The sequence below is a fragment of the Globicephala melas genome, chromosome 8 (assembly GCF_963455315.2).
Source record: "Globicephala melas chromosome 8, mGloMel1.2, whole genome shotgun sequence".
NCBI lineage: Eukaryota > Metazoa > Chordata > Mammalia > Artiodactyla > Delphinidae > Globicephala > Globicephala melas.
The window spans coordinates 65230978-65519335 of record NC_083321.1 but is presented as its reverse complement, the minus strand read 5'-3'; the positions used below and the strand labels follow the sequence as shown (position 1 = coordinate 65519335).

The window sequence follows — 288358 nt, the reverse complement described above, 5'->3', positions numbered from 1 at the left end:
CACAGAAAAGGCTCTTCTCAAAGTTACCAATTCTCTTTTCTCCTCATTTTCTCTCTCTCTCTATTTCTCTCTCTCTCCCTGTCTCTCTCTGTCTGTCTGTCTCTCTCTCTCTGTCTCCCTCTCTCCCTCCCTCTCTTTTATTAGTGAGATGGACTCCACCTTGGCACTGTATAGCCATGAGTTATCTACACCCATATGGAAATCTGTTTCTACCAAATGGGAAAAACCTGACCAAAGTGTAGGTTTCCATTAAGATCAGAGTTCTCTAGACCTATGTAGGAAGAATTTTAAATAACATAAGAACCAAAAGAAAATTAAACCCAGTAATGTAACCACCTGAGTGAGGCTGCAGAGTCTTGTGAGAAGAAAAATTAAGTCAAATCTAAACCCAAGCATGTAATCTCTGTTGGTTATTAGACCTACAAGACTATTAAGTGAATTGATATAGTGACTACAAATAGGGCATCACAGGCATAGTATCTCTGGTCAGTATCTCAGGTAAATATGCCAAACATGTAAGAGAGTATCCTTGAAGACTCCTTGCCATGGCACCAATACTTCCTTTGTGAGAAAGCATATTTTTACCTCTAGAATATTTAGATTTAAACATAGAAATGTTTAGGTAACCAAATTAATTATTTATTATTCCATTAATTATTATTTCAAAACTGTGCTGTGTGATATTTAAGAGAATTTGGCCTATTCGATTAGACTTGATTCTAATATAAGCTATATAATTGAGTAATTCAGTTAATCTTTTGGGTTTTAAATTGAAATTACTTACTATATTTATATGCAGTTTTACTGAAATATGTAAAAGAAGTTAATATTCCCCATAATTATAAATTAATCTTTTTTAGACTTATAAGGATTAATTTTAAGTACTTGATAAGGTTTGTCAGGTGATTGAATTGCTTAAAAATTAACAGAATACATTAAATGCTGTTTAAAATGTTTGACAGTATTTAATTAACTGTGTAAAATAAGACTAAAATTATGAAAGGTCCCAGGGTTATTGTTAAAATTTACTTGATTTATTAACTGAATAAGATATATATACTGAAACTAAAGTTAAGAAAGAACAAGTTCTTTTTTAAATTTCAAACTTCAATCAACCAAATATAGATTATAAAAATTAAAAATTCTGAATAGTTTTTTTTTTCTGTATAAACCTGCCCTTAAGGATATTCAAAACAATTTTTTAAATGTTACAATACAGATCCTCAAAGAGTTTAGTAAAGTGAAATGCTAGTTCCCCAATTAACACTTTCTCTTCCAGACCAGATGACATCACTTCTCTCAAACTGGCATTCCTTCTCAGTCTCCTTTGCCAGCTCCTCCTTTACCAGCCCTTTAAGTGTTGGACTGTCTCAAGGCTCTGCCTTTGGCCCTGTGCTCTCTTCTTTCTATAGCATCTCTTGAGGTGATTTCAAACTCTAAGTATGATCCATGCTCTGGTAGAAACTGCTCACCAAACACATTTCCTGTTTCCTAGGCATACAGCTAGGCCAGAAGTTCTCAGTCTCCCTTGAAGTTAGGTAGGTCCACATTCCTGTGTAAGGGTTAATAAAATATAGGAGGAAGTGATATATACCACTGCCAAGCCTAGCCTTTCAATACTTCCTACATAATCCTCTCTCTTCGCTTCAATCATCTGGCTGAATACACAAGACCTAGGAGAGATATCAGAGGCTCTAGGGGGTGGTATTGCCTCAAGATGGAAAGAGCAACCATTTCTGAATCATTACTTGGAGGAGTAACCAGCAATCAAGAATGCTCACCGGATTTTATAGATGTGAAAAATAAACTATTTTTTTAAATCCTATAGATTTGTCACAGAAGTCAGTGTCACTAATATCACTGATCTTGATAGAATCCTCCATTTTTTCATGTTTTTTGTCAGCCTGGACTTCACTCCTGGGATCCAGAATTAAACATCCAATTGCTTAATTGAAATCTCCACCTGAGAGTCTATCAGGCCCACCAGTATTAGTCAGGGTTCTACAAAGAAATACAACTGATAGGCTATATAGAGATATACAAAAGAGAAGATTTATTATAGGAACTGACTCACATGGTTATGGAGGCCAAGAAGTCCCACAGTCTGCTGCCTGAAAGCTGGAGAGCTAGGAGAGCTGATGGTATAATTCAGTCCTCAACCGAAGGCCTGAGAAGGGGCGTGGTAGGGGTGTGTCTCTCGTATAAGTCTTCAAGTCTGAAGGCCCAAGAACCACTTCCTCTGATGTCTGAGTTCAGGAAAAGATGAACGACCCAGCTGAAGAAGAGAGAGAGGAATCTCATCTTTCCTTCACCTGTTTGTCCTGTTAGGACCCCAATCACGTTGGTAAGGGCGAATCTTCTTTACTCAGTTTACTGAATCAGATGCTAATCTCTTCCAGAGACACCCTCACAGATACACCCAGAAATAATGTTCTACCAGCTCTCTGGGCATCCATTAATCCAGTCAAGTTGATACATAAAAGTCACTTCACTACCACCCCCAGCACATTTACTGTCCACTCTCCAGCATCACCCCCACCTCCACCCAGACTTCTCTATCTGCCCTATCTGAATAAATGACACCATTCTCCATTGTTGTTCAGGATAAAAGCCTAAGGCATTCTTTATCCATTTACCAAGGAAATATTTATTGAGTCTCCTATGCATCAGGAACTGTGCCAGGTGCAGCAGATACAATAGTAAACAAAGTAAACCTGGTTGCTGTTCTCTCTTTTAGTCATATCCAACCACCACTAGGGTCCTCCTGAAAAATAAATGCGATCATATCTGACTCTTGCTTGAAAATCTTTGCCTTTACTCTTTTTAACCCTTCAAAATAAAGTTGAATTGTTTTCATCAGGTTATGCACATTTTCCCAGGACCTTATACTAATCTATTCTCGTAGTGGACATCTACCTTGAAAACCTCATGCCTCTGGGTACAGTTAGTTGAATGAAGAAAAGATACCTGATTCCATTTAGCAGATGGTATTCTTTGCTGAGGTATTGAATTGTAGTTTGAAGTGGCTGGAAGTGTTACATATGTGACCAGTCAGCTTCTGCCTACCACACGGATACATTCACAGAGAACTGGGATTAACTAGAAAGTATAATAAAGCACGTGTCCAGAGAGGAGCAGAGATAGTATTAGAAATGGAGTACTCCCTTAATTCCTGACCTTGATCCTGATTCCAGGGTTTCTTGACACCCAGTGTCATTCCTACCCTTGGGTTCTATGAGATACTCTTGTGTCCTTGTAATAAACCCCTACCCCTTTGTCCATTCTCCCTTTTGCTTAAACTAATTTTAGTTTATTTTACTTGCAACACTGAATCCTGAATATTTAAGCTCTTCAACCTATCTCTCCTTCAACTCTACTCTCCCATTCTCTAATCCCATCATCTATCATAAAGACTTGTTACATAAAGTTTCAAATGGTTTCTGAAACATTCTTGGCTGTTTTGTGGCATTAGGCTTTTATAAAATCTGTCTCGTGCCTCAAATGCCCATTACCACTTAACTTTCTGGAAATATTCTAGTTGTATATTAAGGTTTTTCTCAAATATCACCTCTGCAGTTCACTTTCTCTGGATTTTGCCAAGAAGACGTTTTCATCTTCTGTGTTGCCATAGTACTCCATCTACACATCTGTTACAGCATAAAGGACATGAAATTACTATTGAGAGATTTTCTTCCACATTAGACTAACTCAGGTGTAGGAATGGCCTTTAATTCTGAAAAGCATTTGGATTAGTTTCTATATTTCTGAGAGTATACATGATGTATAGAGATGCTTTGTCTTTAAGCCAACTAAATAGAATACTTTAAAAACTAACTTTGTCAATACCATTGGAAGTAGAAAACTATCACACACTGATACATACATAGACATACATAAACATACAGAGAGGCAAAAACAGAGAACTTATGGTTCTAAAATTTTACCAAGAAGCAGATAGGGTAGGGGTTCCTGGAGAAAGAGAACCAGACATGGGTTTCTTGACATAAGAAAAGCTATTTTCTGGCCTAAGCTATGTTGTGATCTAAGCCTGGCCACAATGCTTATTCTTGAACAGGTCTCGGTAATTAATGATCTTAAAAGAACAAAATAATTCAGGAACAGATGACTGTTATCAGGCAAGAGAAGTAACAATAACAAAGATAATAAATCAGTTGTAAAGACTCCCAGTTCCACAATGGTAAAGATTAACCTGAAGAACATTTTCGAGCTGTTTCACAGAATTCGGACGCCCTTGAGCACTCAACCACCAGATCAGGCGGAACCTAAGGAATGATGATGTTGACCCTTTCTGAATTCAATCAACTAGAGCTTGGACTCTGTCGAACTTTGCCCTAATTCTATACTGAATTTCCTCTGCTCAAACCCCCTCATGAGAATGTATGTACACTTAGCTTAAAACTTCCCCAATGTTGCTCTGCAGGGAGACACTGCTGTGGGAAAGATCCCCGGTCCACTCCTTACTTGCTGCAAGTAATACAACCTTCCTTCTCCTGATCTTTGACTTGGTTGTGCAATTTGGCTGACACCCACCAGGGGGCGAAGCCAGTTTTTTGGTAATAGTATAATAATACAAAACCCACAAGTTTAGAAGTGGTTGGATCCAAATTGTGTTTCTGGCAGATGCATAAGTTAAGTTTACCAGCTCAGATGGCACACACATTTTATTAATATTTGTGGAGAGTGTTAAGATTTTCCATTTTTTCATTTGCTTAGTTTCCAAATAGCCTTTCCCCCTTTTTTTCTTTCCTTTTCTTTTCTTTTCTTTTTTCTTTTTCCTCTGATAAGAATTACCTCTCTGAAGTTTCTGTTTCAAAGAGATGGCCCTCAGTTCCTAGAGAAGACCAGGTAGAACATTTATGTCTCGAAGACACAGGGAATGAATGCAAGTTTCTTCAAAAAGGACTTTTGATCCTAAATCCAGAATTTTACAATACTTACAAGTCTTTTGAGATGAATAGAGGAGGTTTGGGGATTGGTAAAAAGATAGGTGAGCTTTTAATTGTTTCTAGAGCTGCATTTCTGTTCTTGTAAAGACTTGATCTGTAAGAAAAATACAATTGTTTTCAATTCCTCAAAGAATGGGTTGCAACCTAAACGACAATGAAGCTGACCTATCCATCCAACTACATTACCTTCAATTTTCTTTAGGAAAATTAATAAACAGAAACCTCATTTAGAATGGAGTTGGGAGGCCAGAAGGGGGAGCTCTAATGCCCTACCACTTATTGTCAGTTGCAGACCCAACAGGAAGAAACTTACCTTTATGCCTCCAACAGGAAGAAGGTTACTACTTTACTGCCCAGCAGGAAGCAGAAAGAATTTCTCCTTGCTTGGACACAGACCAGCCAATGAGAAACTGTCACAGTTTAGCCAATGAAAACTTCCAGTTCCTATAATAGGACTCTCTGTTTATAACAACTCCTTCACTTCTCCCTTTCCTAGAAAAGAACTGTCCTTTCCTTTGTCCTCCAGACTTGCCTGTGGTTCACCACCATAAATTGTATGTCCCAAATTGCATTTTTTTTTCCTGTTCTCAAATAAACTCAATTTGCTGGTAAAATAACTGGCTGTTTTATTGTGTAGGTCAACATTACTTGGTGTCAGAGAGTGGGATCCAGAGAAGACCCCCCAATAACTCTGAGGCTGGTTATTGGGGGTATTCTTTGGTGCTGGTACCCACAGAGCCCACTGAGCTCACTGGTTTCTTGAAGACCCTGGAGCTGGGCTCTTTTTGCATTTTAAAACTTTCCAGGCTTTATTCACGGGACCTGCTTTTTGTTTTTGTTTTTTTCTTTGAAGGTTTTGTCCTTTCTGTTAAAGGCTCTATCTTTTTTCTGAATACTCATTTGGTACTTTGGCCTGACTCTTTTGAAATTGGGCTGTTCCTACTGGAAATGTGCTGCTAAGCCTTTGGTCAGATTCCTTTGGAACCAGCCTGTACCTATTGAAATTGTGCAGTTTAGGATTTTTCTTTGCTTTTCTCTAGAGCAAAACTTCTAAGAAATGGCATCCAAGTTATCTAGAAGTTTTGAGCATGCCCTCTCTTTTCAGAAACCCCAGCTGGTTTTATAAATTAAAACCACAGTCCCTCCTCACGCACACTTCTATCTAAGTGGACCTACTTAACCAAAAGTAATTTAGAACACTGATGCCCATTACGGGGAACTTTTTGAACTCCCCAAACTTACTTTTCTTAAAATTATATTGGACAGCCATGACTTTAAAATTGTCAAAACTGAATGGGATACTTACGTCGATTGGTATTTTGAGGCTTTCAAGTGTTATCAGAAGTCTAAAATTTCTTCTCTGAAAAATACAATTTTTAAATAACTGAGGCAAACGAACAATTAAAGAAAGACACAATGGCTTCTGAGGCTGCTCTTTCCCTCCCCCAACCTCCCAAGTCTTTTTATCCAGATGCGTGGGAGCCATCCTTGTGCTCAGGCCCCACCTCCAGCGCCATCTTTCTCCTTCTGTTCTGCACTGCCTCTACCTCCCCTATAACCTCTGCTTCTCCATTCCAATTCTCTCACCAAACTTCCCTTTTTTCCTAAAACTTTCCACACTCTCTCCTCCTCTGAACCTATCAGAACCTGCCCCTTTAAAGTTAAGTCTTCTGATGATACAAACAAACCTCAAGTTTTTTATGTTCCCTGGACTAAGGCCAAATTGTGAGCCACAGTTAAAAAGTTTCCTAAAGTAACTAAGGATCACCCCCACCCCATAGGTTTGCTGAAGAATTCAACATAGTTATCAGACTTCCCAGCCTGGTTTTTCAGATCTATATCCGTTAGTTTACATGCTTGTTGGTGAGAGTCAGGCCAAACATTGGATGAAACTTGCCCAATGGGAACTCCCTGAAAGAGATTTAAAAAAACAAACTCCTAACTTTTGGCAAGAGGCTAGAACACTCGCTGTAGAACTCTACCCAGCACTTACAGTAGCTTTTCTTAAGCCTATTGATTGGAACAAAATTCAGGCTAGCACACAAAAATCTGATGAACCTTTTCATGGCTATTATAATCAACTTCAGATTTTTTTCAAAGAAAATCCTCATCTTCCTTCAGATGTTGAATCTACTTGTGTAGCCTTTAACTCTATGCTTGTTAACATTTTGAACTGGTGTCTTTCTTTTTCAGTTAAAAGGACCAAGGTGGAATGAGAAACTATGTCCACTCCAGATTTAGTTAATTTGGCAAATCAGCTCCCTCGCACCTTAGATGAGTCATCTAAAAGAAAGACTGCTAGAATTCTTAATTTTCAACTCCAGCTAATGAAGGTTCCCAAACAAAACCAAAGGCCTTCTAATTTCTGCTATTATTGCAAAGAGCCAGGACATTGGAAGAAAGATTGTCACCAACTTAAGTGCTTCAGGTGTCTTTAACCCTCTAATCACCTTTTTCAATGTCCTCTTAATTCCCAATGGTCTAAAGGGATGCAAAAGATACTATCCTCTCAATATCCAGAGCCACTTGCACAGATCGGCAAAGGAAAAATGGATTAGACAATTATCCTGAGAGCTGGCAATAGTGGTAGGACCCTAACTGCAAATATGGTACAATGCACGTTTCTGTTCAGCCATATCTAGCCACCAATAGGATGTAACCCACATTTATCTCCAGTCATATTTTAGGGGTCCACAACCTGACAATTGTCAAGCCAAGTTCTCAGGACACAAAACAAAACAGACAAGAAGGTAATAGCTGTTCCTGGGAGAGAAAGCGCAGACAACCGATGAGTACCTGAAAGCAAATTCATGAGTCACAAGTCAAAGATCTAATTCTTACTTTTTTTTTTTTTTGCCTGGCAATCTGAATTTGGAAAGGAAGGAACAGCATGAAATTTACCTTCCTCTCTCTACCAAGCACCACAGATAGAGATCTGAGAGAACTGACTTTGGTAGGAATTCTCACCCTTTGCTGGCTTCTGCCATTTTGCCCAGGATCCCATTTGCAGGCTCTGGAACGAGTGGGGTGTCCCAGCAGGTCCCATCTTGGTCACCAGGAACTGTAGCAGAGGAAAAATAATTTTCCCTATACCCTTTATGGTGAGTGCTTGTCTGAGACCTCATTTTCTCTAGGTTACCTCATATATAGATAAGCTTATCGAAGTTAAAATTTCTCCACTGTGGTCACTGAATTCAAAATATTTGTTGATAAGGTTAACTTGTTTGTTCAGCCTTAGGACAAAATGTTATTTACCCGAGGCTTAAGTCAGGCCCAGTCCAACCTCAGACCCAGTCCAGTAAGTCAAACCCAGTCTGACTCTGGCCAGTTTCCGGACCCAGTCTGGAAAAAGAAATGCACGAATAAATTCTGGAAGCTAATAATGTAAAAGCTGCAGAGCTAGGATCCAAGAGGGATGTACCCACCATCTCCAGAGGCATCGAGAAAGCAGGGAATTCAAGGGCTCAGCAGGTACAACTGCTTGGTTGCTTCTTGCTCCTGGGGGTGTTGGGGGAGGTTGGAGGGAGTCTCCTTTGGTTCCGCAGTCTGAAACCAGAACCGTTAAAAGATAAACTCAGGTATATTAAAATTTTTAAGAATTTATGAGAGCAAAAATCGAATGGAATTTGGCAACATCAAACCAGAAGTGGTTAGGAATGCTCCACCGACAGGAGCACAGGGAGAGGCTTTTCTAGAGAAAAATCGGGAGAAAAGTAAGAAAATTATTGATTGGGTATAGTTTAAAGCCTTGTTTCCTGTTTGTGATTGGCTGTGTTTGGCATTTTGATTTCATAACATTAAGGCATTTATAGGGTTAGATTTGGGTTTGGTTACATGGGCCACCGTGGCATTAGGGCCACACCATCTAATGGTTTCCTGTTTTAATTAATTTAACACTTCTCATTTATAGGTTCAGGATTTTGGATTTTATCGCAAGTCCAATGGGTATCAGGCAAGGATCTCTTGCCAACGATATCTCTGATGCAAGTTATTTAGGTTTATAAGGACTTTGTTGTTGTTGGAGCAGTAGCTCGTTAAGCAACCATTTGAGGGCTTAGACGAGGTTGTTTGTGAGCTATTTCACACTCTTCTGATTTATATTGGGGTACTCAATGCCCTCTTGCACTAGAATACTTTGTAATTTTCTTCAGAAATGTCTATACTATGACTGCATCCATTTCCAATATGCACTATATCTTGGTTAAGAAACTCTTTATGAATTTCCACGTTTTCTTCTGCCAAGAGCTGAACTAAACAAGATGTATTTTGAGCCACTGGCCAATAGTATGCAAAAAAGTTCTTTTTTTTGATATAAGTTTGCTAGCTAGAATGGCTTTGGAGGAGAAAGACCTCTTTACCCTTCAGAAGTGGCAGGAAAATCGAGCTGTTCCTCAGAATTGGCTCATCCACCTGTGACTCTGACATGATTATATGAAGTGATATTAATGCAGGTTTTGTAATTCAGTTCATTGTTTCTTGTCCACTCCGATGAGGAAGTTGATCTGTTCTTCTGTTCCAGCTCTTCCCCTTCACAGCAAGTAAATCAAAGGAGAGGAGGGAGTTGGGGGTGGTGGTGATGAAGACCTGAGGGTGAGGGTTTCAAGGTGACATTCTCCAGGAAGAATGAAGAATTACGCCAACCAGTCGAAACAGATTGTGGAGTTTGAATTTGGATTAGAATTTTTTTCTTTATGTCTTTTTGCTCCAGTTTTTTCTTTTAATTCTCCTTTAAAAATGTGTTATAGTACAAATTAGATTTTAAAACTCCACCTTTGTCCTAGCTGAATTGATAGGTTAAGGAATGCTTCCAGATCTCAGACCTAACTGAGTAAGGGAATGGCTTATCCCTAAATGGCAAGCCAGTAAGGAGGGCCCTCTTTGGAAAGCCCAGTCACAAGAAAATTGATATGAAGTGGAAACCAGGAGTTTTTCTAGAAGAATAATCCTTGGGCTTCCCTGGTGGCGCAGTGGTTGAAAGTCCGCCTGCCGATGCAGGGGACACGGGTTCGTGCCCGGGTCTGGGAAGATTCCACATGCCACGGAGCGGCTGGGCCCGTGAGCCATGGCTGCTGAGCCTGCGCGTCCGGAGCCTGTGCTCCGCAACGGGAGAGGCCACAGCAGTGAGAGGCCCGCGAACCGCAAAAAAAAAAAGAAAAAAGAAAAAAAAATCCTTTAACCTTCTGCCCATAAAAAATATATATATTATTTAGTTTTTGCAGTGTGGTAGGGATTTTCCAGCTACTGCTAATAGTGAGGGAACAGATTTAGGCTCTGGACTAAATTGCAACATAGTTTCAGATTCCAGAAGAACCAGGGTCCCCGCATGGATTGCCAAAATATCCATCTACAGCTTAACTTCTGTTTAGATGACCATCCCTGTGTCTCTTAGATACTCTTCTTCCTGATCTTGGGAAAACTGCTCAATTCCATCTGTGTTTCTATCTGGATATTATTTTCTTGTTATCATATACTAATATATAATTCAACTGGATTTTGCTGTTTAATAGAAAGAACACTAGACCAGGAATCAAGAGCTGTGGTTTAAAAGAAATGGTAACAGAACAATGTAAAGTCCTCTTACTTTGTAACTATTTAGCTTTTAAAATTATTTAAACTGCTACAAAATTATTCATAGTACTTTCATTCTTAATTACTTTTCTTAACAAGCTGCAACAGCTGCTGTAAAAATTCTGGAATCATCTTTAAGTAAATAACACATAGTAAGGATAACAATTTTTTTAAATAAAAGAAATAATAACGTAATAATAACTAACAGTTATTGCTTATTTGTTATGTGTCTGGGATTGTGATAAATGGTTTACATGGGCAGTTGAAAATAAATGAAATGTTAAGTAAGCAACACACTAGATATATATGATAATATTCAGTTTGGTTACAGAATAAAATATAAAATAAAATTATCTACGGCAATCATTAGTGTGTTTTGTATTTAGGCATAAGTGGGAAGTATTTCAGACAATTTTTACAGCTCAGCCGAGTAACTCAGTAGGAGAAGTCTGCCTTTATTATTACTACTTTTTGTCAAGCCTAAGCATCTGAATGTCTTACTTTCACTAGAAAGCAGCCTGGGCATTGCAAGACCAGTGTATTTACTATCATAGATACATAACACAGCTGAGTCATGCCCTTCATTCAGAAGCCCCAGGGGAACATGGTGCTATATAATGGGGTGAAATGAGAAGCAGGGAGGAGAGGAAGCATAACTTCTTTAGAGGTATGAAGCCGAGATTCTTAAGAGGCCGAAGTTGTTTTCTCATTTTTTTAAGTTTCTTTCTGTACCTCCTTTCAATTGAAAAGAATTGAGGTCATAAACACTTTTTTCCCTTTCCATTTTCGTTATTGACTTTACATAAACATGGAGTAAGTTACTGACAAAAACACTCTGGACTTTGTCATCCCAGATCAACTCTATCGTTCAATTAAAACTCTGCACACAGGAAAGTTATTTGGATTAATAAGCAAGTGGGACAGATGTTTGTGCTAGCTCATATTTCAGCAGATAGGACACCTCCAAAATCATCATCATCATCACTATTATAGCTTTGGGTTTGTACATTCTGGGTTCTAAAATCTTGACAGCAAGAGTAAGGTAACATTGTCCCAGCCCCAAATATGGAGGAGTTCTATAACTGAGGACTTTGAAATACAATTAAAGAATTCTTCTCTTTTGCATGGCCTAAATTCTGCAAATGCTCTTCTATGCGTCTTCATATTCTGTTCTTCTGCATTCAGATGATTCTTTGTACTGAAAAGAAATTAACCATATATATGTACATCCTTAGTGTTCAGAATTCACTGTACATATCCAGGTGTATATGTGCAGTGTCCCTCTATTTCCCCCCTCTGTCTCTGTTTCTCCCTGTGTGTGTTGACCACTGCCTGCACCATTTAAAATGCACTTCTCTTCCCAAAAAGAGTGTATTATTCATGGAGATCTCAAATGAAAAAGTTCCTTCCATTGGACAGAAATGTGCATAGAATATCTTCCTTTGGCTGAAACAGTTTAGAATTGTTATTGTTTAACCATTTTATAGCCCATAACATGTTAGGGATGTATGCTTATTTAGTACATCTTCCCTATATTCTTGTTTATTTTTCATTCTGTTGTACTTTGTGAATCTTATTTTTTTCCTAGTTTTCTTTTTAACAACTTTATTGAGATATAATTCATATATCATTCACTCATTTAAAGTATACAATTCAATGTTTTTTAAATCTATTCACAGAGCTGTGCAACCGTCACCAAAATCAAATTTAAAGCATTTCCATTACCCCCAAAAGAAACCCCATACTCAATGACAGTCCTTAGACCCCATTTCACCCAAACTCCACAACCCCCTTATAAGCCACCTCAAATCTTTTTTGGTGGGACTAAGTCTAGAAATGTGTCACTTCTATGCTCCAGCCCAATTTATATGTGCCTGTTCTAGGTTGAATATGTTTCCCCCAATTTTATATATTGAAGTCTTAACCCCTAGTACCTCAGATGTGGCCTTTTTTGGAGAGGGGGTCTTTACAGAGGAAATCATGAGGCCATTAGAGTGGGCCATAATCCAATATGACTAGAGTCCCTATGAAAAGGGGAAATTTGGTCATAGACGTTCATAGAGGGAACATGTCTTATGAAGAAGAAGGCCGAGGTCAGGGTGATGCTTCTACATGCCAAGGATGCCAATCCTTATCACCAACAGAAGCTGCAGGAGGGACACGGAACAGAGTTTTCTCTCATAGCCCTCAGAAGGAACCGACCCTGCCAACATTTTGATTTTGGGCTTCTAGCCTGAAGAACTGTACCAATAAATTTCTGTTGTTTAAGCCACCCAGTTGTGGAATTTTGTTATGTCATCCCTAGGAAACTAATACAGTGTCTCTAGTGAAACAACTGTCTTGTTAACTGCAGATTTTTTTTCTTTGGCATTTCTGTTCTATACTGAAGTAGGCATTCATCAGGAGAAGTAAATTTGCTTGTCACATACTTTACTCTGTGGTAGTTTTTTAAGGGATACAAAATATAACATGATTCCGGACTTAAAATATGAAATTTTTTAATCAAATATCTATTGAGTGCCAGATGTAACTATGTAACAGGCACTCAGTCAGGATATGGATCTCACAGTGGTGAGCACAAGAGCTGGTGACCCCTACTCTCATGGAGGAAATACTCTGGAAGATGGCAGTGGGGTGAAGCATTAAGAACATATGCAAGACAAAATAATTGCACGTTATTATAAATAGTTTTAAGGAAAATCACATTTTTATAATAGTAATTTCAATGCATACAAATATGTGATCATGGCCAAGTAGGAAAGAAACAACTGTGCAGAGAGGAGGGAACAGTGATCATCCTTGCTGTGAGATGGTCTGGGAAGCCCTCCAAGCGAGGGCATTTGAGCTCAGCTTACAAAGAGCAGTTGACTTTGATAGAGGGTAGGGGGAGACCCCATTTACAGTGATGTACACTTGATTACATATGATTCCCAAGATGGGAATAAGCATGAACCTCTGGGTCACTAGTAGTCCACTTGTCTGGAACATAAAGAAATAGAATAAGCAGAATGATATGGTAATCATAGCTATTATTATTTTTTAATGCTTACTAAGTGCCAGGTACTGAAACAAAGGTTTACATTATCTTATTTACATTCACATTTTTTATGAGGTGGCCTGTAGTTGTCCCAGTTTACAGATGAGGATGTTGAAGTTTGCTCAGCCATTGCTTTGAACTCATGTTATCATACCACACAACACACCACCAAGACTGATTCATAGGAATAGCTGTGATTTGGAATGAGGTCTCTAACTCCAACAAACTGTTTATTCCATGAAAAAGGACTGTGTCCCCACCTACAGTCAGAGGATGGCTTGCAGGCAGATTTTGGAATACTTTGTATTCCTAGCTAAAGACTGCAAAGTTTATTTTAGAATAAACAAAGGGAGAAATAGAACTTTGGCAAAGTAGTTACATGAACTGAAATGTGTTTTAGTATATACATGCTAAAATGTCGAAGCAGGAAGAAATTGGGGAATATAGAATCCCTTAGCCCTTAATAAAGGGAAGATCCAGATGAGAAATACAGATGTATTATTAGGATGGCTTAATGTGCACAAGAAGCATCTGAGGTGCCTCTTAATAATCCCTCTTTCCAGGCACTACCCCAGGGGAGTGTTGATGTGAGGAAGCTTGAGACAATATTCTGTTCTCACTCAGCCCAAAGGTTAGGGAAGCAACGTGAGCCAAACGTCCTCCTTCACAGCAAGGCTTTGGCCTGCAGGGACCAGAATTCATTCATCTTTTCATTCCTTTTCCCACTAGGACCTGAGATCTTGCTCATAATAAGCATGTGGATGAATTGAATTGAACTGTCGGAGCGAAAGACTTGTCAAAGAAGAATCATTAGGATTGTTTGAATTGAAAAAGAGAACAAATTCAAGAAAACACGATTTGTAAGTCTGGAAGAGGGAACACGTGGGCGTATAGGGATGCTTATATGTGACCAACAAAACAAAATTAAATGAAATCTCTAGCCTATTATATCTGAGTGATCTGCTGCTTAGGGTGCATGATTAAGTTCCTAGCAGGTTTTATGTCTGTTGGGTAATTTTCCTCTACAGACTCTGAAAGCACTTTGAAGAGGCTGCGTCACCATTAGGAGGCAATATAAAGCACCATTTGATTACAGCCTCCTGCTCTGGAAACACGCAGGCAGCGTTCTTTTGCTGAGTGCCAGAGAAGAAGCAGAGAACAGTTTTTGTCCATTGAAATAGCAGGAAGATATGTAGGGAAGCACAATATTGTTTTCTGAGTTGGAAATTGGCTAGAACATAGACATGTGAGTGCCCATCTTCTCTAAAACACGCTGGATTCCAATACATATGAATGGGGTGAAACATTAAAATAAATGGCAGGCTCAAACGATACTAAAGCCCTTATTTATGAAGTTCTCATTTATTGACCTGAAGGTAGTTGGCATTCCAATAAATATCTGTTGAAATAAAAATATCAATAACAAATTTAGGGCATACATGCTCTTAAGAGGTAGCTGGCTTGTTTCTAATACCTCTTCTGTTGCTGGACCTAGATGTAGAAAGGTTGTCTGTCCTTCTTTCTCCTAGTTGACACTTCCAGATCATTTTCCTTCTGTTCTCCTTAAAACTCCCCCAGCGTAATGCTCATATCATTAGATTATGTTACTTATTACTCTTATTTATTGCCTTAAGATTATATCATATATGTCTTTACAGCACTCCTGTGTGTCATATAAGTTTTTCTAACACTCCTGTCATAACTCATGATAAATGTCTATGGATTAAATTTCCAAAATCCTGACCTCTCCTTCAGAGAACTTCCATTCTACTTCAGCTACTCAGGTCCTTGGTTGTACCCTAGAATAATCCGTAGTGAGCTCCTCTGTCCTGCTGCCACCACATCAACTAACCTGTTCTATCTGCACATGAGTATTCTCTCTTCTTTCATGCTACTAGGAATGAACTAACCGTGATCCTATATGCTAATACTTGTACACTTGGTCTCACTCCCTTTCACTTCAGCAATTAGACTCTCTCTCTCTTCTTTTATGCAATATTTCTCTGTCTCAACCAGACCATTACCAAAATCATGCAAACATACTGTAATATCTTTTTTTTTAAAAAAAAACCTTCTTTAAATAATCTCCAACTATTACTTGATTTCTCTGCTTCCCTATGTATCAGAATTCCTTGAAAGAGGTTTCTTTTACTCATTCTGTCCCCTCTCTCTCTTCCAGTTCTGTCTTGAATCTACTCCAAAAGGTCTCCACAATAAACAAAAAGTAGCCCTTCTCAAGATTATGAATGACTTCCATTGTGCTAAAATCATTGGTAAACTCTCAGTCTTTGTCTTAATTAATTTCTCCATAGCTTTGAAAAAAAATTTTTTTATTGAAGTATAGTTGATTTACAGTGTTGGGTTAGTTTCTGGTACACAGCAAAGTGATTCAGTTATACATATACATATTCTTTTCCATATAGGTTTTTACAAGATATTGAATATAGTTCCCTGTGCTAAACAGTAGGTCCTTGTTAGTTATTTACTTTATATACAGTAGTATATATGTTAATCCCATCCTCGTAATTTATCCCTACCCCGCTTTCCCCTTTGGTAACCATAGTTTGTTTTCTATATCTGTGAGTCTGTTTCTGTTTTGTAAATAAGTTCATTTGTATCATATTTTAGATTCCACATATATGTAATATCATATGATATTTGTCTTTGTCTGACTTACTTCATTTAGTATGATAATCTCTAGGTCAATCCATGTTCCTGAAAATGGCACTATTTTATTCTTTTTCATAGCCATGTAGTATTCATATATATATGTATGCTACATCTTCTTCATCCATCCATCTATCGGTGGACATTTGTGTTGCTTCCCTGTCTTGGCTATTGTAAATAGTGCTACTATGAACATTGGGGTGCATGTATCTCTTTGAATTACAGTTTTCTCCAAATATATGCTCAGGAGTGGGATTGCTGGATCATATAATAGTTCTATTTTTAGTTTTTGAAAGAACCTCTGTACTGTTCTCAATAGTGGCTGCACCATTTTACATTCCTACCAACAGTGTAGAAGGGTTCCCTTTTCTTCACACACTCTCCAGCATTTACTGTTTGTAGTCTTTTTAATGATGGCCATTCTGATTGGTGTGAGGTGATACCTCACTGCAGTCTTTGTTTGCATTTCTCTGATTATTAGCGATGTTGAGCATCTTTTCAAGTGCCTATTGTCCATCTGTATATCTTCTTTGGAGAAATGCCTATTTAGATCATCTGTCCATTTTTTGATTGGTTTGTGGATGACTCTTTCCTTGAAATACTTTCTTCACTTGGCTTCTGGAAGCTTCCCTCTCAGTCCTCCTATTTCCCTTGGTTGTTTCTTCTAGCTCCCATTGTTGACTCTTCTCATCTCTCCACTGGGGTTCACTGGGGTTTGGTTCTTAGATCCCTTCTCTTCTGTATCAACACTCATTCCCAAGGTGATATCATCCACTCTTATGGTTTTAAATATTATCTGTACGTTGATGATGTTCAAATGTTCTTTCCCCTGAACTTAAGATTCTATTCAACTGCTACTGGACATCCTCACTTGCAAAGTTAATAGACATCTCAAATTTAATACATCCTAAGTTGGACTCTTGATACCAGCTCCTCCAAGCCTGATCTTTCTGTACATTTCCCGATCTCATTTAACGTCAACTTCTTCCAGTTGCTTAAGCAACTTGGAGTCACCGCCCCTTCCCAAGTGACTTTTCTCTTTTTCTCATACATATTCGATCCATCAATCAATACTGTTAATTATACCTTCAAAATGTATAAATAATCTAATTATTCCTCTCCCAAGGCCAACTCTTCCAGGTGGCCCTGATCTGGTTCCTGGGTAAATACGATACTCTACTTTTGGTGTCTCTGATTCAGCGCTTGCCTCCCTCCTATGGTCTGTTCTGAACATAGCAGCTAGGTCAGATTGGGTAATGTCACCCTTGAACCCTAAACTCTACAGTGGTTTCCCACCATCCTCCTTACAATGGCCAACAGACCTGCGTGATCTGGCCACCATTTTTTTCTTCAGACCTAACTTATCCTTCTCTTTTCAGGCCTCATTCATTAATCACACTGTCCTCTTTGGTGTTCTTCACACTCAACGCATGCTTCCAACACAGAGTTTTATTGTGCCCTTTACTTGGAGCACTTTCCCCCAAATACCCACGTCTCCCTCCATAACCTCCCTCAGGTCTTTGCTAAAATGTCAGTTTCTCAGGGAGGCTTTCCATAACCACCATATTTAAAATTATACTCCTCCCAGCACTATCTATCCTCCATCCCTCATCAATTTTTCCTAATAATATTTATAGCCATCTGACTTACAATATATTTTATTTATTTATTTATTGACTTTTCTCCCCTCTAGAATGTAAGTAAAATGAGGGCCTGGCTTTTGTTTACTGTTCTATCTCTAGCACCACGGAGAATATCTGATACATAGTAGGCACTCAGTAAATAACACTTGAGTGTCTCAAAGTCAGACAACTCTGGTTTCTGTCCCCCAGCTCCTCTACTTACCAGATACAGAAATAAGAAATATTGAGAACACTAGGAACACCCCTGTGTTATTGACCAGAAACAGTAACATACTCTTTTTCCCTACAAGGACCAAGTTGATCAATACTGAAGAAATATCAGTGACATTCATACTCATGAAATTAAATTTAATAAAAATATATTTGGATGCTAGATGCTTTTTGATACATTTGAGAGAATGAATTGAGACCTTTTGCTTTTTAAGTCAAGTGGACTTCCAACCCCTTTTCAGAATTAAGTTAAAAAGGTCTCATTTTCTCTGAAGGTTTCCTGACTTCCCAGTCAGTCACTCCTTCTTCATCATCCTTTCATCAGCATATTTTTACATATCTTAATTTTAGCCCTTATCACATTTATTATAGTTCCCTCTAACGAGTTTATTTCTCCAGATAGGCAGTGAGGTTCCTGAAGAAAGGGGTAATAGATATCTACCTTTGCTAGAACTGTTTCTGTCATGTACTAAGTTCTCTTATGTCTTTCTGAATAGATTATGTAATTTAGGTTCAGATGGCACAATACTGGCAACAATTCACTGTTATTAAAAAGAAAATTACTATAAAACAGAGCTTTGTTTATAGACATATTAATAAGAGGGGATCAATGAAAGACTATCTTCAAAAATTTTAACATACTTTCCAAATTTTGGACTTAATAACCCTAGAAAAATGTTAATAAACATAAATACAAAAGTACTTTATTTTTATTATTCCTATATTTTGTATTACCCTGATTTAGACACCAGATGTCACTAGGAGACTGTGGTCCATGTCACTCTGTAAACAAGAAGGAAACAAAGGCTTGACATTGTAACATGAAGCAAAATCTAGTTCCTTGTAGAAACTCATCTGAATGTAAATCCTAGTAGCTGTAATATTTTATTTTTGACCTGATTTTGACATAATCTAGGTTAGAATAAAGAACACTGGACTGGGAATCAGAATCTTGGGTTTTAGCTCCAACTCTGACATTTTCTTTCTTTTTTTAATCAAGATTTTAAGACTTTTTTTTAATTTTTGAATTTTATTTAATTTTTTTTATACAGCAGGTTCTTATTAGTCATCCATTTTATACACATCAGTGTATACATGTCAATCCCAATTGCCCAATTCATCACACCACCATCCCCACCCCCACCCACCAATGGCTTTCCCTCCTTGATATCCATACGTTTGTTCTCTACATCTGTGTCTCAATTTCTGCCCTGCAAACCAGTTCATCTGTACTATTTTTCTAGGTTCTACATATATGCGTTAATATACGATATTTGTTTTTCTCTTTCTAACTTACTTCACTCTGTATGACAGTCTCTAGATCCATCCACATCTCAACAAATGACCCAATATCGTTCCTTTATATGGCTGAGTAATATTCGATTGTATATATGTACCACATCTTTTTTATCCATTCATCCGGTGATGGGCATTTAGGTTGCTTCCCTGACCTGGTTATTGTAAATAGTGCTGCAATGATCATTGGGATGCATGTGTCTTTTTGAATTATGGTTTTCTCTGGGTATATGCCTAGTACTGAGATTGCTGGATCATATGGTAATTCTATTTTTAGATTTTTAAAGAACCTCCATACTGTTCTCCATAGTGGCTCTATCAATTTACATTCCCACCAAAAGTGAAAGAGGGTTCCCTTTTCTCCACACCTTCTCAACCATTTGTTGTTTGTAGATTTTCTGATGATGGCCATTCTGACTGGTGTGAGGTGATACCTCATTGTACTTTTGATTTGCATTTCTCTAATAATTAGTGATGTTGAGCAGCTTCTTGGCCATCTGTATGTCTTCTTTGGAGAAATGTCTATTTAGGTCTTCTGCCCATTTTTGGATTGGGTTGTTTGTTTTCTTAATATTGAGCTGCATGAGCTGTTTATATATTTTGGAGTTTAATCCTTTATCCGTTGATTTGTTTGCAAATATTTTCTCCCATTCTGAGGGTTGTCTTTTTGTCTTGTTTATGGTTTCATTTGCTGTGCAAAAGCTTTGAAGTTTCATTAGGTCCCATTTGTTTATTTTTGTTTTTATTTCCATGACTCTAGGAGGTGGATCAAAAAAGATCTTGCTGTGATTTATGTCAAAGAGTGTTCCTCCTATGTTTTCCACTAAGAGTTTTATAGTGTCCAGTCTTACATTTAGGTCTTGAATCCTTTTTGAGTTTATTTTTGTGTATGGTGTTAGGGAGTATTCTAATTTCATTCTTTTACATGTAGTTGTCCAGTTTCCCAGCACCATTTATTGAAGAGACTGTCTTTTCTCCATTGTATATCCTTGCCTCCTTTGTCATAGATTAGTTGACCAGAAGTGTGTGGCTTTATCTCTGGGCTTTCTATCTTGTTCCATTGATCTATGTTTCTGTTTTTGTGCCAGTACCATATTGTCTTGATTACTGTAGCTTTGTAGTATAGTGTGAAAACAGGGAGTGTGATTCCTCCAGCTCCATTTTTTTCCCTCAAGACTGCTTTGGCTATTCGGAGTCTTTTGTGTCTCTGTACAAATTTTAAGGTTTTTTGTTCTAGTTCCGTAAAGAATGGAATTGGTAATTTGATAGGGATTGCATTGAATCTGTAGATTGCTTTGGGTAGTATAGTCATTTTCACAATATTGATTCTTCCAATCCAAGAACATGGTATATCTCTCCATCTGTTGGTATAATCTTTAACTTCTTTCATCAGTGTCTTATAGTTTTCTGCATACAGGTCTTTTGTCTCCTTAGATAGGTTTATTCCTAGGTATTTTATTTTTATTGCAATGGTAAATGGGAGTGTTTCCTTAATTTCTCTTTCAGATTTTTCATCATTAGTGTATAGGAATGCAAGAGATTTCTGTGCATTAATTTTGTGTCCTGCAACTTTACCAAATTCATTGATTAGCTCTAGTAGTTTTCTGGTGGCATCTTTAGGATTCTTTATGTATAGTATCATGTCATCTGCAAACAGTGACAGTTTTACTTCTTCTTTTCCAATTTGTATTCCTCTTATTTCTTTTTCTTCTCTGATTGCCATGGCTAGGACTTCCAAAACTATGTTGAATAATAGTGGTGAGAGTGGACATCCTTGTCTTGCTCCTGGTCTTAGAGGAAATGCTTTCAGTTTTTCACCGTTGAGAATGATGTTTGCTGTGGGTTTGCGGTATATGGCCTTTATTATGTTGAGGTAGGTTCCCTCTATGCCCACTTTCTGGAGAGTTTTTATCATAAATGGTGTTGAATTTTGTCAAAAGCTTTTTCTGCATCTATTGAGATGATCATATGGATTTTTTTCTTCAATTTGTTAATATGGTGTATCACATCGATTGATTTGCATATATTGAAGAATCCTTGCATCCCTGGGATAAATCCCACTTGATCATGGTGTATGATCCTTTTAATGTGTTGTTGGATCCTGTTTGCTAGTATTTTGTTGAGGATTTTTGCATCTATGTTCATCAGTCATATTGGTCTGTAATTTTCTTTTTTGTAGTATCTTTGTCTGGTTTTGGTATCAGGGTGATGGTGGCCTCATAGAATGATATTGGAGTGTTCCTTCCTCTGCAATTTTTTGGAAGAGTTTGGGAAGGATGGGTGTTAGCTCTTCTCTAAATGTTTGATAGAATTCACCTGTGAAGCCATCTGGTACTGGACATTTGTTTGTTGGAAGGTTTTTAATCACAGTTTCAATTTCATTACTTGTGATTGGTCTTTCATATTTTCTATTCCTTCCTGGTTTAATCTTGGAAGGTTATACCTTTCTAAGAATTTGTCCATTTCTTCCAGGTTGTCCATTTTATTGGCATAGAGTTGCTTGTAGTAGTCTCATAAGATGCTTTGATTTCTGTGGTGTCTGTTGTAACTTCTCCTTTTTCATTTCTAATTTTATTGATTTGAGTCTTCTCCCTCTTTTTCTTGATGAGTCTGGCTAATAGTTTATCAATTTTGTTTATCTTCTCAAAGAACCAGATTTTAGTTTTATTGATCTTTGTTATTGTTTTCTTTGTTTCTATTTTATTTCTTTCTGCTCTGATCTTTATGATTTCTTTCCTTCTGCTAACTTTGAGTTTTGTTTGTTCTTCTTGCTCTAGTTCCTTTAGGTGTAACATTAGATTATTTATTTGAGATATTTCTTCTTTCTTGAGGTAGGTTTGTATAGCTATAAACTTTACTCTTGGAACTGCTTTTGCTGCATCCCATAGGTTTTGGATCATCGTGCTTTCATTGTCATTTGTCTCCTGGTATTTTTTGATTTCCTCTTTGATTTCTTCAGTGATCTCTTGGTTATTTAATAACGTAGTGTTTAGCCTCCATATGTTTGTGTTTGTTATGGTTTTTTCCCTGTAATTGATTTGTAATCTCATAGCGTTGTGGTCAGAAAAGATGGTTGATATGATTTCAATTTTCTGAAATTTACTGAGGCTTGATTTGTGACCCAGGATGTGATATATCCTGGAGAATGTTCCATGCACACTTGAGAAGAAAGTGTAATCTGCTGTTTTTGATGGAATGTCCTATAAATATCAATGAAATCTATCTGTTCTATTGTGTCATTTAAAGCTTCTGTTTCCTTATTTATTTTCATTTTGCATGATCTGTCCATTGGTGTAAATGAGGTGTTAAAGTCCCCCACTATTATTGTGTTCCTGTTGATTTCCTCTTTTAGAGCTGTTAGCAGTTGCCTTATGTATTGAGGTGCTCCTATGTTGGGTGCATATATATTTATAATTGCTATATCTTCTTCTTCGATTGATCCCTTGATCATCATGTAGTGTCCTTCCTTGTCTCTTGTAACATTCTTTATTTTAAAGTCATTTTATCTGATATGAGTATTGCTACTCCAGCTTTCTCTTGATTTCCATTTGCATGGAATATTTTCTTCTATCCCCTCACTTTCAGTCAGTATGTGTCCCTAGGTCCGAAGTGGGTCTCTTGTAGACAGCATATATATGGGTATTGTTTTTGTATCCATTCAGCGAGCCTGTGTCTTTTGGTTGGAGCATTTAATCCATTCATGTTTAAGGTAATTATTGATATGTATGTTCCTATGACCATTTTCTTAATTGTTTTGTGTTTGTTTTCGTAGGTCCTTATCTTGTCTTGTATTTCCCACTTAGAAAAGTTCCTTTAGCATTTGTTGTAGAGCTGGTTTGGTGATGTTGAACTCTCTTAGCTTTTGCTTGTCTGTAAAGCTTTTGATTTCTCCATCGAACCTGAATGAGATCCTTGCCGGGTAGAGTAATCTTGACTGTAGGTTCTTCCCTTTCATCACTTTAAGTATATCATGCCACTCCCTTCTGGCTTGTAGAGTTTCTGCTGAGAAATCAGCTGTTTACCTTATGGGAGTTCCCTTGTATGTTATTTGTCGTTTTTCCCTTGCTGCTTTCAATAAGTTTTCTTTGTCTTTAATTTTTGCTAATTTGATTACTATGTGTCTCGGTGTGTTTCTCCTTGGGTTTATCCTGTATGGGACTCTCTGTGCCTCCTGGACTTGGGTGGCTATTTCCTTTACCATGTTAGGGAAATTTTTGAGTATAATCTCTTCAAATATTTTCTTGGGTCCTTTCTCTCTCTCTTCTCCTTCTGGGACCCCTATAATATGAATGTTGTTGCATTTAATGTTGTCCCTGTGGTCTCTTAGGCTGTCTTCATTGCTTTTCATTCTTTTTCCTTTATTCTGTTCCACAGCAGTGAACAGTGAATTCCACCATTCTCTCTTCCAGGTCACTTATCTGTTCTGCCTCAGTTATTCTGCTATTGATTCCTTCTAGTGTAGTTTTCAGTTCAGTTATTGTATTGTCCATCTCTGTTTATTTGTTCTTTAATTCTTCTAGGTCTTTTTAAACATTTCTCACATTTTCTTGATCTTTGTCTCCATTCTTTTTCCGAGGTCCTGGATCATCTTCACTATCATTATTCTGAATTCTTTTTCTGGAAGGTTGCCTATCTCCACTCATTTAGTTGTTTTTCTGGGGTCTTATCTTGTTCTTTCATCTGGTACATAGACCTCTGCCTTTTCATCTTATCTATCTTTCTGTGAATGTGGTTTTTGTTCCACAGGCTGCAGGATTGTAGTTCTTCTCACTTCTGCTGTCTGTCCTCTGGTGGATGAGGCTATCTAAGAGGATTGTGCAAGTTTCCTGGTGGGAGGGACTGGTCTCTGACATTTTCCAGTTCTTTGACTACCTGGTAAGTTTCTTCACCTTTCTGGTCTCTGAAAGCTTTCTCATCTGAAAATAAGAATAGCAAAAGAAGATGATCCCCATAAACACTTCAGCTCTAACTTCTGATGATTTTATTCCCTCCTCTTGCTACTCCTTAGGGCATAGAAAGGAGTTCCTTCCCTCCAGTGGTGACTGGGAAGTCAGCTCACATGAGAATTCTGGGTACATTTTACACACTCAATTTTATTCTAAATGAGGGCTTTCATGGATTGTGACCTACTGTGAAGCTGGAAAACCTTCAGGTTCTCATTGCCACACCATCTCCAGATGTTGGTTGACATGTGTGAAATTCCTTTTCCCTCTAGAGAATTCCATTTTTATTATAAAAATGTTGCAAAAAATTTGTTTAAGATGTCAATATGTAAATATGATACTTTTAGCAACAGTCATTTTGGGGGTTTCATTCTCACTGGGAAATGAATTATGTACCTTAGGTATTTCTGAATACTAATCTGAATATTCTTTCTCTTTGTTACCAGTTCTCTGTTCTTGCCTACCCATCCACCTACCTAAAACTCATACAGATTAATCTTTTATTTAACGTGTTACAAGCAGCCTGCAATCACAAACCACTTGTAGAAGACTCAGACACTGTTGTTGTATGAGTGCCTCATTTATCTCTTTTTGTGAATATTTATGCATTGGTTGATATACACATTTCATATGGTTCTTTTTTATTTAACATCTTTATTGGAGTATAATTCCTTCACAGTGGTGTGTTAGTTTCTGCTTTACAACAAAGTGAATCAGCTATACATATATGTATATCCCCATATCTCCTCCCTCTTGTGTCTCCCTCCCACCCTCCCTATCCCACCCCTCTAGGTGGACACAAAGCACCGAGCTGATCTCCCTGTGCTATGCAGCTGCTTCCCACTAGCTATCCATTTACATTTAGTAGTTCTTTTGATGGTGAGGGTCCAGCAGTCTCAAACCATTCCTTTGTAATTCTCTTACTATGGATTAAGCCATATAGTAGTATCTTTGAGAATAACCTCAATTAGACGGAGCACTTAACACTTAGAGCCAATAATCCACTACCCAATATACATGAACCAAGTTTACAAATGTTTTTGTAGAATTTATTCATTCTTGAAACATATGTTGCGTATTTACTAAGCGCTTTGCACTGTTGATGGTCTGAGATTTAGACAACAAATAGTACACCGGGTAGCCTGGGCACAGCACGAATAGGTATGGACACAGCAAAGTGATGGACGTTGCAGTGGAGTTATGTCAGTGGGCAGTGGGGGGCTAGAGGAAGGCAAGCCTAAGCCGTCTGGGGGAGCCCAAGAAGGCTTCACAAAGATTTACAAAGTTACCCTTGATCTGCATTTCAAAGAAAAAGTCAGCAAGTTTGGATGGGAGGTTGGGAGAGTATTTCAGGCAAAGGGGGCAGCAGAGGCAAAGAAACAGAGACACAGAACTGTATATTAAACTGGAGAACTGCCTGTGTGTGGTTTGTGCTTATTGGTTAGTGAGGGGGTGATACACTGGGAGGTGAGACTGAATTAACGTCACCCAATTGATTTCTCTTTGAAACTTATAAAATGTTCTCTTGCCTCTCCCTCTTCATGTATTTTGATAACTTTTCAAGGGTCAGTTCAAGTGTTTCTTAGAGAACTATTCTTCATGATCTTTGTTTCAGTGACTCATTTCTACTCTTTATTTATATGTTGGTGGTTTGACAGGTACATGGGCTCTTGCCTCAGCTAAACAGTTCCACTGGGTCATGTTTGTACTTAGCAGTCACATTGAAATGTTATTATTCAATATATAGAGGATGGAAGGAAGAAAAGAAGAGAAGAACAGAGGGAGGGAGGAAACAATGGAGAATTCTACCTACTGTACTTCCTTAGCAGCATGATATGAGGTAATGTATGAAATGTTCCATCCAATTCGGGGGGTTTCCAGGTCCCCGAGGTTGAGTACCCGTGTCTTGTTCTGCCTGACAGCCTAGGACTGATCTATTTGCAGACTTTTAGTGCTCTGGTTGCTCAAAACAACATCACATGGCTCTGTGCAAAGTACGGTGCCCATGGGTTTATGGAGGCATATATGCCAAAGTTGAGAGTCTGATTGAAAACTTAGCAGTCCTGTGTGGTGTCTTACAGTACTTTGCATTTTGAAAGAAACTCATGACATAGCTATATGGAGCTATATGGAGTTTGGTTGTCATGGTTATTGTAAACTTCCATGAGTGTCATATTGTGTTATTCATATGCAGGTTATTTATACAGTCATTCTACCCACTATTCTTTTTTTTTTTTTTTTTTAATATATCTGTATCTACCCACTATTCTTAAAAGCTGATATGATTTAAAGATACCACTGAATCTTTACGGTTCTCTTTCATTCTTGTATCTGCAATCAAAGCCAGATGCACTAGCATCTGTTTTCCTTTGTTAATGCCAAATGTGACTTCCAAAAGTCAACTTTCTTTTGACTTTTTTCCTCAAATCATACTTTAGGGCTTCAAGAAAACATGGAGGCCACCAAACCAATACTCACTCTTTACAGCTGAGGAAACAACTCCAAGCTCACATGGTGTTAGTGGAAGAATGCTAAGTCTTCTTGTTTCTATGTCTTTTCAGATAAATCATATTATACTTGAAAGTAGAGTCATTTTAAAAATTTGGTTTAGTTCAGAAAGTTTTCATGAAGTATGAAGTTACTTGATATAATAATTATTTATATTGTTACAATTTTATCTATAATAATTATCTATTTTAATTTTATCTATAATAATTTTATCTATAATATTTTTTATCTATAATAATTTTATCTATAATAATTCATCAAATTATCTATAATAATTCATCTATAATAATAATAATTTTATCTATAATAAATATATATCTATATATAATAGATATAATCTATTAGATATTATATTATCTATTATCTATTAGATATAATCTAATAGATAATATATCTATAATAAATATCTATATAGATAAAAAACATTTTATCTATAATAATTCATCAAATCATTATAAGCTTACTTTACAAAGTAATTCCACATTAATCATTTTGTTGTGTCTTATTCATACTCATTTGAAGAACACAGGTAGATATATCTGTATTATTATCTCATGTCCCAGATGATCACATTGAAGTTCAAGGATTTGTGGCCTCGCTCAATGTCACATAGCTAGTAAAAGTAGGTGCCAATATATAAATATAGGTCTTCTGACTCCAAGCTTACTCCAATCCACCAAAAGTATTATTTAAATCAAAGTATTAATTGTCTACAGAAAGTAAACTTGAAGAAATAGGTTGGTCAGTTTTAAGCTATTTCTTTGCTTGGAAGCAGAGGTGATAATTTTCATTCTCTTTAAAGCACTTGTTGATGGTGAAACTGGACACTTCCTGTGTCTCTTGAATTGAAATTTCATTATTTAATTCGAAGTATTAATTTGAAGTATTGTTAATCCTCAAGACATTAGATACAGTCAAGACATTAGATACAGTCATGTTTACACATAATTTTGTAAGCTTAGTTCAGAGTTAGATGTAACATAATTGTTTTTAGGTTCTCTGTGCTAATGCTTCTATCCATCAGAGCGATAATTGAGGAGTCCTCTATATGTATCATATGCATGGACTTCCTCAAATTATCAACACGGCACTTAGCTTTCTTACCTTGGAAATCTCTTAGCTCTTTTACAATATTGCAACAGTACAACTTCCAGAGGAAAATGTAATTTTGATCATTTTGTGTTTTTATGAAGAAATGATTATTATTAAATGTTGGTTCTATTTATGTTGAGTTACTGTTAAAATGCCATATAGTGACTATTTAATTATACGCTACATCCTCTTAAAAACACTTGAAAATAGGATCACATATGCTATAGATTAATAATATATAAGTACATATATATTACTTATATATTATTTATATATTTCTTCAACCACGGTTGAAGAAAAATCAACTATGGTTGAAGAATGATGCATGATGCTTGAAAAAGAGAAGAAAGAAGGAAAACTTCCCCCAATTCAGCATTTTTTATTCTTCTACAATCATATTCTTTTCTAAATCAAGAAGATTCTTGGAATTTGTATTATTGAATACTTTTTTTTTAAGCTGAGGAAACTACAGATCTAAGTGTTTTGCCCAAAATCACACATTCAATTGGTAGCAGCACCAAAACCAGAACATAGTTAGTTTTCAACTATGTGCCAGAATCCCCCCAGCCCCTGACTTCCTTAATAACGTATTACTTAATAATTTAATTTCACTTGAACTTCTCCTTTTCAATCCCCAGAGTAGATTATATTACAAAAAAGAGGAAGTTCTGAAAGCATATATTTATGATCAAATTTTAATTTTCCTTTTTTGTATAGCATCTAGCAGTGTGCTCATCCAATGTGCATTGCAAATAACTATCATAAATATTGTAAACACCTGATTAAACTTTCTCTTTTATCACTCCATACAAAGACATAGGTGGGGGACCCATGCGAGCATCTCCCCACACCATGGTTAGATTATTGGCTAGCACAACTCTGAGCCCTTCTCCCCACTCCCAATCATTCCCAGCCACCATATCCTATGCTTTTCCAATCCAGCTGACAAAACCATCTTCCTAAAGTCTTTTAAGTTCTCAGAACAAAATCCTCAGTGATTCATTTCAAGAAACATTAAATCTAAATTTCTCTAACAAGGTTCTACAAATCTAACTCTATTCACTAGTACTGTGATGGAGAGGGAAGGTATGCATGAGACAATTTTTTTTCACTTCTTATTTTTAAAATAATTTTTATTGGAGTATAGTTGCTTTACACTGTATTAGTTTCTACTGTACAGCAAAGTGAATCTGCTGTAGGTATACATATATCGCCTCTTTTTTGGATTTCCTTCCCATTTAGGTCACCACAGAACACTGAGTAGAGTTCTCTGAGCTATACAGTAGGTTCTCATTAGTTATCTATTTTATACTTAGTATCAATAGTGTATATATGTGAATCCAAATCTCACTTCTTTTTAAAAGTTTTATTGAAATATATATAGTTGATTTACAATGTTGTGTTACTTTCCAGTATACAGCGAAGTGGTTCAGCTGTATAGATAGATAGATAGATAGACAGATAGATAGATATAAAAATATATATATTCCTTTTTTACATTCTCTTCCATTATAGGTTATTACAAATTATTGCATATAGTTCCCTATGCTATACAGTAGGTCCTTGTTTTTTATCTATTTTATATATAGTAATGTGTATATTTTAATCCAAAACTCCCAATTTATCCTTTCCTCCCCTCTCCTTTGGTAACCACAAGTTTTTGCTATGTCTGAGTCTATTTCTGTTTTGAAAATAAGTTCATTTGTATCATTTTTTAATATTCCACATATAAGTGATATCATATGATATTTGTCTTTCTCTGTGTGACTTACTTCACTTAGTATGATAATCTCTAGGTCCATCCATGTTGCTGCAAATGGCATTATTTCATTCTTTTTATGGCTGAGTAGTATTCCATTGTATATATGTACCACATCTTCTTTATCTATTCCTCTGTCAATGGACAGAGGTTGCTTCCACGTGTGTGAGGCAATTTTTAAAATTTTAAGCTGTGGAGGAGTAAGAACTGCTTGTGTGTAGGGGGCGTTGATCTTAATATTGAAGTCAGAGGCATAATCCATGAGGACAGGGGGCAATCAGAAGCAACAGAGGCAAGAGGCAGTCTTTTCCTCAGAGAAGAAGCTTGAGCTGTCAGAACACTCCTCTTGGAGGAAAAAAAGCACAGGTGGAGGCTCCCAAGAGCTCTTTTCCCTATAGTGACGAGGCCACCTGGCAGTTCCTGAGGACTGGGACCCTGACACCTCAGTCACATGCAGTTGCACCAAGTAAAATGCACACTTTACCTTCCTTCTTAATCTCCAGAATTTTCCTGAACAAGTTTCACTGAATTCTTGATCTGTAACAGTTTTAGGCTGTTTGAAAATTTTCTCTTGATCTGCGTACTTCTTAAAGCAACATTAAGTAGAAGCCACCCCAGCTCAGTCTTTTACCGTGAGACCAAACATACCTTTTTTAGGTACTTGTTGGGATGGTTCTTTGAACAAGTCAAAAAAGAAGGATGCTCTCTGAGGTTATGAAGACAGTGCAAGTGTGTCAGGGACAGACTTAGAATGAACACGCTGTGGCATTCTGAACTAAATTCAAGGCGATCTCTATTCAAAGGCACTTTAAGAATTATGCATGACAATCAATTGTAACGTAAAAGGAATCTCTTAACACTTCTGTTAATAATTATTTTATCTAAAATTAAAATAAAACATGATTTAGGTTTATTCATATTTACACAAATGTATATGTTAATATCACATATGTATAATATGTACTTCCAATGTATGAACACATTTGGATGAATGTATATATTCAGTGAATATACATATTGTTCATATATTGGAAATACATTCGCCAAAATTTCCACTGATGGGTTGAAGCATTGGGGAAGTTTGAAAACTGCTGCCTAGCCCTTCTCCTCGTCTGCTTATGAAACCTGAGGAGCTATTCACCTCAGTATTTTGCAATGACACAAGTAGGTTAGAGATGAATTTGTTTATCCCCCCCAGAATAGCTATAAATGTGGTTGTAAAGACAATGTGGGTTTGCTGTAATCAGTGAAACTGAGGGAGCAAAGAGAGGATACTAAAATGTCTTGCTTTTGTCCTAGAATGTTGTCAATAGACAACAACAATTTTTTCAAAAGCAAAAACTGAGGCCCAGAGAGGTTTACTAAATTGCTTAAGATAACAGATCTTATTACAAGCAAAGTAAGCATTTGAATTCAGGACTATTTGTCTTTAAATCTTGCCTCTTGCTATAAGAACTTGCTGCATTTTTTCTTTTCTTTATATTATTCTAGGACATCATGGCCTTTTTCTCCATCCTTTCCTTTATCCAAATTCTCTTTATCCTTCAAGACTCAGCCCCCATTCTCTATGAAGCTTTTACTGATGATTCCAGTGCTTATTAATCAATCTCTTTTCCAAACTCCCGGTGTGAGCTTCGTTTGCTGAGGGTTCACTCTGTGACAGATACACAGACATTTAAAAGTATCTCTTCACATATCATTATGAGTCATTGTGATAGGCAGAATAATGGCTCCCAAAGATGTCCCCACCCTAATCCCTGGAACCTATGAATATGTTACATGGCAAAAGGAATTTTGCAAATTAAGGTGATGGACCTTAAAAAAGAGGGGTTATCCTGGATTATTTGGCTGGGCCCAGTCTAATCACATGAGCCCTTAAAAGTGGAAAAAGAAGACACTAAAGGCAATCAGAGATGTGACAGAAGAAGATGCAGGAGAGATCCACAGCACGAAAGGGACGTGACCCACTGTTAGTATCTTTGAAGATACAGTAAGGGGGGCCACACGCCAAGGAGTATATCTGGTGTCTAGAACCTGGGAGCAGCCCTCAAATGACAGCAAAGGAAGGAAGACCCTAGTCCTACAACTGTAAGAATCTGAATTCTGCCCATATCCTGAATGAGCAGGAATGCATTCTCCCTTAGAGCTTTTAGAAAGGAATGCAGGCTTGTGGACACTTTGATTTCCACCTGGTGGGATCCGGAGCCCAGAATCCAGCCAAGCCCACCTGGGCTTTTGACCTAGATAACTGTGAGATAATAAATGTGTGTTGTCTTATGTTGCTAAATTTGTATAATTTGTTACAGCAGCAGAAAACTAATACAGTTGTTACCTACAATTTCCAAGTAAAAATTTGAGCCATAGAAGAGTTATGCTCACACAACTCCCAAGTGTCTGAACTGACTCAAATATACTCTACTTCCTCTTGAATGGGCATGTTACATAGTCTCTTCTACTCTCTACTCAAGGGAGAGAACCATATCTTAAATATTTTATGCATCTACCTTCTCTATATTACCTGCTATAGTCTTGGACACACAGACATCCTAGAGGGTGGACATTTGATGAGCTTTCCAGATGCCCCATCAGTGAAGGACTCAATACCCTGACAGCTGAGAGGGTTGTCAGTCGTGACCGTGAATCACAAGTCCCTTCAGAGATCATCCCAGCTATGGCGCCACCTTGCCCAAACACACACTCTTTGCGGGGTGGCCCACATGAAATCTCTAGTACATGTCAGGGCATGAAGATCTGGCTGTGTTGACTCAAGTTGGGACAATGCTGAAGGATCCTTATAACTACAGAGCTCCCCATGGGGTCAGCTGAGACTGTTGTTAAGTTTACCTTGCATATCCATTTCTCCCTACCCCATCCTGTTTCCATCTCCTTCCTTCCACAGGCCCATAGGTGTGGATCCCAAGGGTACTTTTTACTAAACATTTTGCAAGTTAATCTGCTTCTCAGAATCTGCTTCCCAGGGAAACTAACCTGTGACATTTAACTTTTGGTTGGTTAGCATATCTAAATGTTACATAAAGTTTATTTTACCTATTAATTTAGGTAAAATATTAGCTCCTTGCCACAAATTTCCAAAGTGTGCAGAAGACCTATTGGAATTGTTCTTGTAACTTCTATCCCTCATTTGATGAATTTGAGGGCTGCAGATGGCAAATTTTATAAATAGCTTCACGTTGGTTAGTGTTTTAATATGCACGTGTAATATAAAGTAGGGTGCAATATAAGAAATGAGGCAGTATTCTTACACGAGGCATGCATCAGGCACTAGAGGGATAGAGGTACATTAGCATGCTTAAACAAAAGCCACAAATTTCATGATAAGCTGGGAGAATTATATAGAAAGTTGATGAATACCTACCCTATTTTCCTCCCTGCCTCTGCAGCCTTGCTGCCATGTTCCTGGCCTGTGAGTTAATTTACTTGGGAGTGTTAAAACAAAAAGAGGTTCTTCAGCTGTGACTTTATTCTTTCTTTTAGAAATCACCAAAGCCGGGCTTCCCTGGTGGCACAGTGGTTGAGAGTCCGCCTGCCGATGCAGGGGACACAGGTTCGTGCCCCGGTCTGGGAAGATCCCACATGCCGCGGAGCGGCTGGGCCCATGAGCCATGGCTGCTGAGCCTGCGCGTCCAGAGCCTGTGCTCTGCAATGGGAGAGGCCACAACAGTGAGAGGCCCGTGTACTGCAAAAAAAAAAATCACCAAAGCCATCTTCCTGGTACCCATGATGAGTTCTCTCACCTCCTGGCCTTTGTACTTGTTCTATGATCTCTGTACCTCCTGCCTTCCAGGAATTCACTGGCCACAAGGTAGCCTTCTGCTGTTTTCCAGTAACCTTATGTGCTCTTAAAATTTGTGGTCCAGAAGTGAAACCCTCTTAAGTGTCATAGCTTGAGATAACTGCTTCTTTTATTCTCGTTGTTGTAATCTTTGTTTCTCCCTCTACCATTTTTTGAGTCCCCTTTAAATTCCCTTGGGAACATTTCTTCTCACCATCTCTTCAAGGGCCTCTCTTTCCTATAGTACAACTTTATTAGATATTTTATATAAGTTTTCCCCTGGAGTATTGCAGTTCATCATTAGGCTTTTATTACATTCAGTTTCTATTGGTATTAATTTCATCTACTTTTACCAGTGTTTTATGCCACAAAAAAATCGTACTAAGCATAGTGATCTTTTTAACTCTAAGAACTCCAAGGTAGCATTGGAATGGGTGACAGGCTTAGAGTCAGTGAAGAAGAACTTTTAACAACATATAGGTCTTTGATGCAGTGGTGAGCACTTGTCCCATTGTACAATAAGGATGGAGAATCCTCAGACCTCAAGTCAAAGTCCACATTTAAATCCTAACTCTCAGCTCCCTAGGATGCATACAGACATCCTTGCCCTTTGAACAGAATGCTTCCCATAATAGTTGTTTTGCAGTGAATGCACATTTCCTGGGGAATTGAGGTTGCTTGCTAGCTAGCCTTCTAATGCCTTCTACAATAAGTACATCTTCATGGGCAAAGTTGTTGCCTTTTGTTTCCAGTGTCGAAGCACAGGCAGGACTGTGCTTCAGGATAGCATCCTAAAAGCACCTCTGTTTCTTCCTGTTCGCATCATATCCCAGCAGACTAAATTTTATCTGTTGTTTCATCTTATACTTGGCAAATCCATTCTGCAAATGATATATCTCAACCGGAGCCAAACACAAGCAATCAAACTCAGACATATATTCTTAATTCCACTTCACCCCTTGATACAGCCATTTTGGCCAGATTTACACTGTGACGAATATCTGCTTGTGTTCTGTTTGTTTGCCATTGTCTCAGTTATCTACAACTTTAAGATTCATTAAATTATCTTTTGCTTATTTCTCCTGTTCACCTGTATGCAGTCTATGTTTCACTCATTTCCTGATAACATCTCTACAAATATTTTACTTCAAATTGCCATGGATAAATTTGGTCAGTGGCCTTATTGCGTCTATCAAATTCTCTTCCCACTCTTCATGCTCCAGCTCCCTTTCCATGGATAAATTGAATGCAACAGGCATGAGCTACTGAGTACAGGTGCTGCTGACATGCTGGAATCCTGGAGGCACCAAGCTGGCGCCCGGTATAGTCTTCAAAGACAATGACCTGAAGTTGAGCTGCATTTCTCACGGAGGAGTGGGGAGAGTACCTCTCTCTTAATTTTAGTATGACCGTTCCACATGACCATAAAACATTTATGTTTGTTTCTCAATAATTTACAAAGTTTATAGTGAAATAGCTCTTTTAGTGTTTTACTTATACCACGTCTTAGCAAAACTATGAGTCCATAGGACATTGAACGAGAGACGAATCTGAGAGTGAAACTAATCTAAGTGTAGATAGCTAACAGTCAAAATGTTTCTTGATGGAGTTCAATTCGGATTAATAGTCAGCAAAACCTGTTTGCTTAGGTCTCTCCTTTATGATAAGCTCAGTCTAGCCCCACTCCTAAGGGAAACTAGCTGAAATTCATGAATTGAAAGTTAGGGGTAGAGCATGGAGGAGATCTGGATGGAAAGTGACCTTGGAGGAAGTCATAGGAGCCTGAGAAGAAGGACAGATAGAGGGGTGGTATGAGTAGAGACCCAGAATCATCATCAAGAGACTGCCAAGTACATTTCAGTCACCAGTGCTCAGAGCTCCATGGATGCCAGAGAAAGCTTGTAGTCCTATGCTTGTGACCATTTGCAGAGGTACTGCACATCACCTATGTGAGGTTCCGTGTTAGCTGATCTCAGAACTCTTAGACAGGATAGCCCATCATCACCTACTTGCTCCAAGTCTGAGAACCTTCCAGGAGAGTTGCTGATCAGCCAGAAGATTTGTTGAGTACACCTGAGCTACCTGTGCTGTGGCTACTCCTCTCTTAACTGTCCAGGACACTCCTAAGCCCTGGAAACAGAGCATGGTGTCCTTGAACAGTAGTGGTTTGGAAAGGTATTCCCATTCCACCGTCAGCACTAGTATGTGGAAAGAACATGACTGTAATTAAAATGAAGTCCATTACACAAATATTATTTACAAATTCTAACTCTTCCTGAAGCAACTAAGAGCATCACATTTGCTTTGAATTTTGAAAGATTAAGATTTGTTCTCACCAACGTGCATCATGTTCTATTTGAACTGACAATTTTAGCGTTGGCTTTAATCTTGTTTGAATCTGAAGTGGGGTTTCTTTCAACCTTACCCTCACTGAAAGGAGAAAAATATGACCGTAAAAGCAAGTGTAGCACTTTTGTGTTTATCTGATTACCATGTCAATGTACAAGAAATCAAAGAGTGTGGCAAATCAAATACAACATAAGGCAGATTAAGTTTTTATTACAATTTAATTTCTTGGCAATTGTTGTTTCTCCCTGGAGAGTTACAGTCTGCCATTTAAGACTTAATCTAATGCTTTTATAAATCTTCTCTTCCTTCTTTCCTTCTTTAGTTCTTTTTTCTTTCTTCCTCCCTCCCTCCCTTCTCCCTTTCTTCCTTCTTTCCTTCCTTCCCTTTCTTTCTTCCTTCCTTCCTTCCTTCCTTTCTTTCTTTCTCTTTCTTTCTTTCTTTCTTTCTTTCTTTCTTTCTTTCTTTCTTTTTCTTTCTTTCTTCCTCTTTCTTTCTTTCTCTCTTTCTCTCTTTCTATCTTTCTTCCAAATATGACTGCTTGCTGGACAATGCAAGTGACACCCTTGAGCTTAACTATGGTCATTACTCTAGTTCTTGTTAGCCTGAAATGCAGAATACTTAAATGAAAATTTTTACTTATTTTCAATATCCTCAAGAAGCCCCCTCCATTAATTCACTTGTTGTACAAACATTGATTTTGTACCTACTTTGCATCACACTTGCAAAAGGTGCTGAGGATACGCAGTGAGTAGGGCATAGACTATGGTATCAAACAGCCCATAGTCTGTTGGGGGCTAGGAACATGGATGATAATAGGCTATGTCTGCAGTCCTAAGAGGATGGCCTTGTTGGTTTGTAGTAGTTACTAAATAAATGTTTATTACATGGATGTTACTGAAAGATTTAGTTGCTACCATTTATCACCATCACCCATCCCAACTCTGTGAATGTGAGTACGCCCAGTTCACTTTCAGACTGTTTTAGTGGTGAAATTTTCCTTTGCCTTGTCAGTACCATCTCCCACATGGGACTCTCTGACCTTATTTGCTGCCCTTAGTAAATGTCTCAGTATGAGACCATTGCTCGAAGCAAATAGGAAAAGGCTGTCTTTTCTTTATTTGTCCCTTTTAAACTTACTGACTTCTGATTTGAGGATTTATTCGAGTATGTAGATAATAGACAGGTTAGAAAATTAGTTTATCTCTTTTTTGATGTAGGTCTGGTTTTTTTTTGTTTGTTTGTTTGTTTGTTTTTTTTGCACAGGCTCCGGACGCACAGGCTCAGCGGCCATGGCTCACGGGCCCAGCCGCTCCGCGGCATGTGGGATCCTCCCGGACCGGGGCACGAACCCGTGTCCCCTGCATTGGCAGGGGGACTCTCAACCACTGCGCCACCAGGGAAGCCCGGTCTGTTGGTTTTTAACTTTAAAAAGTTGGTAACATATAGGCTAATATATTAGTCTTCAGTCAAAAAAGGCAAAAGAAAGGAAAATTAAGTCAATTTTTATTCTTTTCAGAGTGCATTCACACATGTAAGCTAGGGTATTCTCAACAACCCCCATGGCACTGTGGACCAGAAAGAGCCTGGAAAAAGGGAAAAAGCACTGGGCCAGGTCTTGTCTCAGCTCTGCCTTTAATTAGCTCTGGGAGCAACAATTGTTATATGTAAAATAGAGCAGACCTACTTCCATTCACCAAATTACATCTGTTTGTGCAAGCTTAGCCAAGTTACTAAAATTCTGTGTGAACTGGTTTCCTCCTATGTAAAATAGGGATACTATTACCACCGTCACACATTTTCTGGGAAAATACTCTTATTTAAAATATATAAAGTATTTAGACTAATGCCTGACACATATTGCTATTGCCATGTTAATCATTATTATTTCCTTTCTATTAACGTAGATGGGGAATCTGGAATTAGAGAAAATCGCCTTCATTTTCTATAGCCTTTCACATGCAGGCGTGTTGTCATGGGTTGGTTTCCAAGGTGCTAACTTTGGGACAGAGTTTAGTACACAGCGTTTTAGTAGGAAGTGCCCTTATGATCAAGACCTGTGGAAAGGAAGGAGAGAAAGCAGGACTGGGCAGGAGTCAAACTGCAATGCAGACCTGGTAAGATCCCTGACAAATTCTACGGGTAGCTCCAGAGCTTAAACGGCCTATCAAAATGCTCCCCTTTGGGACACAACGGTTGTGCCATTACAACCCCAACTCCTGTAGTCATTGGATTTTTGTTGCCCCAAAAATGACTGTGCTAGGGAGAGTCTCTGGTCTGCGCACTTCCCAAAGGGACTGACTTCTTCTACCCACTTTGTAGAAGTCTGTCTACAGACAGCACTCCCAGAAATGAGGGCACACATCCTTCCTTGAAGGAAGTCTGGATGGTTTATCCCTGTGTCCATCACATGTACTAACAGAGTCCAAGCAGAGAGGCAATGCAGGTTAGAGACAATGGCATTGACTCTGGTGCCAGATTTAGAAACTTACTATATGCCAGTTACTTAATTTTTCTGTGTCTCTCTCCCTTAGCTGAAAAATGTAGATGATAAAACCTATCTGATAGGTTGTTGTGATAGTAAATGAATATTTATAATTATACCTAACAGTCTATTCAATATGTTAGCTGCATTCTGCAGAAATGTATTCTGCATTTCAACATTCTGCATTTTCCCAGACAAATTTTGTCCTGTTTTCAAATCAATTAAAAACACCTATTCTAATTTTTGTTTAGAAAATGGAGTTACCGTAGTTTCTCTGTATATTTGCTTTAAATTTCATTCTTATATTTTACACTAACCCCATTTACTTTCTCTACAGCCAGTTGGAAGCCCAAGATCTCTTCCTTGGACCACTACAGTATCTCACATTTGGATCTTACAGCTACAGTATCTCACATTTACTCTGTAGCATAACATGTAAAATGTGACAGCTCCACACCAAGCCAATCTTTTGCATATTTTCTTACATTTCAAAAAAGTCATCATTTCCTAGCTTTAATATTACCTGTGTATATCATTAATATAAGGGTGGAAAAGGATATGTATATTCAGCATTTCTCTCAAAATCCAGTCCCTTAGTAACTCAGCCATTGGTTTTCTAGAATGTGTGTCACCCAGATGTGTGACACTACATTTCAGCTCTGTTTCAGTAGACTCCAGATGCAAACATGCCCTAAAAACTCTTATAGAGTCCAAGCTTATACTACTCACCACATGGCAGGCCAATAATGCAAGAGGCGAGGTGTTGGGGCAAGGAATAGTGACTTTATTCAGAAAGCTGTCAGGCCAAGAAGATGGCAGACTAGTGTCCCAAAGAACCCTTTTACCCAGGTTAGAATTCAGACTTCTTTAATACTAGAAGGAAAGGGGATGTGGCTGGTTGTTGCAAACTTCTTGGTGCTGGCCAGACCCTGGAGGCGTTAAGGTAATCCTTTGTTCTCCAATCTGTCCATGAGGGTCTGGTCACCATGTTCCTGTAAATCTCCCAACAAGGCAAATGTTATTTTCTGTTCTGCAACTTTTTAACTCTATATGAATGGAAAGTGTTAACATCTTTAAAGGTCAAGCCTGGGAGGCAGAGCCTTGAGAATGGGCTATCATGTACATTTCAGGCTAAAGGCAATATTCTTTTACTGAGATGCAGAGCCAGCATGACTAAGCACAAGCAATAGAGCACAAAGGTTAGAGCTAAAGGAATAGATACAGTATGGAGTCAGGTTCGTTCCTCTTTTTTTTTTTTTTTAATTTTTATTTTATTAGGTTTGTTCTTCTCTGTTACAAAACCAACAGTTGTAAATCAATCTTTTCAGAAAGTAGGGTGAGACAATGTGATCACAGTTTGGACTTTGTTTTAAAAAAATATCCAGGGAAATTTACTCTAGGTTTATAAAATAAATATCCCTGAGTTTATACTGATACATATAAATGATTGAATAAGTAAACAAAGGGAGGGCATAGACTAATATCTCATGCAGAAGAATTCCAAATAATTTATGTAGATACTCCACTTTCAAGGAGGTGAAGCAAAATTCCCTATTCCTTAAGTACTGGGTGGGCATAGTAATATTTTTTCAAAAAGTTCCATATGGAAATGAGGAAAAAGAGGAACTTTACAAAGGAAAAATCTGACAAACGCTACTTTGGCCAGGTGATCAAGGTTAACATCAATAGTGATTAGTCATGTTTATAGTATGTATCCTTGATGTGATGTGATAAAAATGGTACTTCACTTCTATGATCTTCATCTCTAAGAACCATATAAGTCTTCTGATTATGATGAAAACATCAGTAAAACCTCAGCTGAGGTACATTATACAAAATACCTGACCAATATTCCTCCAAATAGTCAAAGTCATAAAAAAAAAAAAAAAAGTCTGAGAAACTATCACAACCGAGAGGATCCTAAGGAGACATAATGGCTAAATGCTATATGACTTCCTGGATAAGGTCCTGGAACAGAATATGAATACTGGGTAAAATCTAAGGAAATCTGAATAAAGTATGGGCATTAGTTAATAATAATGTAATACAGCTTCCGTAGTTATGACAAATGTACCATATGAATATATGATGTTAACAGAAGGGGAAACTGGATGTGGGTGTGTTGAATTCTCTGTACTACCTTCACAACTTTTCTATAAATCTAAAAATATTCTAAGATAGGAAGTTTAATAAAAAATGAATTGAAGTCCTCCAAAACATTTGTTTACAAGAGCATTCTCTCATCTGTCCTTTTGTTCTTACCAGTCCTTACAATTCCCCCTACCATGCTCCTTACTTATGGTTAATGAGCACATTTCCTTTCCCAGTGATCTTGGCCTTGGGCCCATGCCATGACTTGGCTAATGGAAATGAGCAGAATGTGCATTCATGGTGTGGCTCAGTCCCTCTAACTCTGCGCTTCCACCATTAAAACAGTCAGTCCCAGATAGTGGTTACTCCATTTACATGCCTTCTAGAATGAGAAAACAGGTGGAGCTAAACTGAGCTGAGCCAAGCCAAGCTGTGTGTCATTCATGAGAGCTGCAGCCATATCATAGTCTTCAGGTAACCTAAGAAATAAATGTTTGTTGTCATAAACCACTGAGATAATGGGAATATTAGTTACTACAACAAAAGTAGGTTAGTATACTTGCAGATATCTTTCAAATAATATTCAGTTCTTGTACTGTGTCCTTCATGAAGCCTTCCCTAATTGTTCCATGATTCATCTATGATTTACAGGTTTAGCAAATAAAAAGAGGACTTAATGCACTTTAAAACTGTGTATAGACTAACTTGATTATAATCTCTTTAAAGCAAGTCTCAATCTTATTCATACATTCATAGATTGAGCAATATATATTGGACCCCTAATGTCCCAGGCACTTTATTAGGCTTTGGAGGTATAATGGTGTATGAATATACATAAGAGCCCTATACTCTTCAAACTTTTAAGCTACCAGAGGGGACAGAAGTTAAATAAATCATCACAATAATAAATGCAAAACTGAAGTTCTAACCAGTGCTATTTAAAGATACCAGTGCATGTTCTTCTGAGGATCTATATATGGGAGATTTGAACAAGTCTTAATTGCAAGGCAAGGAAAGTTTTCCTTGACAGTGAGTTAAGAGGTAGAATGGCCAAGCCTCTAAACAACCCATGTATAGAAGTAGTCAGTGTGGCTGGAGAAGAAAGAATGAAATTGGTGTGAAATGAGATTGGAGAGGTAGATGGGAGACAAACATAGCATCTCTACCCCTAACACTAACCCCAGTGTCACACACTTAGTATGTGCTCAACAAATAATGATGATCATATATGGCTTGATACAGGCTAGCTAAACTTTTTTTTAATTGAAATATAGTTGACATATTAGTTTCAGGTGTACAACATAATGATTTGACATTTATATACATTGCAAAATGGTCACCACAATAAGTCTAGTTACTATAAAGCTAGTTCAACTTTTTAACAGACATACTGAATGCCTGTGGCCAGATGATGGAAGTGCAAATGTGAGTCAGACATGGCCCTTATCTACAAGGAGTTCATATGCTAGAGGCTATAATAATCCAGTATCCATCAGCTATAGTTGAGTTCTATGTGACAAAAAAGCCAGAGCCAACTGACTGATTGCTTTATTGACTTATAAAATCAAAACACATGTTCAACAACTAAGTTACAGGAAGGACAGGAATATAGCTAGTCTTCGAAAACCCTGGAGCTAGAAACTCAAATGCTTCCAGGATTTTTTGTGTCCTTTGTTCTTTCACTTTAGACTAGCTTTCTCTACTTTAGGATATAGTGCTATCTTCAGTTTGTTAGTTCTACATTTCCTGACTTCAGACATAGAAAGAGATATTCTAAAACTCTTTTTGGTTGAGCTTGGCCCAGTGACCCATCCTTGGACCAATCAATCAGGATTTGGGTAACAAAATCATGTAAAATCAAGGTCATTAAAACCATGTGAAAGGAAGAAATCCTGACACACAGGGCAACACAGATGAATCTCAAAAAGCTTACGGAAAGTGAAAGAAGCTAGGCACAAAAAAAACCCCTGTATATTATATGATTTCCCTTATATGAAAGTCTGGGAAAGGCAAAACTATAGTGAGGAAAAGAAGATAAATGGTTGCCAGAAATGGGGGGAAGAGATTGAATACAAAGAAACGTGAAGGAAATGTTGGGGTAATGGAAATATTTAATATTATGATTTTGGTGGCAGTTACACCAATAGCTTTAGCAAAACTCTTTATATTCTTAAAATTGGTAAATTTTACTGTACATTAATGATATCACAATAAAGCTAATTTTTTTTTTTTTTCCGGTATGCGGGCCTCTCACTGTTGTGGCCTCTCCCGTTGCGGAGCACAGGCTCCGGATGCGCAGCTCAGGGGCCATGGCTCACGGGCCCAGCCGCTCCGCGGCATGTGGGATCTTCCTGGACTGGGGCACGAACCCGTGTCCCCTGCATCGGCAGGTGGACTCTCAACCACTGCGCCACCAGGGAAGCCCAATAAAGCTAATTTTTAAAAATCAATAAGAACATGTGGATGGGTGACAAGCAGTTCCAAGAGAGAAGATGTTGGACAGAAAATACCAACAATATCCACCAAAAATACAGTTTGGTAAGTGGTGTGCCAATATCGAAACAAAGAGCTATGGTGGGGGCATTGAGTGAGCGTATTAATTTATATACAAGTGAAGAGGTCTCAAATGTTTGCTTTATCTGTGATTAAGAACAAGAGTAGAAGGAAGCTGTTCCCATGAAGATTCCTAGATATTTGAAGTTCTGCAAAGTAGGCATTTCAAATAATGTAATTAGTTTTTTAAAATGTGTGTACGGGGAAGGACATGGTGGGGGAATGGAAAATGAAATGGTTTGGAGAGCCAGAAGGGAAGAAGATAGAATGAACTGAATAAGAGAATTTCTATCCTATGAAGAGGAAGAAAGACTGAACATTCTCAGGCAAAAAGGAATGAAGAAACCTGTTCCTTTCTATAAAAGAAGACCAGAAAATGAGAAGGCAGAGTTGTAGTGTAAAAGACTCCAAAGCTACAAACTAGTTCTTTTTCTTCCAGTTTTATTAAGATATAATTGACTTACAGCACTGTATAAATTTAAGGTGTACAGCATAATATTTGACTCACATACATCATGAAATCATTACCATTGTAAGTTTAGTGAATACTCATCATTTCATACAGATACAAAATTTACTAAAAGAAAACGTTAATTTTTTCCTTGTGATGAGAACTCTCAGGATTTATTCTCTTAACAACTTTCGTATTTAATATACAACAGTGTTAATTATATTAATCATGTTGTACATTACATCCCTAGTACTTATTTATTTTATAACTGGATGTTTGTACATTTTGACCACCTTCATCACCATACAAAGATATTACATTGTTAAGATATTACATTATTATTGACTATATTCTCCAAACTGTACACTTTATCCTTGTGACTCATTTATTTTGTAACTGGAAGTTTGTAGCTCTTAATTTTCCTCATCGATATTCACCCACCCTCTTCCCTACTTCCCCTCTGGAAACCACCATTTTGTTCTCTGTATCTACAATTCTGTTTCTTTTGTTTTTTAGATTCCACATGTAAGTCAAATAATACAGTATTTCACTTTCTCTGTCTGGCTTATTTCACTTTGCACAATACCCTCTAGGTTCATCCATGATGTTGCAAATGGTAAAATTTCCTTTTTCAGGGCAGAGTAATATTCCATTACATATATATGTATGTGTGTATGCATGTATATGTGATATATATATATTACATCTTCTTTATCTAATCATCTATCAGTGGGACTTAGGTTGCTTCCATATCTTAGCTATTGTGAATAATTTTGCAACAAACATAGGGGTGCATATATCTCTTCGAATTAGTGTTTGTTTTCTTCAGGTAAATAGCCAGGAGTGGAATTGCTGGATCATATAGCAGTTCTATTTTTATATTTTTGAGGAATATCCATACTGTTTTTTATAGTGACTACACCAAATTACTGACCCATCAATAGTACACAAAAATTCCCATCCCTACACATACTCCCCACCACTTGTTATTTGTTGTTTTTGATAACAGCCATTCTGACAGGTGTGAGGTGATATCTCATTGTGGTTTTGATTTGTGTTTCCCATAATTAGTGATATTGAGCATCTTTTCATGTGTGTGTGCCCATCTGAATGTCTTCTCTGGAAAAATATCTATTCAGGTCCTCTGCTAATTTTTAATCAGTTTTTCTTCTTTTTTTTGCTTTTTTTGAGGTTAATTTGTATGAATTTTTTGTATATTTTGGATAGTAACCCCTTATTGGGTCTATTGTTTACAAATATTTTTTCCCACTCAGTAGGCAGCCTTTTTTTTCCACTGTGCAAAAACTTCTTGGTTTGATGTAGTCCTATTTGTTTATTTTTGCTTTTGTGTTTATTACCTGAGGAGACAAATCCAAAAAAAATATTGCCAAGACTGAAGTCAAAGCTTGTATGTTTTTTTCTAGGAGTTTTACAGTTTCAGGTCTTATATGTATGTCTTTAATCCATTTTGAGTTTTTTTTTTGTATATGGTGTGAGAAAGTTATCCAGTCTGATTATTTTACACAAAGCTGTCCACCTTACCTAACACCATTTATTAAAGAGACTGTCTTTTCCCCACTGTGTATTCTTGCTTCCCTTGTCATAGATTAATTGACCATATAAAAGTATGTTCATTTCTGGGCTTTCCATTCTGTTCCATGGATCTACTGTCTGTTTTCGTACCGTTTTGATTACTGTAGCGTCGTAGTATGGATTGAAATCAGGGAGTGTGATACTTCCAGCTTTGTTCTACTTTCTCAAGATTGTTTGGGCTATTCAGGATCTTTTGTGTTTTCATACAAATTTTAGAATTATTTGTTCTTGTTTTGTGAAAAATGCCATTGGTATTTGAACAGGAATGGCATTGAATCTGTAAATTGCCTTGGGTACTATGTTCATTTTAACAAATTAAGTCTTCCAATTCATGAACATGGCATATTTTACCGTCTGTTTGTGTCATCTTCAATTTCTTCCATCTGTATCTTTAGATTTTCAAGTACAGGTATTTTACGTCTTTAGTTAGATTTATTCCTAGGTACTTTATTACTTTTGATGCAATTGTAAATGAGATTGTTTTCTTAATTTCTCTTTCAGATAACTTATTGTTAGTGTATAGAAATGCAACAGGGGCTTCCCTGGTGGCGCGGTGGTTGAGAGTCCGCCTGCCAATGCAGGGGACACGGGTTCGTGCCCTGGTCTGGGAAGATCCCACATGCCGCGGAGCGGCTGGGCCCGTGAGCCATGGCCGCTGAGCCTGCGCGTTTGGAGCCTGTGCTCCGCAACGGGAGAGGCCACAGCAGTGAGAGGCCCGCGTACTGGAAAAAAAAAAAAAAAAAAGAAATGCAACAGATTTCTGTATATTAATTTTGCATTCTGCAACTTTAATGAACTCATTAATGAGTTCTAATAGTTTTTTGGTGTCATCTTTAGGAATTTCTATATAGAGTATCATGTCATCAGCAAACAGTGACAGTTTTACTTCTTCCTGTCCAATTTGAATTTCTTTTATGTCTTTTTCTTGTCTGATTGTTGTGGCTAGGGCTTCCAGTACTATGTTGAATAAAAGTGATGAGAATGGACATCCTTGTATTGTTCCTGATCTTAAAGGAAATGCTTTCAGCTTTTCACCATTGCATACGATGTTGGCTGTGGGTTTGTCATATATGGTTTTTATTATATTCAGGTATGTTTGAGAGTTTTTGAATGTTTTTAAAAGTTTTTTTCTGCCATAAAGTAGTTTTTTACAGGAAAGCAAATATTTTCCTTCTAACTCTAACCATACCCCCCAACTTTATGACTGTTAGCATAAAATGATTGCTATTGGGTTCTGCCTCATTTATTTACTTAATTTTCACTTTACTTAAAAATCAGTCAGAGAGTAGCAGTGACTTTCGTCTTAGAGTTACAAACATTCCAGCAATTAACTCAAACTTCTAATTTATGGCTAACACTGCTTTTCTTTCCTTGGTTAGGGAATGCCCTTTCTCATTAGGCATCAAGCCTCTAGTAGGGGCATTGCATAGCCAGGAAGTGAGCTCTATAGCCAGCGTGAAATTGTTGAATTTTGCTATTCCTGCACTGTTTGTGGTAGTAAATTAAGCTTGACATTTTTGTCTTTTAATTTTTTTGGACTTTGCTGCACTTTAGTAAAATTGTGTGGTGTGATTTAATGAGCTCTGGTGCAGGAATAAAAAAACTGACTGTACCAGTACCCATTTTTTTCATTCAATAGATATTTATGGAGCACTTACTGTGTCCCAGGCACTGCTAGGCATACAGTATAGTGGTGAAAAATGCCTACCCTCATGAAGCTCATAGTCTAGCAGGCTAACAACTGGGTAGACAAATTATACATATATAAGCCAAGAGCTATGTTTGTGCAAATACAGGGAACTGCAAGAGCTGATGGCAGTAGCAGCTAACAGTGGAAGGTGTTAGAAAGGCAGTTTAAAAAGGTAAAAAGATTTCCTGTTTAAGTTAAAATTAAGAGATGAAAAGGAGCACACCAAGGGGGAAGAGTTAGAAAGCCTGGAGATGAGGGAAACCATCATCTTAAGAACCTGAAAGATGCTTACAGTTTGAAGGGTTTATCTAAGAGAATAAAGTAGGTAAACTTTGAGAGACTACCTGGAATTAGATTATGATGAATCTTATGATTCAACTAAAGCAGATTAAACTTTACACTAAAGGTATTTAGTTCCTTTAATTAGGGTCACTAATTTCTTTAATTTCCTTGGGCTTAAATTTGCTCATTTGTACTTTGGAGGTTGTATTAGAAATACATTATTTGTTTGCCTAGTATTTCTTTCCTTGAAAACTTAATCCTTCCTTATGCAACCACTCCCTTCCCCAGCCACAGGCATATAACCACATGGCAGTCAAAGTGCCTCATCCTTTTGGATATAGTGACTGATTCAGAGATGAGAACCGGACCCAAGCAAGGCCACTTGGAGACTATGAAATTTGATATGTGCGTGTAAGAAGAGCTTTTGGAGGAAAGCTATAGTATGGGCTAAGGACTGCTGCAGTGGCCATATATTTTAACCAATGGAGAGTGAACATGAACCCAAAACACAAAAGAAAGCACTGAAGGGAAGGAAGGAGAATTACATCCCTAAAAGGTCCTGGCTCCAGCCATGCTTGAAGCAGCTACAATTCTTGGACTTCCTAGTTTTATGAACCAATTACCTTCCTTTTTGTTCTCAAAGTACTTTGATTTCCTTGAAATTAAAATATTCTTGATTAACACAGAGTTGATTCTGTCTGCTTTCAAGGCTATTGTGAGGATAAACTTTTAAAATAATATAAGAATAAATTGTAAACTCTAAAGAGTACCTGAGTCATAATTACACATTTAACACAAGTTCATTTGCCCATGGAGAAATAATTTTTAAATAATTATTTCCACTAAATAGGGCTCTTCTTGGAATAAACACACAGTAATAGACTTTTGCATATGCTATGATTTGGAATCATAAGTGTTTCTGTGTTGGGCTTAGTTCTGAACACTGTTTGTGTTTGTTTGTTTTTACTAGTAAATGAAGCCAGCAAGTATTATGCTTATTCAAGCGCTTATGGCCAAATATATTTAACTACTCAGGAAAAAATTGTTTCTACTCGAACAATGAGTTTTAATAGACTGGGGCATTATTTTTCTTTAGTACAATTGTGGTAATAAAGCTGGAAATATGTTTCACAGCCGAGCTTCCTCAGAGTTATTTATAATGGTTTGATTGCAAACTTGACTCCCTCTGTTTCCTGCTTCTTTCTTTGTGAATGAATTAGGGGATTCCCTGGTAGTACAGTGTATTTACTCTCCCCATTTGCTATCTTACCTCCTCTTTCAAATATTTCAAACTCTCCTTGCCAGTGCATCAGGAAAAAAACTGTTTATTTTGCTCCTCAAATGGTATATTATTGCTTTTATCATATTCTGGGATGCTCACAGTACCTTCCTGAGACTCAAAGGCAAATGTGCCAGCTTTTCCAGTCATTCTGATGACATTGTTAGGAAACAGGTTGATAAACTATGGCTGAATCATTCACTGTGCCAGATGTTCCTGGCAATTTTTCTTATACGAAAATATATCTGATATATTCCAGAAATGGAAATTACCCACAGTTTTTCAGTATCTGATGTATTTTTATCAGGTATTTCTTCAGTAAGCTACTTGAATGGAATGAGTTAAATAATAACAGCATTGGTTTTTCACACAAAAGTTTGGAATATTCCCTTCAGACACAAAAGTATTTTTTTCTCATTCTCCCTTGTTAGAAATTCACCACAGTGGTGAGGCTGAATGTTTCTTTTAAGGGCTTATTACATACATTCTGAGAAGTCAAAGGAAAAATGACAATTTACAAAGCAAACTGTACTATGATTTGCATAACAATCTGTACTAAATCATAGTATGCAACACACACAAGCCCAAATTGATTTAACATCACCATAGACCCATATGTTCCAAAATAAGACCACAGATGAATTGGCTTACCCTATCTCTAAACTCACATATTTCAAAAAGAAGACCACTGACGGTCAGCAATTTGCCTTGTTTATAAATTCTGACCGATCCCTGCCCAGACCAGGCTTATTAACTTCTGTTCTAAAAGCACTACGTCTATCTGTCTCCTTCTCTCCTAAATCCTATAAGTACCTTTCTCTAAATTTTCCCTTTTGAGAGCTACAGATACTCTTGCTAATGTTGTGCTCAGCAAGCTTAATAAATTCAGCTTTGTGTGATCAACAGTTATCCCTGGTGATCTTTATATGGGGGATTGGATCATTCATACACAGTGACATTATTTTCCTCATCATCCATCGTGATACCCACACTGTGCTCATTGCTCCTAGAATTTAAATCCTTGTAATGAGGGATGTAACATTTACTCCTCTCCTATTAGTTAATGGAAAGGCATCTGAAAGGAGGTGGAGACCAGGGACTTATTCTTGTTCAAACTCCATATTCCTTTATTGAAGTCAATCAAAACCAGGTGGTAAACAATCCTTTTAAGTAATGACCCTGGTTCTACAGAAATTATAAAAGAGCCTCAAAAGACAATGATGTACTCATGTGCTCTCAACAAGCAAGCACTAGCTTCCGCTGTTGTTGCTGTTGTTTCTTAGAGCATGCTCCCAAGGTTGGAACAAAGGAGAAATGTGCAGAGACTACGTGAAGGGGGCCCAGGACAGCTATGCAAGCAGTTGCAACTTGCTTTGATCAGCACATAAAATCTTCTTGCTGTGAATTACTATCCTTTTCAATATAAATAACATGCCACTCCATCATGACTTGTGGGGTTGGGCTACATGTTTGTTAGGTCCTTTCCAAACTCAAGTGCCCTGGAGGTCATAAAAATTGCAAAGTTGGTAAACTTTGACTTTAATGATTTTTCAGCTCATCTTTTTTATTTCCCACTCTCTTCACATTGGTTCTGTTTTGCTACTCTTCACCACTGTTCACTGATGTTCTTAGAGTTTTCCTGTTGTCCTCATTTGCCCAGGATCTTTATTTTAGGCCTGCATCCAAGAGCAAAACATCATTCTCATTCATGTGATGTTATTTCCTGTGTTGGAACTAAAACAATCAGAATGAAGTTTTAATATTTGAAGTTTATAACTCTAATATTTGAAGGCATAATTGATTTTATCATGATATTCCCAAAAGAAACAATCACTGAATCAAGGAATGGATGTTGGTATTCCATGTATCATCTCTATAGCAGTGACCTACTTTTCATCTGCATCAGGTCAGCCCTGTGCAATAGTATTTTCTTATTTACACGATGAGCACATCAAGGATGCCATCAAACATTATAACTTTCAATCTATTCCCCATCAGGCATTTGTCAGCCATTATATTCAAAAACTGCATATAAAATTAACTGACTTATAATGAACATAATTAGGTGCTAAACTATGTATTTTACATGTATTTTATCTCATTAAATTCAAGTAACTGGGAGAGAACGTATTTATAACCCCCATTTTCCAGGTTTTAAGAGGTTAAGTAAATTGCTCAATGTCACACATTGAGTAACTGTTGGACTTTGCTCTCAAGAAGCTTTCAATCTGGCTGAGTAAATAACGATGTCATGGAACAGTTACACAATAACATGAGTACAAAAGACATGCCACATGACATTACCTTATTAAATGCCCCCTAACCAATTTGTGAAATCTAAATTTCCTGAATTTAAAGAAAGGAGAGATCCTGATGAAATGGACTCTAGTTAGAAAGTTTCCTAAAGGAGATGGATAATTACACTGGAGTTCAAAATATGTGCAATGGCAGAATGTTTTGTGAGGACAGAAGTTGTGTCAAGTAGAGGAACAATAATTTGGATAGTCAAATTACCAAGTAAAGTTTCAATAGCTAGTGAGGTCATGAATGGGGAATGGAGAGGGGGGAAATCAGGAATGAATAGCTATCAGTGTTAAGGGAGGTGAAAAGTATAATTTTCAGCCACACTATCTCTTCTCTCCAGGAGCCACTTGGAGCTATAAAGAGATTGGCAGCTCAGGTTTATTCTAGTGGAATTTATTTGTACCTGCCTGAAGAGTTGCAAGAGCCATATTTTGAAATAGAGAGAATTTAGAAGGATGTTCTGGCAACTTCCAAACATCAAGCAGAATCATTTGTTTATGAGTTCGTCAATATGTTTGTTGATTGCTTTTTTCGGTCTTTTGAGAGGTAACAAAATGGAAATATGTATAGTTGGGAGTGCAAGAAAGAAAAATAAATATATGGCTATATATGGATATGGTAAATGAGAAGAAAACATATTTATAAGTGGATCTCAGACTGTGGATCCTGAACTGTGCTAAATTTTTTCCTTACTTATTTTTAATCCTTACAACAACTGTAAGAAGTTGGTGTTATTTACCTTTTTTTTTTTTTTTTCCAGAGAGGGAAGCTGAGCTTTAGGAAAGTTTAATACCTAGCTCAAAGTCATATAGTTACTAAGGAATAATGTCTTTATTTTAGCCAGATCTCATTGATCTCTAAGTACATGCATTCTGATCAAATGAATCTCATCAAAAACAAAAACTCAAAATTTTAGTGAGCAAGCATCCTTGGGAAATTTAAAAGACAAAATATTCAGATAATAATTAGTGTTTCAATTATATATTGCTGTGTAACATACCACCCAATACTTAGTGCGTGAAAATGACAACTTTTAATTACTCTTCATTATTCTGTGTTAACTGGGCTGAGCTGGTTGGTTCTTCTGCCATACTATACCAGATGTCAGCTAGTTCTACAGTCATCTGGAGGCACTGCTAAGCTAGAATGTCCAAGACAATTCACTTAAATGGCTGCATTTGCTGTTGGCTGTTGGCTTGGATCTCAGATGAAGATGAGGCTGCTGACCAGACTATCATGATTCTCTTTCACACAGCCTCTCCATGTGGCGTGGACTTCTCACAGCATGGTAGCTGGTTCCAAGAGGGAGCATCCAAGTGCTCAAAAGTATAAGTTGTAGATCTCTTTAGATTCAGTCTTGATATTTCCACAGGGCTTCTACTGCCAGATTCTATTGGTCAAAACAAGTTATTGGGTCAGCCTAAACTAAAGAGGTAGAGAAAGAAATTCCACCTCTCAAAAAACGTGGCCAGGGATTTGGGGGCACGTTTAATCAACTACAACTAAATTGTTTGTTGTGATAATGGAAGTGGAACCCCTCTGCAACTACATGTTTCTAGTTAATTTTTTTTTCTTTTTTTTTTTACATCTTTATTGGAGTATAATTGCTTTACAATGGTGTGTTAGTTTCTGCTTTATAACAAAGTGAATCAGTTATACATATACATATGTTCTCATATCTCTTCCCTCCTGCGTCTCCCTCACTCCCACCCTCCCTATCCTACCCCTCCCTCCAGGTGGTCACAAAGCACCGAGCTGATCTCCCTGTGCTATGCAGCTGCTTCCCACTAGCTATCTACCTTACGTTTGGTAGTGTATATATGTCCATGCCTCTCTCTCACTTTGTCACAGCTTACCCTTCCCCCTCCCCATGTCCTCAAGTCCATTCTCTAGTAGGTCTGTGTCTTTATTCTTGTCTTACCCCTAGGTTCTTCATGACATTTTTTTTTCTTAAATTCCATATACATGTGTTAGCATATGGTATTTGTCTTTCTCTTTTGACTTACTTCACTCTGTATGACAGACTCTAGGTCTATCCACCTCATTACAAATAGCTCAATTTCGTTTCTTTTTATGGCTGAGTAATATTCCATTGTATATATGTGCCACATCTTTATCCATTCATCCAATGATGGACACTTAGGTTGTTTCCATCTCTGGGCTATTGTAAATAGAGCTGTAATGAACATTTTGGTACATGACTCTTTTTGAATTATGTGTGTCTATATATTCAGCCATTGATATTATAATGTTTACTCTATGTGGGTAGGAGCACAGCACCTGTTTTCACAGCACTGTATTTATTCTTGATGCTTAATAAATGTAGTTGACTTGCCCATGGATTCAACTGATGCGGACTGTTGTAAAAATAAATGCTGCTCAAGAGAGTTCTCCCTCCCACCCTCAGGTGACCTCCTAAGCAAAAGTAAACAGAATGAAATCAGCCAACCATTTTATTTCACAAAGATCACTGTCTAGTTATGGCAAGCAACAGCCTTTTAGTTAGTATCCTCAGTGCAGAAATCTGCAGCCTAAACCCAGGTGAAAATTTTATTCTGCCTTGACCTATCTCAGGGACAGGCAACAACTTGCTGAAGAAGCATGTTCTTATTATTAATTAGTAATTTATTATTGCATGGTTGCAAAGGAACCTTATGACCTGTTGAGACTTAAAATGGGCACAATCATCAATGTTTCTGTCATTTCAGAATAGGAAACAATTTTAGTCTAAAGTGTGTGTTTTCTGGAATGTATTTCTAAATACTTCTTTTTTTAACAACATTTTTGAAAGCCATGTTAAAAATAAAACTTTTCGCTACTTTTAGCCTAAAATAATTACTTTTCCCAAACATTGACACTTAAGTAGTGTCTACTACACAATTAACATTTGTTATATTTTGCTATAAACATAAATTTATTTGAATCAGAAAAGGTCAAGCAACAAAAGTTTAAACTCAATTCTTTCAATTTTAACAAGATTGTATATTTTTGTTAAATGTGGTGTATGTTTGGCAGAGTAAAAGCAAATGATTGTTTATTCACTACTGAGAAAGTAATTATAATCATGTGGAATCATATGATAGGAATAGGAAGCATGAGAGTAGATACAAGAAATAACAAGGAAAGCATTTGTTATGCTTTTTCATAAATCAGAGGGTGTGTTGCAATGAGAAAAATAAAGTTACTGATGATTGCTTTTTTTTTTTTTCTTGCCATACGCGGGCTTCTCACTGTTGTGGCCTCTCCCGTTTCAGAGCACAGGCTCCGGACGTGCAGGCTCAGCGGCCATGGCTCACGGGCCCAGCCGCTCCGCGGCATGTGGGATCTTCCCGGACCGGGGCACGAACCCGTGTTCCCTGCATCGGCAGGCGGACTCTCAACCACTGCGCCACCAGGGAAGCCCTGATGATTGTATTTTAATGTTAAAAATCATCATAAAGTATATTAAAAATGTAGCTATATGTTCAAAATCTAAAATTAACGCACATCCAGGGATTTCCCTGGTGGTCCAGTGGGTAAGACTCTGCACTCCCAATGCAGGGGGCCTGGGTTCAATCCCTGGACGGGAAAATAGATTCCGCTGGCATGCCGCAACTGAGACCTGGAGCAGCCAAGATAAATAAATAAATATTAAAAAAATAAAAGTAATGCATATCCACAAAAAGAGAAAAACCTAAAAGTAGAGTTATTTATATTGATATACATATATAGGGATATTTTGGTACAAATCAATATAAATGTATTCAACTGTTTGATAAACAAAGTTGGACACATAGAAATAGTTTTAACTATTTAACTATTCAACTAATTATTAATTGATTTGTCTCCAAAATTCCAGTGAAGTTGTTCCTACTACACCAATCCAAAGGTTCTATTTGTTCTTGCTCTATTTGAAACTTCTTTTTCCCACCTCTCTTGTTCCCCTTCCTTGGTTTAGAGGACACCTCTGTGACTGGGTAATTTTCTTACTTTTTGATCTTCTTTATCTAAATCCTTTACAGTCTCCTTTGCTAGATGCTAGGTCCTTTTTCTCCCCAACTTGTGTTCCAGGTGTCTGTCTTCACATCACCCATTCTTACCAAAAGGTAAGTCCTTTTAACTCTTGACTCTCAGAATCTCTGTCTCTGGAAATCCTCTTTTTAGTATCTGGAACTCATAATTTCAAAATTAAGCACATTATCTTCTCCCAAAAATGTGCTTTTTCTCCTTAATCAATTTACCCCTATAATGGCATCACCACTTTAACAGTCTTCTCAGACAGAAATCTGAGTCATCAAGATGCCTCTATTCTTCTCCTTTCCATACTCCTGCATACATTTCTAAATTCTCATAATTCAACTTCCAGTATTTTTCTTGAATGTATTCTTTTTGCACTGACCCTGTATGGTTTCAGGCATTTATTCAGTCTTTTTCCTCAACTCTTCATATATCTCCCCTGTCTCCCTGCTCCCAAACTTTGTCATTTCCAGTGTCTTGGGAGCGTCCTCCTTCTAAAACATACACCAAACCATAAAACCCTATAACATATCTCTATTTCCTACAGAAAACGATCCAAATTCCATAGAAGTCACTCAAGATTCTTGAAGATATTCCTTCTGCCTAAATGATAGTTTCACCTCCCAGTTCTGTGTTCTCTAGCAGTAGAAGACCATGCAGGTTGAGGTATATTTCCACACCTTTGCACATGGTGTGTCTTCTTCCTGAAATGTCCCTTAAAATTGTCTTCCACCTAGTCAATTTCAAATTGTTCTTTAAGATTAAGCTGAATTGTTGCTTCATCTGTAAGGATTCCTGTTTAAAAAGTTAATAATTTTCTCCCATTTGTTACCATGTTACCTTGTGTTTTCCTTTATTATTGCATTATGTTGCTTTGTATTTATTTGATTGTATGCAAGCTTTCACCACCAACTAACCTCAATTTTTTGAGGAAAAGGTTTGTTTCTTATCAATCTTTGTATTCTCAGGGCCCAAAATAAGGCCTGATGTACACTAACCTCTGAGTGAGTTTATCTTAAATGAGTTAAGTGCATTCTCCTGCATAATGTGCTTTGGAGCTTGACAAAGCTATATTCAACTCTCATTCTGACACTTAGTTGAATGACTTTAAATTAATTTTTCACCATCACATTTCCTTCATGTGAAGATAATGGTATCTACCTCACAGAGTTGTGAGAATTGACATTAAATAATGCATTTGAAATACTTAGCACAGTGTCTGACACTTAATAAGTACTCAGTAAATGATACACTTTCAATTTTATTTATTTACCACAGGTTTCAGACCACTGTTACTACATTGTAATAATATTTGTTAATGTGGTAGAGTAAAAAGTAATATAAATCAGGGCTTCCCTGGTGGCGCAGTGGTTGAGAGTCCGACTGCCGATGCAGGGGACACAGGTTCGTGCCCTGGTCCGGGAAGATGCCGTGGAGTGGCTGGGCCCGTGAGCCATGGTCGCTGGGCCTGCGCGTCCGGAGCCTGTGCTCCGCAACGGGAGAGACCACAACAGTGAGAGGCCCGCGTACCGCAAAAAAAAAAAAAAAAAAAAAAAAGTAATATAAGTCAATTTAAAAGGCTAATTACCTATGGCGTGAAACTGATAACAATAGAAAATAAATATATATCCATCAAATGTATCTATAAACATAGAGAATGTGTCAAGGGCAGCAAATTTAAATCCAAAGTTACAAAACACAGTGAATAACCTTGGAATGATGCATAAAGATTCACATTTAATATTCACTTAGGGCCTAGATAATACTAGAAGAGAAAATGACAATACAATGTGATAAGCAATGATAGAAGTAGGAATAAAGTCCTGCCCAAGGGAATGAAAGAGAAAGGCTTCACATAATTTTACATTTTTGTCCGAAGAAGAATGAGTAAGAATTCACTACCCCAAAGAAGATGCAGTGTTTGGCTTACATTATGTCTGCCATAAAGACACCAGAAGAAAAGGAAGAATGCAAAAGTCAGGTTATTTTTCAAAGGCATTGCTGATTTTGAACTCTGACTCAATTCCAAATATACATTCTGCTCTGTGTTGATACAAATATATATTTATTCATCTTTCCTTCATGTATTCCTTTATCTTATTTTTAAAACAGTATTTATTGAAACCCTGCTGTGTGCAAAGCACAGCAGTAGGTTCTGGGTAAACAAAGATGCAACCCTTAAGAATGCTCACTCAGGTGGGGAGACAGACAATTGAGGGACCAAAGCAATACCTGAGGTAATGCCACAACAGAGATGGGGAGAAGGCTAGTGATAGTACAAAAGTCATCAGCGTAACTCAGGGGAAAGTCTTCACTATGGAGGAGGCAACTTATTACAACAAATTCATTATAATATTATTTCTATTAGAAACTATTTTATGTTCCTTTCAGGATAAAGTTTTGCTATTAAAAAGGCTACCAGCAAAAGATGTCAAAAGAAATTTTCTGTTTGCTGCAACAGGAATAGATGCAGTCAAGTTTTTCAGATAGATTGCCTAGTACCTCAATGTAGGAAAGGAATTAGCTTAGCTAATCAGTTTATTTTAAAAAGGTTATAAGTTTACTGCAGTTATTCTATTCAAAAAGGAAATTATTGCTGACTTCTAAAGTCTCTTCCAACCCTGATGGTCTGTTAGGTAATAACCATTGGAAATGTTAAAAATAAACAATATTAAGTTTCACCTGAGTTTATGCAGTGCTGAGGACAACCTTTCTCAGACATCAGAATATGTTATATTAAAACTACCTTTGATTTCTCTAAGACCTTTTGTCATATTTTAAAAAGCAATTAGCTTCAAGTACACATTTTCTGATCATGTTTAAGCCAACTGACTTGTCATTTAATATTGCTATGCTAGTTTGATAAAGCATAAAAAAGACGTGTTATTTTGCGTATGTATTTTTAAATTTAGCGGGGTTATTTTGTGTGTTTTTAAATTAAAAATAAAGACTGCTTTCATGTTATATTCAGTAACATCTTGGGAGCTGCTTGTATATGGCTCAGTTATTTATAGCAGTCTGGGACCAGACCAAGAAAAAAGTCTTCCTATATAGGAGCAGAGGCACTGAGGATAGAAACTGAGTGACAGGCGCTGAGGGGAAGGGCAGTCTAGAGGACAGAGTGTAGGATTCAGAGAAGTGCCCTGAAAGTGGGGGTGGGGAGAACCTTTAAGTAGCAACATTTAGATTTCCAGAAGAATCTCCTGAAGAACACCTGTCAGCAGGTGACTCTCTGGATTCCAGGCACTGGCCTGAGTTTCAAGGTTGAACTCTAACTTCCAGCAGGGACCTTGGAGGAGAAAGGCCACAATCTCAGAGAAGCTGGGGTCTGAGACATGTGACAAAAGCTTTTCAGGCACAAGGAACCATCCAAGGGTCCAGTTACCAGGTCCAGTATATTGAAAGGATGCTAGATTTAAAGAAAAGCAGCGGTTGGCTTATTAGGTGGTTAGTCTACCTTTGAACCATGACCTTTCCATTCCTTCTGTTGCCTCTTTCCTATCTACTCCTGCTGTCCAACAAAGGAGGTTAGAGGAAGAGCCCAATCAGAAGTAGTAAATCAATGGTTATTTGGATCAACTCAGACTTGATTATTTTAAAACCAATACTTCTAGGGTTCTTAAAATTATTTTTTAAATGATTAATAGAAGTACCATTCAATTATTCTTTAGTAAGTATTTATAGAATTTACACTGTGTACCAGTTATGTATTAAGTGCTGAAAATAACAAGATGAATAAAATGACATCTGCTTTTGAGGATCTTATGGTCTAAAGGGCAAATAGACATGAAAATATATAAAGCAGTAACATAAATTTTATTATCGCAAAAGAGATGAAACATTCATTTTTCTGAAGGGTATCTTCTTGCTCAGAAACTCAATATATTCAATATCTCCCCCCATCAAATTTCTAACTGAATGAAGGACTAACATTCACTTTTCTATGTCAGAGCCCTGTAACAGGGAAGAAACTGTATTGTATTACAAGTTAATCACTGAAGGGATGTTGCCTATAAGCTAAAATTACACATAATAGCCCATATCTGGGAACCCTGCTTCCCAGGATATGAGCATTAAGCTAAAATGCCTTTGTTTAGCTCACAGGAAACATCCCGATCAGGCCCACCTGTGAATGACTGCAGGAAGGAAAAAATGAACACATCCCATCCAGAGGCAGACAGGAACCAGGACATGTTTGACTTTACCCCTTCCCCTTTTAGTAAGAAAGAAGCCTGAATTCCAACTCAGGGAAGATGGCTCTTTGGGACACTAGTCCACCATCTTCTCCATTTGCTGGCTTTTCAGATAAAGTCTCCATTCCCTGCCCCAACACCATGTCTCTTGATTTATTGGCCTGTTGCACAGTGAGCAAGCAGTATGAGCTTGGATTTGGTAAGAGCAACACAGGACTAACCCTTATCCATAATTTCCATAAAAATTCTCCTTTCCACTCTGTATTCAGATCCCTGTGATCTAACCAAACTGAATCAACTGTCAATCCTTGGACATGACTTACTCTTTTCTGTACCTCCATCTGTGTGAAAATCCTTTCTACCTTGAAGTTCCACTTTTTCCCTCTCCATCTTTCAAATCCATTTAAGCCCATTGAAAATATTGCCTTCTCCACAGAGACATTTCTGAATTTTCTAGACAGAGGCAATTTCTCCTTAGTTAAATGAGCATAATAAACTCCATGTTTCACACTTATTACTTATAAACATTAAGCACTGACTAGAGTTACACTTGAATTATCTCCGTGCCATTCCATATTATCATTGGACCATATTTAAGGATTCAGAGCAGGAACTGTATGTTGTTGTCTTATTTTGTACCTACCTTACAGTGTCTAACCCACAACCCAATGTACGATACGCACCTAAAAAATACCGTAAATTCCTGAATATAATATAATCCCCCCAATAGAGTAAGCCTCCATATTCCGAATGGGAGTTTTACAAATGAAAGGGTTTTACCCAAGACAAATATAAATTTAGTTATCATATATGAGATAGTCTAATAGCTAGTTGTTTTGCTCTAGTTATTAAATTAGTTACACTTATATATTTCAATCACATTTTTTCCAAACAATATAATATTTAAGAAATAGCACAATTTTTCTCTCTCACATTATGTGAAAAAACTTACTCAGACTCTTACATGAATCCATCTTACGTGAGTCCATCATGGAATCTTCATCTTTTACATTTATAAACATCATCATTATTTTCCAGGATATAACAACTTCACTGGAATCTAAGAATTTTTAAAATATGTGGTTTTATGGTCTCTGGGAATTTTATTTCAAACAGCAGAATCCATTTGCATATTTTGTAAATAGTCATTTTTTCATTTGATCTGTGGTGGTATACTCATGATCTCCACAACATTGGCATCTGCTATATTTTTTAAATTAATAGACTAGTTTTTGAGTAGTTTTACATTTACAGAAAAATTGAACAGAAAGTGCAGAGTTCCCATACTCCCCCCTCACTCCCTCCAGTTTCCCGATTATTAACATCTGGCATTAGTGTGATAATTTTGTTACAGTTAATAAGCCAATATTGATATGTTATTACTAACTAAAGTCAACAGTTTACATTTGGGTTCATCCTTGTGTTGTACATTCTGTGAGTTTTTGACAAATGTATAATGACCTGTGTCTATAATTATAGTATTATTCAGGATAGTTTCACTGTCCTAAAAAAAACCCTGTGCTCCGTATATTCATCCCTTCCTTCTTCCCCTCCCACCCCTGAACCCTTGCCAACCACTGATCTCTTTTCTTCTCTCTATAGTTTTGTCTTTTCCAGAATGTCATATAGTTGGAATCGTAGAGGATGTAACCTTTTCAGATTGGCTTATTTCACTTAGCAATATGCAGTTAAAGTTCTATGCTTTTTCATGACATCACAGCTCATTTCTTTTTAGTGCTAAATGATATTCCATTGCATGTTAAGTACAAGCTTTTTATTCAACTATTGAAGGGCATCTTGTTTGCTTCCAAATTTTAGCAATTATGAATAAAGCAGCTATAAACAATGTGGGTGCAGGTTTTTGTGTGGATAAAAGTTTTCACTGTATTGTTTCTAAAGGAAGCTTTGTATATATCAACATGTAATATATACAATTTTGAGATCATACTTCCAGAAATAATTACTGAATCTGATTTAATTGTGTTTACATTTTTAAAAAATATTTCCCTTTGATTCAGTAAGTCTATGGAGCCAACATTGACTGACTGAGGTTGTTTGAAGCTATGGCATCTTCACCTTAGAGTCAGACAGCTTTGGGCTTGTTAGCTGATTGTACTATTTACAGGCCATGTGATCTTGTATAAGAAAACCTTCCTGTATGTCAGTTTACCTAACTGTAAAATGCCAATATCAGTACCTATATTTCACGGTTGTTGAGAATATCAATTGTAGTAAATAAATGGCAGCTATATTTATTAGCAATAATTTAAGTAATAATTTGGAACATGAGGCACATGAAAAAATTCCAGCATGTCTGTCAAAAAGAGCAGGCTTGGGACATTCAACTGTGAAAATCAGTGTGGGTCACAAAAACTCATCTTCCAGAGCCCCAAGAATACATATGGTATTGCGTAATTAAGATGTCCAAGTGTCACGAAGCAAATTCCCACAAAACTAACACATATGCATTAATACATAATCTCAAACTTAGTTTCCATCAGAAATGTGCAATTTACAGATTACAAAATCATACATACTCCTCAGAATATTATATATTCTTAGGAAAGTAAATTCTCCTGGATTTGTTTTTAAGTAACTTACTGATATGTGAATTTTTTAAAAAAATTGTTATGTGAATTTAGTTCATAAATTATTTCATTCCTATACTTCCAAACATATTATAATCTAATTGTAAAGGTTAATATCTACATTGTGACATACTGAGAGAAAATTCTGTATCATAGAATGGAAAAAGTTTGTGCTCTCTGGTCATAATGAGCTGGAGCTGAATCTCAGCTCAGTGATTTACTAGCTGTATAAATTTGGCAATTGATTTAATCTTTCTGAGTCTCAATTTCCTCATACCTAAAATTGAGATAATACTTCTTATCTTTCTGGGTTATCTCATGAATGACAATAATATTTGTAAAGTTCCTGATTCATAATAAGTGATCTTCAAATAGTAATTCTTGCTTGGATCTCTTTTATCTAAATCCTTTATCCCAGCCTTTCCAGCATTCTCTTTTTCAGTAAGATATGTAAGTGGCTTAAGAAAATTGGCTCATACAATAGATTTTTTAAAAATCTAATTTTCTTGTATATCCTGTGACTTAATCTTCTAAATCTAAATCTATCTTATATAGCATCACTCAGAATTAAATAAATAAGAAGAGATTATCAAAGCTCAAAATTGTTTTTATGTGATTTAAACTTAAATTATTTAAATTTATCTTTCCCTTCAGTAGAAATTTCCCCTCTTGGCAGCAAAGTTGACTGCAAGTAATTGCTATGTTTTACATCTTACAATTTGACCCCTAGAAAGAGTTACTAACTGCTGCTATATCTGGTTCTAAGTCCAAACATTTCAGAGAAGAGAATCATTTGGTCAGCTTGGATCATGTGCCTAAAACAAGACCAACAATTGTGGCCAAAGATACAGATGTGTATGAACATGGAGAATTCATAGACTTATAGACTGTTGGAACAACAAGACATATTAAATGTTACTTTTCTAATGACTTTTTATTTTATAGGTTAGTCAACTGTGACAATAAATGTTTGGAGACTTTCCCAAGTGACAAAACCCAGATTGGAATAAGGATCCAGTGGTTTTCTGATACTTAAAGGTATTAAAGGGACAATGAAAATAGATGAAGAGGACGGAAGGGTAAAGAAGGAAAAGGACAGGAGAGAAGGAGGAAGAGGGGGGAAAGAAGGAAGGAAGGCTGAAAGACAGGGGAAAAGGAAAGAACCGCTATAATCATATTGATGGAAGGAGTGGGAGAAATGGTTTATGATATACATGCCTGGGTGTTGGGAAGCAATGCCATATTTTCCCTTTATAGCTACCTGCAACTGTAGGCAACGAACAATGCCTTACATGGTATGTACAGCAAGTAGAATCAATAAATGTTTCCATTTAGTCTAAATTGTCATGTTTGTCCTTATTTTTTCTCAGTTTTGCAGTAGATGTGCTTCCCCATTTTAACTTTTCACTCATCTTCTCTTTTATCTTAATATAGATCTGCAGGTTGCTGCTCATAAAACTGGTTCTTGGGTGAAACAAACTCTTGTACCATCACAAAGAGGGAAAACATTATTTGGTTCTGCCCAGTTTGGGAAGTCAGTGAAAAATATAACCCTTATTACAATACACTTCAATTCCTTAACAAGCACTTAGCTTCACTAGAAATGTAAATTTCAGTTATTGCTATTAATATCTTTAGTGACTTGTTGGCACTAGGTAATTACTTGAGTTATTCAAACACTGCCATAGAAACACTATGTTCTGTCTTCACCAAGGCTTACCTCTAAACATACGGACCTCTGAGATAGCACTATTTATGTATTGTGGTATTTTCCTTGGAGCTATTTGAGTATGGTGAATGATTTATTTAATAAAACTGACTTTTTGCCTGCTAAGTCCAAGGCAGGTACTTAAAAGTGCAAAGAAAAATAAAATAACTCTTAGGCAACTAGTCTAATTATGAGAAAAAGGCTTATAAAAGGTATTTATTGACATTTTATAGTAGCATGCTAAATATTTTGAAACAAACTTCTGTCATAAAATAACAAAAATGTTGAAAAAATGACATATTCTTAAAGTTATCAGATAGCTAATAAAATAATAATCCTAGCATCAACCTCTGAAAGAAAACAGAAATCCAGAGAGAAACCTGGTTTTTTGAATTGCTTCTGCTCTGTGGGCATCTGCCAATCTAATATAGGTGTCTGACAGGTTGAGCAGTACTTTTGGAAGGCTTCTGCGTCTATGGAGAATTAAGTTGGAAGCCAGTGTTACCAAATAAGGTGGCCCTGATAAGTCCCCTGTGATTGGGGCTGGAATCAGAGGGGATACACTCTAGGTCTAAGGATGCATCAGAAGTAAAACAGCTAGTTTGAGTCATTTGGGTGGCCAAGAAAATTTCAGTTCCTGAAACTCGGTTAAAGCAACAGCAATGATAAAATATGCAGGTAAATCTACGTGAATATTGAATGTGTAAAACACTAATATATTGTCTCATGGGGATTAAAATATATAATTAAAATAAATGAAAAAAAGCATATAAGTTGAATGGGGAGGTGTTCTAATGTGCTTGCATTGCCTGGGAAGAGGGTAACTATCAATTAACTCAAGTACACGTTATAACATCAGTAAAACTACTGAAGTGTAGTAAAAGAGGATTAAATAGAATTAATTTAGGGGAAAATAGAGGATAAACCTAATCCAAAAGAAGTCAAGAAAAGACAGAAAAAAGCATAAGACTAGGTAGGACAAATAGAAAATGTGGAGCAAGATTGTAGATATAAACCCAAATATAAAAGAAATATTGACTGTAAATAGACTATGTAACTAAGAGACAGTTGTTATCTGCCTGGATGAAAACAAAACTCAATTATATTCTGTTCAAAGAGATATATGTAAAAAAATACAGATACATTGAATGGGAAAAGATAGGAAAAAGATATAAAAGGCTTGATTTCATTGGCATATATAAAACACAACAACAGAATAAGACTTATAGAATGTAATTCTGCAGAAGGCACATTGTTTTTATTCCCACAAGGAGCACTTAACAGCAATTAACCATGTACTGGCAATAAAGCATACTCAACAAATTCAAAGGATTGAAATCATACAGATATGTTTTCTGGCCACAATTCATAGAAGGTAGAGATCCTTAGCAAAAATAAATCAAAATAAGCAGTAAAACAAAACAAAAACTTTTAAACCTTTAAAAAATTCCCATATGGGGGGCTTCCCTGGTGGCGCAGTGGTTGAGCGTCCGCCTGCCGATGCAGGGGACACAGGTTCGTGCCCCAGTCCGGGAGGATCCCACATGCCGCGGAGTGGCTGGGCCCGTGAGCCATGGCCCCTGAGCCTGCGCATCCGGAGCCTGTGCTCCGCAATGGGAGAGGCCACAACAGTGAGAGGCCTGCGTACCGCAAAAAAAAAAAAAAAAAAAAATTCCCATATGTACAGAAATTAAGCAATACACTCCCAAATAACTCATGGGACTAAAGATAAATCAAAATAGACACAAGAAAATATTTTTGAATGGCATTATAATGAAACTACTATACATTATACTGTGGCATATAGCTAAAACAGTGTCTCCAGACAATTTTATAGCTTTGAGTGCATATTTCAAAAAATAGAAAAGATTGATAAAACAATGAGCTAATCAATCCTCAATAAATTAGAAAAGTAACCAAAAGATTAAAAAAAGGAGGTATATAATAATAAAAAAGAGCAGAAATTACTGAAACAAGAAAAATATATATTAAAGAAAACAAACAAAACTAAAAGATAGTTATTTACAGAGTAATAAATTGATAAACTCTAAATGAGACTGATGAAGGAAAAAAAAAGGCACCAATAATCAAAATCAGGGATGAAAAGTGGTCATTAATACTATTCTGCAGACCTAAAAAGATAAGGGAAGATTCTTGAACAACTTTATGAAAAATATTTCAAAATTTAGATGAAATAGACAAATTCTTTTAAAAGATACAGCATTCCAATTGACACAAGGAAAAAAATGAAAATATCCTCACGGTTTTATATTTATTAAAGCAATCCAATCCATAATTAAATAACCTTGCTACATCTCAGTGCAAGAACAAACTGAAAATGGAACAGAAGAGAGAGTCCAGAAATATAACGTCATCTGATTTTTGAAAAACAAACACTGGGCTATAGTGGAAAAAGATGGTCTTTAAAATAAGTGGTGCTGGATCAATTGGATAGCCATTTGGATAAAATATATTTATTTTGGGCCTATCTCACACCATATACAAAATTTTTTTCTAGTTAGATAGAAGAGTTAAAAGTGAAGGTAAGCCATATATGGTCTAGGCTGTGGTCTGAAGGTTTGTGTCCCCCCAAAATTCAAGTTGAAATCTTAATGTATGTGATGGTATTATAAGGCGATGCATTAAGGAGATGATTAGGTCTTAAACATAAAGCCCTCATGAATGGGATTAGTGCTTTTATGAAAGACATCCCACAGAGAGCCCTAGGCCCTTCCACCATGTAAGGATAAAACCGCAAGTCTGAGACCCAGAAGAGGCCCCACACCTGACCATGCTAGCATCCTGATCTTGGACTTCCAGGCTCCAGAACTATGAGAAATAAATTTCTGTTTTTTATAAGCTATGCAGCCTGTGGTATTTTGTTATAGCAGCCCAAGTCAACTAAGACAATATCCACAGACAATTCAAAATATGAAAAATGCTTAATCTCATTAATCACCATGAAAATGCAAATTTAAATCACCATGAGATAGTGCTCTGCACCTATCAGAATAGCCACACTGAATACTCTCTAGCAATGAGAATAAACAGTGCACAAAATATGTGTATAAAACATGGAAAAATATGGAGTAATCTCATGAACATAATTAAGCAAAGATGCTGGACCAAAAAAAAGAGTACAGAATCTGTGATTAAATTATATAAAATTAAAGCAAAGTTAATCTATGATTTTAGAGGTCAGGATAGGGATTAACTCTCCATCCCCTCTAGTATAAGGTAATGACTGCAGGGAGTATTGAGCTACACACATTGGACTGAACTTTTAGGACATGTATATTTTTTTAGGTTCACAGCACATTAAGAGGAAGGCACAGTGACTTCCCATACACCTCTCACCGGGACACACCCATTGCCTCCCCCATTAGCAACATTCCCCTTCTAAGCGATATGTTTGTTACAATTGATAAACCTACATTGACACACAATAGTCATCCCAAGACAACAGTCTGCCTTAGCGTTCACTCTTGGTGTTGTACATTCCTTGGGTTTAATTAATTTGCTAACAGAGCTCCAGAATTCAGAGAAATATTTTACCTATTAGATTACTGGTTTATCATAAAAGGGTATAACTCAGAAACAGTCAGATGGAAGAGATTCATAAGGCAAGGGATGTGGGAAATGGCATGGAGCTTCCTTGTCTGCTCCAGGTGTGCCAGTCTCCCCACGTCTCCATGTGTTCACCAACGAAAAAGCTCTCTGAACCCTGTCATTTTGGGATTTCATGGAAGCTTCATTACATAGCTGAGGGTGATTAAATCATTGGTCGTTGCCCATTCATTCAACCTTCAGAGGTGGAGTGAGGGAGGTGGTTGCGACTGACAGCTCCAACGCTTTTTAATTTAACCCAAGGAAAACCCCTGATCTACAGCTAGTTAGTCAGAAGTATAGGTAACAACCTGGGCTTGCAATTGCCATCTGAAGGGGGTGGAGGAGGGTCCTGTAGGACTGAATCCTTAACCTGTGGAATGTGATGCTGTCTCCAGGTACAGAGTGTCAGAATTGAGTTGAATTCCTAGACATCCTGCTGGTGTGGGATTCCACTTTTCCCCCACAAACACACACTGTGGAATTGGGTCCAGAAACCAAAAAAGAATGGGTGATAAGAAATGTGTGTTGCAGGCTGTGTAAAACTGTTACACTGGAAAGAATCAACCCACTATGTAAGCTGGGAGAGAAAATAAGAAAAATAATCCAAAAAGTCTCTGATTTGAAATTAGGCAGCAAACCCAAATTACCAAACACCTTAGGTAATGAATGTTGGAGGGCAGTATCAAGATGGTGAAGTAGGAAGACCCTGAACATACATCATCCCATGGGCACACCAAAATTACAACTACTTACAGAGCAACTATCTATGAGAATGACCTAAAGACTAGCAGAAAGAATTTTCCACCACTAAAGATATAAAGATGGAGCCACAACAAGGTGAGTAGGAGGGGTGTAGATGTGGTGTGGTCAGCACTCACACCCTGGGGTCAGTGACCCAAAAATGAGAGAGGTATTAACCTCAGAGTTCCTTCCTGAGGAATGGAAGGTCCAAGCCCCACATCAATCTCCCCAGCTCAGGGGTCTGCCCTTGGAAGATGAGCTGCAGGAACATCTAGCTTTGACAACCAGGGGGGCTTATATTTGGGACAGCCAGAGGATTATAGGAAACAGATTCTGCTCTTAAAGGACACACACACAATCACACACTCCCAGTCCCAGTAAAGGTGGTAGTTTGAGAGGTGCCTAGGTCAGACATGCTTGCAGATCTTGGAGCCCCTCCTGGAGAGGTAGGAGGCAGCTGAAACTTCCCTGAGGGGTGGAGATGCTCATGGAAGCCATTTTTGTGTTCTTGATCTACAACCCTGACACTGGCACTGGAAAGCGAGCACTATTTTGGAATCCTCCCTCTAGCCTATTAGCACCAGGAGGCTTGCCCTGCCCAAGACTGGGAAGTGGGAAGAAATAGAATATATTAACAGACCAATTACCAGTAATGAAATTGAATGAGTAATTTAAAAGCCTCCTAACAAACAAAAGTCCAGGAACAGACAGCTTCACAGGTAAATTCTACCAAACGTTTAAAGAGTTAACACCTCTTTCTCAAAGTATTCCAAAAAAATGAAGAGGAAGGTATGATTCTGAACTCATTCTAGGAAGCCAGCATCATCATGACACCAAAACCAGACAAAGATATCCACCTCAAAAAAATTATAGGCCAGTATCACTGGTGAGCATGGATGCAAAAATCCTCAACAAAATATTAGCCAAACAAATTCAACAATACATTAAAAGGATCATACACTGTGATCAAATGGGATTTATCCCAGGGATGGCAGTATGGTTTAATATCTGGAAATCAATCAGTGTTAAACACATTAACAAAAAAGCTTTTGAGAAAATTCAACATCCATTTATGATAAAAACTCTCAATAAAGTGGGTAAAGAGGGAACATACCTCAACATAATAAAGGCCATTTATGAAAAGTCCACAGCTAACTTCATACTCAAAGGTGAAAATTTGAAAGTATTTCCTCTAAGATCAGGAACAAGACAAGGATGCCTATTCTCTCCATTTTTACTTAACATAGTGTTGGAAGTCCTAACCACAGGAATCAGGCAAGAAAAAGAAATAAAAGAAATCCAAATTGGAAAGGAAGAGTAAAACTGTCACTGTTTGCAGAAGACATGATAGAAAATTCTAACGATGACACCAAAAAAACTATTAGAACTCATCAATAAATTCAGTAAAGTTTCAGGATACAAAATTAATATACAGAAACCTGTTGCATTTCTATACACTAACAATGAACTATAAGAAAGAGAATTTAAGAAAATAATTCCATTTACAATTGCATCAAAAACAATAAAATACCTAGGAATGGACTAAATCTAACTAAGGAGGTACAAGACCTGTACTCAGAAACCTATGAGACAATAATGAAAGAAATTGAAGACAACACAAACAAATGGAAAGATATAACATGATCATGGATTGGAAGACTTAATAGTGTTAAAATGACCATACTACCCAAGGCTATATACAGATTCAATGTCATTTCTGTTCAAATACCAATGACATGCCTCACAGAACTAGAACAAACAATTCTAGAATTTGTATGGAAGCTTAAAAGACCCCAAACAGACAAAACGATCTTGAGAAAGAACAAAGCTGCAGGTATCATGTTCCCTGATTTCAAACTATACTACAAAGCTACAGTCATCAAAACAGTGTGCTATTGACACAAAAACAGAAATGTAGATCAATGGAAGAGGATAGAAAGCCCAGAGATAAACCCATGCACCTATCGTCACCTAATCTATAAAAAAGGAGTCAAGAATATACAATGGGAAAAAGACAGTTTCTTCAATGAATGATATTGGGACAACTGGACAGCTATGTGCAAAAGAATCAAACTGGACTGCTTCCTCAGACCATGCACAAAAATAAATTCAAAATGTATGAAAAACTTAAATGTAAGATCTAAAGCCATAAAACTTCTAGATGAAAACAGGCAGTATGCCCTTTGACATTGGTCTTGGTAAGGTTTTTTGGATATGTCTCCCCAGGCAAGGGAAATAAGGGCAAAAATAAGCAAATGGGACTATGTCCAACTAAAAAGCTTTTGCACAATGAAGAAAACTATCAACAAAATGAAAAGGCAGTCTACTGTATGGAAGAAAATATTTGCAATTAATCCAAAATGTGCAAAAGAACTCACACATCTCAACATGAAAAATAAACCTGATTATAAAAAGGGCAGAGAGGTCCTGAATAGACATTTTCCCAAAGAAGACATACAGATGGCCAACAGGCACATAAAAGGATGCTCAACATCACAAATTATCAGGGAAATGCAAATCAAAATATCATCTCACATGTGTCAGAATGGCTCTTATCAAAAAGACAACAAATAGGGCCTTCCCTGGTGGTGCAGTGGTTGAGAATCTGCCTGCTAATGCAGGGGACACGGGTTCAAGCCCTGGTCTGGGAGGATCCCACATGCCGCAGAGCAACTAGGCCCATGAGCCACAACTACTGAGCCTGTGTGTCTGGAGCCTGTGCTCTGCAACAAGAGAGGCCGAGATAGTGAGAGGCCCGCACACCGTGATGAAGAGGGGCCCCCGCTTGCCACAACTAGAGAAAAGCCCTCACACAGAAACAAAGACCCAACACAGCAAAAATAAATTAATAAACTCCTACCCCCAACATCAAAAAAAAAAAAAAAAAAAGGACAACAAATAACAAGTGTTGGTGGAGATGTGGAGAAAAGTAAACGCTGGCGCACTGTTAGTGGGGGTGTAAATTGGTGCAGTCACTATGAAAAATAACATGGATATTCCTCAAAATATCTAAAATAGAACTACCATATGATCCAGCAATTCCACTCCTAGGTATTTATCTGAAGAAAACAAAAACACTAATTCAAAAAGATATCTGTACCCCTATGTTCTTTGCAGCATTATTTATAATAGCCAAGATATGGAAGCAACCTAAGGGCCCAGCAACTGAATGGTTAAAGAAGTGGTATATGTGCGTATATACAATGGAATCTTACTCTGTCATTAAAAAAGACAAATTGTGTCCTTTTGTGACAACATGGATGGATCTATAGGGTATAGAAATAGGTAAGGAAGATTAAGAGGTACAAACTTCCAGCTGGAAAATAAATGTCATGGGTATGAAATGTACAGTGTAGGGAATATAGTCAATAATTAGGTAACATCTTTGAATGGTGACATTGCATCTAGACTTATCATGATGATCATTTTGAATGTATAGAAGTATTGAATCACTACGTTGTGTAGCAGGAAGTAACATAGTGTTGTTGGTTAACTATACTTCAAAAACAAACGAAGAAAAAACTCATAGAAAAAGATCAGATTTTTGGTTACCAGAGGTAGGGGGGAGGGGGAATTGAATGAAGACAGTCAAAAAGTACAAATTTCCAGTTATAAAATAAATATTAGGGATGTAATGTACAACATGATAAATATAATTGACGCTGCTGTATGTTATATATGAAAGTTATTAAGAGAGTAAATCCTGAGAGTTCTCATCACAGGGGAAATTTTTTTCTCTATTTATTTAATTCTTTTATCTATATGAGATGATGGATGTTTACTAAACTTATATGGTAATCATTTCATGATACATGTAAGTCAAATCTTAATGTGGACACCTTAAACTTGTACAGGGCTGTATGTCAATTATATCTCAATAAAACTGGAAGAAAAAAAAGAAAATATTGGAACAGCAAAAATATACACAAGAGAGACCAAATGAAGTTGGAGTTGAGACTTAGAGGGAGAGTTAGAGATGAAGCTGGAGTAAATCAATCTCTCAAGGAGTCACTGCTCAAGCTCAGAACCTAGAAACCAGGCCAAAACTCAGAGTAGTACAAAATCTCCCTCCCATACACAAACTATCTCTTCCATTTTCCTAAAGAGTAGAAACTTGTGGTAATTTAGCAGGAAGGTATTTTAGGTTGTTACCAGAGATATCAAAAGCTGAACAAAATTAAGGTAAATCGTTTGACTTTATACAGCTCCTCTTTATGCTGACAGCCTCCTTTCATTCTCTTGTTTTCCTAAATCTCATCCAGATCCCTAGTTTCTACCAACCTCCCAGACTAACAACCTTATCATGGCCTTTCTCTTTCCCCTACCCCACCATGATTGTGTCTCCACAATTTTCTACTTGAATGAAATTCTTACTAGCGTTAAATCTATTACTTGCTTTTCATTCCTCCTCACTGCCTCTAAAAGAAAATTTCCACTGAATTTGAGTCTAACAAGTTATCTTTTACAATATTTACAAAGAATAATGAACAATTCAAGATCGGAATTTAGGTTTTGAGTCCTAGTCCAGCATTCTTTCCATTAAAGTGAACTTTTATTTTTCAGTTGAGTTTGCTCACAAATGAGTTTGATACATGGCTTCTTATACTTTTTTCTCATGAAAACCAATGGACTAGAAGGCAGTGTGTTGATGTGTAAATTCAAGTTGGTTATTGGAAGCCCAGCATGGGAGCACTGTCAGCTTCTGCCAAGGCAAGCACACTGGCTGTAGCTTAGCAATCTTCCTTGTGAAAATGTCTATGGTTTGCATGAAGGTGAATTAAACTAAAGTCTGCAAACCTGGGAATTACTATGTTGAGGTCTTGATTAAATTTTCACAACCTCCTCCATCCCTACATATATTACGTGTAAAGACATAAAATTAGACAGTTGCCAAAAAGTCAATTTATTACTTATTCTTTTGTGTCAGAGCAAGGAATGAATAATCAATTCAATACTACCATTTTTGCAACCAGTAATGTCATTGTCTTTCCAGGAATTAATTTCTCTCCGTGGCTATCTTTATGACTCTAGTTTCAGTCCCAATGTTCAAGTACACGTGAAAGTTTGCCGAGCTTATATCATGTCTCTAACTGATAGAGTGGAAGTGTAGCATGCAGGCACACTAAACTTCAAAATGATCCTCTTTGTTTGTTCACAATGATCTTTGTTACAAACCAGAGGTCTAACTACTTATCTATTCATTGTAATTTGTTTTCAACCTCTAGCCCTTCACTTCATTTCATTTTATTAGTTCCTTCTTTACTTCTAAGACTATCCTTCTCTCGATTCTTCTCAAGGTTATTGTCAGTGGTGTATTCATTACTCATTTCTTCGACTAGAAGTCACTAGTGCCTTCCTAGCTGGACCTGACCGCTTCAAGATTAACACTTTTACTTGATAGGCTACTTAGATGGCCCTGGACTAATTTCTCTATTCATTAATTTATTCAAAAAGTATGTATTAAGGTTCAACTTTGTTCTAGGAACCATGCTAGCTGAAAATGGTGTATGGAAAATAAAACATGGGAGCACTTCAGAAAAGATTATGTTCTCATGATAAAGACAGAATCATAAACAAATAAATAAATCATAGGTGAAAAGTTCCATAATAGCACTAATGTCACAAGATTATGTATGAAGGAGTATTCCATTCTACAGGGGATATCAGGAAGGGCTTCATAAAAAAATTCCTCTTTGAGCTGGGCCTTAACAGATGATAAGGAACAAACCATAGTTCCATGTGCTTAACTCTTAGACTTCATGAGGGTAAAAAACAGGGTTAGAAATTGAGACCAAGTTTTTATGAATCTTATTAATGATATTAAGTACTTTAGACTAGAGGTAATAGGATGAAATCAATGGATTTTAATCAAAGAGGAGAGAAATATGGACAGATTATTCATGTTGGCATTGATGGGTGGTATAGATGGGAAGAGGCCCAGATTATAGATAGCGAGATTTGTTAGCTGTAAAGGAAGACAGTCCAGAATCTCTGCAGGTTAGAACTAGATAGAAAATGAGCTTTGGCTCAGTTTCCCTGTAGATCGTTTTCTATTTGGAGTTGTCTTACTTCAGTTACTGCTGCTACCACCAGGCTGGCTTCTCTGTTTTTCATTCCTTACCCCAGACAAAGACCTCTTTCCTTTTTCCTTCCTTCACAACAGCTGAGATAATATGGAACTTTCAAAGAGTCTTTGCTAAGTATCAAGAAATAGTCTATACTAAAATGAGCATACTCCTGGGATTTTGAGTTCTATTCTATCTGCTGTCTTGAGATACCTTTATTAGCCCCAGAGGACAAAAACAAATTGACGATCCCCTAGCCTGAAATTTTTTTCTTACTTACTCTTTTCTAGGTAAAGGAATTCACTGAGAAATGGCACATGAAAGAAAATACAGAGCATGAGAGCATATCTGTGGAAGAGGAAGAAATAATACTCAGTCCCATCGAGGAGTTTCTATAATCGAAACACCACTGCCACTGTCATTTGGCATTTGTGATGCTAGAAGCGCCAGAAGCCCACTGCTTCCCTATAAGAATATTGCCCTCCACCACAGCTTTTTTCAGAAGATTAAATGTCCTACATGCTACCATTTCACATTGCTCATATATACCGGTGATAAATTCCTAGGACAGTGTAGTCAGTGGTGGAATCAGGGAGAGGTTGGAGAGAGGGAAATTATTAACGAGGCTATTTTAATGATTTATGTGTGAGGTTGGTAAAGTCCTAAGCTCCTGAACTTGACTAGTGATAATGAAAAAAGATAAGAGAAGAGGGAAGGGGAGGGAGGACAGAAGAGAGACTAGATGGATATAAGAATTTTGTTAGGAGTTATTGATTAGCTGAGTGCTTGAGTGGGTAGAGAAGGAGAAGGTTGGGGACAAGGAGTGGATTGCCTACAATGGTCTTTCATTCTTCCAAGATTTTATTTGAATTGTTCCTTGAGACACCTTTCTAAGTTCTCTACCCCAGCCACTGGAATTTTATATTCTGCTTCCCACATGAAATCTTCTGTGGAATTTAGTCATGGGCAAGTTTCCTAAGGTCCCATTCTTTCCTTTGACCCTTTCTAATTTCCCCCAAGCCACAGCTGTTTTTTTACTTTTCAGTTATATTTCTCATGTGCACTTACATCGGCATTGTTATTGTTTTCACCAGACTTTATAAAGAGGAATATTTCCAATTAATTGAACATTAAGAATATTTAGCATGTAAGTGACTATAGTTGCTTATTAATTAATGTTTTTGTTGAGGATGTTCTAATGCCCAGAGGTTTTTGGGAGTAACTCTTTTTTTCTCAATCACACTCACCTTGTTGTTTCTCTAACAAAATGGGCACTGCCTCAGTTCAGAGCATTTGTACTTTTTCCTTCTGCCTGGAATGTTCTTCCCTCAAACATCTACGTGGCTCATTCCTTCATAATCTCCAAAATCAGCTTGTTCCTGACCACTTTATATAAAATAGCAAAGGCCACTTCTCAGCCTCTTGCCACTCTCAATCCTGCTTTGTCCTGCTGTTTTTCTCCATAACACTTATCACCATTTGATGTTCTTTACAGTCACTTATGTTTTGCAATCAGTCTCTTCCACTAGAATGTAAGCTCCACAAAGATAAGGATTTTGTTTTCTTCACTGTTGTACCTTTCCAGCACCAAGGACAGTGTCTGGTACAGGGTAGACAGATAGTTAACAAGCAAATGAATAAAGAATATATCTATAAAATGTATGCTGTATAACAGAGATTGTAACAACATTGTAAATCAACTATACTTCAGTAAAAAATTAAAAATAAAAAAGAATACATCTATAAAATGTAGAGGAAAGAATTTCACATGAAGAAACTGAAGCCTAGAGAAATTAATCAACGTAATGAATATAACATGAGTAACATTAGCAATTATTACTCTCACTATCATTATTTTAGTTTCATTTTTAAGAACCTATGTTTTGACAACCACATTAGCTCCAATCATCACAGCAATGCTGCAAGATGGATATCTGGGAGAACTACATAGATTGTACTAATGGGTGGAGAAATAATCTTCTGACAAAATAGTGATTTGTTATACTTGGACAGACTCCATGCTTCCTAGCTATTTACCTGCTGGGTTGCACTCTGTCTGCCTGTGTCCCTTTGCTTTCTTCCACCTTCTGCTTGCATACTGAAGCAGCACAGAATGTCACTGTAGCTTTACCTATTGATTAAATGTATTTTAATTCTTTATGAAATGGTCATCAGAGGTATTGAGAGTAGGCTAGAACAAATTTTAAAAGACAGGTAGTGTATTAGTTTCCTAGGGATACTGTAACAAGGTACCACAAACCAGGTAACTTAAAACAACAGAAATGTATTGCCTCATAGTCCTGGAGAATAGAAATCAAATGTATCAGAATTAAAGGTCCAAAATCAGTGTATTGAGGGCCATGCTCCCTCTGAAACTGTAGGAGAGAATCCTTCCTTGTTTCTTCCTAACTTCTGATGGTGGCAGTCAATCCTTGGCCTTCCTTAGTTTGCAATTATTTCTCTCAGTCTCTGTCTCTGTGATCACGTTGTATTCTCCCTATGTCTTTATCATCATGTGGCCATCATCTCTGTAGGTAACTGTGTCCAAATTTCCCTTTCCTATAAGGACACCACTCATATTGAATTAGGGCCATCCTAATCGACCTTATCTTAGTTCAATTACATGCAAAGACCCTATTTCCAAATAAGGTCATATTCACAGATACCAGGGGTTGGGACTCCAACATATCTTTTGGGGGAAAAAAATTCAACCCATAACAGCTGGGGAGCATCCGCATGGTAGGATTGCTAATAATGGGCTTAATACACAGAACTCTTTCTCAATTCAGACATTTCCCGTATATTGTCTCCTTTGTCTGCATTACTTTTGTGCCCACTCTTGGCTTGCATTCCAGTTGTGTGCTGCAGCCAGCTCATACCAGCTCATGAGAGGCCCTTTGTAAATTTTCAGGAGTCAGTTCCTAAAAACAGCAATTATTAAATATTACATTATATAAACTTACTAAACTTACAATTAATTCAATTTAAAACAGAGGCAATAAATTCTCAAAACTGATAATTTTCTAATTATCTTGCTACATTTGACTGTTATTTATGTTTTTTCAGTGACTTACATCTATTAAATCTGCATATTAGAAACATAAAATAATGGTGTTCATATCTCTTCCAAAGTCCACATTCAGTGACATCAGCTTGGTAGTTTGAAACTGGCCACAGTGGGAGTATTTATGACACAGAAAGCTATTAATGCTACAAATTAGGGTTTCTGTGTTCCATGGAAAGTCAGCTGTTAAACGCTTACTGGATATCACTAAGTCCTATAATTCCTATACTTCTTTTAGGCCTTGTCTTCATTTTCTCAGGCTGGCTTTCCATAGCATTCATCTAAGTTAGGCTCCTTCCTCCAATTATGCTCACTTTCTCAGTTCCTTTTTCTATTCCTCATTTGTTGTTGTGTGTATGATATACACCTAGGTGAGAGGTTCCTAGAATGGAGTAAATTTATTCTAATCATAGAACATGGAAATAGATGAAAGGAATGTAAATTAGCCCGTGGCATCAAAACCTAGTTGCCATGTGTCCCTTGGAATCCTTGGGTGACCTCAATGTAAGGAACTGCGTGAAATGAAGGTGGGTTAACCATAGGCATTAGAACAATAAATACCTTCTCTGAAAGGATAGATCATCATACCTGAGGTACACTTGGGCTCCTACTGAACCCAGGTGATAATGTAGGGACGGCGGAGGAGGTAAGCATTATTGCTGGCTTCCAGGTAAGTACCTACTAAGTACCTACTTGTAGGCAGCATCGTCTTTAGTTAGGGAGCAATTTATTCCAAACCAGACTTAGTTACCAAAAACCCAGACTCAGAAAGTATGATAGAAGAGAAAGAGCAGGGGTCTTGAAAGTAGAAGCACTAAGATATTAAAATCAACTCTCCATTTACTAAGTGGCCTTCAGAAAGTTACTTAAGCTCTTCACAGCTTGATTTCCTTGTCTCTTAAATGGGGGTAACCAGACAAATCTCATGGGGTGGCAGAGTCACTGCTAACCTTTAAGGAAGTTTTCTGTGAATTAGTAAACATCAACCCACTCTGAGCTGATGCACTTCCTCTGGTTAGTGGCTTGACAAGGAGATGGCCTTTTTTCGAACAAAATAGGTATCTCCTCTTTCCAATAGTCATAGTCAGGGTACGAGACCACTAACTCCAAATACAGGAAGCAAACTGCACAACCATTCATCATAGTCCTGGGGTTGAGGTAAAGATTAAACAAGATCATATATTAACCTGAGCTTTGTCTGAAACAGAAATCTGTCACATCTCTAAAAACTCCCTCCTCCCCTTTGTCCCTCTCCTACCTCCCCCCGTGGCAAGGATCAAGTTGGATTTTCAAGTCAGATTTCATTGCCCTTAGAGACAGAAATGTCAACCCTTTTTTTTCTACAAAAGTCTCTGCTTCAGAACCTGAACAGGATAACTGAGAGTCATGTATCCTGCTTTCAAGTAGGTTCCCCCTCCCCTAAAGAATAGCTCCCAGAGTGTTCTCTGCTTTCAGGGGTATCCCGGCTAGATGTTGTGGGAGACTAAGTTCAAGTAGCATGAAATACAGACTACCTTTCTGCATGTGCCAATAAACTTAGTCAGTCCCAGCTGCAGAAAAAGAAGGAGTAAAACCTATTTTTTCTTGTTCCTTAAATTATGTCAGTACTTGGCAGTTGTTTATGTTTAAAGAGTCAACAGAAGGCAGGCAAGGGACCAGGGAACGTGATAAGTGTTTAAAGGATGTGATTTACTACTCAGAGATGTGTCAATGATGCAGCACGAAAGTCTTCCAGGAGAAAAGATTTCTTTAGAGATGTAATTAATTGACCTGGCTTGGGTCTCTTCCTTCCCAGAGAAGTAGTCGTCAGTGAAGTGCTTCCAACACTACCCTGGCTATAATTGTTATTCAAGTTTATGCTGCAAAGTCATTTTCACTTAAGAATTCTAGCATTCACCACTGAAAAATTCATAGATTAGGCTTTTGTATTGCCACACACCTTGGGATTGATCCTCAGAATTAAGAAGCAATTACAGCCAGCAATTATTTTAAACATTTGTTTTCAGAAATGAATTTTTCCCATGCTTGTCAGAATTGACTCAGAGTTCTTTGTCAATTTAATCTTTGTTAGCAGCATTAAAAACTTAAATGTTCAGGCATAAGCAAGTCATTACTCCACATCTGAACTCTAGAGAACTACTGGTCGTCATGGTAATGTGACTGCACGTTTGAAGTTAGCATTGGCAACCTCACATTTTCATTAAAATATCATGCACATTTGCATGAACTCCTGCCCAGAGCATTGTTACTGTGTTTGGTTCTTCCCCCACCCTCACTGTCCCATAATAGTGCCAAGAGATTTCATATTTCAAAGCCAAGCTTGTTAGAGTTCACTGCATTTATTATTGATCTGTCTCGAATGGAAGTTGAGCTGTATTGGAAGCTCAACATATATGAATAGAGAGCTGACTAAATATATATATAGTTAATCCTGCCAATTACTCGTCTCCTGAACCCCATTTTTTTAATGAATGGTTTTAATTAATTTCTTTATCTTGCCTCCCCGCCGATATTAGAATGTCTTCCTTCAAATTTCTCCCTCTGGACTTGTAAAGTTGCTATTACTCTTGAAGATGTAGGTTTCTTTTCTCTTTTCAACCCCTCATCCCCATGCTTTCCTCCCAGGACCTCCATCGTGTTCCTTTTAGCTTAGGGCTATGCTCATACTTATTCATCCATTTGTTCATTTTGTTTATTTAGTTGATAAATATTTAGTCTATGTTAACTATATGGTAGGCTAGCTGCTGGGTCCAAGGTACACAAGCGCAATAATTAGTTAATAAGCGATATAAGCTTTTGCTGACTGTCCTATTCTTGATTAAAAAGTCTGTGTATTTCAGAGATGACAGCTACCTTTCACAAAGGTTTTTAGCACACAAATTTTTTGTTGAGTCCCACAGATTATCAAATAACGTGAGTTTACTTTTCGTTCCCACATCATTATTTAAACATTCTTTTGTTGAGCTAAAGTCTTGAATAAATAAACCAACCACTAGAAGTGTCAGGGCAGTATGAGTATGGTAATATGCAGATTATAATGCCTATTAAATAGTATATAATACATATCTACTCCCTCTACTTACACACACACACACACACACACATTCACACACTAAAGCCAAGACAAGACTCCTTATCAATAATTGAAACATTTTATTTTGGAGAATCTTATAGAACTTCTATATGATGCCTCATTGTACTTCTGTACGTACCACTGTTCGTCCTGTCCCTTACACTTGGCATGTCTTTCCCGTCCCAAATTCCCACAGAATACCTGGAGAATACCTTGTCTTTAAAAATTTTATTCAAGTATCACTTCTTCTTTCAAGGGTTTTATAATGATAACAGGAACCAAAAGGGTAATAAATAATATTAAAAACATTTTTAGAACTCTAGAGATAGATTTCAGCACATACACACTTATACATACATGTATATGATGTATTAATATAAAGAATGTATTGGGGTGTAAACTGTATTTGTTGTCATGGTTTGTGTTTAAAACAAGTTTGACAATGCAGTATTATATAATACATGTAGAGCATTTCACATGATACTAACACACAGGAAGAGAACACAGTTTGCCACAAAATACTATGACAGGAGAGTTTCAAGGATGGGTTGATTAATGGTGTGAAATACAGCAGAGAACAAAAGAGGGTGAAATCAGAGAGGAGGTTATTGTTTTAAAAATAATTAACTTGTAAAAAAATCAAAGGTGATCTACAAAACATGACTTAGTCTGCAAAATATCTATTGTTAATAACATATACAGTAACGATGCTTTATAGTGCCAGATGACAGTAAAAAATATAAAGAAAAACTATACATGTAAAGAAACAGACAAGATGATTTCTACACAGAAATTACAATAAACAATGAACAGCAGCTCTATGCCTTTAAGTATGTTCTTTAAAAGGAAATAAACTACTTACATTATGTATGTAATGTAAGACAAAAACAGTCTTGGAACTTGGGACACATAAAACCTTTATGAGACTCCCTTTGTTTTTGCTGTCTGATATGGATTGAAACTTTGGTTGAATTCCCAGTGGGGGAGGTGAGTCTGGAGGTAAGCTTTATGGTTTCTCCAGCAGGTGTCTGTAGACAACAAACACAGCAGTGGTTCCAATTCACCATGTATCTGCTGCAGCTACCATTCCACCCACATTTTCATTAGAATACCGGAGTTTAGTGAAGGTTCTTAAGCTGTTCAAGTAATTAGTCTCCAAGTGTCTGGAGGGAGTGGAATGGGAGGACAAAGCATGAGAATCAGGGTAGGTAGACAGAGAAATCTTACAACATTAGAGGGAAAGCCTCACTTCCTGGCCTCACTGTGAGAGTCCCAGTGCACCTTCCTTGTGCTCCCAGTGCCCTGATCTCTTCTCCACACCCTCCAGACATTAGTTCTCTTTTGCTACTAAATTCCACCTCTTTGCATTTTCTCTAGAATCAGTCATGCTTTCCTACAAAAATTATGTATGCTTATTCTCCCTCTATCTCATCTAGTGTCTTGCAAAATGATCTACTGCCAGAAGTTAAATTTCTAAGCTTTTTTGTCTGCTTAGTTACTTTTGCTCTGTGGAAGGGTAACCATGTCTCTTTGTTCATAACTCCCCCGCCCCTGTCCTGTGGGGATAGGGTGATGAGAAAGACCCGTATATTCTTGGTCCCATGCATGAAGTGGTGCAGAGGAATACTGGGAATTTTTTGCTATATACTATAGTTGTACTCCCCCAGATGTGACTCTCAATCATGGCTGTGTATTAAGGGAAGCTTTAAACAATATCCATGTCTAAGCCCATCTCAAACCAATTAAATTAGAGGGTGGGTTCCAAATATCATTTGTTTGTCTGTTTGATCATTTTCTTTCTAAGCTGCTCAGGTCATTCTAAGAAGTTGCTTTGACACTACTCTGGAGAAGGAAAAAGCTAAAGGTATTAGTTCTTCCCCTCACAGAGTTTATAGTCTAGGTGAGTGGGACAGGCAATGAATAAACACATAAAATGGGAAGAGAGACCAGGAAGATGTAAACTAAGCTAGGGTGCTAGTAATAAGCTCTCAAAGACAAGTTAAGCAGAGACCTAAAGGAAGAATGAAATAGTTTTAGCACAGTAGAAGCTAAAAAAATATTTGTTGAAATGCATTGAGATACATTTAACCAAATCAGTGCCTCTGCCTGGGCCAGAAATTTTAGAAACGTAGTCCTAATATTATGAAACAGTCTGCAGTATTAGAAAAATGGCAATTATTATTTCTTTTTTATTTTCAAAATAATGCATCTATAAATTCATAAATGAAAGCATAGAAATACATAAAATGAAAAGGAATGGATTTCCCTTCTCCTTTCCTCTCCAGCCACACTCTCTGGAGGCAATCACTTTTAAGCATTTCTGATTTTATTTCTCTTAGTGGTCATCTCTATTATTATTAATAAAATGCTTCTAGTTCTATTTCTTGATATATTAATTCAGATGGTATCTATTTACTTTACACAATGGAAAGTGAGTTGTTAACTAACTCATGCTGCCATCTTACATCTGACTGTTTTTGATAATTGTATTACTATATATCATAATTCTTCAACTACTTATATCAATTCTTATAACATACTAAATCCTATCCCTTTTTCAGTGTTTTTGAGGTAAATTGACAAAAAATGTGTATATTTAAGGTGTACAGTTTGATGTTAGATATACATTGTAAAATATTCATCAAAATCAAATTAATAAACATATCCATCACCTCACATAGATATCATTTTCTTATCTTTTCTTTCTTTTTTTTGTGATGAGAATACTTAAGATCTATCTTTTTAGCAAATTTCAAGTATGCAATACAGTATTGTTACATATAGTCACGTTGCTGTACATTCGATCACCAGAACATCATCTATTTCACTCCTATAAAAAAATAAGCCACAGGGATGTAATATACAGCATGAAGAATATGGTCATGTAATAACTATGTATGAGAACAGATGGCTACTAGGTTTATTGTGGTGATCATTTTATAATGTATGCAAATATCAAATCATTATGTAGCACACCTGAAAGTAACATAATATTGCTCATCAACTGTATTTCAATAAAAAAATTAAGCTCACTTATGATAAGCTGGAGGAGAAAAAAGGAAATATATGCCTGTTTTTAGTACAATTCCTTATATAATAGAATATGTGTAAGGGTGTTTATAAGTATTATATAATAATACAATTCAAGGGATATTTTCCCTGAAAATATGAGTATGCTTTTTAAATTAAGACATCTTATTACATATTTTCATGCCCAACATGAAAAAATCAAATAATATATTCAGTAGGTCATAATGTTTGCATAACATTATTTTAGAACACTGTAAAAATAAAGCAACTCCCAGTTTCGACTAAGGACGTTGGCTGACATTTTACTTCCAACATGTTACATTCTGTCTTTATATTTTTAAACAATGGCAAAAATTCAGAATATGAAGGGCCAATCTGCTCTTTTTGGCTCTGGATATGCCTTGCTTTTTTTGGGTTTCAGTCAAATATTTGACACCAGTTCAGTTTACTTTTAGATTGTTAATTTCAGAAGTAGACATAATCCCATTTATGTAGTTTAGATGTACATCTCCAAGTTCTTCAAGAACTATGTCATTGTTTGCAAAATGAAGATTTGCACAACACACCCTTCTCATTCATAATGGTAATGGTATGGAAGAAAGAACAAGGTTTTAAGTCAGACTGCCTGGATTTCAGTTCTTGCTTTATAACCTTTTAATCTTAGGCAATTGACTTAAACTGTCCCAGTCTTATTTCCTTAAGGGAAAAATGAGGATGGTAATACCCATCCTATGCTAGCTATAGGATCTAGCTAATCAAAATCTGAACCATAATCTGAGTCATAATGACAATCATAATGAGGAGGAGGAAGAAAAAAGTAGTAGTTATTGAAGAAGGAGGAATAGTAGTAGAAATAGTGCTAATAGGGCGAGATGTGATGTGAATAGTATTTACAGTAACATTTATTGAATTGCTTTTGACGTACCAGGTATTATTTAAAGTATTAGCATGTCTAAAGCGATTTAATCCTTGGAGCAATCCTACAACACTAGATCTTTAGCTAACTGTGGTGGGAGTGGAAAAAGGAGGCAAGGGAGAGAGATCATGAATTATTATGAAACTGCAAAGGTAGAGAAGGATAAGATCAAGAAAAACTGCCAAGAACATTGGACTTTATTGAGTGTGTGACAGGGTTCTGTCCAAGGTGATTAAGCAGGACAGTAATGTGATTAGATAGATAATTCCTGGAACAGCCTGAATGCAGCTTAGCCAAGTTTTCCAGATAAGAAAAAGTTCAGGTCTGAACTAAGAGACTGTAATGTGTTCCTTTTCACTCTGATCTTTCATCTTTGAAAATTAATCTTCCTCCATGTCTGGAATAAATATGTTCTTCTTTTTTCTATTGATTTTTCAATGTTTTTTTTAGAAAAAAGTATCTGTAATATATTATGATGTAGTAGGGCTATGCTTTTTTATATGGCTGCTATCTAGTTTCTAAAAAAATTTGTTAAAATTGTTAATTTAGAGTCTCTTTAAATACTGTACTATTTAGTTAAAAGTTTGTTTAAATTCTATCTTATCCATCTCTTTATCTTCAGATATTATTAGCACAGTGCCTACTCCTGGAAGATAAGAGAAAGAGAGAGAGAGAGAGAGAAGTGGGAAAGTAAAAAGTAGAAAGGAAAGGAGGAAAGGCTGATCATGATAATAAATTACCTTAAGGATCTGATGAAGATTTGTGTTATAGCATCTGGTGGTTCATCGTTATTTAGATCCTTTTTGACAGCAGTAGAAAAAAAATCATTTCTCCCTCCTTTAGTGGATAAACTAATGCTGTTTATTGGACAATTATTTCGTTTTGGGTATCACTCCAAAGTTGGTAAGAACCCCCTTGGAGAACTTACTTATGTGTCTCTTTACTCAGGTATTTAGGTGAAAGGCAGGTGAAGAGCAAATAGTCAAATAACTAAAACCCCAAATGGTGTAGGATAATTAGTTACAATAAAATTTGAGAATACTATGTTTATAATTTTGTCTGTAACATCTGTATTCATTTAAAAGATGGCTCAAAGACAGTAGAAAAATGCTAACATTTCTTATTGTAGGGTGCTGAGATCGAATAATTCTTGTATTTGTTTCTTTTTCCCCCCTGCAATGTGTTCACATGACTTTGACAAAGAAAAATGTAACAAAAATAAAAATATTCTAGGGCTAAAAGATCAAACTCTTGCAAAGAGAGCTCGATTTAAGTCACTTTTCAGTTTTATAAAATTAGATTCTAAATTCAACACATTCGAGCTGGGAAGGAGTTAAAATCCAAGATCATACTTAAAGACCTCTCTCTCAGAATTAGTAGTTATCAGCCACTCCTATGCACAAGCAGGCATAATGCAAACACCTCTATGTGCAAAATATGGTGGAACTGAACCAAAAACGATAGAAGTATACTATGAAGAAAATCCGGTAAGGACAGCCAAACTTGCCAAAGCACCATGTCCCAAATGTTCATCTAGCTCAAGTATATTTCCAGGCAAGATTCCTGGGCACCCAACCTACTGGGTAAAAATATTCAAAAGAGCAGAATCTGGGAGAACTCTGAGACTATTCTAAGCTGATTTCCTTTTCTAACAAGACTTTCACTAACTCAGAGAATTAGATCTATCCCTAGGGAGAAAGCTCTGGAAAGAGCTGAACAGAGAAACCTGAACCAAGTCCTATTGGATGGGGTACAGGACAAAACAAGATTCTGCGGGAAATCTGATTATTATGAGAATGAACCCCATCAGTGATGGTGTGTGTGGTGTGGAGATGGTGGTTGTTTGTTGAAGAGGAGGGGCAGTGGAAAGGAAGATGGGGAGAGTAAGGAGAAAAATCAAGACTGTAGACTGTGCCAGTACAGATAAAGAGGAATTAGGAAACACTAAATCAGAAAAATAAGGTCTATGCTTATGCCCAGAACAAAAGTCATTCTTCGGAACAGTTAGGAAAGAGTCATCCTGTCTAATCTAATCACAGAACAGTGTCACTGAGAGTGAACATGACCAATGTGTTTTTGGAGAATTAAGAAAAGGATAAAAACAGAAGTTGAGACTTGGAGTACGTGAGAAAATGGAATTAAATCTGCCTCTTTGTAATAAGGACTTTGTTCTATTTGTCCTCCCAACATAGTTGGGCAGCCGGAGACAAGACAGACACTGTGAGGTGAGTCAAGTGATACGATCAGACATCACCATGGGGGCCTGTGCTGGGGAAGGGTGTGGAGAGTGGTCAGAAAGAGCAACCTGGGATGATCAAAAGGAAGGCGTTAGGACAAGCTATCTAGAATTCACAGCCTTTAGAGCAAACACTAGTCAGGAATTTGTGAAGGAAAGTGGTTCCCGAGTCTATGTGCAGGAATTTGTAACCTGGGGGCTGTGTTCAGAGTTGGGGCTCTGGTTCTTGGGAGTTCAGTTAGTCATTGTAATTAACGTTCGTTGTTATAACAAAGAATTCCCAAATCTTAACCACTTAATGGAAAAGAATTTTATTTCTCACTCACAGTGAACCGGTTGGAAGCAGCTCTAACAGCTCTACTGAGCAGCTTTTCTCCAAATAATGACTTAGGGAACTGGGGCACCAGGTAATTTTTTCTGAATCTCCAGTCTGAGTGAGATATTCCTACCTGTGTCACCTTAGCACGGGGGTTTTCCCTTTATAGTAGCACCAGCCTGCACTGTTGTATCTCTGTAAGATTTCTCCCACTAGACTATGAACCCTTAAAGGCAGCAGTTATATCTTTAGTTTGTGTTTTTGGTAATCAAAGATATTTGAGGGGGAAAAAAGAAAGGAGGAGAAAGGAAAGGAAGGAAAAGAAGGAAAACTCTTTTAAAGGAAGATTATATAGCAATTACATAGAAAACCAATTTAAGGAATTCACGTAGATGGCAATGACACTTATTAGCAATAAGGTCAGAACTGTGACAAATAAGAAAAAAATACCATTTACTGAGTGGCTACTATTTGTCAGACACTGTGTTTAGCACATTACATAGTTCTTTTCTAATCCATACAACCATAATTTGAGATACATCGTATTATCTCCATTTTTAAAAAGCTAAGGTTTAGTGAGACTAAGTCATTTTTTCAAAATCGCTCAGGCAGCTGGCATCTGCGATTCAAATTCAGGTCTGGTCTACCCAAAGTCTGTGCAAGTCTTAATGTTGATTCGTTTGAATTAATGCTCTAGGAGAGCGGTTCCCAACCTTTTTGGCACCAGGGACTGGTTTTGTGGAAGACAATTTTCCACAGATCGGGAGAGGGAGGATGGTTTCAGGATGATTCAAGCCATGATTACGTTTATTGTGCACTTTATTTCTATTATTATTACATTGTAATATATAATGAAACAATTGTACAACTCACCATAAAGCAGAATCAGTGGGAGCCCTGAGCTTGTTTTCCTGCAGCTAGACGGTCCCATCTGAGGGTGATGGGAGACAGTGACACCCAAAGTGTGTTGCTTATGTCCAGTCTCCTCCGTGACCTCATTTTGGTTGCTGTCACTGCAGAAACCCTGCTTCACAAAGATAGGATGTTGGAAATGGAAGCAGCCTTTTCAGTGCTTTGGTGGCAATCTCAGGATATTCTGCACTGACTTTAATCCAGAATGTATGGAGATTTGAAGTTGTCTCAAACATACTTTCAAGGCCACTGTCATTTGCGATCTCAAGCAGTTGATCCTCTTCTAGCACAGAGTCGATTCACCTGGCTTATTCACAAATGGGTCGCAGATCCATTCCTTCCCAGTTCGGGGATCTTTTGTGGTTGGGAAGTAATGCTCAAACTCTTTTGAAAGCTGAGATAGGTGATCATGCCCCAGCTGGGAGAAAGAAGGCCCCGGCTCAGTCTCTTTCAAAATCTCTGCTAATGTTTGAAACGGTCAAAAATCCCAGTGTTAAATTGTCACCCCCATAATTCCAGTTTGGCTTTGAATGCAGCCACTTTATCTGCCGACTTGAACACAGTTGTCGTTCTCCCCTGAAGTGACAGATTGAGTTCGCTGAGCAGGTTGAATATGTCACACAAATAAGCACATTTTGTGACCCATTCTGTGTCACTGAAATGTGCTGTCAGTGGTGACTGTTTTTCTAAAAGAAATCTCTGGAGCAGCTCTCGTAACTCAAAAACTCTGGCCAATGATCTACCTTTAGAAAGCCATCTCACTTCTGTGTATAAGAGAAGACGTGTGTGCTCTGCGTCCTTCTCCTCACAGAGCTGCATGAACAGACATGAGTTAAGGGCATATATTTCAACGTGGTTGATAATTTTCAAACATTGTTAAGTTCAGGTGACACTTTTTGGCTGACCAGCATTTCTCTATGGATGACACAGTGCGTAGACTCACATTCAGAAGTGACCTCTTTGACCCAAGTAGTGAAACCAGAAAGCTGTCCGGTCATGGCAGCCGCTCTGTCTATGCATATACCAACACACAATGACCAGTTCAGTTTTCCTGATACGTAATCATTCAAAGACTTGAATAGTTCTGCAGCTAGGGTGTTGGTTGGCAACAAAAGTGCACATAACATATCCTCATGCACACCCTCCTGAAAAATATATCACACAAAAACAAGCATTGTTGCCTTGTTGTCAACATAGGTAGACTCGTCAACCTGGATTGTCTATCATGATGACTCATTAATCCTCTCTAACAATTGTGCCGCAATATCCTCTGCTATTTCATCAATTTGTCTAGTTATGGCGCTAGCCGAAAGAGGAACATGTGCCACTTTTGAACTGCAGGCTCTCCTAAAAGTTCACGACAAATGTCCTTAGCAGAAGGCAGGATCGACTCCTCACCAATACTAAAGGGCTTCTTAGCCTTAGCAATGCGGTTAGCCACTCAGAATTATGCTCTCAGTGTAGACACATTTGATGAAGTGGTGGCCTTCAATAATTGCTTCTGTTCTTCGTGTTCACGTTTTTTTTTTCTTTTGAAAAACTCCAAAGGCTCGTCTTTTAATGCAGGGTGCTTGGTCTCCATGTGGCGATGCAGTTTTGAAGGTTTCATGGCTTTGTTGGATAGCCGGTCACCACGTGTTATACAAAGCGGGCTTGGAGGGCTTCCCTGGTGGCGCAGTGGTTGAGAGTCCGCCTGCCGATGCAGGGAACGCGGGTTCGTGCCCCGGTCCGCGAGGATCCCGCATACCGCGGAGCGGCTGGGCCCGTGAGCCATGGCCGCTGAGCCTGCGCGTCCGGAGCCGGTGCTTTGCAACCAGAGAGGCCACAGCAGTGAGAGGCTCGCGTACCACAAAAAAAAAAAAAAACAAAAACAAAAACCGAAACAAAGCGGGCTTGGAGAATGTGAATCACCTGTTGCAATGAACCCGTAATTTAAGTAACATTCCTGGTGTTTTCTTTTAAATGCAGCTTTCTTTTTCTGGCAGTCTTAGAGTCTTCTGCTGTCTCATCATTGGGTCTTTCCCCCCTTTCAAAGAAGCTCTCCAGCGACGTTTGTTTTTTTACTCATTTTGTCTAGGGTTAGCTTGTGGGCTTACCAAAACTGTGACTGAGACAAATGTGCAGTGCGGGAAAGAGGCGCGGAAGGAAGTAGTAAATAAAATAATGGGCGGGCCACGTGTGGACTAAAATAAGTGTCGGGTTCTGACGTAAAGCCTGACAGCAGATGCAGCTGTACAATTGAAGTGCATCAACTCACTTGTCACTATAAAGCCTGACACCAGATGCAGCTTAATTGTCATTTGCCACTCGGTTTTGACATGAATCTGCAAGCAATTGATTTATTATGGTGTCTGTGTAGTCAAACCTCTCTGCTAATGATAATCTGTATTTGTAGCCGCTCCCCAGCACTAGTATCACCGCCTCAGCTCCACCTCAGATCAACAGGCATTAGATTCTCATAAGGAGTGCACAACCTAGATCCCTCCAATACACAGTTCACAGTAGGGTTTGTGTTCTGAGAATCTAATGCTCTCGCTGATCTGACAGGAGGTGGAGCTCAGGCGGCAATGTGAGTGATGGAGAGCGGCTGTAAATACAGATGAAGCTTCGCTTGCTTGCCGGCCACTCACCTCCTGCTGCACAGCCTGTCTCCGCTACCGGTCTCCGCTACCGGTCCATGGCCAGGGGGTTGGGAACCCCTGCTCTAGGATCTTAAAATCAGTGTTGCCTGGAAAGAGGTTTGGTCCTCGGTATGTGGGTGGGGCTAAATGTGTGGCCTCAGGGGTCTCATAGAGAAATGCAGAGTTAGAGGTTTACCCAGATCTTTGTAAGAAAAGATTTAAGCCCCGAGGGGCAACTTGATCTTTGAGGTCAGTAAAATTTCGCCTGTTTATCCTCTTGATGAAAATCAACTCTGGCATGTTTGGTATTAGAACTTTTGGATTGCAATAAAGAAAGTCAGCTGGAGCTAACTTAAGCAAAACAGGACAACAAATTATGGTGGAACAAAGGGATGACGTCATGGAACCCAACGGGAAGAGTGCAGCTGGGCCCCAGGAAGGACTGGGATTGGGTGCTGGAAATAGAAACTATTGAAAGCTCAGGCAGCAATCTCTCTTTCTCACTTTTACTTCTCTTTGTACATATGTTTCTTCTTTTTCTCTACAGTTTGGCATCCTCTGCTTCCCAGTCTACAAAGCCACATATGTCACTCTTAATTTTACCTCTTGGTCATTAATTTCACTTCTTTGTCATTAATTTCAAAAAGCCGGAGGAGGGATCCCAGTTAGCTCAACTTGTATCAGGTATCTACTCATGAACGAATAAACTCTGACCAAGAAGGAAAGAAGTGGTATATATGAAGTAAAGAATTGAATGGTAGTCTAAAAAAAATAGTTTTCTAGAAGAACCAGTATCGATTAACTATGAATGTGTGTGTAGTAGAGGAAGTGAGGGGGAGGCAGTTAAGGGTTCTTTGTGTGCTAGACTGACACTCTGCAGGGTGTACTACATTGACCATGCCTATAGCCTCTGGCTGAAAAGAATATGGGATTTGGAGCCAAGCAGATCTAAATTTGAATATTATCTCAGCAACTCATATAACTTTGCATAGATCATTTTAGCTCTATACTTTTTAGTTTTTACTTGTAATATTGGGTTTATAACTCATATTTTCATAATTACTGTAATGTTTGGCAATACAGTATGTGAAATAACTAGCATATAGTGGGTGCTAAAAACAGATATTTACCATTGTTAGTTCTTCTCTTATATTTTCATTTCTTTTGTGTGTTCTAGCTATATGAAAGTGAGCTCCATCATCCCCAGAGGAGATAGGTTTTATAACAATAGGCTTTATAACACCTATCCCAAGAACATGGGAGCCCTTGTGCTATAAATGTTTTCCCCACAGGTTTCTTTATCATGTCCAATATTTGTACATTGTATCTAATTTGGTAAAGAACTCTGATTTATTTTCCAGTCTTGGATATATTTACCAATGAAAGATTTCCAATATGTCATTGAAAAAATGAAAGCATTAAACTGTCTGGAGACAGGATTTTAGAGTTTGTATGTTCCCTCTTGTCACAGTTTATCTTTTATAAAGTGATTGATGGTTGATATTTTGTGTTCTGTTCTTTTTAGAGGTTCTTCAAGAATCTTGAGTTTGTAAACATCTCAGGAGTTACTCTGGAATGAACATGAAATAAAGTATCCGAAGATCGTATTTGTGTCTTTTAACAAATAATCCTTGGCTTCAGGACTGTCTAGGATCTGTTCCCAGGTATTTTACCTGCTTAAATGTCTTCTAATATTATTGTTTATTTGGTACACTGAAGGTTCATATATTCAGTCTGCTTTTCCTGATTTCCCCAATGCATTCCTTTTTTTTTGTCACCTCTTGCAGTGACACTTTGGTTTTAGTTAACTTGATTATGATTGTAAATTGAATATATTTGTACTTTCCTGTTCCTACCTTAAAGCCATCCTCATCACAAAGTCACTTAAAAAAAGACTACTTCTAAAAACCCTTAAAAAGAATGTAAATCTTTACTGAGAGTCTCTTGAGAAAACTCAGAAAGGTGTTAGATGGAACATCAAACACAAAACTTTCAAAAGCACAGTAATAAATACCATACATACATTTTTTGATAGTATGGAGAAAAAATATCAGTCTCTCAAATGTATATGTGTGTATATATATGTATATACACATACACATATACATGATATTATAGAGAAAGAGACCAAAATTCACAGAAACATGCTCAATGTCATATAATTAGGAAATAGCAAAATAGGATTCCAACTCAGGTCTGTATGATTCAAAACTCCATGTTCTTAATCACTATATATAGTTCATACTCACATTCAAATATGAAAAGGTGTAGGAAATATTTACTGCCTTTGAATTTTACTCTAGAGATTCCCTTACAAAGGAAATTTCCTTTCCCCAAACACCTTCATCAGCTCTGGAGGCATCAGGAGGTCCTAAGTACTCAGTTGACTGCAACTGAGGCTTCAGAGAGGAAGAAATATATTGTGTGCTGAATATTCCTATTTGGAAGAATTTTTCACACACCAGTTTCTGGCTCCATGCATTTCAAACCTTTTTTTTCTCCACTGTGCACATTTCTACCAAAGTTAGAGTAAGATCACATCGTAGTCCCTGAGCCTGTACCTTCAGGTCACAAAGCTGAGTATATTGACACAGTAGACAGAGGAATAGTCCTACAACAGGAGAGCTTACAATAAATTAACTATAAATGAAAGTGAACTACTAAGGTATTTACTGCTAAATTCCAACCATATGAATCCTCAACTCAGTGTTACCTTAGTTAGTTGGAAGACATTGATGAAAGAAATTGAACATGACATAAATGGTAAGATATACTGTACTCACGGATTGGAAGAATTAATATTCTTAGAATGACCACATGATCCAAGGCAATATACACATTCAATGCAATTGCTATCAAAATACCAATGGCATTTTTCACAGAACTAGAACAATTAATTCTAAAATTTGCACGAAAAAACAAAAGACCCTGAATAGCCTAAATAATCTTGAGATAAAAGAACAAAGCTAGAGGTAACACACTCCTTCATTTCAAACTATTCTACAGTAAAGAAGACAATATGGTACTGGCACAGATACAGACACATAGATCAATGGAACAGAATAGGGAGTCCAGAAATAAACTCATGCTTCTATGTTCAATTAGTTTGCAAAAAAGCAAGACTATACAATAGAGAAAAGACAACCTCTTCAATATACGGTGTTGCGAAAACTGGGCAGCTACATGTGAATGATTCAAACTGGACTTCTTTGTCACACCATGCACAAAAATAAACTCAAAATGAGTTAAAGATTTAAGTGTAAGACTTGAAACCATAAAACTTCTAGAAGAAAAAAAAAAAAGAAAACATAGACAGTACACTCTTTAACATCAGTCTTAGCAAGATTTTTTTGGATCTATCTCTTCAAGCTGGGGGAAAAAAACCCAAAAATAAACAAATGGGACTACATCAAACTCAAAAGCTTTTGTACAGTGAAGGAAACTATTAACAAAACAATAAGGAAGCCTACTGAATGGAAGAATATATTTGCAAATGATATATTTGATAAGGGGTTAATATCCAAAATATACAAAGAACTCATACAAATCAATGTCAAAAAAACTAAAAATCCAATCAAAAAATGGGTGGAAGACCTGAATAGACATTTTTTAAAGAAAACATAAAAATAGGCTATGGGCACATGAAAAGATGTTTAACATCACTAATCATCAGGGAAATGCAAACCAAAACCACAATGAGATATTACCTCACACCTGTCAGAATGGGTATCATCAAAAAGACAACAAATAACAAGTATAAGTGAGGATATGGATGAAAATTTACAATCCCACCCTTGTGTGCTCTTGGTGGGATTATAAATTGTTACTGCCACTGTGGGAATTAGTATGTCTATTCCTCAAAAAATTAAAAGTAGAACTCCCATATGATCCAGAAATTTCATTTCTGGATACTTAACAGTCCCCCACCAAAACCCCACTAATTTGAGAAGACATATGTACCCCTATATTCATTGAAGCATTATTTACAATAGTCAAGACATGGAAACAACCTAAGTGTCCACATATAAGTGAATTGATAAAGAAGGTGTGGTGTATATATATGTATACAAACACACACACACAATGGAATATTAGTCATAAGAAAAAATCAAATCTTGCCATTTGTGACAACATGGATGGATCTAGAGGGTATTATGCTAAGTGAAATTAGTCAGACAGAGAAAGACAAATATGTTTGATCTCACTTATATGTGGAATGTAAAGAACAAAAGAAATAAACAAACAAAACAAAATGAAAACAGACTCACAGATACATGGAACAAATGGGTGGCTGCCAGAGGGAAGAGAATTGCGGGGGGCGGGGAGAGGCAAAAGAGGCAAAGAGGAGTAAAAGGTACAAGCCTCAGTTATAAAATAAATAAGTCATGGGTATGTAATTTATAGCATAAGGAATATGACCAATAATCTTGTAATAACTTTGTATGGAAACAAATAGTTACTAGACTTATTGTGGTGATCATTTCACGATGCACACAAATGTCAAATCATTATGTAGCACACCTGAAACTAACATAATATTGTATGTTAACTATATTTCAATTTTTAAAAATTAGAAAATTAAAAAGTTAAAAATAAAATTTCAATAGTATTACTAAAAAATGTTAATTTTTCTCAGATTGATCCAATGGTTCAACTAGATCAAAATTACAATAGTAGCAAGATTTTCTGGAGAGAAATTGACAAGCAGATTCTAAAATTTATATGGAAGTTCAAAGGACCCGCATCAGTCAAAAATTTTAAAAAAGAAAACACAAAGCTGAAGGATTTATACAATTTGATTTCAAGACTTACAAATATATATTAGTCAAGACAATGTGATATTGGTATAGAGTTCAATGGAAAAGAATAGATGGTATCCGCAATAGACTCACATATATATGGTAAATTTCTGACAAAGATGCTAATATAAATGAATGGGGAAAGAGAGCCTTTTAAATAAATGGTGCTAGAATAACTGAATATTTCTGTGGGAAAAAAATGAACATCAATCTTTACCACGTACCATATAGAAAAGATCAAATTGAAATGGATTTTATACATGAATGTGGAGCCTAAGATATAAAATTTATAGAATAATATGTAAGAATAATCCTTGAAACCTTATAGTAAGTATATCTTATCTAGCACACAAAAATTATAAGTTCCCAAAACTAATAAATTTAACAAAATTTAAAACATTTACTCCTCAAAGACACCATTAAGGAAAAGAAAGTACACATTGTAAAAAAAATATTTGTACAACATATATCTCATGAAGGACTTTTATCTGCAATACATGAAGAACTCTTTCAACACATTAAGACAAACAGCACAATATAAAAATGGGCAAAATATTTTAAGTGATGCTTTACAAAAGAAGATTTTAAATGGTTAATAAGCACATAAAAAGTACTCAACTTCAGGGAAATGCAAATTAGGACCAAAATGAAATACCTATGGATATAGCCATTAGGATGGCTAAAATTTTTTAAAATAAAAATACTATATATTTGCTAGATATAGAGTATATAAAGCTTTTATTCACTGCTGGTGCAACTGGAAAACCATTTGGCTTATGAAGTTTCTTATAAAGTTAAATATACATCTATAATATTATCCAGCTATTCCACAGGTAGACATTTAACCAAGAGAATAAAAAGATATGTGCACATAGGGATTTGTACACAAATGTTCATAAAATTTTGTTTGTAATCATTCCAGACTGGAAACTAGGACTAATCTAAATATCGAGCCAAAGGTGATTATATTAAAAATGCAGTATATCCATATGATAGACTACTCAGTAATTAAAAAGGACAAATTTCCTATACAGGTAGCAATATGTATTAATTATAAAATGATTATGCTGAATTAAAGAACCAGACACGAAAGAATGTGATTTTATTCATATTCTTTTTGAATATAAAAGCATGCATATTTAGTATAAAAATACAAAAATTTATATTCAATATAAAAATATAAAAGTTTGCATATAAGAAATTATAAACTATTCTATCATGAGAGAAATAAGGTTAGTGATTGACCAGGGCCAGACATTGAAGCAATTCATAAATGGCATAAAAGAAATGTATGGTGTAATGAAAATGTTCTACATGTTGCTTGTGATAGTGATTGCATGAGTAGATAAATGCATTAATTTTCATTGGAATGTGCACTTAAAATGGGTACATTTTACTGTACATAACGTGCACTTCAACATGTTAAGTAAGCAAATCTTACATAAGAATGTGAGGCAGTTCCCTGCAATGATCTGAAAGCCAGAGGAAATCAGATAAATTTTCTGAGCCTTGGGTTTTTTCACTTATAATATAAATTAAATTAGACATATTTCATTGAAATAAATGATATAGCATAAGTAAACATTTATACTTAATAGCTAATCAGTCCTTGTTAATTTCTTTCCCCTTAGGTTCTTTTAAATAATTGTATCTCTTGCCTTTAATAAGTATCCTGTCAAATACTGTTCAGGAAAAAAATACTTAGAACTTGAACCTACTTGACCTTTTTAGTCACTAGGCCTTAAACAGTGCTCTGCTTTGTGTTTAAGGTTAACACATTTTCAGAAATACTTTTTGGGTTTTTGGGGTTTTTTTCACTTTTTCTCTTTTTTTAAATTGAAGTACAGTTGATTTACAATGTTGTGCTAATTACTGCTGTACAGCAAAGTGATTCAGTTATTTATATATACATATATATATATATACACATTTTTTTAATGTTCTTTTCCATTATGGTTTATCACTGGATATTGAATACTGCTGCTTGTGCTATACAGTAGAACCTTGTTGTTTATCTATTCTATCAATATATGTACCAGTTTGCATCTGCTAATCTCAAACTCCCAATCCACCCCTCTCCCATCTCCCTCCCCCTTGACAACCACCAGCCTATTCCCTATATCTGTGATTCTGTTTCTGTTTTGTAGATAGGTTCATTTTGTGTCATATTTTAGATTCCACATATAAGTGATATCATATGGTGTTTTTCCTTCTCTTTCTGATTTACTTCACTTAGTATGATAATCTCTGTTACATCCATACTTTGATTTTTATATTCTCATTTATGTCTCTTCTCTCATCATGGGGGTGTCTTTTGTCCTTCCTTGTGTTTATCAATATGCCTGCCACTTGACAGTCACTACTTTCTCATACTGGGTCTAATCTATTTTTTACAGGTAATCCATGCACATAATTTAGTTAAGCTCATTATAAGTGATGCTAATATAAAGACATGAAACTCTGAGTGAGGCTTTCCTGTTACCCAAGAGCACAAGTTCCAGAGACATCTAGTTTACTTTCTTGAAAGACTGTTTTTCTTTTTCCTACTTTCTGGGTAATTGGTTGTTGAGAAGTACCCTGTGAGAAACTGGATAAACCACCATGGATTGATTCTACTTTCCTTAGTAGATATTATTGTTACATTCAAGAAAATTAGGAATTTACTTCTACTTTGTGGAAAACATTTAAAAAAATCCTTCAATCAATTTCTTAAGTAGTTTTAATGGTTCTCACTCAAAAGCTCTAATAATTTGATCTCATTTTTTAGTATTTTTCAAACATTTTCGTCCCCCGTTTTATTTATAGAATTCAAACCATTCTTTTACATCTGGAATGTGTGTTTATGTTTGCTGATGGGGTTATGTAACAAAATGTTATTAAATGCTAGACATTTATGGGAATTATTAGTATGTTTCTTTTTAAATCAGTAAATATTTATCAAGCACTGACAAGACAGTATGTACTTTTACATGTAGCAAAGGGGAAAATAAGGCTTTTTACCAATCTTTTTTTCTCAAATCCTCAGGGCAACAACTGTAGGGTATAAGTCTTTTTGTCTACTCAGAATCACCCTTCTATTAGAGAGCTACCCCTTCCTCAACCTTTCCCAACTCTAAAGATGTCATCAGTCACAATGCGCTGTCTGTAGTAGTCCTGTTCCTTATTTCAGGATTTGGTAAGTGACATTGTTGGCCACTACGTAGCTCTTCATAAATCTCTTCTTTCAGGAGTGCTTCCCCTTGTCCTTTGAATATCAGCTGATATGCCACAGCTTCTTTGCAGATATCTTGATTTCCTTAGTTGGAGGAAATTTCCTCTTTTAAAATGATAAAAATTTGTATAGGTCACTTTTTATGTCAGTTTTTACTTCTTATCCAATGTTTCATTTACCTACATTTTATCTTCTGTTCAAAACCATAATCACCTTAAAATTAGGTGTTTTTTTGTTGTTGCAGCATCTCTCCATAGAACATAGCACAGTTTTATATAGAAGATATCATTTGCCTTGAAAAACTTTCCCTAATTTCCTGAAAACCAAGTGAAGTGATTTTCTTTTGTGCTTTTACAGTACTTTGCATTTATTCAAGTCATAGCACTGCTTATAAGGTTCAAAGTTTTTCTGTTGGCCTGTCTCCCTTATTTCTTTATAATTTAATTGAAAACTTGAAATGTGTTGATTACTATTTCATATCCACAGCCTAACCCAGTACCTAGGAACATAACAGACACTTAGTATTTACTGAATTAATGAAAAAATGCAATGCAGTGTAATCCTATGTAAGGACTACAAGATATTCTTTACAACCTTATAATTTTAAAAATTTACTCCAATTCTTGTCTTTTTGGTAAAGTTTTAGATCATAATCACAGGTGGATCTTTAAGTGGAAAATTATTTGAATGACAAATTAGAAAACTATAAAAAACGGAATATATATTATGTGTCATCTTGTTGAGCCTCCTTGCTTAGCCATTGAGAGCACTGATGCCCTGTTGTCTAGTGAAATACTCCATGTCACACAGTTCATTAAGGACAGAGCTTCTCATTTATTTTTCCATTTCTTCCTTTATCATACTGTACAGCTTTTTGTTTAGTATTGGATTATCCAATTTGGCAAAAATACTGGGCAGGGATTTCAGGTTTTTGTTTCTTAGTGGAGGGAATGCTGCTGTGGACTCTTTTCTGTTACCAGGGATAGAGGGATAGAGTTAACCCAGACCAAAATGCTTTTGATATCATCTTGCAAGGAACATCAAGATGGCTACTACATATATATATATATACATATATATATATATATTTTAAATATATATATATGAGAACCATTAAGATAGAATCTCAAAATAATCATATTATTTTAGTTTGTGTAGCCACTAGTTCTGATTATGTTTTCTTCTGATTTTACTGTTTTTATCAACAGCAAGTAACATTTTTGCCCCCAACTCCCATCCCACTGATTTTCCATAATCATTATAAGAACTTTGATAATTGAATTCTTGTGATTATTTTCTACAGATGTCCAGAAAACATTTCCAAATTTTACTGGTATGAATTTATGACCTGCTCCTATTAAAGCACAAGGAGTTTGTTCTTATTAAATTCTTGTCTCTTCCCCAAAAGACTTGTTGTCTTTTTTCTTATTTCCATTTTTTACTTATTCCTAACTGAAAATTCTTATGTGTGTCTCAACTTCCATGTTGCTTTTCTTTCAATGTTAAAAAAAAAAACAAAAAAACAAAAAAAACCTTAACTCTATTTAGCCAGTTCATTTAATCTTTATTATTTGGGGATTTTAAATCCAATGTGATTTAAAGTCAAAAGTTTCTATACTATTGATGTTTGCTGGAATTGCTTCATTAAGACTAGAGATAATTTTTTTTTTTTTTTGCGATACGCGGGCCTCCCACTGCTGTGGCCTCTCCGCCACGGAGCAACAGGCTCAGCGGCCATGGCTCACGGGCGCAGCCGCTCAGCGGCATGTGAGATCCTTCCGGACCGGGGCACGAACTCGCGTCCCCTGCACCGGCAGGCGGACCCTCAACCACTGCGCCACCAGGGAAGCCCAAGACTAGAGATAATTTTAACTTCACGTTTTATAAATAGTTTGCCAGCGATTTTATTTTATTCACTCGGTCAATATGTATTCAGTGCCTATTATGTTCCAGCCGTTGTGCTGGGTGCTGGTCATACAGTGGTGCACAAAACAAACATAATGCTAATTCTTTGGTGCTTATATCCTCATGAAAACAATATATATATTGACGTAATTAGAAGGCAGATAAGCACTAAAATAACATACAAATGCTTTCAAAGCACATAAAAGAAGGAACAGAAGGATTACTTGGTCAGGTAATACTTAACCAGATATCAATACATTGATGTGGTCAACCAAATAATTTGAAAACTTGATGAACAACTGGAATTGTACTTAGCAAATACATAAATTTTATAAACTGAGTCAAATATTAAAAATAATTATTTAAATTCTTAAACATTACAAAAAACAAAAGCCACTGGAGTTTAAAAAAACAGCAGCTGAAAAGGACAAGAAAGTCAAGTTTTTTGGCAGAGGGCATTCCCCAACTCATACACAAATATTCATAGCAGTTTTTTTCATTCTAACCAAAACTTAGAAGCAAACCAAATGTCCGTTAACAGGTAATGCATGAAAAATGTTATGTTATTCACATACAAGAGAAAAAAACAACAAAAACAAATGAACTATTGGTACATGGAGGAGCACAGATGAATTTTAAAAATAGCATGCTGATCCAAAGAACAGGAGCAGAAGAAAATATGCTGAATTATTCAATATATATGACACCTTAGAACAGGCAAAACTGATGTATAGATGTATTCAAGAAATGCAAGTTTGATTTATCATACGAAAATCAGTCAATGTAATATACACATCACCTTAATAGAATAAAGAACAAAAGCTATGTGACACGTCACAATATACACAGAGAAGCATTTGGCAAAGTCCATCACCCCATTATGATAAAACAAAACACAACACAAAACAAACAAACAAACAAATGAACAAACCAATTTATCAACAGTTTAGGGATAAAGGGAACTGCCTTAACCTGACTAAGGGCACCTATAAAAAACTCACAGTTAACATCAAGAGAAAGACTGAATGCCCTCCCCCTAAGATTAAGACTATGAAAAGGTTGCCTGGTCTTGCCACCTTTGATAAACATTGTACTACAGTTTCTAATCAGGGAAAAAACAAAGAAATAAAATGCATGCAAATTGTGCTGGAAGAAGGAAAACTATCTCTTTTTGCAGATACATGATCATGCATATAGGAAATCCTAAGGAATTCACATAAAAATTATTATAGCTAATAAATGGGTTCAGGAAGTTTGCATGGTAAAGTATCACTGTATAAATATCAATTAAAATTCCATACACTAGCAATGAATAATCTGAAAATGAAATGAAGAAATCAATTCCATTTACAATAGCATCCTAAAAATAAGATACTTAGAAATAAATTTTACAAAGCACACTTGTATACTAAAAATTATAAAACATTGTTGAAAGAAATTAAAGAAAATCTAAATAAATAGAAAGATATTCCATGTTCAAGCATCAGAAGACTTAATATTTTTAAGATGACAATATTCTCCAAATTGATTTACAGATTTAATGTGATCTGTATGAAAATCTCAGCTGGTATTTTTTGCAGAAAATGACAATCTGATCATAAAATTTATATAGCAATGAAAGGGACCTATTATAGTCAGGACAATTTTGGAAGAGAACAAAACTGGGGGCCTCATACTTTCTGAATTTAAATCAAGATAATGTGGTACTGCCATAAGGATAGACATATAGATAAATTCACTAGAAGTGATAGTCTGGAAATAAATTTATGGGCAGTTGATTTTTAACAAGATTGCCAAGAAAAATTAATGGGGAAAGAATATTCTTTTCAAGAAATAGTGTGAGGACATCTGGCTACCTACACACAAAAGAATGAAGTTGGTCCTCTTGCTTGTACCATACACAAAATTTAATTCAAATGAACCATAGACCTAAATCTAAGAGTTAAGGTTATAAAAACTCTTTGAAAACAGGAGTAAATCTCCATGACCTTGAGTTAGACAATGGTTTTGTAGACATGACGTCAAAAGCACAAGCGGTAACCATGTACAAGTGTATACATACATACATAAACATACATATATACATAAATTGAACTATATTAAATTAAAAACAAATGATCCTATCAAGAAAGCAAAAAGACAGCCCACTTAAAATATCTGATAAGGGACTGATGTCCAGAATATATAAAGAAATTGTACAACTCAATAATAAAGACAACTAACTCAATTAAAAATGTATTTGAATAGATATTTTTCCAAAGAAAATGTACAAATGACCAAGAATCATATGCATGGATACTCAACATTATTATACATTAAAGAAACGCAAAAGAGATTTCACATTCAGTTGGATGACTATAATAAAACAGACAGATAGCAATGTGTTGGCAAGGATGTGGAAAATTGGGACCTTCATACCTTGTTGGTGGGAATGAAGTGGTGTAGTCACTTTGGAAATAGTTATAGCAGTTACTCAAAATATTAAACAGAGTTATTGTATTATCCAGGTACCACTATAGGTATCTATCATTAATTTTGGGAAATTCACAGTCATTAATGCTTCAAATTATTTCTTCTATTCTTTTCTCCCTTTTTTCTCCTTCTAGCATTCCCATTACATGTATGTTACAGAATTATAATTGTCCCACAGGGCTCAGATATTCTGTTCTGTCTTTTTCACTTTTTTTTTCTCTTTGCATTTCAGTTTGGAAATCTCTATTAACACTTCTTCAAGCCCATTGATTTTCTCTTTGACCATGTCCAGTGTATTAATGAGCTCATCAAAAACATTCCTCATTTTTGTTACAGTGTTTTTGATTTATAGCATTTCTTTTTCATTCCTTCTTACTTTCTATTTCTCCACTTATACTGCCCATCTGTTCTTGCATGTGTCTACTTTCTCCATTAGCACCCTTAGCATTTAATCATAGTGGTTTTAAATTCTCAGTCTGATAATTCTAATATCCCTGCCTTATCTGAGTCTGGTTCTGAGGCTTGCTCTGTCTCTGCAAAATTTTTTTTTTCTCTGTTAGTATGTTCTGTAATTTTTGGTTGAAAGCCAGACGTGATGAACTGGGTAAAAGTAACTGAATTAAATAACATTTAGTATGAGGTTTTATGTTTATCTGCCTACGGATTAGACTATGTTTACCGTTTGCTGTAGCTGTAGATGTCAGAGGTTAAAATTTTCACAGGTGTCCTTGTTATTGTCTCCCTATTATCTTTGGGTTTCCCTAGAGAATTCTCAAATAAAACCGGGGACTTGCGGTTCTTTTAGCTGTATTCCCTGTTATTATGCAGGAACCATATGATGCTGTGATAAGGTATAGGGGGAAGATAAGCCTTCCATAGCCTATGGTTTGGTCTCAGTCTTTTAGTAAGCCTGTGCCCCTAGGCTGTGACTTTCACAAGCGCTTTTCAGTCCCTGGCACCTTTAATTGAGACAGGAAGGAAGGCTATAGAGGACTAGAGTTGGATATTTGCCAGCTTCATGTCAAAGGGCAAAGTAGGCTTCAGTTGGGTATGTCCCTTCCCGAAGTCGCTTAGGCTCTGGTAAAATCCCAGTTGGTTAGGCTCTGGTAAAACAGTTTCTTTTGAGGGCTGGTCTTGTTAAGAACAGAATTCTCCAGGAGTATTTCAAAAAGGCAACTTTCCCCCTCCCCCTGCTAGAAGTGTGAGGAAGCGTTTCCTTCATTGTGAGAACTTTTCAAGACTTCTGGAGGTGAAATTTACCCAAGTTGGGGAATCCCTTTAAGACTAGGACCTCCTGAAGTTTTTAACTTTCTGACTTGTCTACACTGAGCCTCTAGCAATTTAACAATTACAGTTTAGGTTTACCCACTCTGGTACCAGTTCCCAGAGATTTCAGCTCATGGGTTTCTGCTCCACTGAACTGTGATTCTCTATATCTACCTGCCTGTCCCTCCAATTTTGGAGTTAGTTGTTTGCCCTGAGACCTCAGTTCTCCAATGGATGCAAAAAGAGTTGTTAATTTTTTGTTTGTTCAGCATTTTTCTTGTTGTGTGGAGAGAAGTGACAACTTCCAAACTCCTTACATGATGGACAGGAAACTGTAAGTCCCACTCTAAGTATTATACCCTAAGAGAAACAAAACATATATGAATGTTCATAGCAGAATTATTCATAATGGTCAAAAAGTGGAAACATGTCAAATGTCTAACAAATAATGAATAGATAAATAAAGTGTGATACATCTATACAGTAAAATAATTCACAGTAAAAAGGAATGGAGAACTGATGCATACCACAACATGGGTGAATTTTCATTTATGGTAAGTGAAATAAGCTTATCCCAAAAGACCATATATTGTATGATTCCATTTAGATGAAATGTGCAGAGTAAGTAAAAAGTAAACTAGCGTTTATTGAGGCCTGGGGGAGGGAGGCTGGGGAAAGAGTAAAGATAGGGACTAATTCTTAATAGGTATGGGATTTCTTTTTTTTTTTTTTTTTTTTTGCTGTACGCGGGCTTCTCACTGTTGTGGCCTCTCCCGTTTCAGAGCACAGGCTCCGGACGTGCAGGCTCAGCGGCCATGGCTCACGGGCCCAGCCGCTCCGCGGCATGTGGGATCTTCCCGGACTGGGGCACGAACCCGCGTCCCCTGCATTGGCAGGCGGACTCTCAACCACTGCGCCACCAGGGAAGCCCTGGGCTTTCTTTTTGAAGTGATAAAAATGTCCTAAAAATGGAGTGTTGTAATTGTGGCACAACTCTGTGAATATACTAAAGACGTTGAATTGCATGCTTTAAACAGCTGAATTTATGGTTATGTATTATATTCAATAAATATGCAAAATTTTAAAAAGTGAAAAAGTAAAACCATCTTAATGACTTCCTGGAACCAGGAGCAGAGGAGGATTGACTGCAAAAAGACATGAGGAAACTTATGAGGATGCTACTAATATCCTGCAACTATTATGCTGGAAATATCTTAATTGCGGTGATGGTCCCATGGGTGTATATATTTACCACAGCTCATTGAACTGTACTATTAAGTGAGTGGATGCAGTTTATTGAACATAAATTATATCCTAATAAATTTAATTTTTAAAAACCTTTCGAGTAGCAGAAAAAATTGAATATGTTGACAGAAACACAGATTTATACCATGGCATATTTATTTAGTGATCTTGGGCAGATTACTTACCCACTTTGTACTTGTTTTCTCCTCTGTAAAATAGGGATACTAATATATACCTCACAGAATTGTTCTGATGATTAAATAAAATAAAAATTTTAAAGTGCCTCATTTATTTTATGTCAACTAGGAGGGACTTACAAATTGTATTTTTATCCCTAAGAATGTCAGTTTGTATTTCAGGACAATTTATTTTTAACCAGCATTCAAGTAATTGCAAAAATTAAGATCTTTAATCAGGTTCTTTGTATGATGATGGATGTTAATGCATCTTACTGTGGTGATCATTTCCCAATATATACAAATATTGAATCATATGTTGTACACATAAAACTAATATAATGTTATATATCGACTATATCTCAATAAAAAAAGCCTAGAGGTTCTAACTTAAAATGAACTGCTTTAACGACTGAAAACGCATGGAATTTCCCTGCCTGACATCATAAACTTTGTATTCTTCAGAAAATATGTAATTGAGTTATGGAAGCCTTAAACATATGACTTGACAGTGATATTCTTACCAAGAAGTTTTTCAATTTCCCATATGCAATGACCAATGAATTTCTTAATAAAAATGATCATATTGAAACCACAGCGAAGTTTGAATAGCATCAATACAAATCATTATATTGAGGGTTTTTATAAAGTCTCCAGCTTCTTGGATAAGGAAAGTAATGAGAAATTCCGTCTGGTATTTTTATAAATAATTAACATGTGGTACCACCTATGCCTTACATATCACCAAAATATCAGCTTATACTTTGTGATCAGTCATTTGTATACACTGCAGGGAATGCTGCAAGGATCTAGGGTCTCTTGAACCAACCCTCTGAAAATTATAGTTTTTGTGATCCAAATGACCTGTGAAAAATCAATATCACCTAAGGGAAGGTAATATTACCTGCCACTATGATTCTTAGACCTTACTCTAATGAAGCAGTTTTTAACATTTTTGACTTAGAAACGGAGACAAGGAAACCATGGACTTTCTCTGTAGTAAAATGTACTTAGACACACTTGAAAGTTTTGCTCAGAATTTCAGGAGGTTTCTGGACTTGATGAAGCTAATCCATGACCCATCACGTTAAAAAATCCTGTTATAAAGAAATTTGAGCATCATTTTCTCTAAAGATAGCCTTTAGGTTGGACAAAATATCTGTTCTGCAGTCTTAAATCTATGGCATATAAATACGTAATCATCCAGAATTTAAATAGGGATTTATAATGTCTGAAAAACCTACATTTCTTTTGCAGGCTACTTTATTTATTCAGCTGACTGCATTGCAAAAATTGTTTTGCTTATGTTTGAAAAATTATAAACAGATCCCTTAATTTCTGTGGCATGTCATTGTGAAATCTCACTAGAGAGATGAAGCTAGAGAGCTTTTCATTGTTTTGAATTTTCGTTTTGTGTTTGGTTTTCAATGAGATTTGAAGTCAAGTTTTCCAGGGGACCCAGTGAGTTAAGACAAAGCTCTTTTGGAATTTGTTTCATCAGTTTGGTAATATAATAACAGAGTTTCACAAATATTCCTCTGAAGATTTCAGTAAATTCATTTATTCAGTATATTTGCAATGTCAAGTATGTTCTGGGCACTTTGCTAGATGCTGGTCATGCAGTGGTGTGCAAGTCAGGACAGAGCCCTACCCTAATGGTACTTGAGACCTAGACCTACTGTATAGCACAGGGAACTATAATCAATATTTTATAATAACCTATAAGAGAAAGGAATCTGATGGCACCTGCATATCTGTGGTGCCTATATACAGACCAGAACTGCAAGTGTGATTAGTGGGAAGGAATCATAGAATGATTTAGAAACACATGGTAGGTTAGGAAAAGATTCAATGGTCAAGGGATGTTTCACTTGAGATTAAAATGAACATATTGGTTTAATCAAGAAGAAATAATGCAATATATAATGAGCTCCTACAAAATATCAAGTAAAACATTTCTTTTTAAAAGTGCTCTGTTGAGCTCAGTGTCAAGCTCAGCAGTAAAAACACCCACTAATGATGTTTATAATCTCCAAACGAAGAAGACTGGTGGTCTTACTGAGAAGATGTTCCTTTAATACGTTTACGAGTTCATTAAACTGTGATGATCTTAAGAGAAGTAGGGTCTGTTTGGAAACAAGTCTGAGGTATGTGTGGACCCCATGGAAAACCTGGAGAGTGGGTCTTCGCTTTGGAAAACTTTACTTTGTCCAAATAAATGTAAGCCTCAGAGAATATGAATACTGGAGAATACTGTAAGTGGTTCTAAATCCTTAAATTGTGCTCCAAAGAAGCACTTTTAGGAAGGCTCTACTCCAGCTTCAACGTTGATCAAATTCAGTATTATTTGAGAGAGGACTGTCTTCTGATACACAGGTATTTGTAAACAGGAGCCTGCCCATGATGTTTGCAATTAGACAGCCTGAAAAGGACTAGCCTTAAACAATAACCCTTACTTAGGGAGTTTATACCAGAAAAACCTTCCCCAAACTCTGCACTAAAAGGCGATGTGGACTCCAAAAGAGCCTTGGTATCATCGCTGCATACTAACATAACACAAATAGTTATTTCTAGAAAAAAAATGACGCTACGTCAAATAATCCAAAAATGTTTACCTGGGACCAGTGAAGCAGCAGCAGCAGAAGGACTGTATTAAAATTAGATGAGACTTTATCTACCCTGAGATACTGAAGGGAGTGAACTACAAACCCAAAGAGAGGCAATCACTTATTGATTTCTTTTAGGAGTGAACAAAGTTTAAATCCTGGAGTAGAATTTTTGCAAGTTAAGCACTTCCTGGATCCAAGTCAGTATTCCTCAAATAATATGCCTACACAGCATGTAAACTAGACGCATCTTACTGCTAAGATGGAAAAATGATCCTTTTTCAGAAAAATGTATCAAACATTTCAGGCTTATGTAATGTTCTTATTTTTTCATTTTCTCTGAATTTTTCTTAAACTGTTGGCGTCTGCTATTATATATCAACACTATACTCAAGTATAAAACAACATCTGATTCAGTACAAAACTACATGGTTTGATAGCAGTTAAACATACAATCTTTCATGTTCTTTTGTAGGAAGTACTATGATTTGGGGGCACTCTCCCATCTGCACAATTTTGAGAAGCATTGAGCTGTAGTAGTCTCTGTCTATCACACTCATAGGCAAAATGCGATCCCAGGTATATGGAAGAACATTCTGTAGCCTTCACATTTTTGTCTAGGGTGAGTTTGCCTACGTTCAGCCTAGGCAAATAGAAGCTACATCCTGAGATATTTTTTATCTCTCAACAGCAAACATAGGCTTTTTGCTCTGCATGATATATGAGGAATGTTCCTTGCCTTTTTCCCTAAGTATCTCAAATGGTCATTCTATGTAGAATCGTAATGAGGAGGGCGCCTCCTAGGATAAACCTGAGGGTGTGATCGCTTTGGCAAGCCTGGCCATCTCTATCCCAGCTAGAGTCCCACTAGGTGCATTGCAGGTGGCTCTTAATGCCTTCTGATTAAACCAAGGGTCCACAGGTTCCTAGGAAGAAAGCAGAAAGCTGTCTTTCTATTTACCGCTCTGTAGATTCTAATCATCTCCGTTACAGGAGGTTGTGGCATTTCTACTACCAATCACCCACAGGTCATCTCTCTGATTTATGAGGCCAGCAGAGTCTACCATAATGGAGGTAGAGAATTGTTTGTCAGTGTTGTTCATCTTTATACAGAGTAACATCAGAGAAGGGCTGTTGGTTAAAATCAGGAGACACTGACAGATCCGTGGATTAGTTCTCCCTCAGTCCCCGAACAAAAGTGTGCCCTTGGACAGGTTACTGAACGTTGCTTAGTCTAAAATGGTTCACTTTCTGTCCCAGCAGATCCTTTCTCCATGCTTTCAAGGCTGACTCTGACTGATACATTATTTCTTCAGATATGTTGTAAGATTTAGTTTACATTCGGTAACAAACACAGTTCCAGAGGTCACGATGGTTCTCCAGGGTGGTTTTGCACACTTCTATCCTGAATCGTTATGTACTTGCTTTACAGTTGCTACTCATTTCCCTAGTGTGTGAATTCTCCATCCCCCACCCCACTTTTATCTCCATCTAATGCAAGTTGGGTCTCCTGGATAGGCAGAGCCAGCACTAGGCAGAAGGATTTTGTCTGGCTTTGTCATTCCAGACAATTGGTGCTTCTACAAGAACGATTACAAATGGCATTTGGGGCTGGGCAAGGCAGGCAGCCCACACTGACCCCTGACATTATATGACACTGACCTTTTGTTCCTTTGTAGTCAATTTTTATTGGAGATTGAGACTATTTTCAATTAATTGTGCTAGTTAATGTCTAAGAGACACTATCTGTTATATTAGTAATCAAGATACATTGTTTCTTTTATACTTCCATTATCTTTTGGCCATGTGATTCTGTTGGAAGAAAGAAAGTAATTAGGTTTGCTCAGAATGATTTATTCTTTATAAATATATTCTGCTTATTGTTTCTGATTCTACTATTTCTTTTATTGAGGAGCAGAATCATGTCATTCATCATTTAAAAAAAATAAAAGCAATATAAGAGACATATTTTCATAAAGTCCTCAGTGACATCATGATCTGAATTTGGATCTGAATTTTGCTTCTTGAATAATATGAGAACACTAAATTTTTCCTCTATGCTGGATCTTTCTGTCTGGAAGTTTGGATAGTATGGTGGAAACCCTATGCAGTCATACAACCCTGGGTTTAAATAACAACGTTACTTTGTTGTTTTCTGAATTCCGCAAGTGGCTTAACATTTCATAGCCGCAGTTTTTCTGTCTATAAAATAGGGGTAATAATAGCTACCTTACAGAATGTTGTGAGTATTGTATAATACAGCATCTATAACAGGCCTGGCATGGTGCCTGGTAGATTGTTGATATTAGTTTCCTGTCCTCACTCCCTGACTTCACCCTCATAAATCTTTCCAAAAAAATGTCCCTACTTCGGCAGTCTCTGGTCAAGTCTGAGAGAATGGGAATCTTATGACATGTCATTGGTCATATGATTATGTCTGTTTCAGTAGTTGGAATCTGGTTCAGTCCTAGGTGTATAACAATCATAACAATATAACAATCATTTTTAAAATATACATTACTACCTCTATTTTTTCAACATGAGTAATCTTAGGGAGGCTAAAGAAAACAATGGTTCAGAGGTGCTGATGATTAAAGTTACCATCAAGTGTATTTGCAAGCTCTGGGCTGTCTGCCCCCAGGCCAGCCAGACAGCAGCACTTTTCAGAGAGATAGCGCTCACTCATGGGACATATCACATCTGTAGTACAGACATGCCAACTGTGTGACCTTGGGCAAGTCACTTTTGAGCCTCGTTTTGTTCTTCTACATAATGAAGGTTTGGACTGGTGGCCTATAAAACTGCATGTTATTAAGATTCTTATATCTAACAGTATCTTCGGGGTTAGGGAAAAGTTAATTTGTATATCAATAGTTATTGCATTGTACCATTTTAAAAGCATGCTTATGTGATCTCCCTGGCTTTATACATTCTAAATGAGTGGGTGCTTAGAATAAAAATAAATCTCCCTCTATATAAACTATGAAGGCAGATACAAGGTTTGAATTGGTTTAAGTGAGAGAGAATGCTTAACTATTTGGATTTTATTTTCAAGTTATTTAGATTCTTTGACCTTTGAATTAACTGTGATTTTTCTAAGAAATCATTTTTTTTTTAAAGTCCCATCATTGCTATTCTTGGGAGAGAAATAATTCCCTCTAGGAGCTTACTTCTACTGAACTCAACTATGAGCTCTCTAATACTTACCATGTGCAAAACACTAACTTGAGCACTGCAGAAAATGAGAGAAGAGTAAATTAAAGTAACTGCAATTAGGCAGAGTATTACATAAGAGACATTCAAAGTGAGGTAGGCCCATCCGTTTAGATACTGATTTGCAGAGAGGGATAGATTTGAGGATGACTTTTAACACAAAGTCACCTATATACCTATACACACATCTTTAATCTCCTTGTAATACATATACAGGCATACCTCGAAGATATTGTAGGTTTGGTTCCAGCCCACCGCAATAAAGCGAATATCTCAATAAAGTGAGTCACATGAATTTTTTGGTTTCCCGGTGCATGCAACAGTTATGTTTACGCTATAGTACAGTTTATCAAGTGTGCAATGGCACTGTGTCTGGAAAAACAATGTACATACCTTAACGTAAAAAAATGCTTTGTTACAAAAAATGCTGACCATCATCTGAGCCTTCAAAAATCAGAATAATTTTGTTGGTGGAGGGTCTTGCCTCCATGTTGATGGCTGCTGACTGATCAAGGTGGTGGTTACTGAAGGTTGGGGTGGCCATGACAGTTTCTTAAAATAAAGCAAAAATGAAGTTTGCCACATTGATTAACTTTTCCTTCCACAAACGATTTCTCTGTAGTGTGCAATGCAGTTTAACAGCATTTTACCCACATTAGAACTTCTTTCAAAATTGCAGTCAATCTCCTCAAACCTTGACACTGCTTTATCAACTAAGTTTATGTAATATTCTAAACCCTTGGTTGTCATTTCAACAATCTTTGCAGCATCTTCACCAGGAGTAGATTCCATCTCAAGAAACCACATTATTTGCTCAACCATAAGAGACAACTCCTCATCTGTTCAACTTTTACCATGAGATTGCAGCAATTCAGTGGCATCTTCAGGCTCCACTTCTAACTCTAGTTCTCCTGCTATTCTCACCACATCTTCAGTTAGTTCCTCCACTGAAGTCTTGAATCCCTCAGTCATCCATGAGGGCTGGAATCAACTTTTTCCAAACTCCTGTTCATGCTGATATTTTGATATCTTCCCATAAATCACAAATGTTCTTAATGGCATCTAGAATGGTGAGTCATTTCCAGAAGGTTTTCAAGTTACTTTGCTCAGATCCATCGGAGGAATCACTATGTATGGCAGCCATAGCCTTATGAAACGTAAGTCTTAAATAACAAAACTTGAAGGTCCAAATTACTCTTTGATCCATGGGCTGCAGAATGGATGTTGTGTTAGCAGGCATGAAACCAACATTAATCTCACTGTCCATCTCCATCAGAGCTCTTGGGTGATGAGGTGCATTGTCAATGAGCAGTAATATTTTGAAAGGAATCTTTTTTTCTGAGCAGTAGGTCTCAACAGAGGCTTAAAATACGCAGTAAATCATGTTGTAAACAGATGTGCCAACATCCAAGCTTTGTTGTTTCATTTACAGAGCACAGCAGAGTAGATCTAGCATAATTCTTAAGGGTTCTAGGATTTTCAGCATAGTAAATGAATACTGGCTTCAACTTAAATCACCTAACAGGAGAGTCAGTATGTCCTTTGAAGCTTTAAAGCTAGGCATTGACTTTTCCTCTCCAGCTATGAAAGTCTTAGATGGAATGTTCTTCCAACAGAAGGTTGTTTCATCTACATTGAAAATCTGTTGTTTAGTGTAGCCACCTTCATTAATTATTCTAACTACAATTTCTGGATAACTTGCTTCAGCTTCTACATTAGCACTTGCTGCTTCACCTTGCACTTTGATGTTATGGAGATGGATTCTTTCCTTAAACCTTATGCACTAATAACTTCTGCCTGCTTCAGATTTTTCTTCTGTAGCTTCCTCATGTTTCTCAGCCTTCGTAGAATTTAAGAGTTAGGGCCTTGCTCTGGATTAGGCTTTGGCTTAAGGGAATGTTGTGGCTGGTTTGATCTTCTATTCAGACCACTAAACCTTTCTGCATATCAGCAGTAAGGCTATTTTGTTTTCTCACTATTTGAGTGTTCACTAGAGTAGTATTTTAAATTTCCTTCAAGAACATTTTCTTTGCAATCACAACTTGGCTAGTTGGTGCAAGAGGCCTAGTTTTAGGCCTTTCTTGGCTTTTGACATGCCTTCTTCCCTAAGCTTAATCATTTATAGGTTTTGGTTTAAATGAGTGATGTGCAACTCTTCCTTTCACTTGAACACTTAGAGGTCATCCTAGAGTGATTAGTTGGCCTAATTTAAATATTGTTGTGTCTCAGAACATAGAAAGGTTAAAGAAGAGGAGGAAAGATGCAGGAACAGCCTGTCAGTGGAGCAGTCAGAACACACACAATTTTTATTGATAAAATTTGCCATCTTGCACTGGCGTCAGAGGTCAGATCCCAGGGAGAGGATTGGGGCTGGCTGTGTGAACACAGCCTGAAGGAGGGTAGTGAGCCACAGCTAGCCAGGAGGGAGTCCAGGAGAAAGTCTGGACCTGCCTAAGGGGCAAGAGACCATTGTTTCAGGGTACATGAGGAGAGGGGATTCAGAGCACAGCCTAAAAGAGCTCCAAAAAGGGGTACGAGCTGTGGCTATCAGTGTGGACATCAGAGACAGGCATGAAACTCTAAGGCTACTGCTGCAGCCACCAAGAAGCCTATGTGCAAGGACAGGTCACTCTCCACACCTCCCCTCCTGGGAGCCTGTGCAGCCCGCCACTGCCAGGGTCCCTTGATCCAGGGACAACTTCCCCGGGAGAACGCACGGCACGCCTCAGGCTATTGCAACATCATGTTGCCCTCTGCTGCCGCAGGCTTACCCCACATTCTGTACCCCTCCTTCCCGCTGGTCTGAGTGAGCCAGAGCCCCTTAATCAGCCGCTTGTTTAACCCCATCCTATCTGAGCAAAGAACAGACACCCTCAGGGGATCTACATGCAGAGGCGGGGCCAGATCCAAAGTTGAACCCCAGAAGCTGTGTGAACAAAGAATAGAAAGTGAAATTTCTCCCAGTAGCCTCAGGAGCAGCAGATTAAAGCTCCACAATGAACTTGATGTATCTGCACCTCTGGAATACCTGAATAGACAACAAATCATCCCAAATTGAGGTGGTGCACTTTGGGAGCAACTGTAGACTTCGAGTTTGCTTTCTGCATCTAATTTGTTTCTGGTTTCATGTTTATCTTACTTTAATATTTAGAGTTTATTATCATTGGTAGATTTCTTTATTGTTTTGGTTGCTCTCTTCCTTTTTTTAATATATAGATATACATATATTTCCTTCTCTTTTTGTGAGTGTGTATGTGTATGCTTCTTCGTGTGATTTTGTCTGTATAGCTTTGCTTTTACCATTTGTCCTAGGGTTCTGTCTTTCCAGGTTTTTTTTTATTTTTGTATAGTTTCTAGCACTTGTTAGCATTACTGGATATGTTTTTTGGTTTGGTTGCTCTCTTCTTTCTTTTTTTCTTTCTTTTTTTTCTCTTTTTTAAAATTACTTTTTAATTTTTAAATTTTTAATACTTTAAAATATTTTTATTTTAATAACTTTATTTTATCTTCTCTTTCCTTCTTTCTTTCTTTCCTCCCTTCTTTCTTTATTTCTCTCTCTTTCTCTCTATCTCTCTCTCTCTCTTTCTTTCTTTCTTTCTCCCTTTTCTTCTGAGCAATGTGGCTGAGACGGTCTTCATGCTCTGGCCGGGTGTCAGGCCTGTGTCTCTGAGGTGGGAGAGCCAAGTTCAGGACATTGGTCCACCAGAGACCTCCCAGCTCCATGTAATATAAAATGGCAAAAGCTCTCCCAGAGATCTCCATCTCAACACTAAGACCCAGCTGCACTCAACGACCAGCAGGATACAGTGCTGGACACCCTATGCCAAACAACTAGCAAGACAGAAACACAACCCCACCCATCAGCAGAGAGGCTGCCTAAAATCATAATGAGGTCACAAACACCCCAAAACACACCACCAGATGCGGTCCTGCCCACAAGAAAGACAAGATCCAGCCTCAACCACCAGAACACAGACACTAGTCCCCTCCACCATGAAGCCTACACAACCCACTGAACCAACCTTAGCCATTGGGGGCAGACACCAAAAACAACAGGAACTACGCACCTGCAGCATGCGAAAAGGAGACCCCCAAACAGAGTAAGTTAAGCAAAATGAGAAGACAGAGAAACACACAGCAGATGAAGGAGCAAGGTAAAAACCCACCAGACCTAACAAATAAAGAGGAAATAGGCAGTCTACCTGAAAAAGAATTCAGATTAATGATAGCAAAGATGATCCAAAATCTTGAAAATAGAATGGAGAAAATACAAGAAATGTTTAACAAGGACCTAGAAGAACTAAAGAGCAAACAAACAATGATGAACAACACAATAAATGAAATTAAAAATTCTATAGAAGGAATCAATAGCAGAATAACTGAGGCAGAAGAACAGATAAGTGATCTGGAAGATAAAATAGTGGAAATAACTAACACAGAGCAGAATATAGGAAAAAGAATGCAAAGAATTGAGGACAGTCTCAGAGACCTCTGGGACAACATTAAAGGCACCAACATTCGAATTATAGGTGTCCTAGAAGACGAAGAGAAAAAGAAAGGGACTGAGGAAATATTTGAAGAGATTATACTTGAAAACTTCCCTAATATGGGAAAGGAAAAAGTCAAGTGCAGGAAGTGCAGAGAGTCCCATACAGGATAAATCCAAGGAGAAACACGCCAAGACACATATTAATCAAACTATCAAAAATTAAATACAAAGACAAAATATTAAAAGCAGCAAGGGAAAAGCAACAGATAACATATAAGGGAATCCCCATAAGGTTAACAGCTGATCTTTCAGCAGAAACTCCACAAGCCAGAAGGGAGTGGCAGGACATATTTAAAGTGATGAAAGGGAAAAACTACAATCAAGGTTACTCTACCCAGCAAGGATCTCATTCAGATTTGATGGAGAAATTAAAATCTTTACAGACAACAAAAGCTAAGAGAATTAAGCATCACCAAACCAGCTTTACAACAAATGCTAAAGGAACTTCTCTAGGCAAGAAACACAAGAGAAGGAAAAGACCTACAATAACAAACCCAAAACAATTAAGAAAATGGGAATAGGAACATACATATTGATAATTACCTTAAATGTAAATGGATTAAATGCTCCAACCCCAAGATATAGACTGGCTAAACTGACACAAAAACAAGACCCGTATATATGTTGTCTACAAGAGACCCACTTCAGACCTAGGGACACATACAGACTGAAACTGAGGGGATGGAAAAAGATATTACATGCAAATGGAAATCAAAAGAAAGCTGGAGTAGCAATTCTCATATCAGACAAAATAGAATAAAAAATAAAGAGTATTAGAAGAGACAAAGAAGGACACTACATAATGATCAAAGGATCAATCCAAGAAGAAGATATAACAATTGTAAATATTTATGCACCCAACATAGGAGCACATCAATACATAAGGCAAATACTAACAGCCATAAAAAAGGAAATCGACAGTAACACAATCAGAGTAGGGGACTTTAACACCCCACTTTCACCAATGGACAGATCATCCAAAATGAAAATAAATAAGGAAACACAAGCTTTAAATGACACATTAAACAAGATGGACTTAATTGATATTTGTAGGACATTCCATCCAAAAACAGCAGAATATTCTTTCTCCTCAAATGCTCATGGAACATTCTCCAGGATAGATAGGATCACAAATCAAGCCTTGATAAATTTAAGAAAATTGAAATGGTATCAAGTATCATTTCTGACCAAAACGCTGTGAGAGTAGATATCAATTGCAGGAAAAAATCTGTAAGAAATACAAACACATGGAGGCTAAACAATACACTACTTAATAACCAAGAGATCACTGGAGAAATCAAAGAGGAAATCAAAGAATACCTAGAAACAAATGTCAATGAAAACACGATGACCCAAAACCGATGTGACGCAGCAAAAACACTTCTAAGAGGGAAGTTTACAGCAATACAATACTACCTCAAGAAATGAGAAACACCCCAAATAAACAATCTAACCTTACACCTAAAGATATTAGAGGAAGAAGAACAAAATAACCGCAAAGTTAGCAGAAGGATAGAAATCATAAAGATCAGGTCAGAAATAAATGAAAAAGAAATGAAGGAAACAATGGCAAAGATCAATAAAACTAAAAGCTGGTTCTTTGGGAAGGTAAACAAAATTGATAAACCATTAGCCAGATTCATCAAGAAAAAAGCGAGAAGACTCAAATCAATAGAATTAGAAATGAAAAAGGAGAAGTGACATCTGACACTTCAGAAATACAAAAGATCATGAGAGATCACTACAAGCAACCCTATGCCAATAAAATGGACAACCTGGAAGAAATGGGCAAATTCTGAGAAAAACACAGCCTTCTGAGACTGAACCAAGAAGAAATAGAAAATATAAACAGACTAATCACAAGCACTGAAATTGAAACTGTGATTAAAAATCTTCCAACAAACAAAAGCCCAGGACCAGATGGCTTCACAGGTGAATTTTATCAAACATTTGCAGAAGAGGTAACACCTATTCTTCTCAGAGTTTTTCAAAATATAGCAAATAGAGGAAAACTCCCAAACTCATTCGATGAGGACACCATCACCCTGATGCAAAAATCAGACAAAGATGCCAAACAAAAAAAGAAAAGTACAGGCCAATATCACTGATGAACATAGATGCAAAAATCCTCAACAAAATACTAGCAAATGCAATCCAACAGCACATTAAAAGGATCATACACCATGATCAAGTGGGGTTTAATCCCAGGAATGCAAGGATTCTTCAATATACACAAATCAATCAAACCATATTAACAAATTGAAGGAGAAAAACCATATGATCATCTCAATAGATGCAGAAAAAGCTTTCAACAAAATTCAGCACCGATTTATAGTAAAAACCCTCCAGAAAGGAGGCATAGAGGGAACTTACCTCAACATAATAAAGGCCACAGCCAACATAAGTCTCAATGGTGAAAAACTGAAAACATTGCCTCTAAGATCAGTAACAAGACAAGGTTGTTCACTCTCTCCACTATTATTCAACATAGTTTTGGGAGTTTTAGCCACAGCAATCAGAGAAGAAAAAGAAATAAAAGGAATCCAGGGGCTTCCCTGGTGGCGTAGTGGTTGAGAGTCTGCCTGCCGATGCACGGGACATGGGTTTGTGTCCCGGTCCAGGAAGATCTCACATGCCATGGAGCGGCTGAGCCCATCAGCCATGGCCACTGGGCCTGTGCGTCCGGAGCCTGTGCTCCACAACAGGAGAGACCACAACAGTGAGAGGCCCACATACCACAAAAAAAAAAAAAAAAAAAAAGAAAAAGAAAAAGGAATCCAAATCAGAAAAGAAGAAGTAAAGCTGTCACTGTTTGCAGATGACATGATACTCTACATAGAGAATCCTAAAGATGCTACCAGAAAACTACTAGAGCTAATCAATGAATCTGGTAAAGTAGCAGGATACAAAATTAATGCACAGAAATGTCTGGCATTCCTATACACTAATGATGAAAAATCTGAAAGAGAAATTAATGGTACACTCCCATTTATCACTACAACAAAAAGAATAAAATAACTAGGAATAAACCTACCTAAGGAGACAAAAGACCTGTATGCAGAAAACTGTAAGACACTGATGAAAGAAATTAAAGATGATACAAACAGATGGAGAGAGATACCATGTTCTTGGATTGGAAGAATCAATATTGTGAAAATGACTGTACTACCCAAAGCAATCTACATATTCAATGCAATCCCTGTCAAACTACCAATGGCATTTTTCACAGAACTAGAACAAAAAATTTCACAATTTGTATGGAAACACAAAAGACCCCAAATAGTCAAAGCAATCCTGAGAAAGAAAAGCAGAGCTGGAGCAATCGGCTCCTGGACTTCAGACTATACTACAAAGCTAGAGTAATCAACACAGTATGGCATTGGCACAAAAACAGAAATATAGATCAATGGAACAGGATAGAAAGCCCAGAGATAAACCCATGCACATAAGGCCACCTTATTTTTGATAAAGAATGCAAGAATATACAATGCAGAAAAGACTGCCTCTTCAATAAGTGGTGGTAGGAAAACTGGACAGCTACATTTAAAGGAATGAAATTAGAACACTCCCTAACACCATACACAAAAATAAACTCAAAATGGATTAAAGACCTACATGTAACACCAGACACTATAAAACTCTTAGAGGAAAATATAGGCAGAACACTCTATGACATAAGTCACAGCAAGGTCCTTTTTGACCCACCTCCTAGAGAAGTGTAAATAAAAACAAAAATAAACAAATGGGACCTAATGAAATTTAAAAGCTTTTGCCCAGCAAAGGAAACCATAAACAAGATGAAAGGACAACCCTCAGAATGGGAGAAAATATTTGCAAATGAAGCAACTGGCAAAGGATTAATCTCCAAAATTGACAAGCAGCTCATGCAGCTCAATATCAAAACAAAAAACCACCCAATCCAAAAATGGGCAGAAGACTTAAACAGACATTTCTCCAAAGAAGATATACAGATTGCCAACAAATGCATGAAATGATGCTCCACATCACTAATCATTAGAGAAATGCAAATCAAAACTACAATGAGATATCATCTCACACCAGTCAGAATGGCCATCATCAAAAAATCTACAAACAATAAATGCTGGAGGGGGTGTGGAGAAAAGGGAACCCTCTTGCACTGTTGGTGGGAATATAAATTGATACAGCCACTATGGAGAAGAGTATGGAGGTTCCTTAAAAATCTAAAAGGAGAACTACCATACAACCCAGCAATCCCACTACTGGGCATATACCCTGAGAAAACCATAATTCAAAAAGAGTCATGTATCACAATGTTCATTACAGCTCTGTTTACAATAGGCAGGACATGGAAGCAACCTAAGAGTCCATTGACATATGAATGGATAAATAAGATGTGACACATATATACAGTGGAATATTACTCAGCAATAAAAAGATACGAAATTGATTTATTTGTAGTGAGGTGGATGGATCTAGAGTCTGTCATATTGAGTGTAGTAAGTCAGAAAGAGGAAAACTAATACCGTATGCTAACACATATATATGGAATCTAAAAAAAAAGAAAAAGTGGTTCTTAAGAACCTATGGGCAGGACAGGAATAAAACGTAGATGTAGAGAATGGACTTGAGGATACAGGGAGGGGGACGGGTAAGCTGGACGAAGTGAGGGAGTTGCATGGACATATATATACTATCAAATGTAAAATAGATAGCTAGTGGGAAGCAGTTGCATAGCACAGGGAAATCAGCTCAGTGCTTTGTGACCACCTAGAGAGGTGGGATAGGAGGGTGGGAGGGAGACACAAGAGGGAGGAGATATGGGGATATATGTATATGTATAGCTGATTCACTCTGTTATAAAGCAGAAACTAATACACCATTGTAAAGCAATTATACTCCAATAAAAATGTTAAAAAAATTTTGCCATCTTATATGGGCATGGTTCACGTGCCTCAAAACAAACACAATAGTAACATCACAGATCACTGTAACCAAAAAAAAAAAAGAATAATAATGAAAAAAGTTTGATGTGTAGTAGTATTTCATTGATGTTTTACATATGTTATAAACTTCACACTACATTTTTCATATTTTTGTTCAAAGTATCCATTTATATTTTAAGGAGTTTTAAATAATATGAAAAAATTTTTATACTTACCCACAGAGTTCTCATTTCTAATGTTTATTATTCTTTGATATAGACATATTTCCAGCTGGTATCATTTTTCTTCTGCCTGAAGGCCTCCAGTAACATTTACTGTAGTGTGGGTCTGATAGTGATAAATTCTTTCAGCTTTTGTGTATCTGAGTAAGTATCTATTTCACCTTTATTTATGAAAGGTATATTTGCTAGGTATAGTCTTGCATGCCTGGGTATTTTATATTAGATGCTAGACATTTTATTTTACCTTATTTGATGTTGGACAGTTTTATATTTTTCAGAGGATTTTTTTCAAGGTCACAGTTAAATTACATGGAAATAGTGATCCTTTTGTAGATTGATTTTGTCTTGTACTGTGGAGCAACACGGTGTTTAATCTAAGGCTAATCCACAACTGATCCTTCTGTGTACTCTACTCAAAATCTTGTGTATTACATATTTGCCAGGCTGATTTTTGGGAAGAGGCGCTATTCCTGGCTCTGTTTGACCAGTGGATATCGTTCCCTTTTATCTTTTTGTAGTTCTTTTCCCATTCTCACGTGGTTTCTTTACATGCATATACTGATGAGTACTCGAGGGTGGCCTCTGAAGATGTCTGTAATTCTCTATTTGTGCATCTTCTCTTCCATGTGAAACCCCTTGGTCTCCCAGACTCTCAGTTTCATCCTGTCAATTCAAGAAGTCTCTTGGGCTCCATCTGTATCCTCACTCCCCACACCTCAACCTAGAAACTTTCTGAAGAGAATGGCTGAGGCAATCATAAGATTGACCTTGCATTGTTTCCCACTTTTAGGGATCACTACCCTTCATCACCTGGTGTCCAATATCTTGAAAGCATTGTCTCATATATTTTATCTGGTTTTTCAGTTGACTCAGCAGGAAAGCTAATTCTATTCCTTGTTTCACCATTTTGACTGGAAGCAAAAGTCCAATGAATTGTATTTTAATATTTTTATGCTAATTACAAATGGTGACCCTATTTGTAGAACTGATAGTCAAGTTTTTGTTGCACTAGTAAGTTATCCAGTTTCAAGATCCCTCTGCTTTCCTAACTTTACACTTCCATCAAATAAGACAACATGCTCCCTCTCTTCACTGAACATTCCCTCCAGCTGTCTCCTCGGTAGGTGAACTCTAGCCATATTAACATGCTAACCCTGAGACCTCTCCCATGCTACCCTCTCTTTCTGGAATATCCTGAATCAAAATCTTCACCTAACTAAATTCTACTTAGTCTCAGCTTAAATATCAGGTTTTTAGAGAGGCCTTTCCTGACACTTGCTTCCCATTATTCCCATACTATTCTTGATCAAGCATTTTCATTTTTGTTATGATCTATGCCATTTCTAATTTTATTTGTTTACTCATTTAACAGTTATCTGTCTCATTTGAGTTTAATCTTTGTCTACCCAGTGTTTTTTGTTTGTCTTCCCCCCTTGTGGTCCCAGTTCTCTTAAGGTACTTTATATCTAGCAGGGAAGACAAACATTAACAATTCTAACCTAAAAAGCACCATGAAGGGAAAAATTAAGGCGAGACAGGAGTTTATCATGAGGGAACTTAATCTTCCTGTGTTAGGCTTTTCTGAGAGAGTAGTAGTTAATCTAAAAGACCTAAAAGATGAGTAACAGCTAGTAAAGAGTGACTGAAGAAAGGAAGAAAGAATTCCTATACTTAGCCTGGGGAAAAGAGGCTTGTGGAAGCAAGCTGGGCATAGAAGGAAAGGTGATATGCAATATTTCTACCTTGTTATGTTTGAACTCTTGCCATGTCAAAGAGAAATTAATCATAGTCTCTATTGTTCTGAAGTTCAGAGATAAGACAAGGGAATTAAGATGATAATTAAAGTCGGGATTTTGACACAATATCAGTAAGATCTTTCTAACATCTGGAAATGTCCAAACCAACTGTCTTTAAAATGTAATAAATTCTCTGAAATTTGAGGTGCTCAAAGGTTGTATGATCATTGTTTAAAGGTATACGTAAGCATAGCTTTGCAGTAGTTCCAAATGTAATATTCTAATCACAAGTACCCTGAAATACAATTTATGCTGGGACTCAGACTAGCAGTTGAATTTATTCATTCATTTATTTGACAATTATAACAAATACCTCCTAGACACCAAGTATTGTTCTAGGGACTAAGTGAACAGAGGCATTTAAAATAAGTCTGGACCCCATCCTTAAACCTGTAATCTAGGAAGTATCAATCCAGATATAATGGCAAGGATTCACATTCAATATTCCTCATTTGAGCACTGTTCTGAAACATCATTGTGTTGCTCAGGGTGGCTAGTATAAAGCTTTCCTTGAATGGAAGGACAGTTTATAAATGAATGTTAGATGTAACTATCTCTCCCATGCCTGTTCTTTTATCTGGAACTTTTCCTTAGAACTCCTTTTACCTTACTAACTAGTACTTACCCTGTAAGACTCAGCTCACATGTCACGTCCTTCAGAAAGTATTCATTGAACAACTGTCAATACTCCTAGCAAATACTTTAGTGTTTTCTCCTCCTTGGTCACTGCTGTTCCAGGACAAATGGTCATCCTGGGCAGGATGATTTGGCATCACTTCAAAATAAGCTCTAATTTTTTGTTAAACTTTTGTTTAAGGCTAGGAGAGACTGAGCGCTTCATGAGGCAAGAGTAAAGGCAGAAGATGCTTCTCTTATCCAGTGGTGTCCTTTTCCATTTCATTGCCACCCTTACTATGTCCACCAACTGGTCAGTTACACTGCTCAAAACTGCTCTAAGTAGAAAAACTAATTCTGTAATCCTCTGACCACAACCTCCATTGTTTTGGAGATTAGCTTCCTAGTTATTTATATTACATCTCTTCTGCTATCCAGAATTCTACAGTATCCAGTTAATTGTCCTATTTTTTCTTTATTCATCAGCTTCCTCTTCTTCACTTATATACATGACACACATTCTGTAGTCCCCTGTTTCAAGCACTTTTGCCATCTCTAGATTTCCTTGCCCCTTTGCCCAGAATAAAACATCACACTTGAGTTAATACAATTCTCTCCCTGGGTTAATGGCTCCATGTTCCTGAAATTCATTTAACTACAAGTGCACAATGAAGCAGAGAGGTTGTTTTATGATTCAAGACTACCTATTTTAACTGTCTCAACAGGGACTGGCAGTATTCCTGTGTTTCTCTCATTAGCTGTCTTTCCTACTTTCTAAAACTACTATTTTAAACCTTCTCTATTCTCTTCAAACCTCTGATCTTTTGCCTCACTTCCAGCAGGTAAAAATTTTTCTATTTTGCAGAAAAAAATGGAAGCCATCATAGGGAGACCACTTCAACTTCCTGTTTCCAACTTTATAAATTTTCCTGTGTCTTTACCATCTTTTCCTCCTTCCCTTCTGTTAAAGGATGTATCCTTTCTCCAATTAAACTCTACCTGTGTTATGGATCTCCTACTCTTCTATCTTTTTAGAAACACTTCCTATCAACTAGCTTCTTAATTTCTTCTTCTTTTTTTTTGGTACCACCTACCTTATATTGGATCCGTACATTGCCGTTTAAACATATCCTGCCATCATTAAAAAAAAACAAAAATCCCTGAAATTTATCACCCCTTTCAGCTGCTGTCCAAATCTCTTTTCAGCACTTTATAGCTAATTATCTGAAAAGGTACCCATCTCCATTTCTTATCTTCAATTAATTTCTCAGTTCATTCACTTTTGTTTTCTATTACCCAACCCAGACTACTCCTCTGAGCACTCCAATGACCCCTGTGTCAATTATATTAGTAGGTACTTTCAGTCCTCACTTTATTTGACTTTTCTGCAGCTCTTCATATAAGTGATTGTACACTGTTTCTAGAAATACCATCTTACTTTGGCTTCTTGACACTAAGTGCTTCTATCCCACCTCTACCCCCACCAAACTCTGCTACTTCTCTTATCACTTCTCCATTTCCTTGGTTTTTCTTCCTCTTTTCTATGAGTCTTATATGGTAAATATCCTCAGTGTTCTGTCCTGGGCTTTTTCCCATTCCCTTTCCCTCCTTCTCTCTTCTCCTCTCTTTTCTTGCTATGTTTTCTACCTTGAAAACTTAATCCACTCTCATCATTTTAAATACCATATGTGTAATATGGAATCTAAAAAAAAAAAAGGTTCTGACGAACCTAGGAGCAGGACAGGAATAAAGACGCAGACATAGAGAATGGACTTGAGGACACGGGGAGGGGGAAGGGTAAGTTGGGACGAAGTGAGAGACTAGCACTGACATATATACATTACCTAATGTAAAGTAGATATCCAGTGGGAAGCAGCTGCATCGCACAGGGAGATCAGCTCGGTGCTTTGTGGCCACCTAGAGGGGTGGAATAGGGAGGGTGGGAGGGAGACTCAAGAGGGAGGGGATGTGGGGATATATGTATACATATAGCTGATTCACTTTGTTATACAGCAGAAACTAACACAACATTGTAAGGCAATTATACTCCAATAAAGATGTTAAAAAATAAATTAATTAATAAATGAATACCATATACATGTTAACTGCTCACTTTATAATACATAAAACAATATATATTATATATCCCAAAAATGTCTATTAATATTTAGACCTCTGTATCCAAATGCTATTCAACATTTTCTTTACGTACTGCATAGGCAGCACAGACTCATTATTCCAAATTGAAATCCCAATTCCTCCCTTCTCCACAGTGATCATTTCTCTGGTGTAATCTAGTTTAGTATACATTATGCACATCTGCTGGCTGCTGAAGGCTGAGAATACAGTATGACCTTTGAAATCTCATGCTTCTTCAATACCAATATCCAAATTAATCACAATTTTGGTAGTTCCTAGCTTCTAAATATATCAAAAATCTATTCATTTATTTCCACGTAAACTATAAAATCCCTGTTAAATTTACCATCATCTCTCACTTATCTGCTACAGTAGCCTCTGATCTGGTCTTCTCATATCCACAATTGCCACATCCAGTATTCCTCAATGATAGAGTAATATTTTAAAAGCAAATCTGATCAGATTGCATCCTTACTTAAAATCCTTCTATCTCTTTCTGTATGTCTTTGTAGAGTCCAAAATTCATACTATGCTTATCTTTAAGGCTCCAAGTGACCTGACCTTGCCTCCAACTCCAATCTTATTTTGTACCACTTTGTTCTCACTCTGTTTGCTCCAGCAACACTGGTTTACTTTCAGCAGCTTAATTGGATGGAGAACTCTCTTCCATCACAGAGATTTGCTCATGCTATTTCCTCTGTCTGTACTTCCCCTCTAATCCCCCTCCTTTTTGCCTGGCTATTATCCTTCAGGTATCAGCTTAAATACTTCTTAATCAGAGAAGATTCCCTAGCACTCTAGACTACAGTAAGTTTGTTTATTTTATATCTTACATTATTGTCTACCTTTCTCGGTAGAACTTCCCACAAATGCAATTAATTATTTAGTGTTATAATTATGTGTATATTTTTCTATCCACTTCACTGTAAGTTCCAGAAGGATAGAGATCATGTCTGTCTTAGTCCTTTATCTTCAGCTTTGGTATAACGTGGTATCTAACACAAAATATATTAATGTATTTCGGAGGAGTTTTTAATGTTACAGGATAGACTGGGAAATTTATAGAATCAAAAAACTCTAAAACCAGAAAATACCTTAGAAATCATCTAGCCCATCCTGCTAATCTTATATATTAAGAATATAAAGCTTGGAAAGGTTAAATTACTCATCCAAAGCCTTCTAACTACAAATTCACTGCTCTGTCCAGAATATTAGACAGCCTTCCTAACAACATTTTCAGTTTCACAATCTGATTTTTTTACTTACTGAGGAAAACAGTACAACATCCAATACTAATGAGCCTGAAGGAGGAAATACAATTTGGTAATAATCAAAGAAATGAGCATCACTTTTCCTTCTACTGTGTTGAATATTATGGCCCAGTTATATTATTCCAGGGTTCTCCACACATATTTCTTATTTATATTCTGTTAGAGACCATATTAATGAGTGTTGCCACTCAGATAATTATCACAAATTGAATTGGCTGCTTTTCTTATTTGAATTAAGTCTGTGTGGGAGAGATTATTTGAGGACTTATTTCTGTGTGACCTCATAATATTTTGGAATACTGCAGCGTAGTATGGAATTTGCCACTGAAAATTTGGCTGTGGGTCTACAAAAATATAAAAAGGAAGTTTTAAATCTTCTGCTAACAAAGCACATCTCCACAATTACCAAATACTTAGCCTACTGTTGTTGTTTCTGAATTTGCTGTTAAAATAAATGATTAGAATTTTATAGGACAGATAAATAGGGATCAAGGGCATTTTTCATTTAGATAGGACAGATAACATGAGTAATGTAATTCAATTCAAATCTAGCACAGGGTTAGACACTAGGGAAACAAGTTCAATTAACAGGTAAAGGAGGCAGAATGAACATTCGTTTAAAAAGCTGTTTGAATCACACAACCGTTCTTACTTTGCTATTGTCATTATGTGAATTATTTAATTAATAAATGAAAGCAATGTGTGTTATCATGTCAGGCAATGGGATAAATATTAGGAATATGAAGATTAAGATGCAGTCCCTTACTTATCAATAAATTAAGATGTAATAGAAACATTTAGAATGTTAATATGGCTGTGTTTCTCAATATCAAAAATATTCCTCCATTATCAATCCATATTTTTACAATCCAATTATAACACATAGGGTATAGACTAAGCTACTGTAACAAAAACACAGTGAGTTCATCAAGGTGGTAATTTTTTTTCTCTCTCATATAGGAGTCCATCCAATCTTGGTTAGCAAAGATTTTGCTCCGGGAGGTCATTCAGGGGCCAAGTCTCTCCTGTTGGGTTACTCAACTATCTCTTAGAGTATGGTCCTCATTCTCCTCGTAAAAGACAGTTCATAGTTCATCATCCATTTTGTTCTAGTTCTGAGAAAGGGGAAAGAGAGAGGAAATGAAAGGTAAGTGATTTCCTATTTAGTGAATGTGACTAGAGTTTTAACACATTACTTCTACGAACATCAAGTTGTCCAAAACTTAGTCACATGCTCTCTCCTACCTCAAAGGTAAGCTGGGAAATGCAGTCTCTTGCTGGACAGTTCAATGTTTGGATAAAAGCCTGGAGGTTCTGTTATTAAGTGGAATAGGGGAGAATGAATATCCATGGACAATTAGCAGTCTCTGTCTCAATTTTCTCTTTTAGTCACCCAGGTATCTATGCACCCTCGTCTTTCCTCACAAATACACTCAAACCTTCTACAAGGGAGCCCACCTAAAATCCTATCCAGTAACTGCAAGCAACTGAAAATCCACAACCATAGGTAGTCTTTTGTATCAGGTTCTGGAAGTGGCTCCTTTTAATCTGATAACCCATCAACTAAACACAACTCATATGTCTTCTCTAACTCCGATATACAATGATAGAATAGAAACAGGATAACTGAATTTAATACACCCCAGTTGTGATACCCTGAGAAGGATCACAACATCACTTGTGGAAATTCCAGTCAAGAACACACACAAAGGAATATTATTCAGCCATAAAAAAGAATGAAATTCTGACATGTACTACAAAGTGGATGAACATTGCTAAGGTTGAATTATGCTAAGTGATGTTATGAATGAATTATGCTAAGTGAAATACGCCAGACACAAAAGGACAATTATTGTATGAGTCCACTTATATGAGGTACTTAGAATAGTCAAATTCAGAGAGAAAGGAAGTAGAATGGTTGTTACCAGGTTCTGAGGAGAGGGGAATAGAGAGGTATTGTTTAGTAGGTACAGAATTTCAGTTCAGGAAGATAAAAACGTTCAGGGGATGGATGGTGGTAATGTTTGCACAACAATGTGAAGGTACTTAATGCCACTGAATTGTACACTTAAGAATGGTTAAAATGGTACATTTGTGTTATATATATTTTGCCACAATGAATTTTTTAATTAAAAAAGGAAGAAAGAAAACCATCCTTTCAGAAATGTATAAAATGGAAAGCTCACAGTAGTTTTTGTCCGTAGCAGATGTTAAATTATCCTGGGCAGGAACTGCGAAAGCTTCTTGCAAGTGGAGTAGGTTCCTTGGTTAATTCATCTGCCAGCCCTGAAGTGTCTCCCCTGTTCATTGGCCCCTGAAGCTTTGCTTTTGTGCGTGGTGGGGAGGTTTTTCCCTGTCCACTATCTATATCAGAAAGCAGCAAGAAAGAGTGTGCTCCACTTAGGGCAGCTTTAGGAGACTGAGTATTGTATTAGAAATTTAACAATCATAGGCTCTTGTACACCAGGCTTGTGGTTTCTTTGGTAATGAAATTCCCTCAAAACCTTAGTAGAGAAATGAAAACACTAACTCAAAAAGATATCTGCACCCTCATATTCATAGCAGCATTATTTACAACAGCCAAGACATGGAAGCAACCTAAGTGTCCATTGACAGATGAATAGATGAAGAAGTTGTGGTATATAGATACAATGAAATATTATTCAGTCATGAAAAAGCAAGGAAATCCTGCCATTTGACATAACATGGATGGATCTTGATGGTGTTATGCTAAGTGAAGCAAGTCAGAGAGAGAAAAACAAATACTGTATGTGATCTCATTTATACATGAAATCTAAACAAAACCAAAACACGCACAAAAAACAAGCTCGTAGAAAACTCATAGGTGGGGGGGGTGGCAGTGAGGATGAAGAGTGCTCATTGGCTGAAGGTGGTCAAAAGGTACAAACTCCCTGTTAGAAGATAAATCAGTACCTGGGATATAAGTATGACATGATAAATATTATTAACTCTGCTGTATGTTATATATGAAAGTTGCCAAGAGAGTAAATCCTGAGTTCTCATCACACACACACAATTTTTTTTTTGCTTTTTCTTTTTATTGTATCTATATGAGGTGATGGGTGCTAATAAACTTATTTTGGTAATTATTTCAAAATACACAATAGTAAAGCCATTATGCTGTACGCCTTAAACTTATACAGTGATGGATGTCAATTATATCTCAGTAAAACTGGAAAAACACAAGAAAAATGTTAGTTAGGTTTTTTGTTTCTAGACAGTTCCATGTGGAATAGACACACTCGAAGACGTCTGCTGGACAAATTTCTGTAGAGCCTATAGACACTATTTAAAAATTTTATTGTCTCCTTTGCTCTGCTCAGCTCTCTTTCCCTTAACTTAATGTCAGCCACCCTAATGCCATCTGAAACTAAAGTCTTGGCAAGTTGGTTGGGAAGCTAATACTCTTAAACTTATCTTTGCCCCGTGGCTGGCTCTAATGAAAATGTTATGTCATGCTCTTTGAGGAATAGAAGCAGTTGACTTTTCCAATCCTGTAGGGTCCCAAATGAATGGCATTTTAATTCATTAAAGTGCAGGTCAAGGGTAGAAAGACTCTCCATTAGTAGAGCTATATTCTCTTTCATCTCAATCTGCAAATGGGCCATTTCTTGTCTAACTTTATCACATGTCTCTTGTAGCACTTTGCTAAAAATTCCAAGCAGCAGCCAACATGCACCAAAAATCTGATATCCTTTTAGCCTATTCCTCTAGAGCTACAAGCTTGGTAGTAATGTGGTCTGTTTCCAAGTTAGCTTGTATTTTCTAATGGCATAACAAAGGGCACTTCTTTCTAGCCTGGATATCTCTTCACCTACTATGCAACTTGCTAAACTAATGCCACATATTTTGATTTTTATAATGATGGTGTCCCACTTCCAGGAGCCAATTTCTATAAAAATAGTGTACAAGCCAAGCAGATGTAACCTAAACTATAGTGTGTCAGAATTTTATTTCTTTCTCTCACAACAATCAAGAAGCAAGCTATATAGGCGGGCAGCTGTGACTCACCTACAAGGTAATCAAGATACTTAATATCTTATTTCTTCGTTATCGTTCAAAGTGTTATCCTTACCTTCATTATTTGAAGTGTATTTCCAGCTGTAGGAAAGGGGAAAAAAGAAAGTGGAGTGAAAGCAATTTCCTTTGTGATAGGGATGTACACATTCCTTCTGCTCACCTCACATTTGCAGAAACATAGTACCTACTACTGGCTGCAAGAGAGGCTGAGACATGTAATTGCTAGCTGGGTGGGTTTGATCCAACTGAAAATCAGGGTTATTTATTATGAAAATGAAGATGAGGAGAATAGTGGAAGATTTGCCAACCTGCCACTCCAATGAAATCCATTGATATGGAAATATTTGGGTAGCAAGTAATTGCGTCACAGTTCAGTAATTGAACATACGTAAATAACTGAGCATATGTAAATCTGAACTAAGGACTATGAAAGACCAGTGGAGGCATAGTGCTGTCTTCAGGGGGAATCTGATTCAAAAGAGGCTCCAGATAAAGAACTGATAGAACTTGGAGAAAAAGGGAAAAAGGAATTAAGGATGTAAACCTTTCTTCTTCACCAAAAGTTCCATGTAGAACATGAATCTGGCACCCCAAGATGTCAGATCATTATGCTTTTTAACATTTGATCCCATACAATATTTTTCCAAGCTATTGATTACTTCTAATCAGCTAGGCTATACATAATTGCATATGGACATAGAGACATTTAAGTTGCTTTGTCAGTATAAGCAAGAGTGAGTCACTAGGTGAGCATGACAATAAGAACAAGAAATGCTTTTGAAATTTCCAGCCTCAGATATTTGGAGAGTAGGAAGAGTTTGTCTGAAGGTTAAATTACATGGAAAGTTGTTGAGGAGGATGAAAAGACAAAAGTCAATTTGTTTTTCTTTCATGTTCCTGAACTTGTTTTCCATCAAGTCTAGCATAAAATCTTTGCTACTGTCAACTGAAAAAAAAATGCACAACCTAAAAGTTGGGAATTATGTTTTATTCAGCGGATTTTCTGAGGAATTAAGCCCAGAAGACAGCCTCTCAGATCACTCTGAGGGACTGCTCCAAAGAGGTAAGGGAGGAGCCGGGATATATAGGAGTTCACAAACACAAAAAACCCAGGTAGTTGAACATCAAAAGACTACTGCTAATTAAAGAAAACCAGGCATCTCAAGTTAATGAACTTAGTGCTTTTCTCTGTATGGGAAGATGAAAGATTTGGGCTTATTGAAATCATTACTTTGATATGCACCCCTAACTATCTAGGGACGGTATCCTTCTTTTCTCCATCCTAAATCCCCTCAGGGTGCACAGTGGCTACTGGCTTGATGGCCACCACATCCTTTGTTTACTGAAATGGCAGATAACATTTTTCATCCACACTATACTCTGGGCAAATAGAATAAAATTTTGTGAGTGCTGATTTTCCATTTGGAAAATGACCTAAACTGTTACTGCATGCTAGAGTTTCATTCACTGATTCATTCACTAAATATATTTTGAGCTCTTACCATACACCAGGATTTAGGTAATGAAGAACAATTTCCTGTTTTCACAGTGCTCACAGTTTTAGTTGGAGAAACAACCTAGAAAATACATCAACAAATTCAGCCTGATAACTACCCTGAGAGAGGGCTACACACAGTGGACACAGGCTCACAAAGAAGAGGTTCCTGATCCCACTGGGAGAAATCCATGTGAGCCTCTAAGAAGGAAGGATTCTCATCTTGAGTCTGGAGACTAAGTGAGTATCACTAGGTCTGGTATGCCAGGAAGCAAGAAGAGCACGCACACATGGATGAGACTGTGAGTAAAGAGGATATATTTGGGGAAGAGAAAGAATTAGAGAATTATGAAATCCCATGTCAGTGTACAAAGGAAAATAGTGTGTAAAGATTATTGGAAGAGAAGTTGGGAAATTTATTCTCCTCCAGGCTTTCATTTCTTTCAACTCAAAATAATTACTGAGAACCTACTCATGTTTCAAGCCCAGGGAAATAGAATGAGTAAAACAGAAATGTACCTGCCTTTGGGGAGTTCACATTTTATGAGAGAAATAGACATTAATCAAATAAACTCATGAAAAAATATATAAATACAGGCTATCAGGCTGTGCAATGGCCCAGGGGTAGGGGTTGATGGGGGAGGCTGGTGAGCTCAAACGGCTGAGAAAAGGGTTTCAATCTCCTCTCTAACAAATTAAATGGAAGTTATGATGCTCTCCAAAGCCTTTCCTGTTCTGATGTTTTTTATGACTCTAAAACTCATATTATTTAACATGGATTGCAATAGTTACGGCTTAAGATTTTTATGATATGTTTAGAAAGTGAAGTGAGACTAGGAAAGAAGTCCAATCTTATTTCCTTAGCATTTCAAAGCTGTTTGAGGGTGCAACCAGAAACATGCAAGCAGGTGTTAAGATAATTTTTTTTGGCCTCCTGGGACACTTCTATTTAAAACTTTAAGAACAATAAAATAACACAAACATCCAGGAATTATTCTGTTAATGGCTGCATTCAGGAAATGCCACACAATAAAAAGACAAATAATATAAATAATAGACAAGCCCGTCCTTTGAGAATGTGTACTGTCTTAGCAGCACATTGGTAAATTCCTACACACCTCAGATTACTGGGGGGAGTTGCCAACCATGGCTCCATTTGGGGTCTAAAGCTTTACAGCTCAGAAGGCAGGGAAATTCTAGTTCACCGATGGCTCCATGGTGTAGAGGAGGAGCGTGGGTATTGGCTTCTGGGAATCTACTACTTAATGCCTCTGAGACCTTGGGCAAATTTGTTACTGTCCATGTGCTTCAAATTCCTCGTGTATAAAATTAGGATGAAGGCAAGAATGGGCCTACCTATCTTACAGAATAGATCTGAGGATAAAATAATGAAAAATAATCAGAGAGGGGAGAGAGAGAGGGGAGAGGAAAGGTAATGAGTTTCTGTAGAAGCTGAAGGTAATCAGTATTTCTTACAGTTATTTTTGTGTTAAAAGTAAATTTTCTTTAATGAGCACAGCAATGGTATTTTTGTTTGTTTGTTTTTCATTTAAAACATTGTCCTTACTAGCAGTAAAATTTGCACAGTCTGTGTTGGTTTCCATTTAGTTTTTGCTTTTTGAAAGTTTATTTGTCTATGATATTCAGAAGTTTGGAAAAGGGTTCTATGTAGGGCAATTCCGAACCAAAGTTCATTATCATTCAATTTTATTCAACAAACGTTTATTGAGCCTCTTCAGTCTGGCATTCGTAAATAGCCTTCACATTAGCAAGCCTTATTTTCCAACAAAGTATCTGATCCTTGAGGGTTTCAGCTTCTTCAGTATTTCTCAGGGAATTGACCCAGCTGTGTGAGTGCATGGTAGACATTCCTAAAGGCCTGAATCAGAAGATGGTCTACACTTGTTTTTGTGTAGAAATGACAATGAGTCACTGTCTGGAACTTGTCCCCAGGCTTGTGAATGTTAAGCCTTTGGGCCATTTCTTGCTGGTTCCCTGGGGGCCCTTCTTCCTTGCCAAGGGTCCCGGGGATAAAGTGTAGCTTCCTTTTCTCTTTAATATGGCCGTCAGCTATTCACAACTTTAGGATTCTTTTGCCCACTTTACCAGTTATGTTGCATACTGGGACAGAGTTTTCCTACCTTCTTCTTTTCTGTTTGTAAGAAAAACACACAGGCTCTTTTCCATTTTTGAGTTTAATACTAATAACTCCTGATAATCAGATATGGAATAACCAAAATACTAAACTCAGTCTAAGTCACAAAGGTTAAGAAAGCTTGCTGAGTTCTCTCTGGCATGATTCCTGGTCTATAATTTTTGACTTCTTGACAGAAAAACTTAGTAAAAGTTCCAACTTTTATGTCTTAAGGTGAATTTCCTCAAAAATCCTTCTCTCAGGCTGGGAAATCAGGGAAAGAAAATTAACATCAATTAAGTAACTTTAGGTACTAGAGTAGTCTGAATAATGACCACCCAGATATATCACATCTTAATCCCATGAACCTGTAAATATTACTTCTTATATAAGGCAAAAAGAGTTTTGCAGGTATAATTAAGTTAAGGCCCTTGACATAGGGTGATTATCTTAGACTATCTGTTGATCCCTAAATACGATCACAGGAGTCCTTATAAGAGAGAGGCAGAGGGTAATTTGACATACACACAATGGAAGAGGCGAGGCCACGTGATCACTGAGGCAGAGAGCGGAGGGATGCAGCCATAAATCAGGGTACGCCAGCATCCAGCAGAATTGGGAAGAGGCAAGGAACAGATTCTCCCCAAGACTCTCTGAAGGGTTTGGGGCCCTGTCAACACCTTGATTTTGACCCAATCGCCTGATTTGGGATTTCTGACCTCCAGAACTGTGAGAAGATACATTTCTGTTGTTCAAATCCACTAAATTTGTGACAGTTACCCCAACCTCAGGAAGGTAATATAGGTACTCACTTGTCCCAGCTGCATATCCTGTGACTAGTGTGGTATAGGTGACACCCATAGCAAGAGTTCCTGCCCCGTTGGTTCTTTTCTGGTAGTTAATTATTGAGCTAAGCAGAAACTTTTCTTACATTATTGGAAAGTTACATTTGAGAAACTGGAGTTTGAGAGAGGCACAAAAAGAAGGATAATATACTTAACTGTTATTCATTCATATATCAAACATTCTGAAGTTCCTACTATGTAACAATCTTTTTCCAAAGTCCTGGAATAAAAATTAAATAAGATAAGATCCCTGTCCTTGAAGAGGTCAGTTGATGAGGGGAATTAGACACACACACTCACATGCATACAACTAAAATAATATGTGTAAAATGGAGTAATGATCATGTGTTTGGAGTATTATAAACACATTGAAGAATGCAGACTACAGGATGAGTCTGTGTGAGCATAGAGGTGAGGTGGGCCAGGGAAAGCTTCTTGGCAAAGGTGCGCCTCTGAGCTGATACATAAAGAAGCCAACTAATGAAGCAGACCAAAGGGGGAAACTTTTATCAATTTTTCCCCATGGATTTCATATTTTGAGGGACACTGTCTACCAAAAAACAAAGCTTCTGTATTTAGTAAGTAATAAATAATAGACCAAGAACATCTCAAACTTCCAAACAGAGTTTGTAATCAATGTAGGATGATCACTACTATTTTAACATTATTTTGGCCAAGAGCAAAGGTATTTGTCGTTTGATTTTTTCCTGTGAAGATTTTTCCTGGTAAAAGTGTGATTTTTATTCTTGTTGTTGTTGTTGCTATGATGTTTGGAATACTGATACAGTTACAGGATTCTCTCTTCATTACTTTCAAGGACAGCGTTCCTTATCTTGGGAAAGACAGTATCTACTTGCACTAAACAGTAGGGCCTAGAGAAAATTATATTGAAAAGAACCTCATTAATGAGAGTTCCTGCACAACATGGCAATAGCTCTGTCCCCTGGGGATAGCTTGCAGTACTGTATCCTTGTAAGGCAATATAAACAGTTAGGACCTAGTCCCCTTTTACAGAGCTCCTATAAAATAATAGTGATAAATATAATAATCAATGTTTGTATAGCATTCTATCATGGTACAAAAGAGTTCAGAAAAGGATCTGATTATGGGTTTTTTTGAACTATAAGCAAAAGCCTGTTTTGTCATCTCAGACAGATTTCTCTTCTCTTTTAATTTATTGTTTTTCATCTTTATTGCGATGTTTGCATTCTTCCAGTTAACATAATGTTTTTCCAGCTTTGTTGAGATATAATTGACATGCAACATTGTCTAAGTTTAAAGTGTACGTCATGTTGATTTGATCCATTTATATATGGGGAAATAATTATCATCCGAGCTTTAGCTAACACCTCTATCACCTCACATAGCTACATAGCTACCATTTGTGTGTGTGTGTGTGTGTGTGTGTAGAGAACATTTAAGATTTATTCACTAAGCTACTTTCAAGTATATAAGACAATATGGTTAACTATAGTCACCATGCTGTGTATTAGATCTCCCCAAACTATCCATCTTATAATTGGAAGTTAGTACCTTTAAACCAACGTCTGCCCATTCTCCCCACCTGCTCAGGCAAGTTTCTTAATCTCTTTTAGCTTCGGTTTCCTCAACTCTGGAGTAAGGGCACTGACATCCACATGTAGAGCTGTTATGAGAATGAAGTGAGATTCTGTACATGAAGTACCCAGGACAGTGACTGATACAGTAAGTACATAGTAAGAGCTGGATCCATTATTTTTGTCTTTTTTTTTTTTTTTTGGAAGTAGTTAAACTTAAAAAAAAATTGTCTTTTATTCTACTGTTCTTCAGTTGCTTCCCTCCTCTCAACTCATGAGAAGAACCAGACCATTGTGCCAGAATCTCCCCACCTCCCATCGATTGAAATTGTGGCTGGAGGATGGTTTCTTAGGGGGGAATTTGAGGAACACCAGCGTGTCTCAGAATTTGACCTGCCTCCAGTGGTGACACCCCTGGGTACTCCCTGTGCTCTTTTTCTTGTCCTCAGGTATCACATGGTCAATAAGAACAGGGTGTTATTCATAAATAATACACTCCCTAGCCCCAGAAAGATCTGAGGCAGTTTTCAGGTTTAGATCATGCATGAAACAGGAACGTCGTATGTCAAAGAGATGGCAGGACTATTAGAGCACTTTGTGAATTCTAACTGGGATTTGATACTGATTTATTCGTGTTTTGAACTGGGGGTTGCAGTCATTAATCAGTTCACGAAATTGAGGTAAGTACACTGCATGTAGTAAAGGAAGTATGATTTTTATGAAATTATACATTATATATTATAATTTAATATAATTATATATCATAGCACGTGTTGTAAAATGTATTTCACTAAAATAAAAAAGAGCTTGAAAGCCATGAGATTAGGCTACTAGTGGTTTACTTTTTCTGCCACTTATTAGTTGCTAGAGTTGAGAAAGTTCCTGATTTAACAAACATTTATCCAACACTTACTTTGCGTTGGACATTCTTTCACATGCAAGATTTTTTTGTTTTTTCCCTAATACTGATATGTTGCAGTGTAGGCTAGGTAGCCTGTGAACATTCCACACTTTAATCACCCTTCACCGGGCCTCTGGTACAAGTTTGAGAGGATTCTTATTACTTAACAGACTCTGATACTAGGTAGTAAAACACACATTTCTAAATAGAGTGAATCTGAGCTTCCCTAGAGCCCCTGAGAATTACGTCAGTTTTAACCATTAACTCCCCTGGACTCTTTATTTTTTTTATTATTATTTTTTCCTAAAATAATGGGTTTATGAGATGTAATTCACATACCATAAAATTCACGTTTAAAGTGTACAATTTAGTGATTTATAGTACATTCACAAAGTTGTGCAATCATTACCACTGTCTAATTCTCCGCAGGACTCTTTATTCAGAAGTTTCTTAAAAGCTTTGCATCGGTGTTAGGGATGGGGGGTAGGAAGGGGTAGGTAGAGGGAGGTTTTAGGTAAGGGTTGTGACGGGGGCGTTTGCTTGGGGGTGGGATGAGTTGCTGAGGATGGGCGGGAGAAGGGGGACGCTAGTACACAAAAGACAATTTCCGGCTCAAATTTCCTTACCAAGGCTCTCAGAGAGGAACCTTTGGGGGTGGGGGGAACGACCAGTCCAAAAGGACTAGGTGTGTGTGTGTGTGTCCAAGGGGGCAGCGAGGGTGTCCACTCTATGTCTGAGTACCAGTCTCCACATCTTGGTGGGTCTTTCGGAGCGGGGCAGGCCGGGCTGAGGCTGCTGGGGGACGCCTCCTAGATCCTAGCCCAGGACATCCTGCACTGCGGCAGCCACAGCAACAGGCTCGCCCCCAGACAAAGGGGCCGGCTCGGCGGGGCGGACTCGCGCAGCCGGGGAGCACGCGCTCGGCGCAGGGGGTCCTGGCGGCCGGAGGGCGCAGCGCAGACCCCGCAAGGGCCGAGTCCGCGGCGCTCGGGAGACCCGGTACCGGGGCGCATACCCCGCCCGGCCTGGCGCGGCGCCGGCGCCGGGCTTCCATTCAGTCTTTGACCCTCCGTCCCCACCCTGCCCCCCCCGCAGGCCGCACGCACCACTGTAACCGCTGCCCCGGCGGCCGCCGCTGCTTGTCGGGCTGGCGGGCGGAGAGCGCGGCGCGGCGGGGCCGGCGGCATGGCTGTGTCCTGGAGGAGCTGGCTGGCCAACGAAGGGGTTAAACACCTCTGCCTGGTAGGATGGCGGGCGAGGCTCTCCCGGCGTTTTGTCTCTGGGACAGCGATTTTGATTCATTCTCTGAGCGAGCGCGGGTGGGGAGCTGGAAGTTTTGCCTCTAACGCAAACATTCTCAACTAACAAAAACTTTCTGCCGGGAATACCTGGAGATAATAACCATCCGCTTCCTCCCTTCCTCCAAGTGCTGGGCAAATTTCCTACACTTTTGATGGGAGAGCGGATGTGGAGGAAGGGAGAAGAGATCGCTGTTACTGAACACAGCTTTTTCCTTAACCATTTAAACATCCCCCCCCCCCCCGCCTTTTGCTCTTTTTCCAGATTGCTTCTGTTGGTCTTATTTTATACAGCAAAGTCCTATTTTTCATTATCTATTGTTCATACAATTGATATTTTTGAAGTTTAACAACATGCAGTGCCCGGGACGTGGTGATGTCGCTCATTTCTTAGTCTCATTTTGTCCTGCAAGCGGATAACTGCGATCTTTAGGAGACCTGTTTGCATCCCAGATGCTTAATCTCAGGTGTGCAGGGGCTGAGTGAGGTCAGATAGGTTTTCCTCTGAGTGGTTTTCAGCTTGCTGGTCAATTGAGAATGCTCTCCAAAGCCTTTCCTATTCTGATGTTTTTTATGACTTTAAAACTCATATTATTTAACCTGGATTGCAATAGTTATGGCTTAAGATTTTTATGATATGTTTAGAAAGTGAGTGTGGGAAAGACCATTTAAGGCCTTTAGGAATGTCTACCGTGCACTCACACAGCTGGGTCAATTCCCTGAGAAATACTGAAGAAGCTGAAACCCTCAAGGATCAGATACTTTGTTGGAAAATAAGGCTTGCTAATGTGAAGGCAATTTAAGAATGCCAGACTGAAGAGGCTCAATAAACGTTTGTTGAATAAAACTGAATGATAATGAACTTTGGTTCGGAATTGCCCTACATAGAACCCTTTTCCAAACTTCTGAATATCATAGACAAATAAACTTTCAAAAAGCAAAAACTAAATGGAAACCAACACAGACTGTGCAAATTTTACTGCTAGTAAGGACAATGTTTTAAATGAAAAACAAACAAACAAACAAAAATACCATTGCTGTGCTCATTAAAGAAAATTTACTTTTAACACAAAAATAACTGTAAGAAATACTGATTACCTTCAGCTTCTACAGAAACTCATTACCTTTCCTCTCCCCTCTCTCTCTCCCCTCTCTGATTATTTTTCATTATTTTATCCTCAGATCTATTCTGTAAGATAGGTAGGCCCATTCTTGCCTTCATCCTAATTTTATACACGAGGAATTTGAAGCACATGGACAGTAACAAATTTGCCCAAGGTCTCAGAGGCATTAAGTAGTAGATTCCCAGAAGCCAATACCCACGCTCCTCCTCTACACCATGGAGCCATCGGTGAACTAGAATTTCCCTGCCTTCTGAGCTGTAAAGCTTTAGACCCCAAATGGAGTCATGGTTGGCAACTCCCCCCAATAATCTGAGGTGTGTAGGAATTTACCAATGTGCTGCTAAGACAGTACACATTCTCAAAGGACGGGCTTGTCTATTATTTATATTATTTGTCTTTTTATTGTGTGGCATTTCCTGAATGCAGCGATTAACAGAATAGTTCCTGGATGTTTGCGTTATTTTATTGTTCTTAAAGTTTTAAATAGAAGAGTCCCAGGAGGCCAAAAAAAATTATCTTAACACCTGCTTGCATGTTTCTGGTTGCACCCTCAAACAGCTTTGAAATGCTAAGGAAATAAGATTGGACTTCTTTCCTAGTCTCACTTCACTTTCTAAACATATCATAAAAATCTTAAGCCGTAACTATTGCAATCCATGTTAAATAATATGAGTTTTAGAGTCATAAAAAACATCAGAACAGGAAAGGCTTTGGAGAGCATCATAACTTCCATTTAATTTGTTAGAGAGGAGATTGAAACCCTTTTCTCAGCCGTTTGAGCTCACCAGCCTCCCCCATCAACCCCTACCCCTGGGCCATTGCACAGCCTGATAGCCTGTATTTATATATTTTTTCATGAGTTTATTTGATTAATGTCTATTTCTCTCATAAAATGTGAACTCCCCAAAGGCAGGTACATTTCTGTTTCTGCTCATTCTTATTTCCCTGGGCTTGAAACATGAGTAGGTTCTCAGTAATTATTTTGAGGGAAAGAAATGAAAGCCCGGAGGAGAATAAATTTCCCAACTTCTCTTCCAATAATACTTTGTTGCAATGACTAATTGAGGTTCCATTGAAAGTACTGTGTCCAATGAATGTACTTGAGGTGTCCATTCATCAGGTAATGTTTATTTTTAATTTTTTTCTCTCACCCTTCGTATGATTTAGCTTATCTGGCTGTCCCTGAATGTCCTGCTTTTCTGGAAAACCTTCCTGCTGTATAACCAAGGGCCAGAGTATCACTACCTCCACCAGATGTTGGGGGTAAGTGGGACTTGGTTGACCTGTGGAATGGCTTTAATGTGGGCAGAGGATGCTACAAAGCTTGGTCAGTTTTTACATTCATTAAAGAAACACCAGGAGGGTTGTTCATTTCAGAAACATTTGTTACTGTCTAAAGTGGTCAAGTTTTCATGATTTATCATTTATACCGGTCCAAGTTAAAACGACTGACTCTTTTAAGAGCCAAAGATAGTATCTTCTAAAGTGAACTGTTGGGCTAGTAGTATCTGAGAAAAGTGCTACTCCTTGCCAGCTGCAAAGAGTCCTGAGGTCTCCTTCACTTGGAGGACCAACCCATGACAGGATTTTAGTTTTTACTAAATCAAGACTTCAGCCCGCCCATCAACTTACAGAGAATTTCTGCACTGTTTCCTTTTACTGTCAGTTCTCACAAAGTATGTGTCTAAGGCGGTTATTCACTTCTGGGCATTTCTCAGCGGCTTGCCCTAGGTTAACTGCTGCTTGTGGTTCCAGTGCTCTGGTCTAATAGAACGATATAGTGCAAAACTTTGCTCTGATTTATCTCAGGTCGATAGTTTTCTTTTCTCCATTCCATGATGTTTCTGTTCTTATTCTTCCTCTCCTTCCCCTTCCTACTTGTCTCCTGAACAAAAGGCAGTGGCACTGAGGACATCTTACTTTGTACAATACAAGGAGACAGCTTTTTCTAAGCAAAAGCAAAAAATATAAAACATATTGAAAAATCTTAGGGCATCTGAAAAAGCAGATTTTGTCATTCCTTTTCACTGGGGAAGAAAATACATTCTAAATAGGAGATGCATTATTTTTCATGGTTTAATGACTATTTAAAATTCTGATTAGTTCAGATGAATTTAGTGGAGCCAGCCTTCCGTTTCCTGCTTTACAGTTATAGATCTCATTTATCTTTAAACCTCAGCTCCTATAGTAGTGCTTGGCACATATTAAGATTGCAATAAATTGAGGCTGAATTAATTGATGTATATTTCATTTTATACAGTAAGGTACTATCTTCAATATCTGTTGTTCACACAGTTGATATTTTTAAAGTTTAACAACTGTTTTTTTAAAGAATTTTTTTTAGAGCTGTTTAAAGTTCACAGTAAAATTGAGGGGAAGGCACAGAGATTTCCCATATGTTCTCCTATCCCCACACATGCATAACGTCTCCCATTATCAACCTTCCACACCAGAGTGATACATTTGTTACAATTTGATGACCTACGTTGATACATCATAATCACCGAACATCTGTATTTTCAACTGATGGATTGATAAACATAGTCTCAAAGATTAAACTCATTTTATTGCAGATTCCTAAATCTGAACATTTCTTTCTTTTGTCCAACCACCCTGACATCCAGCCATCCAGAAGACTGTCATGAAACCTTTACTTTTCAAATGGGCACATAGAGAGTAACACCTCCCCTTTGCCCTCAGGTTGCTTACAATCTAATGGAAACTCCAACAACTAATTCAATAAACAAGTTAAGAAAAAATTTTCTCTAAGGAACACAGGAAGGTTTACTGGCCTATCATGTTACTTTGTTTCCTAAACATTCCCCCTTGGGTATAAATTAGCAAACATGAGGTTTTTCAGTGGGAGCTATATCTGACCTATTATATAACTTATGAACAACTTGGAGAAAACTCTTGAGAGTTACGATGGTAAAATTTGCCTTTAAAAAATGGTAAATCTTGATCAGGACGTAGTTGTAATAATATAAAATCTAAGCCTAGACAACTTGGAATGTCATAATTGAACTTTGGATTTCAGCTCTATGACATTGTATAAGCTAAAATGATAACTTATTTAAAAATTAATTAGGTTGGAAACCAACAAGTTAATTTTTTATGAGTTTGGATGCTGTGTAACAGCTTCAAATTTATTTTGGTGACAAGTCAGATATGAAGAATACACACACACACACATATATAACCCAACTAATTAAAAAAATATATGTTTCACCTCTCTCTACCTCATCCCACTTCAGTGGTTTTGTTTGAATAATATGACAGGCTAGTGAGGTTCAATGGTGAGGCCTACAGAATAGCTGGCACATAGTAGGGGCTCAATAAATATTAATCAGTTGAATGAAGACAAAAATGATAAAAGGACTCAATGGAAGACTATGAGTAAATAATGCAAGAGGCAGACTGAGGGAGAGAAAGGTCGTTGTAAATTAGTTTTCATGGAAACATAAGAATGATCATAGTGAGTTGACCCTTAACCCAAGTCAGGAGTCAACATTTTATGAAGAGTCATAGTGGAAAGGAATAGCTTTTCTTCTTGGCATCATGGCGAAGGAAGAAAGATGACTTACAAAGTCTCACTTTTTAGTAATCACTATCTGAATTTTCTAGTCATTAATTTATCTACACCATTTGGAATAGATATCATCTGTACTTTTACTGAAAAAGGAACTCTATCTATAGTTTGACTATTGTTTAATGAAGGAGTATTTAATTTTATTTGTCCTTGGCTTATCTTTTCTAATCTTTTGATGATTGTGGCATTGTTGCATAATATAAGAATTTGCAGGCATTTTTCAAATTGCAAAGAAATACAGTATAACGAGATATAATTAATTTTAAAATAAATATTGCAGGCTCCCATGTTTTACATGTTTAATAACTATATATTATGAACTTAATGCCTTAGAGCAGTTTTTTAGAGCCTACCAAGCACTCACAAGAACATGGTCCCACCATGATAGAACTGTAGGAATCCTGAAAAGGACATAGGTACTCTGATATTATATGTCCCTTTTAGGTAAATTTTAAGTTCATAAAAATTATGATGGTATTTCTGGAAATGAATTTGATTGCTACCAGTTTAAAACACAAATGGAAACAGTACTTCCATTTGTTGAACATTTTGATAATAGCCTTTAGTCTAAGGTTGCTGTTATGCATCTGTAAAATGTAAGGTAATAATAAAGTTGTACTAGTCTTATAGGAATAAAGGGTCCACAGGATATAGCTCATTTGCAGGAAGACATAGACATTCAGAAGAAGTAAATTCTTTGTAGTGGTCTGAAATCTCTGCTTTCTATTGAAAGATGATTTATTCAACTGTTTATTTATACTGATGATATACTAGTCACTTTACAAATGCTGTGTTTGAGCTAGGAAACTATTCTTCCCATTTGCACCTGGGGAAGTATAGGCTGAGGAATCTGAATGAATGATTTGATCAGGTTCCTTTGGGTGGTCAGTGTCAAAGCTAGGATTTGAATGCAGTGCTCTCTGGCCTTTTGCTTTTCCCTCATACTACACAGATTTTCTAAACCACTTCACTGGCCCATCTCAGATATTTCTGTTACTGGTTAGTATTACTCTTTATCAGTGCTGCCCAATAGATATATAATGTGAGTCATATGTAATTTAAAATTTTCCAGTAGTAATTCAAAAAAGTAAGAAGCCAGTGGCATTTAACTTTAACAATATATTTTATTTAAAATAATATATCCAAAGTACTGTAATAGATTGAAGCATTCAACATGTGGTTAGTATTTTTTAAAACTATTACTGAGATAGTTTACATTATTTTTGCCTGTTCTTGAAATAGTGTATATTTTACACTTATGTACATCACAATTCAGTCACTAAATTTTCATCAGAAATACTTGACCTGTGTTTAAATTTCATAAAATTTTACAGATGAAAACGTGTATTCACATACCCAAGTTGTTCCAAACATATTTAAAGATTTTCCTATAACACAAATGAATATCAGCTTTTAAATTTGAATTAAGGGACTTACCTGGCAGTCCAGTGATTAAGACTTCGTCTTCCAATACAGGGGGTTCGGGTTCAATCCCTGGTCAGGGAGCTAAGATACCACATGCCTGGCAGCCAAAACACCAAAGCATAAAACAGAAGCAATATTGTAACAAATTCAATAAAGACTTTAAAAATCGTCCATATGAAAAAAATCTTCAAAAAAATTTAAATTAATGAAATCAATGAACCTAAAAATTCAGCTCTTTTGTGGCCCTAGACACATTTCACATGCTCAATAGCCATGTGTGGTTAGTGGGTACCATTTTGGACAGTATATGTGTTGGCTGTGGTGGGGGGAGATTTTCCTACCTTCATGGCCAAATGCATTTATCATTTTGCTTTAAGGCAAGCAACTAGTCACCAATCAGCCCAATAAAAAGACATCAGCATATGGGTAGTCCTCTTGTTCCCTCTCTCCTGAACAGGATTTAATATTGGGTAGGAAGCTGTGCACTCTAGTTATTGGCATATAACTATAAAAATATCTCTGACTTCTCCCTAATCTTCCTAGCTTTCTGGGGTGGGAGCCTTTGAGAATGAAGGTAAAATTCAGAACTGGAGTATCCATTTTTATTACTAGTAGCCTTGGTGACTGTTCTCAGACCAAAATTAAGGGTTAAGGGAAAAGAAGATCTTAAATGATGGAAGATAAAATAATGTTGGGATTTAATATGTCTTAGTAGGAGTTTTCATCAGAATTGTTTTTTCCCAGACTAGGCTGACCCAGGCCTGGAGGCAACATGGTCACGGCTGGTTTATGCCTGAGTTAATGTGCTAATCAGACTGTGCACTTCCTAGGAGATGTTTAATTATGACATGCTGTGAATATTGGAATCTTAAAATTAGCTAAGAGGGAAAAAAAAGTGTTTTGAGGAAAACCAAAACAAACACCCAAACAAACAAACCAAACAATAACTTTCCTCACCTTCCCATAACGATGTTTTAAACAAAGGACTCCATTGATTACTTAAGTTGAAATCTGTGTTGATTTATTTATTTTCAAAGAATGGAAAATGTATTTAGTACTTTAATAGCAAATACTAATGTGTTGTGACAGACTCTGAGAAATTCAGTTTCCTAAATTTTTTGAAATGTTGGGGCAATTTAACTCAGGATACTATCTATAGTATAGAAGCCTTCATATTCATGTTCACCTATTTCTGAGTTCTATTTCTGACATTTGAACAATTAAAGGATATAATTTAATTGATATAAACATTTTAATTTGCAAAGAGAATGCATTTTATGGTACCAGATTCAATTAGTCTTTGTTTTATATATTTTTCCCCAAAGCTAATATTTGGGGAAGAAAAACCTAGTTTTTCTCACGGTGCCATGATGAGAATTTAGTGTTTTTTTTTTGCTTTATCTCACAATTATTATTTTAGATCTGCTACATGGTCATGAGGATCTTTTCTTTCTTGTTTTTAAACTCTTATTGAGATACCTATGTTGATTGGTATCTCAGTAAGAAGTTGTGAAGAAGAAAGTTGTGAGCATTGAGGTTTTTTTCTAATCTTACAATGATGATCTTTCTTTGGTCAATCATTATGCTTCAAGTGATTTAGAAACATTAACAATTTACCCTCTCAAGAGTCCTAAGACTTGTATCATAATTAACATTTTTCAGAGACAGAAGTCTGATGTCATGTGAGTTTCTTAAGGGTGGAGATTGGAGTCTCTGGACAAACAGACCTAGGATTTTAAGTCACTGTTGGTTTTACAGCTGGCCTAGGCAGCTTTAATTTTGCTGAGAAGGAATATATGCCTCCTGTCATTTTCAGAAAAGGCTTGATCATTAACTCTTTCCTTCTATTGCACAGAATATTGTGGTTTCAATTCAGAGGATGCTTTTAAATAAGTTGGTTTTGTTTGTTTATTTGTGTTTATTCTTAACATTCTGCTATTGAAAACAATTTACTTCGTGTTTATTGACAGGTGAAATGAGTTACATTACATGATGCAACCATTATGTACTTAATCCATTTACAACAGAGACTCATATAATTTTACACTTGAAAGAGAGCTTTGTAATCTTTACTTAGATTTCTTCCTCATTTTCCCAAATAGAAAAATGAGGTTGAAGTGATTTGCTCATTATTACTCACTCGATTAGTGGCTTGGTCACTATCCTGGTTCATTGCTCCTCTCAGTCCAATATTCAGCCTGTTATAATGAACAGCTCTATAGATATATGCAAGACACATTAAACGCCATACTCTGTAGACCACTAGTTTTTCATCTTATGTGAAATGATATTTAAAGATGTTGAGCAATTCAAGAAGTTATGAAAAATTATTGATTTACACCCAAGATAACATATATTTCCAGTATTACAGTTGTTTTTGACAAATTGTTAAGGATTATGAGATTTATTTTTATTTAAATTTTTTCTGATTCCATGATGTTTGACAGAATTTTAGCACAATGATTAACCTCTTTGTTATATTCACCTAAATACCCAGTGTATAATTCTCTTTTATCAATACCATCCAAAATAGCATAGAATTGGAACTTGGCATTAATTGCTTAGATTTTCAAATCTACTTCCTTCATTTCCTTATTAATAGTATCAATAGCAGATTGCATTCATTGAGGACTAAGTACCAGGTATTACTCTAAGAGCTTTGCTTGGATTAATTTAATCTTTTCACCCATCCTATGGAGTAGATATTTTTAATTCTTAATTTTCCAGCTAAGAAATTGAATTAAAGAAGCTCTGTAACTTGCTAGTGAGTGACAGAGCCAGATCTCTAGCCCAAACATCCTGATTCTAGAACTTGTACTCTTAACCATTGGGCTCTTCTGCCTCTAGGCAACATTAGTATTACCGTAGGCTGAACCATATGTAATTGTCATTTTGATAGAAGAAAAATAATCCAAGGGATTCCCTGGTGGTGCAAGGGATTCCCTGGTGGTGCAGTGGTTGAGAGTCCGCCTGCCGATGCAGGGAACACGGGTTTGTGCCCTGGTCCGGGAAGAACCCACATGCCGCGGAGTGGCTGGGCCCGTGAGCCGTGGCCGCTGAGCCTGCGCTTCCGGAGCCTGTGCTCCGCAACGGGAGAGGCCCGCGTACCGCAAAAAAAAAAAATCCAATATCAGCCATTGATGTGATTCAACCTAATAACAACTATAACCATTTGTAAATCACATATTATGTACCAGACACAGTCATTTCTTTGCTCTTTTATAATCTCATTTAATCCTTACATATTTAATTTAATCCTTATAATAACCCTGGAGGATAAGAATGATCACTTTACAGAACTGAGAAACAGATTCTGAGTGGTTAGGTAACTTCCCCCAGGTCACATAACTAACAACTGGAGCAGCCCAATTTGAGCCCACATTTGTCTCATACTAAGACCACACCCTCAATCATGCTGCTCCTCCAGGGAGGTTCTGAGACACAGAGGGTTAGAGCCTGGAATTTTCTACTCTTATCCAAGGTTCTTATGCATCCCACCACGGTGGCTCTGGGTAAGACTGTTTGTATGTATGTTTGTGTGTTTTTGTATTAATAAGTAAAGATAAGAATATAGTGTATAGATTATTCTTAAACCTGAAGCAGACTTATATACCTCATCCTAACTGATTCCTACTGCATTAATTTGCTCAGGCTTCCATAACAAAGGACCACAGACTGGGTGGCTTTAACAACAGAAATTTATTTCCTCATAATCCTGGAGGCTGTATGCTTTTTCCTAGGGATCACCCAGCCTGAGGGAATGAAGCTTGTAGAACTGCAGAATGTTATAGGCACCTTAGGTATTGTTCTAGTTCATTTATCTCATTCGATAGACAGATTTAGTATTGGGAAATGCCTTCTTTATGGACTCAGTGCAAAGTTGAATGTGGACAGTAGTTCTTCAAACTCTAGTCAGTGTTTCTAGTTCATCATGCTAAGCATTGTGTTGATCATAAAATTGACTTTAAAAATGCCTAGGTAATTCTATGGAGGAAAATCAATCATCCTTAATCCCTTATTGACAATATCATAAGCTTTGGAGCTATATGGATATGAGTTTGAACCCTGGCTCAGGCATTTATCTCCCTTTATGATTTTGGCAAATTACTTCTCTGAGACTAAGCTTAAGTCATCTTCCTCTTAGGTTAGTTGTGAAGATTCCCGGAGAAAATGCAAGTGAAATGTTTAGCACTTGGTGCATATGTGCTTAGCAAAAGATAGCATTACTATAAATATTAAGTAATATTAGTTAGCATTAATGGTATTAATACTATTAATAGTAAATAGTAATAGAAATTATTTATGCTTATCAATGAAAATATTAAAAGGAATTCAGAGAAATATAAAGATGGAAGGAATTTGCTGAGCAAATGGCAGATGGCATTAAGACAGAGACTTTTCCTTTCCTTTGATTGGCCTCTGGCTGACCCCCAATCCTTGTGGACAAAGGAAGCCTGTCAGTTGCTATTTGTAATTGGCACAAAATTTGTAGCAACTTGGTTATGATTGCTGAGTGGAATTTTATCTTGAGGTAGAACGCATTTTATTCAGAAAAGCTTGTATTAATCTTCATTGAATTTTGGAGTCTTCAGCAGATAAACAGGGTAATAATGCCTATTTCACAAGATTACTGTGAACCTTAAAGACAATTAAAAGAAGTAACCTCGGGCTTCCCTGGTGGCGCAGTGGTTGAGAGTCCGCCTGCCGATGCAGGGGACACGGGTTCGTGCCCCGGTCCGGGCAGATCCCATATGCCGCGGAGCGGCTGGGCCTGTGAGCCATGGCCGCTGAGCCTGCGCGTCCGGAGCCTGTGCTCCGCAACGGGAGAGGCCACAACAGTGAAAGGCCCGCGTACCGCTAAGAAAGAAAAAAAAAAAAAAAAAAAGAAGTAACCTCAATAATATCTACAGCCAACATTCACTGAAATGTTCTCATGGGCCAGACATGATAAATTCTTTATACATTCAGTGTCAGAGTCCTGACTAGTCTACAAGGTAGGTTCTATTACAAAAGAGGCAGCTAAAGCACAGAAATTATAAATAATTTGCTCATGGATTAAAGTACCTTGCACAAAGCCTATGATGTAATGAGTTCCCAAAATGCCAGCTTTCCTCTTTCCTTCCCTTTTCTCTCATCCTTCATATTCATATACAGCAATTCACTTAACTGTTCTGTACTCCCATTAAAACAGGATGAAATGATCCCACTTATCTCAGAGTGTTGTACTGAGGATTAGGTATGACTTAACAGGCAACTACTTTGAAGAATTGAAAGCATCACAGATGTAAAACGTAATGGTTATTATTACATATTGTTTCTGTCTCCTATTCATTCCTGCCAGCTTTTAAGGCTCCAGCCATTGGTACTCTAACAGAGCTCCTTTGGGAGTCGTAAAGGACAGTTTGGACAAAGAAATGAGATTTCATTTTCATGACAGAAAAGCAACAAGTGGCCCTTAACATCTAATATGCTTTACTCCAGTATTGATTATTGAAGTGGGATCTTAAAGGGCTGTGACATGTTGTAATTAATAATTGCCAAGGCATGAACTAAGAGTGAGACTTTAGTATAAGAGTAAATTACCTAAAGGCAGAGTGAGCCTACCTTACTTCTTAGTATCCATGTCTTAATGCAGCTTTGTGATGTGATAAATGCCGATGTAATAAATAGTCTTGTGAAATGTAGTTTCTTTTCAGTTCTGGCAATGGGATTAAAGAAAAAGTAGATAAAGAAGAAGATGGTTATTCCATGATCGGTAGAATTTGTTTACATTTTTAGAAGCTGGAAAGTTGAATTTGACAATGACTCCTATCTATGGATAGATGAATCCAACACAGATTTTATAGGGAAAAGTTACATGCTTTGATGATTTTCATGGATTTGGAAATTGTTAAAGTCTCCAGACACATATCAGGAATCCCAGAGGTCTGACATAGTTTAAGGCAAGAAGAGATGAATGATGTACACAAAGTGAAAGCATCTTATACACCTGAGATTTTTAAAAAATAGGTACATCAACGCCAAGATAAATTTAAGAAATGATTTATGACCAATGCCTTTCTGACTATAGTCATTTTTCCTATGATAGTGTTATCAAAACAAGCTTCTAAACAAGTTTCTCTCCCCCACCCCCCCGGGCTATACTTTTGGTTCTCTTTGTTGACTTCCATTCCCCCAGTATACCCTCTGTTATGTGCCTTTCAATTAGCATTTTATCCTGAGTGAACTCCCTGTCGCCCCACCTCGTATAGGAACATGATTTCAAGGATGCCCTAAGAAGAGACAGTTGTGGAGCAAGAAAATAAGAACTGTCTATTGAAAATACTGATGAGATAGGGTGATGAGAGAGTTTTTAGTTCTCACTGATTTTCCTTGGCTAAGTTACTTTTGTTAAGTTACTTTGAGCCTTTGAGCTTTGTTAATTCTCTTGGTTTGAAAAGCACAGGCTCCAAAGCACATTTGTAAAGTGCTTAGAGTTATGCAAACATAGGTGAAGATACATTTTTCTTTTTTTCTTTTTCCATAGCTCAGAATATCTAAAGGGAAAACCAAGCAAATATCATCAGTGGTCTATACTAATGGATTCCAACTGGAAAAAAAAATGACTCATATTAAACCACAAGAATGTAGAGCTTCAGTAAGGAAGTTCTTCTCCCATCTGAGAAATGGCATTTGTTGTTGGGCATTCTCTGTATTACGTTTGTTACCTACAATAGAATTTTCTGGAGTTAGGGCCTTAGCTTGGACTATGTAGAACCCATCATTGAACTGTTCAGTTATTTTGATCTTGTTTGTACATTTTTTAAAACTTAAGAGAGTGATAAATGAGTCAAATGAAAATCTTGGAAAAGTTTAGTTTCCTGGATCGTAATGGATCTACAAGGTTTCCTTAACTTTGGTTTGCCTGAAGAAAACTAGTCTTAGACTTGTACTGGTTTTAAAGCTTGAGTGTGTCATGCTTAAAGAAGAAAATATACTTTGTTCAACCCACAAATTTTATATATATGAAATTTAATTTGTTAAAGTCTTGTGTGACATTCATTCTAATTCTTATGAAAACCAAGTGCCTGCTATTGCTTTTTCCTAGCACAGAGCGACTATTAGCTTAAATTTCAAATAAAAAGTAATATCTGTAAAAATTTCAGAGTATCAATGGCAAAAGTATAATGTAGTGAAAAGAACATGGATTTTGTGGACAAATTGACCTAAGTTGAAATCTTGACTTTATCTCTCAATAACTGTATCTTTATTGAAATCTTCAAAACCTAGTTTCCTCAATTTTAAATTGAGAATTATATTATTAGATTGAACTACATGAAAATTTCAATATTGAAACATTTTGACTTACAAAAATGGCAATTTGGCATAGTTTAACCTCGTTTCTCTCTTTTAGGATTATTATTATTATTATTATTTTTGAGGAGAGGATTAAGTAAGATGAAAAAGAAATCAGTGTGAAGACCACAGATTGTGTTACTTCCCTTCTTTCTAATGGCAAGTTATAGTAGACAAATTCATGACAATGCTAGACTCATTTCTTTCAGGAAACACTGTTGAAGTTAAGAATGTTTTGATATTGCAATCTCCTTGTAAATGTTTGCTAATGACTAAAAGTTTCCAGTAACTAAGAGGAGTGTTAAGGCCTAATTTTGTGCAATGTATAAATTCTGAAGTATTTAAAAAGATAGTTTGCAAAGTATAGTATACATTTTTTCTTCATTATGGTTTCAGAAATATTTAAGCTCACAATTAATTGCTTTTCAATTGGCAGTAGTTTTCAAATTTTAGCTCCAAATTTCTTGGCCTTTTTTAAACTTTCCATCAAGCAAACCAAAGTTTGAAGTTCACGTGAAGAGAACAAATTTTATAGGACACTAGCAGTGAATCCTCTCTGTAAAAACAAAGGAGTTAGAAAACTATGTTTCTGATGTTAGGTACAGAGTGTTTAAACATGTACCTCAGTTCACAGCACACTGTCTTCATGGGTCTGTGCAAGGCCCCTGTTTGCATTCTTCACCATTTGTTTGGCAAATTTTTTTTTTTGTGTGGTACGCGGGCCTCTCACTGCTGTGGCCTCTCCCGTTGCGGAGCATAGGCTCCGGACACGCAGGCTCAGCGGCCATGGCTCACGGGCCTAGCCGCTCCGTGGCATGTGGGATCTTCCCAGACCAGGGCATGAACCCGTGTTCCCTCCATCGGCAGGCAGACTCTCAACCACTGTGCCACCAGGGAAGCCCTATTTGGCAAATTTTTTTAATAATGTGAAGACATGTATCATTCTATATTGAATGCTGATGACACAGAATTAGAAACTTCACTTCTAAGAGATAACCAACTGTATATATAAAATCTATGTCAATTTCTCTATCTATATTTATGCCTGTATATGTAGATAAACATTTATATGCATGTATATTATTAATTTAAAAATATGTCACAGATATTATTATTTCATTTCCGTTACACAAGTTTAATTTATCTTATTTTTAATGGCTACGTAGTATCCCATAATGTGTATGATAATTTGTTTTATATTTCTTCACTGTTGGCCTTTTTAGTTCTATTCTTTGTATCACAGATTGTACTGCAGTGAGTATCTTAGAAATTTACCCTTGGTTTGCTATTTTCCTTTTTTATGAAAGTCCAAGATGTGATATTTTGGTCTTATTTAATGTTAGTTTTTTAGGGAAAAAGGTTAAACTTTATTTACATCTTCTCTCTTATACCAATATATCATCTTGTATTTGATTTAATGTATTGTTCTACCAGCAGATGAGCTAGTATGGCCACTGTAAGTTGACCAATTAAACACTGAAGACTTTGTCAGAAGTGTCTAATACTTAAATATGTGTGTATCAGAAAGTTTAAGTAAATGGTCTGTAACAAATGATCTATCCATCCAGTCCATCTTTACTTTACCTACTCTGTTAGGTATTTGGGCCATTTTAATGCATCTGGAGTTCTTACTCTTAGAATTGATAACTTCTTGGAGACAGTGTATATATATATATATATATATATATATATATATATATTTATACATATATATATTTTTTCTTCAAAGAAAGACTGGAAGACAGTGAACTTGATTCAAACTTGGAAGTTATGGTTGAAAGATGCTGAGTTAGCTAACAGTGCTAGTATTTCAAAGACAAAGATAGAACTTAAAGACACTTTTATAGTTTCAATTAAAAATGTTATTAACTAACAGGATTGAGTTCGGCAGTTATAAAATAGATATGTTTAAAAGTAGGTTATGCTTGACAGACGTGCAAGAAAAATCTTAATTTTGAATATCCTGTATTCAATATATGAGTTTTAATACATGTCATTATGGATATTCTGATTAAAATTCTAACCAAGTGAATGGGTACTATTGCTATGAGTATTGTTTCCTTCCAAAAATTACTCCATATGCTCAGGTTACTAGTATATCTGTTTTGGCTTCCAAATTTTAGGAGGAATATTGAGAAATTGAAAGTGGTGTGAAGATGAAGAAGAAAGATACAAGAATGATTGTTTCTGATGAAGAGTAGCTTAGAGGTGGCTAAATACTCAGTAATTGTGATCAGATATGCTGGACCTGTGATGTAGGAGAAACAAGGCCTTTCTCAGCTTTTTAGCCAACCAATCTCTGCAAAATACATTTCACTCCTCAGTGCTTTCCCCTGTGCATGGATCATTTCTGTAGGAGGAGGAAAATGTAACAATGACGTGCAATCAAATGCTCTGTAACTCTTGAGGCCCTTGTTGTTGGGCCTTAGAAAGGAGTAGAGAAAAGGGATAGGTGTGAATATCCACAGGGATGTCATAGATGAATTTTTAAAATTCCATTTTAATAATGTTTGTCAGCTAAAGAGGTCAGATAATTTTTACTTTATATGTTTTTACCTTTTAGAACAATTCCATGAGGGAAAGTAGAGGACATTTTTATTACTGTTCTGTTAAATTTTTCAGTGCTAGGTTTTGGAGACAAGTGACCTTGGTAGAGGTCACAGGTGTTAACTGTGGTAAGAAGTTCATACCTTTTAATCTGGTGACTGTTCAGTAGACAGCATTGCCTTTAGAAACCCATGAACGTGTTCATATGCAGTTCTGACTGCCATTTATGTTGAAGTTTAACTTTTCCAGACAGACACATAGTCTAGAAGTGAATCTCTTCTGCTCTCTGGGCTTTTGGTACAGGAAAGACACGGTAGACAAAATCAGGACAGAACTATACCATCTATCCATCTTGCTTTCATCTCTCTCTGTAATAGCTACATTTCCTTCCAATTCATAATAGATGTCTAAGAAAAGACCACATTCCCACTGAAAATGAAAGAAAGTTCATTTCTAGCAAAGGTAGAATGAAGGATGATGACATATAAAAGGGAAGATTTGAGTTAAGCATAAGGATATCTGGATAAAGTGTCAGGATGGACACTCGACTTTTGGTGGTCCCTTGAGCTATATGGAAAAAATTTTTCCCCCAGCTTCCTTCTTTGGAACTGATAGCTTCTTTTAGAGACACTGTTTTTTAAAAAAAAAACCAGTTTATAGATGGGAAGAAAGGTCAACTTGAGTCAAAAATTACATCATAGTTAAAAGTCTCCAGGGCAGTTAGTTGACGGAAACCAGCTAGGATCATTTGGAATGAATTACAGTTTTTTATTACGGCATGAAGGGACATTCTTGAGCTGTTGGATGTACCCCAAGAGCACTGAATTGGTAGTCTATATTGGGATTATGTTAAAAAATAATGACTCCAATTACTATTAACGACTTTCTGGTTGCTCATGACATGTTATTCATTATTGTTTCCGTACGAAACCTTATCAAAATAGTTAGGTAATCCACTTTTGAAGTAGCCCTTCGTTGAAATGTCGTTTTTTTATTCTTAAGTGCAATCTTGCCCCCATGGAATGCTCATCATATTCTATATTCATATCCTTATCATAATATATTAATGGTACAAACTAAACATTTAAATTAGAACCACAGTTTTGATTTATAGATAGAGGGAAAATAAATTGTTCTGATTTTCTGCCATGAACCCTTTTGGTTACTATAAAGACAATTAAAAAATTCCTACCATTGCCTTGGAACTCATATAGACTACTTTATGGGGTTCTCTCTTCTTTTTTTTTTTTTGTGGTACGCGGGCCTCTCACTGTTGCGGCCTCTCCGGTTGTGGAGCACAGGCTCTGGACGCGCAGGCTCAGCGGCCATGGTTCACGGGCCCAGCCGCTCCGCAGCATGTGGGATCTTCCCGGCCCGGGGCACGAACCCGTGTCTCCTGCATCAGCAGGCGGACTCTCAACCACTGCACCACCAGGGAAGGCCAGGGCTGTCTCTTCTTGCTCCTGTATTTGCCTCATGACCACTTTCTTTGGCTTTCACTGCTAAAGGAATATTTTCCCCAAGGAGTATTTTTTTGAAATAATTTTCTTTAGTATTGACCATGCGTTTTTGAGGTTCCCAAGGGTAAGAGGCAGTTTGGGCTTGTCCACTTACTATGCTGCCACTTGCTGGCTTTGTGGGGGAGATAAGGATATGATAAATAGGTAAACCATTACAATATAGTGGGTTAAGTGTTCCAGAGGAGGTATGGTGAGAGGCAGGAGGGAAGCTTTGAGAAAGATGCTCCAAATTTTTCAGGATATTTGAAAAAGGGAAAAATTTGGAGGTGTAAATGAGGATACTGTCGGGGATGTGGCCCTAGCAAGGCCTAAGAGAGAAAATGACCCCGGGCTGAGACTTGAAGAATAATAAAGAGTTCATCTGGTAGTTAGCATGGAAGTGAGTGGAAGAGGTGGAAAGCCACCACAAAGCGAAGGAATGGCCACAGCATGAGCTGTGGGTCGGCAACTGAGATATGCAGGGAAAGCTTGGAAGAGCTGGTCTGGATAATGCATCCAGGAGCTGAACTGAGTCATAGAATAGAAAGTATAGCTGACTGGCCTTATGGCATCATCAATTTGGCTTATTTACAGGCTTCTAATACAAGGTGGGTTGAAAAGAAGGTTGGACTAGGTGACTTATCCAGTCTTATCAGAGAGCTAGAGTGTCCCTGAGGGTTTCCTTCAAACTGGGTGTTGCTCAGTTCCATACAGTTGATCCCAGTCTCTAGAAGGGTGGGTGCTGGGGGCGTGGAGGTAGAGTTGATATCCTGGGAGATGTGGTGTGCAGGAAAGAGCAGGTCCTGTGCTCTGGTCCTGGATGTGAACCAGATCTCTTGGGTAATCGCTTTTGGTTTTGATTCTTTTTTCCTTTATTTCCAAAATGAGGGCATTGAAGGATCCTCTCAGAGGCACACTCATTCATCATCCACCATATACTTATTGCACACCTACTAGTTACCTAGAGCTCTCTCTGTCTTCTTTAGATACAGTTGAGTGGAATAAAGCTCAGCTCCCATAGCTCCAACTATAACGAGAGGTGAGGATGAAAAGACAGGCTTGGAAAGAGTGATTTCCAGGAAACTATGCCATAAGAGCATTTACATTCTGTAACTAGACCTAATTTGTGGATGGCCAGGGACCAGGATGATAGCTTCTATTTACTTCTTACTATATGCTGAGTACTACACTTAGTATATATATATTCATTTAATACCATTACCCTTTGGGGTGATTATTTTCATTTTATAGATGAGGAAAATGAGACAGAAAGGGTAAGAAAATTACCTAAGGCCGCACAACTAATAGAAGTGCTTAAAATCCAGGTTTGTCTGACTTCAAAGTGGATTCTAAAACAGTGATGGCCAAGCCTGCTTGTACCTCCTGAGGGCCCCACTCCAGATCTAAGGAATCAGAATTTCAGGAAGTACAACAGAGATATGTTTATTTTTAAATAGTCCATCAAGTGAATTCAATGTGTAGTTAGATTATGGAAATCTTAGGTAAAGATTTACACAAAATGACAGGAAAACCTACTGGTTGGATAAGAGGCTAAGCAACTGAAAGAGTAAGAAAGTATTATGGTTTGGAAAGAGTTACATAAGGCATCTGAATTCACATCTCTTGTTTGGAGAGTGACCTGTCCTGTTCTGTTCTCAGGGAAGTAACAGCAAAAGGATAAATGGAGGCCTGGGTTCTAGTCCTTTGTGTCTTTACGAACTAACAGTGCAAATAGAGGCAAAATGGTTGGCCTGGATGATATGCAAGGCCTCATGAAAGAGCTAAGTTCTATGATTATAAAATATGTAAGAATTAGGTGTTGAATTGGCTTCATTTGGTTTGATTAAAAATATTTCCTTGGAGGAAAAGAGTCCATAAAATTGACCTTAATGAATACAAATTTACATACTTTTTGACAAACGCAAAATGCCAAATCGCAATATAAAATCTTTAATAAACCTCTATGATAACATTTATTTTAATTTTTTCCTGGAAATGACTAATTGTTGACCCACCAAGAAGTAGCTAGAAAACGGACCAATTATTAAAGCTTACTATTAATACTACTCTGGCCTTTTCAAATCCCGTTGAACACCAGTTTTGCATAGATATTTACATGTAGAATGTCATTTTATATTGCCCTAAAATTACTGAGTTGAGAGCAAAATGTTCATTTGAAAGTTAATTTACCAGAAAAAGTAGTTTTCAAGTCCTTTCTAGAGTCAACTATTTCAAAAGAATTTTGTTACAATTTAATAGCTTTGTCAAGAACTTGGATGAAGATGAGGAAACGTGAATTTGTAAAATATTCAGCTAAGGTAAAATTGGGAAGGAAAAGTATCAAAATACGGCATTCACACCCAGTATAACATAATGGGCTGACACCAATAAATTCTTACATTTATGTACCTGCTCTCTCACACCTCTCTTTCTTTGTTGCTTGATAGCAAGTCATGTGAGAAAATTGTTGCAAACACAAGATGAGCCATTATGCCGCGTGGTTGCCCCACAATATAACACTGTCTTAGGATCAGCAGGCCTTGGACGGTGTCCTTGGTGAGGGAGAGCACGATCGTAAATACTGAATTCTGGTGAATGGGGAAAGGTCACTGAGATGATGTGGGAGTCTTAAATGTATATCAAGAATTTTAGAGGCCTAAAGAATTGTGTTCAGCCTGAAGGAAACAAGATTGAGCTAGGAAACCATCCTACTTTTACCTTCAGTTTTTTAATGTCTATTTAGGAATATTGTTATCCAGAGTAGCCTGGTGAGTAGAAGTTACAGAGACACGGATTTCATGTAAGTGTAAGAAAACAAAATAGAAGTTCTTGACAGTAGAACAGTCTGCTGTCTCTGGACACATTCAGCAGAGGGTGGGTTACCTTTGGTCAGGGCTGTTATAGAGGAGGTTAGTCACTGGGTGGACGGTGGGATGTGGGTTAGACCCTTTTAGTTCTCCAATCTTAGATGTATATGTTTTAGGAAATTACTTAGCAAAATAAATTTACTGATAAATAAATATTTAGTTGAAACTGAATCCCTTCTATATGTAAGGCTCAGATATAATTACCATAAAATGTAGTCCCTGTCTCAAACAAAATTTCACTTCTGTGATGATTAACTACACAAAGTATTGTCATTGCCCCAATTATGTCCTTCCAACTTGTTCTCCACACTTCGTTCAGAGTTATCATTACCAAATACTAATCGCTTCTTACCACCTCCCTACTCAAAACACAGTGCTCTGCATTGACTTTAGGATAAAGATGAACATTCTTAATATGACCTACCAAGTCCATCAAGGTCTAGCCCTACCTGCTTTTCCGGTTTTATGTTGTACTCTCCTCCACTTCCAATCCAGCCATATTGGCCTACTATTAATTTCTCGTGTATACACCAGGCTCCCATTTGCCACACATCCATTCTCATGCTGTTTTTTCCTGCACAAATGTCCTTCTCATTCCTAGATGACTTCTGCTCACCCTCCAGATCTCAGTTCACTTTTCACTTATCAAGGAAGCCTTTCTGACCTTCCTATTTAGATTGCATTTCCTGTTAGCCATGCTCATACTCTGTATTTCTCATTTACAGCATTGGTCACTGTGTATTGGTTACAATTTACATTTGATTATGTAGCTATTTGATTAATATCTGTTTCCCCTACTAAAATATAACATCCTAAGGAAGAAGGCATTTTTTGTTTTTAGTTCACTATTGAACTCCTGGTGCCTTGTGATATGTGCATATCATAATAAATATATCTTGAATCAATAATGTAAGTGGAATAGATAACACTTACTATGGAAGCACAGAAGAGACCATTTAGAGAAAGGATGTGATACAGTGACCGTAATCAATAAATTAATTTTATATAGTGCTTGCATTTTTTAGACCAGTTTTACTTTTCACAAAAGTCTTGCAAGCTAGGATTATTATATCATATCATATTATATTATATTAATTTTATGGATAAGAAAATTTTATTCCCCTCAACTTTACGGATAAGGACAGTTAACTAGCCCAAGAAGAATAGTTATTAGGTAACAGATTTAATATTAAAAAAAAAAATGTTTGAGATTTTAAGAAAATGACCATGCACTTGTTATACCCAGATATTACATTCTTTTATAACTTGCTTTAAATGGCATACTTTCTTATAGGACTGGCTTCGTTCAGGCTGCTACAACAAAATACCATAGACTGGGTGGCTTAAACAACAAACATTTATTTCTTTCGGTTTTGGAGGCTGGGAAGTCCAAAATCTAGGTGCCAGCAGAGTTGGTGTCTGTTGAGAGCCCTTTTCCTGGTTTGCAGATGGCTGCCTTCTTGCTGTATCCTCATGTGGAGGAGACAGAGCGAGCTCTGGTCTCTTCCTCTTCTTAATAAGGGTGCTAATCCCATCATGGAGCTCTACTCTTATGATCTTGTCTTAAGCTAATTACCTCCCAAAGGCGCCACCTCCAAATACCATCACGTTAGGGTTTCAACATGTGAATTTGGGGGAACGCAAACCTTCAGTCCATAGCAAGGACCAAACTGTGTATTATTTATACATATTCATCTAAAATAGACTTATAGCTTAAAAAATTACTCTTGGAATTTTCAGTTAATTATGTTTGAGACCTTCACAGGTAAGAGGTGAAAGTAACGCTGCCATCTAGTGATAACTAACCTGAATGAGATTTGAAAACTAGAGTAGCAGGTTGAGCTCTCTAGGAATGGTAGAACACATCATCCACATAGAATGGGCTGGGCACATAACATAGGCAGTCATTTCTTTTTAGTGAACATTTGAAGTAGCTGATTCTTATGAAGGTCATGAATTAATAATGACTAAATAAAACAAATCTTAGCTGTAGACTATTACCCATCTAGTAAGTAGATAAAATGGTTTCCTATGATTGTGTCACTTAACTGAGATCTGTCTCCATTTCCTTACCCTCTTGACTGCTTCTGAACGAGGGAGTTTTGTACTCTGATAACCTAATAAAAAGAATTTTTCATCTTGGTTGAAAGAGCTAAATATATTCAGGAATAAATATATATGAGGAAATGAGTCCTGGGTAGAATTTCCAGTTAGATGTTGCAGCATCATAAGGAAGAATTGGAATGCCAAAATAAACTCCATTCATCCTAACAGGACACTTAAAGCCACTTTGAATTAAATTACTGTATGAGTTAATGTAAACACAGCAATAAAACACTTCCAGCCGTGCAATAAATGGTTAGAAAATGCAAAAATATAAGAATGCTCTTTAAAGCACTAAACTGCAAAGATAATTTGGATAATTTATTTGTAGCTCTTAAGCCCTGAACGTATATGGTAGAATTTAGCTGATATATTTTAAGTGAGTTATTGTCCTAGTACATTAAAATTACAAATAAAATTATTATCCAAAATCCCTGGAGCTAAAATTTTCTTGTTACACGCAGATGCCATATCAAAAAGATATAATTATTCCTTCTCTGGAGGCCTAAACAACAAAACCTATCACTTTGAAATGATATTACTTTTGCTCATTGAGGTGAGAAAATTATACTTAACATTTTTTTAGATAGTCCAGTGAGGATTATTTCTACTTGTCCACTGACTGGTATACTCATTGAACTGTGTCCCTGAGGTGTTCAAATTCGTGGTGTAGAAATAGTCTAACTGGAAATAACAATTACTTTTTATATAACTCAATGAAAATTATGGCTTTCCTGACATGACTTATTACTCCATCTCCCTTTCAGGAATAATAGTTTGTATGCTGACAATAAACACTGTGTAACAGAGTTGCTATTTTGCCAAGAGTTAAGCTGGGAATCTCAGGGACATAAACAATTTCAAGATAAGAAAAGCATCTGACTTACACCAGTTTCTTAGTTGATATCCTTAACATAAAGTAGTTTTGTGTTTATTTTAGGACAAGTGCACAGATATGACCCCATCTCTTGTTTTCGTGTGATACATTCATCATATGAAGAATGTGGCTAGTACCAGACAACAGTAGATGTCAATCTAGCAAGAATTTGATTTAAAATTAGTTGCCAAAAATATTGGATCATACCAAGGGGACTGATTCTTTGAAAAATATGTTGTACAATGTGATTATGATCAGCTTGGTATGAGGCACAGCTGATCTGGGATCTCTCTTGGTTTTGGTTTGGGGAAGAACTTTTAAATTTATTTTGTTAGTTGATTTACAATGTGTTAATTTCTTCTGTATAGCAAAATGATTCCGTTATGCATATATGTTATACATATACATGTATTCTTTTTCATCTTCCTTTCCATTATTTTTTATTACAGGATACTGTATATAGTTCCCGGGGCTATACAGTAGGACCTTGTTGTTTATCCATTCTACATATAATAGTTTGCATCTGCAAGTCCCAAACTCCCAATCCATCCCTCACCCACTCCTCTCTGCCTTGGCAACCACAAGTCTGTTTTCTGTCTGTGAGTCCATTTCTGTTTCGTAGATAATTTCATTTGTGTCATATTTTAGATTCCACATATAAGTGATATCATAGGGTATTTGTCTTTCTCCTTCTGACTTACTTCACTTAGTGTGATAATATCTAGGTCCATCCACGTTGATACAAATGGCATGATTTCATTTTTTATGGCTGAGTAATATTCCATTGTATATATGTACCACACCTTTATGGGTCAGGGGAGAACTTTAGAGGAGGAGTGCTTAAGATGAACCCTGAAAGATGGGTAGAGTCAGTAAGGTGAAGAGCTTAAAGGCGGCTGCTGGTGTGGAAGGGAGTTGTGGGGAGGCTCGGAGTGTTCTAGAGAGAACACAAATGAAAAAGCTTTGTTTTAAATTCTTGGTACCCTACCAGTGAACAAAGGATTCAACACTGCACCTGTGTGGAGGTACAGAATCTACTGAAGCTCTCTAGGGCTCTTAACACCCAGAACAGTCCAGGGTGGGTACAATAAGAAATTGACCTTGCACTGAAACAATGTAGTGAGGTGATTGGAACACTAGTAGAAATGAGAGGAGGCTAAGTTTTATGGCAGTGCGGAGCAGAAAGAGACCGGTTTCTCTTTTGGTGAGAGAGAAAGTGGAGGGTTATTCAGGTCTCTTGAAGGAGTTGGCACCTGCCACAGTCCTGCCGGGTGAGGTCTGCAGCATGCTTGTAGTTTACTTTTGTCCTTGACTGTGTTTTGCCCCTTGCCTTATTTGTTCAGCTAGGATTGTGTCTAAGCAGAGCCTCCGCATCAGTTCTTAACCTCAACTGCAGCCTTATCCTCTTACCCATGTGCCGGATGCTCCTGGCTTACCTTCGAGGATCCCAGAAGGTAAGAAAAAAAATCCGTCACTGATTCCAGCATAGAAATCAAGTGTAAAAGTGGCACGTTAGTCCTACTTAGTTTGCATGGTCTGACTTTCTGCTGGAGTGATTTCTTCAAAGATGATAGTAAAGACCACGTCGCATGTCAAGGTGATCAGTGAGCTATTCTACAACAGTAGGTAAGGGCAGAGGATAACAGAGTATCAGGCACTGTGCTAACATATATAAAATTCACATATATTGAATACTTGTGAATCCTCACATGATTCTGTGGGTACTGCAGATGAAGAAACTGAAGCCTAGGGAGTTTAAGTAACTTGACCATGACCCTGAGACTAGTGAATGGTATAGCTGAGATCAGCCCCAGTTCTGAGCTCCTTCTCATTCTTCACTGAGAGCTTGTAGTTCATTTAATTAAATTCAAGTGAGCAAACTAGAGCTGTGTGGACTTTGATTAATATACGGGATGACTGCTGGTATTGGTGTTAGTTTCTTAAAACACATACCTGTTTTGTGCTATGTAAAAGGCTTGAAATAGATTTCTTGATTAAGATGTGATGTCATATATGATATTTAGTATAAAACAAAGGATTTAAGAAAACAGAAAAGCCCTTTGAAAGTTAAAATTCATCTGAAATTGTTTTTTGTTTTCTCTTATCCTCGTGTGTATGTGTGTGTGTGTGTGTGTGTGTTTGTGTGATATATGTGTGTTTATTCCTGTCTTCAGTAAGATAGTTAGGCACTGCTGGATCGATACTGATATTTTAAAAGGAGTTGTTAACATGAGGTCATTTTGATGTTCTGTGAAGTTCATGTGAGTGGATTTACTGTGGTAAAACTTCTCAACCTTTTCACATAATTATATTTAGAAACTCTTTGCTTTTAATGCAGTAATTTGTGGAAATAACTCTTTCTGTAGGTTGCCAACTATTGCGAAATGCTAGGTTTTGATCCCTGTGGCTGGCCATTGGCTTGGTGTGAAGAAAGAGAAGATAAATGGCAGGAAATGAAAAGTGCCCACATAAGTCTCTCAGTATTTAATAAGTCTTAAAGAATTATCCCCCAGTGTGAAACATAGGTACTCAAAGATGCTTGACATTTTATTTTTGTGTAAGATCAAGCAGGCATTTAAACCTGTAGATAAAATTGCTTTATTTAAAAATAATCTTATTTTTTGACCACAAAAGGAAATTGTATATATTGTAAAGTTAAAACATTCCAGAAATATGCAAAGTAAACAGTGATGGTTCTCCTAAATGTTACTCGGCCAGAACAACCATTATTTGAGATAAATGCCTGCAGATATGTTAACATACATAATGTCATTCATTTTAAACAATACAGGATCATAGTTTAGTTTATGTGTTGTAACTTTTTTTTACCTAACAATATATCATGTGTATGTTTCCATATCAATAATAAGCCTTCTCACATTCTCTTTAATGATTTGAGTGTTCCATTGACTAGATATAGCATACTTCATCTCACCAATTTTTAATTGATAAAGCCTCTGCCGTATTTACAAAGACTCATGCATATATCTTATTTGCTGCATCATTTTTATCATATTAAATGCTTTTTTTTTAGGTTCCAAGCAGGAGAACCAGAAGATTGTTGGATAAAAGCAGAACATTCCATACAACCTGTGGTGTGACTATCTGTATTTTCTCAGGTGAGAAAACCAAAAGATGTTAAATATTATGTTAGAATAGCACATTTTATGAATGATATTTTTATTGTTTATGGTTTTCTTATTATATAACTTAATTTTCTCTTCTGTGTATTTAAAAAGATTTATCTAGTGATGCTACAGAAAATGGGTGTGTTTTATATATATATATATATATATATATATATATATATATATATATATATAAATGTGCAAAGTTTGGCCCCCAAGCTGGTAATGATTATTTTCTAAAAGTAAGTAATTTCATTTAGAAAGATTGGAAGAAAGTAATTAAAAGGTTTTAACCTCTAAAAGTAATGATATGATAGAAACTTAAATGTGTGAAAATTAGAATGTGAAATGTGCATTCACAGAATATGATTCTATCAAAATTATATGTTAAGTGTTACTTTGATATTAACGCTTGGGCAGAAAAGCAAATGTCAAAATTTGTGGAAATTTATCCTTCTCAATTCCAAGTTAAAATATGAAGTGAGAATCTTGTGGTTTTTAAGAGTCATTTTAAAATAAGTTTTTATTCTGAGCGTTTATATGACACTTTTCAAATTTTTGAAACAGAAATTAATTAATGTATTAAGTACAGGTACTCTGGAGACAGATTTTGTAGGATCTATCCCCAGCTGCCCTTCTGCCTTACCAAGTGACATAATCTCTCTGACCTTCAGTTTGTTGTTAACTGTAAAATGGATCAACAGTAGCACCTATCTCACAGTTTTAAGACTAAAGTAAGAACATGCCTATGAAGTTCTTAGGATAGAATTAGTTATTATAATTTACAACCTCAGGGGTAAATTATCTCAGTGGCATAGCACCTGACATTTTCATCTGTTCATTATTTGATAGGACATAGGTGTTTTGATACTTGGGACATTTGATCTGGATATTTGTGTATGGCCATTTTGAATCAGAAGTGTTTTGCTATAGCTATTGCCAAGAAATCATTAAACTTTAAGCTTTTCTAAAATTGCCAAGTATTGTTAAAACAGGCATCTTCCCAGTGTTTTATCCCTGAACATCTTCCCACTGGTAGTTCCCACCCTGGAAGTGAGAGACGGGGAGAGGCTCAGGGATGGGCTGAAGACTCCAGTATAGCTCAAGTCTAGGAATGGAGTAAGAGTCCAGGATATGATGAGGACCAAGGGTGTGGCCAGGGTTAGGGTTGGATTACAGCTAGAGAGAGTGAAAGGTCAAAATGGAAAAGGATCGGGAAACGCTGGCACATTCATAACTTGATTTGTTCTAAATGGGAGTTGTGTCCAAATATTCTGTTCAATTGGAGAACAGCTGAAAGACTCAGATAGTGTGGAGTATTGCCATGAATGAGTATATGTTCCAGAGGGTTTGCCTTCTGCCACTCACTAGGGGTCTGACTTTAGGTAAGTCACCTTTCTTAACCTTAGTTTTCTTATCTGTAAAATAGGGATGAGGGAATTCCCTGGCAGTCCAGTGGTTAGGAGTCCATGCTTCCACTGCAGGGGGCCCGGGTTCCAACCCTGGTTGGGGAACTGGGATCCTGCAAGCCGAGAGTTGCAGCCAAAAAAAAAAAAATAGACATGATTCTGCCTACCTCATTGTTTTGTTATGAGAATTAAATGGGGAAATCCATGCAAAGTGCAATGCTTTCTCTTTCCTAAAATTAGAAGCCCTGAAGTCCTTTAACCTAAGAAGCCTTTTAAGGAGGTGAATGTATCCCTTAAGGCTGTATCTCATACAGCTGTTACCTAGGACTTTTTTTCAGGAGAATTCAGAAAGAATGGTAATTCCTCTAAGGATGCCCTTGCACTTTTGAGCCATATAATATGTAATGAACATGTAAACCTTTCACTTAAAATGGAGTTTTTTTCCTATAGATTTTAGAAGTGCTGAAGCTATAGGACACAGACAGTTTTGCTTCTATAATGTTTTATATCTGTGCCATAGTTGAGTCTCACCTAGACACCCTTTGTTTATTTCTTTGGAACCCTGTCCTTGCTTGTTAGTTAACCCACTTTCAGTTTCCTGTCCATTTTTTTTTTAACATCTTTATTGGAGTAAAATTGCTTTACAATGTTGCGTTAGTTTCTGCTGTATAACAAAGTGAATCAGCTATACATATACATATATCCCCATATCCCCCCTCCCTCTTGCGTCTCCCTCCCACCCTCCCTATCCCACCCCTCTAGGTGGTCACAAAGCACTGAGCTGATCTCCCTGCTTCCCACTAGCCCTGCCCATTTTTTATGGGACCCTTTTCCCTCCTCTAATTTGGTCACTGGCAGGAATTTAATCCTTTAAATAACTTTTAGGTTATTTAGCATTCTAGCCCTTCTCTCTCACTTTCATTTGTCTTTGTGTGTAATTTGGAACTCTTGGGTTACCTATGTACATGTCGTATGTTAGGTTGGAGGGGTCATAGAATTTTCTAGTTTCCAGGCCATGTCTTCTTTTGAATCTCAGCACTCCATATATCAGTGTAAATTGTAATAGTTTCCTAAGCAATGTAGGTTCACTTATCTCATTAAGTCTCTTATTTCTGTCATCATCATTTTACAGAGAAGTAAACTGAGGCATTAGTAGGCAAGCAATGTGGCCAAGAAAACAGGTTCTCTAGCTAATTAAATATTGTTCTTTCCCATACATTACAATGTGCTGTTGATGTTAACTTTATTTCACCTACAAGGAAAGGCTGGGAAGGGAGGAGGGCATTACATTTCTGTGCAAAATGTCATTAGCTTCTTTCTTGTCCAGGCTTCTCAAGATAATTTTCTTTTCCCTGACCATGCCGAAATGGATTTGTCTTCAAGTGTCTAATAACTTCCTAACACTTTTATCTCTAAGTCAGCTGACTACTCATTACTGTGCCCTTGTAGGTAGGTTATTAAATGCTGATCATCATCTCCTGAGTTTTTGTCCCATGAAGTGGTTGCCAACACTTTTGCTATTGGGTTTAAACACTATGACTTGAATCTGTGGATTGTGAAAAATGTTAACTGGTTAAAAGCCTTTTCATGGACCTATATTTTAGGTTGAGTGTCAGTGAAGTACACAAGATATATAACAGGTTTGGAGCTATGGGAGAAGTGAAAGATGTGGAAAATCTAAAGTACAGCGGTTCCCCCTTACCCATGGGGAGATGCTTTCTAAGACTCCCAGTGGATGCTTAAAACTGAGGACAGTACTGAATCCTATATACTGTTTTTTCCTATACAAACATACCTGTGATAAAGTTTAATTTCTAAATTAGGCACACTTAGAGATTAACAACAATTACTAATGATAAAATATAACAATTGTAATAAAAGTTACATGAACCTGGTCCCTCGTCTCTCTCAAAGTATCTTATGGTACAAATTTAATGCCTTTTCCATCTTAACTAAACATGAGTTGCAGTTTGAGGTGTGACAGCAAAGTGAACACGAATTTCTTTTTTCCTTCCACTTTCCCGGATAGACGATTCATTGCTAAGGATCTTGGCAACCTCAACATATGAAATTTTGTCCTTTCCTTATTAAGTCGAGAACTTTCACCTCTTCATTTAAAGGAAGCACTTTACGGTTTCCTTTGGCATAAATGAATTGCCAGTATCACTACTCTTGTAGTTTGGGGCCATTATTAAGTAAAACAAGGACGACTTGATCGCAAGCACTGCAATACCGCGGAAAGTTGATCTGATAACCAAGCCAGTTACTGAGTGACCAACGGGTAGGATGTACATGGCAGAGGGATGATTCACATGCCGGGTGGGATGGAATGGGATGGGTGGAGATTTTATTACACTCAGAACAGCATGCAATTTAAAACTCATAAACTGTTTATTTCTGGAATTTTCCACTTAATGTTTTCAGACCACAGTTGACCACAGGTCACTAAAGCTGCAGAAAATGAAACAGTGAATAAGGGGGGATTACTGTATTCAGAAGCTGCTTAAATGAACAAATAATTCCCATATTATTATACACATAATGTGTGTGCATGTGTGCCAGTGTGTGTATGTGTGTTTCTAACTCTTGACTTACCAGGGTTATTTTATTCCAGCCTTTGAAAATTCTGTTTCTTTACATGATTTCTCATACTAAAACTGTCTATAATTAAGATTCTTTGTGCTTTTAAAACTTCCCTTTTAATTGAACATTTTATTGCATACAAAGCTGTCAAATTGTGACCTGTGTTTACTTAAGGAGAGGAACTGACTCCCTCTTATAGAGCGTATGTGAAAATCCCAGTGATTGGTGTGATTCTATAGGTGTGCACGTGGCCGCCCACCTGGTGAATGCCCTCAACTTCTCAGTGAACTACCATGAGGATTTTGTTGAACTGAACGCAGCAAGATACCGAGATGAGGTGGGTGGTCTCTGTCTTCTCATTTTCCTTTCACTTGTCGTGAGATGACTAGTAAGGGTCTGTGATTTTCACAGAAAATTTGTACCTTGCTGCTCCTTTTCAGTGCTTTTAAAATGCACTTGTCAAGTTGAGTTTTATTCTTTTCAGTAGGAAATAGAGGTAATTACTATTTCACAGTCTCTCCCGCCGAAAATGAAAGTTCAGAGAGCGTCTACTTTTTATATTCTGCAATGTTCAGAAAGTTGCCACTCAGGTCTGCCTTCTGCCTCCCAACAGCTTTTGTCTAATTCCTGTCGCTCAGTGGAGACTGTTGATAGTGCCATTACAGGGTAAAACTCCTTCGGTAACTCATACAGTGCTTTGGGGGAAAAAAGGCAGAAAAGAAGGTTGACTATTTGAGGATCCTGGACCATCAGTTGATTTGACTTAAAAATATTATTGAGTTTTAATGCTTTACTCTGTTTTATTTTGTTTTTAATCCTTATAGTAGGTGACCTTGAGCTGAATTCTATAGTGGGCAGTATCTAACTTAGGGGTGCTTTTCTCCATGTGAAGCTGCCCATGAAATGAAGTTATATGTACAGGGTGCTGGGCTGGACCAATGAACAACACACGTACAGCCCTAGTTAGGTGTGTGTTGCTCGGCATTTTCATCGTGTCCTCAGGCTGCCTCTGATTCCCAAAGCCAAGACTGCATCAACACCGAAATGTTCAGGGTCCCGTGCGATCAGAACCCCACCCCGTTCTGCTAAGTGCGGTACTGACTTAATGGATTGTCCTCCATCTTCCCCTTACATATCACCAGAGTTCTCTAGATTAATACTGCTGTGACCATGTGCTTGACCTCCCTCCCAAAACAAAACAGAGGTCAAAGTAACAACAAACAAGCGTAGACATAAATCACGAAACCAAAATAACAAGCAGCCCTGGATAAATCCCATAACTATACCAGTATTTTTAAAACACCAACGTAATTTCATTGATCTGGGTTAGGGCCAGGCACTAATATTTTTAAAAAGCTCACTAGTGATTGTAGAGTGCGCCTATCATTAAGAACCATGGAAAAGTCTAGCTCCCTAGCATGCCAGTGGAAGCTCTTCCCATGTAATGATTTCACAGCAAAGCTTCCATCTCTCCCTGTCTCCCATCACTTCTCTCATTCCTCTCTCCTCCTCTGCCCAAATCACGTGGGGTTACTTGTGTCTTACTCCCGCTATGCAGTTTCCTTTTTTACCTTTTCCTTCTTTGCTTCTCTCTTTTGCTTTCTAAATTCATGTCTTCGATAACTACAATAATCTTATCATTTCATTACAATATACTTTTGCTTAATATTCCAACATTTTAGTCATTTTAAGATTTCTAGTTATTAAATTTATTTCACTTTAAGAGAGATATAGGCTCAATGGAAAATATTTTAAAACTCCCAAGTAAATGAAAAGCAAAAGCTTCTCTTCCAAAACTACCGCAGTGAATGATTTTATGTTTTCTTATAAGATATTTTGAGTGGTATTTTATGATATATATTCTTCAGCAATTTGTAAATATATGTATTGTGGCTTGCTATATCAGAAAGTATACATCTACCTCATCCTCTTCATATGAATACACCATAATTTATTTTTAGCCTTTTCCTTATTCACAGATGTTTAGCTTGATTCCGAGTTTTTGTCATGAACTGCATGCCAATAAATTTATTTTTTTGTACACTTCTGCTAGGCAGATTCATGGAAGTAGAATTTGGGTTTCAAAGTTATGCACATCTTTAGTTTTGATGGACAAATTACCTTCCAAAAAAGCTTCACCGCTTGATACACTCTACCAATTTTATCAGAATGCTTATTTCTACACTTCACTTGTTTGTAAAAAAACGTTGCTGATCTGATGGATGAAAAATGCTAACTCATTTTGATTTACATTTTCCCTTTTTCCCCCTTCCTTCCTTCCTTTTCTTCCTTCATATCTTCCCTTTTTTCCCCTCCCTCTCTTCTTTCTTGTAATAAATATTTTTGGGTACCTAGACGGTACCAGGCCATGTACTAGATGAAAATGAAAAAATACACACATATACAAACACACACTCACACACACATATATTACATATATAAACGGTTATATTCTGTGAATTGTCTCTGGAAATGATGGGTTTATGACATGCACCTTATTGTTCTGCTCTGTGCTTTCATCCTGTCTTCTCCACATCTCCAATGACCCCCTCCATCCTCCAGTTTGTGATGGTGGTGCATTCCTGACAGCCTAGCTCAGTTGGCCTCATCTTGTCACCTGTGAAACAGTCTCTTACTCTTCTTCTATTCCATCTTCATTCCCTGGCAATATTAATTGTTCCATCTTCTGAGTTTCCATAGTTATTTATTCATATTTCTGGTATTACCACTTTGTTCACCCCATCTTGTATTTTTCCTAATTTTTTGTGTATTAGGTTACTCTAGATTAGTCTTTAGTCATGTTTCTAACATCAATGGTAGAATTCATTTGACCTAAACTGGATGAGGAGCTATTCTTGGGCAAATGGTCCTTGTTCAAGACCCCTAAAACTGTATCATATAAATGGCTTCCTCCTTTGTATATAGCCTGGCCTGACCCCAGATTCAATGGAGGCATGAGGAAAGAAATTCAGAAGTTGTGCAATATTAGGCACCCTTAGGATGAAAAATTAATCCATATTCTACTGGGAATTGATCTAAAGTTTTCCAGAAGACAGAAAGGGAGTTGACTTCAGTCCATTATACCACAGGAATGTAGTTTAAAGGAAATATTACAATAACCATATTAATGTGTTATATTTCTGAGTAGCAGGAACCTGTCTTCCTTATTTGAATATCATCACTTATTTTTACAGTAGCCTTTGAAACATTTTAGTTCTCAGTTAGTATTCTCTGTACTGAATTTACACAGTACAACCCCCCCTACATATTTTATCACTTTTGCTTCTCACTGTCTTGACACTCGTTAGGTGCAGTTTGGCAATTGTGGTAGATAAAGTATATATTAACGTTTCCACAATATAGGTAAGGTATTGAGCCCCCAAATGGTCAAAGGGTGGGCTTCAGGCCACTGCCACTAACTTATAATAGCTTATAACTGGCCATGAAGATGAAAGCCTAGGCTTTCTGACTCTTCATACAATATTCTTCCTTTTTCAGATAGCTAAACTTCTTGGAATTGGGTTTTGTATGTATTATAATCTCCTGTGATATCGTAAAAACATTATGAAATTCAATTGCGTCTTATTTCCATTGGGAGAACAGTCTCTTACATACCTAATACATGGCTCTTATCTCTCTCAGACTCATTGCAGAATTTTATGTTATCAGTGTTTTATTTTTCAGTCAATTTTTTTTTTTCCTTTTTATCAGGATCCTAGAAAACTTCTCTTCACAACTGGTAAGTTGTTACTCATTTCTGCTTCTGAAGATTCAGGGAAATCTTGGAAAATAAGCATCATCAAATTACACAGCATTTAGATATATGCTAAAATATAACATGGAAAATTTGCATATGAGAACAAATGATTAGGAGTTCAAGCATACAGTTGCAATGAAAACAGAGGGACAGGGCAAACAGTCAGGGTTCAGATGAATGAAGAGTAAAAGTAAGCAAATGCATTTGCCTTTCATATATTCTTTCAAAGAAAATAACATAATGCCTTATGCTTGTTGAGGGCCTGCTATGTGCCCACTGCTTTGGCAAGTACTATTGGAGATAATACATATGGACCAGTTCTCTGTCCTCAAGGGTTAGAAAGAAACACCAAGCACTCTGAGTGTCAGTGTAGTTCTTCTAATTCAGTAATTTAGTAGGATATTTTGTGATCTTAAAACCCATGGAAAAAAAGGAGAAACAGTCATTAAAATAAGTTATCTTTCTTGAAATGTCTTCTTTCTCATTTCTAATTTACTTTTCCTTCTCAAACATATTGTCCATGAAATCTCAGTATAGACTATTCATTTGTTAAAGCATACTTGAATATCTCAAAATTTTGCCCTGATGTTAGTACAGTTCTTACTATTTTCTTCTTTTTCTCAACCTTACACTTATAATAATGAAAAAGAAACGGTATTTGAGGGATTTTCTTTTTTTTTTGTGGTACGCGGGCCTCTCACTGTTGCGGCCTCTCCCCTTGCAGAGGACAGGCTCCGGATGCGCAGGCTCAGCGGCCATGGCTCACGGGCCCAGCCGCCCCGCGGCATGTGGGATCCTCCCGGACCGGGGCACGAACCCGTGTCCCCTGCATAGGCAGGCAGACTCCCAACCACTGCGCCACCAGGGAAGCCCTTGAAGGATTTTTAACTTGTATTTCGGGGACAAGGATGATTGTGTAGCGGAGATGGTCTATCATAAAGGCTTGGCTGTACTCCCTTATTAAGGATCAGAATTGCATATGGGACTGAGGCATGGCTCTGTGAAATGCCTTGTTTTTCTTTTGAATCAATTTTATGGTGAAAATAAGAATAATTGGGGTGTTCTTTCCCTCCACGTCGCAACTACATATTTAGATTGATAATATATATATATTTTCTGCATATCAATGTATGATGCTTGCCATTTGCAAAGTACTCATTTCAGTTTTCTCTTTAGGAACACAATTTAGTTTTGTTTACAGATTTGCTCATTGAAAACATGTTTTTATTTAAGCCTTAAGAATTGGGTGAGAAGTAGAAGGGAGAAAAAGCAGAAAAACAAAACAATGTATGAATCAATGTATTTTTTGGTTCATATGAATCATTTTAAGAGAAATAAACAAGAATTTTGTTTTAATATTATCTTGTTCAGCACAGAGTATAGCTGAAGACTTGGAACATTTGAAATGCTTAAAAAAGTCTAGTTTACAAAGATATAAGGAGATTTCTTATATGACAAAGATATTACATTAAGAAACGTAGTAAAATTAATACTTCTTTGTAAGTAGGTGATCTCTCCACCTAGCTTGAAACACCATCATCCTATGTTCTTTCCCAGTAGTTCCCATGAGTGTATTGGGCTAGGTAAAGATGATACTTAAAAACACAAATTCCTGATTCCAGCCTAGAGAGAGTCCAGGTTGGGACCTGCCAATATGCTTTATTAAACTTTCCACTACTGTTTTACCCTTTAGTGCACATCTCATTTATACACATCTCATATATACATTTGAGCATACCTTCTCACCACTACCTACCTTTTACCTCCTCTCTTACTCTCTTTTTATCACCTGGTCAACTCTTGCCTATCCTTTAAGTCTCAGTTGCCATGCCTATCATGCACAGATTTCTGCCAAATTTCACTAAGTAGAGCTGGTCTCTTCTTGCCCTGGGTGCCTAAAGATACATAGTGAAAATACTATGAATAATTTATTTCCTTGCATATACTGTAGAATAATTATTACCTTACATATACTGTGTCTTCCACTTAAAGGTGAGCTTCTCCAGGGTGGAAAAGGGATGTCCGTAGGGCATGCAGAGAAAATATTTTGTGTGGCATTTCTGTCAATACAAACAACTTGAATTATCCAAAATCAGCATGTCAGCATCACTGTAGTGGCCTAGTTCCAAAAAATTTCATGAAAGAAGTACTGTGCTTGCCATCAGGTGCCATCTACTTCACAGGGACACAGACCCTCCCCTTAAATATGAGGCTAGAGCTCCTCAGGCATCTGGTCGACCCCACTGAATAGTAGCAAGTGAGAGAGCAAAGCAGAATCTAAGGATGGTAATGGGATGAGTGACACTGTTCACTTAGTCCAACTTTGAATTCACTTAGTCCAACTTTGTGTTATGAATACATCTCTGACTGAGTCTATTTCACAGCTATCTTTGAATATTGTCAGGCACAATACCGAGGAAGAATAAAGTTCCTGATGAAGAAAGGCATGCATGTTTTTAGATGTTCTGATGATAAAGCATATTTTCTATTAGTTGATATAGTTCTTGAATTTTAATTTGTTTAATGTTACATAGAGTCTTTTCTCTCTCTGTCTTTAAAAGTTTTTCCGTGTAACCTAGGCCTAAGAAATAAGATTGTCTTGTAGAAAATAAAGCCTGTGGCAGCACAAGTGACATAAAATATGGGATTCAGACTCACTAAATAAGAAATGTTAAAGACATTTCAATTAAGAATTTATAGAATAAAATAAGTTTAATAGATTGAATTATTCAAACATTTTATAATGCTTACTACATATCTCCAAATTTGGTAGTACTTGTATGATGAGAATAAAATGCATAGTATCTAATTTTAATTAGAAAATCCCTCACAAACAAATACAATTTTGTCTCCAATTATGTTTGTAAAAACAGGGTAATGAATACAAGATGGTATATTTCTGACTAGATGGTATATTTCTGACTATATCTGGGTATGGATGAAAATGATCTTTCAGTTTCATCTAGAAATGGCAATATAGTACAGTTATTCATTTGAAGGGCTACTAATTAATTAACCTAATATGCATAGATAAAAGAGTAATAAGAGTAAGCATAACAAGCATGTTTTTTCCTAAGGAAACAAATATAGGTTTTGCTTCATAACTTGAAGACTGAGAGTTCACAGTGTACTTCACTTTTGCAAGTAACTTTCCCCAGTGAGCTTAGACTAGCGCAATAATTTCTAACCTGTGCTTCCTGACTCTTGGAATATGTGTGATAATAGAGGCTAATTTATTGGGACTTGGCTGCGCTGTCATCCAGCGCTAAGTTAGGATGCCCTTTGATGTACCTCGAAAACACTCAATGCTTAGCATTCTTTCAGCACTTAATACCCTATGTTGCAATTGCCTGCTTACGCTGTCTCCCACACTGGACTGGGATTTCTTTTAGAGCAGGATTCATTTTTTCCTCTAGCACTTAACAGTACAGTACAGATGCCTAGAAAATAGTCACTGAATGGATAAAAGTCATTTATTTTTAAACTCTACTACTTGTTGCATAGATATTCTCTGCAACATTCCAGATGATTGGTTGGCCAACCTGTTTGTTTAATTCCAGTAAAGAAAACCATAGCTTTTTTTCTTTTTTTTACTGAAGTATAGTTAATTTACAATGTTATGTTAGTTTCAAGTAGACAACAAAGTGATTCAGTTATACATACGTATACACGTATATTCTTTTTCAGATTCTTTTCCATTATAGGTTATTACAAGATATCGAGTATAGTTCTTTGTGCTCTACAATAGGTCTTTGTTGTTTACCTATTTTATTCAATATATATAGTAGTGTGTATATGTTGATCCCAAACCCCTAATTTATCTCCCCCCAGAATCCCCTTTGTTTTTTAAGTTACCCATCCCACCCTTTTTTTTTGACCACCATAATTGCAATTTTTTTCATTGCTAATTATAAGTCAGTTTTTCTTCTTCATTGCTCTGAAGTCTATTACTCTATAATTTACAAACTCTGATCCTTTTGTACTTCTGGGAGACAGAAAGGAAAAATGAACTCTTTAGATAAAAAAGTTAACTTCATAAATCTGAAAGAACCTTAAGAAGCATTGAATTGATCCTCAGTTTACAGATGAGATTCAGTGAGCTAGGGGTTTGGCCTAAGGGACAGTAACAGGACCGCAATCCCAGAATATATATACATACCCCAGGCTGTCTGGGACCTCTACTTCATGTTGAAGTCAAATGACTGAGGTCAACTATTTCACCCTCTCTAAGTCTTTCCAGTATGTTTTCCATGCTCTGCTCTAAAAGATGTGCTCTAATTAAATGTTTGAGGAAGTATCTGTTCAATTTTACACTGGATTCTTGACTTTAGTACTTCTCAGAAGCTTTACATTAATGTGCCCTGTGATTCTTCAAGGAATGGTTATAACATTTTTGAGTAATAGAAATTAATACCTCAAGGAATTAATGTTTCAATAATACCCTTTGGAAATTATAACTTTGTTCTAAACATACTCTGTTTTTTCAGGTGTCCCGATGAAGTGATTTGCAGACATTCTGTAACTAATCTTGGCATGTTCAGGACTACATAGGAAACCTTGTGTGTAGACACAGTAGACATTCATGAAGCCTCAATAAAATTACTGGAAAGGCCACTCCAACCACAAATTTTACATTTTAAGTGAAATTAGTTGAAGCCAGAGAGACAGACCTCCTTTTTTTTTTTTCTTTAAATTTATTCAGTTACAATTGAAGCAGTCTGAATTATACATATGTAAAGCATGCTACTTGATTGGTTTTGATATATGTATACACATGTGAAACCATGATCAAAATCAAGATAACAAATATGTCCATCATTCTGTCCTGCTCTCTACCCCTCCTAACTACAGATCTGCTTTCTATCACTAAAGAATGCTCTGATTTTCTAGAATGTTGTATAAAAGAAATCATAGAGCTTATGTTTTTTCAGGTTGTTTTGGTGGGGGAGGGCAGTCTGGCTTTTTTCACTAAGTCTAATAAATTTTTTGATTCATCTGAGTTGTCATATATGCATAGGTGTGTATCAGCAGTTCTTTCTTTTTAAACTGCTGGTTAATTTTCCAGGTACAGATAAACAATTATTTATCCATTCATCTGTTGATGGAAATTTGAATTGTTTACAGGCCTTGAGTATTAAAAATAAAATGGTTATGCACATTTTTGAACAAGTTTGGAGTGAATATATGTTTGTGTTTTGGGGGGGTATATTCTTGGGAGTGGAAAAGCTTGGTTATTTTGTAGACATGCTGTTCTTTTTAAACAGTAGTTTTCTGCGCTATTTGTCCTTTCCTGTGAACTAGTGTAGTTATCTTGCTCTTCTCTTACCCCCTAGGAAGTAAGTACTCACCTGGGGCAATGGGAAAGGGAGTACCCTACGAAAGAAGTGTAGAGAAGAGATGATTTGGATTAGGCACATCTGGGAAAGGCAAGGATTGTTAGGCTTCCAAATTTGTGTATTGGGAAGAGTGAAAGGAGAGCATACTCCAGTATTAAGTTCCAAAGACCAACTCCCTTATTTCTCCTGTGTCCCTTTACAAGTGGAAACTCATTTCTATTGTACTGGGATTTCTAATGTTATTTTCTAATGATTCTAAACCCTCTGTGATCCTAACGGTGCACATCCCTGTTGCTCTTATATTGTCCCCAGCTTGTTTGCTTCTGCTGGTGGCTTATAGTCCCTGATGGTCCTTCTGTTTCATAGGTGGTTCCTTGTCAAGAGGAAGAGTGGGGGGATGTCTATACTTTTGGAGGCAGAATTGTTTCAATACCTTTTCTACAAAGATTTAAGATGGAATCTCTCAGCTAGGTCATTTAGTACTTTTTGTTGCTTGTATGATTATAAGAGTAAATAAAGGTGACTTATAGACAGAATATTTTATTTGGTAGTAATAAGATAATAAGAAATGAGGCTATTGTGATTTTCACTCTTTGATAAAGCATATCACCTATTCATCTTGGACGTGCTGTATGAGCTAACACTAGATTTGTAGCAATCTATTGTGTCAGTATTAATTTTGAAAATTGACATGTTTACACACTTTACAAAATGTTATGTACTACCAGAAGCACTGATTTCAAAATGTTTTCCATTCTGAGGGGAAATATGTCTGCAAGTGTTCTTAAAACATCAACACTGTAACTTTTTTCTTCAAATTCACCATTTTTTTGTTCTACACTCGAAGTTGCAGTTTTTAGAAAGGTTCAGGTTTTGTTTATTTTTTTCTTGAAAATTATTCTAGTTAGTGAAGCCCAAAAGCAATTATTTGTCATTGAAACTGAAGGAGCTACTAGTTCCGTAAAAGTGGGGAGGTGAGAGTAAGGAGGGTTTAGTACTATGGTGGAGAAAACCAAAACAACAAGGGAGTTGAATGTCAACCCTGTCCTGTTGTATTAATTATTGACTTTAGTTATAGTATGTCCCTATAAAAGTATGCACATATTCACCATTCTGAGTAGAATATTTGAAAATACCAAAATGGACTCTTCTGTTAAAGGTGGAAAAGACTCTGCTTTGTCCTAAATACCTTGAAACTTATGCTAATTCAAACAAGGCTTTTTAAAGAGGGAACATACAAGGAGACATACAATTTGAATTGGGCTTCCCACAGATCAGCCTAGTACTTTGAATTTTAAGGTAATAACTTTTTGTACATTTTTCCTCAGCATGACTTAAGTTAAACATACTTATGTACGTTTTTATAGTTCCTGGCCTGACAGGGGTCTGCATGGTATTGGTGCTCTTCCTGATGATTACAGCTTCGACATATGCAATACGGTGAGTGTCACAGCCATTATTTTGATGTTTCTTGGTCAGATTATTTAGACTTCCTTAAGATTATCTTCATTTTCATGGGTAGAAAACGTCTCGAGTAACCCGAATGTTTAGCCAATGCAATATTCTGGTTACTGGACTGTTCTGTGTAACTAAGAGGGAAATAGAGAGGCATTTCTATATATCATTTCCTGTTTTTGAAAAATCTCTTTCTTTCAGTCAAATATTCTGGGTTGTAAGGAATTGTGTATGGAGACTTTCCAAATACATGTTCCAAAGTGGAATAAAAGGAGGCGGGGTGTGGCTTACTGAATATTAAAATGATTATGCTTCAGTAACTTAAAACAGGATAGGGAATTACTGTATTGTACACCTGAAACTAATATAATATTGTAAGTCAACCATACTTCAATGAAAAAAACAACAACCAGAATAGGACTTACTTGCAAAAATGACCAAGACATTGAATTAAATGATAGTAGACAGAAAGCACTATAAAAGACTATATGTAAAAACACTATATGTAAAAACCTGCTAAATAGTAAAGGTGCCATTATAAACTTATGAGGAAGGTAAGGCTTAAGTGAATTAAATTCTAGATAAATTACAGTTTACTGTAAAAAATTATACCACTAAAGATTCAGAAGAAACTTTAAGTGGATATTTTATCAGCTCTCATAATGGACAAGGAAAAATATAGGAAATATTTGGCTACCTAACAATATGAAAACTAAAACTCCTGAATGTCAATATACAGTATAAAAACTGAAAAATAAATATGCTATTGCAAAAATTATTACACTCATATGGAAGTAGTACATTCTTAAATTTGAATAGTTTAAGCCACAACAATTGAGAAATATGCTATAGAAATGGGTAATTATTATGAACAGATAAGTCACAGGAGAATACAAAGTGAGTAACACAAAAATGAAATAATACCTAATTCCACTTATACAAAATACTGAAGATGTATAAAGTGGAGTCTGGGTTTGGGGAAACAGGCCCTCCTGCACTATGATTGGGTTTGTAATTTATAAACATGTTTCAGAGAGCGATAGGTAATGTGTATCAAAAGCCTTACAAAATGTGTGTCCTCTGATGTCATAATTCCACTTCTAGAAATTTAGATTCAAAAAGAAGCAGATCTGTGCAAAAAGGCATACGTTACAAGGATGCTAATGATATTGTTTATGATAGCAAAAACTGTGACCCATGTAAATGTGACTCTATTAGCTCTTGCCTAAATTGGGGGTTCTAAAGTTTCTAGGGGTTGTATCAGAATCATCTAAGCTTTTACGAATACCTGCCCGCCACCTCCAAGATTCTAATACATGACTATCTGCCGAGATATATGAAATAAAATAACTGTTAGTCTTTTTACTTCTCTCAAACATTCTAGGTTGTGTTTATTATACCCATTCCTCTTCAGACTCTTTGTCCTCCCCCAGGACAATAACACAAGGTGTTACTTTAAAGTTATACACTGTCCAGGAAGATAAGAGAAAATTTTAATGAACACTTATTTAGTCTCTCTCCATCTGAGTTTCCTTTGAACTACTCTCAAAATATATATTGGGATAGAAACATTGGTTGTCTTAGAAGTCATTTGCAAATTGAGAATTTTGATAAAAAGGACAGCAGAAGTACGTATTAGCAGACTATTGCCTGCACCTTCGCCTTACATCATAATAACTTTAATATAAACAGCTGATTTTAATTCTTTCTATGTATCTTTATTTGAAATACAAAGAACCTTCAAAATGATAAAGCGTTACTTATAATTTTTGTCAGTTCTCTCTGCAGTGGTATGTTAATACTTTGATATTAATAGATAAATCTCAGATGAACTCATTATTAAATATGAGTTAAAATATTAAATATGAGTTAAAACTCATATTTTAACTTTCAATTGTGACATGTATTTGAAAGGATGCACGATTTTTTTTAGTGAGATGGAGTGTAGAGTGGAATTGAAATTAAGTTATTTGTTTTTTCAGAGTTTCTAACTATGACATCTTCTGGTACACTCATAATCTCTTCTTGGTCTTCTACATGCTGCTGATGTTACACGTATCAGGGTAAGTTTAAACAAATGTTTTTAAAGCTATGTGTGCCTAAAAATGGGGTAATAAAAGAGAAATCTATAGAAATTTTCACAGGAAATGGTAAAATTATTTGGTTACTTGGAATTGAGGGTAGTGTCAAGAGTGGAATAAATAGTTCTATTTTCGACATAGCATGTTTTAACAAAACTAGCATAAAAGTATATTAAAATGGAAAGACAGAGTTACTTCTCCCACAATGTTGTAGTTTTTAAAGCCCCCTATAGTTATATCCTGATAAGCTCTAAAAGAAAGTGAGTAGGAACTGAAGAACTTCAAGAAGATATTTAGTGTTTGAATTTTCAGGAATTCATTATGTCTTGCTGCTGCAGAGTTTGTAACAGTGGAGTTACTAGTTTACTAATATTTGCAGAGACAGCCAAAGATTTATAAGACCCAAAGACAAGGATCTGTCAGAAACACCAGAAAATCACAAAGGGAAGAGAGATAGCATCCCAAGTTTTTACAAAGAATTTACCCCCAATACTCTGAAAAGTATGTTGACCCAAGCAGTATACTCAAATGTATGGTGCTTAAAATAATTCATTAGGTCAGAGGATGTAAATAAATAATATATTTTTGTGTATCTATATGTCTGCATGATTACAGAGTGGACCTGTGATTTTGTCTTGACACTCACACTAATATGACACAATAGGCTATTGTCTGGCATCAGGTTCACTTGGTTTAGTAGAGGGATACAGGACAGGAAACATGGAATGTCAACAGGATAATGTCAGGTGCTTCTTCAGTAGGGCTCCCTCTAGATGCACAGTAACCATTTTCCACCTTCTATCCCTTACCTGAATGTAGTAACTCAGTTTTAAGATGAGACCATATGGATACACAAGGACTACCTTGCCTTGGGAAGGCTCATGCTCCACAGGAACCAGTCTCTTGGTAACAGTCCAAGTCTCCTCAAGGGATGCCCTCAGTTGCTAGAACACAGTGCATCAGGAAGCTGAGGTCACTCAGCATCCTCCAGGTCCAGATGCTTTCCATCAATAATAATCAATGCTGGTTGGTGACACAGCTGGCACTCCCTGTTTATCCTAACTCAAAATGTTTCCAGGGAAACAGTATTTGGAGAAAAGTTCAGACCTGCTGTTAATTTTTTCTTCAGAATGTTTTATAATGTACTTTGTCAGTACAGTAAATCTTATCCATAAATTATATATTTATTTCAAGGTGCATGTTCAAAATGTTGTTCCCCCAGTTTTGGAGGCCATTGATTTAGACATCAGTATTATGTGGATCTCCGTCTTCTACGTCCTGGTGCAATTTATTCTGTATCATGGTTCTAGAACATATAATTGTAGAGCATTAGACACATGGCCATACATAATCCCGACTTCCAGCTAGCCATGGCTGCCACACACGGAAGAGGGCCACAGTCAGTGGAACCTCTGGGTTCTGTTCTTTTCCCATTGTGGGGCTAACACATTCTGTAGAGCATTAGGGCACCGAGAAAGCCCTTGGTAGAGAAAAACTGCTTTATATTCTGTTCTTTAAATGGCTTGCATCCCTGTCCAGGGCTATTATCATAAAAATGGACTATGAGTAAACAGATGTGCTACTAATGAAAATACTAATTTAAAACATTTGCAAAGTGCTTACTATATGCCAAGCATAAATTAAAATGATTTAGATGATTTATATTATTAAAGGGTTATAGTGTTTTTTTGTTTTGATTTTGTTTTTGTTTTTGTTTTCTTTCTGCGGTATGCGGGCCTGTCACTGTTGTGGCCTCTCTCGTTGCGGAGCACAGGCTCCAGACGCACAGGCTCAGCGGCCATGGCTCACGGGCCCAGCCGCTCCGCGGCATGTGGGATCTTCCCGGCCCGGGGCACGAACCCGTGTCCCCTGCATCGGCAGGTGGACTCTCAACCACTGCACCACCAGGGAAGCCCAGGATTATAGTTTTATAAGGATAAATAATATTGTTAAACCCTTTTTATGGGTGGGAAAACAGATTTAGAGAGAGTACATAATTTGCTAAAGTTTACTTAACTGATGTATCCTGGATTCAAATCCAGGCATTCTGACTCAAAAACTTATATTGTTATACTTTTTTTTTGGAGAGTTCAGTACTTCTAAGGATTTGGTCTTAAGTTTTTTTAAAGAGGTTAATATCTTGATTTATCTGGAATTGTTCTCTCTTCCTCTCTCTCTCTTTAGCTAGAACAGATGAGAGAAAAATATAATAATTTGTTAGTATAATTAGTTATGCATTCTTTTGCCTTTATGTTGTACTAAATTAAAACTGAGAAAATCTGTTTCTTTGTAATTCAAAGTAGAGTTATTTTTCAAAGTTTCAGGAGTTCTAACAGGCTTCTGAAGTTAGAGAGTATTAAGAGTCCTTTCTCCATTTTTTTGGAAGTAAAAGAAGGTATATTTAAAATTTGATTTTACTTCTGTAGAACAGGGGTCATAAACAGAAAGTGACTTTAATTTATGTAAAGAAATAACCAAAGACATCAACAGAATGAGTTAAATATAATCACTCTATTATACCAACTGAATTAATAGTTCTTTACATATGATTGATAAAAATGAAGAAAACAATTATTAAAATACTGAAATAACTGTTGTGCAACAAATATATAATACTCTAAGCATTCTATAGTGCACATTTTTTATAAAGTTTAATTTTTTTAATTGAAGTATGATTGGCAAATGAAATTGCATGTATTTAAAGTGTACAAGTGAATTAACACATCTATCATTTCACATAGTTTCCTCTTTTTTTTTTTCTGGTGTGAACTTTTGAGATCTACTCTCAGCAAATTTCAAGTATACAATACAGTATTATTAACTGTAGTCACCATGCTGTACACTAGATCCTTAGAACTTATTCATCTTATAACTAAAAGTTTGTAACTCTATGAAGTTTAATTTTTAATAAAACTACATAGATTATGCTTCTGGTGTAGGAAAAATTATTACTGATAAATCTTACAGCTTTCTTAAAATGCAACATTTCTCAAAATGTTCTTTTTTATCTTTAAAGGATCTATCTACAAGTAAATCTATTGAAGCTATTATTTGTGCCAATGTTGAAGACTTAGACATATCTTTATTTATAAAATTCCTTGATAATGTCATTCTCTAGCTTTTGGTTATACAAGTAAAGTGCAGCTATTCAAAACAAGCTTCTTGAATTTATATTGAGATTTCTGTTAATGGTATGCTTTAGGTTTGAACAGAAAAGCACTATTTGTTGGGCATTTGCTTCTTTCTCTATCAATGTGGTAAGTACTATAATAAAGTGTGAAAGAACTATATAATATATGATACTTAGTTTCCCAGAATTAGTAATTGGTTTGACATTAAACAAAAAGAGTTGAAAGAGCTAAAGACAATTTTAAACTGCATATTTTCCAAGTGTAAACATATTTTATTTTCAAGAATTCTGGTGGCCTAAAGAATTGAAGGATCAATGTGGGCTAGAAATTTTAGAAAATTTTTGACTTCAACAGTGAAGCAGTTTGAAATTGTCGACTGGTTTCCTTATATAATCAGACTTCTGTAGTAAGGACGAACAATTGCTTCATATGATTTTCTAAAGTCAATTTTATTTTTATAGAATCTCAAACTTTGAAGGAAGCTCAAAAGATGATTTTGACCAAGAATCTTTGAGTCTCCCTACAATATGTCTAAGTAAATATATAATTGTGAAAAGCCCATTCTGTTTTTGGAAAGCTCTCACTTTCACAAAGTCATTTCTCTTTTGAAACAGAATCTATTTTACTTTAATTTCTACCCAATGATTTAAAAGTCTGTGACTCTGGAGGCCATGGAAATTGAGTTCTTCTCCTTCTTTAAATTCTGTTCCTCTGTTACTTTCTCCTTTGAATAAATTAATAGTTAATATTCATTGAGTACTTATCTTACTAATGGTTGATTTCATTAAGTCCTCCCAACAACTCCGGTAAAATTTGCTGTTATTATTATTATTATCATTATCATTAATATCATGCCTATTGTCCAGGTGAGAGAACAGGGGCACTGAGAGGTGAAGAAACTTGCTGAAAGTCATGGCTAGTAAATAGAAGAGCTTGGGTTTGAACCCAGGTATCAGATTCCAGAGCCCACGTTCCTAACCAGTAAATCAAACTGGCTACAGTTTGGCATGGCTTCCCTGTATCCCTTTCAAATCTGGAAACCAAAATTAAATACGGTGTTCTTGGGGTATGCAATCTATATTGGCAAAGTGGAAGTCTTACCTTCTTTGCTCAAAATATTACAACTCAATATTATTTAAGATCCAATTATCATGTTCCACGATTATGCATGCCTTTAGCTTAACCTAGTTTTCATTCCTATTACCTATGTTTTAGATTTTTTTCATTAGGATAAGCAATTCTATTGCATGGCACCCTAAAAACCCACATTTCATATATACTAAATTCAGATGTTTTATCAGTGTTCAAATAGATTTTTAAAATACATTAATTTTTTTTTTCCTAGGAGGTCAGTATAACATGGCAATTAAGAGCTACATCACTTAATAGCTGTATGGCCTTGCCAGATAATTTGCCCTTTCTTTTTCATCTATTTTATGGGATTAATAATAAAATATCTATATCAGGGTTGTCTCATGTTTAAATAAGTGAATGCAGCAATGTAGGCAGAATATAGATATATTCAATAAATGTTAGCAGGATAAAAAATTATACTGGTACTGATACTAATAACTGTGTAAGGAAGAAACTCCACATTTAATTTGCTGAAGAATCGTTTTTGTTTTGATAAAGACACTGCACTTTTGAAGAGCCCAGATTTTCCTATCAGCAAAGTAATTTGATAAACATATAACGAAAACTGCTTAGCAGATCAAAAGAATAATCTTAAAGGGCAACAGTTTTTATAATGTTGTTAGGTCTCAAAGGTTCAACTGATTTTAATGATAAAGGTTTATTTTGGGATTTGCAAGACAAGCCTTCTCCTGAGGAATTTTTTTTCTGATTTTTAACACACCTTTCTAGGAGGTTGCCATTTGTACACTGTACTAAAGATATTTCAATTCAGAAGACATTCAGAAAAAATTTTAAAAGCCAAAAATGTTTCCTCTTTCCAGCCATGAATATAACTGGACGTTTCTTTCTTCATTTTCATTTGAAAAACTCATCAGGAGGCGAGATACACTGCCATCCTCACTTACTGATGAAAGGGTATTGGAGGGAAAAGCAATTATGAATGTCACAGAGTCTCAGCCCAGAGCCTAACCCCACTCCTTTGAAAGGCGTGTGGAGGGAAAGCATCGTAAATGAGATAGGGCACCCTTAAATGAGATAGGGCACCCTAGACTTTCAATTTTATGACAGTCAACGCTCCCACTGGCTTTAGCTCTCGGAAGTGTTGCATGGGTAGTAACTGTATTTTATTTTTTATTTACGTAAGAGAGGAAATATAATGTGAGAATTCTGGGAAAGAAAGGGGGAAGGTCCTTCTCAAAGGTGTAGATGGCAGTGAGAGCCAAACAATAGCGAATAACTGAGCCAGCTGGACTTCCCAGACTATATTTTATTACAAAAATGAGACCTGGATTATTCTTTTAAACAGAGCTTTCTGCCACTTGGGACTACTGCTGGCAAGAGTTCGTTGTAGAACATGATTTATATTCTGCTTGAATCATTTTTTTCAGAGAATTTAAAAGGAATGGTTTTCTAGGTGCATGTTTCTAAAAACATTTGTTCTTTAAACCCGAGGAACACAGTGAGCAGCTTTTGTCAACAATGACAATGAACCAGAGGCACTGTCAGCTTCATAGGTATTGAAACTCAAGAAGTTAACCCAGGGTAGACAAATACTTATGAGATTAGGCCTATTGTGTTGGTTTATCTTCCCTCTACTATGCCCTTAGGAGGAGAAAATTAAGAATATACTCTTGGGGGATGGAGGTATTTATGCAATATAGTTAAGTGTTAGAAGTTGTCGATTCCCAAGAATCTTCTCTTTTAGAAGCACTTGTACTGAGGGCTCCTTTTTGGTTTTTTTGTGGTTTTTTTTGTTTGTTGTTGTTGTTTGTTTGTTTGTTTTTGCGGTACGCGGGCCTCTCACTGTTGTGGCCTCTCCCGTTGCGGAGCACAGGCTCCGGACGCGCAGGCTCAGCGGCCATGGCTCACAGGCCCAGCCGCTCCGCGGCATATGGGATCTGCCCGGACCGGGGCACGAACCCGTGTCCCCTGCATCGGCAGGCGGACTCTCAACCACTGTGCCACCAGGGAAACCCTGAGGGCTCCTTTTACCCACACTGATGTGGAAGGAGGAGAGGCTTGTGGGATATTCTTACTGGGGAGAGGCACCAGCTCTTCTTAGAATGTCAGATGGAAACTTGGTGAAGCCAAGGGAAAGGAAGGCCCAGAAGCTGTATGTTAAGCCCAAAGTACAGAATATTAAACACTATATAAAACCTTAGGTAAAAGGGAGAAAGTCAGGTTATAGCTGAAGTTGTAGTTGAATAGTAGAAAATTCTCTGCAGTCTACCTCCATTATGCATCTGCGAGTTACAGTATGAAAGAGAAAAGAACATATAGCAGAGTGACGTATCCTAGGTAAATTATAGTGTTTTTGAGGGTAGGACTGTTTCTTACTTATCTTCATCAGTGGAATCCCTTTCATCATCAATCCTAAATCATCATTCACTCAGTGTTTGCTAGATTACATGGAACTGTATTAATTGGCTTTTAGCTAGGAATGTGTTATTCTTCTAGGCCCTTCCAATTTTCCTCAAATATTAAAGTATTGCAGATAGCAATAAAAATAATCTGTGTATTTATTTAAATGCAACTTGGATTACCATTTTGGGCCTGTCACTTATACTTAGTGTTATCTAGGTAATAAGTTATTATGGCAGCTGGAATATCAATTCCTGTGCCTGAAGAATTAACTTTTAAGTCTTAACTATTTTCGTTGTGTTGTAAACTGGCACATTTTTGCTGGAGATTTTTGTGTGCTTCTGTGGCTAAAAATTCTTTGGATCATGGAGGAAAGTTTTTCATCTCTTTTTATTTGTCTTCTTTCACATTTTTGGTTTTTTAATTTTTTACTTAAAATATATTGGGGGAATAAAATTCCTGAGGGATTAAGTCTTTGTTATGTGGAATTCAAATCCCCCCCATAATATTTACATATTTTCCATATGTTAATAAATATAGTGTTCTATACAACTATGATCTTTAGACATGTATGTGTTTTTTCCCATTTCTAATTTCCCATTCATAGGATTAATTTTCCTTCTTGTGTAAAAAATGATTTTTCTATGTAATAATTCCTGACTAAAGTCTTATGATTTATTTATTTTTGCTGATATTTTATCCTGAAAGCCAGGTAGGGGTGGGAATTGAGATCGTGCGGTATTTTCTCCCATAAGGAGGCCATTGTATAGACAGAGATGTGTAGTATATTTGAAGCATTTTCATGTAAATGAATTAATTTATGCTATGACCTATGCTTACTAATGCGTTTTTAATCTTCTAAACTGTGAGTTAACGTTCTCCCCAGTTTGAGGATAGAAGTAGTGAGCTTCAGCCCAAATACTTTCTCACATAACTTTAACCTCAGTGTTTCTCCTGGGACCTTATTTATAATAACAAGTGGTTCTGGCTAGAGGTACAGGGTGAGAAAGTTGGGGAGGAAGGAGAAGGAACTAGGGCTAAATTTATGGTAAAAATATTTTCAGTACATTAATGTTTTTTATGAAATGTGGAATAATCCTTTTCTCTCCCACTGCCCTTTTAGCAAAGCCTGAAAGCAGAGGAAATAGTAACAAATATTAGATGCTTACATATTTTTTCCTTCCCAAGAGATCAAAGTCCTTTCCTTTATATACCTGTGAAGTAGAGGGTAAGCCCCCAGGCACTGTCTCTCGCTTTCAGCTGAGAAAACGTATTAAAATGACCTATTTGCCTTCACACACTTAGGGAGGGTTGGGATCTTGACCCTATGTCCTTAGACTCCAAGGCTTTGTTTTGCCAGCTGCATTGTGTCTGTGGCAGGGTGCTTAATTGCAGGGCTCACTGCAAAATGAAAATGCGGGGCCCTTTGATAGAAAATTATTAAGCATTTCAAGATGATGGCAACAGAGCATTGAACCAATTACAGTGCCTTTCTAAGATCAGGGTCCCGTGAGAGCACACAGGTCACACACCCATGATGCTGGCTCTGTTTGTGTTGCCCAGTCTCGTACCTTGGGCATCACCACCAGCAAGAGCTAGACACAATACATGCTCCACTCAAGCTGCAGGTTGCGAGCACACTCGGCTATCTGTAGCAAGAGCCCAGCAAAGAATGCAGAGGCAAGTATCTGGCAAGAATCTGGCTAGACCCGACAAAGTGGGGGCGAGAGTAGAAGCTTTGGTTGGATGGGTATCTGATGCTTAGGGTTTCCCTGAGGCACGCTGGATCCTTAGTTTAGGAAAGCACTCTATTTCTAGATGCTGCTAACAGATAGGATTGACTCTCTTGATGACTTGTCTACCTAGGTTAGGATGGGCTCAGGTTCAGGGCAGGGCTGAGATCTCAGGTTGGACTTTGCAGTACTCAAGGGTGAAGAGGGATGCTGTAAGTTGCAGACCTATTTAATGCTATTCCCTGCAAAGTTGAATGAACACACATGGTTTATTTTACTAAATGCCATTTGCTAAAGTCTAGACATCTTTATTGAAATTAGAATGAGTTCAAACTAACTTGTGTGTTTGTTAAAACCGGGTGACTCCTCAATCACGTGTTTCAAAAATAACCACAACAAAAAATTATTTATATACTTCTAGCCATTTATTAATCCATTCAGTGAATATTTATCGAACACTTGTTACAGATTATAGGCACTGTTCCAGACACCAGAAAAATAGAGGCACAGGACAAATCTTTGACCTTAAGTAGTGTATATTCTAGTGGATTCCTCAGAATCCAGTGAATTCCAGTGGGTTTTGCAATATTGAATTTAGATGTATTTTCTTAAGCTCTTTTTTTGTACTTGAAGCAAAGTAAAAAGAATGGTCAGAAACAAGTTGTTATATTTTTTCTGTAAAGAAAAGAAATATTTTGTATGTTATAGAATACAAGGTAAAAAATAGATTCCTCCTGGGACAAGGATTTTTTTCTCCACTTTAAAAAAGGATTAAAATCACCACAAACATAAAGGTCTCATAAGCAACACTGCATTTGTTAAGAATGTGTAACTTGCAGTTAAAGTAGAGATGATTTTGTGATTCTCTTTTTGGCAGGCATAGTGTTTTGTAATATTTAACTTTTGCCGTAAAAAGTTCTTATGATTTCTATGTTTTAACCTGGTAGGATTTATTCTGTGTACTATATTATTTTCTATGACTTTGTCACAGCCAGGCATTAAAAAATAGTGGTATAACTATAATGCCTAGTGAGGAAAAAAGGAAAGAAAGAAAGAAACCTATTTTGTGGAAACACTGTTGAGTGTTGAAAGCACATCTTGAAATCCTTACGAGTGCAAAAACAATAGTGTCCACAACCATGTGTTTTGATACACCATAAAATCTTTGATCTCTCATGATTGAAGGACGCTAGACATTCCAGAGATACTTCAAAATCTCTCTTTTAGAACATAATGCAATATACCTAAAATAAATTAGTAATAAGTGTTCCTATTCCCACATAGGCCATGTGCCTCCTTCCCCAACTCCCTGCCACATCACTGTCTTAACTTGGCAATATTCTCTGCTTACCATTCACTAACGTCTTTTTCTTTCACTTTCAAATGATTTTTCATTTAATTAGGAAAGGTACAACAATATAAGAATGTTCCCTTTATTTTATTATTATTTTTTTTTTTTGCGGTAGGTGGGCCTCTCACTGTTGTGGCCTCTCCCATTGCGGAGCACAGGCTCTGGACTCGCAGGCTCAGCGGCCATGGCTCATGGGCCCAGCCGCTCTGCGCGCGGCATGTGGGATCTTCCCGGACCCGGGCACGAACCCGTGTCCCCTGCGTCGGCAGGCAGACTCTCAACCACTGCACCACCAGGGAAGCCCTCCCTTTATTTTAACTTTTAGATGCACTTGCTGTATTCAAACAAATTATGTAGTTATTATTTGCTTTTAAAATCAATTCACTAGAAACTCACTGAAGACTTACTACATGCAAGAAACTTGCAGGAGGGCTGATGAGATTTGGCAGTGAGTGTAGTTATAAGAGGGATATATAAATGCACAAGATATTATCCCTTCTACTAATTTGGGAATAAACAATGTGCTTTTGTTCATACTACTCCCTCATATTGGAATGCCATTTCCCTAGTCTCTAACATTAGAATCTCCACATCCTTCAGTTGCTTCCCCGTGAAGCCCTTTCCAGAATGTCATAATCAGAGTTCATTATCTCTATGTACTCTCCAGGGGTCACTATACGTCTATATAGCCTTACTCATTTTGGTTTTTAGTTGTTTTTGCTTTCATGCCTAATTATACCCATTAAAGTTGTGCTATTCAATTTAGATTAATTACAATGAAATAATATGAAAAATTCAATTTTTTGCCTGCACTACCACGTTTCAATTGCTCAATAGCCAAATGTGGCCCATGGCTGGACAGCACAGATTTAGATCATTTCCACCACCACAGAAAGTTCTGTTGGATAGAAGTGCACTAAATTCTAAGCTTCTTAAAGACAGAGGCCATATCGTTTAAATTAATACGTTTCAAAACTTAAATAATAATAAATGTGAAATAGGTGTATCTCAGTGGTGATGTGGGGCAAGGAAGAAAATCAGGATTATTCATCAGATAGATACAGCTGTGCATTATTTAAAGTGTTAATTAAAGTGGGCTCTGTTGTATTTGAAAAGATTGCATTAAACTCTAAAGAAAGACAAGTCTATTATGTTTGCTGAAATAAATATAGGTACTAGGGATTCAAAGAAATCACAAAGACCACATGTAATATTGAACTCAGTTTTAACAAACGTGGTCACAGTGAAGTAACTGGATTAAAAAGATGATATCTGATTTTTATCTATCAATCTAGCATCTATAATATCTAATGTACATTCCTATTCAAAATCCTTCAGAGTGAAATTATTTTATGGACTTGAAATATAATTTTTAAAGAAATGTTATATTCTAGGGTTGCAAATTCTAAGAATTTCTTCAGTAGTACCAAAGAAATTTCTAAAATTTCTAAAAAGTTCTGTACCAGTACTAAAAAAGTTTTATTTTTTACTAGTACAATGAAAAAGTAAGTTACTGCATTTATTTGAACTTAAAAAATAACATAAAATTATTGGTTTGGTAGAAATATACTACCTCCTTTTCCAGATATATCACCATGTAGAGCCATAAAGTTTATTCATTGCACACATTGGTCTTCAATTTCAGTATATTGTTCATAAGTAGAATGGGGATTCTGCAGGGGGAGCAGGTCTAGCACATGGGAAGGTGTATGGCCTTTGTACTCTGACTTGGCTACAGACTGACAGTGTGGTCTTGGGCAGATTACTTAACAGTTCTGAATGTTTTCACTCATTCTGAGATGGGGCTACTGACCTTTACCACACAAATGTATTATGAAGTTTGTGGAAATAGGTATTGAAGCAGCAAGCACCTGTCTGGCATGTACTACCTATCCTTCCAATACTAAGTTTGATACCTGCCAGTGTCCTTCCTTTTGAACCCGTCAGTATTTTTACCACCTAATTTAGCCAAAAAACCCAGAGATTCCATGCTTGATTTTTTTCTGATGAATGATAGTTTTGGCTTCTTATCATTGTTTGCCCGTAGATCTTTTCTCTCTTATCCATGTTTCTTCAATGGCAACAACTACAATCTGAGACAAAGAAAAGACCATTTTAATGGGCATAGACAGAGGTAACCTATGCCATTAAGCTTAATAATAGCTTAAAATAACATAAAACTCTCAAAATTAAAAGGGATTTTAGAATATTATATGCTACTTTATACACCAAGAATGGCAACATTGTTTATTTGATTGGGCTGTCCTGAAGATTTGTACTGCATAGTAAAAACATTTGTCATTCTAAGGACCATTAGCACATGGGGTGATGCCCACTTGAATGCTGTGATGACTTAGGAGAAGGAATAAATAACATTTCTTTGCCTGATGTGAAGCAGCCCCTTCACACACACACACACACACACACACACACACACACACACTCACACACACACTCACACACACACACTCTCTCTCTCTATCTGACCTAATTGCCAGGCTTTTGTTTGTTTTGAACCCCTTCCCTTAATGTCTACTTCTTTAACCAACTGATTTGCTATGCGTGATATAGGTTTTTGGAGTGAGGGAGCTCAGGTTTCTGAATCCCATGCTTTGACTACTACTTAATTAATCTCTGACCTAAACGATAGCCTTGTGTTTCTCATCTGTGTAATGGGAATAAAAAGGCCTGGTATGTTATTTTGTTTTGAATTTTAAGTGGGAAATAGATGTTTACAAAATTCCTGACATACTTTCTTAATAAATATTGACCTTCCCCTCCCTTACTTTTTCAAAGGTATGTTGTGAGGATCCAATGATCCAGTGAACTAACATGCTGTATAGTAAGAGGTGAAGAGCTTAGAATTTGAGTCAGACCTGTGTTCAAATCTTGGCTCGGCCACTTATTAGCTGTGTGACCCTAGGGTATTAATTTATTAAAATAGTTTCTTAATTTGTAAAATGGGAATAATAATTTGTATTTCAGGTAGCTGTGGTGAGGGTAATGTGAAATGTATGCAAATTGCTCTGGACTGGACCTCATGTCTTCTATACATTACTAAGCTCTTTTTTTTTTTTTTTTGCGGTACACGGGCCTCTCACTGTTGTAGCCTCTCCCGTTGCGGAGCACAGGCTCCGGACGCGCAGGCTCAGCGGCCATGGCTCACGGGCCCAGCCGCTCCGCAGCATGTGGGATCTTCCTGGACCGGGGCACGAACCCGTGTCCGCTGCATCGGCAGGCAGACTCTCAACCACTGCGCCACCAGGGAAGCCCACTAAGCTCTTATCAAATCACTCTACTCAAATTATTATTTGTGGTCTGAGTTATGTTCAGCTTCTCTAAAGATATCTTCTAAACTGGATTTTAAGTTTTTGGAGTGTTAGGGGCCAGATCTGACTATCTGTAGCACCATCTAGGATACTGCCAGTTGTATTATGCCAATGTTTGTTCAACTTAGCAACCAATAGAAAAAAATGATCGAGATTTTTGGCCTGCCCACCCATCAGCCACTACCCTTGGGATAGTTAGTAAGAGCAACAGTTTTGGGTAACTCATTACTAGTAATAAAAGCTGCATCAAATTAATGGATTTTTCAAGTATTAAAATGACACAATTGTATTATATGACTAGAACTCTATAAAAGATTACTTTTATAGAGTTTAGATTACTTTTAAAGAGTACTTGGCTCACATTTATATAATATGCATTCATTTATTCCATACCTAGGCCATATCTACTGCATTACTGAAAAAAAATGTGTGTGTGGTCTACCATGGATGTTATGTAATACAGCCACTACTTAGATTCTCCTGACGTGTTCTCTGTGCTCTCCAGTGACTTCATAATGACTGGTTTTAGGGAAGAAAGTAAAATAAAGTGAAGAGAGAAAGGGAATTGAACATAAGTAAAAGGGGTAAAAGGGAGAATGATCAGGTTGAGTAGATGGTACATTCCACCAAAGACTACCTTAGTCATTGCTAAGTCATTGACCCATTTAGTGTCAGTTTTCTTGTTATAGTTTTTGTTGTTTGAAAATATCATCCTTGTAATATCATTTGTAAAATTATAGCCGTGGTGAACTTAAAGATGTACTTTTTAAATGTACTAAAATTGATTGTTTGGGAGCATGAAGGGTAATTTAAAAACATAGACAACGAGGAAAAATAATTTTGGAAACCAAAATTTTAATATCTCAAAATTAAAATAAACATTTTCAATGCTTTTCAAAATCTTACTTTTTTCTTCAAGATTTGCTTATGCCAAAAAAAATTTTTTTATATAATCTATGATTTCATGCACTATCCCTGTGAGGTAGATCTTACTTAACTCCTTATAAGAAATAAAGAGCACAGAAAGTTGAAGGGTTATCTTAAATCTCACAAAATATGAAATAATAAGAATGGGATTTTAGGGTTTTAAGTTCTCCTTCCTGATTCATTATTTTGAGGCTTTTATGTGGTGCTGTTTATGGAGAAATTGAAAAGTAAGCAGGTTTAGGGCCTGATTGCTGTGTATTGTTTTCAGATCACAGGAGATGCAAGCTTCCAGTTTCTGTTGTTATGTTTGTTTAACGTTTCTCTGTAAATCAACAAGGCTTGTTTTATCTAGTCTTAGCCAAATCAAGTATGATTCCTATACTTTTCCATTTGTGTTTGAAATTATAGTGAAAGTACTCATCATTATAGTGTTTATTGAAGTGAAAACTTGTATGTGATTGTATGAATGCCTAATAGACTTGAAGTAAAGGCTGTCAAATTCAAGAATATTTGGAAAGATTGCAAGTGTCTTCTCTACCATGTATTTGTGGCATTTGTGGGGGGGGGTCTAAATTTTTTGATTTAGTTCCATAGTAAAGAATTTATTAAAAGTTTTAAGATTTCTCAATTGCTCTTAAGTAAGATATATGAGAAGCATTTTTTTTGGATAAATGCTGTGTAAAGTTAACAAGAAAATAAGGTTATTTTCTTGTACTCTGTTCTCTGATTTCAACCTCTTTTTCATCTCCTTGTTTTTATTTTTTTCTTAACTTTAGAGGGCTGCTTAAGTATCAAACTAATTTAGATACGCACCCTCCTGGCTGCATCAATCTTAATGGAACCCGCTACCAGAATATTCACTTACCAGAGTATCTCTCAGAACATTTTCATGAATCTTTCCCTGGAGGATTTTCAAAACCAGATGAGCTTACCCAGAACACATTTGTGAAGATTTGTATGGAAGAGCCCAGGTTCCAAGCTAATTTTCCACAGGTCAGATTAATTCTATGTCTTTAATAGTCTCTGCAAAGTCCATGTTTCCATAACAATTGATCAACATTGTATTTAGACATGTTTTTGAAGGTAATGAAGCAATTATTCTTGCAGAAGAGAATGTTTCAGGATGTTTCAATAGCAAGTTAGTACCTATTGTTTCATTATAGGCAGCCGACAGCTCAACGAGAAAGACCTATTATATTACAGAATATAGAAAATCCCTGCTTAACTGATCATATGGTCTTTGCATACTGTGACACTGGTACTTGCCACAAGAAAGGTAGCAAAGATATTTTCCTTATGCATTGAGAAAAATAAGTTGAATAAGGAAAACAATAGTGAAAGAACTAGTACTACTACTAATAATTATTATGGTATATTATAATATTATGGTACAATATTATATATAATATTATAAATACTAAGCTGTAAAATCAATTTATTGAATGCTTAATATCATCTGCTAGGAACTATGCTAAAATATATTATATGCATAATTTCTTCAGTATTCACAACTCTTTGAAGTAATTAGTATCATCCTCAATTTTCTGATGAGGAAATTGTGGCTTAAACACATAAAATACCTTGACCAAACTCTACAGGCTAACACGTGGGAGAAGTAGAGTGTAAAACCAGGTTGTTGATTTGCTCTTAGAAAACTTCTTTCCCAAAGACCCAGCCAGTAGTTTGATAAAGGTCCTAATCTTCCCTTGTGGCCATGGGAGCTGTCCACATGGGTATTATGCCCTGTATTCTTTGTCTGTAGCAAGTGAAAATCAGGGAATAGTGATGTTGAATGCCTGTTTTAAGAAGAAGAAAGGGGGATCAAAAGGTCGAGTTTGTAGATGACTTTGGAGTGAGTGAGTGTTAGTCTTGTGTTTATTATTAATAATAACCCTCTAGATTTCTATTAGACTTTACAACCTTCATTGCTTTTCTGGGCTTCACACAATACTATATGTTAGGGAGGGCAGGTATTGGGACTCCCACTTTACTTGTGTGCGACCTGATGCTCGAATGGTGACTGCCCCAAAGTTGCAGAGCTTGTCCTGTGATGCTTACTCTTCACACAGTTTCTAACCAAATGTGAGGAAGAGGCATGATTTGCGTGGAAGAATATAGTTCTGGAATAACTCTGTAAATAAGGTTTAAAGAAGTGACCATGAAAATAAGTTTGGGTTGGAGGGCTCCAGGTTTTGAGGGAGGTAAAGTATGCAGCTGTAAGAGAAAGGTTGGCTACACAGGTTACGCAATTATCCTGGGATCAGGGCTATCCCTCCAGCACACATGCAAAATTGTCATGGTTTCCAAATTCTAAATATTATCTGCTATTCATATTACGTAAAAGTAAGTTGTGAACAACACATGTGGTATACCCATATTTAAAAATATGTGCATATCCGTATTTTACGTTGGGTATACATTTTGTATACGTACATTATGCATATACATTGTGTGCATTATCAATATCTATGGTTCTCATTTTTTTAACAAACATTGAACTGGTACATTTTTGTTAAAATCATCTTCAGATTTATTTGAGCTTTTACTTCCCTTTCTTCTCTTGTTAGATAAAGATATTGTATATATATACATTATATATTTCTGGTGTGCACAGAAGGATATATGAAACAACGTATGCTTACCTGTTAATGGTAGTTATACCCTTAGCAAGGGCTAGAGGGTAGGGTCTTGATATTACTTCCCCTTTTATTTCATACTTTACTCTTGTTTAAGTTGCAGTGAGCATCTGTTGTTTTTTACGCATTTTTCTTTACACTTTGTTATTTAAAATACAGATTAAAATATTATTACTGTTCTCACTTCAGCAGCACATATACTAAAATTGGAACGATACAGAGAAGATTAACATGGCCCCTGCGCAAGGATGACAGGCAAACTCATGAAGCGTTCCATATCTTTGGCCATGTAACTTGCTTTGGCCAATGGGATGCTAGTGGATGTGATGTGAGCAGAGGATATGATGTGTGTGCTTGTCTGATTGGGCTTGTCCTCTTGTACTTCTACCAGCACCATGGCAAGAGCATACCTGGGGTAGCCACTGCTCCTCAAGCTTTGGTCCTATGATGTGACACATGGAACAAACACCCCAGTTGTCCTACAGATATGTTACCAAGAAATAAATGTTTATTATTGAATGCTAAAAAATATATATTATTACTGTATTATTACTGTAATGTGTCAAATATGCAGTTGGGCAGGATATAAAGATTCTTATAATACGAGAGTTTCTTAAAGTGTATTTCAAAAATTCTCCGTTAGACCTGGCTTTGGATTTCTGGACCTTTGTGCCTGTATTGTGCTGAAAGGCTTTACAGGTGTATCCGGAGCAATAAACCAGTCACCATCATCTCAGTCATAAGTCATCCCTCAGATGTCATGGAAATCCGAATGGTCAAAGAAAATTTTAAAGCAAGACCTGGCCAGGTGAGTCAGTGTCCGGAAACTTTTAAAATACCCTTTATCTTTACATATTTTTTGAAAATTAACATCATTAGACTATTTGGATTTCTTTTCTGGTCATTTAAAAATTGTTTGTTGCTTTTTAGTATATTGTTCTACATTGTCCCAGTGTGTCTGCATTGGAAAACCATCCATTTACTCTCACAATGGTAAGAAACTTGTTTTTTGATTTTTTAATTTTTAGAATGAAATGTGTCTTTTTCTTTTTGTGTGTGTACACTCCACTCCATATCATTCAGACCTGTCACAATATCCTTAATGTTTAAGTAAGCCATCTTTTTACAAAGAAATATAATTATTCAGAAACTTTTAAACTATTTATTATTTTCTACAACTTTAAACTTCAGGAAATAGTATATTTAATTCATTAAACCTTGTTGATTCAAAATGCAGAAAATTTCCTGAATATTTGGACTCTTCCTTTTATGAATTATGTACCAAAATATAATATGTGCATGATTTTCTTTAGAGAGATTAAAATTATAGAAAAGGAAATTACTCTGGGTTGAGGTGGAAGCATAAGAAAATGTTCAGAAAAGAAAAAGCCCAGTATAATTGGCACCCAAGTTGTGTATGGAGAAAGGAAAGGAAAATAAGGTCAGAAAAATAAAATGGAATAATAATGAGGGGAAATCGCTAAATAACGGCATTATCAAATATTGTTAGCCCATTGTTTAATGTTATTTTTTTCCATTATACAAATGGCCTGAACCCATTATAAAAAAGTAGACAATTCACAAGCATGTAAGATCACATTATAACTTTTCCTCATTTCCCCACTCCCAGTCCTTTTCTTGAGTTTGACCTATATTCTTCCAGGTATTTTTCTGTATACTTTGGCATATATAGGTGTCTGGCATTTGTTTGTTGGATCCTTTATCATTTTCTCTTTTTACACAACAATATGTCATGGACAACTTTCCATGTTACCGTATTTGTATATGCCTCGTTCTTTTTGATCACTGTATAATATTTCACAGTAGGAACATACTGTAATTTATTTAATATTCCCCATTGATGATAGAGGTTAAGATTTTATTCAGTTTCTAACAAAGGCAACTGAGACAGGGACCACATGTTTAAACTATATGCTAAGATATGCAAATAAAATTGAACAAATTATGGGGGAGAGGCCAGAAAAATAACTGGTGTCAAAGTGCTAAGGTTTAGGGATGAGACTGTGCTGGGATTGGAACCGCTGTTAAATTTGATGTATTAGTCAAGTTGAAAACTTGGAAACCTTGGCCAAGTTACTTCATCTTTTTGTACATTCATTTCTTAGTGTAATATTGTGATAAAAGCAACAGCTATTCACACATTTATGAGTTTAAATGAACTACTACAAATAAAGTATGTAGAACACAGCCTGGAACGTGAAGTGTCAGGTACATGTCAATACATGTTAGCAAGTATTATGATTTTTATTTTCAGTGTGAACTTGTCCCTTGAGAACATGTACTTGTGAAGATGGCTAGGCCAGAAAATTTTGTATTTAAAGGATAAAACAAGCAGAAAAGAAGTGTCAAATGGTTAGAGAAAAAACAGAAGTTATTTATCCAATAGCAATTCTTTAAAAAGAAAGAGAATTTTTTGCTTCATTTGCTCCAAATTTTGCATTCCATTTGTATGTAGCAAATTTATTTATCTATTTATTTATTTTTAATTTGTCTTGCAGTTTTATTGAGATATGACTGACATATACCACTGTATAAGGTATATGTATATGTATAAGGTATGCAGCATAATGATTTAGCTTACATATGTCATGAAGTGATTAGCACAATAAGTTTAGTGAACATTTGTCATCTCATATAGATTCAAAATTAAAGAAGTAGAAAATAAATATATTTTCCTTGTGATGAGAACTCTGAGGATTTACTCTGTTAACAGTTTTCATATGTATCACACCGCAGTGTTAATTATATTTATCATGTTGTATATTATATCCCTAGTACATATTTATCTTATAACTGAAAGTATGTACCTTTTGACGGCCTTCATCCACTTCCCCCTCCCCATGCCCCACCCTGGTTCCCCTGGTAACCATAAATCTCATCTTTTTTTCTTTTTGAGTTTGTTTGTGTCTTTATTTACTTTTGAAGTATAATTGACCTACAGCACTATGTTAGTTCTTGTTACCCATCATAGTGATTCGATATTTCAGTATGTTTCTAAACGATCACCATGATAAGTCCAGTTACCGTCTGTCATCATACTAAGATATGACATAGTTATTGACTGTATTTCCTAGATTATTAATTATTGAGGAAATGTAGTTTGGTATCTAGTGAAATAATTAACAACATTCCATTTTATCAAGAAAGATGGCAACATTGGCCTACCTTGGAGACAGGTATAGTATAGTAGTTTATAGTCATTATGATAGTTTACAGTAGTTATAGTATATATATATATATATATATATATATAGTATATATAATATACATATAGTAGTATATATATAGTAGTTATAGTAGTTTCTCCAATAGTGATGATAGACACCCTTTCATCTGGTGCTGTGTGGGCTGCAGGTGACAGTGAAAGGGGAAATGTATCACCATGAGTAACAGTGGAAACTTAGTTGCCCTCATGAGATATAAAACCAACAGGAGTCCTGAGGCCATCAGGAGCCAAGTAGCCATGTCACACCCTTCACTCCTGTAGCACATGCACACCCTACAGGGTGGCTGAATAAGATTGCCCACATCCTATTAGGACAGCAGGAAGCTTGGGGAGTAAATCTGATCAAGAACCATTCAGGTGTGATGTTTCAGCTCAGTCATGAAGCCATTTTCATGTGATTGCATCCACTACAGTCAGAAGCACTGTGCTTTAGTTCTGATAGTTGTAAGACATGTTTCTATTTCTCCGCATCCCTACATCCTGTAGGCATAAAGTTGGTAAAAAGAAGGGGGAGAATGAAAAAGGGAGAAATACACAAGTAAGTTTGTCTTGATAGAGTAGTTTAGGAAGTTTGGCCCAATCTTGGGGTCATATGAAAATTACTTCAGAAATTAACCTTTCTTTGTGTTTGAAACTTTTTTCCAGGTTTATTGAGGTATAATTGAAAAATGAAAATTGTATATATTTAAGGTGTACAACATGAGACTATATTCTGAAAATCGTTTCTTCATCATAGCATTAAGTAGAGAATATGGAATAAGAAAAGAAGGCAGTTGCTGAATGTCAACTACAGAGAAGAGAGGGATTTTTTATAAAAATGTTTTTCAACATACACAAAAGTAGAGAGAATAGTATAATGAACTCCCATATTCCCATCACCCAGCTTCAACGACAAAAAAAAGAAGATTGTTTACTTTTGAGTATATATTCTGTCACTGAAAACTTTTATGTTCTCTCAAAACAGAAAATCCAGGAACTTTTCACCTGTGTTACACACTGAGTAGATGCTTCTAGATCTAGTCTCTTTCAGCTGGCCTAGAACTTTTTCACAGGGCAAAGGAGAAATAACATAAAGTGTTGTGTAGAATCTGAAGGTCTTTAAGCAAATGCTTTATGTGGCCTGGTCTGCTTCCTGAAAGCTGATTGAAGAGCTGTGGTAACCCTGTAGCTGGCTTGAGGCACGGATGGGAGGAAAAGAAAAGAGGAGAAGGGAATGTAGGGAACAGAAGAGCAGCAACTGGAAATAAGAGAGAGAGCTAAGAAAGGGAGAACAAATTACATGTGAGGTCAAAGGTAGAAATATTCACACAAATGACAGGAACTTTAGAATTCAGTCCCAACTCTGTCACTTATTAGTTCTGTCTGTGAGTGGATCTCTGCTCTCATCAACTCCCAAATAGCAGTGTTTGGCTATGAATCAAAAGAAAAGATAGGGATAGCAGTCTAAAGATAAAACAAGCTAAAATGATATAAGAATTTTCTCAGGTACTTTACATTTTGTTGTGTGAATGAAGGACTATTTACATTTCCCCACTCCCACCCCGTGGAATCCTAAGGTGTAAGAATAGGAATAACAATACATTATTCTTTTTTTTTTTTTTTTTTTGGTACGCGGCCCTCTCACTGTTGTGGCCTCTCCAGTTGCGGAGCACAGGCTCCGGACGCGCAGGCTCAGCGGCCATGGCTCACGGGCCCAGCCGCTCCGCGGCATGTGGGATCTTCCCAGACCGGGGCACGAACCCGTGTCCCCTGCATCGGCAGGCAGACTCTCAACCACTGTGCCAACAGGGAAGCCCACAATACATTGTTCTTGGAGAAAGAATATTGGTTTAGTGACTACTTTGAGAAATAGGATGTACTTGGCTGGGTGCGGAGACGGAAGAGCTTCTCCTCACCTCAGTGAAGCGCTGTTAGGTATACAGTCCTCCTGAGTCTCCTTATGAGCAGCTTCCTACAGCTAAGGAGGAAGGTCTAAAGGAGGTCTGGTAAGTCCTCAGCACAAGGGCTCTGTGTCCACTACAGGCTTGTTTCAGAAGATTCAGGGTTGGAGTGTGTTGGATGGAGGCAAAGAGGTTGGATACCTGGGATTCTGTATCCATCATAGTTTTTCTTCTTTCTTACTTTCTTCAATTAAGAAAAGATTTTTCCTTTTTCCTTCTGCTTCTTCCAGGCCAGTCTTCAGTTCTCTTTAAGGAACATGGTTCTCTGAAAATTCTCTAAGAAAAACAAGAAAGAAAAGACCCAAAATAGTTTGGAAAATAGTGGTTAGTGTGTATCGCTTTAAAAAATTCATAGTTTCTCTTACCATATTACTGGTTTTAAGACGTTCTTTAATAAATAATCCCATTGAATTTTATTCACCCATTTATTTAACCCTTTTCTACTTTCTCACTTTTAGATCTTTGTCTAGACTAATCTCTTTGCCCTAGAAACCAACCACTGCTTCTTCCACTTATTCACTCTCCAAATACCATACATTCTCTTGACCTTTTCCTTTTATAAGACCCTGTATATTCTCTTCAGCAATTAGTGCCATTAAATTACCTGTTTAATACCTGTCTTCCTCCTAGACCATAAGCTCCAGGAACCCTTTCAAAGTTACGTTCATAGCACAGCATCTGGTACACGGAGTAACACAATATATATCTGTTGAAAGAGTGAAAAACGCTTAATATATAGTTAGTGTTTGGGACTTACCTTGAGAAATACTTCATAGATGGATTGTCTTTTCTTCCCATCTCTCACTTGGAAGGTGAAGCCAGAGAAAAGGAAAAGCTAGAGGATTTAAGGAGAAAGAGGAAATGCTTATGGCTGATGTGTCTCTCAGTCAAAGAGCAGGCTTCCAGTCAGGTTCTGAGTCTAATCTTTTTTTTTTTTTTTTTTACATCTTTATTGGAGTATAATTGCTTTACAATGGTGTGTTAGTTTCTGCTTTATAACAAAGTGAATCAGTTATACATATACATATGTTCCCATATCTCTTCCCTCTTTCGTCTCCCTCCCTCCCACCCTCCCTATCCCACCCCTCCAGGCGGTCACAAAACACCGAGCTGATCTCCCTGTGCTATGCGGCTGCTTCCCACTAGCTATCTACCTTATGTTTGGTACTGTATATATGTCCATGCAACTCTCTCGCTTTGTCACAGCTTACCCTTCCCCCTCCCCATATCCTCAAGTCCATTCTCTAGTAGGTCTGTGTCTCTATTCCTGTCTTACCCCTAGGTTCTTCATGACATTTTTTTTTCTTAAATTCCATATATATGTGTTAGCATACGGTATTTGTCTTTCTCTTTCTGACTTACTTCACTCTGTATGACAGACTCTAGGTCTATCCACCTCATTACAAATAGCTCAATGTCGTTTCTTTTTATGGCTGAGTAATATTCCATTGTATATATGTGCCACATCTTCTTTATCCATTCATCCGATGATGGACACTTAGGTTGCTTCCATGTCCTGGCTATTGTAAGTAGAGCTGCAATGAGCATTTTGGTACATGACTCTTTTTGAATTATGGTTTTCTCAGGGCATATGCCCAGTAGTGGGATTGCTGGGTCCTATGGTAGTTCTATTTGTAGTTTTTTAAGGAACCTCCATACTGTTCTCCACTGAGTCTAATCTTTAAGATCATGATGACTATTTCTCTTTAGCTGATAAGAGGACTGGGAAATGTACTTATGGTGGAGGTAGTTTGGGAAGAACCACCAAAGACAAAGGGAAACAATTTACTGAGAACATCTGGTTAGAGACAGCAGGTCAAGTTTTCACCTCCACTGCCCCATTCTCAGGGCTAACAGTGGAAAATTACTTGCTCCTAATTTCTGTTGCTTATGTGACAAATGTTATCAATATATCTTAGGTTTGCCTAGCAACCTGCAGGTCAAAATGGATCTTGACTTTGCAAGTTTTGGTTTTGTATTCACATTTATCCTTATTTTAAACATCCGTTTTTGTATGTTTTGATTATGCTATATTAAACCTCAAAGTGTTAATTGTTTTAGAAAGACTTATATCTCATAGATATTTTAAATTGCAACAATAGTTGGCTTCCAAAAGAAATTTTAAGACAAAGGAAGATTCTTCTCCCCAGACCATCTGTGTACCATGTACTTTGTGTAGGCTTAGGAAATGGTTTATAGCCCTCCCACATTTGGGGGGATTGCTAGCTGTCTCACTCATACCATGCCCCAAGGGAGTCCCTGTTTTTGTAAGAGGGAAAAGAGGTGAACTGTACTGCTGCCTGGAAATGAATTTGAGTAAAGCAAAAACATTTCTAAGCTAAATTTTACATTATGCTATTATGTTAATTTACTGTCTTTTCCTGCCATTTCCTTCTGTTTGGCACTTACATGTAAAATACATGCTTTTCAAGCATTTTCACTGGATAGTTTTAAGGGTTCCTTTGAAATAAAACAAAGGAAAACAAAGTGACTTAGGGCTTCCCTGGTGGCGCAGTGGTTGAGAGTCCACCTGCCAATGCAGGGGACACGGGTTTGTGCCCCGGTCTGGGAAGATCCCACATGCCACGGAGCGGCTGGGCCTGTGAGCCATGGCCGCTGAGCCTGCGCGTCTGGAGCCTGTGCTCCGCAACGGGAGAGGCCTGCATACCGCAAAAAAAAAAAACAAAAAACAAAACAAAACAAAACAAAGAGACTTCCAATATGCCAATTCCCACTAAAATTGTATACACATCCCATCTTTGTCAAGGATAATAGTACCTACTAATTAAATGCCTAAACAAACTTTGAAAATATTATATTATTTAGTTCTATATTTCTATGTGATGTGTACTGTTAACTCTCTATGATACAGAAAATAATGTGACTCAGAAATATTAGATAGCACACAACTAATTAGTGGCACAGGTGAGATAGAAACACAGACTGCCTGGCTGAAAGGTGTATTGTTAGCTATTCGGCCCTGTCTCTCTCATGCCTCACCACCTAGCCATGTTCAGGGCATTCATATTTCTAAAACTCCTATTGCTCTTAGACATACTTGTTGGAGTCAACAAAAAAGAATTACCATTTAAAAGAGAAATTTATGAAACTATAAAAATGTATTTTCAAGAGAAAAATGAAGTTGAAAGTTTTATATTGCCCACACTACTAAGCTCTTCAAATATTGTGGGGAGTTGAAAGTCAAATTCCCCTGTTAGAAAAGTCTAATATTTACTTTAATATATCGTGTCAGTATAAGGAAAAATCAGATCTATAACATATCCATTGATCCCAGATTCAGTAGCTTGAATTTCACCTCATTTTTTAAACAGAGGTGAAGCTTTTACAACTGAAAATAACAAAAAAAGTTGGTGCAAAGATAAGGTACAGAAGCACTATAATATTTTTCATAATTTCAGTCAAAGTAAGGCTAAGTTTTGACTACTGATTTAATTAGGAACTCAAAGGTTGGACTTTTCATTGCTTAAAGTGCTTCAACATTTCTTATACTTGACACTGACTTTGCTACACACGGAAGCCATGCTTATTTGGTGGGTGTTCCCAGAAAGTTGTGATTGTTTTCTGCAGTAACACTTGCATTCTCTCAGGGTGTAACCAGCAGGAACGTTTGCTGACAAAGGTTGTTGGAGATCAGAGGCTACTGTACAGTATTAGACCATAGATTTTGGAATCCTGAACAGCTGGGATTGGAGACCTGAATACCCCACTTATTAGTACTGTGACCTTGAACAAGATAATTAACACACTTACCTTTGGTTTACTTCTTTATAAAACATGGATAATAATAGTAACTTCTCTATGAAGCTTTGAATATGAATTAAAAAGATATAATCAAGCTAAGCAGGGTGCTTGGCACACAGGAGTTTCTCAGTTAGAAGTTGTTTCTGTTGTTGTTGTTGTTTTTCTCACTCCAATCCCACAATTAAAAAAAAATTTTTTTATTGGAGTATAGTTGATTTACAACGTTGTATTAGTCTCAGGTGTACAGCAAAGTGAATCAGTTATACATATATCTACGTTTTTTTAGTTTCTTTTCCCATATAGGCCATTACAGAGTACTGAGTAGAGTTCCCTGTGCTATACAGTAGGTCCCTATTAGTTATCTATTTTATATATAGTAGTGTGTATATGTCAATCCCAATCTCCCAATTTATCCCTCCCCCCGCTTCTCCCCTGGTAACCACGTTTGTTTTCTACATCTGTGACTATTTATGTTTTGTAACTAAGTTCATTTGTACCTTTTTCTCAGATTCCACATATAAGCATTGTCATATGATATTTTTATTTCCAATAATGTGTGGACAATCAAAACAGGATTAAACTGATTTTTTTTTTTTTTTTTTTTTGCTTCCTTCTCCAGCATGCAATAACTGACTAAGCTCTGGCCACAGACTGGTTTAGAAACAGTCATTTGGGGGACTGATGATTTGCCTCTTGTGGTTTACTAGCCCGTGGGATGAAGGATATTTCAGGTTGGGTTTCCAGGGAAACAGACTGGGAGTAGAGATTTGCGTGCCAGAGGTTTGTTGGTTAGTGTGCTCAGATCAACAGCTGGTAAGGAGTGAGGGACTAAGGAGGCAAGGCAGAAGTTGAACTGTGATATAGTCTCCACAGAGACCTCAGCAGTTCACACAGGAGATCTACAGGTAAAATGGTAGTTCAGAGTTGTCCTGTCTTGAAGTCAGGAGGACAAATCTGTGTACTCCCAAATTACAGTCATTGGGTTTGACGCTTAGACATGGGTGGGGAAGCGTTTGTCTGTGGATGGCAATTCCTGGGGAGGGTCTCAGAAGTAGCTCTCAGCAGGCAGCACTTTCAGCAACTGGGAGATTGGGGAAATGAGTGTTTTAATACTGAAAATTGGGAAAAGGGAGAAGGGACGAAGACCTGAACAGGGCACCACAGTTTCCACTACACACAACACTTAGATAGATGTATTTAAATTTATATATTTATATACATTTATATACCTATAAATATATAAAAGGTGTATTAAAATATAGCTTTTGTGAGATAATTCTATTTTTAAAACTTAAACTTGAGACACATATAAATTCTAATAGTTTATCTAAAGTTATTGAACTTTAAAAATTTGTAGTCCAAACAGCAGATTTACTTGTTTCTTTGCTGAGGGAAGGAGGTATCTAAAACATAAATTGTTTAAAGGATCAAAAAACCCAAAGTAACACAATTGATGACAAAGTTGGAACCAAAATTCAAGTTTTCTGATTCTTTTCCTTCTTTAAACCTTTATTGACTTAAAACCTGGGTAGATTTTTCTTTTCTTTTCTTTTTTTTTTTTTTGACTATGTAGTTGATCTCTTAAAGTGTTTTCTAGCTGTGCTCTGTAATTACCAAACTTTGGATTTTCTGCCAAAACAAATGTATTAAGGTATGCTCTCATCTAATTTGATATGTAAATCACAGATGATTTTAAAAAGCCAAACTTAAGAAAGCATGAAACCTACTGTTTACTACAGAATGTAACATCTCTTTATATTTAACTGAGGTAGATATTATTTATGTTTATTAATACTTTTCATGGATTCTCAAGTAAAGAATGCAGAATCTGCTCTTGTATAGCAGTAATTGATTGAAGTTTGCATAAATATCTCTGTATCCTTTCATTATTATTTTTATTCAGAAACACACGTGCTTTCCTGACATCTGTATTTTAAGTTGTATGATTCATTATTTTTAAACTTGGATAACCTGATTTCACATATTTTTCCATGAGTCACAGGAAAGTCTAGTTGTTAGTTTGTTATTGTCTGTACTTTTACATAGCATGCCTGCACTTGCCATCGTTTTTCTGATTTTTGTTTTTCATGTCTCAACCAGTCACTTTGGGAATAGTCCTTCCAGTTTTCAATGAAAACCAGACAAGAATGGCCATGGATTTCTCAAGACTGGCAAACTATTTTTGTTATTATTTGTTTAATTCCATGGGTTTAAATATAACCAGGAAGTCTGCATCAGTTGTTTTGATCTTGGGTCTTGATCTCATCTATTTAACTCTTAAAAATTACTTTTCTCTAGGGTTTCACAAATCTTTTGCTTGGACAATTTAGAAACTCAGCTGGGATGGATGATACATTAGCAAGGCAACAATGTGTCTTAACCATAGAGCAGGCACAGTGGTGGAAATTGCTCCAGAAGGTCACTAATGTTCAGGAAACTTAACAGGGCATCTGAATTCTCTGAAAATTAGACATTTTCTAACTGCTCTAGCTTGACTTTTTTCCAGGGGAAAAGAAAATATTCCTTCGGTGCCTAATGTGATCCTGCATGATAAATATGAACTTAAATAGGTCAATGTATTCAGAGAAAACCTGTTGTTTAATATTAAACTTGGTTTATTTAATTGGTATTTTTGGATGCCTCCTTTTACTTAGATACCAAAGAGAAGATGATCAATAAAAGCTCCTTTCTTGACTTAATATCTCCTTTCTGCTACTTCCCCATTTCTCAGTTCTTCCTTTCCTCTTATTCTCTGTTAAATCCACCAACTTTGCCCATACCACTCTACTTAAACATTTCCGAGGTCAACAGTGACCATGTTATTGCCGGGTCCAAGGGTCATTTCACAGTCCTCAGTTGGACTGACCTCTCATCTCCATTTGGCACAGCTGATCTCTTGCTTTATCGATACCCTGCTTTCATTGTGCTTCCAGGACATCTGCTCACCTGGTTTGTCTCCTAGGTTTCTGGGTACTTTTACTCGGTCTTTCTTTCTTCGCTATTCCTTGTCATCCCATGACCTCTAAATATCAGAACACTCCAGTGTCCATTCCTTGAACTAGTTTTCCGCCAGCTAAATTCATTTCTCTGGTGATCTTTCCTATTGATGTATCCGTATGCTATCATCTCCCAAATTTATAGTTCCGGCCCAGACCCCATCTCTGAAATTCAGGGCCCTGTGTCCAATCGTCTACCAGGAACTTCCACTTGGATGTCTAATAGACATCTTAAATTAACATGTCTAAAATTGAACTAACCTTTGGCCTTCCAACCTATTCCACTCACCATCTTCTCCCACTTCTGTTAATGCCAACTCAGTTGTCCATGTTGCTCAGGCTGAAAACTTGAACATCATTCTTGACTTTTACCAGTTTTTAAAAATATCGGCAAAAATCCATCCACAAATTTTCTTGGCTCTACCTTCAATATATGTCCACCATTTCCACCGTTGCCACACTGGTCCAATCTACTACCATTGGATAGCTTCCTGACTCCTCTGCATCTGTCTGCCCTTACTCAGCTACCATTTTTTTTTTTTTAATCTTTATTGGAGTATAATTGCTTTACAATGGTGTGTTAGTTTCTTCTTTATAACAAAATGAATCAGTTATACATATACATATGTTCCCATATCTCTTCTCTCTTGCGTCTCCCTCCTTCCCACCCTCCCTATCCCACCCCTCTAGGTGGTCCCAAAGCACCGAGCTGATCTCCCTGTTCAGCTACCATTTAATCTTAACAAGCTGCCAAGGTGATTATTTTGAAATGAAAACCAGATTATGTCATTTTTCTGTTAAAAAAAACAGGCAGTTTTCACCTTGAGCTATACTTGATATCTGTTGACTTGTATCTGCTTGAGTGTGTGTATGTGGGGAGGGGTGTGAGTGGAGAAGGGAGATCAGAGGTCAGAGTGTCTGGAATAGACTAAGGAAAAGGAAGGATGGTAGGAAATAATGTCAGAGAAGTCATGAGGAGTCAGATTATGTAGGGTTTATATGACACTGCAAGGGCTTTGGTTTTTACTTTGAGTGAGGAAGGAGCCATTGGGTGGCTCTGGGTAGAGGAAGGACATGACCTGGCTTAGTTTTTAACAGGAACACTCTGGATGCTATGTTAGGGTTAGATGAAGGGCAGAGCAGAGAGACCAGTTAGGAGGCCGTTGTGGTCATCCACCTGGGGTATGATGCTGCTTGGACCAGGATGGTGACAGTGGAGCTGGTGAGAGGTATCAGGTTCTTAATATATTTGAAAGAGTTAGCAGGATTTCTTGATAGACTGGGTATGGAATGGGAAGGAAATACAAGAGTTAGGGTTTTTATTTTTTTTTATTTTTTTATTTTTTTCTTTTGTTTTTTTGGTCTGAGCAACTGGAGCTGCATTATGTGAGATAGGGAGGGCCCTCCCTATCAAATTCTCATCTACAAAAGCTCTCATTCTGATGAGAATTTGTAGAGCCCAGTTTGGGATATGTAAATGTGATATGGCACTTAGTCTACTTTTATCAAATATTTCCTGAGCAAATGAATGACATCTCAGCCCTACTTTCCACTGTACAGACTATTCCTGTATCTTGAGCCCTTTTTGTCCCACCTCTACTTGTCCTGCTTGTGTTTGGATTTGTGGGAGCGTAGCTGCCTGGCTTGTGCTTGGGGTGAGGTAATTTGGGGGTCAAGTTATCCCATATACAGACATGAACACATTTCTTCTCTTTTTTAAAATGATAAGTCCAACCTCAGTTTTCTTCTGTTGTCTGTGAGGTCTCTGAGACCTAAGTTTTCCCAGTGAGGTGTGAGAAAGATGGGTTTGCTTCTCAAGGTGATCCCTTTTCTGAAGGTTGTGCAATTTCAGCTTTGGAATTTTTTCCAGTCAGTTCCCAAACCACCATGTCACCCACATTTCGTCTTTCAAAATGTGTTGACACCTCTCTATTGTTGTTATCATTCCCTGTGTTACCTTTGATATTGCCATGTGTATTTTTATATTCATAAATTGTTATCTCAGTGTTTTGGTTTTTTTCTTTTGAGGGAGCTGAGATAAATGCACATATTCCATTGCAGTTAGCAAAAATCTCACTTACATACTTTTCCAGGATCTTTCTGTTTAATATTTAGCATTTTTTTCATGAAACTATACAAGTAAACACTTTTTCCTTCAAGTAAACCAGTAAATATTGAAATGTTATATTTGTCAAAACGTTTAGAGTCACGATGTTGCACTAATTGTGATGGATTTTGCACTCCTGGCACATTATCTCCTCTCTTACTTTTAGAACAGTCCTCATTTGTGAAGTTACATGAGCTCCTAGTATAGTCTGTGAAACTTTTTAATACTCAATACATGTTTGTTGAATGTTTGAATAAATTGTAGAAGAATTGCCCATTGTTGAAGTCCTTATTCATTCTCAGGTTAATTCTCCAATATTTTATTAACTGATATTTGAATGCATACCCAATAAGGATAAGATGCTATGGAATATATGGTAATGATTTAGAAATAGTTCTTGATCTCAAGACATTTATAGTATATTAATACTGGAAAAATTACACAAAATTAAAGAGGTAAACTGTAATAAAGGGCATAAAAGTCAAGTAATTTGGAATTTCAGAGAAGAGAGGGATTTTTGTAGCATGGGAAATCAAGATTTCTTCACGAAAGTGGTAGCATTTGAGATGGGCCTTAAAGAATTACCGGTGTCCAGTATGAGAAATGGGAATGAAGTCATTCTAAATGAGTATACTAGTAAGTGAGAAAACGAAGAGACAAGAAAATATATTAGTTGATCCATGTTGGCTTAGCTGGATTAGAGTGAATCAAAGAGGAAAAATGGGATATAAAATTGGAAAGAATTTGGGACAAATGTGGTTGGTCAGAGACCGTAGGAAAGAAAGAACGTGCGTGTTTTCCCATAATAGGATACGAAAGGTTAATCAATAGGAGATGGCTGTGATCAGACATTTTCTTTGGTAATATTATTTGAAAGGACTTGAAAGTTGATTGAATGCTGGCAGGAAGAGAAATACCTGGTATTACTCTGAGATTTGAACGTCTGTTCTGGTGGGATGTAGGTTCCATGTCCAGACCTAGGGGAATTAGAAGGAGAAGATAACTTAGGAAAGAAGAGAACAGCAATTTTAGATATATTACCTTTAGAGCGAATTTCAAGTAGAAATTATCTAGCAGGCATAGAAAATGTGAAACTAGAGCTTTGGAAAAGAGGGTTAAAAATAAAGACCTGACAATAATGATTAAAGAACATCATATTCTGTGATCATTTTCTCTGGTTTAAGAAATTTGTTACATTGAAAATTTAATATTTACCATAGTAACATCCATTTTAGACTTATTTTTATTTATTGTTGCAAAGCTCTTGATTTAAAATAAACACATTGTGGCTTTTAAATTCATTTTCCGTGTTGAATAAATTCTTGTGCAGTGACATCATTTTTACATTTTGTTCTCAAATGTAAGATGATTATGTAATATCTGTTTATATTTTTGTGGGACTGTTATAAAATCATTAGTCATTTGAGCACATGAAAAACCCAATGCCATTTTGAACAAATAATTTGAAAGAAAAGGTTGTTTTTCTCCAGGATATCAAAGTACACATTCCTCCAGGTCTCTTGCAAATTCTGTCATTCTATTTTCTTCTCCTTAAACTAGGTGATGAGTATTCTGCTACTTATATTAAGGTCAATAACAGCCAAACTCCATTCTCTCCATCTAGGAAACTTAAGTGAGACTAAAGTAAGACTCAGGAATGTTTTAATGTTTATATTTTAAATTAAACTTTTAAAGTATGTAAATTTATAAACATTAAAAACCTTAATAATAAATTTTAAAAATAGATGTGTATGAAATGAGTTATTTTCTCTGTCTTCAACTTTACTTCCCAGAAATTAATATTCTTAACAATGTATCATATAGTCTCATCAATGTATTTGTGTATAGAGAAAAAACACTAATATCTGTTTTTTAAATTTTATTATTTATTTATTTAATTATGGCTGCATTGGGTCTTCATTGCTGCACGTGGGCTTTGTCTAGTTGCGGAGAGTGGAGGCTAGTCTTCATTGTGGTGTGTGGGCTTCTCGTTGCGGTGGCTTCTCTTGTTGCAGAGCACGAGCTCTAGGCGCATGGGCTTCAGTAGTTGTAGCACGTGGGCTCAGTAGTTGTGGCTCTCAGGTTCTAGAGCACAGGCTCAGTAGTTGTGGTGCACAGGCTTAGTTGCTCCGCGGCATGTGGGATCTTCCCGGACCAGGGCATGAACCCGTGTCCCCTGCATTTGCAGGTGGATTCTTAACCACTGTGCCACAAGTGAAGTCCCCTAATATCTGTTTTAATTTTAAGAGTGTGAACTTTACTACATGTCCTATAACATATTTTAACTGAAAATTTGTCATTAGCATATTTATTTTTAATGTTCTAAGAGAAACAATATAGCCAGAGATATGAATACTTTATTATTTCTTCCCTTTGAGAAGTTTTCTAAGCACTTTTAAAAAGATAGTGAAACAACATTAAGGAATCACTACACTGTGCTTTAGACAACATTAATGAATCTGAACATTATTTTTGCAAAGGTACTAAAATGTGATTCTAAGATTTTCAGTCATTGTTTCAAACCACACATGGTGAAGTCATTCTGTGTGCTATTCTATGCAAGCCTCCTTCAAATCTGGGGTGATATGACTGGGCAAAGACTCTGTTAAAATCTGTCTTCTTCATTCCTAGCTAGTTTGAGGAAGTATCAGTAATTTATAAAGGCATCATTCCCAAGAGTTTGAGAGGAACAATATTGTGTTCTACCTGTTCACAACCAGATCAACCTTAAAAGCTATCCTGATACATTTGGCCAACACTTAGAAGAAGGAGGTTTATAGGCTCCTACAAGGCCTGAGGGAATGTTAAACATCATATGTAATTATCTTTTACAATGTCTGCACTGAAAGAATAGAACAGAGATATGAATATTTGGCAAAATGTACATTTTCCTTTAGAATACATTATAAGATTAACTCAAGCCAGATGCGTACTCAGGCATACAAAGACTAACTTTGTTGCTCCCTATTCTATTTTCTTGGCTTAGATCTTCTTTTCATAACCTAAGATTTAGTTCACAATAAGGGAAACATCAAGAGACATGGGAACAATCAGATTGGTAGCTTGGAACTCTGTTGGGATTCTTGCTTTCTGGCAGCTACAACTTTTACAGCATAGAGGCTCTGGCCAGCGTTAAGTATTGATAGTACGAAGTAAAAGTGGTGGTGGGTTTTTACAGATCACATCATCTTATTTGGAGATTTACTAATGACAAAACATTGCTCTTGGAGTTATTAAAAACTAGAATGTAAATTAAATAATTAAATGTTAGATTGAGAATGATAAATGAAGCAATATTTTACTAGTATAAATAATATTTAAGTAATATGATTTTTATATTCTTTTCATTTATTTCAATATTTTAAACTACAGTTAGTAGTAATAATCCTATTAGAAACACTGATTGTGAAATAGTGGTTTGGAAATTCCATGTTACAGTAAATCTCAACCCTGAACATGTGCTTTTTAGTTTGTTTATGATCTGTCATGAAGAAATGATTAATACCTAACTTTTTATTTAGTGTTTTCACTGACCTCCAAGCTACTTATCTTCTTTGATGAGCTGTTTACATATCTCCATGGTGTCTTCACCTTCCTTTATTTCTTTTCCTTAGAGCATCCCTATGTGACCTACGTTAATTAGTCAACATAGTGAGCTCGAGGATCTTCAACTTACTTCATGTAACCTATTCTCTATCACAAGGCCCTCAGAGCCACTGGCATAGTCTTTCATCTGTGCTTTAACTTCAGCCCATATTTCCCATTAATTCATATCGTTGTACATTGATTCCACTAATTTTCAACAAATCCTTTTTTTCCCTCTACTCCATTTGACTTCTCATGCAATCCTTAGCCATTTTCCATATCTTTGCTTTAGTGGAGACAGTGGCCTGCCATAGTTACGAACTGTGTAGGCAGACAAACCCAGACCCAAATTCTGTCTTGGGCAAGTGATTTTTTTTTTTCCTTTTTTAAAATTTTTATTGGAGTATAGTTGATTTAAAATGTTATGTTAGTTTCTGCTGTATAGCAAAGTGAATCAGTTATATATATATCCACTCTTTTTAAAGACAAGTCACCAGGGTTATTGTGAGCTTTTAGAAATGAGGCACTTAGCCCTGCCCTTGGTACATGATATTCAATGAACACTGGCTAGTCACATGCAGATGATCCCTTACCCATAACCCTTATGCTAGATGTATTTTCAGAATTCAGAATTTTTGAGGTTGTAAAAGGTATGCATAATTAATATATTACCTAAGATGTCTAGTAGGATATGAGGCAGCATTCTTAAACAAATGGGTATTTCTGTAGGAAAATAGTTCTGTATGAACTTTTATACAGAAGTATTAACCTCCCATCATTACCTTCCCATCAATTCAGGTCTGATAGTGCCACCAAATGTGTTATGAAAAAACTCATTTTTGAAAATCTCTGAATTTTAGAATTGTGGAAAGGGCTTGGGATTCTGTAAAATAAAGGGAGATACTGCATTTTCTTATTGTGAACTAAAAATTATTCTCTCATTTTTACTGTGTGGCTGTTTCCTATATTTGCTAAACATGGGACCACAGGTACTTTTTCTTACCTCCAGTACTACAGCTTACTCCCCTCCTCAGGTACCCTTGCCACTTTACTCCAGATTTCTTCTGAGAATTATGGGAGGGAATGAAATAAAACTCTTTCAGTAGGAGTTTCTTCACTGGACACAGAAAATTCAGGTCACATTGATAATTATTTTTTTCATTTCCCCGGAATTTGTTAGGATGTGAATCGTATCAGAATATCTGCAGAGAAAAAGACACCAAAATCATTAGTCTCCATTTCTTCCTTCGTGGTTAAAAGCTGTGTCCTCTTAAATATTTTAACTCAAAATATATTTAAGTAAGATTTATGCTTAGATATAATATACTAGCCGTTTTAGACTATGTGTATTTTTTGTTTTATATAATAAATATGGGCTTTTCGAGAAACGTATAATGTCTTATTGACTGGTTGGCATTGCTTTTTTTCTCCCACTAATGAGGATCTCTATAGATTTTTTTTAGTCCATTCCTTTCCATTTCTTATTGATTTTGGAGATTTGCTCTGAGAATAAAAGTAGTAATTGAATCATATTCTGGTGCTACATAATTATTATTCAGAATTGACTCCAGTATTTATTTATTTTTTTAGTGTCCTACTGAAACCAAAGCAACATTTGGGGTCCACCTTAAAATAGTAGGAGACTGGACAGGTATGTAGAACATAAAGTTTTAAAATATATCCTTTGAAAATAATGGGTCATACAATAATGTTGATGTCTAAATAGTGGAATGACCAGCACATATAGAAATGTGTATGTGTTCTCAAGCTGTTGTTTTGTTTTCCTTCTTTGCTTGTACAGTTTTAACATTCATGTGTTTTTTTTTTTTCTTCTGTAAGATGCATTTTTGGAATTGGAATACCTTGGATATCAGTAATTGTTAACAGTGTGTTGTTCATGTGATTGTAAATCATAGATTTCTACCTGCTTGTCAGATGTACTGGAAGTAGTGGGAACACTGAAATGTCTTTTAGAAAATGTCATTTTAAAATTAGTGGTTGGTTTTACTTTCAAAATAATCAACACCTGGGATTGAGATCACACAAATCTTCTAGTTCTTACATGATTGTCTGCATGGTATTATCTATATATATAGCAACTCTACAACATCTTTTGAATAGTGGTCATTTATAATAGCAAAAGGTGCATTGTATTAAGAGTTCTGAGTAAATAAACATTATTCAATTCATTCTTATATTCCCTTTGCCCAATAGAGTGACTGAGAAGTGAGTGCTCAGCAAACGTTAGCTTGTTGGCTGGTTGTTTATTTTGGCTATTCAAAGGAAAGGATGCAAATGTAAATAAAAAATAATTTTGAATTGAACGCTAAACTAGGAGTTGGTTTGTGAAAACTATACAGAATCAGAAAAAGGCAGATTAGTGTAATCTCGGGCAATAAGAGAAGCTTCACAGAGAAGATAGAATTTGAGCTGAACATTGAAAATCAGACAAATGAAGAAAGAAGAAGTTCATTTAAGTGAAATCCACAGCACTGTCAAAAAGTAAGGAAGGTAATGATTAAACCTTATTTGAGAAGTGTGAGTCAGTCAGTCTAGCAGAAGCAAAGATATTGTTCTGGGGAGTAGTATGGAAAAACCATTTACGGTCAGCATGGTAAAGATCTTGAATGCCTTGACAAGGTGTCAGAACAACTTAGAGATGTTAGGGAATCTTTGAAGGATTTGGAATGTCGTAATGTAAATGGTATTGATAACTTGGTAGTTGATTAGATTAGGATCAAAGGAAGACTTATTGGTACTGGAAGGCAGAGGAGAAGGAGTCAATAAAGGAGTGAGGATGGAAACTGAGGACTAGAAGAAATGTATTTGCAAATGCAGCTTAAGAAGTTAGTATTGGAAAGGGGGGGACTAATTGTTGTAAAAATTAGGAAAGGACAAGATGTTATGTAACAGGGAAGAGATATTTTAGAAAGGACAGTGAAAGAGCTTATATTATACAGTTAAATAATAATAGTGTGTATAAAATCCTTTGTCTCTAAAAAGAGCAGTCAGCTTGGAAATGGAGATGAGAAGAAAATGGGGAAAATATGCAACATAGGATTTAATGGGCAAACAAAGAAACTAATCCAAAGATCTTTGAGCAGTGATGACCTATTTGGAATCATGAAAAATCAGGCTTAAATTCATATTATTCATTTGATAGCTTTCGAAAGAGATCATTGTAGTCCATTGTTAGAAGAATACTGGTGTAGTATAGAAGTAGTAATTCTCATAAGCCCAGAACTAGTTGATATAATAAAAATTGTTTTGCACTGTTTGGCAAATAAAGAATGAACTGAAATTCTTCTCTGGTAAGAATCCCAATATAGTAAGAATTAACTTCAATAATGAATGGTAATTGATAGAATTCTATATCTGAAGGATAACAAGCATAATGAAGTCATAATTTAATTCATCAGGTTAAGCAGAAAGTTCATCAGGGCTTTTTTTTATTTTTATTTTTTAAACATCTTTAACGGAGTATAATTGCTCTACAATGGTGTGTTAGTTTCTGCTTTATAACAAAGTTAATCAGCCATACATATACATATATCCCCATATCTCCTCCCTATGTCATCTCCCTCCCACCCTCCCTATCCCACCCCTCAGTGGTCACAAACCACTCAGCTGATCTCCCTGTGCTATGCGGCTGCTTCCCACTAGCTATCAATTTTATATTTGGTAGTGTATATATGTCGATGCATCTCTCTCACTTCGTCCCAGCTTACATTTCCCCCTCTCCGTGTCCTCAAGTACATTCTCTATGTCTGTGTCTTTATTCTGGTCTGGCCCCTAGTTTCTTCATAACCATTTTTATTTTTTTTTAGATTCCATATATATGTGTTAACATATGGTAATTGTATTTCTCTTTCTGACTTACTTCACTCTGTATGACAGACTCTAGGTCCATCCACCTCACTACAAATAACTCAATTTTGTGTCTTTTTATGGCTGAGTAATATTCCATTGTATATATGTGCCACGTCTTCTTTATCCATTCATCTGTCAATGGACAGATGTCTGGGCTATTGTAAATAGAGCTGCAATGACCATTGTGGTACATGACTCTTTTTGAATTATGGTTTTCTCAGGGTATATGCCCAGTAGTGGGACTGCTGGGTCATATGGTAGTTCTATTTTTAGTTTTCTCAGGAACCTCCATACTCTTCTGCATAGTGGCTGTATCAATCTGCATTCCCACCAACAGTGCAAGAGGGTTCCCTTTTCTCCACACCCCCTCCAGCATTTATTGCTTGTAGATTTTTTGATGATGGCCATTCTGACTGGTGTGAGATGATATCTCATTGTAGTTTTGATTTGCATTTGTCTAATGATTAGTGATGTTGAGCACCCTTTCATGTGTTTGTTGGCAATCTGTATATCTTCTTTGGAGAAATGTCTATTTAGGTCTTCTGCCCATGTTTGGATTAGGTTGTTTGTTTTCTTGATATTGAGCTGCATGGGCTGCTTGTAAATTTTGGAGATTAATCCTTTGGCAGTTGCTTCACTTGCAAACATTTTCTCCAATTCTGACGGTTGTATTTTCGTCTTGTTTATGGTTTCCTTTGCTGTGCAAAAGTTTTTAAGTTTCATTAGGTTCCATTTGTTTATTTTTGTTTTTATTTGCATTTCTCTAAGAGGTAGTTCAAAAGGATCTTGCAGTGTTGTATGTCATAGAGTGTTCTGCCTATGTTTTCCTCTAAGAATTTTATAGTGTCTGACCTTGCATTTAGGTCTTTAATCCATTTTGAGTTTATTTTTGTGTATGGTGTTAGGGAGTGTTCTAAATTTGTTCTTTTACATGTAGCTCTCCAGTTTTCCCAGCACCACTTATTGAAGAGGCTGTCTTTTCTCCATTGTATATCCTTCCCTCCTTTGTCATAGATTAGTTGACCATATGTGCGTGGGTTTATCTCTGGGCTTTCTATCCTGTTCCATTGATCTATATTTCTGTTTTTGTGCCAGTACTATACTCACTTGATTACTGTAGCTCTGTAGTAGAGTCTGAAGTCCGGCAGCCTGATTCCTCCAGCTCCATTTTTCTTTCTCGAGATTGCTTTGGCTATTCGGGCCAAAGATTCAGTGTAATCTTTTATACTGAATCTTGTTTTTCCAAGATTCCAAACAAATCGTGAAATTTTTTCTAGTTCTGTGAAAAATGCCATTGGTAGTTTGATAGGGATTGCATTGAATCTGTAGATTGCTAGGGGTAGTATAGTCATTTTCACAATATTGATTCTTCTAGTCCAAGAACATGGCATATCTCTCCATCTATTTGTATCATCTTTAATTTCTTTCATCAGTGTCTTGTAGTTTTCTGCATACAAGTCTTTTTTCTCCTTAGGTAAGTTTATTCCTAGGAATTTTATTCTTTTTGTTGCAATGGTAAGTGGGAGTGTTTCCTTAATTTCTCTTTCAGGTTTTTCATCCTTAGTGTATAGGAATGCAAGAGATTTCTGTGAATTAATTTTGTATCCTGCTACTTTACCAAATTCATTGTTTAGCTCTAGTAGTTTTCTAGTAGCATCTTTAGGATTCTCTATGTATAGTATCATGTCATCTGCAAATAGTGACAGCTTTACTTCTTTGCCAATTTGGATTCCTTTTATTTCTTTTTCTTCTCTGATTGCTGTGGCTAAAACTTCCAAAACTATGTTGAATAATAGTGGTGAGAGTGGACAACCTTGTCTTATTCCTGATCTTAGAGGAAATGGTTTCAGTTTTTCACCTTTGAGAACAATGTTGGCTGTGGGATTGTCATATATGGCCTCTATTATGTTGAAGTAAGTTACCTCTATGCCTACTTTCTGGCAGATTTTTATCATAAATCGGTGTTGAATTTTGTCAAAAGCTTTTTTTACATCTATTCGGATGATCATATCATTTTTATCCTTCAATTTGTTAATATGGTCTATTACATTGATTGATTTGCGCATATTGAGGAATCCTTGCATTCCTAGGATAAACCCCACTTGATCATGTTGTATGATCCTTTTAATGTGCTGTTGGATTCTGTTTGCTGGTATTTTGTTGAGGATTTTTGCATCTGTGTTCATCAGTGATATTGGCCTGTAGTTTTCTTTTTCTGTGACATCTTTGTCTGGTTTTGGTATCAGGGTGATGGTGGCCTCGTAGAATGAGTTTGGGAGTATTCCTCCCTCTGCTATATTTTGGAAGAGCTTGAGAAGATTAGGCGTTAGCTCTTCTCTAAATGTTTGATAGAATTCGCCTGTGAAGCCATCTGGTCCTGGGCTTTTGTTTGTTGGAAGATTTTTAATCACAGTTTCAATTTCAGTGCTGTGATTGGTCTGTTTATATTTCCTATTTCTTCCTGGTTCAGTCTCGGAAGGTTGTGCTTTTTTAAGAATGTGTCCATTTCTTCCAGGTTGTCCATTTTATTGGCATAGTGTTGCTTGTAGTAATCTCTCATGATCCTTTGTATTTCTGCGGTGACAATTGCTACTTGTCCTTTTTCATTTCTAATTCTATTGATTTGAGTCTTCTCCCTTTTCTTCTTGATGAGTCTGGCTAATGGTTTAACAATTTTATTTATCTTCTCAAAGAACCAGGTTTTAGTTTTGTTGATCTTTGCTATTGTTTCTTTCATTTCTTTTTCATTTATTTCTGATCTGATCTTTATGATTTCTTTCCTTCTGCTAATTTTGGGGTTTTTTGTTCTTCTTTCTCTAATTGCTTTAGGTGTAAGATATGGTTGTTTATTTGAGATGTTTCTTGAGGTGGGATTGTATTGCTATAAATTTCCCTCTTAGAAATGCTTTTGCTGCATCCCATAGGTTTGGTTTGTCATTTTTTCATTGTCATTTGTTTCTAGGTATTTTTTGATTTCCTCTTTGATTTCTTCAGTGATCTCTTAGTTATTTAGTAGTGTATTGTTTAGCATCCATGTGTTTGAATTTTTTACAGATTTTTTCTTGTAATTGATATCTAGTCTCATAGCGTAGTGGTTGGAAAAGACACTTGATACGATTTCAATTTTCTTAAATTTACCAAGGCTTGATTTGTGACCCCAGATATGGTCTATCCTCGAGAATGTTCCATGAGCACTTGAGAATAAAGTGTATTTTGTTGTTTTTGGATGGAATGTCCTATAAATATCAATTAAGTCCATCTTGTTTAATGTATCATTTAAAGCTTGTGTTTCGTTATTTATTTTCATTTTGGATGATCTGTCCATTGGTGAAAGTGGGGTATTAAAGTCCCCTACTAAGATTGTGTTACTGTCGATTTCCCCTTTTATGGCTGCTAGCATTTGCCTTATGTATTGAGGTGCTCCTATGTTGGATGCATAAATATTTACAATTGTTATATCTTCTTCTTGATTTGAGCCCTTGATCATTATGTAGTGTCTTTCTTTGTCTCTTCTAATAGTCTTTATTTTAAAATCTATTTTGTCTGATATGAGAATTGCTACACCAGCTTTCTTTTGATTTCCATATGCATGGAATATCTTTTTCCATCCCCTCACATTCAGTCTCTATGTGTCCCTAGGCCTGAAGTGGGTCTCTTGTAGACAGCATATATACAGGTCTTGTTTTTGTATCCATTCAGCCAGTGTATTCATTTTGGTTGGAGCATTTAATCCATTTACATTTAAGGCAGTTATTGATATGTATGTTCCTATTCCCATTTTCTTAATTGTTTTGGGTTTGTTATTGTAGGCCTTTTCCTTCTCTTGTGTTTCCCATCTAGAAAAGTTCCTTTAGTATTTGTTGTAAAGCTGGTTTGTTGGTGCTGAATTCTCTTAGCTTTTGCTTGTCTGTAAAGGTTTTAATTTCTGTGTCAAATCTGAATGAGATCCGTGCTGGGTAGAGTAATCTTGGTTGTAGGTTTTTCCCTTGCATCACTTTAAATATGTCCTGCCACTCCCTTCTGGCTTGCAGAGTTTCTGCTGAAAGATCAGCTATTAACCTTATGGGGATTCCCTTGTATGTTATTTGTTGTTTTTCCCTTGCTGCTTTTAATGTTTTTTCTTTGTATTTAATTTTTGATAGTTTGATTAATATGTGTCATGGCATGTTTCTCCTTGGATTTATCCCGTATGGGACTCTCTGTCCTTCCTGGACTTGATTATTTCCTTTCCCATATTAGGGAACTTTTCAACTATAATCTCTTCAAATATTTTCTCATTCTTTTTTTTTTTCTCTTCTTCTGGGACCCCTATAATTCGAACGTTGTTGCACTTAATGTTTTCCCAAAGGTCTCTTAGACTATTGTCAATTCTTTTCATTCTTTTTTCTTTATTCTGCTCTGTGGTAGTTGTTTCCACTATTTTATCTTCCAGATCCCTTATCCATTCTTCTGCCTCAGTTATTCTGCTATTGATTCCTTCTAGAGAATTTTTAATTTCATTTATTGTGTTGTTCATTATTGCTTGTTTGTTCTTAATTCTTCTACGGCCTTGTTAAATATTTCTTGTATTTTCTCCATTCTATTTCCAAGATTTTGGATCATCTTTACTGTCATTACTCTAAATTCTTTCTCAGGTAGACTGCCTATTTCCTCTTCATTTGTTTGGTCTGGTGGATTTTTGCCTTGCTCCTTCATCTGCTGTGTGTCTCTGTCTTCTCATTTTGCTTAAGGGGTGTCTGTGACCTTATTACGATTTTAGGCAGCCTGCTAATAGGTGGGGTTGTGTTTCTGTCTTGCTAATTGTTTGGCATAGGGTGACCAGTAGTGTAGCTTGCTGGTCGTTGAGTGGAGCTGGGTCTTAGCATTGAGATGGAGATCTCTGGGAGATCTTTCGCCATTTGATATTACGTGGAGCCAGGAGGTCTCTGGTGGACCAAAGTCCTGAACTCAGCTCTCCCACCTCAGAGGCACAGGCCTGACACCCGGCCAGAGCACCATGACCCTGTCAGCCACCTGGCTCAGAAGAAAACAGAGAAAAAAAGAAAGAAAGAAGAAGAAAATAAAATAAAAAGTTATTAAAATTAAAAACTAAAAATTATTAAAAATAAAATTTAGAAATTAATAAAATGTTAAGAAAGAAGAGACCAACCAAACCAAAAAACAAATCCACCAGTGATAACAAGCACTAAAAACTGTATTAAAAAAAAGAAAAAAAAACAGACAAACAGAACACTAGGTAAAATGGTAAAAGCATAGATATATAGACAAACTCACACAAAGAAGCATACACATACACAAGATCTATAATCCTCCCAATGCAGACCACTACTAGCGTTCTCAGCCACACATGCACTTATAAATGTTAGTCACTGGCTTCACCTACACACTTGTGTGAAGTTTGCGTGACATGGACATCTTCTTAGTAATCTTCCAATTACTGGCAATTTTCAAGTACACTGAAGAAGATAAAACATGTGGCAGGTGAAGTAATGGTCCCCCAAAGACACGGACATCCAAATCCCTGGCATCGCCTGGCTGCTGTGCAGCGATGGGGACCCAGAGCCCCATCATGGCTTATTACTAGCTATTGTTACTGTGTTTCTTCATAAAGTTATTTTCTATTGTCAGTGGCTCATTAAAATAAATGATTATCTGATTATCTCGTCATTTATTTCAACCTTCTCTATTAGGAACACTTAATAGTTTTAATTTTATCGTCTTTTTTAATATACAGTGCCATTGAGGGAGAAACAAGATCATTCTCTTCAGAGAGTTCAGTTCCAGTTAGATGCTTTTCAATTAATAGACTTTCTTGGTTGTTGACTTTAAATATTTGTTGATTTGGAAAAAAATGTCAGGCGTTCATGCAGAGAACCACTAAATAGTTCTGCCACTATCTGGCACTTTAATTCAAAAGACGTTTTAGCTGTCTTAAAAAAATGGAATTATAATTATGAAAGGAAAATTGGGAATATCATTGCTGAAATCAAGGGTTATTGGGTTTTTATTCTAAAAGAATTGCTTATTAAGTATTACTCAGTATTAAGAGCAGTAAGTATAGAAAACACCAAAGAGATGCTTAAGAAGTTGAGTATCAAAGGTTTACTTCTCTAAACTGACTGAGAGATATTTTACAGTGACTATTTCTTCCCTGAAATATGTTCTCCCTGGGCACGTCTAAAGAACAGGTTTAATACCACCTCATGTGTCTAATGTAAGACTAATCAGCTACACCGAGCTGTAGAGTACCCAAGAAGCAAATGAAGCAGCCAAAAGAAGAGACCTGTAGTGACCTGAAATACACTTCTTGTTGTTGTTGTTGTTGTTGTTTCTATGACTAGCAAATTATAATGGTCATATTTGTGGAAGATAACATTTAAACTATGTGTAATTTGGGGTAATAGTCAAATGTTTATTAAGCACTTACTCTATGCCAGACATTGCACTAGTCTCTGGAGGTACGGCGCTGACCAATGCTGTGTTCTAACCAGTAGAGACCTCCAAGAAACAAAAAGGCAAATCAATATATAGTGTGTTAGATAGTGATGAGTGCTATGAAGAAAACTAAAGGAAGGTAAGGGAGTAAGAATGATGAAGGGTGGTAGTGCTACTTAGATAAGGTATTTAGTTATGGACTTTCTGAACAGACATGTAAGTAGATGAGGGAATAAATCAGGTGGATTTCAGAAAGAAGTGTGCTTAGGCAAAGGAAACAGTAAGTGCGAAGTCCCTGAGGTGGCGGTAACTTTGGATAGTCAGGGAACTGCAAGGATCCCAGTGGGGCTGGAATACAGTCAGTGAAGGGAGATAGTAGTGGAAAATGAGATCAGAGATGGGAGTAGGGGATCAGACTCTGTGGGTTACAGGAGGACTTGGATTTTAATCTGATTGAGATAAAAGGCATGATTTTGAAGTCTACATTTGAATGATTAGCCATTTTGTTCTAATATATACTACCTAGTGTTTGCCAACCCAAGGGTTTTGTGTGTGTGTGTGTGTGTGTCTGTGTGTGTGTGTGTGTGTGTGTTTTGTTTGTTTGCTTTGTTGTTTCAAAAAAATACTGAGTTTAGGGAGAAGGAGGAAAAGGGGATACTTCTGAGCACTGTAGAAAACAGATCAAAAAAAACCAAACAGGTCAAACTTTTTTGGTGAAGGGGGAGGTGTATCATCATTTTGAGATACCTCGCCTCAGTGGTGGTTCTATCTTCTGCCATATGGGCCTGGTTTATGGGTTCTGGTAGCCTCACCTACACCCTATATCCCACTAGCTTGTATGGATGGTAGTAGCTTCCTGCTACTCTTTGGATTTCTCCCCTATCTTTAATATAGCCTCCCAATTCTTACCTCACCTGAGTTCCTTACAGCAAATTCCTTTCAATTAAATCATATAGAGCCCTTCCTGGTTTTGGCTGGACCCAGACTTAGAAGGTCAGCAAATCCTCTCTGAACAAAGCATTGAATCACTGAGAGGAGTGGTATATGGGAAAGGTAAGAGAAAGTGTAAAAGTCCTGAAGCCGTCAAATGTTTACGTTCAAGGACCAGTAAGAAGTGCAGTGTTGCTGGAACTGAGTAAGTGGAAATGTTATAGGGAATAAAGTCTGAGAAATACCCGTGGAGCAGATATGATAGGCATTTGCAGACTTCAATTTTATTATAAATGTTATGGAGAACCATTGGAGGATTTTGATTAGGGGATGACTCATATTTTAAAATGGTAATTCTGGCAGCTATGTAGAGAATATGTTGGGTGAGTCAAGAGTGGAAATCAGGAGATAAGTTGAGAAGCTCTTGCTGATGTCTAGACAAGAGGAAATGCTGGTTACGCAGCATAGGTCTTGAAAAGTGGATGTATTTTGAAGGTGTATCTGACAGGTTCTGTGGACACATTGCAGGTGGAGTGTAAAAAAGTTAGGAATCAAAGATAACTCCAAGGTTTTTAGTTTCAGTAAGTAAGTGGACAGTGTTGCTGCTTATTGAGATATAGAACACTGTGGCATACTGGGGGGACAAGAGTAGACACTCAAATTTCAGTTTTGTACATTTTAAATTTGAGAGGTCTAAACTAGAGATCTAAACTTGGGAATCATTAGTATCTTCATGGATTTAAATCCTTGAAGCTGGACAGGATTTAGGTGTTTTTCCAACTCCTTGTTTTATAACATTTTTATATGCCCACTTTACGTTCTTAAAATTCAATTTACAGGTATTATATACACAAATGATTTATAAAAAATCAATATATCTTAGTATAAAGGAGGTATGTAAATAATTTATAGTAAATGATTTACATTCAATATTTAAATTCTTAAGCATGACTACACTAGAAGTCATAAGAAATAGGTGACTTGTACCCGCACACAGAATCATCATGAATAAAACAGTTCTAAATGCAGGCTCCCAATGCAAGTCAAATACTGTGAGCCCCAGTTCTCTTATGATGTGCTTTTCCAAAATGGTGAACATCTTTTGGTTAAGTTCTAGACACAATAGAGTACAATAATATTTAGTTTACAGGGTAGATGCAATCCCAGAAATTCCAGTGCATATTTAAATCATGCAAAAACTTCGCATTTTTCATGTACATGAATGTCCAGAAAGTCATTTAAAAAGCATATGGGGAGTGAGACAATTTCTTGTTGCACAGTATTCTCCACAAATTGCAGGAAGTCTGCTGTCTCTGACTCCTACTCTCTAACCATCAGTAACTTCTCATCATCATTGTGAGACCAAATTGCCTCCACAAGCTCTCAAAAGTCCCCCTAAGAGGTGGTATTCTTCCATCAAGAGTAACTAGTTTGGGCTTCCCTGGTGGCGCAGTGGTTAAGAATCCACCTGCCAATGCAGGGGACACGGGTTCAAGCCCTGGTTTGGGAAGATCCCACTTGCCGCGGAGCAACTAAGCCCGTGTGCCACAACTACTGAGCCTGCGCTCTAGAGCCCGCGAGCCACAACTACTGAGCCCATGCGCCACATCTGCTGAAGCCTGCGCACTCTAGAGCCCGTGCTCTGCAACAAGAGAAGCCACCGCAGTGAGAAGCCCGTGCACCACAACAAAGAGTAGCCCCTGCTCGCGGCAACTAGAGAAAGCCCGCGCACAGCAACGAAAACCCAACACAGCCAAAATAATAAATAAATAAACAAAAATAATAAATAAAATAAATAAATTAATTTTTAAAAAAAGAGTAACTAGTTTAAGAAATGTGTATAGATAGAGAAGAAATCTAACGCAGGACTGAGTCCTGAGGCATTTCAACACATAGAGCTCAGCAAAGGTGACTAAGAAGGAGTGGCCACTGAGGTAAAAGGAGAACCAGGCAAGTCTGAGTCCTGGCACCACAGGACAGTGTTTCAAAAATGAGGAATGGACCAGCTGAAACAAAGGCTGCTGAAAATCGGAGTAAAATGAAGGCTGAATTAATGACCTTAGGAATCGTGTTTTTAGTGGAGTGCTGGGAACAGAAGCCTGATTGAGGTGGGTTCAAGAGATAATAATAGTAGGAGAAGAACTGGAGATGGTAAGTATAGACAAATCCAGTGTGTTGGGGCCAGCTCCTATGAGCTCACTGGGTTATAGGGTGCTTATTTTCCAACTCTGTGTTCACTGAAGTCAAGTTTGATAGCTTTAAATCATCCACAATGTGAGTATTCATTCCATAGAAATTGAAAAACACCATAAGGTAGGGATTAAAAACATTTGTTAAAGACCTGTCTATTAAATATTTGCCAAAATATCTCTGGACAAATTCTAAGGAGTTGGGATATAAAATGAAGTAAAGAAATAGGGCAGTAGTTGAAGGGGTGGAGGATATAGGGACAAGGCACATATGAGTTTAGAGTACCTATAAAATAAATATATATATGTATTTTATATATACACTTATATATTTAATGTGAACTATTATGTTTATATATGTCTAAGGACAATATGAATAATAAGATTAAAGTAGAGATGGAAACATTGATAATGCTGGAGAGATAGAGGTTATAATTATAGGAGCAAAGCCCATGAGGGTCTCCTAATGGGTTTCAGGAGGACTAGATTACAATGTACAAGTGGAGGCGTTGACCTCAGGTAAGGCAGCTGGGCAGTTCATGCTTTATAGGAAGACAAGAGAAGATGGTTATAGAGCATGGCTACTGATTGGTTGGTGGACTTGGAGTGAGAGGAATGGGAGTTCTCGTCTGATTCCTTCTGTTGTTTTCTTTTTTGAAATAAATTTAGTTAGTTAGTTAGTTTTGGCTGCGTTGGGTCTTAGTTGCTGTGTGCGGACTTTCTCTTATTGAGGCGAGCAAGGGCTGCTCTTCATTGTGGTGCACAGGCTTCTCATTGCGGTGGCTTCTCTTGTTGCAGAGCACGGGCTCTAGGTGCGCAGGCTTCAGTAGTAGTGGCATGTGGGCTCAGTAGTTGTGGCTCATGGGCTCTAGAATGCAGGCTCAGTAGTTGTGGCGCACGGGCTTAGTTGCTCCACAGCATGTGGGATCTTCCCAGACCAGGGTTCAAACCCGTGTCCCCTGTTTTGGCAGGCGGATTCTTAACCACTGTGCCATCAGGAAAGTCCCTCTTTCTGTGTTCTTAGTGAAATAAATAGTAAGATTTTCACTGAGAATGAGGAAGGGGGGAAGTACTTTGAATTTTGAGGAGAAGGAAGAAAGTGTAATGTATCATTTGAAATAGTAAATTCATGAGTGAAGCATGATGCCCTTTCTGAGTTGTGCCAAGAGTCCTACTGAGATATGTGGTCCAAAATTTAAAGTGATAGAAGTCAGTATAATTGTGAGTTTTTTCCTAGCATGGCCCACTTCTTCAGATTAGCTATTGAGCAGGTGGGGAGTTGGATTTAACCAGCATTGGTCCACTCCTGATTAAATTCACTATAGTTGTCACTTCCAATCTATTCTCTGCACTGTAACCATAGAAACTTCAAAGCATGAATCCGATTAAATCACTGCTTTTGCCTCAAACACATTAATAGCTTTCCATTGCTCATTGGATAAAGCAAAAAATCCTTACAGTGGCCTAAAAAGGCATCCCTGCTTGGACCCTGACCTACTCTTATCTTGATTCAGTTTTTTCTTCTCTGCACAAGAGCACCTTGGCTTTTCTGCTCCTTTTGTTTCCCTTGTTACCTCCCACCATATATATATATCATGATCCATATACCCGTAATACCCTCCACCACTTCTTCCCACCCCTACCCACTTAGGTACCTAGCATCTTTAAATCATAGCCCGGGAGCCACTTCATCTGAGAAGCCTTCTAGACACCTCAATTTGGGGTGTTGTTTCTTATATGCTGCCATCACTGTATTTCTGGTTTTGAGAAATTTATCTCCATTGGTAACTATATATTCAAAGTGTGATCATTGGTGTAACAAGTTTTCTTCGATATACTATAAGCATTATCATGATAGAGGCCTGTATCTCTTTTTGCTCACCGTTGTACTCAAGGGTCCATTAAAATGGTTGTTCCTAATAAATGTAAATATTTGTTAAGTGAAGAGAGGAAGGGAGGGAGAGAAGAAGGAAGGAAGGAAGGAAGGGGAGAAGGCAGGTAGGCAAGCAAGAAGGTGTATCCTCTGCTTTGTGAAAAATCACCAGTAAGTGGGGCAGGGTTCAGATACATAATGTCATGCTGTGTTCACCAAAATGGAGGATGCAGATGCAGGGGAGGGAGATTTGGGAGGCTTTCTGGGCCAAAGTGAGTGTAATGGAAAAATAGGACTTGTCTAGAGTGGGAGATTTTTCCAGGGAGAAAAATAGCTTGAATAATAGCACAGAGGGGTGAAGTATCATGGAAAGTCAGGAAAATGTCATGCTGTTGGAAGGCAGGCTGGGACCATATCCAGAGGTCATGTTATGGAGGAGCTTGTAGGAATTACTAAGAAACTTGGTCTTTTTTCCTAAAGATGTTGGTGGAAAACTGAAGGGTTTAAAACAGGAACTGAAATCAAATTTGTACTTTATATGGGTCCCCCTGCTGTTTTTTTGTACAGATTGGAAAAGAGAAAGACCAGGTTAGAAACAAAGACACCAAATTAAAGGACTGTCATAGCATCAAGGAAGCTGAGGAGATAAAAAGTTCTGTGGAGGGAATGATCTATGGTGACCAAAGAAGTAGGACTGAACAATAACTGTGAGAGGGCATCACTGCTAACCTGATAAAAACCACCTTTTTGGGAAAATGCAGAGAAGAGGTTTGAGGATGGTAGAAGTTGCTGTGAATTACTGAGTAAAGTGGAGACCAGTAAGTAGAGAGAGTTAGTATACAAAGAGAAGCACATAGCAAATGGTCCTATTTCTAAATTCTTCCTATTTCTAAATTGCCTCGGAACTCTGATAGGGATTGAATTTATATTGATCTGTCCTTTAATTAGCGGGGGGTGTTGAGTAACAAATACATATGCAATTACTTGTGTATCTATCTAGGTAAATAGATAGATACCTGTTTACCTAGGGCAGGGTGAGGATTAACATATTATGTCCTAAAGTATGTTTTATTTGTATAATGAAACACTATAACTCTAGCGCCATGTAAGTCTATGTGGAAATCACTGAGGACCATTAATTAGCTAATATAATGGAATTTAACATAACTCATTTGCTATCATAATATAATAAATCATTCAATAAATATGAGCTGTGGTTAAATTGCATATTTCATAGTCTCAGAATTCAAGGAAATTTTTCTATCAGGGAAATGAGAAATTTGTATTACCATATAAATACCCATCTTTTCTCAGGAGAGAGGATAAATTGTTTTCCCCTTGGTTTCTTGGTTTATGAACATGAAATCTATGCTGTCATTTTTTAGTAGGTGATAGTTCACTTATAAAGCCACAGAAAATATAGAGATTGCTTAGTAAGTGATTGGAATCCACTCCTCATTAAGTTTTATTCTAGTTCAGTTATCTTACAACACCAGAGATAGGGAAAATACAGAAATTGGGGATTTTTATCCAATAAAGAGTTTTACTTCTTATTTTTGAAAATAAGCAAATTATATAATTTCTGGACCTGGAAGTAGAATTATTATAGCAAAGTGGTTTTTTTGCATGGATTGTTACGTTTTTATTCTGAACTGTTTGTTCCTAAGTTTGGATTCTCTGTTACCTACTATTTTCTGCTTGATTTACTATATAATATTAAGGAAAATAAGAATAGTGATGGACTTCCCTGGTGGTCCAATGATTAAGACTCCGTGCTTCCACTGCAGGGGGCACAGGTTCAATCCCTGGTCAGGGAACTAAGATCCCACATGCCGCACAGCCAAAAAAAAAAAAAAAGAATAGTGAGGAATTTTATTGGTAACGTAATTTCTTAAGCAATGTCAAAAATATGACAATAATGTACTGGGTGGTCAAGAAAGAATAGGTTATTTTGCCAAGCTAATCAGTGGTAAGGGACTAAATAATTCCAAAGCCAAAAAGACAAGGATTCTGTGCCATTATCATTATCATGAGGAACATTTTTAAATACTCATTTGTTTGATGCGATTGCTAAGCACTTTATAAAGGAAGCTAAAAATGAATATAGTTCCTGTATTCTAAACAAATTGTAATTTTTAAAGCAAAATTGTAACTTAATGGATTATAATCACACAGACAGTGTTCTTTAGGGACATCCAAATGAACACACCTAAGACATTAAGTATGTTAATCCCAAAGGAATATACTTATCTTCCATGGATTCAAAGGCAATCAAGTAAGGGAACTTTGGGAATAGAGTCTAGTAAAAATGCTATTGCTCTTATTATGATTTTTGAACTTTAACAGAGGAGAAGGGTGGGATTTCATAAACAAATATAAATAGAATGGGAAAACTAAACTCTTCCATGAAATGAGATTTTGAGAAAATTTGGAGGTGACAAATTGTGGACATGGAATGCTAGGGAACACCAAGAAATGTACTTTGGATAGATAATAAAGTGAAAAGGTAAAATGGTCTGTCATAGAGTGATGAAGAGCTTAAAAATAGAAGGCAATCTTATTTTTTGTTGGCACTGTATTGAGAAACTACTAAAATGTCTTGGGATGTGGCTACCCACATAGCTAGAAAGAAGGGAAAGCCAAGAAGGTCCACATAGAAATCTCTGCATATCCCAATATTTTCAATGACAATATCTAGCAGAAAGTTATGCCTCTGATTGGAGCAAATAAGAAAATACATTGTAAGAGTTAGACTGTCCTTTAGGAATAGTTGAGTGATTTGTCATCCTTTCTTCGCCCAGCCCCTTCTTCTTATTTGTGATGTATTCCTCTGACATTACAATTTCACAATAATAGTGAAAACCTTTTGTTGCTGCTAGCATGGTTGACTGTTCAGTGGTGGTTTGGAATATTGTGTCCTTGCTGGTTGAGATATAGTACTCAACCATACAGACTTCCAGAGTTTGTAGAGAACATAGTAGAAAAGACAACCAAGGTTAAGATGCAAACTCAATAGAAATGAGAATTTATCTTTTTCTTTTTTTTTAGGCCTGGGAATCAATTTACATAAATAAATATTCCTATTCTTGTTTCTTCCACAGAGCAGAAACAGGCAATATTTTTCAAATCATCCTTTAAAAAGAAGTTCTTAATTGTATTTATTATTTATTTATTTGAGGTCTTGGCCTGTATGATGTAAACTTCTAACAAGAAATTTCCTAAGCCTATCAAAGGCATCCATTTGGTGTTCACTATTTTTCCATATTAAGAGGAAGTCACAGAGGAAAAAGAAATGATATAACTTCAGTAAGAACTGAGAATCAAGTGATGTAAAGAAAATTAAAGATTTTTTTTAAAGAATAGAAAAGTTGAAAGGGACATGCAGTTTTTCTAGATACAAAGGCAAAATATTTAAAACTCTTAATTCTTCCCAAAATAATTTACAGCCTTAATATAATTTCAATTAAAATCAGAACTCAAGATCAAAAATAATATTATTTGAAGAAAACTTCGAATATTATTTGAAGAAAAATAATATTTTTTTTTTGACTTTTTCAACCACGTTTACTGGCTCACATGAATATCTGAAAACAAATCCATCTGTCTTCCCTTTTTGTCTCCTTGGCACAATTACCCTTAGTTCTTAAAAAACAAACTACTATAAATATTCAGAAGGGGAAAATAAATTTATAAGGTGAAAGAGGTCAATAAATAACCAAATATGTCAAGCACTGGAAGGACTATTTTTTTTTTTAAGATTAAGCCACTGATTTTCAACTTTTATTAAAATAAATTTAACCTCTAAACACAAGATAATTGATACCTTGATCTCAACTCAAGTTTTGACAGCACTTGAAGTTTTACATAAACAAACTGCATAAGAAAACAATTAAAAATGAGTAACAAGAAAATCTAGAAAAATTTGAATAACAAGATAGGACTGGCTCTATTTAAACATGTTATAAAGTAAAATGAATTTTACAAACAAACTAAGAATTTACAAGGCTAAATAATATGCCTAGGAACATGAAGCTATTAAGTGGATGAGCTGAGATTTGAACTCAGGCTCATATAATGCTAAAGGATGTGCTAATTTATAATTTACTACACTGCCTCCTATAAAGTTCAAGAAGTTTAAGTACTGTGGCACTAGAGCAAAAGTGACAAGAAATATATTAACAGAGGAAAATAGCCTAGAAGCAGACCCTTTGATACATGAAAATATATATCATATGATAAAGGAAGGTCTGTAAATCAATATGAAGTGTTGGTTTGTAAATAGTTAAAGCATTTGGCACTTAACTATTTAAAAACATTAAATCTTTACTTCAGATGACCAAAAATTACTTCCAGATAGGTTAAGTACTTTAACATAAAAATGTTAATCTGTAAAGGCATCAGAAGAAAATATAGAAATTAAACTCTCCATATGAAGGATCATTCTATTGTGGAAGAATTCACAGAGAAAAGTAAGTAGATTTAACTACATAAAAATTTTAAAATCATGCCAAAAACTAAAAGGAAATTGAACAAAAAAAATTTATAGTAAATACACACTAAAACCTTCAATATATAAACAGCTTGTTTAGTTCAATAAGAAATAAGCTGCAAAAAGAAATGGATAAACTATGTGAACAGAGTAGATCATAATAATATTCAAATAAATGTTAATTAGAATAACCGTAATACCATATTTCATCTATCAATTAACAAAGATTTTCTTTATTAATAATAATAATCTATTGCTGGTGAGGATGCAAAATATTGACATTTTCTCTCATGGATAGATAATTAGAGTTCTTTAAGAGGATTTAACTTATTCTGCCTTAGGAAATCAGAAAATTTATGTGGGCATGATGAGGTGCATTTGAGCTGGAACACAGAGGTTAAAGTAGGAGCTTTCTATGCAGAAAAGGGCACTGTTGGAAGAAAGAACACATTGCCATAAAAGGCATGATGTCATAGCAAACAATAAGATGTTAATGCAGCTGAGCTTAGAATTCATAGTTAGAAATATTAGGAGATAAGGCTGCAGAGATATGTAGGAGCCAGTTGTTTAAAGAATATTCAACACCCAGATAAACAAATTAGACTTCACTGTATAGTCCACAGGAGATTAAGAATCTCTGCTCCAGTACCTAACCTTATTATGCTGAAAATAAAAACAAAGGTTATCACTGGTAGGCATAGTTTGTGAAGGCCTCTTCAAGGAATGGGAATCTTAGTTGGTCCTGAAATCTTGGACAGGATTTGGTTAAAAGAAGGACAAGCAGTCCTGGCATCGGGAATGCACATGCAATAAAAAAGCCAGAGAGATGGGGGGACTCAAATTTATCCAATGAAACAACCTAATGAAGGAAGTGAATTCATATATTTGCTTGTTGCTCTTCCCTAATCCATCATTTCATAGGCTTGGTCTTTGACCAGGAGGTCCTGTATTTAAGAACAGAGAAGATTCCCACTGCCAGGTTGGTTTTGATAGGTTTTAAAGGACCATGTATTTCATGCCAGTAATTTTGTTTGCCCAGGGTTTTAGGTTAGAACTTCATAAAAACATTAAAAAACCCTCCAGTTTCTTTGGATAAAATTGCCTATTCCTCCTTGAATATGCACCCAGGGGGTACTGAGTTTGTGCAGAAAGCAGGGACTGAATTAGTATCAAGCTGAGCCTTGATCACTTTGAGGTGTTTCCTTTGTTGAATGCCAACGTTGTCAAAAAAGTGCATTTGCTGTGACAAACGAAAAGAAAACATTCTCCTTAAGAGGTAGATTGTGGAAAGCTTAGTAGCAATAATATGTGCAACTGAAAATGCCTCTGTTACTTGCTTTCACCTTCCTTAAACCTCTGTTCTTTTTTTTCACCCTGTCAATTTTTGTATTTAGCTTCGGTGGAAATAGAACTCATATTTTATAAGAAAGCCAGTTACAGACATTGATTCATTGATGTATTTAGAGGCCAACAAGTCTGTTTGCAGTTCTTTCAAAAGCTGATTTTTTTGATTTTTTTTAAAATAGTATGTTTAACAAGTAGGAACTAGAATAATGAATATTAAAGGAATAGACTTTTATCACTGGGCTTGCTCTGAAAATAAAAGCATCCATTAAATAGTTTTTCTTTGTGTAATACTGCATGGCCTACCTCCAGACCTTACACTGTTAAAAGTACCAGGTGTGAAGGCACACAGATTGTATATGACCTTGCTGCATTTTTCTCTTATTATGTAATCCTTAGGCAAGAAGAAAATAAGAGAGGGGGGAGGCCAGGAAAGGAAGTACAGTATTTTCTCTCCCAAGAATGAGGCAATATAATGCAGTGGAAAGAACACTTGACTGTGAGTTTTGGGGGTTTGTTTTTGTTTCTGTTTTTGTTTTCTTTTTAAATCTCTTTGCCTCTTGCTAGCCATATGGCCCTGGGCCAGTCAGTCAGGCAGTGTGGTTTTTAGTTTCCTCACCTACAACCTGTTGCATTGATATAATTTTCTCATTCACCAGCTCATTGCTGATGTAAGGCTGTATAATTCTTTTCAGAGAAATATATCCTAAAATGTGGATAATTTAATTCCACATAGGGTAGGAATGATAACAGATAAATTGAGGGATAGTTGAGAAAATCTCACAGGGAATATTGTGGAGGATAAGTGCCAAATATGGGATTTTTATGTTTGTTTTCTATCTAGCACCTATTAGTGTTCATATTCATTTATTAGCTCTGGTTGTATACATTGTGCTCTATGTTCTTATCTTCTGAGTTACAAGTATGGACTTGTTTTTTCCTCCCTTGGATAAGACAAGTATAAGATTCTGTTTTTTTGTATTCCTTTGATATTGGTCTTAATATTTGTGGAAAAGGTAGTTTTATATAACCAGAGCATGCCGCTGATTGTTTTTTTCTTCTAAAATCGCAATCCGTTTCCATTTGAATTTTATCAACAGAAGATTTGTCTATATCTTTAATAGGAAAATATTCTTGCTCTGCAGCTAGATTTTCTGATTTATCTAAAATAGTATTAATTTGAATGCCTTTGATGTTGCTTTGAAAGCAATATTTTAAATAGCAACTATTGTTATTCAATACTGAGTTACCATGGTAATAAAGAACATTTACTTGATCTGAACTTTTCAGAAAAGGAAAATTTATACTCCGTATCTTTCTAGTTGGTTTGGATGCACTTCTCTGTAAGTTTGCCCTTTAATTCTCATTTTTTGAAGTAATTTGTTTCTTCTAAGATTAGTGTGCATATTTCTTTTCCTAAGGAAAATAAAACACCGAATTTTGACAAACCGTTAATTTCTTTGAATCCCTAGGAGAACAGCTTTTCTTTCCCTCTTTAAGTAATGTTGTAATTACATTCTAAATTCTTTTTCAAGTAGATAGGGGGAGGAAAACTTTTTCCTTCTTCCCTTCTAGATTCTTTGGCTGGCCTAATAATTAAATTGACCTTAGCCAGATTAACAAGAAAAAAAAATCTAATTTCGTATATATGGGAACCCCAAAGAGATGTGGCTTCTTGCCAGTTAGGCAATTGAGAATTATGTGCCATGCTGAGCTAAGGAGAAGCAGGTAGGGGTCTTCAAAGGGGAGGAAGACAATTCACAGGAAGATGGGAAGAGCAAATGTTTGGTAAATAAATGTTTCCCACGCCATGCAGATAAGTCTTTCTGATGTAAAAAGTTATGGCTGGTAATACTTCTCTTCCTGGTAAGGCCCGTTATCTAAATTCTTTTAGGTAGTTGAGGAGGAGGTAAGAAGCTCTTCTTGCATCTGTTGGGCCTTGATTGTCTTTAGCTTGGAATAATCCACATGCCAAAGTGGCACATTCTGGGGCAGCCTGCCCTGAGCCCCATCATGGCTGTAATTGCATTGCAGTTCTTTTGTTGTCCTGGCATTTCCTTGTGATAAACAGGGCTGCCCTTGAGAATTACAATTTGTTTTGTTCATAGTGTGTGACAAATAATAGGTACTTAATGGAAGTTTGTTGAGTGAGTGAATAAATGAATAAAGGATGCTTTAACTGATTATATAGAAGACAGCAAAAATGCTAGCAAAATTATTCATTTCATCTAACGTCATGGATAAGAAGAACTTCTTTTTGGTTTATTTCACTTTTTTATAAAACCTCTCTGCCTCTTTTGCTTTTTATTACCGATGTATCCAGGCAAAGCTGGTGGCTCTATTCTTCTGGACTGTTAGAGTACGGGTTTATCACTTATTTATTTGCAGTGTACATCTCTTTTGATAACACATATGCCTTCCTTACTAGACTCTTAGTTTATTGAGGACCTAACTTGGTGCCTTATTTTTAGTACATGATCATAAAGATTTGCTGAAAAAAATTTTTTCAAATATGCAAATTTTGTTTGTATATTTAAGTAGTACTTCCTAAATATTATGGGAAATATTAATTTGTACCTTCTCTTTTAAGCAGCATGTGTGTATGTGTGTGTGCATGCATGCATGCTGTTTCTGCATCAGTGTTATGTCTTCCTCAGGAGGTAGAGGAGTGGATAGTGTTACAAAAGCTGTACTGTAGGGAGTGTAAATGACAAGTGCCCTTGAAGGCGTGTGTGTGTGTGTGTGTGTGTGTGTGTGTGATAGTATACACATCTATCTTTTTAAAAATGATTACTCTTATATAAGTTCTCTTTAAAATACAAACAAGATACAGATAAAATAAAAATTAATGCCTTTTAAACTTCCATCTCAAATCCTTAACCATATTTATTCTTAACTCTTCGGTATATATGCTTATAGACGTCTTAGATATATTGTAGATGAAGTTATCCAATACCTTAGAGAGATTGGAAAGCTGAAGAGAACTTATTATATATGATGGCTATCAACCCCTTAACTAAACGCTCATGAACGATTCTTTCACTACAGCTTTGAGAAATACATTGGTGATAGGCATTCTAGAACACTTGAAAAGCTCTATGGTGACAGTTTGCAGGCTGAGAATGACAAACGAGAGAGGCTATCATTGGGCTGCTTGAACTCAGTGGAGATGATGAGGTCTCTGAGAGGCAGGGGTTACAAGGCAGCACTTAACTGATAAACTCAAGCTGGGTGTGGTTACCATTATGGGCAGCATGTCCAGAGCAGTGATCAGAATAGATTGACCTGTTGAGATCTTTGGTGTTGACTGACCATGGTGTCCTTAGGACTCAAGTAGAAGGACAGCCTAGTAAAGTCTTACTTGATTTGTACAAATGAAAAGAAAACTCAAAGATTGGCAAACAGAGGCATAACCTGAATCATCTCAGTAGAGAGTCACAGCCCTTCATCCAATTCCTAGATCTGAGTCAGTTCATAGATTGTGAACACCTTTAATAAAGGGTTGGTTAAGTCCCTTTGAGAAAAAACCCTTCTACATGTCAAAAATTAAACTATTAAATGATCCTCTTACCCTGTAGCCATTTGGCAGGGTGGCTGTGCATGGGTGAAAGTAATATTCAACTTTGGGGGAACTAAACATTGACTCTAAGGTGACACCATTTTCTTAGGAACCAAAACCTTACTACAGTAGACCAGTAACTTCTTATAGGAAGTTAATAGTTTTGGCTTTACTCTGTATCACCATAGGCCCAGTGGGTCTTTGAATCCACCTTAATTCCAGAATGCATGAATTGAATAAATACACTTAGCCACTGTCAGAATCCCCTTATCAATATACTCTCCTTTTTTTCTCCTTTTTTCTATTTTTTTTTCATAATTTACTCTTGGTGTTTTGTACTTCTAGGTAAAAAGGAACATTTCTCATGTCTTGTTGTTAGTCTTAAATTTACCTCTTCATCCATGCCATTGTTTCTTCTTTAACTCCAATAGGTAGACCCCATTCTTTTGTATTTGTGTAAAAGCTGTCAAAGTGTATGTGTTTGAAGAGCTCGCCTCCAGTCCCTACCTCACTAACCAGAACATGGACTTGACCAGCTTATTTTCTCCTGTATAATTTCCTTTCCAAAGAAAAGGATGTCTTTGGGAACTATTGATATTATTGGGTTTTTGTGATACAGTAAATGGAGTGGGTAGAAAATGACTAGAGAAGTGAGAGAGAAGAACATTCATTGGAAGGGATTAAGTTTCATTTTTTAAAAAAAGAGCAAGACGGAGAAAGAACAGGACGTTGAGTGTAGAAAGGAAAGTTAGGAGAGAAAAAGAAAAATGAAACAAGTACCTGTTCTTCCTAACATGAAAATACAAGCTAGAGATCCTTGGGGGATAAACTCTGCCTTGCAGTAGAGAATGTTGAGATAGACAATCAGTGGAAGGAGGGTAAGAGAGTTTAAGATGTTTGTGGACACTTCGAATATAATCTTTTCTCATTCCAACTCACCTTCCCATGTATTAATGGTCAGTTTTTGAGCAATTCTATAAAATTAGAATAGCTTTATTATCTTTTGATGAATAGCTTGGCACTATGCACAAAGACCAAACCACCTGGATCCCAGTTATTGTCAAATTACTTTTTTTTCATGACATGGATCACCTACTGCACCTTCTACATATTTATGTGTTAAATTATCATCATTGGACCAGTCTTTTCATAAAATAATGAATAACTTTTGAAGTAGATGCTGATTCATTATCAAGAGATTTGAGTGTTTTCATGTATTCAGTGAAATTGTTATGGCTTCCAGGGTGGATGGCAAAATACAAACATTTTGTTCAAATTGCATGTTCATCACCAACTTTCTTGACAAAGACAAATAAATTTAATATTTATTTTTCTAAATGTTTGTTTATTTATAAATTATTTTATTTACTTATTTTGGCTGTGCCGGGTGTTAGTTGTGGCATGCAGAATCTTTAGTTGCGGCATGCGGACTTCTTAGTTGTGGCATGCGGACTTCTTAGTCGCAGCATGCAAACTCTTAGTTGCGACATGCACGCAGGATCTAGTTCCCTGACCAGGGATCGAACCTGGGCCCTCTGCATGGGGAGCGCGGAGTCTTACCCACTGGACCACCAGGGAAGTCCCAATGTTTACTTCTAAATTAATCATTATCTTTTCTTAGCTTATTACTGTTGAAATAAGTTACTACATTTCATGATAAGGGACAAAACCACTATAAGAAGAGTGTTCAGGCTACCCTATACATTAGACTGTTTAACCTCTATTTCCTATACATTTTTCATACCAACCTAAATTATAATTTTCTACATTTCCCCTGACATTGTCACCTGAAGGCTTGATGGCCATGTGCGTCTTATGGACCTCAGCATGGGGCATGGTGCAACTGGCTAGTATACTATGTGCCCTGAAAGGCCACTTGTTTATTTTTCCCATCATCAGCCCAGATTAGATGGTATTACTTGTCCCAGGGTATGTGTGTCTGAGGGCATTTCTGAGAGCAACTCTTCTTAACAACGAGCATCTGTATTGCAGTGAAGGTGTTAGTTATGTTACCTCTGGAAAGAGCTGGAAAGGAAATGACTTATTCTGACTTAACCACACATTCATGCATCTCACCCAGTAGTAACCAAGAGCACTGCAGAAGCTCTAAGGACAAAGTGGAGTTCTGTCAAACCCACCTGTTGCAGGTTGGGTTCACCAGAAACTGATTCTGAGAAGTAATTTGTGAATGTAAAATGCTTATTAGAGATCCACACCTGTGAAGGGAAGAGGAAGGCAGTGAAACTGGGTACAGGAAGAACCTGAAACACCATGTAGTCTCTATGAAGCCTCAGCCAAAGTGGCAGGAAGCTTTGGAGCAAATTTTGCCCATCAGAGTTGCCTGTGTACAGCTAAACTACCCCTGCCTTGTTCAGTCACTGGATTTGAGCTGTTCTGGGAAAGGCAATTCCCCTGCACCTAAGGCAGACTCTGATGTTGTAACTGACAGCTGGAGGCTACCTGCTGACTGTGCTTTTTGCTTTTTCTCTTCCTTATTATTATAGTGGTAGAGAGAAGACTTTATTTTTTCTCATTCCAAGAATATATATGCATACTGTTTTTTGTTGTTATGCAAATGTTTATTGCTTTTGTTACGTTCTGCATGTTGGGGAGGATTGCAGATTGCCTATTTTCCACTAAAGGGAAAATAAAGAATTTGAGTCACAGTAAATGTACAAAACAGTTTGTTAAAATTGGAAAGAGTATTTTAGTTTTCTCATCTTTGTTTTCAAATAAATAAGTATATTGTCTCACAATTGGTTGTCCAGGGAACCCAAATTAATGTAATTGTGTGCAGCATGTCATCCAGGTCTTGTTGCCTGGGAATCCTTTTGTTGATTGAATGAGAGAAAGAAACAGTGGGTGAAAGGCTACAAAAGCTTGTGTTAATTAAGATATATCCCCTACTGGTAGAAGATTATGGTCAGACATTATCACATCATTAGTCAGCTCATCAAAATATCACTTTGCAGAAAATCCTCTGGTTCTTTTCAGTGGCTTTAATGAAATTGTTCTAAGAAGCCCTGTGAAAGGACTGAGCTCTAGTTTTTGGATAACTGCCTTTTCTTAAGAAACAGACTTTGGGCCTACTGAGAAAGCAGATCAGCTGGTGTGACATTTTACTCTAAGAAAAGAAGAACTATTTTAAAATTTTTGCTATTTAACAGAGGAAACATCAATTTATTTTGGTCTTTTCCTTAGCATCAGATAAAGAATGGGGTGCTAATAGCTGAAATTTAGGAGACTAAAGAAGGATTAATGTAAGCACTTGAAACAATTTTTCACTTACTTGGACTTTTCTAAGGATAATTTTTATCATTTATTTTTATCCTCATAAAGAAAAAATAAGCAATCATTATACTTTTACGGGAAAAAGTTAATTATTCTCATTTAGGAATTTATACATATGGTATAAAAATGGAAAATTTAAAAAGGACAGTTTTAAGGTACTGTGTATATTTTCTGTTTGTGTATATGTGAACTTTTTTTTTTGACAGTCGCGCTAGCTACTCAAGAGTCTTCATGTTCACTTGGTATTCCTTGCATTTATGATACCCAGATTAAAGGATGCTCCAGATGTAGGAATACTAATTATAGATTTCATAGTTTGGGTAGCGTAATAAATGATCTCTTATATGCTACTTTTGCTGTGTGTGTAGAGGGTGGGTTTTTGTTTGTTTTTTAGTCCTATCAGTATAATGTCATCTCCAGAGATTTTTAAACTTATATTAATTTTCAGCACCCAAGGATATATCACATTTAATATAACTGTTTGATTGAACAGTTCTTTACTTGATGTGTAAAGTTCATATTTGCTGTTGGGTTTTGCTTCTATTTTTCAAGACCCATTTTAGGAAAGGCATAAATGGGGGGCAAAAGAAGGAAAAAGAGAAACACTGCAAATCACTCATTTAATGGGATGCTACATAAATTGGGAAGTAGACTGAAAAGCATGGGTCATGTCATCAGAAAAATTTACAATGAATTTCATTCATTGAAATAATCATGAATTTCGTTGATGAAAAATAGCAGCATATGGGCTTCCCTGGTGGCACAGTGGTTGCGAGTCCGCCTGCCGATGCAGGGGACACGGGTTCGTGCACCGGTCCGGGAAGATCCCACATGCCACGGAGGGGCTGGGCCCATGAGCATGAGCCTGCGCATCTGGAGCCTGTGCTTTGCAACGGGAGAGGCCACAACAGTGAGAGGCCCGCGTACCGCAAAAAAAAACAAAACAAAAAAAAACAAAGCAGCATATCAGTTAATAATAGAATTTAATTTTAAAAAATATGAACTCAAATTAAAGAGTAAGTGTGCCTAAAGGAGAGAAAAATAAAGTATGCTTTCTTGGACTTGTGGACTGTAGGGTACAGCCACCTCTGTTTGAATTTTCTTAGTTCCTCTCCAAGTGTATTGTAAGAACTGTCAGAGTGGTGAAAACAAAATGCAGAGTAGAGGTCAGCTAAACATCTGATTCGATCTACTTTAATAAATATGAGTATAAAATCCACATCCTGTTTCTCAGCCATACTTGTTAACAACTGTACTCACAAATGTTTAACGTCTGGCTATTCAGTAGCCTGGAAAGGGTGAGTCATCGTCAAGTGTAGATTTTCAGTATTTTGTGGAAATTACTCACCTTTTGTTAGTGATGGTTACTGCAGTGCAGCGTTTCAGCTTTGTACTCTGTTCTCAGCCTGATGGTGTGACTCTGTCCAGGCTAGAGTACAGGTCCCCTGGCTTTTTATGGTTGATTGATGACCAGTGGGGCTCTTCTAAAAGGCGTTAAGATTAACCTAGGCAAACAGTTTTCTGTATCCAGTAAAAATGGAAATCAGAAATAGTCTTCCAACAAATATTTATCTAACACCTTAATATGTATCAGATAGTGTTCTGCATCCTGGTGGCACAATACCCATCTACTAGGAGGAGGGGGAGGGGTGGATAGACAGATGTATATAACAGTAAAAATGTAATATGATAGATTCCATGAGAGCGTAGCACAGAATGTACTAGGAGTACCCAGCAGGGCCATCTATTCCAGATTTGGCAGGAAGAAAGAAAGAAAGAGGAGAGATCAAGGAAGCCTTCCCTAGGGATGACTCTAGAGATAGTGACTATCTAATCCTAGAAATGTGGGATCAGTATTAGAGCGATAGATTGCTCTATCAGTGCAGATAGCTTTTCGTTATAACTATTTCTAAGGTAGAACTGAGGATTCTTCCTTTCTCCACACTCCATTTTTCCCTTCTCTTCTTTTCTGTTTCCTGTCTCACTTCTTCCCTCCCTGTCTCTTTCTCTTCCTCTTTCTTTTCCTCCCTTTCTCCCCCTTTCCTTCGTTATGAATTCATGAGTACAGAATTGTATTAATCAGATTCTTGGTTCATGACCCACTGTCATCATTGGACAATTTCTGGCTCTCATTCATTCACTGATTTATGATGCTATAATGAATACATATGACTTTATTGACAATTTCTTTCACCTGCCTTTTTGCTTTTCTCCTATTTCATCTCCTCACTCCTTCTAAAAGGTAACCATTGTCCTGAATTGTGTATATCATCCCTTTTTTCACTGGTTTTCTTTGTTTCATATATAACATACCCAAATAACACATTGCTTAGTTAGTTTTTAACTCAACAAAAAATAATATTCTTCTATATGTAATCTGCTGGTATTTTTTTCACTCAACATCATACTAGTATGATTCACTGTGTTTTTATTTGTAACTGAATTCATTGTTTCACTTCAATGAATATTCTATTGTGTGAATATACCAGAAATTATCCATTCTCCTGTTCCTAGGCAATTGAGTTGTTTCCACTTATGTTGTTCTGACCAGTGCTGCTATGAATATTCTTTTTCTTCTGCCTGAGACATATTTGAAAGTTTCTGCAGAGTATATACCTAGCGAAGGAAATATTGGCTCATAGGGTATGCAAAAGTTAAACTTAAAAGATAATACGGAATTGTTTTCCAAAGCTATTGCACCAACTTGCATTTCCGCCAGAATTATATAAGAGCTTATGTTGATACAATCCTAACACTTGGTCTTGTGAGATTAATTTCTGTCAATTGAATGCCACATAATGTGAATGCTATCTTATGGTGTGTGGTTTTAATTCTCATTTCCCAGGTTACTAATGAGTTTGTGCATCTCTTGGTATATTTATTGGTCATATATGTTTCCTCTAACCTTTCAATTATAAGATTTTAGTATTAGTTTATACTAATTTGTTATTAGTATAAACTAATACTAAATACTTGTTATTTTTATATATGCAGTTGTTATGACATCTTAATTAGAAAAATATGCATAGTCATTAAAGTGAAATAAAAACCTATTTTGGTAGTACATAAAATGGTGGGTAAATTTCTAATACAAGATATGCAGTCAAAATAGTTAACAAATTAAAAGAATAGGAAATAATTCTATTTTGAAATTCTTTTATGACTTTTTTCATAGCCTGTTGTTTATTTTTCTTTTGACAGAACGATTTCGAGATTTACTCCTTCCTCCATCTAGTCAAGACTCCGAGATTCTGCCCTTCATTCAATCTAGAAATTATCCCAAGTAAGCAATAGGAGTTCTCTAGGTATTGTGAAGGGAATGGGCATAATGATGGACGAGCTTTGGGAGGGCAAAGAAAAAATTTTTCCATTTTAGGATTTCTGAAAAGGCCTGAAAAACCTAACCTAACTAGAGCATCTCCTGCACTATAATGTCTCAAGCTCTTCACAGCTAATCCCTCATCTGGTTTCCTGTTTTCTGTCCTTTAAATGTAAGGATTCATTTATATATATTTTGTTGTTGTTGTTTTGTTTTTTTTTTTTTTTTGCGGTACGCGGGCCTCTCACTGTTGTGGCCTCCCCCACTGCGGAGCACAGGCTCCGGACGCGCAGGCTCAGCGGCCATGGCTCACGGGCCCAGCCGCCCCGCGGCATGTGGGATCTTCCCGGACCGGGACACGAACCCTTGTCCCCTGCATCGGCAGGCGGACTCTCAACCACTGCGCCACCAGGGAAGCCGTATTTTTTTAACATCTTTATTGGAGTATAATTGCTTTACAATGATGTGTTAGTTTCTGCTTTATAACAAAGTGAATCAGTTATGCATATATACATATACATATATCCCCATATCTCTTCCCTCTTGTGTCTCCCTCCCTCCCACCCTCCCTATCCCACCCCTCTAGGTGGTCACAAAGCACCGAGCTGATCTCCCTGTGCTATGCCGCTGCTTCCCACTAGCTAGCTATTTTACATTTGGTGGTGTATATATGTCCGTGCCACTCTCTCACTTTGTCCCAGCTTACCCTTCCCCCTACCCATATCCTCAAGTCCATTTTCTAATAGGTCTGTGTCTTTATTCCCGTCTTGCCCCTAGGTTCTTCACGACCATTTTTTTTTTTTTTTAGATTCCATGTATATGTGTTAGCATACGGTATTCGTTTTTTCTCTTTCTGACTTCACTCTGTATGACAGACTGTAAGTTCATCCGCCTCACTACAAATAACTCAATTTCGTTTCTTTTTATGGCTGACTAATATTCCATTGTATATATGTGCCACATCTTCTTTATCTGTTCATCTGTTGATGGACACTTAGGTTGCTTCCATGTCCTGGCTATTGTAAATAGAGCTGCAATGAACATTGTGGTACATGACTCTTTGAATTATGGGTTTCTCAGGGTATACGCCCAGTAGTGGGACTGCTGGGTCATATGGTAGTTCTATTTTTAGTTTTTTTGTTTGTTTGTTTGTTTTGCGGTACGTGGGCCTCTCACTGCTGTGGTCCCTCCCGTTGCGGAGCACAGGCTCCGGACGCGCAGGCCCAGCGGCCATGACTCACGGGCCCAGCCGCCCCGCGGCATGTGGGATCCTCCCGGACCGGGGCACGAACCCGTGTCCCCTGCATCGGCAGGCGGACTCCCAACCACTGCGCCACCAGGGAAGCCCCTATTTTTAGTTTTTTAAGGAACCTCCATACTGTTCTCCATAGTGGCTGTATCAATTTACATTCCCACCAACAGTGCAAGAGGGTTCCCTTTTCTCCACACCCCCTCCAGCATTTATTGTTTGTAGATTTTTTGATGATGGCCATGCTGACCGGTGTGAGATGATATCTCATTGTAGTTTTGATTTGCATTTCTCTAATGATTAGTGATGTTGAGCATCCTTTCATGTGTTTGTTGGCAATCTGTATATCTTCTTTGGAGAAATGTCTATTTAGGTCTTCTGCCCATGTTTGGATTGGGTCGTTTGATTTTTTGATATTGAGCTGCATGAGCTGCTTGTAAATTTTGGCGATTAATCCTTTGTCAGTTGCTTCATTTGCAAGTATTTTCTCCCATTCTGAGGGTTGTCTTTTGGTCTTGTTTATGGTTTCCTTTGCTGTACAAAATCTTTGAAGTTTCATTAGGTCCCATTTGTTTATTTTTGTTTTTATTTCCATTTCTCTAGGAGGTGGGTCAAAAAGGATCTTGCTGTGATTTATGTCATAGAGTGTTCTGCCTATGTTAATAAGTGGTTTTCAAAATAACCACATGCTAGATATGATTTTAGGAATTTATTCTTCTTTAGCATCTTGATAACTCTTTCTTAAATGGGATAGACTTTTTCTTAGATGCCACAAGTGTATTAATTGGTTGAAGCAATGTGCCTCATCTTCCCAGAGAATAAGGAAGTACCAGGTTTTTATTAGGTATTCTCTTCCCTAAAAGCTGATGTACGCTGGTGTCTTGATCCTTCCTGTGGAAGCTTGGAGTACCCTCTACTTTTTGAGTAACCTGACTCTCTTTACTTACTCTCTTTAGCTAGTATGCAACAGGCTAAAGAATGAATAAATTATTATCTGAAATAGAAAAAACAGTCACCAAATTAAAGAATTAGAGCTTGGTTTACACATATTTAATCAAAACTCATCATGATGCTGAATGATTCATTCTTTGATCAGTTTGGCAGTTTATTCAAGTATTTACTGAACTTCACCTGAGTTAGTTTTTCCCTGATTTCATAGCTATGATAATATTTACTTAATTCTGGTCACAAAATAAATACATAATCTGAATTATCTGTTCATTGTGTCAGATATTAATCCAGGTTTAATCTCTAGCAGTAATCTTCCAGTCTCTTCCCAGTACTCACAGGGACATACATGTGCCTGGAGAAGCCTTGCATGGGTACATCACTCATGTTCATGTTGGCAGGGAGCATGGAGGTGCCTGAAGAGCTCCATGCATGTCTTTCAGTATTTTTGCCCACAGCTGCTATTCGCAGGGGCCAGTGATACTTGCTTTTCTGCCTCTTAGGCTTACTGTCTGACTGATACCATTGTTTAAAGGAGACTTACAATGGTTTCTCAACTGGTCATCTGTCTGCAGTTGTTTCCCTAGGTTTCCTTAGCTTTACAAGTATCCTTCTTGTTCTTAGATTTCTTTTCTGATAGTGATGTGATCCATTCTAATATTCAGCAGACATCATGTGACAATCCTTTGTCAGTGTCTAACCCTTGGAGTAGATATACTTTTTGACATCTGCAGATTAAAGAAATAAAGATCACCCATTGATGCCACACACACCGTATTACGGCCGTTCAGTGTGCAGACTCTGAAGCAGATTGCCTTCCCTGCTGACTCGATGACCTGGGTGACCTAACCCTCTGTGCCTCAGTTCCACCTGTGTGAAAGGAGGAAGATAATAATACTTACCACTCAAGCATGATACAAAGATTAAATGAAGTAATAAAATATTTTGAACTGAGCTTGACACAGTAAATACTGCATTTTAGCTGCAGGTGTTATTTATTGCTATTCATTTAAAATTGCATCTAGAATTAACTAGATTTGCATGTTTCCAAACACCATAGGAAATAGGTTGTTCATTTATCTTGCAGGATAGCTTTTATGTCAAGATACTTTCATCAACCCACCCTTATTAATATTTAGGGAAGTACTATTTATTCAATATTTCTAAATTACTGCGAGATGCTGATGTGAGACACCACCTAGGTGACCACTTAACATCTTTATGAGCTTCAGTTTTCTGAACTATCAAATGAAAATACGCTAATTAAAGGATTCTGGGGCTGAAAATATTTACATAAAATTCTGGATTAAATACAATTAGTTTATTTAAGTTACAGAATATTAACCATTTTCATCTTCCCATAGCTGATTTAATGTCTAGTTTGGCAGAATTTTAGGAGATGCTGGGGGACGTAGAAAGGATAATATAATTCTGTTTGTGCTGTGCCTAGGCAGTGTTGAGTTGGTCCAGGAAAGAGCATAGGAGCAAAAACTCTGTGCATGTAGACAATACCCACTTAAAGAATGTTGCGGTAGAAGAGAAAGTTGTGGTAGGGCCAATTAGTAAATACAGGTGGGCAGGGAATCTGTGTGTCTAGACCTAATTCAAACTAATTTTGTATTCATGGTTTTTAATACTCTCATTTATATTCATTCTCAGATATACTCTCATTTATTCATTATTGAAGATAACTAAAAGTCAAGGAATTTGTAATTTTGTGACACACAAAGATTTCTAGAAAGCTGAAAGTTTAATCAAACCGTTAGTATTTGTTGCTTTTATTCACAATGCCGTATATCTATTTATATTAAGATTTTTTTTTTTAGTAATTGTTTGAGAGTTTAATTTATTTGTATGTCGCTAAAATTTCAGCAGCTAGATCTGCTTTATAGTAAATGACATTATGTTTTTATATTAATAAACATAGAATTGGCTGCTGAATTCTACCAGATAAGTTTTTGGCACTTACAGATATAACCATATAATTTTTTTAACATCTTTATTGGAGTATAATTGCTTTACAATGTTGTGTTAGTTTCTTCTGTATAAAAAAGTGAATCAGCTATATGTATACATATATCCCCATATCCCCTCCCTCTTGTGTCTCCCTCCCACTCTCCCTATCCCACCGCTCTAGGTGGTCACAAACAACAGAGCTGATCTCCCTGTGCTATGCAGCTGCTTCCCACTAGCTATCTATTTTACATTTGGTAGTGTGTATATGTCCATGCCACTCTCTCACTTCGTCCCAGCTTACCGTTTCCACTCCCCGTGTTCTCAAGTCCAACCTCTACCTCTGCGTCTTTATTCCTGTCCTGCCCCTAGGTTCATCAGAACCTTTTTTTTTTTTTTTAGATTCCATATATATGTGTTAGTATACGGTATTTGTTTTTCTCTTTCTGACTTACTTCACTCTGTATGACAGACTCTAGGTCCATCCACCTTACTACAAATAACTCAGTTTTGTTTCTTTTTATGGCTGAGTAATATTCCATTGTATATATGTGCCACATCTTCTTTATCCATTCATCTGTTGATGGACACTTAGGTTGCTTCCATGTCCTGGCTATTGTAAATAGAGCTGCAATGAATATTGTGGTACCTTTCTCTTTTAGAATTATGATTTTCTCATGGTATATGCCCAGTAGTTGGATTGCTGGGTCATATGGTAGTTCTATTTTTAGTTATTTAAGGAACCTCTATACTGTTCTCCATAGTGGCTGTATCAATTTACATTCACACTACATTACGATTATTCTGATTCTTTTACTGACTCATTGAATATAGACTCCATTTGTGAGAAATACATTTTAAGAGCTAAAATATGGGTTAAGAAGTGACTTATTTGCCCTATATTACATGGTGTCACAGAGTGATATTTACAGAGGATAATGTAGCTGACCTTCTTTAAGTGAGACTCAGCTACACTGGTTAATATAGGCTGATGAATGGACTGTGGTAATTTGGATTGGGAGTGGGTTCTCTAGTGAGCATAGTGTCCCTATAATCTTGAGCATCTTATAGAGACACCTAACAGACAATGAAACGTGGAAAAGGGTGTCTTTTATTTAGGGAAAGAATTCATGAAGAGAACTGACTAGTTCTTGAAATGTGTGTGTACGTGTGTTTTTTAAGGGTAAGCCATTTTTTAAAAAAACGTTACCTGCGATGATGCTGGGGAACGTTGTTCTAAATTATAATCACGCTAATTAGTCACATTCTTACATTCCTGAATTCAAAGGTGACCCATTGCCAAAACCGGGCACATCCATTCTCATCAGAATGTCATAGAAGACATTGCACCATGAAAATTCGCAGAGCAGGAGTAGATGTGTCAGAAATAGATGAGTGAAAAGCAGGAAATGAATGCATACTTAATATAAAGTAAATATTGATTCATAGGTTAGAGGAAAGAAATGGAGATAATGAGCTTAAGTTTTTTTGCTCATTTCTTAGCTGTCATCATCATTATTAACTGTGAAGGCTTTAGGTTTATAATGTATTTAGAATAGAGGGTAGCTATAAATATTCTTATCCTTGTAAATGCAGCTTCGGGATGTAAAACGGTTGAAGACATTTGGCATAATTTCACTCACAAATGACTTGCAACCATGTTGGCAATTAGGCCAGCAAAACATATTCCAATGGCTCTGAAAGTTTAATCATAATACATATAAAAATATTGTGGAAAACAGGAACAAAATGTCACGTATCTCTATTTCGTTCTCATAAAGATCAAATTCTCTGGAATGCTTAATGTCAGAACTGTTTAGAGAGGGGAATACTATTTATGACAAAATTCAGAGCTCTTTCTTTTTGGCTTGGTTCGCCACCAGAGGACAACCTTGATTATTTGGACAATAAAAGCAATGTCTCAACTTAACGTCATTTCCAATGGGCTGTTTAAAAATGGCTTAAAACAGTGATATTGAGTAATATACTTAAATTGCAGAGCCTCAGATGACCTTTCCAGATGTCATCTATTCTCCAAATTGTCTTCCTTTCTCTTCCCAAAGAAAGTTTTGAGTTCCTCTTCCTCCAGAGACCCTCCCTCCCACTTCAGTAATTTTTGTTCAATCTGCACATTTGTAATATATTTGTTACCTGAGTGAAGTTATTCTCATTCATAATAAAAAATAGCAACATTTAACACTTTTTACATGCCAGGATTGTGTTATGTGCTTTATATGCATTATTAATCTTTACCATCCCCTATGAGTTAGGTAGGACCATTTTCCCAATTTTACAAATTTTACAGATTAAGGGACTAAAATTTAAAGGGGTTAAGTGACTTATCCAAAGTCACATGGCAGAGCTGGGTCTCAAACCCAGGTCTGTTTGGCCCCCAAATTATACCTAATTGTGCTATACTGCCTCTCATTTATTCATCTGTCCATTTTTCCATTCTTCAAATATTTATTCAAAAACTACATGCACCAGAAGCTGTCATAATTACTGAAAATACAAAAATGATTAGGACATAGTATATGGCTTTGTGGGACCTAGAGTCCCATTGGGGAAAAGCAGAATCAGAGTTTAATGGAGAAATTAATTATAGCAATATGATAAGTCCTATAAATTATAGAGAAGTACTAAATTCAATCGGAGAAGTGAAGATAAAGTGCCTTCCTGTCTAGGCAATTCATGTAAAGTTTAATTTTCCCTTTGGGGAAAATCTTGACAAGTGCTATGGAACCAGATGAAGAGGCTTTTTATAGATGGAACAAAGAGTATAACAGCATATGGAACCTGAAAGTGGGTGGTTCATTGAGAGATCATATTTCATATTCAGGAGGGAAGTGATAAAGGATAGGGAAAGGCAGATAGATGTCTGAGAATGTTAGGAGGCACAATCAGCAGAATGGGATGACTATTGGACAAAAAGAAGAGGAGGTAGAGGATGAAAGGGTGAGGGGAGGGAAGGGAAGAGGAAGGACTTTAAGGAAGGAATTCAAGCAGTTTCACTTGTATCGCATGCTGGCTTACTGTCCCCGTGACTGAGGACAAGTGGGAGGTCTTTCTGAACATGATTTTTTTCCCCTCTATTTCAAATACAATATTAGCACTACAGGAAAAACTCCCTGTTTCTCCTTTACTCTCACATACAATACTTCTAACACCAGGTACGTGGGAGTTTTTTCCACACCAACCAATTCTTTGACACCAGATGGGTGTCTGGCAATTCAGTTCAATTCTGACACTAACCAGAGTTAGTTGCAGACCCTACAGCTTAGGGGTTCAGTCCCCTAAGATTGCTCACTCCCACTTCAGATGCCAATCACAAGTAGTAAGTTCCCAAGCGTCTTACAGCGTCTGCCCAAATTATCTACGAATCAGGGTTCCCATGATCCTCTCCTTGGATTCTGTCCTTTGCTCACAGAACTCAGGGAAACGCCTACGGATTTATTATACAATAAAGGATATGAAAAAGCATACAGACGAACAGCCAGATGAAGAGATACATAAGGTGAAGTCTGGAAGTGTCCCAAGTGCAGGAGATTCTGTCCCCATAGAGCTGGCGTGCACCACCCCCTTGGCATGTAGATGTGTTCATCAACCTGGGAGCTCTCTAAACCCCTTTTTATGGAGGCTTCGTCACAGAGGCATGGTCAGTTATTAACTTCATTTCCAGCTCCTCTCCCCCCTCCAGAGAATAGCGGGGGTGGAGCTGAAACTTCCAAGCTTCTAATCATGGCCTGGCATTTCTGGTGACCAGCTGCATCCTGGAGCCCACCAAGAATTGTCTCATCAGAACAAGAGACATTCGTAGAATCAGGAAATTCCAAGAATATAGGAACTCTGTGCCAGAGGCTCCTAACATTGAGGAAATTACAAAGGTCTTAGGAGCTCTGTGTCAGGAATAAGAGTCAAAGACTAAATACTAGAATAAAAGATTTTCTTAGTACCCATATGTAGAAGAGTTTAGGAGCTCTGTGTCAGGAACTAGGGATGGGTGGGTAGATAGACAGATAAGTACCTTCCCTCTAGTGTTGCTCTGAGGAACACACAGTGCCTGGCATAATTCTACCTCGTAAAGCTTTGTGATTGTTAAATAAAATGATGTAAAGTACCTGACTTTTTGCAAATGTGAATTCTCATTAGTATCCCCATTCCCAGCTCTGTTCCACCTTTTCCCAAAGCTATGCCTCACCTCAGGGCAGGGTGGTGAGGTTCTATCCCTTCATTCCAGTCTAGATCCTGCCAGAACAGACATGTTCTGCCCAACAATGATGGCTCTGGGTGATGGGATCTGATGGAACAGTGATTACTCAGGAAGGGACTCTTTCTATTGTGGGCCTGCTTATGACGGATGCACAGCTGTTCTAGTAGTTTCCACAATCACAGCTAATCATAACATTCTTCATAATGTACATAATATTAAAGGATTACTTTCTCTCATTTTCTCATCCCTAAACTTAGGTTTTCTTTTATTTAGTAGATAATATTCCAACACCCGGCTGGCAGGAGATCTAAAAAAATTGATATTTTTAGGATTCTTAATTCTTGAATATTTTCGAATCTAGGCAAGCATAATGTCAAAATTAAGCTGATCTATCCATAGATAGTAGGTCCCAGCCCCTGGGCTGGAATTCACAAGTAAAAACCCTGCTATCAGGACTGCAAAAGCAAGTTGGACCACCAAAAAAAAAACAAAACACCGAACAGTTCTACAAAAACTGAGGCATTGCTGAAATTGTGAACATTCTGCTCAGACATATGATAAGTCAAAGAACTCTGTTAGCACAAGACTAATGGACAAGGAATAAGGACGCCTCCGTGCTGAGTGAGAGAATAACTGGTTCTGGACTCAAATAAGAACTGGTTCAAGGATGGGGCCAAGAAGAACCTGTAGCTGGGAGGTCAGGAAGCTGAAATCTTAGAACGAGTTGAGGAAGTAAACACTTTCTAGGAGATTAAGTTAAGCATATTGGTTGGATTCTCCATCTAGTGCCTTTGAGACCATTTACTTTCTTTGTTCCGCCTCATCCTGCATTCTCAGCTGTCATACATCTTCTCAGGCATCAGCTGTTTTTAGTTTTTTAATTTTTTATTTGTCTTTGACTCAGAAATTGTCTATCAGTTGAGAGAGAAAGTGGCCTGAAGTTCTTCCTTTGTTAAAAATCTTAAAATCCTATCTTAACATCCTTGGATAGAAACAACCTCCTTTTTGCATAAGGTGATATATATCTCCTCAACAATATTCTCAGCTCTAGAAGTGTGAGATATTATCAAAGTTAAGCCATGATTTTAGAAACAGTTTATGAACCTATAGTAAAAATGAATATTAAAAAAGCAGTTAAAAATTAATCTATTCATAATGGTTATGGTAGTATAATTTTGATAATATACTTGTTATGGAACTTCTAGCCAAAGAATTTTTCTCCTTGCAGCCCCTAAATTAATTAACAATTTCTGTTGGAAAATCTTGATTAAATGATTCAGAACTCCAAGAAACAGACATCAAAGCAGTTTTTCGAACAATGTCGCTTTTATTTATGCATGAGATTGTATTATGTATTAATCACTCACCCGTTAATTACGGAGATTTCTTAGCCCTCTGCTGATGAAGTTTTCTTCCTTAAGTTGTTCCTAAAGTCTAAGCAGTGTGGACCACTACCCACCACCTCCCACCAAGTCTTAACTTAAATGTTAAGGGCTTGCCTGGGTCACCATATTTAAAATCCCCACCTGCACCAGCTCGCTCTCTATCCTCCTACCTGCTCTTGTAGAACCATCAATGTCACATGGGATATTGTTACAAACACAGACCTTACCCCAGACTTACTGACCTAGAAAATCTGGGGGTGGAGGCCAGCACTCTGTGTTTTATAGCAAGCCCTCCAAATGATTCTGATGCACACTAGCATTTGAGGACCATTAGAGAAAGATAGAAAGATTTCGAAGACTTTCTCAAGCTTTTTAACTCCCTCCCACTCCTTGTTGTTTTTATTGATATGATTACTTCCTGGGAAAGGAATAGTCCAAAACTGCAACTGTCCTTTCCAGGGAAACAGTTAATCACATTCACCTTTTTCCCAGAAACAACTGTTATATGAAGGATGGCTCTGAACCCTTCCATCCTGCAAAGCAGGAATTTCCAGGAGTTCCTTGATACAATGTGCCCTTTTCATATTTTGTTTTGCCTTTATGTATTATCCCTAACCAAAATAATTTCTAATTGACTGTAATCATTAATATGTGATCATTAAGAAGATGAGCTTTGGAGTCAGTCTTACAAGAAATTTAGTAACGCTTCTTAATAGAAACCTGGCCTTGAGAAAATTACTTAACATATTGAGTTTTTGTTCCCACCCCAGTAAAAGGGAGATTATACCTTCCTGTAAAGGTTGTTGTGTGAATTAGGAGTGAAGGTGTATATAGAACATTTAGGTAGGTCCTGGGTTAAATTAAATGTTCAATGAGGAATATCTATTATTATGATACCTTATTTTAGGTTTTGGGAGGTAAGGGTCTGAGATAGTTTTTGATTTTTTTTTTAAATTAGAATCACTTTTAAAGTAAAAGTTAATCAGATGAAGATAACAAAGGCAAATAATTTTCCAGAAATGTACATTTGCATCAGCATTAAATGTATGTAAATTATAACGCTTTATTCTTAATAATAAAATCTAACATTTATCACACACTTACTATGTCCAGGCACCATGATAAAAGTTTTATCAAGTATATTTGCATTCAGCTACATAAAACAGAAACTTAGCTAAAAGTGATGAGGGCTTGTTTTTCTCATGTGACAAGAAGTACCAAGGTAAGTGGTGGCTTATATTAATCCAGGGTCAGCATGTTACATCTGAGGTGTCTGCAACTCCCCTTTCCTTCTCTCGATTGCAAGATGCCTCTTTCAGCTTCAGCCATCGTATTCTCTTTCCAGACAGAAGAAAGAAGAGCAGAGGGCATAAAAGGTGCAGGCAAGCTGAGTCAGCGTCCTCCTTTTCAAGGAGCTGCTCAGAACCCCAACCCCAAGCATCTTACTTCATATTACCCTAAAGTGGGTCTTATGTCTTTGTAAGAAAGGGTGGGAAATATAGTCATTTTTTTTTCTTAAGTGGATACATTACTGTAACGCCACCACCAATTGGGAATAAGGGAGAGAAAACAGATAAAGGGTAGACAACCAGTGGTCTTTACCTTGCCTGAATTATCTCATTTAATCCTTACAATAACCAGTGAGGTGTGTATTATTTACATAACCTTCTGTTTACAAAGAGTGTAATTGAGGTACGAAGTGATAGGTAACTTGCTCAAGGTTACATAGCTCCTAGCTGCTGAAGCCATGATTTAAACTCGATTTAGAGCCTACATTCTAATTTACTATATTACTATGTAGTAAACACATAGTTTTATTCATCTTCCTTAAATTTTCTTTAATAGCTCTTTTAAGTTGCAATTTTCCCTCCTACTTGGATTTTAAACGGCTATTTTTTGCTGTTAAAATCTCTGTACTGAAAGTAATTGCTGTGAAAGTTTTGAGAACAGAAAATTTTACCCTACTGTGAGCATTCTCCCCTCTAGTGAATGAGGTTGCAAGTGTATTGTCTCTAAATTAAAGGCAAATGAACGTGTTGAGCATATTTTATTCTTTCAGTACTTCTTTCAACCAAAATTTTTTAGTGCCTATTGTACGCCAGCAACTAGAAATAACAACTGAGCTAAACTATTTTAACAGTGTCCTGGTTTTCCTGGGTTTTTGAGTTAGTAGTAAAACCCAAGGAGGAAATCTGGTGATTCCTAGACAATAGGGCTAGCTGTATTTATAGAAATATGTTTTATTTTTTACGGCATTTTATTGTTTTCAAAGCACTTTCATGTGTAGTATTTTGTTTGTTACACCCATTTATTCTATGAGTTTATCTTATATTTACCTCTTTTTGATTAAAAACCTCTAGTCAATCAAAGAGTAAGCATAGAAGCTAGAATGATAGAAACTTATAGCAGTAGAGTGATTATTTCTTCCTGTCTGAAAAATATTGCAGCTGGTAAGTTGTATCACAGCTGAAATCCAGCATTTTGGGGTTCTGTTATTCCAGAATCACCTAGGGAGGAGAAAAATGATGGCAGAGGAAGGTGAGACAAAACATTAAAATCCATATACTCACAAAATATGGTAATATTACACTTAATTCCCAAAGGCTGTCTAACTTTATAGTTGAGATTTTGTTGATGGTATTTCTGAACTCTTACTTTCTTGGATTATATTTTTAAATATAGTTCTGTGTCATTGTTCTGGTTTTGATTTCAGAGTCTACAGTTATATATATGTATATGACATTACTTGCCTGTCTTCCTTTTCAACCACTTTCTTTTTTTCTGTTGGTATTTAGTGATCATTTTTCTACAATAGTTATTCTCTGTCTCCTGGTAATGCTGATATGAATTATGTATGATTTTATTGGCATTCCTTATTGATCGTACAATTTTGGAGAAGATTCACGTTCAGGTAGCAGACATTACCCTCCAGATCTTGAAATAACTGAATCATCACTTTCTATAAAGTCACGAAGAAGATAATATTCACAGAATACAAAAGAAAGAGGGAAAAGTCTCACTTTATTATCAGCATTAATGGAATTCTCTGGAAAGACGCATTAGAGCAGTGCTTCTCAGACTTTAATGTGTTTACAAACCACCCAGAGGCCTCAATAAAACACAGATTCTGATTCAGTAAGTCTGAGGGTGGATCTAAAATTCTGTCTTCTAACAAGTTCTCATATAAAATTAATGCTATTGGTCCAAGAACCACACTTTGGATGGAAATATACCACATATTAGTCAAAGCCTAATGAAAGGCTTTTCCTTCCTTTCAAGGTCAAATTTTATCACATCTGTAACCAGGGAAGAGAGGAGTACTCAGCATGCTGTACAGAAAAGAAGAGAGTAGAATAAAGAAGTCTCTTGCCTCATGGTCACCTATCTTTGATAACAAAGGAAAATCTGAAAGCACACCCCACCGAGCTGAATTACCAATGATTAGTAACATAATATCTGTAACAATGTTTTTTCCTTACAGTCTGTTTTATCTGAACTAAGTGTTAACTACAAATATTTTACTTTCGAATAAATTTTCCTCCTATATCTTTATTCTTTAACTTTCAACTTTTTTGTACCCTATCTTTTAGCTGATTCTCTTGAAAAAACCCATGACTCAATTTTATTGTCTTATTTTAGTCTGACAGTCTTTCCCGTTGAGCTGAAGATGTTCGTTCATTTATGTTGAATTACATTCTACAGAATTATTTTGTACTCATTATTTGTCCCACGTTTTCTGTTTCTTCCCCTACCCTCTCTTTTTTTTTTTTTTGCCTGTGAAGACAAGATGCATAATAATGACATTTTACTTCTGTTTCTTAATTGAATTGAGCTCTCTACACTAATGGAAAAGAAATGACAAAACAAAATATAGCATAAATAAATTTGAGGTTTAAGAGTTTATTCACACTAAAATTAGCCAGCAACTAAGCCAGCGAGCTATATACCTTGCTTTCAGCAGGAGATAAGTTGCCATGTGGAAAAAAGAAGAAAGCTAGGAAAGGGATGGAATGATTTGTTTGAGAAAAAGAAATTGTAAAATATTTGCACCTAAATGCAGATAAGTGGACAGAAAATAAAAAGATTTGGTTATCATCTTAATAAATAACATTCCAAATTAAATACAATTTAAAAAATAGCACTCTTTGTTGGAAAGGCTGATGTAGTATAAAAGTCTAAACTAAAGATCTAAACTCAATCTTAAAGTGTTTATTTTAACCGAATATATTCCCTCTAAAAGCTTTCAGAGGTAATTTTATTTTAGTGTGGCTTGCAGATGGGTTTAAATATATGTTGGAATGGGGTGTGAAATTTGGCTAGGTGTTTTACCTGAAGATTCACTAGGGGTTGGTCAGCTTATAATTCATGTTTCCAGTTAACTACCTAGTGTGTGCACAGTTTGAAGAGCTTGGTAGCTTTTCTTTTATATTATTTGAACTAGTTTTTGCATATTAATAAGCATTTCAAGTCACATATTAGCAGATCAAGCCTAAGTTAGCCAGCACAATAAAAAAAAAAAAAAATCAAAGGGCAAAAACAAATTCTCCTTAACTTTCTATAGGAACTAATTCCAATAGTGAGGATCCACCTATATGTTTATGTATGTGTATGTGTGTATTTAAGAGTGAAAAATAAACATAATATAGCACACTAGATGCTCAATAATAACCTTACTAGTATAGAAAGCCTAAAAATCTAAGCACACAAACATTAGTAATTTTAATACATGTTTGATATGGTAGGAGATAAAAATAATTGCTTGGGGTCGTAACCCATAAGGAATGTCCTACCTAGATGAATAAGTGAAGTGAATGCTAAAGCCTCTATTTGCTCGTAACATCATATGTATTTATCCCCAAAAGTTAGAGCTGGTTTTAACAGGCCATATGGGTGGTGGACAAGAGATAAGTCCTGGGCTCTGAAGAGGGTTGGAGAGCAGATCAGAGACCCCTGCAAATGGCCCAGTGGATAAACTAGAGATTAAATAGTCGGCTTGGCAGAAGTCAGTCGGCTCCTGACTTATTTTGTCCTTGGTTCTGAAGGGAATTAGAAAAGAAATCTCCCCTGGGGCTTCCCTGGTGGCGCAGTGGTTGAGAGTCCACCTGCCGATGCAGGGGACGCAGGTTCGTGCCCCGGTCCGGGAGGATCCCACGTGCCGCGGAGCGACTGGGCCCGTGGGCCATGGCCGCTGGGCCTGTGCGTCCGGAGCCTGTGCTCCGCAGCGGGAGAGGCCGCAACAGTGAGAGGCCCACGTACCGCAAAAAAAAAAAAAAAAAGAAAAAAGAAATCTCCCCTGATATTTAGTAACCACAAGCTCCCTCTCACTTGAGTTGAAACACTGAATTCACAATATGTATATAGCCCACTAAACACAGAGACAAAAATTTAGTTTAAAGTGATTCCAGATTCACGGCATCCTTTGGTGGCCTGGAAGAGGAAAATGAAAATACTCTTTTGGAGGGACACATTTTAATCCTCAAAGTATTCCTATACATGAGGCACCAAAGAGCTCGTATTTTGTAAAAAATGAAACATATCACATGTTAGTAAAAATGTATATTTAAAAAGTATAAAGCAAATGTTTAATATGTCAAAAGAAATAAAGGAGAGTATTAAAATAATGATTAAGAGACAAAGGACAATCAAATTTCTCAAAACACTTTTGAAAAAGAGCCAATAGACCTTCTAGAAGTGAGAGATACAATATCATAAACTTGAGCAGTTTATCACAGCCATGGAGAGAATAATGAATTGTCAAGTAGAACTGAAATAATTATCCAGAATGCAACACACAGAGACAAAGGCATGGAAAATATGAAAGAAAGGTTGAGGTATGGTGGATGGAGTGAGAGGTTCATGCATTCCTTTACATTAGAGGTTCAAAAAGAGAAAAAGAGAGAGTGAAGGAGATGTAATATTTGAAGAAATAATAGCTCAAATTCAGGGATATCAATGAATCTCAAGCAACATAATAAAAATAAATTCACCCTAGGAAAAATCGTAATTTACTTACAGAAAGGTAAAAGCAGAGACCAACACTTAACATAAAAGTAGTCAAAAAAAAAAAAAAAAAAGAGGGGAAGAAACAAAAAGTTGGACAAACAGTACAGGTGATATTGTGGTACGTAATTCAACATCACTGAACTAAATTCTACAGTTCAAAGGAAAAGGCTGTCAGACTGGAATAAGAAAATGAAACAGGGCAATAAGCTGTTTTCAAGAGATTTGCTCAGAACATAAAGGTAAAGACAGGCTGAAAAGTTAAAGAAGGTGAAGAATACAGCAGAGAAATTCTAACCAAAGAAATATTGTTTCAGATAAAATAGACTTTAAGGTAAAAATATTTTCAGACATAGAGTTAATATTCAGTGAAAAAAAGGTTCAATTCATTATTTCTCTGGTTGAAAGGATTAGAATGAATTCCTTTTTTAAGAAAACAGTTTTGATTTTTTTGGTTTCATAAATAGAAATGGAGTTCATTCTGGTGGTCAATATAAACCACTTCTTAGATGTGTGACCTTGAGGAAATATTTAAACTTCTAGAACCTCAGCTTCCTAACTGAAGAAGTAGAATAATACCACTTAACTCTTGTTTAATAATTACAAATAATTCATCTAAAGCATGTAGCACTGTGCCAGTCACATAGCTCTATTGACGTCAGAATAGTCAAGGAAAAAGCTGTTGGTTTTACATTGTAGTATCTTTACATAAACAGAAAGATTAGGCCTATAAATTTATTTTGGTTAGAAAAATAATCTTTGGGCTGTCTAATTTAGTTCAAAGATAGCTATTCTCTTATAAAAATCTCACTACCCCAGAGGCTTGTTATATTCCGAAATTTCATTAAAAATAACATTTCCTTTGACATCAACCCAGATAGAATATGTGGAGGAATGTCCATTTTTGCCAAACACAGGATTGATCTGAGATCAAATCAGAACTTTATAGAGATGTGTTTTGTAAACTTTAAAACACTATAAAGTTGTTCAGTTTTATTATCCACTTAATGTCAACTAAGAAAAAGTATTTTTTTTACCTTTATATACTGTATTTTTAATTAAATTGCTAGGTTTTTTAAAATTTTAATTTTTAATTTTTATTTATTTTATTTTTGGCTGTGTTGGGTCTTCGTTGCTGCGCACAGGCTTTTCTCTGGTCGCAGCGATCAGGGGCTACTCTTGGTTGCGGTGCGCGGGCTTCTCATTGAGGTGGCTTCTCTTGTTGCAGAGCACGGGCTCTAGGCACACGGGCTCAGTAGTTGTGGCTCACGGGCTCTAGAGCGCAGGCTCAGTAGTTGTGGTGCACAGGCTTAATTGCTCTGGATCTTCCCGGACCAGGGCTCAAACCCATGTCTCCTGCATTGGCTGGCAGATTCTTAACCACTGCGCCACCAGGGAAGCCCTGGACAGTTACTATTTTTTAAGAAAGTCTTTTTTTGTAATAGTAAAAAAGCTTTAAAATGGCAGTGTTTTATATATATGGGTCTTTTTTTTTTAACATAAAGATATCTGGAACTAGGCAGTCCATAGAGGGTATGGCAATTTTATAGTCATCATAAGTGTTTAGACCATCAAGTCAACATTTCAGGCACCAGGAAGGAGGAAAGAAGGGAACAGGGATAGAGATGCGACTTTCAACTGAGACAGCTTCCTTCAAGGAACCTTCCAGTTTTCCTAACTACACTTCCATTTATATCACATTAGGCATAACATAGTCACACAACCGAAATAGATGCAAGACAGTCTGGGAAATGTCGTATTTTGGCTGGGCACTTTGCTTCCCTGAATAACGTTAATGTTTTTTTACTAAGCAAGAATGAGACCTAAATGTCCATCGACAGATGAATGGATAAAGAAGATGTGGTATACATATACAATGGAATATTACTTAGCCATGAATAATGGCTCAGAATGAAATAATGCCATTTATAACAACATGGGTGGACCTAGAGATTATCATACTAAGTGAAGTAAGCCAGACAAAGACAAATATCATATGATACTGCTTATATGTGGAATCTAAAAAAAATGATACAAATGAACTTATTTACAAAACAGAAATAGACCCACAGACATAGAAAACAAACTTATGGTTACCAAAGGGGAAGCGGGGGAAGGGATAAATTAGGAGCTTAGGATTAACATATACACACTACTATATATAAAGTAGATAACCAACAAGGACTTACTGTATAACCCAGGGAACTATACTCAATATTTTGTAATAACTTATAAGGGAAAATAATCTGAAAAAGAATAGATATATGTATATGTATAACTGAATCACTGGAAACTAACACAACATTGTAAATCAACTATACTTCAATCAAAAAAAAAGCAAGAAAGAATGGGAGGATGAATATTGAATGAACGATTTTCAAGTTTCATTGTAGTTAAGAAGGATTTCACACACATACACACACATACATTTGAATATACAATCACAAGTAGAGTAATCAGAGATTCCTTTGAGAGTGTGCTCTGACTATTTCTATACTAATCAACCTAACCAGGGCAAGAAGAGGGACAGGGTTAATTTCTTTTCTGTTCACATGGTAAGCGTTTCAGGAAATATTTCTGCTGCTATCTTTACCATGGAGAGTAATATTATTGAATTTAGACACAATAAAACAAGATATTTTAATTTAGTCCAATATAGTAATAAAATAGATCAAAGCCTTAACTAGTCCTTAGCTAACTATCATGGTCCTATATACATTTCCCTACACTTTAAATGAATGTTTCCCTCAAAATACCCATGCTTTGAAACAGATGTGCTTGTGTTAATATTGACAGTTCATAAACAACACTTCTTGTTCCTTTAAGCTTATCACTATGAGAAACAATGAAATGAGGCCCGAGCCATCACAAAGCCTAGACACTAGATTTATCATGTTTGCCATGTATTATAGAAATTTAATTTAACTCATTTTCATTTTTTCCACCTTTGTCTGCCTTGTCCACAGGCTCTACATTGATGGTCCCTTTGGAAGTCCATTTGAAGACTCACTGAACTATGAGGTTAGCCTCTGCGTGGCTGGAGGCATTGGAGTAACTCCTTTTGCATCAATACTCAACACTCTGCTGTATGTCATTTTGATCCATTATGTTAGTCCAAGTAGAGAACTGTCAATATTTCAGACAGCTCTCTTTCAGTAAGAAGTAATTCCTTCCAGAATTCTTTTACTTATTGTTCAAGGAACTCCATTTACTGACTGATAAGGGGAATAACTGAGTGATTCTCAATACGTGGTCTATGGCTTTCAGCGTATTCTCTTGTAGAATAACGTCAGTATCACAATTATGCATTCCTCTGTCCTTTTCCTCTGTTAAAGTCATTCCACCAGCCTCTGTTTCTTTACTTTCTCATCAGGGGCAAGTGGCATTACTAACGCATTTAGTCAACAAATATTTTTGAGCACCTATGTGCCGATTCATCTTATAGTTTCTGGTAATACAGCAATGACTAAAGAGAGTCTCTGCCCTTAAAACGTTTACATTCAAATGGGGCAGGAAGAAAATAAACCAGTGAAAAATTCATAAATAACATTATTTCAGAAAATATTAGAACTATGATGAAGAGAATAGAGATTAATGGGATATAGAAATAAAGGGCCCGGGTTATTTTAGAAGTATGGTCAGGGAAAACCTTTCTGAGGAGATGACAAATGAGCACATCATTCCTTGGTCTGTTACTCAGCAAATTTATAACCGACTGAAGAATAAAAATTTCAAAGGTAAGATTGCTTAACCAGGATATACTTATTCAGTTATTTTAGTTCTAGCATTATAAGCAAAAATTAATGGACAGTAATTGTCATGAAACCCACAAACAAAATCTATTCTGTTCACTTTTCAAGAAAATACAATTTGCATTAAAAGTTTGTTTTATGAAGTACTAAAAAAGAAATAATAAGTTGAAGTGATACTTGATATAAATCTGGGACTTTTTGAAGGTTCTTCGAAAAATAACTATATTCCAAACCAGAAATTGTTTCTGAAAACGTTTTGCAAGTTATTTGGACACCTAAAGTTTAAAAAAAGGAAGAATACTTTCTTAACCTCAAGCCTACTTCGTAATTATAAGGAGGAATCCAGACTTGGAATTGTGAGTTGCTAGAATGAATTACATAGTAGGTGGTTGTGAAATCTCTTTCTTTAACAATTATTAAGAAGGGGGTAAAAAACGAACTTTCTGGAATGGTTTTGGCTCATTTTGCCTGGAAGCCAGGGCAAGATGACCATTGGAGCCCTGTTGAGTGATAGAATTCACTGAAAATAGAGAACTTTCTTTTCCTGAGATGCAGAGCTGATATTATTCTAATTCAGGAGTTTAGTTTATTGCCTTCAAGTGGAAATGGGTGATATGCATATAATATCCACAAGCATGAACACTTAAATTCATGGAGTATATCATATCTTTGAGTCAGTATATTACATTTTAAATAAATTTGGGAGTTAAAGTAAGTGGTATGTCAGATGCTAGAATGTAAATGACTGTTTTTTCTATAGGTTGCTTACTAATGAGAAGCAAAATTTCAAGTATATAGGGATTCTTAATTTTTTTGCCATCATAATCACTATCATGTTATTTTAATTTTAAAGGGATGACTGGAAACCATACAGGCTTAGAAGACTGTATTTTATTTGGGTGTGCAGAGACATCCAATCCTTCCGTTGGTTTGCAGACTTACTATGTGTGTTGTACAACAAGGTAAAATTAGGTTTGTTTTTACTTTTGCAGCTTTCTAAATTTAAAATAAATTATTTTATTTCAAATTGTAAAAGTAATAAGTGCTCACTATAGAATAAACCAGAAGATATGCAGATAAGTAGTGAGGAGGAAAAAAAATCCCTTAAACTTAAAAAAAAAAAGAGGTGACCTCTGTTAATAATTTGGTACACATCTTTTCAGATATTGGTATCTGTGAATTTGTGTGTGTATTTAGAACATGTTTTAACATGGAATGTTTTAACATAGAAATGTATGCATATGGCTGGTGATGTATGCATATAGGGTACATATGCATGCAAATGTGAATGCATATGAGATTGTGACAGAGGACAGATAGAGGAAAACATCAACAGGCAATTACTATTACACCTTTCATCCTTTGTTCTAGTAGCTCTTTTTTTTTATATAAATTTATTTATTTTATTTATTTATTTTTGGCTGCATTGGGTCTTCGTTGCTGCACGCGGTCTTTCTCTAGTTGCAGGGAGCAGGGGCTACTCTTCGTTGTGGTGCGTGGGCTTCTGACTGTGGTGGTTTCTCTTGTTGCAGAGCACGGGCTCTAGGCGCACAGGCCCAGCAGTTGTGGCTCACGGGCTTTAGAGCACAGGCTCGGTAGTTGTGGCGCACGGGCTTAGTTGCTCCGCGGCATGTGGGATCTTCCCGGACCAGGGTTTGAACCCGTGTCCCCTGCATTGGCAGGCGGATTCCCAACCATTGCGCCACCAGGGAAGCCCCTCTAGTAGCTCTTAGCTCTTATCTCCACCTTTGATATTCCAAGTTGGATCATCAGCAGACTTTTGGCACAGTATACAGAATTTCAAAAATCCCAAATTCTAAGTTTTATTCCTTACAGAGATAAAAAGCAGGCATTTTCGTCTATCCTACATGTAATCTGTTACTTATCTATTAATGTATCTATCTTTATTTTTTAAGTTATTCAAGTAATACACATATGCATCTTTGCTACAGATTTTTCTAATAATCCACATGAAGCAAAATCCCCACCCAGTCTTTGTAACCAGATGTAACTCAAGAGCATTCTATACATTCTACCATACTATTTGTATTGTTCTGCACATTGCTTTCTATAAACTTATTACTATCTAACCAGGCACAAAAGGACAACTGTTGTGTGCTTCCTCTTATATAAGGCACCTAGAGTAGTCTAATTCCTAGTGACAAAAAGTAGAGTGGTGGTCGCCAGGTTTCCAGGAAGGAGAAATGAGGAGTTACTGTTTAATGGACACAGAGTTTCAGATTGGGAAGATGAAGAAGTTCTGAAAATGGATTGGTGGTGATGGTTGCACAACAATGTGAATGTATTTAATGCTAATCAACTGTATACTTAAAAAAACAGTTAAAATGATCAGTCTTATGCTATGTATATTTTACCACAATAAAAAAAAAAAGTGCAGATTTCTGGGATTCACCAAGGGCCCGCTAAATCAGGAGAAAAAAAAAAGGGAGAGATGAGAAGCCATTGAATGGATTTGAGCATACTTATATGATTGTAGATCATCTTGAGAGTGTGTGTGAATATACCAAGCCTCGGGGTACTGCAGTTTCTAGAGGGGCAGAAGATGAGTGATAAGTCAGTAAAGGAGATTGGTCAGAGTGGCCAGTGAGATAGTAGGAAACCAAGAGGTAGTTCTGTCCTTGAGGAAAGGGAGGAAAAATCTTTCAAGAAGAGCATCATCGTGGGTATTTTTTCTAGGTTAATGCCTGAAGCTGGACTTCCTGAGTTGGAGGCTCTGAGGACTTTGGGAATGAATTTAAATTTTTAATATATACTAAAAAAATGTCCCCCAAGGAGGCTAAAATAATTTACATTTCCACCAAAGAATATAAGAGAAATTTATTCCAAACATTATATTACCAATCTTTCAAATTTCTATCCATCTCTTAAACAGTGGCATCTCTAGTTTTCCCTGAATGCTAGTGAGACTGAACTTCTCCCCCTATGCTTATCAACCACTTGTATTACTTCTCGGATTTCCTAATTCTACCTTTGCCTGTTTTTCTAGTTTAAAAAAATTGTTTTGAACTGATAGAGAGCCTATACTTTTTTTAATAAAAGGCTATAATTGGATCCAAGATGTGGAAAGGCACATTTGAATGATAGATGCTTTATAAGGCAAGTAGCAGGGCAGGAAAGGAGTAAAGGAAAGAAAAAAATATAAATGGCTGGACATTCGAAGTAGTTCAATCTTAAGATTTCTTCTCAAACTTTTTGGTGGATATGCCTTACCCTTAGGATTCCATGGAGTAAATAATATAAAAGCTTAAAACTAGTGTAAATAATGTGGTGATGATTATCTCTACACACACCTCTGTATACCTGTTTCGATTTTTCACATCAAGGGGATGAACAGTGGTCCTGCAATTGTGCCTCTGAGGAAGATGTTAAAAAGAAGTCTTTTTTTATTTTCTGTGTTTGCAACTGAGTTACCAAGTTCAGTGTGTTTGTGTGTGTGTGTGTGTGTGTGTGTGTGTGTGTGTGTGTGTTTCTTTAGTAGATACTATTGCTTGTTTTCAATGACAGATAAGTTAAAATGGAGACATTGAAATCATTAAATACATTATTTAAGTCTGCATACTTCTCTCTGGAGGCTGTGGGCATCAAACACGTTATTTTTTTTCTTTTTGTTTAAATTAATTTTTATTGGAGTATGGTTGATTTACAATGTTGTGTTAGTTTCTACTGCACAGCAAAATTAATCGACTATACATATACATATATCCTCTTTTTTTTGGATTTCCTTCCCATTTAGGTCACCACAGTGCATTAAGTAGAGTTCCCTGTGCTATACAGTATGTTCTAATTAGTTAAGAGAAAAACAAATATTGTATATTAACGCATATATGTGGAATCTGGAAAAATGGTATAGATGATCTTACTTCCAAACAGCAGTTATTGATGCAGGAGTTATTGGGGTGATCTCAGAGGAGCATCCTGGTAGACATTTAAGACAAAAGTCAATGCAAGCCATGTGTTTTGTGAGGTGCTATCCATTACTGGCACCTGGAAATTCCTGTTTCCTCACAATTAAAATTCATAAACCCTGATTCAATTCCTGAAGGGCATTAAAATGACTTTAGTGTTTGGGTATAACTTGAGGCAGCTGTGGTATGGAATTTAATGATTATATTTTAAGACTATTATGATAAGAGAATCATCACTTATCACTTTAAAAGTAAAATGTGTTTTTATTGGGATTTTATAACTTAGAGTTTCCACCTGTCAGAAAATGTATAGTTTTAGATCCAGAAGAAACCTGTAGGATAATGTCATTCAACTCTATCATTGTCCTGATGAAGAAACTGAGGCCTTTATAAGTTGAGTAACTCCCTGGAAATCTCAAGGTTAGACAGTGATGGCAGTAGAAACAAGTCTCTAGCCACCTGCCAGGTGCCCTTACTATTATAAAGGGTGCCAGAGGAGTGATGTAACCTCACTTAATTACCCTCTATTTGAAAAATGACTTATTTTGCATTCCTGAACCTTCTATTTGGAGCCCCAATATATATTCATTAAAAAATTATTACTTTCACACTCTGTAAAAACAGTACTTGAAATCAATTGATCCTTTTTCTGCAATAAGGTCCAGCAAAGCCATACCATCTCCAGCAAACCTACTATGCCCACTGATGCTCAAGAGATAGTTTGGCTGTTGAAGCAGTGCTGGTCTCTTCTAAGCCTTTCCTCAGGTTCTACACATCAGATACTCATCTCTGTTCTCCAGAGCACACCATGGTTATTGTGTTCCTTGCTTCTCTTCTACTTCTTGTTTTTTTTACTTTTTGACTCCTTTTCCTTATCTTTCAGCATCTCCTTATTTCAGAGTGGTGAAAGGAGGCCTTAAGAAGAATAATATTTTTTTAAATGTAGATTTCAGAAGTCAGGATTCAGTCAGAACTAGGCCAGAGTCATTATTAGCAGATTCATTTTTGCCTTCTGGTAAAAGGAAGCCTACGGGGACAAAACCCTTTTACCCCCTTTGTTGAATTCATTTTTCTTCAGATATTTTTCTTTGTCAGTTTATTTTTCAAGATTTCAAAATGTTTGAGAGCTTTTCCAGACTATTTTATTTTGGCAGGTATATTTGCTGCCTCATACATTTTTATACAAGGGAAACCAGTGCTGAATAGGAAGAAGGTAGGAACTGGAACCAGGTTTTGTTTGTTTTGTTTTTTGTGATTCCTAGCATGCCTATTAAATATCACTTTTTGCTTTTAAAAAATCATATTCTTTCTGAGTGAACTTTTTAGTAAAATTTAGAGGCTCTTAGGGAATAAAATAAGAAATAATTGGGGAGGATTTAGGGGAATATTAGTGTAACATTTAGCGTGTTTGATTTTGTATCTATGAAGATAACAGAGAACTAATCCTGTCCACTACCTCCATCATAACTAATTAAACCAGTAGGTGACAGGTTATTAATGTTAGAATCTGCCATGTCTGTGGTACATATATATGTATGTATATATGTACATTTGCTCGTAGATGTTGGCTGTAATAAGACACGATACATCTTAACAAATCGTAGAATCACATATGTTAGGATAGGAGAGAGTCTGTGTATACAGAACAAATTTTAATGTCTATTTACTTTTATGTCCTGTCAGTTTTGGCAAGAGAACAGACCTGACTATGTCAACATCCAGCTGTACCTCAGTCAGACAGATGGGTTACAGGTATGTGTTTGGATGTTATTGTAAATTAAACAAGCCTCTTGAGAATAGAAGATTTACTGTAGGGGCCATGTGGAAGAAAATTTCTGCAGGTGGTTTGAAGAGATGTTTCCCAGAGGAAAGCCTGTTTTGGAATGTGTCTGGCAAACTCATGGCTTGTCCTTGAAGTCAACCGTATTCTCGCTTTCACAGGGAGCTGGAACAGACCTTTTAGTTCATCTCTCTTCTCTCCACAGTTGCCTCATCTAGAGATGAGGACATAAGCGAATAGTCTTGTGATTATGTTCATCGAGGGGAGGTTTTTTTTTTTTTTTTCAGTACGTGGGCCTCTCACTGTTGTGGCCTCTCCCGTTGCGGAGCACAGGCTCCGGACGTGCAGGCTCAGCGGCCATGGCTCACGGGCCCAGCTGCTCCGCGGCATATGGGATCTTCCCGGACCGGGACACGAACCCGCGTCCCCTGCATCGGCAGGCGGACTCTCAACAACTGCATCACCAGGGAAGCCCCGAGGGGAGGTTTTATGTGGTGAGAGAAGATAAGATCATACACAATTAAGCTTGTTTCTCTTCAAGGGAAACTAAATAAAGTAACAGTCATCACGCATTATTTACTTCACTATTAGACGCTGTGCTGAGCATTTCATATAGGTTATCTCATGTAATTCCAACATATTCAAGAGGTAAATGATTTTGCAATCCCCATACCACAGATGAAGAAACTGTTTACAAACAACATTGAAGAGCTGCATAGCCATATAGACTTGAGCATGAATGCTTTCACAAGTTTTATTGTAGTATTTTCCATCATACATTTTCTATAATAGTTTGAATACAAAATATGAATGTTTGTCAGTTACTTTGAAACTAATCTAAGCCTATTTTTTTAGTCAGATTTCTACCCTACTTGGTATGTAAAAACATTTTATTTTATACTCTCATGAAGCAAATCAGTACCATTGTTCCTCATGGTTTCACTGTAATTAAGGTACAGAGCATATATTACATCTGGTTCTCAGTTTGTCTTCCTGGGACTCAGACACTTTCTCGTCTCTTCTCACTTCACTCTCTTTATCACCAATTCAGATCTAATAGTCTGTTAATTGCAAGCACCAGTACATTAGAAGTTGTTTCTTGACAGATCCAAAATTTGGAGCTCTTCTGTTTTAGGCTATCATGTCCAGGATCATTTCCCCAAATTTATGGTGACAATTTATAGTATTTTACTCATATAATGAGCCAAATATGATAACTTTGCAGTACAAAAACGCTTCAATAAAGCTAATGTGCTGCGCCTTTTTTGAGAGTAGGCAATTAGAATGCATTCTCTAACGCTGCAGTTACTTAAAAATGATGCAACTAACTGAAGTCTAGGAAAATCAGCCATTTGTAATAATGGCATTCAAGAAGGTAATGGATTTTAAAGGGAAAGAGGGAGGAAATGATGCTTCTAAATGACTTTACCTAATAGGTTGCCATATGATACTTGTATTCTTTATATCACAGCAATTTGTTAGGAAGCCACAGCACCAGCAAAGATGATGTTAGAGAACTGGGTTATTTGTCCCACTCTGTGTCATATAAAATATAGTGCTTTCTTTTTGGCAGAAGATAATTGGAGAAAAATATCAAGCACTGAATTCAAGACTTTTTATTGGACGTCCTCGGTGGAAACTTCTGTTTAATGAAATAGCAAAATATAACAGAGGGTAAGTACTATTCCTCAAAACATTTATGTGGCTAATGATCAAATTAAAATATTCCCAAGTCATCACATTAAGTTTTTAAAGGTTACTTAGTAATGGGTTTACAAATTACAGAGTCACTTAAACACTCAATTATCACTACCAAAGGAGGAGGCAAGGCAGGAACCACCTCAAGCATCTGTAATGCCAAATACTTAAAATTTGGCTTAAAAATAGTCTATTTATGAACTAGACTCTCCTACCTACTTTTAAATTTACATAGATCCATATTATAAAGGGTGTTCATTCCAATAGCATAAATCAGGTAATCATTGGGAAAGTTTTTTTAAATCACATTAGCAAGCGAGGGAGGGCTATGTGTCTATGATCTGAAGTGATACAGCTGAAGGAAAGTATTCATTTTGGGCACAGACTAGGGAACCTGTTTGTCTTCTGTAAAATTATCATAGTGCAGGGCAATGGTCTATAAGAATTTTAAAAGCATTTTGAAAACCATACACCCATTCACACATTTTAAAGTTGGCATCAAAAAACATTCATCATAAGTTTAAATAGTTCCAAAGGCTATAATTTCTAACATACTGCAGATATTGACATTTTAAAATTAATGTAACTCTTTTAAACATACCTACTGGAATCTAAATATCATAGTTTCTTGATACCAACCTTGTATATTTGTATGTTTTGTAGCTTTCACCATCAGTTAGAAATTTTACATCACTCTTTTGTCTAGTTGAACTTGTATTTCTATCCTGCAGAAGTTTATTAAAATTCAATATAATTTTACACTTGAACTAACCATACTTTTGTTGCTAAACTAAACACACCTGCAATAAGAATGTATATAAATAGAAGATTTAATTTTTAAAATTTTCTGTGACTCTAAGGCACCAGTGATCATCGTTTTCTTCTAGATTGAATTATGCTACAATTATTAGCATATATTTGATTAATTCATAATTTTAAGAATACATTTTGATAAATATAAAAAGCGTATTTGGTTGTAAATGAATGAGACAGCTTATTAGATGGAGAGTTTTTTTAAAGCCCCGATTTGTAAATTTATGGATGAATATGATCTACTGAAATAATCATGGATTCATCATGGCGTTTGGCTTCATCTTCAGAGATTTTGTTTTAGGAATCATGATGTGAAGCCCCAGAAGCAAAATCTAAAAAGGAATACAGTGACCCATGTAATTCAGATTACAATCATGTTTGAAAGCACTCCTAGATTTCCTTCCTTGATGAAGTAATTTGGGTTAAAGAGGAAAGCATTATTTGGAAAGCAGAGGTCCTTTGTAATATTCAGGGCGCTAGTTAAAGGTGAACTATAGAATAAAAAAAAAAAAGTCAACCCAGTTTTTGTTATATTTCTTTCCCTTCTTTCTCCAAAATCATCCACCTTAGATGTGATCATCTTGTCATACTCACCTGGGTCTTGCTATGCACCACAGACTCCTTCCTCCCTAATGACATTTAACTGACTTCTGACAAGCCTTCTTTTATTAGTTTTCATAGTATAGTGCTGAAAACTTTGATAGCTTGTTTCTTTGTTTTGCTTGTTTGTTTTTCTCAATTCTGAAACCAAACAGTAGAGGATCTTTTGCAAGAAATTACATTGGGATTTTTGGTTTCTTTGGTTAGTTCTCAAGAGTTCTCATTTGTTATACTGTTCATATTGAGAGGGATTTTATATGTTTATTTGGTTGTTTGTTCATTTTCTTTAAACAGCAAAGCTTATTTAAGAAGAGCAAGTGTGCACCATCTACAGTTGACATTTTGTACACTTTCGTTTTATGTATTTGCTCTGGGCAGGCACCTCAAATGCATTATTTTTTGAAGGATTTTTATGTAGCGTAGCTAGGAAAAGAATGGATCAACGTCTTAAGGTTTGTTAACTGGAAAAAGGCACTATTTAAATAGAAGACTTCATTTTAGATGTAAAATTTTGGTTAACTTCATGTACATACATTGCTGAGAGCATATAAAGAGATAAAAATAGAGAAGAGAGGCATATTAATTTGCACACATGTATGAGAGTGGTCTCTTCCTTGTATGTCTTTTTAAAAATTATTTATTATACCTGAGGTCCAGTTTCCTGTTATTTATAGTAAAAATACATATCATACCTTAACTTAGTTGAATGTATGCATCATGGAAAGGGAGAAAGAAAGAACTTTACATGGCCTTTGGAGTAGGGAAAACTCTTCTGGGATTGATGTCTGAGATATATCTATATTTTACTGCCACATGGTGTTTTAAAAACAAAACAGATTAAGGATACCTAGGTTTGGTCTCTTACATTTGCTCCTGTGTCCCTGGGTCAAGTCACTCGACCCTCTGTATCTGTAATACAAGGAGTGAATAATCCCTAAGGCGTGAATAAGCTTTCATTATATGAGATCACACACTTTAAAAATGAATGGAAAAACGAGTATCGGTATAACAGGAAAATATTCACCAATATGTTGAACATTTCTGGAACTAGTTCCCAACACCTTCCCCCAAACAACAATCTCTGCTAGCATCTAAGTCTATCTCTACCCATCTCTACAGAGTTTTTGTAGATAAATCTCTAGATGATTGTTGGATTGCAGCAACTTAATGAAAATTAGTGCAAATTAGTTACAAATGTTAATTAAAAGTTGTAGGATTTCACTGTTAGTGAAAGTGACATTGGGGAACTCCTCAAATTACACAAACAAAGATCTCCTAGAGTTAAACTAGTTAATAATAATGGAATAACAAAATGTAAAAAAAAAATGATCATATACGGTGCTTTAAAACTAATGATATTATTATGAAGAATTTAAGATAAGCCTTTAGGAAATTTGCAAAATTTGAAAATCTAACTCTATATTTGCCCTATGAAAGCCAAAAAAGAAAATAATGGTACCTTATTGTCATAATGCAGTGTTGACAGAGACTGTATACAGACAGCCAAAATGTCTCATTCCCTTTTCATCTTAATGAAAACTGCACTATGGCTTTTTTTATTTTTGGTGGTATAAATTCAGTAGTTCAGTTTTATTCATTTTAAGTAATCCATTGTGTCTAGCTCTGGTTTTGATAGTAACCTAAATTTTATTGTGTAAGAATTTATTTTCATACTTTTTTTATTATTTTCTTTCTTCTGCTCACTTTGGGTTTAATTAGCTCTTCTTTTACTAGTTACTTAAGGTGGAACCATAGGTCACTGATTTTAGATCTTTGTTCTTTCATAATAAAAGTGTTTAATACTATAAATTTTCCTCTAAACACCACTTTAGCTACATACCACAAATTTTGATATGTTTTATTTTCATTTTTATATAGGTCAAAATAATTTTACAATTACCATGTGAATTCTTTTTTCGTTATGTAGAAGTATGTTGTTTAATTTCCAAATATAGGGGTATTTGTTCTTGATTTCTGGTTCAGATGGGTTTTAAGAAAACATACTCCTTGTTATTTCAATCCTTTAAAATTTATTGAGACCTGTTTTACTGCCCAGAATATGGTCTGTCTTGGTGAATATTCCATGGGCACTAAAAACGAATTTGTATTCCATTGGTTTGGGGTAGAATACCCTATAAATATCAACCAGTTCCAGTTGGTTGATAGTGGTATTTAAGTCTTCAGTACACTTACTGATTTTCTGTCTACTTGTTCTGTCAATTTCCAAAAGAAGAGTGTTGAAGTCATTAACTATAATTCTAGATTTGTCTGTCTTTACAGTTCTATCAGTTTTTGATACATGTATTTTGAAGTTTTTTAGTTCTAGGGTTTAGTTTTAGTGATTAAACTATTTACATCTTACTATTATACTGCATTCATTACAAAATAAATTACATTTTATCATTACATAGATTAAAAATATTCTTCGTTTTTCCAGCTTTGTTGAAAAATGACATATCATATTGTATACAGTATAACAATTTGATATGTATATGTTGCAAAATGACTACCATAATAAAGTTAGCTAACATATCTATCACCTCAAATAATTACAAATTTTGTGTTTGTGTGATGAGAACTTTTAAGATCTACTGTCTTCCCAACTTTCAAATATACAATAAGTATTGTTAACTATAGTCACCATGCTGTCCATTACATCCTAGAACTTATTCCTCTTGTAACTATAAGGTTGTAACCCTTTGTCAGTCTTCAGTCATCCCCTACCTTCCCCATCTGCCTCTGGCACCCTCCAATCTGCTCTGTGTTTCTGTGAGTTTGGGATTTTTAGATTCCACAAATGTGTGAGATCATACAGCATTTGTCTTTCTTTGTCTGATTTATTGTGCTAATCATGGTGCCCTCAAGGTTCATTCATGTTGTTGCAAATAACAGGATTTTCTTCTTTTTTATGGCTGAATAATATTTCAGTGTGTGAGTATCACATCACATCGTATTTTCTTTGTCCATTCATCCATCTATGGACACCAAGGTTGTTTCCATGTCTTGACTATTCTAGATAATGCTGCAATAAACATAGGGGTGCAGGTAACACTTCAAGAGAGTGATTTCATTTCCTATGGATATATACACAGTAGAGGGATTGTTGTATCATATGATAGTTTAATTTTTTGAGATACCTCCATACTATTTCCCATACTGGTTATACCAATTTACATTCCCATCAGTAGTGTACAAGGGTTTCCTTTTCTCCACAACCTCGCCAACATTTAAAATGTAAAAATGAATTGAATAGACATTGTAAAAATGTCTATTCAGTTGTTCTGCCTATTTTTTAAATGTGTTGTTTGTTTTTGTTTTGATATTGAGTTTTATGAGCTGTTTATATATTTTGAATATTAACCCCTTATCAGTCATATCATTTGCAATTATTTTCTCCCATTCAATAGGTTGTCTTTTCGTTTTGTGGATGGTATCCTTTGCTGTGCAAAAGCTTTTCACTTTAATTAGGTCCTGTTTATTTTTACTTTTGTTTCCTTTGCCTTAGGATATAGATCCTAAAGCATATTGCTATGATTTACGTCAAAGAACGTTCTGCCTATTTTTCCTTTTTTATGGTTTCCGGTCTTATATTTAGGTCTTTAATCTAATTTGAGATTCTTTTTGTATGTGGTGGGAGAAAAGCCTATAATTTCATTCTTTTTACATGTAACTGTACAGTTTTCCCAGCACCACAAACCAAATTCAACAATACATTAAAAGGAACATACACCATCATCAAGTGGTATTTATCCAAGGCATTGCAAGGATGGTTCAGTATCTTTATTTATTTTTTTATCATGTAGTGATACACTACATTAACAGATTGAAGAATAAAAATTATATGATCATCTCAATAGATTCAGAAAAAGCTTTTGACAAAATTCAGCATCCATTTATGATGAAAACTCTCCAAAAAGTGGGTATAGAAGGAACATACCTCAACATAATAAAGGCCCTATATAATAAGCCCACAGCTAATGTCTTACTCAATGGTGAAAAGCTGAAAGAGTTTCCTCTTATTGGATTATTATTATTATTTTTTTGCTAGAGAGTTATATGAATTTCTTATATATTTTACATATTAACCCCTTATCAGATATGTAGTTTGCAAAAATGTTCTCCCATTCCCTAGTTTGCCTTTTCATTTTGTTGATCATTTCTTTTGCTATGTAAAAGCTTCTTAATTTGATGTAGTCCCACTTATTTATTTTTGCTTTTGTTGCTTGTAGTTTTGGTGTCAGTTTCATGAAATTATTGCCAAGACCACTGTCAAAGAGTTTTTTCCTCTGTGTTTTCTTCTAAGATTTGGTGGTTTAAGGTCTTATATTCAAGTCTTTAATTCCTTTAGAGTTAATTTTTGGGAGTAGAGTGAGATAGGGTGCAGTTCCATTCTTTTGCATGGGAATATCCAGTTTTCCCAACATCATGAATTGGAGAGAGTATCTTTTCCTCATTGAGTTATCTTGGCTCCTATGGATTGAGTTACAGTCCAACAGTTTACTGTTGCTTTCTACTTATCTCATTTGTTCTTTCCTTTTTTCTTTCTTTCTTTGCTTTCTTTTCAATTAGTGTTATTTTATGATTCCATCTTTTTCTCCTAAAGTGACATATTAGCCATACCTCTCTGTTTGACTTTAGTTATTTCTTTAAGGAATTGTTCCCCAAGTTGCAATCCTTGGACTAGCATCACCTGGCAACTTGTTGGAAAACCAAATTCTTGGAGCCATATCCAAGATCTGCTGAATCAGGGGATCTAGGAATACGGCCTTGATATCTGTGGTCTGTGAAGTGCCTTAGGTGATGCTGATGAAGCTGAAATTGGAGAAGCATTGCTCTAGGTTTACAGTGTACACCATTAGCTTATCACAGTGTACTTCAAATAATGTTATACTACCTCATGTACTTCCATTCACCCTGCATCTCTTTGACTGTTGTTCTTGTTCATCTTTCTTCTACATATACTATAAACTCCATAATGTATTGTTATTACTTTTGTTTAAAATATCAATTATATTTTAAAGAGATTAAAAATTAGACAAAATATACAGTGTATTTATTCACAGATTCACCATTTTGGTTTCCTTCATAGCTTTGGGAAGATTCACATTTCTATCTGATTTCATTCTCCTTTCCTACGAATTCCCTTTATATGCCTTATAGTGCTAGTTTGCTGGTAATGAATTCTCTCACCTTTTGTTAGAAAAGATTACATTCTATCTTCAATTTTGAAAGTTATTTTTGTTTGGTATAGAATTTGCTCGATATAGAATAGTTGCTTTTTTTTTTTTTTTTGTCTTTCAGCACTTTGAAGATTTCACTTCATTGCCTTCAGACATAAATAGTTTGTGACAAGAAGTCTATCCTTCATCTATTTATTATTTGTCGTGTGTCTCTGCCCCCACCTTCTGTCAGCTGCTTTTGTGTTATTCTCTTTGTAACTGGTTTCCAGAGTTTTATTATAACTTGCGTTATGTTGTTATGTGTGTGTGGGTGTGTGTGTGTGTGTGCATATTCTCCTTGGAGTTCATTAGATTGTTGGATCTGTTTGTTTTCATCAAATTTGTAAAAATTTTGGTAATTATTTCTTCAAATTTTTTTTCTCTTTCCCTCTGTCTTCTTTTATTTTGAGACTATAATTACATATATGAAAGACTGGTTGGTATTGTCCCACAGGACCTTGAGGCTCTTTTCACTTTTCCACCCAATTTTTGTTCTCTGTGTACTTCCATTTGGATATATTCTACTGCTATATCTTCAAGTTTACTTATCTTTTCTTCTTCAGTGCCTATTCTTCTGTTAACCCATCAGTATATTTATCATTTTAAATATTTCATTTAATCTCTAGCATTTCCACTTAGGCCTTTAAAAAATCTTTTTCCTTTCTCATCATGTCGATGTTTTTCTTTGAACATATGAAACATGTTTCTCATCACTGTTTCAGTGACCTTATCTAATAATTCCATCGTTTCTGTCATTCTCGTCCCATTTCTATTGACTTATCTTTCTTCTTGTATTAGTTTGCTAGGACTTCCATAGTAAAATCCCACAGGCTTGATGGATTAAACAATAGAAGTTTATATTCTCACTATTCTGAAGGCTAGAAGTCTAAGATTAAGATGCTAGCAGGGTGATTTCTTCTGAGACCTCTCCTTGGCTTTCAGATGACTACCCTCTTGCTGCCTCTTCACATGGTCAGTCTTTTATCTGTGCATGTGCGTCTCTAGTGTCTCTTTAATTTCCTCCTCTTAAAAAGACTCTAGTCAGATTGCAATAGGGTCCACCCTAACAACATCGCTCTATCTTAATTACATCTTTAAAGGCCCTATATCCAAATACAGCCACATTCTGGGATACTGAGAGTTAGAGTTTCAACCTATGAATTTGGGGAAGGGGACAAAAGTTAACCCATAACACTTCTAGTTATAGTTCATAATTTCTTGCTATACACATTCCTGATAATTTTTTATTAAATGCTATACACTTTGAAGTTTAGACATCAAACTCTAAATTTTTATTTATTCTTTTCAATATTGTTGGAATTGTTTTTGGCATACAGTTCTGTTACTTGGGTTCAGTTTGATCTTTCTTCTTTTTAAATTTATTTTATTATTTATTTTGGCTGCATTGTGTCTTCGTTGCTGCATGCGGGCTTTCTCTAGTTGTGGTGAGTGGGGGCTACTCTTCGTTGCGGTGTGCAGGCTTCTTGTTGCAGTGGCTTCTCTTGTTGTGGAGCACGGGCTCTAGGCACACAGGCTTCAGTAGTTGTGGCATGCGGGCTCAGTAGTTGTGGCTTGCGGACTCTAGAGCGCAGGCTCAGTAGTTGTGGTGCACAGGCTTAGTTGCTCTGCAGCATGTGGGATCTTCCCAGACCAAGGCTCAAACCCATGTCCCCTGCATTGGCAGGTGGATTCTTAACCACTGCACTACCAGGGAAGTCCGTCAGTTTGATCTTTTCAAGGCTTGCTTTTATTAAGCTTTGTTAGTATGAGTCCAGAGCAGCCTCCAATCTGGGCTAATTTTACCAACATCCTCCCTACCCTTTGCAAACAAGGTAATAACTTTAGTACACTATCCATTGCCAATGTATTATATTTAGAGCTTTCCATTTGGGCTGTGGGAATATGAATTGTTGACAGCCTTGCGTAAACTCAGAGTTGTTTGACCTACTGCTCCTTGGTAGTTCTCTACCCAGTTTCACATGGTTTCCTCTCACATATGAGGAGATTAGTACTGAGCCAAAGACTTGAGGATACTCCTCTGCAGATCTCCAGAGCTTCTTTCTTTTGATATCAAGTCCTAGCTGCTTTGGCCTTCATGAACTCCATTCTTTTTCTCTTTAACTCAGTAAGACCACCAGTCTCTGCATGAATTTCCCTCTTCTGTGCTACAGCTTCTAAATTGCCTTCAGGTCACAAGAAGGGATAGCTGTCGGGCTCACCTTGTTTTTTCTTTTTTTCTCAGGGATGACAGTTCAGTGCTGCCTGTTGTCCAGTATCTGAAAATAATTGTTTCATATGTTATCTGTTTTGTCCTATTTTTTTAATTCAAGAGGGTAAATCTAGCCCCTATTTCTCCATCATGGCTGCAAGTAAAAGTTTATTTTGTAGTTGTTTCAGTTTTCAAGGTGAAAATTTTAATAAAACTTTTTTCAGTATTTATTATAAATTTTGGTACCCATTTAAATGGATTCACTGTCTTTTTTTCAGCAACAATTATTCTCAGATAATGAATACATACTGGATTTGTCCAAGATATGATAAGAATTGTCAATCATTTTTATATCATAGGAAGAATTCAATGCAAATCAACAAACTTTGCAGGAAATCAATGTGAAATAGTAATCATTTTGTGGGATTTATTTATTCTATTTGTTAGCAATATGTATAATTTATCTACCAAAATTTTAAGTTAGCAAATATAGCAAATAATAAAACCTGCTTGGTATTTGTTACAATTATTGTGGCACATAAATAAAAAAGAAAATGTATCCAGATTAGTAGGCTTTTTGTTATAATGTAGATATAAATTAGTCATTTAAATTATCCTTTCAAATTGGTAATAGCTTTCCTTTCTTTACACTTATTCACCACTTCCCATGAAAATCCACGGGATCTTTAGGGGGAAAAAATGTCTGTAAAACATTTAGCATGAGAAGAACTGATATGGTCCAGGGTGGATAGAAATCTATTCATATGTCAAATGTGGAGCAGTTGACAGCTATCAGTTGCAGCTCTTGACTTCGTTTCTGCCCTCATCAATGACATGCAGACTGCTCACTCTGTCTGATAAACAAATATGTGCTCATAGCTATATCCTTTGAATGATCTTGATCTCTGGCATGAAAAGCATATCTTCCCGGTGGTCACTTATATTTGGTAATAATTGGAAAATTATTTGTATGCAAAAAAAATAATTGGAAAATTATTTGTATGCAAAGCAGCAAGAAATTAACTTTGTTAACACCTTAAACATGCTACTAAAAGATACTTCTTGTCATGTTCTGCCTAATTTCCCACATGATTTTCCATTTTCTCCCTTTGTCTTTCCAGGAAAACAGTTGGTGTTTTTTGCTGTGGACCTAATTCGATTTCTAAGACTCTTCATAAACTGAGTAATCAAAACAATTCATATGGGACAAGATTTGAATACAATAAAGAATCTTTCAGCTGAAAACCTTTGAAATGAACAAGGACTCTAAAGAAGGAATGAGTGCAATTTCTAAGACTTTGAAATGCAGCTGGATCAAACAACTGTGTCATGCCAAAGAGTAGCAAGGTTTTCTTATTTATGATTATTTAAAATGGAAATGCAGAGAATGTGGCAAGATGACAGGTCACATTCCATGTTTAATCTGGAAACCAAAGAGGCCCTGAAGAATATTTGATGTGATTATTCACTTTTCACTGCTCAAATTAAAAGAAAACTATTAGATGCCCACTGTTGATTTTTATGGCAGATTCAAGAACTCCCTAGTAAGGTGTTGCTCACTGAGAGGCTGATAGCTTTGGTCCTCTTTAAATTGTTTTTGGTTGAACAAGTGCAAGATTGAACAAAATTAAAAATTCATTGAAACTCAGATTACATTTTCTACGTGAGTATAAACAGAGAAGCTTTGATTTAGAAAAGCTCCAGGTAAATATACTAGAAGTCTGAAAATACAGCACAGGACGCCATTGATACGGGTACTTTGTGTCAGTATCTAATCTTGCTTACTACTGATGCTAATACCTCTACTCATGTTCAATGAACCTTTTGCAGATGTTGATATAATACCTATTTTTATATTTTTCTTTCTTCTTTGTTCCTTAGTCTAGGGAAATCTGCCCTCCCTTGGCACGTGTTAGACACAATGATTTAATCAGTCCTTTCTATCCCCAATTTATTTAATCTATTACTATTGCATTTTAATGAGGAAAATATCATTACTATAAATTATAAAGGGACATATAGACTAATAACTTTTTCAGCATTTTGGCCTCTATTATTTTTATTTACTTTTTTTCCCAATGCAGTTTATCATAGCCTCTTAAGGGGCTTTGTTTAGTTTGCACTTTGAAGACCAAAGGGTGTTATGTCTGCCAAGGTCACTGAGCTATAATTTCTCTCTCTTTTGTCACACATTGGTTTATGCTGGAGACATTGAAAGTGTAGTCACAACCCTGAATAGGAAACCTATATTTTACTCTTTATACAGGAGGGAATGCTTTATTTGCTTATTGAAATTTAAGTGCAGAATCAAGAATATTATTGTTGCACTGTCTGGTATTCTGGGTCCTGATAAAGAATTACTGAGTTTAAAGTCACTGTTAGGACTGTACTGTGTGATCCTATCAGTTTATGCTCCCCGGCCATTATATTCTCGGCTCAGAGAATATAATTCACTACCTTAAAAATTAAGGCATTTTTACAATTTAGTGATTTTCTTTTGCAGACATCTATCAATTGCAACCAAATATAGCACATTGCTGGAATCAGCAGTGTAGCTTGTCGTGCCTTTGTTAAAATTTTGCTTGGTATAACATAACGTGATAGATGCTACTGTCATCTTTTAGCTCTGATTCACCAGTAGCAATCAAGCATGTTAAACCATCTAGCATTAAATGCCCATGAACATATTACTTACAGCTCTTTCTTCCTCTCCTTGGAACTCTTTCTTCTCCTTCTCCGGAAGGAAAGTGAGTCAGAAAAAGATATGGGAAATGTGCAATGTTCCTGCAGATTTAGCTCTGAAGGCATATTTAATAACCAGTACATCGTGGCAACACTTTCTAAAATAAAAATAATTTTCATAAAAACACATAACAGGAAAAACTGGTAAAAAGAAACTTGAGTTAGTACAGGCTTGATATGCAACACTCTTTACTAATTATAATTTATTTATGTGATTATATTAATACACCTCATTTTAGTAAAACTGGTGGAAAACTTTTCAAGAAGAATGATCTTTCCAAGTAGGTCTGCTATACTAGATGAGCTTCTTTGCCTATTTTAAATTCTAGCGGATGTTCCAACGTTGAGTGTTAAACATAGGTAATTTTTGCTTCTGTAAGTAGGAATGAAACGAAGACTTCGTCATGCATGTACAAGAGAGCTTTGTTTTGTTTTGAGGGATTCTTTCTCTGGGGCTAATTCTTGTTGGAGCAATCTTAAAACAGTAATTTTAATGGCAATAAATGTTAAAATTGAAAAGGTATCCTTGAAATCTCTATAAGCTGACTTTACATTTGCAACAAATAAAGCAGGCAGAGTTTCTTCACAAGATGACACAAGTTTAAGAAACATAATTTATTTGAGTGTGCACTAGCATGAGTGGCCTTAAGGATCTCAGTTCTGGGGCTGTCAGTGACACTGGCTAGTGGTGGAACTGTGGCAATTGCTCCTCACTCTGGAATGAAGACTTCTCTTTTGGACTAGGTCAGTAGTTAGCAGTCTTTTTAGTAATGTATATTTTTGAGAACCTGATTAAGATGAATACTATGACACACCTACAAAGTATTACATATAATTTTGGGGGGCCCACAATCTCCAAAAGCAAGGATTCCTTTTTAAGAAACTCTGAACAAATAATCATCATTATCGGTGCTTTTTTTTTTTTATCCTATGCCTTTCTTTTCTCTGATGTTTTGGATGAAACTATCCTTTTTTTATAGGATTATACTAAGACATGAACTATATGGACAAAGGAAAGGAAATTCTCTTTATATGCCCCAAAACAAAGAATCCAATGGAATCTTCCATGCAGTTTTTAATCTCTTTTGGATCTCCTGTTTTATGTAAGGGAATGCTGTGGTTTTCACATATCAATAATAATACTAAACTCAGATTCACATACACACACACCCCAGACATACATTTAGGGCTTGTTTTCTGGAGTTGTTGGGTTTTTTTTTTTTTTTTTTACTTTTTTTTTGTTTTTTAAAATTCAAGTTAAAAGTAAAATGACTGATAGTATTTTTTATTTAGTGACTTTAAATGCCAGTAGGGTGATTGTGATAGTGCAAGCACTTAAAACAAAAAAATAAAAGCAGTGGGGCTTCCCTGGTGGCGCAGTTGTTGAGAGTCCGCCTGCCGATGCAGGGGACACGGGTTCGTGCCCCGGTCTGGGAAGATCCCACATGCCGCGGAGCAGCTGGGCCTGTGAGCCATGGCCGCTGAGCCTGCGCGTCCGGAACCTGTGCTCCACAACGGGAGGGGCCCCAACAGTGAGAGGCCCGCGTACAGCAAAAAAAAAATAAAAAATAAATAAAAGCAATGTAGACAAAGCATAGGCTGAATTGACTTAATCCATATGTCCATGTTACTTGTAACCCCCCAAATCAGTGTTTACTTGGAGCATTCACAGCAGGTAATGGATTTAAATTATAAGTCATTGTTAAAGAGGCTTGCTAGAAGTAAGCGGGCCATGGTTGTCATCAATAGATAATGTTGGTGCTAAAGAATGTTCATTATATTAAGGAGAAAAAATTTTAAGTAAAAAAAAAATTGTTTCTTTTTTCCTTAAGGATGGTAAACTCAGCTGAACAGTGATTTTTCTAAACAAACCATGAGACACATTTTAAAGTGCTACTCATGATAAACAGATTCTTTTTCTTGTGCTGTCCAGGATACTTTCATATCTGGTTATATTACAGAAACATAAAATGCTGAAGTTAGGAGTACTCTTATTTTGCAGTTGAGGAATCTGAGACCCAAATGGAGATGGAAGCTTGCTTCAAGTCATCCACTGAGTTTGTCACAGTGTGGAAACTGGAGTCCAGCTTTTCTAATCTCTGCTACTGAAAACGACTTTCCCCCTCCCTGTAACATAAACATCTATAAGTCACAGCTGTTAGTTTGAACCTCCTATAAACTCTATTTAGTGCTATGTGGAAAATAAAGTATGAGTGTTAATTCCAGATTCAGATACAGAAAATAAGTCTTTTTCCCTATATATCTTCTGATTATAATTTGTTAGTCTTATATGTTTTGCATATTAGAACCTATTTCTAGATAATCACTTTTAAAATATGACAATTGTGATAAAGGGATTATATTCTCCAGAATTCTGTAGTGGAGAAATATGTAATAGTATAGTTTCTAGGAAATGCTAATATTGTAATTTTAAATTGATTGATAGATAGAAGTCATAACCTCACCAGCTTTCTAACCACCCAGGGAAATGTTGATATTAAAACAAATGACTGTTGTTCGCTATTCACATGACCATAACATGCTTCTTGTTCAGGAGAAGAAAGTCAACTTTTTGTAAACTCTTGAGACAAGAAATAAATGAAATCAAGCATAATGAGATCGACATTTACTTCAGCTACCACAGAACAATGAGAACTCGCCACTTCCTTCTGTCTAAATCGCCCCTCCATTACCCCAACTTCTTTATTTCATTCTGTAGTATTCTCAAAGGACAGAGTTGCAAAAGCTAGCTAGATGAGGTTCTGCAAAGAAAAGAAGCAGACTTCCAATACTTAGCAAAGAAAGGTCCATTAAGGGAAAAGAGAAAAAAGGCTGTGTGAATCACTTAAAATTAGCAGAGTTAAGCAAAGTTGTTTTAGAACACACACCAGTAATTCCTTTGAAGCAGATACACAGA

General features: G+C 36.6%; 1 protein-coding gene, 1 long non-coding RNA gene and 1 other non-coding gene across 3 annotated transcripts; 2 read left to right on the top strand and 1 right to left on the bottom strand.

Annotated features, from left to right (window-relative positions):
• Nucleotides 1–4959: 4959 nt before the first annotated feature.
• LOC132597702 (uncharacterized) lies at nt 4960–8480 on the bottom strand. Its single transcript, XR_009564943.1, has 4 exons — nt 8393–8480; nt 7935–8028; nt 6274–6327; nt 4960–5061 (listed from the first exon to the last, which is right to left on the bottom strand). It is a non-coding gene; the product is annotated as an uncharacterized lncRNA (long non-coding RNA).
• Nucleotides 8481–138184: 129704 nt separating this feature from the next.
• Nucleotides 138185–286035, top strand: NOX4 (NADPH oxidase 4). Its single transcript, XM_060303886.1, has 18 exons — nt 138185–138248; nt 140596–140691; nt 163014–163124; nt 164705–164789; nt 169030–169127; nt 172502–172529; nt 179251–179323; nt 181321–181401; nt 196162–196378; nt 198665–198829; nt 198952–199014; nt 217249–217309; nt 246840–246921; nt 265669–265788; nt 267308–267416; nt 272064–272132; nt 273734–273834; nt 283821–286035. The coding sequence occupies exons 1-18, from the start codon at nt 138192–138194 to the stop codon at nt 283939–283941; spliced, it is 1737 nt and encodes a 578-aa protein (XP_060159869.1). The 5' UTR covers nt 138185–138191; the 3' UTR covers nt 283942–286035.
• On the top strand, nt 198198–198304 carry LOC115841857 (U6 spliceosomal RNA). Its single transcript, XR_004035005.1, has one exon. It is a non-coding gene; the product is annotated as a U6 spliceosomal RNA (small nuclear RNA).
• Nucleotides 286036–288358: the final 2323 nt, after the last annotated feature.

Bases quoted from the DNA above. Each gene is read 5' to 3' on its own strand.
- NOX4 (XM_060303886.1), top strand. From the start codon at position 138,192: ATGGCTGTGTCCTGGAGGAGCTGGCTGGCCAACGAAGGGGTTAAACAC. The intron at 246,922-265,668 runs GTAAGCAATAGG...CCTTGTCCACAG, and splicing joins CAATCTAGAAATTATCCCAA to GCTCTACATTGATGGTCCCT. The intron at 267,417-272,063 runs GTAAAATTAGGT...ATGTCCTGTCAG, and splicing joins TATGTGTGTTGTACAACAAG to TTTTGGCAAGAGAACAGACC.